General features: G+C 40.7%; 11 protein-coding genes and 1 long non-coding RNA gene across 22 annotated transcripts in view; 5 read left to right on the forward strand and 7 right to left on the reverse strand.

Moving 5' to 3' along the window:
* The first annotated feature begins 13,695 nt into the window (after window positions 1-13,695).
* s1pr4 (sphingosine-1-phosphate receptor 4) lies at window positions 13,696-16,348 on the forward strand. Its single transcript, XM_038715873.1, has 2 exons — window positions 13,696-13,830; window positions 14,511-16,348. Exon 2 carries the CDS (start codon window positions 14,667-14,669, stop codon window positions 15,909-15,911), a length of 1,245 nt encoding a protein of 414 aa, XP_038571801.1. The 5' UTR covers window positions 13,696-13,830; window positions 14,511-14,666; the 3' UTR covers window positions 15,912-16,348.
* Window positions 16,349-24,518: 8,170 nt separating this feature from the next.
* LOC119900696 lies at window positions 24,519-37,373 on the reverse strand. Its single transcript, XR_005444089.1, has 2 exons — window positions 36,676-37,373; window positions 24,519-28,405 (listed from the first exon to the last, which is right to left on the reverse strand). It is a non-coding gene; the product is annotated as an uncharacterized LOC119900696 (long non-coding RNA).
* Window positions 37,374-64,842: 27,469 nt separating this feature from the next.
* Window positions 64,843-77,614, forward strand: ncln (nicalin). 5 transcript variants are annotated; one of them, XM_038715876.1, is made up of 15 exons: window positions 64,843-65,148; window positions 66,042-66,232; window positions 67,162-67,303; window positions 67,512-67,606; window positions 69,197-69,277; window positions 69,503-69,606; window positions 70,331-70,419; window positions 70,696-70,835; window positions 71,292-71,518; window positions 72,062-72,149; window positions 72,246-72,284; window positions 72,849-73,012; window positions 74,157-74,210; window positions 74,486-74,564; window positions 74,852-77,614. In XM_038715876.1, the coding sequence occupies exons 1-15, from the start codon at window positions 64,974-64,976 to the stop codon at window positions 74,912-74,914; spliced, it is 1,731 nt and encodes a 576-aa protein (XP_038571804.1). In that variant the 5' UTR covers window positions 64,843-64,973; the 3' UTR covers window positions 74,915-77,614. The 5 variants fall into 5 exon arrangements, with proteins under 5 accessions (XP_038571804.1, XP_038571802.1, XP_038571803.1 ...); XM_038715874.1 differs by having other exon boundaries at window positions 64,844-65,148; window positions 67,159-67,303; XM_038715875.1 differs by having other exon boundaries at window positions 64,844-65,148; window positions 67,159-67,303; window positions 72,852-73,012.
* Window positions 77,615-80,106: 2,492 nt separating this feature from the next.
* On the reverse strand, window positions 80,107-108,966 carry cers1 (ceramide synthase 1). Its single transcript, XM_038715879.1, has 7 exons — window positions 107,795-108,966; window positions 87,833-87,992; window positions 84,605-84,785; window positions 83,824-83,985; window positions 83,472-83,619; window positions 83,214-83,371; window positions 80,107-81,490 (listed from the first exon to the last, which is right to left on the reverse strand). The coding sequence occupies exons 1-7, from the start codon at window positions 108,032-108,034 to the stop codon at window positions 81,448-81,450; spliced, it is 1,092 nt and encodes a 363-aa protein (XP_038571807.1). The 5' UTR covers window positions 108,035-108,966; the 3' UTR covers window positions 80,107-81,447.
* A 298-nt stretch (window positions 108,967-109,264) lies between these two features.
* Window positions 109,265-116,983, reverse strand: LOC119900699 (coatomer subunit epsilon-like). Its single transcript, XM_038715880.1, has 10 exons — window positions 116,825-116,983; window positions 116,618-116,680; window positions 116,356-116,456; window positions 115,646-115,798; window positions 114,780-114,833; window positions 114,492-114,573; window positions 113,916-114,071; window positions 110,690-110,758; window positions 109,923-109,997; window positions 109,265-109,583 (listed from the first exon to the last, which is right to left on the reverse strand). The coding sequence occupies exons 1-10, from the start codon at window positions 116,924-116,926 to the stop codon at window positions 109,530-109,532; spliced, it is 909 nt and encodes a 302-aa protein (XP_038571808.1). The 5' UTR covers window positions 116,927-116,983; the 3' UTR covers window positions 109,265-109,529.
* Window positions 116,984-118,310: 1,327 nt separating this feature from the next.
* Window positions 118,311-133,250, forward strand: tnfaip8l1 (tumor necrosis factor, alpha-induced protein 8-like 1). The gene is made up of 3 exons (XM_038715881.1): window positions 118,311-118,704; window positions 131,386-131,664; window positions 132,884-133,250. The coding sequence occupies exons 2-3, from the start codon at window positions 131,393-131,395 to the stop codon at window positions 133,170-133,172; spliced, it is 561 nt and encodes a 186-aa protein (XP_038571809.1). The 5' UTR covers window positions 118,311-118,704; window positions 131,386-131,392; the 3' UTR covers window positions 133,173-133,250.
* Window positions 133,251-140,552: 7,302 nt separating this feature from the next.
* Window positions 140,553-146,588, forward strand: LOC119900702 (bromodomain-containing protein 4B-like). Its single transcript, XM_038715882.1, has 2 exons — window positions 140,553-142,097; window positions 145,448-146,588. Exons 1-2 carry the CDS (start codon window positions 140,976-140,978, stop codon window positions 146,435-146,437), a joined length of 2,112 nt encoding a protein of 703 aa, XP_038571810.1. The 5' UTR covers window positions 140,553-140,975; the 3' UTR covers window positions 146,438-146,588.
* Window positions 146,589-149,545: 2,957 nt separating this feature from the next.
* mydgf (myeloid-derived growth factor) lies at window positions 149,546-159,983 on the reverse strand. Its single transcript, XM_038715883.1, has 6 exons — window positions 159,740-159,983; window positions 157,266-157,316; window positions 157,070-157,131; window positions 156,688-156,769; window positions 153,933-154,005; window positions 149,546-151,138 (listed from the first exon to the last, which is right to left on the reverse strand). The coding sequence occupies exons 1-6, from the start codon at window positions 159,899-159,901 to the stop codon at window positions 151,059-151,061; spliced, it is 510 nt and encodes a 169-aa protein (XP_038571811.1). The 5' UTR covers window positions 159,902-159,983; the 3' UTR covers window positions 149,546-151,058.
* A 10,183-nt stretch (window positions 159,984-170,166) lies between these two features.
* loxl5a (lysyl oxidase-like 5a) lies at window positions 170,167-174,590 on the reverse strand. The gene is made up of 7 exons (XM_038717010.1): window positions 173,773-174,590; window positions 172,859-172,967; window positions 172,021-172,158; window positions 171,523-171,679; window positions 171,240-171,335; window positions 170,837-170,952; window positions 170,167-170,749 (listed from the first exon to the last, which is right to left on the reverse strand). The coding sequence occupies exons 1-7, from the start codon at window positions 174,470-174,472 to the stop codon at window positions 170,743-170,745; spliced, it is 1,323 nt and encodes a 440-aa protein (XP_038572938.1). The 5' UTR covers window positions 174,473-174,590; the 3' UTR covers window positions 170,167-170,742.
* A 5,153-nt stretch (window positions 174,591-179,743) lies between these two features.
* Window positions 179,744-183,832, reverse strand: LOC119900704 (muscle-specific beta 1 integrin binding protein). Of its 2 annotated transcripts, XM_038715884.1 has the most exons (8): window positions 183,626-183,832; window positions 182,660-182,750; window positions 182,037-182,085; window positions 181,625-181,799; window positions 180,932-181,003; window positions 180,665-180,771; window positions 180,384-180,469; window positions 179,744-180,068 (listed from the first exon to the last, which is right to left on the reverse strand). In XM_038715884.1, the coding sequence occupies exons 1-7, from the start codon at window positions 183,649-183,651 to the stop codon at window positions 180,384-180,386; spliced, it is 606 nt and encodes a 201-aa protein (XP_038571812.1). In that variant the 5' UTR covers window positions 183,652-183,832; the 3' UTR covers window positions 179,744-180,068. The 2 variants fall into 2 exon arrangements, with proteins under 2 accessions (XP_038571812.1, XP_038571813.1); XM_038715885.1 differs by lacking the exons at window positions 182,037-182,085; window positions 183,626-183,832.
* A 5,357-nt stretch (window positions 183,833-189,189) lies between these two features.
* On the reverse strand, window positions 189,190-201,914 carry atcaya (ATCAY kinesin light chain interacting caytaxin a). Of its 3 annotated transcripts, none has more exons than XM_038715887.1 (13): window positions 201,189-201,914; window positions 199,288-199,387; window positions 197,095-197,153; window positions 196,724-196,975; window positions 195,603-195,776; window positions 195,329-195,431; window positions 194,828-194,959; window positions 194,428-194,514; window positions 194,008-194,106; window positions 193,723-193,758; window positions 193,412-193,474; window positions 193,201-193,259; window positions 189,190-191,624 (listed from the first exon to the last, which is right to left on the reverse strand). In XM_038715887.1, exons 2-12 carry the CDS (start codon window positions 199,362-199,364, stop codon window positions 193,226-193,228), a joined length of 1,116 nt encoding a protein of 371 aa, XP_038571815.1. In that variant the 5' UTR covers window positions 199,365-199,387; window positions 201,189-201,914; the 3' UTR covers window positions 189,190-191,624; window positions 193,201-193,225. The 3 variants fall into 3 exon arrangements, with proteins under 3 accessions (XP_038571815.1, XP_038571814.1, XP_038571816.1); XM_038715886.1 differs by having other exon boundaries at window positions 193,403-193,474; XM_038715888.1 differs by lacking the exons at window positions 199,288-199,387; window positions 201,189-201,914 and adding an exon at window positions 198,201-198,473 and having other exon boundaries at window positions 193,403-193,474.
* Window positions 201,915-202,987: 1,073 nt separating this feature from the next.
* zfr2 (zinc finger RNA binding protein 2) overlaps window positions 202,988-232,032 on the forward strand; it is a 30,261-nt gene continuing 1,216 nt past the window's right edge. Inside the window, exons 1-19 of one of the 4 annotated variants that reach the window (XM_038715889.1) lie at window positions 202,988-203,138; window positions 208,273-208,528; window positions 208,857-208,974; window positions 211,657-211,884; window positions 212,756-213,090; window positions 216,146-216,334; window positions 216,596-216,836; window positions 218,634-218,818; window positions 220,863-220,982; window positions 221,711-221,874; window positions 223,190-223,316; window positions 223,442-223,650; window positions 224,333-224,501; window positions 225,731-225,905; window positions 228,494-228,582; window positions 229,253-229,348; window positions 229,790-229,901; window positions 231,186-231,283; window positions 231,565-232,032. The exon at window positions 231,565-232,032 is cut by the window's right edge and continues 1,216 nt beyond it. In XM_038715889.1, coding sequence (XP_038571817.1) covers window positions 203,086-203,138; window positions 208,273-208,528; window positions 208,857-208,974; window positions 211,657-211,884; window positions 212,756-213,090; window positions 216,146-216,334; window positions 216,596-216,836; window positions 218,634-218,818; window positions 220,863-220,982; window positions 221,711-221,874; window positions 223,190-223,316; window positions 223,442-223,650; window positions 224,333-224,501; window positions 225,731-225,905; window positions 228,494-228,582; window positions 229,253-229,348; window positions 229,790-229,901; window positions 231,186-231,283; window positions 231,565-231,738 — 3,138 coding nt within the window. In that variant the 5' untranslated portion in view covers window positions 202,988-203,085 and the 3' untranslated portion in view covers window positions 231,739-232,032. The remainder of the gene's footprint in view (window positions 203,139-208,272; window positions 208,529-208,856; window positions 208,975-211,656; window positions 211,885-212,755; window positions 213,091-216,145; window positions 216,335-216,595; window positions 216,837-218,633; window positions 218,819-220,862; window positions 220,983-221,710; window positions 221,875-223,189; window positions 223,317-223,441; window positions 223,651-224,332; window positions 224,502-225,730; window positions 225,906-228,493; window positions 228,583-229,252; window positions 229,349-229,789; window positions 229,902-231,185; window positions 231,284-231,564) is intronic. The other 3 variants (XM_038715891.1, XM_038715890.1, XM_038715892.1) reach the window with 3 other exon arrangements.

Here is a 232,032-nt window from a genome sequence, read left to right on the forward strand (position 1 = left end):
TGGGATATCTGATCCACACTGTGACTATGGGAAAAAAATAAATGTGAAATAAATGCATCAGGTGTTGGAAAATATAAAGTTAACCATAAAAGATGGTTGAGGTATATGTTGACAATATGTTATGTAAATTATGAGTGAAAATAGCGATCTGATATGGGTCCGGTGCACGGGTGCACAAAAATGGCTCGAGAGCGCCCCCTAGAAATTTTCAAAACCAAAGCCATTCTCTTTGGCCTACATTCACCAAACTTGGTAGGTATATGTATCGTGTCCAGACTTAAAAATAAGCATCTTGTAGCCATACCCTAAACCCAACAGGAAGTCATTTTGGATTGAATGTGCGAGGATTTTCCATTTACACCCTCCGTATTTTAACAAACTCCTCCTAGGGATTTGATCAGATCGACTTCAAATGCGGGTTGTGCCATGCCAACACCCTTGCGATGTTAAATTGCTAAGCTTTTTTTGATTGATCAAATTGCGTGTCCATGGCATAGCGTGGAGTTCAATTTTGATGATTCGCCATGAAAAAGGAAACTGTGTAAATCGGCTGAAAATGGTCAGATCTGCCCCAAACTTCACGTTTGATAAGCGTCACGCCCTGAAGACATCTACATGCCAATATCCAGTTGTAGTGAATGTGCCACCTACTGGCAACAGGATGTGACATGTTTTATTTGTTGCGATACTGCTCCTAGCAGGATGATCCGATTTGGCTCAAAACTGTTTTCTGACGCCAGCGTCTTTTTTCAGTTCATTCCAATGGGAGCGGCGCATTTTTACTAGCTGGTAAAAATGCCAGGAGCGTGACAAGGCGCTGAGTGTCTTTTCCGCGCTGGGCGCTGAGCGTTTTTTTTCGGTCGCCGAGAGTTGAAAAAATGCTGTGCTCGTCACTGTCACTTTTTACCCGGCCATCCAATCACAATGCAGGAGGGGCGGGACAAACACCGCACCGAGCACATCCAATCTTGAACGAAACGATGTGCCTACTCGCCAAGGTGTGTCCTCGCTCATGAACCCACATACGAACAGTCTGTGCTCTCATGTTTCAGCGTTTCCATGGCAACACGTTATTTGCCATGAAACAGGAAGCTGAATTTTTAGTGGCTTAGGATGCTTGAAATCTCACAAAACTTTACCAAAACATCACAATGTGTGTGTTCTGTTGTCTGACACTGTTCAAGGGCATGTGTTTGGAAAAACAGCTCTATAGTGCCCCCTACAAGATTTAAAATTTCATACTATTACACCGTTCCTTAACGAACCCAAAACTTTCCCAGAGTTATATGTTGGAGGAGCAGCAGCTCTGTTTGGGATCCTTTGGAAACGGCGCAGGGGAAAACAAGCAGATGCACTGGTTAAAGTGCGACAGCGGGGTTTTCGCACTGCGCTCCCTTCAATCCACCTGGCGAATCTCCACACTCTAGCCAACAAAATGGACAAACTGCTTCTCCTCAACAATACTAACTCGGACTTCTGCAGATCTGCCGCCCTCAGTTTCACCGAATCCTGGCTCACCGAGCACATCCCGGACAGCGCACTTCACCTACCGGGATTTAATCTCATCCACGCGGATTGCGAAAGGGAGCTCACGGGAACAACAAGGGGAGGCGGACTCTGTTTCTACATAAACGAAGGTTGGTGCACAGATGTCACAGTGTTGGAAAAATCATGCAGCCCTCACATAGGGCCATTATTTATAATCTGTAAACCTTTTTATTCACCACGGGAGTTTTCCTCGTTTGTCCTGGTCGCTGTTTACATTCCACCTCCACCTGTGTTAGTGAGGCATTAGTACACCTGGCTAACCAGATAACTAACGCTGAGAAAAAACATCCTGACAGATTTTGTAAGCCTTTTCAGATGAAGAATAAAAAACATAGGATAACTGGGTAAAAAACCCAGTCAGATATTGAATCCAAGTGCTTACACATAGGGCCCAAATCCTTAGCCTGATGGTCTGAACTTATAGCTAAAGCGATATGGGGTACAGCTTCACCCTGCAATTTATACCATGTCATCTGTTCCTCAGTGAGTTCAACAACCGCAGCCCCGCCTTTTCCCACCAGGATACAACTAGAATTTATATCCCACTTGAGGTCAATGATTTCATTGAAAAATGCCTGCTGATAAATTTCATCCCCATCCCTATCATAGAAAAGGGTCACATGGAGCGGGTCCAAAGGAGGGGAGTAGGGGTGTAGCTTTAGGATTCAGGGTCGCCAGTCTCGATACAGGTGCTGTATTCCGCCTGCACATGCAGGATCAGTTGTCAGTAGGCCTCAATATATGTCAGCCCATATTCCTGGAGCTGTGGGAGACACATCTGCTGAGAGCAACATCTGAGAAGTTGATTGCATTATAGAGATCGAGCAGTTCACAGTATAACCATTAGGAAAAGTCACCACCAGCCCTTGAGGTCCACACAAAATGGATGCACCGCATTTGATAAGCACATCTCTTCCCATCAGATTTGCTGGGCATAAGGGAGAAGAAATATATGAGTGCATAAAAGTCTGATCCGCAACCCTGGTAGGTAGATGTCTGGTGAATGGCAGGTTTTCAGGTTGTCCCGAGAATCCAACTAATTCCACTCTTGAGGATGACAGCTGTGATTTAGGCACATCGCAGTTGATGGTGGAATAGCATGCCCCTGAGTCCACAATAAATTGGAGTTCATCGTCATTTACCCTCATATGCAGGTAGGGGTCTGCCAGACCTTCTGTGGGGTTCTCAGGCCTCTTCAGTACTGTTCCCCGTGCTCAGCCCAGTCCACTTGAGGGTTGCTGCTGTTGCATATGGCACCTGATGCTCTGAGGTGGTTGAGGTGGTGGACCTTGAAAACGTGGCCCATATCCATCTCTAGGGAGAGCTATCTGACCCCTTTGTCCTGGCATTGCCCCATATGGACACATGTTCTTCTAGTGATTTAGATCACCACAATTAAAGCAGCCATTGTTTGGTAGCTATCCCCTGAATCCTCCGCGACCCCTTCCCCGACCCCTGAAGCCTCCATGTTGCCCCCCAGGTCCCCCATGATAAGGAGGGTGATTCGGGACCCACGGTGGTGTGGGATATAGGTCAGGAGTGGGTGCACCCCTGATGGGTGGCTGCTACTGTTGAACCATCTGAGTTGCAGACTTTCTGCCTCCTTTCTTTGCCTCATTTGCCTTATTTCTAGCTTCCTCCAGTTGTAACTTTAATAGCTGTACCTAAGGAGAATCTAAGTCACCTTTTTGTTGAGCTTTCTTATCTCTGTATCCACCGTGTTCCAAATTATTATACAAATGATATTTTACACTGATTTTCCTACATAGTCGATGCAAATGACAGTCAGTATAATTTTCAAGTCACCAACTTTTAGGGTATAAGTCGAATTTCATTGAACAAACCACCCAATGAAAACAGTATTTTTTTCAAAAATAAAAAACTGAATTAATTTGTTGAATTTTCAGCATAAGGAGATCATTTACTGAAATCAAAAGCGATTTAAATCAAACACATCTTAACAGGGCAAGTTACATGTTAATATAGGATCCCTTGTTTGATATCACCTTCACAATTCTTGCATCCATTGAACTTGTGAGTTTATGGAGAGTTTCTCCTTGAATTTCTTTGCAGGATGTCAGAATAGCCTCCCAGAGCTGCTGTTTTGATGCAAACTGCCTCCCACCCTCATATACAGTGGGTACGGAAAGTATTCAGACCCCTTTAAATTTTTCACTCTTTGTTTCATTGCAGCCATTTTCCAAAAATCAAAAAAGTTCATTTTATTTCTCAGTAATGTACACTCAGCACCCCATCTTGACAGAAAAAAACAGAAATGTAGAAATTTTTGCAAATTTATTACAAAAGAAAAACTGAAATATCACATGGTCATAAGTATTCAGACCCTTTGCCGTGACACTCATATTTAACTCAGGTGCTGTCTATTTCTTCTGATCATCCTTGAGATGGTTCTACACCTTCATTTGAGTCCAGCTGTGTTTGATTATACTGATTGGACTTGATTAGGAAAGCCACACACCTGTCTATATAAGACCTTACAGCTCACAGTGCATGTCAGAGCAAATGAGAATCATGAGGTCAAAGGAACTGCCTGAAGAGCTCAGAGACAGAATTGTGGCAAGGCACAGATCAGGCCAAGGTTACAAAAAAATTTCTGCTGCACTTAAGGTTCCTAAGAGCACAGTGGCCTCCATAATCCTCAAATGGAAGACGTTTGGGACGACCAGAACCCTTCCTAGAGCTGGCCGTCCGGCCAAACTGAGCTATCGGGGGAGAAGAGCCTTGGTGAGAGAGGTAAAGAAGAACCCAAAGGTCACTGTGGCTGAGCTCCAGAGATGCAGTCGGGAGATGGGAGAAAGTTGTAGTAAGTCAACCATCACTGCAGCAATCCACCAGTCGGGGCTTTATGGCAGAGTGGCCCGACGGAAGCCTCTCCTCAGTGCAAGACACATGAAAGCCCGCATGGAGTTTGCTAAAAAACACCTGAAGGACTCCAAGATGGTGATAAATAAGATCCTCTGGTCTGATGAGACCAAGATAGAACTTTTTGGCCTTAATTCTAAGCGGTATGTGTGGAGAAAACCAGGCACTGCTCATCACCTGTCCAATACAGTCTCAACAGTGAAGCATGGTGGTGGCAGCATCATGCTGTGGGGGTGTTTTTCAGCTGCAGGGACAGGACGACTGGTTGCAATCGAGGGAAAGATGAATGCGGCCAAGTACAGGGATATCCTGGACGAAAACCTTTTCCAGAGTGCTCTGGACCTCAGACTGGGCCGAAGGTTTACCTTCCAACAAGACAATGACCCTAAGCACACCGCTAAAATAACGAAGGAGTGGCTACACAACAACTCCGTGGCTGTTCTTGAATGGCCCAGCCAGAGCCCTGACTTAAACCCAATTGAGCATCTCTGGAGAGACCTGAAAATGGCTGTCCACCAACGTTTACCATCCAACCTGACAGAACTGGAGAGGATCTGCAAGGAGGAATGGCAGAGGATACCCAAATCCAGATGTGAAAAACTTGTTGCATCTCTCCCAAAACGACTCATGGCTGTATTAGATCAAAAGGGTGCTTCTACTAAATACTGAGCAAAGGGTCTGAATACTTATGACCATGTGATATCTCAGTTTTTCCTTTTTAATAAATTTGCAAAAATTTCTACATTTCTGTTTTTTTCTGTCAAGATGGGGTGCTGAACTTTTTTGATTTTTGGAAAATGGCTGCAATGAAACAAAGAGTGAAAAATTTAAAGGGGTCTGAATACTTTCCGTACCCACTGTATCTTTTGCTTAAGGATGCTCCAAAGGTTCTCAATAGGGTTGAGGTCAGGTGAGGATGGGGGCCACACCATGAGTTTCTCTCCTTTTATGCCCATACAGCCAATGACACATTTTTTTTTGCAGCATGAGATGGTGCATTGTCATGCATGAATATGATTTTGTCAGAAACTCTATATACTTTGCCGAGGTCATTTTCACACCTTCAGGGACCTTAAAGGGGCCTACCAGCTCTTTGCCCATGATTCTGGCCCAAAACATGACTCCGCCACCTCCTTGCTGGCGTCGCAGCCTTATTGGGACTTGGTGGCCATCCACTACTCCATCCATCTGGGCCATCCAGGGTTGCACGGCACTCATCAGTAAATAAGACTGTTTGAAAATCAGTCTTCATGTATTTCTGGGCCCACTGCAACCGTTTCTGCTTGTGAGTATTGGTTAGGGGTGGCCGAATAGTGGGTTTATGCACAACTGCAAGCCTCTGGAGGATCCTACACCTTGAGGTTTGTGGGACTCCAGAGGCACCAGCAGCTTCAAATACCTGTTTGCTGCTTTGTAATGGCATTTTAGCAGCTGCTCTCTTAATCCAGTTAATTTGCCAGGCAGTAACCTTCCTCATTATGCCTTTATCTGCACGAACCCGTCTGTCTTCTGAATCAGCCACAAATCTCTTCACAGTACGATGGTCACACTTAAGTTTTCATGAAATATCTAATGTTTTCATACCTTGGCTAAGGCATTGCACTATTTGACGCTTTTCTGCAGCAGAGAGATCATTTTTCTTTCCCATATTGCTTGAAACCTGTGGCCTGCTTAATAATGTGGAACATCCTTCTTTAGTAGTTTTCCTTTCATTGGGCTCACCTAGCAAACTAATTGTTACAGGTGTCTGAGATTGATTTCAGTGATCCAAAGAGCCCGGAGACACAATACCATAGGAAATAGTGGATCCCAGAAACCTAAAGGATTCCACAGCAGACACAGGGCTGTTGAGTATGGTGATGGGGGGCAGAATGGGGGGGCTCCTCCTGAAGTCCACGATCATCTCCACAGTTTTGTGCTTGTTAAGCTCCAGTTTGTTCTGACCGCACCAGAGAGCCAGCTGATCAACCTCCCGTCTGTAGGCCAACTCATCACCGTCCTGGATGAGGCCGATGACTGTTGTGTCATCAGCAAACTTCAGGGGTTTGACAGATGGGTCTCCTGAGGTGCAGTCGTTGGTGCAGAGGGAGAAGCACACACTCCTGGGGGGCGCCAGTGCTGCAGAAAAGATCATCGGTGCAAACCTGCCATCCATTCAGGAGCTATACGTTTCCAGAGTCAGGAAACGGGCAGGAAACATCACTACAGATCCATCTCACCCCAGACACAATCTGTTCCAGCTTCTCCCCTCTGGTAGGTGCTACAGAGCACTGTACGCCAAAACGAACAGACTTAGGAACAGTTTCTTCCCACAAGCCATCACTCTGATGAACAGCTGATTTCTGACTCACGGTGTTATTATTTATTCACCATTCTCTATTTCAGTGCTGTTCATACTGTTATATTGTCATATTATAGATACTGTATACCAAATCCACCTACCTCATTACTCCTGCACAAAATACTTATACTTATTTATTCCAGCATCCTTTGCACTATGCTTCATTGCACTGTGTACATATGTACATGTATGCATGTATATGTACCAGTATATCACATCCACCTCCGTACATAGTCTTGCATCCTTTGCACTCTGCTCACTGCCCTATTTGTCAATATGTCTATATTGTTTTTGTTCATAGTGTGTATATTTGTGTTGTCTACACTGAAGTCTGTGTCTGACTTTATTTTATTGTCATTATTGTGATTTTGTATTTTTGTATGAGTAAGCACATCATGAGCAATGTACAATCCAGAGTCAAATTCCTCGTATGTGTACACATACCTGGCAATAAAGATGATTCTGATTCTGATTATGTCACATATTGGAGAAAATGGAACAAAGAAGCAAAACCTCAAAATGTGTGACAATTTAAATATCTTTGTGTTTTGTCCTTTAAAGACAGACCATGGAAAATCAGCTGTCATATGTCAAGTAGCCAAGACAAGTATTTAGCAGTTTAAGATGTGTGTAGCTGACATCATGGAGGCTTCAAAGGTGGCTGTGACATATTTGTTATGTGTTGTAACAAATATGAAAGTGCCTTTGTCTGTCAACAGTCATATTCAAGACGACAATCTCGCACAGCGTTGACTATTTTATTATCACTGAAGTCAAAACTAGCGTGTGGGGAATTACAATCTTTAATGTAACGTTAAGCTGTTAGACAATAAAAGTTAACAGTTATGTCTAATTGTTTGCAAGCTAAATAGCTACCATCATATGTAATCTAGCACTAGCTTATTAACATTGTGACAAGTAACATTATAATCAAGTGACATCCAAATAAACGACTCGTAACTATAGTTAGCCCATGCGAAAATCTAAATTCAGGTTCATTGATTTACTTCAGATTGTTCATTTGACGTGTATTATATACATTTTTAATCTTGTGTAGTAAAATGTCAATAACAGATAAATTGTTTCAGGTTTTGTTAAGTAGTTTCAGGTTAACTTACCTCGAGTGTAACGTCAAGCTGGTAATGATACAGCCACCGGCTACCAACCACCAACGTCGACTTGCCTCTGGCGGGGGGGGGTTTAGCCGATTAGCTTCCTCCATGCTAGCAATGCAGGGTAGCATATTAGCTTGGTAGCTATAGGTGCTTGGTTTCAGAAATCAGGAACCTCAGCTCCTTCAAAACAGCTGTTGAGAAATTAACAGGTGATGTCATGGACACTATGTGTGTGCAGCATATAGACACAAAGGTATCAGTCATCGGCTGCTCAGACTTGACTTAGTGGGCGGGCCAAAACACATTGACTGACAGGTTGGGCTCGCAAAGGAAAGGCAATGACAATAAGTCTCTTAAGGGAATGGCAATGACAATAGGTTTTGTAAGGAAAAGGCAAAAGCAAATGTATGTATTTATTCTTTAATTCATTTATTCTTTATTGATTCTTCTGGCACTTTCGGGAATTCCATAACTTTGAACCTGTGGGGGATGCTGAAATGCTAGGGGGTTCAGGGGCATGCCCCCCAATATTTTTTTTTAAATAAAGCACTTAAATGCTCATTTCTAATGTCTTTTGAAAACAGAATGTACTTATTAGTGTGGCTGAAAGAGGGTCTTTGTAGTGACAGAAGATGGAGAACAGACAGGACAGGGGAGATTATGAAAACTCGAAGAACAAAAGAACAAAACCAACCACATACCATAAAAACCATGGACCAGCTGTTAGTTAATGTAGTTAGCCACAGTATAAATGTATTTAATTATCCTAATGTTACACCTGATGTAGCTGTCTGTGATATTTCCTGTGTCTCACTAGGCCCTGACTCTCCCTGCAACAAATGTTTGTGGACACAGAACTGTCTTCAGTGCAAACTGATGACATGTCGCCCACCAAACAAAGTCTTTTTACTATGTGAGTGTTAGAATTTACTATGTCTAGTAGTTATCCATACAACTTACAAGCTTTTCCACCTCAGTTTTTTCTACTTCTGCTCCTGTGACCTCTGTCCTCTTCCTCTTAAAATACTGCAGGATGCTCGTCTCTGTGTGAATATTTTGACAACTTTTAAATTGTTTATGGACACGTAGCAGAGACACATACACACCTCATGGCACAAGTTTTTAAGGCCAAGGATGGTCACAGACAGAGGCAAAAAAATGGCCCAGGAGTTTGTCCCCAGTCAACCCACTCTCAAGACAAAGCATTTGTCAGGGCCTCTGGGTCTTTAGAGACATTTATTCTTGCATTCTTGAGAATTTTATGCAAGTAGAGCACATAACTAAATGAGCCATTAAAATACATTTTCAAAACTAGAAACATCCCTCTAACACTCCTAAAATAAAGTAATCACTTCAGCTGAGCTCTTGAGTAGATAACTAAATGAGCCATGTCATCATCAATCTTACCATAAACTGCTGCTTTGACTCTGTTCTGCTATTGACCTCATCAAAATCTTTACTCAAGAAAAAGTACAATTACTCCCATAAAAAGTAAAAAAACCTACTCATGTATAAAAAAGTATAATAATATTTTATCTGCTGTTCATTAGGTTCGAAACAACACGGGTATTTCTAGGGAATGCAATTTGCTTTAGTGGTTGATTATCTTTAGCGATTTCTGTTTAATAATTATTTTCCTTTTTAAATCTCCATGAAGGTATTGATAAGATCACTTTAAAATATCAGGTTTGCTGCCTAGCCTACTATTGTTGCCTGTCTCTTTTATTATGTACATGTAGCCAACCAAACCTCTTGCTTTAAAGTAGCACAGGCAGCCAATACAATCTGATTATTCCTAAAGCATCTAAATAATCTTTATAATGCAAAGAATTATTGTGGAAGTAATAATAATAATAATAATAATAATGCATTTTATTTAATGGTGCCTTTCATAACACCCAAGGTCACCTCACAAACAATATACAGATCACTGCATAAAACAATACACACAACAAACAAGCCGCATACAGATAAAATGCATTAAAAACTCACAACATGTTATAAAAAAGCTTGTATATAAGATGTGTCTTAAGACGCGTTTTAAAAGTCAACAAGCAGTCGCTATTGCGAACATCAAGTGGAAGAGAGTTCCATAGGCAGAGGGCAGCATAACTAAAAGATCTGGCACCCATGGTATTTAGTCGAATCCGAGGTACCACAAGAGAAATTGAAGATGAAGATCTGAGAGCAGGTAAAGGGGTGTAAACATGGAGAAGTTGTGTAAGGTATTGGGGTGCAAGATTGTGAAGTGCCTTATAAGTAAGTAGCAGGATCTTAAATTCAACTCTATACTTTACTGGAAGCCAGTGCAATTGCTGAAGAACTGGAGAAATGTGCTCAGTATAAGGAGTTCTAGAAAGAACACAAGCTGCAGAATTCTGAACTAACTGAAGCTTATGTAGCAATTTGGAGGGAACACCTGTGAAAAGAGCATTACAGTAGTCTATACATGAAGTGACCAGTGCATGAATAAGAACTGCAGTATTATTATTTGAAAGAAAGGGGCAGAGAAGCTTCAAAGGATAGTGTGCTATCCATGATGACACCCAAACATTTAACCTGTGAAGAAGGATAGATTACAGTATTGTCAATGTACAAAGAAAGACAATTAGATCTAGACAAAACAGATCGAGTGCCAATAAGCAAAGCCTCAGTTAACACGGAGCAGCTCTTTGTTGAAACAGGGTAAACCTACTTACAGAGGAAGCTGTCAGTCACGCATAAAGCCCAACAGTACTGTTTTATCCACCATATTCTCTCTCTCTGTGCATCTCAAAAATTATTGTTTCCTGAATATATAACAGCTAGTAGCTGCTGAGTGAAAGCCAAGATTAGTTTCACCAGCAACATTCTGTTTATCGACTCACATCGCTATTAAACAGTAACCAATGTAAAAACAACAACAACAAAAAACCAGGCTAATATCCATCAAAAGAAAGCTATGCGCTTTCGACAACAGGGAACTGTTAATATATCAGAATCAATCTAGTGATTGTGAGACTTAGATGTTACAGTGTGAAGTTTACGTTTTCTCTGCAGAGAATAAATAGCCTACGCTTTTAATTGGCCGTTAATGGAAAGTGAAAGTAGGTGCCGTCCGGCGTGTTAAAGAGCGACGCAGGCTGCTTTCCAACACAGCCACCAGTGCCATGGTGTGCGCTCACTGGATTTCAATTGTTTCAGTAGAACAATAAAGCCTTAAACTGAAAAGGTATTTGCCTGATTTTCTAAATGTTTACATCTGCCCAGCTCATTCATATCTGTGATAAGCGCCCATCTCTGTACCACAAAGGGGACCTGCGTAACTGCGCGCACACAGCCTGGGTGACAGCTCATTCTGTTAACGAAGCCTATTGCAGATTACAGACTGGTAAAGTTATGAAGGTATGAATGGAAAATGGAGCGACATTAAAAGTAGATTACTGGCCCACAGAAAATACTGGAGTAAAGAGTACAAGTAGGCTACCGTTTTAAAAAAAGGAACGTGAAAAGGTGTCAATTACTTTTTTAATTTTATTTAGGTCTATTTCTTTTGCAAAATTACTTTACTTGTAACAATTAAGTCACTACCCTATCCTGCAGCAGGCGTCCCCACTGCTGTCTTCAGGTACAAAAAATAAACGTAATATTGAGGCATTTTGCTGCACCTGCCTTGAGCAAACATAGATTTTGAAATGTGGGGGGGACATGTCCCCCTCATGTATAATGGCTCCTACGCGTATGATTACAGCTAGAAGGAAACTCTCCATACGCCGAAGGATCAGCTGCACTGTTGAAATGCCTGCGAATCATCAAAACCTAGAGAAAACTCTGGATTTCATGTTGGTTTCACCCCACAGTCCAAATACACGCTGTGCAGGTAAAATGGAAACTGTAAATGCCTGTAGGTGTGATAGATCGGCAGCCAGTCTGCATGCTTTTCCACTGTGCATAGGTTTCACCCCCCTGCAAATTTCAACAGGATAAACACAAAAAAACACAGTGGTGGGAGTAGTTTGGTGGATATCATTGGATAAACAATAATATCACAAGTCTGACTATAAGGGACAAGCACTGACTTATTTAGAGCCAGTAAAAGACTACAGGGCTGGTTCAGCTTATCAGTTAGAAAAAACACACACACACACACTTCCACACACTTGTGGTTTAGAATACGCACTTTGAGGTTTCAGTCCTGTTTGATGTTATATTTTCAGAGTAAGGGCGTTTTTCAACAGTTGTGGGTGTTGTCAACACCTCAAGTTGCGATAGCTTGTTTTGTTTAGTTTTTTTAAACTGTCCTCATTTGATTTATAATTACAGGCTCACCACAGTATCAATAGATTCAGAAGAATATCTATCATATATCAGTTTTTTGCTTTATGGTTTATTGATTATTATTGTATTCTCAGGACTGAAAAGGAGAAGTTGTGTAAGAAATTAGCTACTTTGATTTCAAGGGGAAGGCCCACAAATTTCATGTCTCAGTACTGTGACACCTGACCCACTATGTAGGTCAAGTTTGTCAAAGCTCCATCACATTTGTATTGTTTCTGTCTTTACATGCGCTCTCTTGCTCTTGAATGGAAAACCCATGTAAACGGGAGAACTGTTGCGTAAAGCCATATAAACATATTTGTGATGGACATAGATGGAAGATGACAGATAACACCCACTTGCAATTTTTTTCTGTTTTCTAGAGAAATAACATTTTCTATGAACATAGAAAACAATATTTTCTTAGAGAAACATTTGGGACATTTGCTTGATTATAGTTATATTTCCTCAAAGGTTTCATTTGACCTCATTTTGCATGCTTTTGAAACATTTTGATGAATGGTAATTATAGTGCACTGATACAATTAGAGCCCACTTCGCTGAAAACTTGAACTATACAATCATAGCTCTTTGAAAACTCCACTCCGAATGGTAAATGTGTTCAGCCACGAGTTCTGGTTTTGCTCATATTCAAAAAGTGGTTTCTTGATTTGGGGGTCTGGCATCACTTTTTGGCTCTTGCAAGATGCCTCAAATGCTGGTTCTCAGTATATTATGTGCTTATGGTTGACTTGAAAGTGGTCATGGTCTCAGTGCCACTGCCTGTCTTATGGCATGTGGTTAGGGTCTGCTGGTACATGGTTAGAGGTTTGTCAAGTGCCATGCATAGTGACAATAACAGCATGAAGTGAAGAGTGTGACTGTGGCTTGTCTACCACAGCTGTGCGAGGAGATGCATGAAACCCTCAAACCTGCAGGGAGGGGCACATTTCCATCTGATTGGGAGTTCCTGTTTTTCTCTTGTACTTTCTGAGAAATATTGAGCAAAATAAATTTAAATTTGATGCTTTTGTAAGAATGCTTTGGCTAGGTGCCATGGTCTTGTCAGTGCAAGTGAGATTCTTGCGCCATATCCTTAAAAGTATTGAGCCATGTTACCAAACATTTACAACTAGCTTATAGTGGCACGTGTTTTGAAAGAGCCTTTCCCGTATACGTTATCTTAGGGCAGCTTAACTCACATGTGTTGTTGTAGTAAAATCTACATGATGTCCTGGGAAAACAGCATGATCTTGAATCAAGAGTTAAGTGGTGGAAAATTGTTGAATGTCAGTCAGATTAATGTTGATTTTGTGAAATAGATGGAAGATATTTGTCGAACAATTTTGATTTCTTCGACTGTGAAATTTTAAAATTGTAGGCAGCTGGGAAATTCACACTGTTGTTTTGCCACTTTACAAGGTGATGGAACAAAAGTGACTGCAATCTGTCTGTTGCATATCGAGTGTGTGTGTATGTTTGTGTGTGTGTGTGTGTGTGTGTGTGTGTGTTGTTTTTTGGGTGTGGTGTGTGACTACTAACCTTTTTTGGCTTACTTCCCCATCAAAAATGCACTGCAAAAGTATCTGTAGTCAGCGGCAACTACGCTGTCTTGTCACACACTCAGCATCACCTCCAGCAGCCAGGGTGAGTACTCTCCACTGCACATCATTCACTTCACTCTACACCTGTGATAAATACCTGTAATGGATATGACAGGATACAATTAGAATGCATTGTAAAATAATTAAAATTTTAGAGTGAACAGATTTTAGAATTTCCATTTAACTCTTGGGGTGCAGCATGTAGAAATTTCATAAATAATTAATACATTTATAAAGTTTTTGCTCTGATTTGATTTAAAACAATATGGACCTTCGAAGAAAAGCTTTAATGTGTCTTCAGTCATTTTTGATTAATTGCTTTTGACTGATGTCACCGAAGAGAGTTTTAGGAGAGGAGAAAGAAAAAAGGTGTTTTTGCCCATTTTTCAATTACTTATTATAATATAGTGCAGCAATTCAGTCAGCACTGCTGCTTGGGAATTTAAAAAAAGAATTGTCTAGTAATTTTGCAAAAAGCAATGTGTGTATTTCCTTCGCGTGGTGATTTAAATGCCCTCTGCAGCTGCTCAGTCATCCTGTGTTAACCACAGCTAGGTGGGGTGTTGCGGCACACGGGGGGCATTTAAATAATGCCTTTTAAATTGATTGAAGCGCTGTATTGAGGAAGCATGCACTACAGTTATGATATGAGAGTGAGGGGAATTTGTTTTTGTTTTCACATACAGTAGCTGTATTGAACTTATTCTTATTTCTTCTTCTCAGGTGTGTGTTGTGCAAAGGCAGAGCTCCAGTGGTTAGAGTGTGACGATAGCCTGTTTGATCGCAGGAGTTCCACACTAATTCCCGTGCAGCTCGTACCAGCTCGCTCCGGCCTGTTACCACCACACAGCCTTGATCTTGACCAACCCAGCTGTTGCCATGAGTGTCTTCTCCTCCCTTACTTCCTCCTCCTCATGCCCGGACCTGTACCACTTACCCAGTTACCCTAGCAACACCAACATTTCAGATGAGACCACTAATGCCACTGAGATCAGCCATGTGATCCTGCGGCATTACAACCACACCGGCCGCCTGCTGAACAGGACCATTTCAAACACCCAAGGCCACATCAGTGCCTCCACGGCCGTCTTGCTCTTCTTCAGTATTTTCATCATCCTGGAGAATCTCATGGTGCTGATGGCCGTCATCTCTCGCATCCGCCATAGCCGGCGCTGGGTTTATGTCTGCATTGCCAACATCACGCTGAGTGACCTGCTCACCGGCGCTGCCTACGTGGTCAACATCTGTTTGTCTGGCAGCCAGACGTTTCGCCTCACCCCTGCTCTGTGGCTCTTCAGGGAAGGGATGCTGTTTGTGGCCCTGGCAGCATCCATATTCAGTTTGTTGCTAATTGCTGTGGAGCGTTACACCACTATGATGAAACCACTGCCCCAGAAGTCAGCCAGGAAGACCTACTATAGGATCTATGGCTTGGTGGCACTCTGCTGGGCTTTGGCGCTGATAATTGGCTTCCTCCCTTTGCTGGGCTGGAACTGTGTGTGCAGCCTGGACGGATGCTCCACCCTCCTCCCTCTCTACTCCAAGACCTACATCTTTTTCTCCCTTATTATCTTCTTCCTTATCCTCCTGGCTATTGGCGTGCTCTATGGTGCCATCTACTGCCACGTACACAAGAGTGCACAGTTGGCTCCCCTTCGCAGTCGCAAGCGCTCCCTGGCTCTGCTTAAAACTGTGATCACCATAGTTGGGGTCTTCATGATCTGCTGGGGGCCGCTGTTCCTGCTGTTGCTGGTGGATTTCTTCTGTGCCTCACGCCAGTGTGCACTGCTGTTCAGCGCTGACTTTTGCATTTCCCTGGCTGTCCTTAACTCCGGCCTGAACCCCATCATCTACGCGTTGGGCAGCAGTGAGATGAGGAAGGCTATTGCTGAGCTGCTATGCTGCTGCTGTCTGAAGTCTGGCCTCTGTCACCCAGACACATTCACATCCAAGGATACCAGCAGCACCTCCGAGAGCAGGAGGGACAGTCTGAGGAACAGTTTTAACAAGATCAGGAATCTGAGCGTGGCCTCCCCACCGTCAACTCCTAACAAGCCTCGCAGGGGACCCAAAAAATATAGGCTGAGCTCCACCACCAGCTGCCTGTCAGTTTCAAGTGGTTAAACCACAAAGTGCTCCCCTCCCAAGCAAACAAGACCTGTGTGCACTGATACACATCTAACGGTTTTCTCTGAGTTTTAGTTTGACTGTTCAGTGCTTTCTCAGCAGGCACTGATTATTGCACACTGTCAGAAAACATGAATTTATCCTTAAGTTTGCAGTAATATTACAAAAAGCAGTATTCTTTTGCATTACAAGACTTTCATTTTCACTTACACTTGATCTGTTGTTACACTGTAGCCTAATACCCAGTCAAAAAATGTTTATGTACGTATATTAATGCAATTTATTTACATAAGATTTAATATGGAAATGTATAATGTGTGCAAGGAAAAAATATGTATATACATTGAATGCATTGGATTGTAAAATTTTGTATGAGGATGATTTAATGTTTAAAGACAACTGATGAATATATAAATAAAGTTTATTTTGCTTTATGTATGAGTGCATGCTGATTTCAGGAGGTATACTACCTCTGCTCTCCTCTGGAGGGAGACACATGATCGACACCTTGACTGGCTTCGGTGGATGGATCAGAGGATTCAAAGTGCTTTAGATTTTCGCAAATGCTTCATAGTTTTTCTAAATTTACCATATCTAACTTTTTACATATCCCATCACATTAAAATAACATATTTAAAACTCTGCCAAAAACAAGATCTTTGTTCATTCACCAGTTAATGTGTCTGTACATGAGAGAAAATATTCTTATCTTCAGTTTTAAAGGCTTGTCATCTTTGTTAGACTTAAACAGACTCCTCAAAAGGCCTTTTCCAGGCGGCTCTCCCCTCCCTGCTTTTCTGACAGGATGACTGATTGAAGTTCAGGTGAGGCCTGGGACTGCAGCCCCAAAGGCACACACAGCCCGGGCTAATTGATAAATTCATTATGACAGCCTGGCAGGGTAGATGGATTAGGTTTAGCAGATAGAATGCACCTGTAAGTTATGCAGGCTATACTGTACTTCCGCTATACTTGGAGAACTTGTTTTGTCTTGACGTGAGATTGTGTTTTCACAAAACAAAACATTTGACAACTTTGTCAATCTGCAAAGGCAGAGATATGCAATGTGTGCATTATCACTCTTTTTAATTTTAACTGCAATGAATCGGTAGGTCAGTACTGTATGCTATTTAAAGGTTGAAAGTTTACACAGAATAATGTGTTTGTTTTACTTTTTAAAGTATCTATTCTCACAATTGATGTAGCACAGTTCTCACATCATATCTTAAAGGAATAACTGTTATCATTTTAAAGGCTTGTTTCTCTGTAACATTAAATATTTACTAATTAAACAACAACTAGTTAAAGTTCATAAAAAATATCCATTGGTATTATTTATTACAAGCGGATGAAGATGGATGGATGGATTATTTTAGCTTTTAACACTCGAACTCTCAGCTAATTTGTTGCAAGGTGGAGTGTTTTCAGATTTGTTTGGCAGTTACCTGGAAACTAACCCTAACCCCAACTGTCATCAGATTGTGATTCAAATGTTGCTAAATGGTGATTGGTTCAAAGTACATGGCATCACCTTTTCCCAACTAAACCCCACCCACTTCAAACCAGTGAGAAGTGCACAGGCAAGAACACTAAAAACACGTCTCTCATGGGAAATCTAAAAAAAACTAAGATTGGACTTAAAATAGTGTGTTCATGTAGCATTAAATCACCCAGAGTATGAAGCTGACCCAGGGCAGCTGGAAATCTGTTCAATGAATGAAGAATATATGTCAAGAGGCCTGTTTTGTTCCATTTTGTTTTTACGTCAGCAATCATTAAGATCAAAAGTTTTTTTTAATGTTAGTGTGAAACTTGAACCCATTGGAAAACCATTAAAATAATGATGTGTCAGTGGACATCCTGAAAAATGATGCATTACAGGTTATGTTTGATTGATTACTACAAATTACTATTGACAGATCAATCTGCTGATAAGAGTCTGTGTGGTTATTGTTGTAGTTGTGTGCGTGTGTGTGTGTGTGTGTGTGCGTGTTCACAAACTCATGCTGACGATTAAGAGATTAAGCAAGGTGAGAAGATGGTGAAATATCCTAAATCCTTTTTTCTCAGCCAGAATTTACAGAATATTGTCCTAAATGCCTTAAAGTGTCCCAGTAGACTGTAGTGCTGAAGTCCCAAATTCACCTCTGTTCCATTAGTCTCCCCAGGAAGTGTATTTTCTCATTGAGGGGTTGTTAAAAGCTCAAACATGATACTGGGATTTTCTGTCCATTGTCTAATGAGTACTTATTCACTACTGTTCTAGGTAGTATACTGTAATCAGCTCTTTCCTTTGTCATTTTAACAAAGACAAAACTGATTACACAATATATTCCACATAGGTTTAGTGACAGCCATGCTCTCAGTGTTTCTTATCTTTGTTATCATGTTTCAGTATTTTATGAAGAACAATGAAAGAAGAAAATACACTGGAGCAATAAAAGTGTGGAACAGAATCTAATCTGGAAAATAGATGGGACGATAAATATGCAAGCATAGAGCAATAAGATTAACGTGTTCAGCAGTTACTAACAACATTCAGCTTGATCTTGTTTTGTGCAAACATATGAACAGCTAAAATAATAATCCAAAAAATGTCAAGTTATCCTAACTAATACTATTCACCTGCTTATTAATAATGATTTCAGAGATTTCCATTATCCTGGCAGCCTGTCACGCAGACATTCCCCCTCATGGTGCGTGTGAGCTGCACAGGTTTGTCAGTGACGGCTGGAAGAAGGAAATGAAGCGTTGAGGTGAGAAAGGAAGAAACTTTGCTTCCATCCTTTTACCTGAAACGGCCGCCCACGCAGCGGCTGACATGATTGTGCAGTGCCGTAACAGCAGGAAAGCACACATTCAAATACAGAAAACACAAACAAACATTCATATATTTATTATTCATCATGTGCATATGACAGTGAAGTAACTTGATATTGAGTGTATATAAATCCTCACTCAATTGCAAATGTATATGCATAAGCTAGAGGCCCACACAAGTTCTGTAGATGCGTGTGCACACACTCATAACAGAAACATGCCCGAAACAAACATACCCTACAGTGGTTTATGAGGTTTCTTAGAAGTAAGGATTTTCTGAGGCCGGCTCTCCTCAAAAATCTTTTCCTGTTTTTTTGTGGCTGGGGAAGCAACAAGTCATTGCTGGTTGTGTGTGTTTGTGTGAGCTCCTCTCTCATGAATTCCTGCATCTTTACAGTTAAAAGTAGGGGATAAGCCTCCCTCATCCTTTGTCCTGGCACAGCTCCAAGTCCGGTGCCTGATGAAAAAGCAACAGCAAATTCCTGGCTTTATTAGCTCTTGGCTCAGAGACATTTCTTGTATCATATTTGACATGTCAAGGGTTGATCACCAATCCACGCTGCTCTCCTTCTCCTTCTCCCCTTACAACAACAAGGCCTTTTCTCTGCTCTAAATGAGGTACGATGGGTTAATGATGGTTGCGTGCAGACGTGGCTATGCCCTCAATAATTACCTCACTGGCTTTGCCTCCAGGTGTTCAGCAGACAGCTAATGATGTACTGTCTGAGCAGAAGGGGAATGGGTGTATGAGGAACAGAGAAGCTACACGGGGGGGGGGGGGGGGGGGGGGTGGGGGGGTGATACATTACCATCAGCACTGTCGACAACTTGATGGCACGTGTGCTGCACAAAAACTGAATGTAACCTAACAGCCTGAAAAAAGAAAAGAAAGACAAACTTTACTTTCATCATGAATAAGTCATGATTTTGTTCTCATCTTGAAAAAACTGAAATCAGTTTTAAGTATTTTTATTTACTAAAGGGAAATTCCACTTTTTATCCTGGGTCTAATTTTTTGTATTCATTCCCACAAGTTATAATGACATTTTTCTAGCTTAATTCCTGAGATACAGGACTGACAGCTTTACAACAGACATCACTGACAGACAAAGCAATAACTTTAAAGGCATACTCCACCCAAATCCTCTTCTGAGAAACACAACCCATGAAAACTTGAAGGGGTGTAGCATTTTTGCAGCTCTTTCATGGTGGACAACATGTTTTACAGCAGTTATAATGTGACCCAGTTTCTCGTAGAAATGTTTCATGTACAAATATGACTTCTGGTTTCAGTTCTCATGCACAACCCTCTAAAGCAAGTGCATGAGTTGGTTTGCACACAGACTGGATGTCTAATATGACACAAACCACAATAGGCTTAGACATTTTTTTAATTTGTTGGATTTTCTGGGGCCATTTTGTCCATCTCTGGTCCCCCAAAAACTAATTTTAAAAAATCAACATTCAGCACAACTTGATGAGCTACTTTGTCTCAATATTCATGTTTGAGGAAGATGTATCCTAAGCAGCTACACAGGACATCATCCTGAGAGAATCCAGTTGCAGATGATTTAACTGTCTTTTAGTTACATGAAAACATTGCATGATTTGTGACCTTCCAGTCCATTTCAACAGCAGACCATAGAAGTAAGTAATGACTTGCACAGATTCCTACAACTATGGATAATAAAATGGGAATATTGCAAGTTTCAAAATGACAGCATTACAATGGAATTAATGTACTGAAGGTTCTGGCCATCTTCAATCTTTCATGATCATTCATTTGTCATTTTGCACACAGCAGCTCACATTTTACACGAGGCGGGAGAAAGCACAACAGAGCTTTTTTTGAGTGCCTTTAAAGAAATATGTATGCAATGAGCAGGTGTTTATGTTTTATGTGTGTATACGTAATATGTCATATGTCTGCATATGCATTTATGTGCTTGTGCATCTGTGTACTCTTGGATCTGCTGTAGATGTGTTTCCACAGTGATATGAAGCAGAGAGCAACAGACAGGTGTCCGCTTGGTCCGGCAGTCATTATCTGGTCTTTCTCATACACACACGGGATGATTTCATAAACTGGCAGCATCAGGAAAATGTCTCTTTATTTAACCCAGCGGACTCGCTAGCCTGCGTAAAACTCCCCAAGAAAACATCCGCTTTATTTGACGACCATACAGCGTCCCATTCCACATTCAGACATCAATAATGGCTGTACAAATATCCAGTGTTGTGGTTACAATTATACCCAATCAATCAATGTGTTTGCCATTTTCCTTTGGGCTGCTGACATGCTCTTGCAACAAGGAGAACAAAAGGCCAGGAAGGGTGTACATACTGCCACACAAAGCAATCAAACATTTACATACAAGACCCTTTTCTTCTGTCTTTCTGTCGACTGCACCTGGTTGAGGAATCTTGTCTGAGGAGGCCGGAGAGCTGCGTTCTCTTCTTCCCTGGCGTTAGTGGATCTGATTTAGGATTTATATACTTTTCGTTCAAAGTTTAAAAGTTATGCATGTCTCTATAGTTAATACATAAACACATACCAAACGTGTCTGTTATTCCCCACACACAATGTGGGTCTCTAAAGATACACAGTAGCAAGAGAACAGCTCACAAGGAAAGAGTAATGATGAGAGAACAGGGCAAGACAATTTCTGTTCAGTTGTTTCTTGATTAAAGGGGAATGGACTGCGACGTTGTCTTCATTCTGCGTTGTTTTTTCTCTGTATCTTAATAGAAGAATAGCTACATAGATAAACAGAAGCCTAATTGTTCTAGAGAGATTTCTTCTGATGCCAGTGTGGGTAGGCCTACATGTGGAGGAGGAAGGGCTCTAAAAATCTACACCATCTCTTGGCGCAGCTGTTTCCTCTTTATCAGATTCTAGATAGTGGGACTGCAGATCCAAAGGAGAACAAGCCAGAAGTTATGAGATATAAAATGATGAAGGCAGACACACTGTCAACACAAATTCAGTTATTACATTTTTTTTTAAATGGTTAAGAAAAGTAAAAAACATGCTCCAACAAGATGATAAATTGCCACAAGCACACAAAAGTGCTTTTTCAGTCTTCTTTCATTGTGAATGTAGAAGATAATTACCAAAGAGACAACAAGTTTCCTCTCTAGGGCTGGATGTCGGCCATCTCCAGTGACTTTACACTTGACCTTGGGAATTTATGCGAGAGTGTTTTCTCTCCTTTCTTAATCCCTTCTCTCATTCTTGCTGTGCTTTGGCTGAGCACCGTGACCACTTAACTAATTGTGTTGTGAAAGATGTTCCAAGGGTGATGCTTCAGCTTCGTTTTCTTAGAGAGGGGCTCTGCAGGGGACTCGTTTGGAAACAGTTAACATTCTAGAGCTGTGCTATGAGATTGTGTTTAGGAGCTCACAGTGACAATGCTAACAATCTGATGGTAAGCAGGTATAAAGTTCTTACGGTTAAGACAATTCTCCAGGAAGTCACTAGCTTACACCTGACCAAGATATAGACCAGCACATAACTCACTGTAACACCAACAGTCATTTAATATTTCAGTTTTTGTACAGATCAAGCAAGCAAGATGTAAGATGTTACTTAATGAGCTTTAGAGGTGCTGGTAGGCAGAGCCAGGCTGGCTGTTTCCCTTTGTTTCCTGTCTTTGTGCTAAGCTAAGCTAACTGTCTCCTGGTTTAAGCTTGGTTTTGATTACATAGGTATTAGATAGGTATCGCTCGTCCCATATGACTTTGGCAAGAAAGCAAATAAGCATGTTTCTCAAAATGTTGTGCTATTTCTTTAAAAGATTACATGGTTTGAAGACGTTGATATATCACCCTTTGTTAAAAACAAATACAGTCCACTGGTTTTGGCAACCAGCTCCATACAGTATTTAATAAAACCCAGCTTGAGGAGGATTTGGACACAGGCACAACATTTGTGTGTCTTTCTTGAATGCGACCCCAGATCTCTGACTAAATAATACTAATAACACTGAAAATATTAATGTCACAACTGTAAATACTGTGTATTCACACAGTAAATCTATTTCATGTGAGTCATCTGGCTGAATGAAACACTTTGTCTTAAAGTTTAAAACCTCCTGCAGTACATATGAAATCCATAAAGCACATTCTTAGTCACTGTCCGCCCAACTGTAAATCCTAGATGACTTCGTACATTTGAACCTTGCATTTCAAAGGCCTTTCACTCTTCTGCTCTCATTGCTGACATTATTCTTGAGAGGCTTTGGACTCAAATTTGTGACTTCCAGGTTTGGAGGTCCTGTGCTGCCGAAGCGTCCCCACTGCTTTTTCATGTGGCCTGAGGAATGGAAGGAGCTGAAGCTTTGTAGAACAGATGTTCCCGTTCAGCTCTAAACCAAATTAGGCAGTCAAGCTCACAGGCAGTGGCCAGAACCACACAAATGCTGATTGAATGGTGGAGGGGGCAACAAAAGCAGATCAGGCTCAATAAAGCAGCCACATCGTGAAATCTGCTCAGCCTTTGAGGCTTGAAAATAAAAGGGATATTGACATTGCTATGGAGACTAAAAGGGGAGCTGGAGGCTCTGGTCTGAGTACCTTCACTGGCTGTGAGGATGTGAAATCAAGAACGTGTATTGTCGTGCTTTTGATTTCGATGTATGAAACAGGCAGCCTGCAACTGGTTGTAACAATAACTCAAATAGAAAGTTGAACCTTTGACCTTTTGCAGTTTGCTGGAATTTGTCTGCTACAACAATGACAATAAGAAAACCACTACTGCCACACTGGTGAGGATTTTAGAAACATTAAGATCATTAAGATCACCTCTAATATTTTGACCAGACAGCATACTGTAAATAGTCAGATTTTATTTTTAGTATTTGGATTTTAAAAATAAAATTCATATATTCAGCTAACTGTTCAGTGGCATTGTCTGTACAATTTATTTTCTGGCATGAACGTCTCTGTCCTGTGAAACCATGAACCACCAAAATGTCACCATTTCATGAGCAAAAAAGTCCAGTTTCACCTTTTCTGACAATGCATTTTTCAGGCAGTCTAATGGGGTTTTTCAGTGGTTTATTTAGCCTGAGAAGTGGAATAATTTTTTCAATCCATAAACGATCATTTACTCATAAAGGGGAACAGCACTGATTTTACACATCAAAGTTTGTTTACAGGACTGTGGGGAGTACTAATGCATTGGCTTTGTGAAAAAAGTCTTTTGTGCCAATGATTAATTGTCTCAAGCGGTGTCACTTCGGTTGGAGCTGAACATAACACATCCGATGTCCGCCCAAACTGCTGGCAGTTGAGTTGTAGTGTGGGTAATGTAGGAAGAACAATGTGTGGAGTGAAAAAAGACGATTAATCATGAGTTTGACAATATTATATCTAAAAATTCAAAATCGGCAAATTTGGAGATGTGTGGTTTCGTGTGTGGACAGTGACTCTCCAAATAGAAATAATGAACCCTTTATATATTTGCCTAACAGCAGTCAAACTTGAGTATATTGAGTCTAAAAAAACACTGGAATAATCCTGTAATACAAATATAAACTCCCTCCTGGTTCCCAAAACCCCCAAAATGACCTCATGAACTCAGTTTCCTCAATGGGAGCCATGACCCTGACTGGTAAACTCATGGCAGCCCCATCATTTCTCATCACCACAGAGATAATCTCACATTTATTTTCATTTATACTCATTTCAGTCTTTTGTTACGTCATGCCTTTTTGATTACCTTTTTATACTTTCCCTCCGAGGAATAAATGATATTATTGTGAATAAAAAACAATGCCAGAATTTCTTCTCAGGCTCATTGAATCTTTATTACATTAAATGGTGGCTGAATTAGTAATGAAATGAAACATAAGTTGCATGTGTAACATCAAAATAAATCATGCTCCAAATGGCTGAAAGTAGTTAGAAACTTACTGACATTTAGAATAATGCACTTCATGCACCATTGTCTTCAACGTTCAGTTTAATGAAATGCTTACACAAATCATAGCTAACTTGTCAGTGGTACTCCTTGGCTGAAGCAATGCCTTGAAGTCAATATCACACCGCTGACACAATGAAATAAATAACTCTCTAACCTTTCTTTGCGCAATCTCCTTAAGGTTGGAATGAAACATTTATTTGTAGAAACTCAAAGTAAAATAAGAAATATAATTTTATGGTGCCAACCACGATCAGTGGAGTTGCTGGATAAGAGCAGATTCATCATGCTAGCTAATGAGCTTTCATTTTCCTGTACGCTGTGAAATCTTCAAGATGAAGCACTTTTCCTTTGGTAGCTTGTGAGTTATCTGGAATGTGGGGAGGAAGCAGCATTGCACACATTCCCAGTGACTATTAATGGGGACTGCTGGGTGACATCAATTATACAGGCATAGCAGACATTTCACCAGGATTACCTGACAATGAACTCCAGTCTCAGTCTGGCCTTTGACAGCACAGAAAGACAGAAAAGAGAGAGAGAGAGAGAGAGAGAGAGAGAGAGAGAGAGAGAGAGAGAGAGAGAGAGAGAAAGAGAGACATAGGGAAGGATGAGAGACGTGTTTGCAGCCTTTTCAAGGGAAGAATGCTGAATTTAAACATGAAGGCTGAGCAGAACAACAAGATCGACTGCATCAGTATGTAACAGTATTCACACAGTGGCTCAGGACAGCAGAGCCTACCTATCAAGCAAAAAATGGTAAATCTGCTTATGAAACATTCATATTTTAGCAAAGAAAGGGACAGTCATCTAACACGAGCTGTACCGCCTTGAATAGACTTCAGGGTTCAGTGCCATCCTCTGACAGGTTGGAGGGTTCAGGTTTGATTTTCATCAGGGCACTCAAGGCAAACACCGCTCTGTGCTGGGCGTGGTCAACTCAACACTAGAGCACTGCAAGAGAAATGTTGAATCTGGGCTGGGCTGTATAGCTGCATGTTCAGTGGAAGTTGGTGAGGTAACACGGGACATTGATCCAGCTAGTTAGTGGGCTCCACTCCTGTTCCTGCTGAACTGAGCCAGTTTTCAGATAAAACACTGATACCAGTTCAGTAGGCACGGGAGGGCACAGCCCAGACATGGCAGAGTTTGGCATGTGTGTAATCTGCCTTCTAATACACGAGGATTTTAGTTAGCAGCATATGATATCTAACATGCAGTTTAAGAACAGGGTAAATTTACCAGCAGCTGCTATGCCTGTCAAGCTGTCTGAGTGTCGCATGGCACATATGCTGCGATAACAGCAGCGGGATTACAACAATTATTCTAAACATTCTTAGTAATTATCATCCTTAATTTCTGATAGTCATAGAAAAATGCATTTTTTCATTTCTAGAGAGCAACAAGATTTTTCTGCCTGAAATGTCAACTGTCATAGGTAGATTATATCAATTTAGCTATTTAGTTTAAAGGTTAACAATGCTTTTTTGTGTCCATGTGACTCGTTTAAAATGAGAATCTTCAAAAAAATCGGGAAATGGGAAAAATCTTTATTATTACAATGCTAAAACACTGAGACTAATGTTCCAGGCAAAGTCAGCATCCTCACCAGTTGATAATATAATATAAAAAACAGGAAATTAAAGAAGCAGCATTGTTTTTGTATTGCAGGGTAGACCTAGCTTATTTAGTCTTATTAGTATTATTGTATGAATGACAAGGAAAAATGTAAAATCCGGCTGTTAATTTGCTCTAATATATATCTTTTTAACTGTTTTGTATTTCCACCAGTTTTTACTTATAACATTACAAGAGAAAAGGGTTTTAGGGTGATGACTGAAATATATAAAGTAACGTTGACTGAATGTAAACTTCCCCAAATCAAATAAAGAACAGGACAAAATCTGCTAACACTACCTACACTCTGATAACATCCACACAGTGGAGAAATAATACACAGGTAGTTGTAAACAGGCCTTTTTCCAGTAATCTGTAACTCTACAGATTAATGATGTGAGTTAATGATGTACTCCTTGGCCTTGGAAGTAGTATGATAGACATACTAACAACTGTAGCTGGAGACTGAACAGATAAACGCACTGTTTAATCCATTTCAAACACTTTTGCTCTGTTGTTTTTGATTAAAAAAAAAGACACAAATCTTTAAACTCTTTAAATTGTGAGTATTTACTCAGTACTACAGGCCCATGCACATCATTTTAGCTTGAAATTCAAAGCTTGACAGGCTTTCCGTGCTTAGTTAAGGTTGCTAAGTTATGATTAGACAATCACTGCTTGGGGAGGGGTTTATCAAACAGCTAACGAGGTTTATATAGGTTCCCAACCGTTCCCAACACAAGTCCAGGCTGCCGTGTGGCACCATAACACTGGCACACTAGTCCTGAGCAAACTCATTTTGACCTGAACTGGGCATGCCCAGACGGGTCTGACATTTAGCAACACATTCCTAAAATTGCAGTACAACCTGTGGCATTTTTAAGTCCACATTAAACCCGGGTCAATCTGTCTCACTAAAGCGCTCTCAAATATATTATGCATGATGGTTCTTGCCAGATGCATACAGTAAAATAAGAGAGTTGTTGCTTCAGGGAAACACTATTAAACAGGACATTTTGTCTCACCTCTGGACAGAATTGCACAATCAAGACCTGCATTTGGTCCACAGCAACACATTTAACCCGAAGAGCTCTTTCATGGGACCTTTAGTCTTCCCAATCTCCCTCCCTCCCACCTAATCTCTCGTCACTCCTCTTCTCCTGCTCCCTCCTCCTTTCTTCATATCCGAGATCATCAAGTTCTTTCCAGTCACCGGAACAAATCCCCTCCGTTGAATCAACTATTTCACCTCAGGCACTGAACTTAGCCACTGTGAACAACACATAGCAGGGATCAATGCTCACCAATTAGCTAAGCTCTGTGCCTTTAGCAAGTAGGTGGCTGGCTTTTGAGGGAACAGACTCACGCAGACCTTTACGTGACTGCTCAGTGGTAAAGTTTGGTGGGTTTCAAAGCTTGCAATGGTTATGATGTTGAGGTTTGTGTTGCCTTCAACACGGCTAACTCAGATTGTGTTTCAGAGTGTGCTGACAATGTAGGATATTGGCCTTCATTTAAAAGTTGTTCGAAACGTGATCTGCCTCCAAAAATTTGTTCTATCATGTAAAGCTGGATGGCTCTCATGCATATACATGGACCTCCTGGCTGATTTGAAATGGGAAATTAAGGAATACAGTTTAAATTTCAGACAGCTGCACATTTGACTACAGCCTTAAATGCATTTAAAGACAGTATTTAAGGGAAACACGTGTTTTCACAGTTTTCCGTGTGAGAAACTGACTTCACAAGTTAACCTCTTGAAGTCTATTGAGAGTAGATCACAATATGTGTCTAACCACCTACAATGTATATTCCTTCAACTTCATAGCAACATACAGTGCCAGAAAATAACTGAAAAACAGAACAGCCAAGAAGACAACACACAAGCTTCCCACTGTGGAAATATAATGCGGTCACCTGCTGAGCTGTGAAAGAGTGGAAATCCCTGGCAATGTGATTTTTGTTTCTCTATGTGCATCAAATCACGGTGCCAGGAACCCTCCCCACCACAGCCAGGGGCAGACTGGATCCACTCTGCACCTCTCTGCCCTTCTCCATCCTCTGTATCTTGTCCAACATCTTCCTAGGCTCCAGATGCCTTCGTCCGCAGCAGCTGTGGAGCACCTGTGACCTGAAAGAAAGAGGAAAAGAGAGACGTGGGAGTACATTACTTGCCAGAAAGTCCAAACAAAACCTTTGCATTACAACTCGATCTGATCTGATGATAATCTATGATCCATGTCAAACCACTCGTGTAACCCAGGAATGAAAGGTGATACAGCTTATCTCTGCAACAAAATATATTAAATTTGTGGGACGTGAGGAATGACTCTGCAGACTTCTCCGTTGCACAGATCAGCAGGATGCAGCAGATGTGGAGTCTAGTTGGAACATGCAGAGCCAGCTACCTGGTCAGTCTATGCAAAGCAACTCGGGAGCAAAAAGCAAACACTGCCTATTTGAAATGGCGAGCAGAATGCAAACTGCCTGGTGCTCCTGGATATCACTGTAAAGAGACTATTATACTATAAAATGTCAGATGAGGAGAACATGCACCATAAGGAGATCTGTGTCTTGTTTTTGCAAATAATAAGCAAACTTTGACAAATGGATTTGGTTTTGTTGAGCCTTTTTTTCCCATTTAACAAGTTGGATTCAGGTCAGAAGGGTCTGTTTGATTTGTTTTCCCATTGTATATGGCTTGACGTTGCTGGGTGGGTTCACAAGGTGAGATGTAGAAAAAACAAACTCAAGCTCTTTTTACAACTTCCTTCTTGAAATATTGGAGCTGCACAGTGTATTATTATCTTTTGTTGTCGTTGTTTGTGCTGTTTTTCAGGGAAAATTCCAGGCCCACCATGGTGAGGAAGGAATAATGACAGGATTGTTGAGGAGTGAGGAGGAGGTTAGGACTGAGTCTCAACAGTCTCTCCTTGATTGTCGGCATCTCCTCACACTTGATTTGAGAGTCAGAATGATTGATGATTGGAGGACCACATCTTTTTTTGTTTGTTTGTTTTTTCCTTAAAGGCAGTCTCCTCTGGGAACTGCACACAGCCAATAAATAGTCCAGCACAGAAAAACAGTGAATTGTCATTTGTATGCTTTAGGTTTTGTATAGATTTTAAAAAACAAGATATAACGTGGTAGGTGGACTTGTTATTTCCAGTCTTTGTGCTAAGCTAAGCTAACTAGCTGCTGGATGTAGCCTTACTATTTAACAGACAATCTCATCTGTCTGTGAAAAGTCAAAAAAGAGTGTTTTTCCCAAAATGATTAACTAGTTGTGCTCTTTTGTCTAGTTTTATTACAGTGTATATGCCATTGATTAACAGATTACAGCAACAACTTGTGTTCCAATTCCAGTGAGGTCCATGACTGAAGGATAGACTTAAAAGATCTGTCCATAATCAACTCTGCAGGAGTACAGATCCCTTCTGAAAGGACTGTCATCAGTGCATTTTTAAAATCCTGATAATTACAAAGAAAATTCACAAGACCTGTCTTTAAAAATCAGAGCTCCACTCTTGTCTACACCTGCAGGTGCATATAAACATTACAATGTCCGCTGACAGGATCTCAACAGCATCTGTACACTCTCAGCCGTAAACAGGGTGACGCACTAGGGGAACGATGAGTCTTGTGTTGTTTTTACCTGTCTCGTTATGTGCTATTGAGTTGTACTTTATGTATTTTGTCTGTTAGTGGTGTGGGGTGATGTGTATCATCCCTGTGATGCACCGTTCTGTGAAAAAGACGATAAAGTCTAACTAACAACATCCTTTTATGAAGGAACTGGGTGTCTTCCACGGCCCTGCTGTTTACATGCAGAGACACAGTACATGTTGTACAACCTAACGAAGGTGTTAAGAATCCTTCCAGACAGAGAAATATGTCTGTTCTGTCAACCAGCGTTAACAGTCTGCCCCTCCCTGCAGAGGAATCATGAATAAATATCTCTGTCTAGGCTGTGTGTGTGTGTGTGTGTGTGTGTGTGTGTGTGTGTGTGTGTGTGTGTGTGTGTGTGTATGTGTGTGTGTCGATGATTTGCATGTATGAGTTGGAGCGTGTTGAGTGTGAAAGAAAAGAAGGAAATAGTGAGAGTGTGAGTGAACCAAAGGGAGTGGCCATTCCCTCTGACATGTCTATGAGTCAGTGTTTGTTTGCTGGGTGTGAAAGCTCGATATGGGAAATCATTGATTGGTGACAGTATTGTCAGGTTTAATTGCATGGTGTGATGATGTGACATGTTTTTGGTAAGCAGGGTTAATTACAGAGGGGCATGCAGAGGTTTGATATGGTAATGCTGAAAACAAAATGTCTAACTAATACTTACTTTGATCAAGAAATCTTGATGAAGACAGTAGTAAAAGTAGGCCATTATAGGTTTACAGAGCCAAACATGATGTATTCAAATGTATTTTTTATAATCAACTGTCAAAACAGTCCAAAAGAAAATTTTTTTTGATCAAATATGACAAAGCAAAGCAGCAAATCCTCACATTTGAGCAGATGGAACTAGAAAATGTTCAGAAAACTCTGCGGTAGATTAATAATCCATTGCAGAATAAAAATGAACAGAAAAAAGTGCCACCAGGACAAGATATTGTTCAGCTTGTGTTCAGCTTGACATGATTTCCATATGTCCACAGCAGCTCACTGTTATATATTTGTGGTTTGTGAAAGCATAATTTCATGGCTCCAGTTCGAGTCCATATGAACAAAATTTACACCCTGATGGAACTTATTATGTACATGAGGCTGAAGGTGTGAACAAGTCACCACATTTAGAAAGTGCAACATTTGCGCTTCCAGCTGAACAAAAATGACCTCATTTACGCAGCCTTGTTGGGCAAAAAGCCAAAGGAGAGTGGAAATAATACAGAGCTCAAGTGGCATTTGGTAACCTAAAAGCGCAAAGAGGCCTGCACAACTGCACAAAATTAATAGCAACATTTATGTACACATAAATATCCACAAATATCTAACTTTCTTCCTACATTTTCTTTCAAAGGTGACAAAACCACACCATTTGCTGAAAAGCAGTTATCATGTAATTCTGCTCTAGGCAGCTGGCAGTGTTTACGTGGAAATCTTGTGATATATATGTGGTGGTGACCACAGGCGTAGGATTCACATCTGAACACAGCCGTGCAGCCCTGACGTCACCCTGCATCTCACACATTTGTGCCACAGCGATTTGTCACACTGCTCTCACAAAACACAGACACAAAGTGTTGAGAGAGAGAAGGAGAAACAAAACACAGAGAGAAATATAAGTATGTAAGAATGTGTGAGTACACATCAAGTCTAACTGCATTGGGAAAGCTTTGTTTATGGATGCCATACTGTCATGCTGTTCTAGTCTGTAAAGTGTGCAAAGCTCTTCTGAAATTTTGAGCAGTTTTAGAGACAACGTCTGAAACCCCTTCCCACCGACTATGTCCTAGAATCTCTGTAACTTTCCAAAACTAACGTGTTGCATGTTATTCTTAGACAGCTATTTCTGTCACTTTTTGTGTGTACAAAGGAGTGCTACACTGTTGATGCCTTCCAGAAGTGACAAAAAGTTTGTGTTATCCCCATAATTTGAACAAGTATTGCATCTCTCTAGAACGACCCTCACCCTTCACCCTGCCTTCAAGTGTAGCTGTTCAAACAGCAACAAGCACATTCGAACACTTTCCGAACTATTCAAGTTTATTTCAACTATACTCCTGCCATAAAGGGTCTGGTATGCTTTGCGTATGTCAAACAGCATCTGAAACCCTACCCCCACACAATCTGTTCTGTCCTAGAGGGTACTGCAGCCGACCATTTCTGTAACTTTCTGAAACCAGTAATCCGACAAGCACTCCCATTTCATATGTTCTGGTGCCAAGGTGAGAAAGCAGCATAATTTTAACTTATCGTGTGTTCAGACAAGACATTGAACTGAAAACAATTTTAAAGGTGGCGCGTTAAAACTAATGGAAAGACAAGTGGGTGCAAATTCGCCCCGGGGCAGATGCAAATACACAACTGTGTGAATTGAAAATGTTTCAACTGGAGTTTGGAACAACCATAAACATGTTCGCTTTCAGACATGGTCGAAGACGCATCATGTGAACTTGTTCGTTTTGAGTGTACCCTCTGATCAAGAAGAAATAGTGCAGAGATATTATACAGCTGCATTCGCTACAACGGACAGTGGTAGAATCAGTGTACGAACTACACCATGGCTTTCGGGGGACACACTTTTTTTGGGTATGGGGATAATCAATGGTGTTGGGCCGAAACTTGCCAAATGGGATCCATTAAGATCCACAAAAATGAGCAATGAGATCTGTTTTCATGCAACCTATTGAGGTCCTTGCTGTCAGTATTATTAACGGCAGAAAAACCCCTCTCACACTCAGGTGAAGAGGTAAGGTATGTCCTGCTTGCTGAACAAAGCTTTTCCAGGGTATCGCCTGGTGCTTTATCTTAAATGAATCATGGCGATTCAGCATGCATGAAGAGGGACTAAGAAAGTTTTTTTTCCCCTGATCTTCGAGTTAAAGTGAGTGAAGTTTATGATATTGAAAATGCCACGCTTAGCAAAAGTGATGACAGGAATAGCATGCATACCTTAATTAAAGTGAATTAGTGATGAATCACCCTCATGCATGGATCGCTATCAATGATAGCCTAATTTTACTCATGGTCCATGAAAAATAGAACTGTATTGGCAAAAATAGCATATTGTCAATATTTTACAACTCATGTTTGGAGGGGAGCTCATGGCTTATTAAGAAGAGCCAAGCTCCCTGGCTGCCCTGTAGTTTGCACCCTGGGTAGAATTGATCAGAGAGCTAAAACATGAGACCCCTGTCTCAACCAATCACACCTCTGTAGGTAACTAAAGACGCCATGAGCATTAAAAAGGCATTACCAGGGCTTGTTGGGTCTGAGCTTCATTATTTAGCTCATTAGATCACTCAGTCCCGATAAACCAGCCCTCACATATGACTGATGAAGGGGGCAGGCATCAAGCTGGAGCTTTTTCTCATGTCCCATTAACAATAATCCACTTTGCATTGCGTTAATGCAATTTGGTGGGGATGTAATTTCATGCAAAATCAATCATTTCCAAACTTTTCTTAGAAACGAAACAGAACAGAAGACATATGAGACTAAACAGATTTGGGAATTTTATGTCAAAAAGTACCTGATGCTAAATCATTTGAATGTTATCTTTATAGAGACTCTGACTCACCTCTTATAGGAACAATGGAGAAATGAAATAATGATCTGGCCTTCTGCGCTGACAGGAACATGATCCATTATAATGCATGAGGGGTAATGGCACAGCTGCATTAAAGCCTGGCATAGGCTATCTCTGAATCTGATAGTAGTAGCTATCTCAGCTATTAGCTAATAGCTGTGGCTATGCTGATAACATTTTGACTAGAAGGGAAAGACTCTCAGAAGGAACCTGAGAATAAAGAGAGGTGTAGTACAGAGTGAAAAGGACAGAGATCGTGACACACAAAAGATGGAAAAAGTACGAAAGATGAAAGAGATAACATATGCAGCATATGTGTGGGAGAGTGACGTAGCGTTGGAAGACACACTTAGACACAACAACATTCATTGGTTCATCTGAGGACACTGCGACGAATAAGTTATAAAGTCTCATACCAGACTCAGTTAAATCAACCACTTTCTTTTGTGGCACACCCTGAACGCAGCATTCTTACAATTTCACAAAGAACAAAAGCTTAATAACAAAAGCTCACTAGGAGTCCTTCCCTTCTTGCCTTTATCTGATCAGCATTATTCCGAACATCAGCCAATAAAAGTTGTAAATAAAAATTTGAAAATAGCAGGTGAAAGCTGCAGCTGCAGAATCTGGCGATTCATCTTCTTATTTACTTCAGATAAAGTTAAGGAGGGAGTGAAGGAGGTTCGGGAGGGATTCCTGACTGACTATAGAGAGGCCTCCGTCAGCATGGCGTGTGAGACAGCCAAGAGGAGTTGGCGTGTTCGGATTGTGACCTCTGTAACCGGCAGGCTCCCTCCCACTCCAAGCATGCAAACTCTCCACAAACTGAAGCCTGTTTTTCCACCACACATGGCTTCAATTGGAGGCTACTGCTGCTGCTTTGTCTGCAGCGCCGGGAAAAAAACAACAAAAAATACAACTATGCACAGATCGACAAACCTGATTATGAAATCAGTGACTGGCAAAGAAATTTAACTGGCGGTGTCACTTAGTTGTAGATATTTCTGCAAAACTTTTCTCTTTTTTTGTTTGCATGCATGCATGTGCATGTGTGTTCATGTGTAGGTTTGTGCGTGAACAGGCCTATATTTAAAGTCTTGCTCCAGCACCAACAAGGCAAGCTGTTTACTACTTGGTTGATCGTAAAAAGTAAATATGCATCAGTCGGGGCCTATCAAAGGCTCCTTCATTTGGTTCCTGGCTAAGATGGCTTTGAATGTGTGCTGTAATTGCCTCGGCTCAGACAGAAATTCTCTGTGGTAGACGCATGGCCGGACTGAAAGCGCTGAGGGAAACCATGCTGTCCTGTGCACTTAAATACTCCACAGTTGATCTGAGAGGAACTAGCAAACACACAAAGTGCACGGAAACCATGAGAGAGGAGAAGGCCATGTGGCTGCACATGGGACATCGTCACAGTAAACTGCTGTAGAGTCACACAGGTGCACCTCGTGCAGGAGAACACACATAAACACACGCATATAAACTCTTATTGATGAAAGCAAAATTAGCAGTAAAACCCAAATGACAAACATCTGTTCATTGTTCTTGTGACAACGCCCATGTTAACATCTGCCTCAGCCAGTGAGTATGCACTGTTTCGCCTATTCTGAAGTAGAGTTTAGATTTAAAGCTGAATTAACTGATATTTGTCCACAAGGGGGCAGAAACACTCCCAAAAAACAGAAATACAGCGTTAACAAAAGGGAAGTTTATCAATTTGTTATGGCTAACCTGTTTGCATTAATTACCTTCTTATACTTTTAGCAGACACATTAGGCATCCCATTGGAGTATTATTCCTGCCCACCTGACAAATAACACTCCATTATTCATTCGCACTATTCATTGTGTGCACGTTCTTTTGTTTGATTGACTAACTCAAGCAGAAGACTTATCTGGGTGGTTATCTTGATAAACTTTCCTCAACAGCCAGTCTTTTATTTAAGCTTGGTGCCCCTTTGTGTTTGTTGCGTGGTATCGGCTTGTCTAAGCTTGCTTGCTGTAAATGGGTACTTAAGGTTGTTTTTTTATCAGAGGGGGTTACTGAGACTGTGACACTCAAGCATGTAGTATTATGTGCGAGCAGCGAAACCAAAAAAATAGCAAAAAGCAACTAAAAGATGCATAAAGCTGCAGAGCTGGATGATAGTTATCTGTCTGTAAAGCATGACAAGTGACAATTTATTATTTTTTTGTTAATAGTAAAACACCACTAAATGCATCTATAAGCAGGAAAGCAGGACTCCTTTATGTTCCCCTATTACAGTTACATTATACTGCTGCATTTGAAATAAACACTTCCAGAAGTATACATTTTCTCTAAAATCATTAGCATTGCCCTTGTGTAACATGTCTCTTACACATGGGAACAACTCTGCTGATTTAGTAGACCCAGATAAAGCTTTGGGGCATGCTCAAATATTTGAACTATTTGTCCAAAAATGTTCTGCGCACTTGACTTTAGGGTTAGTTTATCAAGTGAAACTCCTTTTCCAAACAGTTGTGAGATTATGGCGTTATACAAAAACCCACAGTCATGAGTTTGCTGAGAAAAAGTGCTGGTACAGCAGCCAACTGTCATGCAGGTGTGTGTGTGTGTGTGTGTGTTTGTGTGTGTGAAATATTATCTGTTTTTCTTTTCACAGAGATCAAAATCAACTGCAGGTTTATTCAACATTTATAGGGTTTTTATAGATTTGGCAGTACAAAATCCACTATGTTACGCTCAAAAGTAGCCTGGAGTAAATAAAGATTTTATTTTCCATTCCTCCCTCGTAAACAAGATTAATCCACTCATGTGAAATATATTTGGTGAGCCCATGATGGCTGTAAAACCAAGTACTTGTTTGCCGTACAAACCCATGCCCTGTCTTCTCAAGCGCCATCACCAAAAGAGCAAATCTAGACTGTAAAAACTGCACAAAGTCCATAACATCAGACTGAAGCTTTGATCATATCTGTTGTCTTCTGTTGAGTTTTTGACAAGTCAGCTGCTAAAGGGAAAAAAAGGATGAAAGAATAAGGGGCACATAACAGAGCAACACCATTAAAAATTGGAAAAGGAACACTACATCCACAGAAGGAAAAGAGTCAAAGGAAAAAAATGTGTGTGAAAAAGCATGTGAGAGACGGAGAGGGGTGTTTGCCACTCACCATGCCCACAGGTCCGCTTTTGCTACTCGGCAAGTCTGAGTCACCTTAGAGTTCAGATGAGGATACGCACAAAGTGGAAGAGTTGACTCTATGGGGAGGACACCACTGATCAATTTACTAGCTGGCTAACTAACCATCTGACTGGCTAATGACAGACGAGACAACTGCTCGGCTGCCTGACTGAGCGTAACTCTGCCAACTGTGCCATTTCAGATCCAAGAATCAGTCAGCAGTGCAATCCTCAGAGCCCAGGTCTCCCACTGAGGTCTCACTGCCAAAACTGTCCTGTCTTGTCATGTTCTGCTCTGTCCAGGGCCGCTTCCTGGAGCTCAACAGCCCAGAAAGAAGCAGAGAGAGGGTTTAAAATGAAGAGCTGTCTCCCGTGTTCCCACAGTCTGCCGGGAGGGGAGGAGAGGAGAGGAGTGGAGGCTGCACCGTTCCCAGAGAGGTCAGATGTGGAGTTAACACACCCAGCCAGCAGGCTGGTAACTGCTGCCTGCCCTGCTACCGGAGTTCTCTCCCCCTCTGTCTCCTCCCTGCAAAACTGATAAATCACTCTGGAGACACAGCAGAGCACCAGCCCACTCAGCCACTCACACACAGCCAGGAGTAACAGCAGAGACAGAGAGACTTTCAACCAGTTGTCCCAAGAGATCCACTGTCCACATGAGTCTGGAGGCAGAGCTGCCAGATCTCCTTCTTCCCTCCCTCTTCCCTCCTCCCTATCCCTCCCTCCATTCTTCCCTCCTTCCCTCCCTCCCTACCGCTCCTCTTTCATTCCCCTCTCTAGTGGTTTTTTTTTTCCAGCCTCCGCTGAGACCATAGGCTGAGACACTCTTATTGTGGCAATTGCATTAGCCTTTAGCGAGCAAGGAATGGCTCTTAGTGCGTAATGCAATGTTGTGTCAATCCGTCTTTTCTCTCTTTCTCCTTATCTCTTTTCCCCCCTTCCTCTCTCTCTCTCTCTTTCTCTGTCTCTCTCCCAAGTGTCTATCAGTTTGACATGTACACGTACACAGACCCACCTTCCTCTCCTTCCTTCTTTGCAGCTTTTCTTCTTCCTCTGTGAGTTATCCCTTAAAGGGACACTGTCTCTTTTTTTGCTCTTTCATGGAGGTGCTGAGGTACTTTGAAGGAGTGCAGGTGCAGGATCATATTTCTGGAGGCTGAGAGGCATTGATTGCGTTTCTCTGCTTGGCTTGTGATTGTCTCAGATGTTTACCCACTATTACAGAACTAATGGTCTACTGCAAGAGATATGTATGCAGAATCAATGAAACAACATGGGGAGAAAACACATATAACCACTTTATGAACATAATAACATAGTCAGAAGCATATTGTCGCCGTATATCATGGTAGAAATTGGTCTTCCTCAGTTTCTGTTGCTACACTTTTCTGTTCTTACACAGCACATGTGCAGTTAACAAAAACAAGTGGCAGGCTTACCATTGAAATTCGTAGTTGTTGATGTGTTTTATTTTGTCTTCTCATAGCAAGAACTCTGTCAAGGGGTCATAAATGTTAGGGTGACCAGACATCCCCGTTTTGGTGGCCTGACCCTGTCTGGAGCTGTCCCTGGAAATGTCCCTGTTTTAACTGTGTGTTAATCATAGACTGTATAAGGTGTTGACAGACCTGAAATCAGATTTTACGTGGGCCAGAAAGACTGGACAGCAGAGCGGACAGGTGTCGCGCCGAAAAGTGATCCTCCGCCGAAAACTGACCACCGTCCGTGGGAGTGTGAGCAGCATGTTACAGCTGTATCACCCAGTCTCTTTACGTCTACAGCTGGTAGGTTTTATCTGGATCAAACAGACATAACGTGCAAATAAACATCACTTTATGTCCGTGGTAATAGCAAATGTATGTTTTTGTGATACTTTAATGTTTCTAACGGAATAATCACAGTTCTGGCATAAGGCTAAGTGTTTGCAGTTTTTAGTGTAACCAGGCATGACATTTACGTGATTATAGCCAATAATAGAAGCCTGTTGTTGCTGATGGATTATGTGTTTGGTAGGCCTATGTCTAATATCCTTGTTTTTATTTGGAAAACAGGATGTAGTCTACTTTTAACATGACTTACTGCTGAATTATATGTAAAATAAAGACATGATCTCTTTTGCAATGATCCTTATGACTTATGACTATTGCTATGTACCAACCAATCCAGTAGTCTACTTTTTACCTGTTGAAATACCTTTAAATGGCCAATTCAACCTATGCAGTATTCCATTTGTCAGAAAGTGACTGCAGTTTCTACTTACTGACTGAAAGGTAGATTCTGCCCCAAAATGACTTGATTTCGTTCAGAAGTTATATTTGACAGATTATAACTCACCTATTACTTTTTACCCCTTAAAATACCTTTAAATGGCCAAAACAACACATAAAATGCAGTATTCTACTTGCCAGAAAGTGATTGCAGCCTCTACTTATTGACTGAAAGTAGTTTCTGCGTCAAAATGATGATTGATTTAATTCAGAAGAGTTATATTTGACAGATTATAAAACCAAAATTGTCCCCGTTTTTTATTTCATATATATTTCATATATAATAACATTATATTTTTTAATGACAAACTGACCACCAAACCAAACATGTCCCATGTTTTCATTTACTTCCACACTTCCACTGAGAAAATACTACATAGTGGATGTGCTTGTCATGAATTTTAATGTAACCTGTAACCCCCAAAACTAATGTAGTTAGTTAATGATGAACATCTTGGCCTTGAACGCTCGATTACTTCTGTAAGCTAGTTGGCCTGACGTGCTAATGTCAATGTAAGCTAATGTTAGAGCGGATAAACATACAGTTTAATGAAATAATTTTTGCGCTTGTGTTTTTGCCTTATAAAGAAACCATACTCCTAATTCTTTAAATGCATCGCTCCTACTACAGTCACCTGCACACCTGTGAAGAAATCCAAAGCTTACAGGCCTGCCGTGCCTATAGATGCGGTTGCTAAGCCTATGATTGGACAATCTGTGTTCATAGGAGGTGTTTCCTGTTTTAGCAAAGGGTCTATAAGCCAAAGTTCATTTTATGAAAGAAAAAATAATCAGCCATATGTCATTCATCTTACACCAAGGTTAAAATTATTTTGCATCTTAGAAATAAATGAAAAAGTAAATGTTAAGACATTACAAAGTCAAAGCCACTCGAATCTCAAAAGCCCAAGCATCAATATGTTCTTCCCAGTAAATCACTCTGTCAACAAAGCCAGCAGAGGGGTGACAGTATTTCATCAGCAGGCGCGATGCAGCAGTTTTGGACTTTTGGCCTTTAAGTCTGACACTGGAGAGTGACAGGAGGCCCAGCGGAGAGAGCGTCTTGAAAGTCGGGGATTTTATTCATACAACAACGTGTCCAGAAGAGCTTTTCTGTCCTGCTGAAGTGTCTTTAAAACCATGCTGAACCCTCATACAAAAAGTCAGTCTGAAATTACTCCACTTTGTTAAAACTTAGAATGTAATGTCATTAATACACAGCAGAATATGTGAACAACAAGTTAAAAACAGACTTACAGTAGCAGGGACATCCAAATGATGTCCCTCCAAGGTAGAGACATGGCCGGTGGCTCCAACTGCTCCCTCCTGTAAATCTTATATGATTAGAGGACAGCAGCTGAGATTAGACTGTATTTCAAGAGTATTACATGTCCAGACATAACATTCATTAATTAAAGTCTTGTGTTCTCTTTGAAGTTAGATAATATCTTACAAAAGCAGTTTGGGGGACAAGAACTGCAGCCCCTGCAATGTTCTTGGAGCCGTCTGTCCATCTCATAACTCACAGCTACTTTATCAGCGTGATCTATCATTGCACTGCACAAAATTAGACTTCAGTGTCTTTTTCCAGGCTGGGGTTTCTACTTTTCTGAGCTTACAGCAGAGGAGACTACTGATGCATTGAGTCTCTCCTGAACAAATAACCTGGGTGTGTGTGTTAGGCGTCCCAAATTACAAAAAGCCATACAGTATTTTCTCATTTATTTCTAATGGTACCTAGCCATGCAGATAGAGTAGGTTTAATTTAAAAATGCTTTAGAATAACTGTCTGAGATGCCCAATGTAATGGAGGTAAATGGAATTTTGTTCGTGGTGCTTAAAGCTGCATTATTAATATTTTTGTGTTACGATAATAATCATGTTTCAGGGTCTTTCTGCTCAATGTTTTCATTTTACAGCCCATAACTACTGTTTTGGTTGCCTCTCACCATTCTGTCTGACAAAATGTTCATGTTTGCCATTTTCTTTTTGTTGAGGGCTGTTATTTTTCCCTAACCAATTAAGTGATGCGTTCATCGCACTGACATCATTATGAGTGGACATGGAAGCTTCGTTGGTGTTTACTAAGAACAGCTAACTAATGGTTTAAATGTCAATATGCCAATTTAAGAATTTAATTTACTTATTTTTGTATTTCTGACATAGGAAGATGATATGCACATTCTTAATCCTGCCTACAAAGCTCTCATTGACCTTGTGAAGGTGCACAACACCAGAACTATTTAAATTGCAGAACATCTCTGAGATGTGGGCAGAGATTCAGAGACCCGTGCTAAAATAAATGGTCACTATGAAAACAGTAGACAGTTCATTCTGCAAATATCCAGAGAAAAGGGGAAAACTATTTCTGAAAAGAGGTGTAAATGTAATTTTACACCAAATGTAACAAATAAAATTCCATTCACCTTCATTGTATTTGTGTGGAGGCAGGAATCTCAGAGATGGATATCCCAAACTCAAATAAAACCTGACTGCAAGAAATTACTGCCCACTCGGAAAACTACAGAAAATTAATCAGCACTTATGAGAGAAAAGCTTCATGAGATGAAAACAGACGTGGCACGACAACATTAATCGTGGATCATGTAGGCGATGCCGTCTCAGCACAAAACAAGCTATCTGTCAAGGCAGCAATGGGCCAAGGCGCTTATGTTTGCCTGTATTTCTCATTTTTTCCCTCAGGGCTTATTTGTTTGCTTGAACTAATCTGAAGCATTCTGACTTTCCAGCACACTGAGCCAGGATAAAGCGGAGAGGCAGGGTGACCGACTGGGATCATACCCTCATTTTCAGTGACTAAAACCAAACATTCAACAAAACACCAAGCAGAGTGGTTTCACTGCATGCAAGGAATTCAGTTTTGTTACATTACTATGTTACAATACATAAACAATGTCACACGTTGTTTGTATGATGTGGCAGATAGTTGCAGAATGAGAATACTTCCATGTTAATATATTTATTGTACACCATAAACCAACATTATTCTATTTCAAGACATAGGAGACATTCCATCCATCCATCGTCAACCACTTATCCTGTGTACAGGGTCACGGGGGGGCTGGAGCCTATCCCAGCTGACATTGGGCGAAAGGCAGGGTACACCCTGGACAGGTCGCCAGTCCATCGCAGGGCCACACATAGACAGACAACCACTCACAATTTAGAGACTAAGGACAATTTAGAGACACCAACTCACCTAGCCTGCATGTCTTTGGATGGTGGGAGGAAGCCGGAGCACCCGGAGAGAACATGCACAGAAACTCCACACAGAAAGGCCGGGGTTTGAACCCACGACCTTCTTGCTGTTTTTTTCCAATGCAACGTGATGTAAGTGGCATCATGTTCATACTGGATCTGCAAATTACAGGAGGCAATTTTGGTTTAGGAAAATTCTTGAAATGACAATCAAGCAGTGATGTTTTTAATCAGGTTTTGTGAAACCTAGTCTCAGGTCAAATCTCCCATCCATTAAGGGGAGACTTGACTCCAAGTTAGGCCTTGTGTCCTAGTCTACAGTTCTGTAACTATGTATTTTTTCCCAGGCATTGATAAACAGTTGTTATTATAAAATGACACTTGAAACACAGAGAGAGATTTATTCACTTGTTAAGGTAAATATTTTTGCAGAGTCTTGCTCCTGTCCTGACCGTCTTCATGTTTTGATATTGAACCACACGCTGCCAGAGCGGAAAGATCGAGAGGTGAGGCTGATGACAGACTGAGGGAGACAGACAGCCTGGCTGCCAGTCTTTGACTTTTCCAGGGTGGGCTGAAGACAGTGCCAGCGGGGATGCCATGCATGGTGCCGGGAAAATAAGCCTACGCAAGAAATGGGGGAGGGAGCAAGCACATACGCAGACACACACTTATGCACGCGCGTACACACACATACAAGCATTTCACTAAACAGGGGGCATGAACCCAACATTTGCAAGTATATGCACGCACAGACTCACATTCGACAACTATGTAGACACACACACACACACACACACACACACACACACACACAAGGATTTAATCGGACACCCAGTTACAAACCAAACACTTATACAAACACACACATACATAACCTATGCAAATGAGCTCCAGAGGCTCCATGGCATGTGGCAGATACCCAGTTCTCCTACCCACATCCTGTTTCCAGACCGAACCAAAGCTCGCTTTTTCACACAGCACAGCAACATGGCCCCAGATGAAAAATAACAGTGATGAGAGAGAGTTTGCGAATGTTTATCATTTCTCTTTCTCTGTCAATACAAAGTTTTGTTCTCCCCAATTTCTTATGATTCATGCGCTGGTCTCTTCATCTGTCTCTCAGCCTCCGTGTGAGTGCCGTTGCACAGGCTTAAAGATATGTTTCTAAATTTTTTTCCCTTTCGCCTCCTGATCCAACAGAGGCGAGAGTACTTGATTCACTTTGCTGCTCGAGGGCATTTGAGCCAGAGCTTGAACAGAGATTATATATCTGGAGGCAGTAGCTCCTGCTGCAGAGTCATATAGTATGTGGTCCATGTGGTCCACCATTTACAGTACTGCACCTTTTTGTAGCGTTAGTAACTTCAGTGACCAGAGCCAGACATAGTGATACAAGCCAACACACACACACTCACACAGGCATGCTAAATGACTCTTTGGAGTGAAAATAGACACATATGTTCCCTTAAGCTCAGGGACTTTTTTTTTGCTGTAAGCCATTAAAGAGAGGGATTGTGTGTGATGCATGGTGCCTGGAGGGCTCTCTGGTAGAGGTCTCACTCTTTTCTTTCCCACACTTCTCAGGCATAAAGCCATCTGAAGCTCGGCTCATAACAAACTGCACAGCCACATGTGTGTTCATTTTCAACACGCTCACTTCTTCCCTCTGGATTACACACCTTTTTTAGATTTTTATGGGACCATTTTCTGATTCATTCAATGGGCTTTTTACAACAACAGACATTTTGATTTGTCATAGCAGGAGAATCACAGGTGTGCCTAATAATATTGACAATGGCTCAGTTACATTTTAGTGTCTCAGTGAGTAATGACAGTAAGCCAGCATGCACAGTACCAGGGCTCTGGGCAATATGATTGTTATTCATTAAACCTTTTCCTGCTACAACACAAAAAGGGCAGCATGATGACATAAAGATATAACATTTGACTTCAAATCAGGACACAAAGAATGAAACACAGAGAGAGAGACAGTGAAGTGAAGCAAATTAACCACAGGAGAGAATCCGAGAGGTTTTATGCGCTTAATCCAGTAGATATTTATGTGAAAACTATATCCAACTGAGGATGCTGAAAATCAGCTGCAGTTGGGATTTAGAGAAGACAAATGCCAAGGTAGAAGAAGGACGGAATAGAAAGAGGAAGGAAGCAGCTGGTAAGATGAAGCAGTAGCAGAACTTAAACTTACAGAAAAGTCATAAGAGAGTCATACGCAAATGGAGGAAAGCATGAGGTGAGGGAGGCAAAAAAGCACACACACACATATGTCGGCTGTATGGCTTTTTCCAGCGGCCCCGCCTGTGCAAGAGGCTCAGGGGGAAAATCCCCGGGGACTAACTGAACTCTTCGCTCCTCTGCCGTCACATCTGGATGACACACCACCGCCCTGCATCAAAGGAAGGGACACAGCGAACAACTAGACAGGTGGCAGGGTAATACCTAAACACACATGACATAAAATGCATGCACAGATGTATATACATATATGTACCCACAAACACACACACACACACACACATATTTACACACCTGTTATGCAGGTGAAAAAAGGCACACAAACTTTTCTTTGGCAATGATGATGGTCAGTCAGTGAGTTTACCACTCCAAACTAAAAAACTCAACAACAACTATTTGATGGATTCCCATGAAATTCTGTAAAGACGTTTATGTTTCCCAGAGGATGAAGCCCACTGACATTAAATATCCCCTAACTTACCCTTCTTGCTCTACCAAGAGGTTGACATTTGTGTATTAGAGTGAAATGTCTAAACAACTGAATTGAACAGTTCATGTTTATATATATTCCCCAGAGGATGAACTGTAATAACTTTGGTGATCCCTTAATGTTTTCTTTTGCCCTGTCATCTGGTCAGAATTACAATTCGTCCAATTCTTTATTTGGTTTATGACCAAATACCTGCAAAACCAACGACATTCCCATCAGCCTCAACTGTACTTTGTGAGCTAGTTAGTTAGTTAGCAAATGTTAGCGTGCAAACATGCCAAACTAAGATGGTGAATGTGACGGAAAGGCAAGAGCAGTCACCCCACCCAGATTTGAACCCGGGTCTACAGGGTACCAAACATGCAACTTGACCGCAACGCCAAAGAGCCAGTATGTATGGTATGGCAGCATACTCAACTGTAGTGACGGTGGTCCGTCACACTGCCCTCCCCTTCGGGAGACGCCCCATTGCGCTTCATGCATACAGGCGTCCGTCACAACTCCCCCAATTGTACTTCTCCTATCTCAGGGTGCCCCCACCCACTAGTGCTTCACCCATCTCTGGGGTCCCTCACACACAGGGGTCCACCAACCCTGGGGGTCCCTCGTACGCATCACACACTGAACCCTGGGGGTCCCTCGTATGCATCACACACTGGGTACGCCTCCGACAATTTCACGGCAAGCCATGACGGAAAGGCAAGAGCAGTCACCCCACCCAGATTCGAACCCGGGTCTACAGGGTACCAAACATGCAGTGACGGTGGTCCGTCACAATGAACATGCTAAACATTGTACCTGCTAAATATCAGCATGCTAACATGCTCACAATTACAGTGTTACAATGCTGACGTTATTTAGCTTAAAGCGATGCTGTACAGCCTCACAAAGCCGCTAGCATGTATAGACTCTTAATCCTTTCTACTTTAACACCAAAAATTACAATAATTATCCTTAGTTTGGTTCTTGACAGGGTGAAATATTTTTTATAGATAATATTTAGACAATTAGGTTGCCTTGTTATTTATGCTTTTCATCGAGTTTATTATTTAAACTAATTGTCAATATTTAACCTCTGATTGCTGCGCTGTTTTGTTTTCTTTGTTCTGCTCAACTGTTTTTCTCCCGCAGTTGTTTTCTTTTCAGTGCTGTTTGTTACTGGTTGTTTCTTGTCTTTTTTCTCCCCCATACGCCTGTTTTCCTGCAGGTATCTTTGTTTTCAGCAATTGTTGTATTTTCTGTCGTTTCCTGTTGTCAACTCAATCTTTGTGGACAAGAGATTTTCCAAGTAATCGACATGAGAAGAACTACCTGTTTAGAGCTACATCACAGCTAGAAAACTAGCTTCTAACAACAAGTCCATGACTTCAAAACATTATTGATTATTTAATAAGTGGGTAAAAAGTACAAAAAAATCAGATGATGTATAAAGTAATTAAGTAATGTCCAAAGAGGACCGCGTGACCAAGCCTTATTAAATTAAATTTCAGGCCTGTCCTGATACATTGGCATAGAAAGCCACTTCCTGCCTCTGAAACATAAACCAGAACACTCGCTACACACCTGAGGCCTCTTCCAATAGTTAAAACATCCTTTCTTCTCATCTTGTGAGCTCAAAGGTTAGTAAAGTTAGATAATCAAACCACAAATTGAAACTGAACCATATAAAATGTAACTGCATGATTCATTTCTCACACTCATCATTCAGATCACACCAGATCATGATGTGATGAAATTAAACGTGATCATGTAACCGCCTATTTTCTGTTTTTATTAATCTATCACTTCAACATGTGTGCATTGCACAGCCTGAACTAATCACTGCACTGAACTATGGAAAGCTCTCTGAAGCACATGTTGTACTGAGCACCCAGTGGGGCACTGGGAGCATAGTGCTCCCCATACACTTCTGGGCTGTCAACCATCCCAGCGCTGCTCCTCTGCCTGTTGCTGGTGATGGATGACCTGTGAGGGATGATGAATCGGCTCCTGTCAGGTCCTCAACACATCCTCATCTGGGATTCCACCATAAGGACAGAGAAGCAGGGCCATCGCCTGCATTGTACTTCAAAACGCAGCTCATATTCCCTGTGGGAAGATTATCATTATCACACAGTATGATTTGAAAGAGTTTACGCAGTATCTCCTGTAGTATATGTAGTAGAGTAAGAATGTTAATGTGAGATAATTGTTGTGTGATGTTGGTTGGATTTTATATTTGAACTGAAACTGATGGATTGCGCTGCCCTCTTGCAGAAAGAAAAGTTTGCTCTTCATGAAATTCTGCCTTCTGATATGTATTTTCATGCATTGCTTTCTGTACTGATTTATCCTTTTGTGACATGTTGTACAATATTTGTGGAGTTTCATATATTTGTATGTGAACCTTGGGCAAGTCCCATATGTACCTAGATGGCAAAGCACAGGTATAATCTTTTTGATGTTTATGTAATGCCCAGCTTCCACAATTATGTCATGTGTTCAGTTTTTGTCTATAGTCACTTCTTGTTTTGTTAGAGTTACTCATCTTGTGTCTCATTTCAGGTCTTTGTCTCATAGATAGTATATTACTGGATGAAGCCACCCTGCAGATTTGAATGGAAGCCAGTTTTGTAGTGTTGCATCGTTCAAAGAACGTTTCGTTCATTTGACCTAATCTTGTATATGACTCAGGAGGAACGAGTAGTCTGAGGGAGATATTTGCTCATTTTCACGCATGGACTCTTACGTTCACTCGTCACAGGAAACAGAATTGATTTGTTCATGACTCTCAACTGTGGGTCTCTAGGTCTGAGGCATTAATTTGTCACGTCACAGCTTGGCCACTGTGGACCAGGAATGAAGCAGTCGTTCACCACTCACATGGGTCCTCCGAGTCCTTCGTTCATTCTGCACGTTCACTTACTGCCATCGCCGGAGAATGAGAGCCAAGTCGGTTGTCAGGTAACAGTCACTGGACTGATATTATATATCTATTTTGTTAGTTATGTTACATTTAATAAAAGCATAACCTTATTACAGCACAGTGATGTTGTGCTATAGTTTTAACACTGCTGTACTATAACTTTAGTCCTGCTTGTGTTTACAGCTAACAGCTGATGAGAGCCCATTCTACGTCCAGAACTGCCAAACTGCTGTGTTTATATAATGTGTTTATTTCTTTGTTCCGCTCTTTGTGCTGGAGTTCTTTTAAGAACTTGGTGTCTTAATCCAGATTATTATTAAATTGGTTGAATTTTAATGTGAGTTTGTTTATTCATATAGTGTGTCAAGCTTATTTATTGTTGTGTCCGCCCGGCTGTTGGTGAGTGTCATGGTTTTTTCTCATTTAATTTCTTTCACCGTTTTGTTTTCCTGTACTTTGTCTGACTCCCTGTGTCTCCTCCCCCGCGTGTGCTCTCCCTCTCTCTCTCTGCTCCTGAGCCCAGCTGATGGCCCGCACTCGTCAGCCACCCCCTCTGCCTGCCACACCTGCCAGCAATCAACCTCATCTCTGCCTGTATATCAACCCCGGTTCTCCACACAATCTCCACTTGATTGTCGTTGCTCCTAACCTGGTGCCACAACTTCACTCAAGCTCCTGAGAACTCCAGTAGAAATCTCCAATTTTCCAGCTCTTGGTTTTTTCCCCTGTGTCTAACCCTGTCTGTCTGTTTCCCTACCCAGGTTCACTCACCCTCGTCCTCCGACCAGTCAGCTGGGCTGGCCCACCGGTCCTCTCCTCTTGGGCTTCCTCCACGGCGCTCCCCCCGCTCCTCGCCAGTCCACCTGCCGCCACACCATTCCCTTCCCCGGTCACCTGCCTCCCACGGCTCCCTTGCCTTTCCTCCTCCGCCTCACTAGCTCTTCAGTCCTCCGTTCCCCGGCATCCGCCTCACCTCCTTCTCCTCTTCCCCCTGCCCCCCTATTTCCCCTAAATAAACCACCTTTAACTAAGTGTTGCGTTTGGGTCCGTTCTGTCCTGATCCATAACACTTATTAATTCTATATAGTCCCAGCAAATCTGACGTTAATATATAGATGCTACTCATGGATAAGGACACTAGACTACTGTATGAATGAGCATTTGGACGTATGGACGTATTTAGCCAGAGTAGGCCTAGTAGCGATTTACTATTGACAACGTATTTCGAATTTGGTTGTGGACCCATGAGGCTTTATAGAAAGATGACAGAGAATGATCAAGAGTTGAATTTGTGCATTATACTTTGTCAATTAAAGTAAATCAGACAGCCTTCTGTTTTTAATCGCCCACTAGAGGGCTGCAGCACCGCAATAACCATCCATCGTCAACCGCTTATCCTGCGCACAGGGTCGCGGGGGGCCAATGCCAGCTGACATTGGGCAAAAGGCGGGCTACAACCTGGACAGGTCACCAATCCATCGCAGGGTCACACATACAGGTGCTGGTCAGCATGTTAATGTTGAGTTTTGGGTAAGTCACAACATCGCTGACATAATTGCTGACGTAATCTGCACTCTGCGCATGCGTTGGCGTCTGTAGCTACCTGTCGGAAGCTCCGTCTTAAACCGGACTCTTATCCAGTTTTAATCCACACTTTTTCGTTACATTTTTTATATCCTTTTTATTTAACTTAAGTTTTTAACTTTATTTAACTTAAGTTTTTAACTTTAGTTTTACATGGGTTAAGGATTTTAGTCATCCATCCGACATGGACATCTGACGATTTTCAGAGGAACTCAAAGAGAAAGATTCCCTGCTGATTGGCTTTATGGATGTGGCTTCAGTACAAGCCAAACAGATTGTTTCCCTTAGCGCAACCGCTAACATCCAGGACACCGTGTTATGGGACCCCTCTAGCCTTCCCAGGCTTTCCTCCTGCTCGACTCCGAAGCATCAGTCAACCTGGGCTGAAGTGGTGGTCCATGGCTGCAAGAGAGGCTTGGATGGGGCTACCTCTCCTCCGCATATCGGCCTCTCCAACCGCTATGCAGCCCTGTCTGACGACACTCCGGTCCATCCAGCGGATGCACCTGCGGCTTCAAGTCTCCCTGATACGGATCTCTTTCGGCGCACAGTGCCTGCCAACACTGTTGCATCTCCTTCACCGGCTACATCTTCACCGGCTACATCTCCCGCATCTCCATCTCCCTCATCAGCGGCCGTCATCCCCGTCAAAAACCTCCACTTCCCGACGTAGGATCCTGAAGGAGGCTGTGCTCAGACTCTCTGGAGGCCGTCTCTACCCTGCACCGTCGGGTAGCCCTTCTCTCAGGTATGTTACTGCTACTCCAACACAACACTCAGCAGCTCACACACTCCATCCTCAGTCCGCACGCAATGTTGAAGCAGATTCTGCTCAGTCCTGCTCTTTAACCCCACAACCGGCATCTCCTCGTCCTCTTTTCTCCCCAACCACACTAATAATTGGTGACTCCATAACCAGAAACATCCGTTTCTTTAACGCTACCACTCACTGCTTCCCCGGTGCCACCACAGCTGACATTTTTTTTAAAAACTCCAGGACCTAATGCCATCGCTCCCGTCCTCCATCACAAGAGTGATAGTCCATGTCGGAACAAATGACACAGCTCTTCAGCAGTCTGAGCTGACAAAATCAGATTTTAACCGTCTTTTCAACTTTTTAAAGCAGTGTGGAAAGTCCGTTTTTATCTCTGGTCCCATTCCCACAGTTGGTCGCGGTGCTGGCCGCTTCAGTAGACTCCTTGGCCTCCACGACTGGCTCCAGTCCGTGCAGGGCTCACCGTGTGTGTTATGTGGATAATTTTAATATTTTCTGGCAAAGAATGTCTCTTTTTAAGACAGACGGACTTCACCCAAACAAACGGGACTCAGAAATGTTAGCTGCTCACATACAGCATGTGGTGCGGTCCACACATGACTTACGTGAATGACTAATCATTCATGCAGCACACCTGGACACACCACCGCTCACTGAACAGATCTCTGCCTCACTGCCACAAACAACTGTCTCCACCTGCTGGCATGTAAAGCCGTCTGCTCCCAGCGCTGTTCCACAGACTTCTATTCCTGTCATCATCACGCATAGACCAGTAAACCGAAATGTGCACATCCCACAAAGAAATATTAGTAATCTCTTAAGGATTAGGACAACTGCACCAACTCCAGCACCTAGAACAAACTCATTTAAAATGGCTCTCTTCAATGTGAGATCACTTTCAAGTAAGACTTTTATCTTAAATGATTTTATCTTGTCTGCAAATCTAGATTTTATGTTTTTAACTGAATCATGGTTGCAAATGAATGACTATAGCCAGCTAGCTGAACTGTGTCCGCCTCAATATGATTGTTTTAGTCAACCGAGGGTCAGTGGTCGTGGTGGTGGGCTAGTGAGCTTGTATAGGAAAAATTTAAAATGTCATCAAGTACGCTGTGATGAATTTAACTCCTTTGAAGTTCTCATTCTTAAACTTAGAGGGCTGCAACCTATCATATTTGTTATAATTTATCGCCCCCCAAAACCGCCTGGAGGATTTTTATCAGAACTTCCTGAATTTTTATCTACTCTGGTTTCAAATTATGACAGAATTGTTCTTTGTGCCGATTTTAATATTCATGTTGATGACCCCACCAATGTTAATGCAACTGACTTTTTAAATATGGCCACTTCTTTTAACTTCAAACAACATGTCAAAGGGCAAACCCATAACCGTGATCATACACTGGACTTGGTTTTTACCCTGGGTGTCAGCATTTCCTCTGTGGAATTAGTGGACATGACCATATCTGACCACAGATGTATTGTTTTTAGCTGCGATTCGCCTGTTACTCATGCTGCCTCACCAAGCTCTGTTTGTTCTCGCATCTTTAATGAACAAAGTGTTTCAAAGTTTTGCGCATTCTTTCAGAGCCAAAGCCAACACCTGTCTGATTCCAACACCAACAATCTGGTCGATCACTTCAATCATATCTGCTTGTCGTCACTAAATATTACAGCTCCTCTAAAGGTTAGGCCTACGTCTAAAGCTATTAAGCAACCATGGATAAATGACAGCATTCGCAGCCTAAAAAGGGAATGCAGGAAAGCAGAGCGCAGATGGAAAAAATCTAGTCTCCAAGTCCATTACCTCAGTCTGAAGGATTTATTAATTAACTACAATAACATGGTTAAGGATGCGAGAACACACTATTTTTCTGAACTCATTAATACACATAAACACAACCCCAGGTTTCTGTTTAAGACTGGGGATCAGCTGGTAAACCCAACCCCTCCTTGTGCCTCAGCTGGAAGTAATGATGACAGTGAATTGTTTTTATCTTATTTTACCTATAGGGTGGTGTCAATCAGAGCCTCTATTACCCCCGCGGCCTCTTTCTCAGAGGTTCCTCACCAGCAACAAGAGAGTTTTAACCAGTTTTATCCTATCGACTTGTCTGAGCTTTTAAAAACAGTATCACAAATCAGAGTGTCCTCCAGCCCACTTGATGTAATACCTACAAAGTTTTTACTGAAAGTAATGGATTCTGTTGGGCCCCATTTGATCTCTGTTTTCAACAGCTCCCTATCTACTGGTTGTGTCCCCGATTATTTTAAAACGGCTTGCGTGAACCTACTTTTAAAGAAACCTGGTTTAGATCCCTCCCTCCCACAAAATTTTAGACCAATTTCAAAATTGCCTTTTATTGCAAAGATTCTACAAAGAATTGTGTCCAAACAGCTGCTCACTATACTGGAAAATAACAAAATATTTGGAAAGTTTCAATCTGGTTTCAGGAAGTACCACGGCACTGAGACTGCCTTGCTTAAAGTAACCAATGACCTTTTAATGTCTGCTGATGAAGGCATGTGCTCAGTCCTGGTACTCCTGGACCTTAGCGCTGCTTTTGACACCATTGATCACAACATCATGTTAGACAGACTGAGGCACTGGGTGGGGATCTCTGGTACTGCCCTAGAATGGTTTTCATCCTACCTGTCAAATTGGAAGTTTTGCGTGTCTGTAAACAACTATGTCTCTTCGTTCTGTCCAGTTAAATATGGTGTGCCTCAGGGGTCTGTCTTAGGACCCATTTTGTTTTCCTTGTATCTGCTTCCCCTTGGACATATTATCCATAAACATGGCATTTCTTGTCATATTTATGCTGATGACACACAAATATACTTACCTGTCAGATCCACAGACCCTGGAATGCTGAGTTCACTTAACAACTGCCTTTGTGAAGTTAAAAAATAGATGTCAAATAATTTCTTCCAGCTGAACTCAGACAAAACAGAAATCCTGGTCATTGGGTCCCAGAAGATTGGCAAAACAAATACTGCCATCTGCTGGTTCCCTAGTAAATCACATTAAGCCTGTGGCAAAGAACCTTGGTGTTTGGTTTGATAGTAATTTCAATTTCAACCAGCACACCACAAAGCTTGTTCAATCATGTTTTTATCAACTTAGAAATATAGCAAAAATTCGATCTATGTTAACTTTTAAGGACACCAAGACCATTTTACACGCCTTCAACTCATCACGACTGGATTATTGCAACAGCCTTTTCACCTGTTTAACCCAAAAATCTATTGATCGACTCCAGACTGTCCAGAACTCAGCTGCCAGGCTTTTAACCAGAACAAAGAAATATGACAGTATGTTTTAGAATTGACTTTAAAATTCTATTGATCACTTTTAAAGCTCTTCATGGCCTCTCGCCTTGTTACATTTCTGAACTTTTAGTCCCATACACACCAGCACGTACCTAGAGATCCTCGGGCAGAGGTCTGTTGTCTGTTCCAGAGTCTCGACTGAAAACTAAAGGGGACAGAGCCTTTGCTGTCAGGGCCCCGAGGCTCTGGAACAGACTGCCCGAGGAAATCAGGTCAGCTGAGTCAGTGAACTCTTACTTAAACTCTTACTCTTAAACATACTTTTACAGGAGAGCCTTTCCCGATCTTATTTGACTTTATTTTATCCCTTTTATTTTATTCTATTTTACTAATTTTATATTAATCTTAAACGTGTATTTTAGTCTTTTCTTTTCTTTATCTGGTATTGTTTTTGTATTATTGTTTTTTGGGTATTGTTGTTTTTGGGCATTATTGTCTTTACACTTGTTAAAGCACTTTGTAACTAGTTTTTGAAAAGTGCTCTACAAATAAAGATTATTATTATTATTATTATATAATTAGAATATCATCAAAAAGTTGATTTATTTCAGTAATTCCAAAAGTTGATTTATTTCAGTAATTCCATTCAAAAGTGAAACTTGTATAATGTATACATTCATTCCACACAGACTGATATATTTCAAGTGTTCATTCCTTTTAATTTTGATGATTATAACTGACAACTAATGAAAACCCCAAAATCAGTATCTCAGAAAATTAGAATATTGTGAAAAGGTTCAATATTGAAGACACCTGGTGCCACACTCTAATCATCTAATTAACTCAAAACACCTGCAAAGGCCTTTAAATGGTCTCTCAGTCTAGTTCTGTAGGCTACACAATCATGGGGAAGACTGCTGACTTGACAGCTGTCCAAAAGACGACCATTGACACCTTGCACAAGGAGGGCAAGACACAAAAGGTCATTGCTAAAGAAGCTGGCTGTTCACAGAGCACATTAACAGAGAGGCGAAAGGAAGGAAAAGATGTGGTAGAAATAAAGTGTACAAGCAATAGGGATAACCGCACCCTGGAGAGGATTGTGAAACAAAACCCATTCAAAAATGTGTGGGAGATTTACAAAGAGTGGACTGCAGCTGGAGTCAGTGCTTCAAGAACCACCACGCACAGACGTATGCAAGACATGGGTTTCAGCTGTCGCATTCCTTGTGTCAAGCCACTCTTGAACAAGACACAGCGTCAGAAGCGTCTCACCTGTGCTAAAGACAAAAAGGACTGGACTGCTGCTGAGTGGTCCAAAGTTATGTTCTCTGATGAAAGTAAATTTTGCATTCCCTTTGGAAATCAAGGTCCCAGAGTCTGGTGGAAGAGAGGAGAGGCACAGAATCCACGTTGCTTGAAGTCCAGTGTAAAGTTTCCACAGTCAGTGATGGTTTGGGGTGCCATGTCATCTGCTGGTGTTGGTCCACTGTGTATTGAGGTCCAAGCAGCAGTCTACCAGGAAGGCCACTATCAGAGCAACCTGGGCTCTCATAACACCTGAGCAGTGCCACAGACTGATCGACTCCATGTCACGCCACATTGCTGCAGTAATGCAGGCAAAAGGAGCCCCAACTAATTATTGAGTGCTGTACACGCTCATACTTTTCATGTTCATACTTTTCAGTTCAACATCTTCAAAAATCTTTTTTTTGTATTGGTCTAAAGTAATATTCTAATTTTCGGAGACATTGGGATTTTCATTAGTTGTCAGTTTTAATCATCACAATTAAATGAAATAAACATTTGAAATATATCAGTCTGTGTGTAATGAATGAAAATAATCTCGAAGTTTCACTTTTTGAATGGAATTACTGAAATAAATCAACTTTTTGATAATATTCTAATTATGACCAGCACCTGTAGACAAACAACCAGTCACACTCACACCTAAGGACAATTTAGAGTCACCAATCAACCTAGTCCGCATGTCTTTGGACGGTGGGAGGAAGCCAGAGCACCCGGAGAGAACCCACGCAGACACAGGGAGAACATGTAAACTCCACACAGAAAGGCCGAGGCAACAGGGGTTTGAATCCACGACCTTCTTGCTTTGAGAACACAGTGCTTTCCACCGGACCACACGTCTAACTGGGATCGTCACTGTTTAATCCGCCCACCTTCAAGGCTCAGTTGCCAAACACCAACGCAGGGTCACTGATGGCCGAATAGTTTTTTTAGATTCACCGAGAGTTTGTAATCTAACCAATACGGTTACATCTCCCATGTGCGACGGGGTATCACAGAGTTTTGACATAATTTTTGTGCCTCCATGGAACACTCCATGCAGGCTTTGGTCGGCTTCACTGTTCGATCTCTGGCTTACCCCCCTGCTTTGTCTAGCTTCCCGCCTTGTGTGATTACCTGTCCCCGCCCTAATGTGCTCCACCTGTGCCTCATTGGCGCCCCTTTCCTAGTGCATAAATACCCACTTCCCCTTTGTGTCAGTTGCCAGTTTGTCTTGATTCCTTGCATCCCAGCAATTTCCTAGTGTTTGCGTTCTAGTATGTTGTGAATTACCCTTTAGACTTTGACTTTGACTTGTGTTTTTGATTAGCTTCACCTGTAATTTTTTTTTTAAACTCTGTTCAATACATCAGTTTGATTTGAACCACCTGGAGTTGTGCTTTTGTGAATACACTGTGTTTGCCATTGATAGTTTTGAGTGTGAAATATTGAGAAATGTTTGTGCTGATGAATGTCTAGCTTCTGAAAGCTTTGTTATTGAATACTTGTATTGAACCTAAAAGTGTACAACGTGTTTTTTTTCACAACTCAACTTCTTCAAAAATAGAAGGAAATTGCCTTAAAAGACAATGAGATTTTGAACTAATTTCAACAAAACTCATCAGGTAATGCTACAGTGTGTGCCTGAACAGAAACAAGATGTTCAAGTCTGTCAACACTAGCACAAACACTTCAGAAAACATTTATATACTGTAGATATACTGTGGTTTTATACATAAAACAAGTCATCACTCAGTCCACAACTGGCACGAACCTCACGCACACTCTGGATAAGCACTGGTTTTACTGTTTGAACTTCACACTCGTTGCTTTCCTCACTCATTTCATCACATTTTCTTCATTTCCTGTTTGCAGCAAGCAGATGGATGTGAGTTTGGGTTAAGGCCTGAGCGTTATCTGTGCTGAGTGAGAGAAGGGCTTCCTGGTAGCTTCAAAGCCAGCAGATTTAGAGCTCCTTGAAACAAAAGAGCCTCTCTGCTTTCATGAATAGTTTCTCACTGAGGTGGTCAGTTGGCTTTATGAGAGTCAGCAGCACAGATGTTTTGTGTTTGCGTGGAGAGATCAGGTTAGCACCCCATGCTGATATCGTGTATGCAGCTAGATCGATAAGCTGTGGGTCAGTACTGAGATATCCACAGAGACAGACGGTGAAACAGTGTGGGCCGTGTGGCAAGAAAGTCTCATTTCACACAAATCTCAGCGCGAGTCCAAACAGAAGCAGACGGAAACCATTCCCTCACTCATGCGGTCCAGATTACTTCCTGAAGGTTCATTAGAATTTCAATCATGTCCGTCCTCCTCCTTCTCCCTCACTCTTATGCATCTGGCAAACCCATATTTTTATTCATAACAAACAATGAATTGACAAGGAAAAGAGAGAATCATATAGAATACCTAAGGCAGTGTGGCTCAGGAGGTAGATACAATGCTGTAACAACCATGCTGTGATGGGACTTTCCTCATAAACCTCCGCCAGCAGGCTGGATAGAAAAAAGCCTCCAACAGCCCTCTCAGCCACTCTCAACCCTCTGCATCATCCTTACGGCAGCATGTCCAATTACAAACCAGATGTGGCAAAAGCCCGAGGATCAGGCCTCCCTGATTGAAGCAGATCATCATCTCACGTTGGATTCTGGCTCTTGATTTGAGTTCTGCTTTGTGAATCTGAGGGGTAACTCTGTCATCCTGTCCGAAAGTTGCACTCGTTAACACAATAGTTACAATAGTTTTGGGAAACACACATTTGCTTCCTTGCTTTATTGCTTCTTATCGGTTGTTGGTAACGATCAATAAGAAGCCGGAGCTAGCAATCATCTAGCTCAGTTTCACACAAGGAGTGGAAACAGCTATGCTTGCTCTGTCCGATGACATCAAAACCACCTAACAGCAACTCTAAAGTTCACTAATTAGTATATTATATCTCATTTGTTGAATCCATACAAAAACCGAAGCGTAAAAACAATATGTGGATTTGCTGGGAGGTCTGGCAACCTCACAAAGATGACATGGATCCAGGAAGAAATAGTCCTCATAACCCCTATTTTTTTACTCTGTTTTCCCGTGATAACGGGATAATTATCTCGTGATCTCAAGATAACGAACCATAGCTGAATGCAGGGGTCGGCCGGTGCCTTTCTTTATGATAATTTTGTGGTTATTTCAGTCAATAATTACCTCAGTTAGTAGAGCAACCCAAGGATTGCAGGTTAAATTCCTGCTCTCAGCAAAGTTTTTATTCTTCTTTGTGTTTTTAATCATTCTCTTCAACAAAGTTGTTATGAAGAGATTCAGGGGAATCCAGTCACACATTTCCCGATGGCTATTTCAAAGGTTCTGAAATAGCCCTCAGGAAATGTGCAGTTAAATGGATTCCCCTGAATGAGAAGTGGATGAATTTCCTCTGCCTGGAAATGATGGGGAAATGAAAAGTCCATAGGTTGATGAATGTGGACCAATTGCCGGGATGCGCACACTCCAGCACGTGATTAATTGTGAGCATGTGAATCAGTCATCTTCATAACAACTTTGTTGAAGAGGAATATGAAAAATAATTTTTTTTTAAAGTTGGTCTTACATGAAGATCAAACTCACAATCTTAAGACTACAAGTCATGTACTTTACTCACTGAACTAATCAGTGAACACTAAAACCACCTTGAAATTACCATCAAGAAACGTTCTTGTCAACCCCTTTGTTAAACTACTGTTTTGTTATCTCCAGAGCACGAGATAAGTATCCCGTTATCACAGGAAAACGGAGTAAAATAAAGATATGAATTGATTGCCGCTTAGGGCTTCCGTAGTTTCCCCCTGTTTCCAGTGTGTGCTAAGCTAAGCTAACCAGCTGCTGAAGCAAGAAAGCAAATGAGCTCATTTTCTGAAATGCCAAATTATTCCTTTCTGTGGTAAAAGGAAAAACACAAATGTAACTAGTTTGCCAACATAAAAAATGTGATGTTCAGTGGATGGCAGAAGTCTTATTTCAACCTGCCTCTCCTCGCCTGTTGCCCATGTCCTATGTGATTTTGATATATTCAGCTGCAGGTTTTATAATCAGGTTGAGAAGAATAGTAATGGGAGTAACACGGCAAATTGCAGTATTTTTCTTTCAACAGATGGAAGAAGAAGCATTAGCCTACTGTAATAATAACACACGAACAGACATTGAGCTCTAAATACGTGAACACACGCTGATCCCCATCGTGATTCCCGTTTCTCTCTCACCATCTGAACAACTTAAACCTGGCTGGCAATCAGTCAGCAATCAGGCCGGCAAACAATCAAAACAAACAGCAGGAGGGTGAGAAATGGTCGGACAGTGCTCCCGTAGTCCTGACCTGACCTCCAGACGAGGCGGCCTCATGACTAATTGGTATTTAAGCTCAATCATAGTCAGCACACTTCCTACTCCTGTGGCCCTGCTAAATGGCTCTATTCTCTTTGTCAACCTCCCATTTTTCTCTTCCTCTCTCTCTCTTTTAGCTCCCTGCACTCTCTTTTTCTCTCTCCCTCCAGGGTGTCTAACACCCCCCATCAGTCTGCCCGTCTGGGCGGGAGGAAGCCGCTGTGGGAGTTTAATTGCCTCGTATTTCCATGAAGCCAAGTTCATTATATTAACAGCTCCGGCCCACGATGCATACTTCTAACCTGCTGCAATTTGTTTTTGTATTTATTAGGCTGGCAGAGAGGAGGCTTCCCGCTCAGCTGGGGGAGAGAGAGAGGGAGCAGCTGGGTGAGGGAGAAGGTCAGAGGGAACTCGGCAAGCACAGGCGTCCATTGTGATGCACCAGCCGGGCGGATAAAAATATGACAGGGAGGTACAGATGAGGAACGCAAGGCCTACTCTGTCTAGGAGAAATCAGGGTCGCTCTGGTGGGGATGCAAAGACACGAGTCAGTGAAAGAACAATGCGGGGAAGGTCAGAGGCAGTGTTGACTCAAAGTGTTAACTTTTGGAATGGTGGAAGAAACTTTTAGAATAAATTGTTACCAATATGAATCTGTAAATGCAGGAGAGAAAACCTTCATCGTAAACAGACAGCATAGGCCGCCTTAACATGTTATCAGCAACAAAACAACTTCATTATTTGGTGCCTTTGCATGCTCATGTAATACCTGGCTTATATAGACTTAAAGCTGCACCTGCCAATTAATCAAATTATTGTATTTAATGTTAATGATGTTACTCGTAGTGATGTGCCCACAGAAAGTTATCCCCAAACTCTACAGTTCCCCCTACTGAGGAAACACTGATTCCAGCAGGCAGCTGTTTTCAATGAAAAAGCTCTAAAAACACCACTGTACACTACCTTTAAAATTAGCTGACACTGCAGGACTCCCTTCCATTTATATTGTACTTTAGTGGTGCAAACAAAACAGCATTTAATGAAATTACCAAAGACATATTGACATGCAGTGAACCTGGGACCCCTGGAAGTATGGGGCCACAAAGACAGCCAGGAAGGTATTAGACAAGATCCTCTCCCGACATGATGCTTGCATTTCCAGCATTATGTAGAAAGTGATTGACACACACACACACACGTCTTCATTCAAAAACTCTCTCTGTTCCCCCTACTAAATGTACAGTTCACACGGTCATGTCACACGCACCTCTTTCAAAAGCTCAAGAGTTCCCAGTTTGCCACACATGCTGCAGTGACAAGCTTCTATAGAATAAGAAAAGGACACGCGTTTAAAAATAGACTTCCAAGAATTCTGTATTGCAAAAGTGTGAATCAACCGCAGATCCCTCTGCGGTGTAATTCAGAGACAATATGTACCCATTTACTCTTGTGCAAGGACTGTGATGATACTGTAAGAAAACCACCAGCTAATCTAAAGCAGCAGCACAAAATGGATCCACTCAAACCCTACCAAGGATCACGGAGAAAAGGGAGAGGACTAAAGACAGCAAGATAAAGCAAGAAAGCCAGAGAGAAGAGAGTAGAAAATGAACAAGAAACACAAGGATATACTGTAAGACACAAGAGGAAGTTAACAGTAGAAAGCAAGACAACGGAGAGAGCAAAAGAGAGAGAGAGATAGAGTGAATCCACTGGCCAGCATGAGTGAGCGTCTCTGAAAGTGGATATGAAGGCGGATGAGCCACACCAACCTCCTTTGACCGCATTAACAAAACCTAATGGAACGGCTGGCTCCAAGAGGCCTCGTCATCCATTATCTGACTGTTGCCCTGCGCAACCAAATAGGCTTACGGCCTCAGTGGCTGCAGCTCAGCTGTCACACACTATGATCTCCCCTTTTCTTTGTTTTATTTCCAGTGGCCTTAATGAAAATGATTGGTAAATCAATTGCCGGGTACGTAAAGAAGCCAGGGCAATATTGCCTCCACCAGACCTGTGGCCACAAATCACTGTAAGTCAGCAGGAGGGGAGAGGAAAATGTTGGTCACATTTTGTATTGAGAAGCAGCCATCATCTCAGCACACAGTCCAGATCCAACAGTACCCGGTCATGTTGAGAGAACAACCAGCTCAAACTCTCAGACTGAATCTTCCAGTTTCAGTGCGATTTAAGAAAGCATTTGTCCTATGTTTCATTTTTCAACCATCCACTTAAACACAAAGACGTTACAGGTTCTGCCCTCGTCAGTGTGTTGGCCAGATGTCGAATATTTATCATTATATATACTTTAGTACATTTACTCGCAGTAGTTTGATTTTGAAGATGTTTGAATTTTACTTGAGTATTTCCATTTTACTTTTTACTTCACTACATTTAATAATGAAATATTGTTCTCACTGCTCCGCAGCAGCAACTTCAGTCCTCACTAAGTCCAAAGAAGTGATGTTAAAATACTGCTGTTGCTTCACAAAACACTGAATAGTTTAGGGACCAAAACACATTTCTGATCTTCTGCTGCATTATGGACCATCCAGACCGCTCAGTCCCCAGAGTCAAAACTCCCTCGCCAGAGTTTCTATGCACTGTATTATCTGCAACAAACTCCTGGAAAACTGCAGGTCTGCTGAAACTCTCTTCTGTTTGCTTCTGCATTTAATTTAATCAAATTCGAGGCCTTTGATTAATGTCTTACACTGCACTGTAACTTTTAATTAGCTCCACTCTGACCAGCTATAAAATTAAAATACAGCTACTACATCAGTAGTAATAATCCAATGATATAATACATTAAAAAATAAAAATGACAGAGACCGTTCTGTCCATACTGAGTACATTTATTTTGAATTCTTTAAGTACATTTTTCTGACAACACATACACACTTTTAATGAATGCAGGCGTTTTACCTGTAATGAAATATGTATTCCAAAATTACATACATTTAGTGTGAAGGTTATCTTTTTTCATTTTAATCTTAACTCAAATAATGTATCGTCTGACAACGGTCTCATATCATGGAGCACCTCACTCATTTGCAAAGCTATCCATCAAGCAGGACCTTGTTGTTTTTCAGGCTTCTGGTCATTAACAAGGGGATTATAGCGGGTGGTGTTTTAAGAAGTGAATGACTCATAAAACCTGCTCCATATAGGTCTCGGTTAGAAAGACAACCATTGTGTGATCGTGGGTGTCTGTGTGGAGACTTCAGCACAGCTCCCAATGCCAGAAATCACTCCCTCTTACAGTATAGCTTTGGTATTCTGTAATTCTGACCTTGTCGCTGAGCGGTTTAAACACTTCAGTGTGGCTAGTGTTTGAGCAACCTTTCAGTGTGGTGAGAAAATGACAGCATCCTCTGAGAATGGGAAGGGGCAATAAACTGAGGGGGAGGTTACACAGAAATTGCTTACTTACTGTTAGGTAGCTAATCTCTAGTTAATCCACGGTACTTACCCAAACACACACACACACACACACACACACACTGACTGCACCTTTTGTGTGGTGACACAGAGAAAGTGTTTTTCTGTGGGAGAGCAAAGGCTGGTCTGATTCAGGACATTCCCAGGAGCACTGGCAAGAAATGAGGACACTGAACAGCTCATGCATTGTGTGTGTGTGTGTGTGTGTGTGTGTGTGTGTGTGTGTGTGCCTTTGAGTGTTCACTGTAGCATGCAACAGTCATGTTTGTAAAAAAAAAAAATGTGAAAAATGTGACCTTGTATATTTTTACTGAGCCACTGCATCGGATGATCCTGTGATAATGGGACGTTATGAATTTGGAGGAATTAGATTCATGTGACACAGCTGCTGCTGTGCCACTCACGCAAGATCCACACAAGAGGATGGTTTTTCCCCTTTAGGCCGTTGTTCTTCCCTCCTTGTGTCTTTATGTTTAGCAGCGTGTTTCCCCTTCGACCAGACGGCGGTCTTGTCAGCGCATCTCCAAATGATAATTTCTCAATAATGTGGAATCATTGCAATGAGTTTCAACGTCCATATTGGTTTTGTGGATTACTCATACAACAGGAAATAATGACGCCAAGGTCCATTAAGTGGGATGGCAGGACATCATATCAGCATTAATCTGCCACTTAGCAGAGCAGCCCCGGGAGCGAGAGGCAGGAAGGAGAGGAGAGAGAGAACATGATTTTCAGCTCTTCCCAACTGGACTCAAGCTTTTAATTCGTATTGTCTTTTTTTAATTATATAAAACTTTGGTCAAAACAAATAATCCCATGACTTTCCTCTAGCACCACAATCAGGCCAAAATCTGTTCAAAAAAGATCAAATCTCTTCACCTGTTAATCATAAACACGCCCCCCTGTGACCCTGTACACAAGATAACGATGGATGGATGAATTTATCTATATTCCCCCCTCCAAGTGCAAGATGAATCATCAGAAATATTTGACTACTACAGTCGGGAAACTTAAAGGAAGGGATTTTTATATAGAAATACTTAACTAAGACATCCCAAGAGATAGCAGAACAATTAACACAGAGATAGAGATGGAAAGGAATTTAAAATACTTAATATGGTACAAAGGATATTTTCTCTTGTTTGAGATGAATACTATTTGTACATGGTCTCTGCCAAAAAACACAGATCAAAAATTGGAAAATATATTTTGTATTCTACTGTGTCTTTCCCACCATTTTCAAGTCAAAACTCTGACTAGTTCAAAAAAGACAGCTTGGATAATATCATCTTTCTGTGCTCATGGCTGAAACTACCATTGAGGACACTTACAGGTGTAGAAATAGTTCCCCAAGGTATAATGTAGTCCTCACCTCCAATGTAATGTGCTGGGCAACAGAAGGACACAGAACAGGACAGCAGAACCCAAGAAATTGATCACAAATGATCAATAAAATAAAAATAACATTGAACAACAGACTTCACCATCAGTGTTGTTTCAATGGACGTTTTGCAACGTTAATATTATAAGATGAAGACCTTTTTTGAAATTTTTTGAATTGAACATGTTTAACCCATATTGTAAATATCAGTTACAACCCAGACACTGTTTACACTATTTAGGGCCTCTACCATAGTTAGTTTCTGTGGTTCATCTCGAGAGCTTTTCTCTGAAGGACGTCACCTATAGTAATGACATTGTTATTATTGGGAAATTTTAAATTCACAAATCAAATTATTTGAAAGTGAAACCTAAGTTCTGTGTATTTTACAATGACTTTCTTTCTTTTACAAAAGCCCATAATGTCATGAAAATGAAAAATGTAATAAAACTTTTTAGGATAATAGCAGAATATAATTTGCATAAAAGGCCCTAGCCTTTTCCTTCTTTTTTAAAATGAATTCATTTAATTTCCTTTTCTCTTTCTAGTTTGATTTAGCTCTTTTTTTTTACTTTTGATATGCACTTGATCCTTGTTGTCGTATGTGAAAACTCAAACCCATGTTGTTTATTCTTCAATAATAATAAAATTAAATAATGAAAAGTTTCTGTGGTGTTCAGCGCCACCTAGTGTCGTTAAATAAAACACAACACTTCAAGTATAGCTGTCCTACAAAATCCCTGAAGGACCGCTCAGTTTGAAATATGTAATTATCCGATTAATATTCTAATTAAACACGCACCTTTCGATACACAGTATGCCGTATTAATGTATTTTCATAAATTGGTAATAATGTTGCATTTTGTTGTCGTCCCAGTCCCGAGTAAGTGGTCGTCCAGCTGTTCGCCTGATCAGAATGATTATCAGTTGCTCCGGTTGTGGTTAGCGGTTGGCTAGCTAGCTAAACTGGGTACCCGTCTTGCTGAGAGTTGACAGCTATAATTTGTGTTTTATCCGTAGCTGTGTGCCGAAAACAATCGCCACGATGTTCGAGGAGGCTAGTGAAATGTTTGACAACATGTTTAAATCTTCATTCCCACTCACCTTCATTGTGTTTATCCCCGCGGTGCTGATCCTGGTGTCACCGCTCCCGGCCGAGGCGGCACATGAATTCACGGTGTATCGCATGCAGCAGTACGACCTGCAGGGGCAGCCGTACGGTAAGTCAGCTGGGTCTCTGTTTTATCATACAGGAAAACATATAAGCTCTACTGCATATACCTGACCAGCAAATACATTGGTCTCCAGCAGCTAACTGAAGTTAGCCTTGTTGTCGTCTCCTGCTAGCTTAAGTAACATGTCAATGACAGCATGCAGGGGAGCTAGCTGCTAACGTAGCTTAGCGTGATAGTGGGCAGTGTCAAGCTAGCTCATTTCCTAGAAGCAAATCAGGATCATTACTCCTTAAAATTAAATCTTAGTGTCATTATTAAGTGTGCATCCCCTTAATTCATTGCCCATTTCAGTATTACCAGTATTAATACATCTAATATATATAAATACATCATTAGAGTAGCAACATTGCAAAAAAGACATCTAACTTGAACGGGAAAGATAATTAACACATACTTAGTTCACCAGTCTGCGTAACAGTTTTTACATAAAATAAAATGATCAATTGGTAGATTGATTTGTGGGCTTTTAAATAGTGTATAACCCTGTGAGTGACATATGTGAGAATTGAGCTTTCTAATCTATAATCCCCACAATCTACACAGTGAAACAAGGGGTTGAAATTCTAATGTGGATACAACACTGGTAGCAATTTTCAGAAGTAGTAATAGCTATTTTTCTGCCAAATTTGATGAAATATCCACCAGACTTGACTAATATATCAACCAAACCTTTCTTGAGGGGTTTGTCAAGTACTTGAGTGTGGTTTCAGCCTCAGCGTCAGTTTGTCAATAAATGGGCATTTGATCCAATTTAGTCTCTGTTTACCAGCTCTAGTGCTCTAATAGCTGGATCCGTAAATCTTGTCCTTTCCTGTTGACATTGCAGACAGGTGTCATATATATCATATTTGATGGTCAGCGTGTCTATTTACCCTCAGGTACCAGGAATGCCATCCTGAACACAGAGGCCCGTACTGTGGAGGCGGAGGTACTAAGTCGCCGCTGTGTCATCATGCGGCTGGCAGACTTCTCCTATGAAGAGTACCAGAAAGCCCTGCGCCAGTCAGCTGGGGCTGTGGTCATAATCTTGCCGAAGAATATGTCTGCTGTGCCCCAGGACATAGTGCAGGTAATAACACACTTTTAATGTCACACATCAGTGTCTTGTGCTGTGTCCCATTTCGTCCTCTTCAACTGTTTACACACTGATTGTGTGTTCAGGGGAAATGCAGTAGTGTCACAGTGCAAAACTTTGCTTTCTTCTCCTCCTCCAAAAGAGATTTTGGAGGAGGAGTGTGCACTACCCACATGCTAAAGAGGATAATGAACAGTACAAGGTGGTGATGCAACATTGAAGTGGTTGTGATCTACAGGTATACAACACAGCAAAGAAAAATATGGCTGTCCACATTCTAGTTGTCAGTCACGAGGAGCATCCCTTAATTCTGCTACGTTATTTTGAGGTTACTGAGCTGTGCCCTTCACCACAATCACACAGACAACCACAAGCTTATCTGTTTGGGGTTGAATCTGCTTGTGTTGCATGCTTTGCTGAAGAGCACCTCAACAGTGCTCAACAACAGAGGCAAGGATTGTTCCCACCCACAGTTTATTTGACTGTGCCGTCCCTCTGATCAGTATTATCCTAAATGTTTTAGTGTACAATGTCCTCCTTTTGTAACCCTTTACAGAGATTGACTGTTATCTCCTGAAGCACAGTGTGCAAGTTATGACTAATTATACTTCATGCTTTATGAGTGGATTATTCATCTTTCTGGAAAGCAGAAGTAGTTGACATTAGATAAATTACTCATTTGGTTACATAACTAATTTCCATTTTTGGTGAGTTATTGTAGAGACAGATTTTTGTCAGTGTTACAGAAAAGCTCTCTTAAGTTGTAACTCTGTTTCTCCCATCTCCCATCCCTTACATTCCTCTTTAAACATGAGCACTACTGAACCTGCAGGGATGAAGGAATTAAATCAGATTTCACTTGTAATCCAGCAGCATCTCATGGTAACAAATGCATATTCCCCTCTGTTTATCCTGTGCAGCAGTTCATGGAACTGGAGCCGGAGATGTTGGCTACTGAGACCATCGTCCCCGTCTACTTTGCCATGGAGGACGATGAGCTGCTGTCCATCTACACCCAAACCTTGACCTCCTCCTCCTCACAGGGTGCCTTATCAGCAGCTGAAGGTAGAAAGTCATCCCCTCTCCTCTAGTCTGGACTTGCCGTTTGTCTACCTGCTTGTTTTAAACACAGAAATTTAACACATTTTTATGATTAAAAAGCATGGTCTTCTACAGAGAGGGAAGATGGCATGTGGGGGATGATTTCCCTGAATTACCTGAAAATATACAGGTCCCCAAGTTCTAATTTTAGGTTTTCTGATGTTTTCTGTAGTGCTGCTGCATACGGCCACTGCCAACGGCTTCCAGATGGTCACCAGTGGAGCACAGAGCAAAGCTGTCAGTGACTGGGCCATCACCAGTTTAGAGGTGAGAGGCCGAACTGTAATCTGAAGACAGCTGCAACTGAATCAACTACTTGAAACACACAGACCTTGATAAAGTGGCACAATCATGTAACAAAACAAATTCAGTCACAAGTATGATTAGAAAGGCTTTACAAGGTGTTATTGCAAGTGAAGGATTCCAAACTGAGTTTTCTGATACTAGCAGTTTGTCTGTACACAGAAATACCCTCATAAGCACCAGACAGAGGGTTGCAGGATAATGTTATAGTAACATCAGGCAGAACGGTGGCTCAGTGGTTAGAACTCAACTCACAAGTGTGCCCTGGATTTACCTCTGTCTCCTTTCTGTGCGAGTTGTAGTTGACGTAGTTTTCCTCTGAGTGCTTGATCCAGTTTCATCCCACAGTCAACCGGCATGAAGCTCAGATGAACAAAAAACTGAACTGAATGTGACTGAAATATCTGAAATGCTACTCCTTAGTATTAAATTACATTTCCTATTTTATTAAACAACAGGTATGTTTTTGATGGGTGATATCAATGAATGTTGATCTGTGTGGATAGTGTTTGCTCTAAGAAATTGATACTTGAAACTGATGGTACTGCATTAACACAAACTGGGGCTTGGTTTCTACAGGTTGCCCAGGTAAATCATGGTAGTTGGGGCATTGATAACTAGACCTTTTGAGGCTTTTTTTTGTGGCTTTTTGCCCAGTAGTATACTACTAATTTACAAGAGGTTATTTACATTGCAGTTTGACTGAGCTTTGTTTTTAAAGAAGGGGTTTTACATATGAGCCCTGTCTCCAAAAAATCAAGGAACCACTCGTGAGGTGGAAGAAGAGAAGCTTGAAGCTATTGCAGTCAGTCGTGTGTTGTTAGTCTAGGGGGGTGTTGTGTGTTCTGCCTGCTGGTTTAGTGCGCAATGGGCGTTTCCTGCACTCGTGGGTAAGCATAAATCCCAGAACAAAAAATGTTTGTGTGGACTTAAAGCCTGGAATTTGAAACCTAGACGGAGTTACACACACTATCTAGGCTGGTGGCCTGACGGGACTTAAAATTGCTCGGTGCTAAGTTTTCCTTTCAGTGTTTCTCTCAAGGTCAAATATGAATTATAAATATGAGTCTTCAACCCTCAACAAGGAGATTTTTAATGCTCAGTGTGAGAGCATGTGAATCAACTGTTCATTCATTCAGACTTTACAGGAATTGGTTGACACAGTGTTTTCTGTCCCCTTGTTTTCCCATAAGAGTTCGTGAAGGGATTTGGACAGCTTTGATCGTTGTTTGAGGATAATTTTAGATCAAACAATTTGAGTCAGGAAGGGAGCAGAACAAAACAGAAGTGAAATGTTAGTTCTGGACTTTCTAATCTGAGCTTTGTGTCCAAGCCAGAAAGAAAAAGTGGTTTAGTCACACTGCAGTGGATTAGGAGACAGACAAGGTTTTTCCTCAGATCTGTGGTCAGGAGGTCGACTGTGACTGCAGCTCTGCCAGCATGAAGTAAAATACACACAGTGCCATCGCTTTAGCTGAATCTAATGCTTTAGCCATTCTGTTTCTGCCTTATGTTTTATTTAACTTGTCTTATGGCTCTGTTTTTATTCACCAGGGTCGTCTAGCTGGTGTCGGAGGAGAGGACCTGCCCACCATTGTCGTGGTTGCTCACTATGACTCCTTTGGTGTTGCACCAGTATGTTCACTGCGTCTTTGTCTCCTACAAATAAGCCCCGGAAATATTTTGCGGGCAAATATCTGTAGTATTTGACAGCTTATTTTGTCCCCAAGTTGATTAGTCAGACATGGTGTCCAAAAACTCAAACTTTATACAGTAGTAGTTCAGGACAGTAATGCCACACAACTGTGAGTGAAACAAGAGCAGGCCAGGAAAGGAATCTGACTGTGTTGTTGTTTCCAGTGGCTGTCGTACGGAGCAGACTCAAACGGCAGTGGAGTGTCCATGTTACTAGAGCTGGCTCGTCTCTTCTCGAAACTTTACACCTACAAGAGGACACACGCTGGGTGAGTAAAGATGCCACCACTCACATTTAGACTGCTTTTGGGTAATTTTGTGCCTCAAATAGCTGTTAAACAGTTAATATAAATTTTTAAAGCTGCATAAAAATCACAAATTTCTATAATATATTTACATACTTAAGTCAACACTTCAGTGAAGTTCTATGCTGCACACTCATGGTATGCATTGTATATGTGATGAAGTAGTATTGATTACTGACCTGAGTGGTTCATTTGAACACAAGATAAAGTCTATTTGTTATGTCTGTGACGTTTGTTGTGGTTAGTGTCCTGCTCCAAATGCTTTGTGAGAACTGGACTGAACATTATCTGTGCACTATGTTCTGGCATTAAGAATCACATTGGACTGTGTTAAACACTTAAAGCGGTCAATAATACGCTAAAGGCTCGTTCTTATGTCTAAATGTGCTTAACAGTAGCCGAGCGGAAGGACTCTTGTCTTACAGAGTGGTTAGAAGAGGAGTAATGGACTTTACTGTAAATTCTCTAAGACAAAGTCATTTTTGTAGGTTCAAATCTGCATTGCTCCCTTGATTTGCCTGTCATTTGAAGAAATGCCTTGTGATATGTTTCCCACAGACACTAACATTCACTTATTACCACTCTAGTCTGTGCATTCTTGTTGCACACATTGACCTTCATCAGGTTCCTCCGGGCTATATTCGTTGTATATTTGACTCATTTGTGAATCATGTTGTTGTGTTTTCAGGTACAACCTGCTGTTTTTTGTGTCTGGTGGGGGGAAGTTTAACTACCAGGGTACCAAACGTTGGCTGGAGGACAATCTGGACCATACAGGTACTGTTCAGTAGTCTTACACAAAGCATACAGAAGGGAGTGGAAGTATTCATTTTAATTTAAAATTATGTACATTCTAAGACCAATTTATTCTCAAACCAGGCTGAGGTAAAAAATAAATAAATAGTTTAATGGAACTAGTCCTAGTTTTTTCTCTGCTTACAATTTTTGGCCATATCTGTGTTTTATAAAATGTCATGAGCCTTTTTTCCATATTTTATAATTAATTATTACTTTCTCCTTGACGTGCATACCTTTCCCTCCCTTTCTCCATAGACTCCAGTTTGCTACAGGACAACGTAGCCTTTGTATTGTGTCTGGACACTCTGGGGAACGGAGACTCTTTGCACCTCCATGTGTCCAAACCTCCTAAAGAGGGAACCCCTCAGTTTTCTCTGCTCAAGGAGCTGGAGCTGGTAAGAACCCAAAGGCCATTGAGTCACTTCAGTTACTGAATCTTTCAAGCTTGGACGGACAAAAACATGTCAGAACATGCTCTTATTTGGCAGTAGATGAATAGATCTATATTAATAATCTCATAACCTATGTAGAAATGCAAACTGTGCAAACGCAGCGGTATCACCCATTAATGTTGCAGTCTTTCTTAAGCCACTTCATGTGTCGGTTGCAAAAAGGAACACGTGCTTAACGAATACCAACGGAAACAGAGTTGTAACAATTAGTTGATTTAAAAAAAAGTGTCAAACCCGGTTTTACAGTTGTCCTGGAGCCTATATCCATTTTTTTTAAAGCTTTTATTGATATAAGCAGCTTGAATCAATTTCACTCTACTTTAACTGTTAAACCCAGAGAATTTGTTAGATTATAGCCTATAATTCAGAGTTATATTACTGTCTCTCATTTCCTCTCAGGTGGTTGCTAGTCAGTACCCAGAGGTCAAGTTCTCCATGGTCCACAAGAAAATCAACCTGGCAGACGACATGCTGGCCTGGGAGCATGAGCGCTTCGGGATCCGCCGGCTGCCAGCCTTCACGTTGTCCCATTTGCCCTCCCACCGCTTGGCGCAGCGCTCCAGCATCATGGACGTGCGGTCAGTGTCCCCCTCCTCTCGCCACGGAGCGGGAGAGCCCCCTGCTGGGTGGGTTAATTACTGCAAGTCTCTGAATCAACGAAAGAAAAGAGTTTCCATCCTAGCTGCCAGTCCTTTTATTCATGTCATCTGTGTTGCCATGGAACTGTCCCTCTCCACCTCTTCTGACCCACTGTGCTCTGTCACATCACGTTAAATCCCTTTGTAAACCTTTTATGGAAAAACAGGAGTGTTGTTACCAGTGCATAGCTCCCATCATTCATGACTGTATTTATGTACTTTTGTCAGACGTGGAATGAGTGTGTGAAGTTTTGAAGCCTTTTTGTCCTCTTTTCCACTCTCCATTCCTGAATCTCGAATTTCGCTTTCGTTTGTTAGTAAACCATTCATCTGTTCTGTGTCACTGTTTCACTCTATCACTTGATTTATTATTTGCTCAGTCTTTCTGCATTTCAGCCCACCTGAGTAGAAATGGATGCTCTGTGAACGGTTTCTCCTCTCTCCCTTGTTCCCCTTGCTGGTTTCCCTTCTGATGTTTCAGAGTTTTCCACCGTCTCTAACTGTCTGCACACTTTTGTTCGTGTCTTACAGGCCTCATGTAGATGTGAAGAAACTCAACAGGAACACCAAGGTGGTGGCAGAGGCACTGGCCAGGGTCATCTACAACCTCACTGAAAAGGTAAACTCACAGATGGAGAAAATGCATCGAGACTAGATACTGTGTCTGCTTTATGCCTGTGATGTGACATTTCTGTTCATGTACTCTGCTGCACAGGGGGCTCCTGGAGACCTGCAGATCTTCACTGAACAGATGGTAGGTCACTGAAATCTGCTGCCTTGAGTCTGATACCCCAGTAAGACCACCTCAGTGATGTAGGTTAAATCATTTGCAGTTGAAGGTACTTGGTAATCATGTGAACTACAGCTGCAGAGTTAAGTCTCTGTCCCAGGGATGGCTACAAACAGTTGAAACTTTTTTGACATTGTTCAAATCTTCTCTTACTGAAATATTAATAATGATTGTCTCCCATCGTCTATTTCTAAATTAGTCCCCTCTGTGTCGTCGAAACTGTCGAAACTCTGTTTGTTTCAGTGACGCAAACGAAATCATCTCAGGTCTGGTTGCATTTAACTGAAACTGACACTGACTCACACAGTACAATATTTATGACCGATAACTGCCAGCAGCTCAACCCTAATGTCATTCTTATGAGCGAACAGTGGGAACAGATGTCTAAAGTACACTTAAGTAAAATTGCACATTTAGTACATTTGTTGTGAAATCTAACAGCAAAGCTTCCATGTTACTCCAGACTGTGTGCTCATGCCTGCACCACACGCCTCTGTTGTAATGCAGTGTGTTCTCTTGCCACGTCAGCAGGTTCAGGAGGAGCAGCTATCAGCGGTGGTGGACTGGCTCACAGCACAGCCCCGAGCCGCTCAGCTGGTGGACAAAGACAGCAGCGTGGTGTCCACTCTGGAGTATCACCTCGGACACTACCTTAAGGATGTCAAGAGACACTATGTCAAAGCTGACAAAAGGTAAAGGAATGGGTGGAGGTGGACATAAAACAGTTTGTTAGAACAAGAATTAGTATACAGATAAAAGAGTTAGTACAGCTGGTAAATACCTGACTTGGTGAAATTAGTCATATTAGGGTGCTTTCACACCTGCCTCATTTAGTTCGGTTGAATCGCACTAGAGTTCCTTTTCCCCCTTGGTGCAGTTTGTTTGGGCAGGTGTCAATGCAGCATTCGCACTTGGGTGCGCACCAAAAGCGGACCAAACAAGCGTACCGGGTCTCGGTACGCTTGTTTGGTCCACTTTCAATCGAACTCTGGTGTGGTTTGCTTGTGGTGTGAAAGCAAACAAACCAAACACAGGATTTTATGATAGCAGAGATGTGATCTGAGCATTATTTCCAAAGCTAAACCACTAATAAATCCATCGTCTGACCGCGAAATGCGTTCAGTGATCTTATAATTGATCTGTATAAGCTGCTATGTTTATGAAAATCATTTTATAAGGTATAGCCTACTTGTCAGCGCGGGTATTTCCCTGATTAATAGGTTAAAATCTGTTAAAAAAGAGGGCAAGTAGTATTCCATTTACCCTGTCAGTCCATAAAACATGGGTGACAGTGATACCACAGTATACTATAGGCGAATAAGCCCTGAATTATTACTGTACATGTCCTGTTTTTACGTTATTATTCATTCATTACTAATAATGCTTATAATAAATTATTACATCATGAGCTGTTGGCGATACAGATCAGAAACATTAAAGGGCTGCACAAACGTCTGTCAGTCACCGGAGTCTGTGGAGCAACTTACCTGAGAAAATTATGCTAAAACTGTATTTTAAATGCAGTGTGTCATTTAGCCATCTTTCCATCTGATGTAACATGGTCTTTATAAAATCAGAATATCGTGTATTCTGTGCCTTGAGTTTATTTTATGTGCTTGATATGCAGGAGGTTGAACCACTAACATTATAAGAAAAGTTAAAAGATCAGATTTGTTTTCTGTCATGAATTAAACCAGTGACGACAGAATTTAGATGAGTAAATGGCCTTTCTCTCTCTCACTATCTGATTTCTTTTTTCTTTTCCTTTTTTTTTGTCGTGATGTCAAAGTAATATCTTTTTTTTTTTAATTTAATTTTTTTTTACTTTCTTGTCAGGGATCCAGAGTTTGTATTCTACGACCAGCTGAAGCAGACTATGAATGCTTACAGGTACGCTAAAATGAGCTCCTCTTCTTCCTCTGAGATGCTTTAGTGCAGTTCATACTGATTTATTGTGGCTTTGTCAAAGCTCTCGGCTGTGGAGTCGTGAGGCCAACTCATTTGCTTACAATAAATCCTCAGTTTTATTTATGACTTATTAGTCTATACTAGTAAGGGACGAAATCTAAACATTAAAAAAGCCATCACATAATGTCAGTGTTTGACTGTGTTTTTCTTTTAATAATCCCTCTATTTAACCCTCTGATTCTCTTTCTACCTCTCAGAGTGAAACCTGCTATTTTTGACTTGTTGCTGGCCGTCTGCATTGCAGCCTACTTAGGGATGATGTATCTGGCTATCCAGGTAAGCCACTTAGTTCATGCAGTAGTCTGTAGTCCCTTTCAGACATGCACCGCATTAATAAATAAATGTGTTGTCAGTTTTATATGTTTAAAGCGGCTCTTACCCATGTTTACAATTTTACAAATAGAAATGAAATGAGACCTAATGTCATGTGGACATTTATTGCATTATTATTAACTTCAGCAAGGACATTTCTTCAGTATTCCACGGGCTGTGTGCGTGCAGATGTTTTGTGGGTCTGGAAATATGAAATGAACACCGTCTCTTGTCGTGTGGTCCTTTTACAGAACTTCGGAGTCCTGTACAGCGTTGTCCGCAGAATCACCCAACCCAAGACAAAGACCCATTAAGGTGCACAATGCTGTTTTTTTGTTTGTTTTGTTTTTTTTCTCAGATCCCATCTTTTTCCTCAAATCAAGAAACTTTAGCCGGAAAGAACACAGAAGCTGGGCCGAGCTGCTGTTTTCATGATGGTTTTTAAACCACCAGAATCACTTCCGTTTCCTTCATCCTGATCCACAAACTATGATGTCAGATCTTGTCCTGCTGCCAGCTTAATCAATTTGGTCTCATGGACCAGAACAATCAGGAATCATTTTTCACTCTCCCTGTCTTTATCAACACAGATGTCTTGTCATTCATTTGTGATAATCCCTTGCGTTGGAAGTATTTCATTATTTGACTCTTCTGAGGGATGTAAAGCATTTGTCCACCATGCCTCTGACATCTAGATGAGATTAAGTGAGAGTTTGTGATGTTGTTGTACCGCTGATCGCTCTTCGTTCCTCCGCTCGGTCTACTGTATGAGTGATCATTCTGCCAAACAGACGTCACGTGTTGTCTCAGGCAGCTACAGGGAGAAACTGACCACACAGAGTTTAATCCAGCTATTTCTTTTGTCAAGAGATGTGTTCACCAACCTTTGTTAAAGGATAAGTTCACATTTTTTCAGTCTGTCTTAATACAACACTCACATTCCCATAAAAAACGTTGATTTATTGGTGACTATTCTTTCTCTCCATACTGACTGTGAAGGGACCCCCCACCTCTGAGTAAAGTCTTGGTAGGAAACTCCACACACAGAGCTCATCAAGGAAACACTGTCCTTGAAAGCAAATAGAGGAAATTTCATACTAAAAAGACTAAACATTAATATTTTTCCACCTGGACCATATTTTCCCATGTTTTAGCCTACGAATGAGGACAGTTTTTAGAATTGGTGCAGTTTTGGGGCGAGCACACTGCAGTCAACATCAAAGTACGTCCACTAAAGTGCTTGTTTTTGCCACTGACAGGCTTAGATTGTTATAAAAGGATCCCTACAGAGAGAGACCTTTTTTTTTTTTAAAGAGTAAGACCCTTTTTTTTTTTTTTTACTGAAAACAGCCGCTTTATGGCTCTATTGGAAGCCACCAAATTCTCTTGACAAAAACTGTAATTTTACCTCTGTGGGTCCACAGCTGCTTCTTTGTGTTATTGTGTGTCTTTGTCTTTAACACAAACAACAAACACGAAAGTCAGACAATAACACTGTTCTGCGCGGTAGAATTTGTTTTTGTCAAGGGAGTCTGGTGCCTTTGAACAGTGAGATATAGCGACTGTTTATGCTTAAACAAGACTCTCTAAACACTCTAAAGAAGGTCTGTCCCTATAGGGATCCTTTCCATAATGTTGTCAGACACTTGTGGAAACAACCTGAGCTTGTCGGTGGCAAAAACAGTGCACTTCAGTGGATGTATTTTGACGGGGCACAATTGCCCGCAAGGATTACATTGCAGCCCTGTTAAGCTGCTGCCAACTGCAGCGATCTTACTCAATACTGGACCAGTTAAAAAAAATGTTGTCCCAATTAGTCACTTATAAGCAAAAACCTGGGAAAATGTTTTTTCTGTTGAAATGTGGTGGTGCTAGAAAGGGAGATCCTCAGAGCCAGTATGGATAGGAGGAATGATCAGTGGCCAGTAACTTTCAGTGTACATATGGGAATATTGTGACAAGACAGACAGAGAAATCTTCTCTTTTTAATGCTCAGTGAAAATGACTCCGAACACAAATATCGTTTACGGATAAGACGAGTTGTCTAAATAAAATGTGAAGTAGTGTTTAGATTATCCTGATTCTGTTGCCTTGGTAGTGAATTTATTAAAAGAAAGTCGAACGGAAGTAAATCATTGCCAAAAAATTATTGTATGCATTAATCTGCCCATTTAATACATATAGTTATAGAAGTTTAAAACAAATTTCTACTTGAAAGTTTCCTTCTTGCTTTTTGTGTCACCTTTTTCTGTAGCTGAGGTTTGTTTCCTGTTGCTGTGTGACCTGGTCTGTGTTATTTTTAAACCCTGAAATTATTAAAAAGACACGCACATCATCTGAAACCTCACGTTAAAGGTCACATGCAACCTACAGGTTTAATTTTTTACCTAATCAGAGCATGTGCGTAAAGAGGCAACCCATCATGATGAGATAAAACTCCCCCTTTACTGCTTTTTTATCAGTAGTGCTGAATTTGACCTTTTGCCGACTGTAGCAATAACATGATTTGACTTAATTTTTAAAGCTGTCAAGATTTTTGTCAAGCCAGCACTGCAGTATTTATACACTAGTTGTCTTAAAATGGGCAATAACACAAAGGGTGTTGTTTTAAATGGGGAAAATATCTTAAACACACCTAGAATATTAATTGGTAAGATATTGGTGTGAACGAATACTGCATTGTTTCCTTGACCTGTGCTCTGCCTTGGTCTTGCCTTTGTTGTGGGTGAATTGTGTGTGTGTTTGCCATTTTGTATTTTCCATGTGTAACTGCATCATGTGACCTCGCACCCGGTAACAACAGGATTTTTTAAAAATTTACCAACACGAGGGAAATACTGTGTGGTACATATGAATTTTTAATTTATTGAAGCAGTTTCATTTGTGCACTGAAATGATGAACTCTCCTCTGGTCTGAACTCTGTTTCACCTCATCCACACTTGATCTTTGCAATGAAAATGATGCCAGTTGAGAGGAAAAAAAACAACACGAAATTAAAAGAAATCACAATGAACACGTCTCTTCTTTACTGACATGTTTTATTTTATGGGAAAAAAATGAAACGATAACATTGGCTGAATGGTATTAAAATTGCATTACAAAAGAGCAAGTACGTGTCTTTATCAAGTGCTCAGATTTAGAAAGTGGTCAGATTGAGTTTGAAAAAAAGGGGGGCAATATTTATCGCTTCCAGCATGTATTTGTCCAAAAAAAAACAAAAAACCCATAAATCACTAAAATACACTTTCAGTTAATAAGAGTTTTAGTTACTGGTTCTTCCCAAAAAGTTATAAAAATTCTCAAATTCTCCCTTCCCTTTTTCTCATTTTGATCTACAGTACAAATAATAATAAATTACAGTGCAATTTATAAGAAATACCTGCAGCGTTTTTTCTCCCCGTCATTTTCTACTAGCTCTCCTCAGCTCGTACAAACGCATAATTTAGGTGGACATTTTGGCACAGTCAAACCATTCATGGAGATACTTTCTGTCATGATGGAGCAAAGCCCGCGAGCCAGTTCAGGCAGACGACTCACAGTACTTGTAATACTTACATAGGACAGAGAGTGTTGCATGGTGTAGAGATTTTAAAGCCCCATGAGGCAAATTTGTCATATTAGGCTATATAAATAAAATTAATTTTAAATGGAGAGTGACGAGGTTGGAGCTTAGACACCACATATACTGTGTCATACTCTACTCACTGCAACACACATCCACTGCAGCCTTTGCGATTTTCTTTTTATCATCTCTTCCTAAATTTCTGTGTTGATCTTGTATATGGAAAGTAGCCTCGTCAGAGCTGCTGCTTTACAGGTTAGCTTGCAAACGCTGCTTCATCACTTTCTCGTCACTCCCTAATCTTCTCTGTGCTGATCTTAAGCGTATGCAAACATGAAGTGACGAGGCTAATTCTGCTTTACTGGTGAATTTGTCATTTTATCATGTCTCACTGGTGGGTTTTGTGTATGCAAATGGGGAGTGATGAGGTTGCCACCAAACAGACATCAAATACAAAGTCTGTACATTCACAAACTTCTGTTGCAGGGGAGTTGTCTGACTGAACTGAGCTTCACATGCAACATGCTTCCAACAGCTTAAACCAAAGATGACCTGAACTGTAGGCCAATGTTGTATCGTACGTGCAAATTAAGAAAAAGCCAAATCTGTACAGAAAGAAAACTCATAATCTCAAAATGTTTTTATCTTCGGATAGTTTCATCCCTTCTGCATTATGGTTAGGGGTGGGTGACATGGATATAATCCTCCTTCACGATATAAGTTGTTTCATATCATTGTACTGGGAAGCATGGTGTACATTTTCTGAAAAAATTCAATTATCTAGTACACACCTGATAGTTGCTGCAGCTGTTTTTGGGTAATCCATGAAAGTAAATACCTCACAAGACAACAGTACTTTGGATACAAAAATTATATAGTCCAAAATTGCCATTAAACAGCTCCACTGATTTACAACAATACCCACAATGGCCGAATACAGGGTGTAAACAGTACAGCAGATTTATATAGTCATATCGCCCACCCCTATAGTAGTTACCCGTTCACACATCACCGGACACAATGGGAGAGATTGAAGGTGCACCTTTTTTCACACAGTACCAAACTAGACTTGAGGGATGAGTCACACCTAAACCATCTCACAGATCTCTGTGGGTGTACTGCAAACTTCACTCCCCTGTCGTATGTCATCCTATAACAAAAATATCAGCAAACTATAGATAGTCAAGTCTCACAGTTGAGCAGGGAGGACCTCAGAGGCCACTTCCTGCCAGAACACCATGCCAGTAAAACCACTGGACTCTGAACATCTGATACATTATACACACTGACATGTTGGATAAGCCTTGTTACTTTCTGTATAATGACTACAGTAAAATGAGTGTGAGCCAGCATTCAGATTAAAAGGGAGATCTAAATCCTGACGTAGACGAACAGAATGACTCTCACTGGTCCATGGAAACACCTGATCTGAGACTATCACCGCCACATACACAGCAGAAAAAAACAACACATCTGGAATACCAACAGTGCTTTCAGAGGAAAAAAAACCCAGCAGCAATTTAAAAAATCAAATCAACAATAATAACCTGAACTACAGAAATAATAGTGATAATTCATGTAAAATTAAAGGTTAGTTTGAACTTCCCCCAAAGTGCTAAAGAGGGGATGGTGGAAGACAAACTGTTGAACTACAACTGAACGGATGCTTCTATTACGGACAGACGATATCTGCGTCCTGCTCCAGCAGCACAACCATGCTGTTCATCGAAACAAAGAGCTTGAATTTGATCGAGACGGTAGGAAGAACAGGAACATCCCTCATTCTCTACAGGTGCAGCAGCTGTTTCCACTAACACACACAGTAAACCAGCAGGATCCAGAGAAACCGCTCGGGAGAAACAGGTCCCTTCCCCCGTGTTCGCCATTGCAGATGACATCCAAATCTTAAAAATGTGGAATTTCTAGGAAAAAATAGACATTAATCTGGTTCCTTCACATGTTTTAATGTGTCTGAGATTCATCATTTAAGGTTTATCACACACTGGTTTGTATTTGTATGTCAGTCAACATTATGTGTGTTCAGTGGTCGCTGCTGCTTCAAAAAAAGATCACTAGGGATGAGTTTTAGGCATTAATAGACATGATTACATAGCATTTCCAAAATAATTCGATGTCATTCATTCCTGAATACCATAAGGTGCGTATACATGATGCATACTGATTTTCATCTTTACACAAGTTCCGGGTTCCAATTTTTCTGTGAACATGATGGTCACCGCCCACAAACTTATAAAATAGTCATGAGTGTTATTAAAATCCATACTGTTTGAACAAATTAAATCATGAGGATGATAGTGAAACACAGTCAACAAATTCTAGCTATTTGCTGTCATTAAACCAGCAATCAGCTTGTATGCCTTCATGTCAGTGCAGCAACAGATGCTTTGTAAAACAGGAAAAATAAACAAAAAACAAAAGCTTTTTCTAAACAAGAATGCCAAATGAATTTCTAATGTTGATCGTCAATACAAGAGACAATGTCAAAAGAAATCAAAGTGAGAGGTGAAATGTTGTGAAACTAAGGATTTTGAGGGTGAGAGCTACATCCATACTCGCCACATCCTGAAGCACCAGTGTGGCTTTTTAATTTAAACTAATGGATGCAGGGGGCCAGAGCTGTGCGATTCCCACCACTGATATTGAAATCAATACGTGTGGTCAAACACCACCTGACAGTGCCAGTCAGGCTCTGTCCTGCATCACTGCAACCATGAGAGCAACGCAAGGTTTCCCATTTAAATCAGGTTTTTTAACCTTTTTCTCTTCATGTCTGGAGTCAGACAGGATGGACAGAGGTTAAAGGGAGGAAAGGAATCCATTAGCAAACATGACTGCAAACACAGCTTATCCATAAAGAATTCACAGAACCACTACAGGTCTAAACCTCTTCCTTGTCTGGGTAGGTGACACCCTGTACTGCCATATGTGACCATCACAGTCCAACTCTTACTCAAACTGGCTTGTTTCTACTGAATCTATCAAATGTAAAGTTAGCAACAATAGGACAAAAAGTCACCCGGAATAACATTCACAGCGCTCTAACAAAATAATACTGAAAACAAAATTACATTGATGAAATTAAATGTTCTAAAACAAATAGAAAGAGTCAAAACTCATTGCGGCCTAACTTAGCTATTTTCCTTCCTTTCTTATTGTGACACTCTTCTTTTCAGCCACATATTTAAGCGTGAGCCGTCCAAGGAGGGCTTCTTGTCTTGCTTGTACTTGTAGCCTAGAGCCAGGTGGTGGCGACGGAGAGCTTGTTAGAGATGCTTGTCCTTGGTGACCCCGTTCTGCACTTGCTTCCTACAAAAGAGAGACAGCAGAGGGTAATGGTAACTGAAAGCGAAGCAGTATCGGACAGGACGGAACTGAGAAGGAGAGGATGAGAATGAGCTTTCCAGGTGAGGCGATCAGCATATGATGTAAGGCATTAGCAGGCAGAGAGGATATCAGCAGGGTTCAAGGCCGGGCAGATAAGGAGTGCCACATAATCACATCTCCATATGGTCTCAGGCTCTTTGATCCTATCTACCTGTGAGGGCAGCTAGTTACACAAGCTCAGTGGGAGATCTGCTCTTCTGTACATCTGCCTTCAGTAGAGGGGAAAGTGCAAAAAGATATTCTTAACCTGGTGGAGTTGTAAAATCTTAGAAGAGGCCACTATTATGCAAAACAATGGCTTTGTTGGAAGTATATAAAAGCTCTATGGATTAAAACAAACTATTTGTAAATCTCGATATAAAAGTTGCTAGAAAATGTGAAAAAGCATAATAGGTCCCTATTATGCTCAAAGAAACAGAAGCATAAACAACTTGTTTCAGACAGATGCTGAAATGAGGGCCAACATGAAGAGCCAGTATAAGATAGAAAATACTTTTGTGAACTTGGAATCATGCAAAGCCACCATACAGGAGTCACAGAACTACAATATAGGGCTGGAAATGCAGCATAATAGGTCCCCTTTAAAATATAAAAATTACTATAATATCTGCTTGGAGAAGGGAAGGACACTGACTTGTTTGTCCACAAAACTGGTCAAATTTACTATTTTACCAGCCAAAACTGACTTAAGATACAAAAAACATTCAAACAATGATTAATTAAACGAGAAATGTGCTTTGTGTACCATTTTCCAACATGAATGTATGATTGTACATTTAAGAAGCGTTAATACTGTTAGCTAATGAGACCATGATTGAGAGGTATCAAACTCATGTCAGTGGAATTCATTTTTGCAAGCCCTGCGTTTGACATTTTTAAATATACAGCCCCTCTGCTGGCAAGTTTATTTATTTTTATACTGAGACATATTTAATTGCCAAGCTAGTTGCTAACATTATTCCCATCAGCCTCAGTTGTACTTTTTGTTCAGTGCTACTTAGCAAATGTTAGCATGTAAACACACTAAACTATTATGATCAACACAGTCAACATTACACCTGCGAAACATCAGCATGTTGGCATTGTCATTGTGATAGCATTTAGCTCAAAACGCTGCTGCGCCAAACAACACTGTCTGAGAGCTGCTAGCATGGCTGCAGAATACTCAAACTGTTATCTGGCTGTGAATGAAGCTTTCAAGACTACAAAACATTGTGACAGAGAACAAACAGAGGGGGAGAAACAGAAAATTAGTCCTAGTGTGTGTGTGCGTGTGTGTTAACATTCTCTCAAACATTTTAAATCAACTTTAAACTATTATGAAATATTTATTTTGATAAAACCCAGTTCTCTGTCTCGTAGTATTAGGTCAGCCATTAGCATCAGAAAATTGTGTCACTGCAACTGGCCTACTCTTTACTGTAGTTCATGTCTTCGTAATGACATGTCTTTTAAAAAAATTATTTCTTGATGTGGAAATTCTACATAGCACCTTAAACGGTTGGTTTGGTTTTCCTGCCGAAGCTGCCGCTAATAAAAACAAACTCAACATTTACAGTGAAAAGCTGCCAGCAGCTGGCTGGTGGTGTTTTTCCACCCTGAGTTAAAGTCTGTGTCAGTTGTAGGATATGTTGGTGCTGCTCACCCCTGGGAGATGTGATGTCCAGCATCATCATCGTTGTTTTCTGCCTGAGGGTCTCTGAGCAGGCCCGCATCCTCCTTTCTGCCGTCCTCGTCATCGTACTCCCTGACGTCATTTACCTCCTTCATCTTTAGCACCTTCACCACGAAAACCACTATGAACTACACAGACCAGAGGCGTCGGGAGACAGGAAAGAGATTGTGTCATTGTTGTGGCAGTTTTTAAGACAAACATACATACAGTCTTTCTGGGTTTCCTCACCAAGAACCAGTAGATGTTCATGAGCAACAGCACCAGGAGAAGAGCGTTGAAGAAGAAGTAGAAGGGGATGTCTGGGACAGACTGGAGGCTGGACACACATGTGGCATACAGCACTTTGAGAGGGAACCAGTAGAGGCGGAACCAGAACCTGAGAGAGATGGAGACAGAAACATAATAGACAGCAGAAATAGAAATGTTACTCATGTCTATTCATCTTTAGTATCTCTATCAGTGGATAAGTGAATGAAGCTGTCATCAAGACTACAAAACATTCAACCGTGACAAAGAGAGGGGGAGAAACGGAAAATGAGTACTAGTGTGTGTGTGTGTGTGTGTTTTTGTTGAGCCTGACCAAGTGATGCTGAAGCTGACAGAGCCCATGTTGGACAGCACATCGTTGAGCAGGTGATAGCCATCTCCTCTGGCCTTCAGGTAGATGTTGAGCTTGGTGAACTCCAGCTGGATGTCATTGATGTCGTGGAGAAACAACACCAGAATTCCTACGTTGTGGTATCTGAGGGGCAGGGAACGTAGAGTACAGTATGAGTATATTACAGCCCTGTTAAGGATCAAACCAGCAACCTTTCTTAAACCCGTTTAGCAAAATTGAAGTTGTAAGTAGGATATTGTCAGTCAAGTATAAATCTTGATGCAGTTTGTTTTGAATGCATGTTTTTGTTATATAATTTACTATGAATTTATTTCAAAATGGAAACCTTCTGCAGCATTCCCATCCATTTTCTGTATAATCATTTTATATGCAGGCAGAGAGATGAACGCCACACTGTTTATTACATTGTTGTTCAAATGCTTATGTTTGAGTGGTTCACACCGAAACATTAACAACAAAATAAACCAAGTAAATTGTTGTTTTGGATTTTTTGTAGGTGACTATTGTCTGGAGCTGAAAACGTGTTAATGGACTACAATTACCAGAGTGTAGTTCATAACACATGTCTGTATTTCTTGATGTGGTTTGAAATAAAATTGTCACTATCAGACAGAACACCTGCTGAATTATAAAAATAATTCCTTTGTGTGATGAACAGTTTTATGCTCATCAAAAATCTAGATGATTCACAAGTAGATATTTTTAGACTTTACAGGCACAACATCAGACCAGACATAAATACCTGAAGGCATAGGAAAAGCTAATGAGTGCCAGCGTGATGATGTGGTGCACCACCATGACAGCTGAGTCCTTCCTCCACGCATCCATGTAGACTGTAGCATAGATGGAGTGGCCGTAGAAGCTGCCCTGGATCAGGTAGGCTATGGCGATGTCTACAGGCACTGACATACCGCTCTTCCAGTCTGGAGAAGGAAAGGTGAGCAGACGTTACAGCCTGACACACACTGAGAGCACACAAAGGATGTCAGCTTTTACTTTAAAATCAACTCACCAACTTAATTCAATTTTAGTCAAGATGATGATGAATTAAAGAGATAAATGACAACATTTGATTTGCACCTTTTACCTTCAGAAATACATGCAGTCTTTTTGTTTTAATTACCATCACCAAAGAGGTTATGTTTACATTCGTATTTATTTGTCGTTTGTTAGCAGGAAACATCAAACAGAATAGATTTCAATTAAAAGTTGATGAAAAGTTTACCCACTGGTCAAGAAAGCTGCTACCTTTTTGGTGCATATCACAACGCTACTATGTGTCCATTAGTAAAGCTCTTTGTTTTTTCCATGAAGTGTCTTATAAGTTTGTACAGGATTTGCCAAAGTTGGTATATGAAATGTGGATGAGCCTGCTATACCATCTTACTTTATGTTGTAGCCATACATTTGATGACATTCTGTCTATAGATGGCACAACAGCAACATTTAAAGAGCCATAACTCATTGGTTTTAGAGCAACTCTGACCTATACTCAATACACATCCACATACATAGTCCTTCAAAAATGATTGCAGCCATCAGCCATTCACCATAATATGCTATCAATATATGCATTGTGATACATAATTGATTAAAAACTATTATTACAGTGCATTCACAGAGTAGAGCAGCATTTGAAGTATGCACTCCCTTTCCCTTTTTGTATTATATTTCTTCTTGTTATCTGTGTTCCTGTTGTCTGTAGTAGGGTGTCTCAGACTCTTGTTCAAACAACAAAATGAAGGAGGTGATTATCAACTATCACAGAACTGGAAACAGGCAACTATTTACTTCAGGCTTCAGTGCAAGCTCAAGTGAAGGAGGCACATGTTAAGACAACTCAACTCTGATTTTGGATTCAATCACTAAATGGCCTATTTTTAACACACGTTTAACACACAGCTTTTATTTTTAAATGCAAAATAATACAATGATTTAATGTGGCAATTATTTTATTTCATTATTCTGTGTTTTAATGACTAGTCAATTAACGATTAAGTAGATTTGCAAAAGGATTTTTGGATTTAAGACTAGTTGATCATGTGACCATTAACCACAAAGTACTAAATATATATATACTCAATATCATTTTTGTTAGTGCTTTTAGTTTTGTATGATGTAATGTTTATTATATGGACCCCTGTCTGAATTATAACATTTCATTATTCTTTTGTGGATTTGCCCGCCCAGGGACTGCTCATGAAATTTTGCTATCTAGGTAACTCTGGGACAGTAAATGACTGTCCACTAATTGTCCCTGTTAAATAAACCATACACCTAATAAATAATTTATTACATTTAAAATTAATTATCCTTAATTTAAAGACACTATAATCTATAAACTACAGACACTATAAAGGTCCAACCCACAGAGAAGTAATAGAGGACTGTGTAGATGATGAATATGTTGTATATACAGCAGAATCATTGTTATATACACACATGCACCCATTTGGACACAAATACATAATACATCATATCTCCAGATACTGAGCTATATACAGTGACTTACGGGGGGTGGAGGGGGATACCAGATGTGAAGAGTCAGCTGGGGTAGTTAGTATGAGGAGGAGGCTGAAGGGATCAGGTTTAATCTCAAGAGAATTTAATAAGGGTTTCTAAAGTACCACAGGCTAAACATGCCAAATGTACGTTAAGGCTACTGAGCTATGTCTCTGAACCGTATCAGATGTTGGACGGAAACTTTCTCCTCCGATGTTTGAGTAAGGTTCGTCTCTAGTGGCATGGGGTTACATTCAGGCCTTGTGTAATGTTTATTGATTGGACCTTCCGTCATTAAACATTGAGGGGCTCCAAGGCTGCTCGAGGGATCACAACAGAAGAGCTGCCAAGGGGAGGCATGGGAACGGGAGACTTTTTTTTGTCTTCTGGAGTCTTAATCTTTTATTTTTATTTTATTTTTTCTTCAGAATAAAGAAACTTGGCCCCTCCTCTCTTCTGCTGCTGTTAATTTGAAGTTTCCAAATTCTTACCATCTCTCTCTCTCTCCCTAACCGTCAAGCCACATTACACTGCCTCTGTACACATCTCAGGCTGACAGCTATTAGAGGTGATGCAGCTATTAAAGATGAACCTGGCGCTGTCAACCAGCCTTTGGTAGCTCCACTCAGTGTGATAGAGTTGGACCGGAGCCCTGACACCTCCATGTCTGATGAAGAGGCAAATAGAGTATAACAGACGTATCTGGATTATAAATGGAATCCCCATTGCGCATCTATCCCCCATTAGCAGTGATAGCCATCTCTATTCTCAATTAAGTTCAATTATGCAGATCATCTCTTTTAAATGTTGATGCAAAACTTTGTGTTCTATTACAACACTTTGCTCTCATTTGGATTGCTGCTACATAATTTCTGTCCTGTGGATGACCATACAAAGAGTATAACTTGAACTTTCTATTTTTAATGCTGGGCCAATGGTAATAATGAACTTAGTGAATAAAGGTTTCTGGGTTTTTCTATCAATAACAGCATCACTGATTACTGAATAACAGGAAAGAGTGATTAATTCAAGGCTCAGCATAAATCAGCAGACTGCATATCCTGTATGCACTGCCATAAATATCTCTCTATTTGAATACTCAAAGTAGCATTTTACCCTCTCAGAGTCTCTAAGGATTAGGCCGTGCTGCCTGTTGGTTCATTAGATTAAAATCATTTCATCTCCTAATCTACCCTGAGAGGTTAGATAAGAAACTGGTTCAGTTACATATTAAACATGTTTTTTCTGAGGTCAGCATTTCTCTAATACAGGCTAATACTTCAAGGAATTAAGAGTTGTAAATTAAATTTCAATTTAACATACCGGTATTAAAAGATTATTTAAACTGTTAAATTGTCTTTTCAGCAGAGTCATTCAATTAACAAAACTTAAAGACGACTGGTGCATGAACTGCTAAATATAAATAAGTGACATCACATTATCTGTTCACACGGGTGTCTTATCTTACTGTAAAAGACAGAGGGCGGGTCATGGAAAAAGGAGTAGGAGCTGAAGAAGAGCAAGTAGGTGGTGTATGACCACGACATGGTGTAGAAGACCAGCTTCCACGCACTCTCCGGCATCTTGGCAGCATCTTTGGGCAGCAGCCTGCACCACTGTGCTAGAGGCTGCAGGGACAGAGCAAGAGAGAGGAACCAGAGTCAGACAGAGCAGAGGAAGTGTGAGGAAGCCACACTCAGACTTTAGCTGCTTCTTTAGGCATGCAACTGGGTGAACTGCTGGGAGACCGTTAACTGATTAATTTAGATGGTGTTCTTTTACAGAAGGCTCTCAATTCAATATGTGTGGTGAAGCAAACAATCCTTTTAATACAATTGTGACAGGAAGAATGAACAGGGACATTTAAAGAGAAATCTCAGGATTTTGGCTGGTTGGACCACAGATGGTTTTGTTTTAGAGGGATTGTAACTGTTGCAACAATTCTAGGCACATTTTTCTGAACTAACAAACACTGGCTGCAGAAAACAGATTGGCCTAAATGTAAGTTAGAATGAAGACATCAAAAAGGATAGTGTTCGAGATTATCTTTAAAATAAACAGTAGTAGAGCTGAACATTCAAGACACAATGCAAAGTGAAAAAAACAGCTAACAAGGCAGCATTTGAAAAGCTGACATGCTGTTTGTTCATATTTTGGGTTGAAAGATAAGTGAAGTGTATGTGCAGAGGTACAGCAGGAATAGTTTCCTCCTTTTTTTCCTTTTTCTTTTCCCCCTCTGTATCTGACCTAGTATAAGAAGTATTTGTTTCCTCACTGAGCATGTTTTTAAAAAACAAACAAACAAAAAGCAGACCATCAGAAAAAACTTTATACTGATACAAAATTACAAACTTTAAACCAATAATAGTAAATTTTTAAGAAGATAAATCATGTCTATAGTTTGGAGACTGACAAAATCGTCTACACTTTATTTAGCAATAAACTTCAGATGATTGTTTAGTCATTTATATAGTGGTTTATATTGAGATATTGGTATCAAGTGTAAGATTACCCACTGTTGGCCTTTTGCCAGTACTACTGACAGTGTCAGGATACTGTTAAGATGCTAGATTACAGATACACAGACTACAAAGAAGTATTGAACTCAAGTAACACGTGCTCCCTCCCTCTCTGTAAGAGTATACACCCACCATCATCAGTAAGCTACTGTACATTAACAGCATGTGACCAATGTCTGCCCACAGAAATGTGTCTTTCATATGTCTGATTATGGTTTGCTATACAAGCAGAGATAGAGGAAGTCGGAGAGAAGCCTTTTGACGTCCTGATGTAGCGTGATAACATGACCCCACCTACTTGCTAGTGGGGCCATCTCATCTTCCTCCTTCACCTCCCTAATCTTACTGCCCTGTCACTCCCAATTTTGCCTCTACTTTTCACTCATTCAGCCTCTATCTCTGTTCTGACAGCAAAAACAAATTGGAATCATAATTATTCAATTTAAAGAAATTAAAGGGGGGTTATTGATTGCTGTCAGGATGACAGGATGTAAAGTTCAACAAAAATTGCTTCTGTAATAAACTGCCTGCCGTAGCTTTAAGCAGCAAGACAGGCAGGTGTCATAGTTTCATAGCTATGACAAGATAGGAAACCAAACCCAGCTCACTGCCTCATAAACAAAAGCAACACACACACACAGGCCACTTTGAAAGGCAATGAAATGGTGTAACAGGAGGCAGGAAAGTGAAAGTTTCCAGTGTCAGTGATACAGTACGTCTCAGTCCGTTGTTACCAAGGCTCAGTGACCAATTACATGACAAATTAATGGAGGGAGCGTTGCTATGGCTAAATGTAAACCATGTGGTCTTAAAGTCACATTCAAAGGGATTCATAAAACTATTTCTATTCTTTCTGATGCTTTTCATGTCTGTCTCTTGTCTTTTTTCATTCTTTTTCTCTTTCCCTCTGCCCTTGTCTTTGTTTCTGTCTCTTTTTTGTGCAGTTTCCTGGATTTAATGGAGTTCCTGCGTCACAAATAAGAGAGTAAAAACAAGACAGGGAAGGAAGCTGATGTGGCAACACTGATGTGAGATAAAATGTAACAGCAATATAATTTGTGGCCATAATCCATGATCCCACCCAGGGCTACTGATTGGTTGAGACAAAGGTGGCATGACCATAGTGCAGGGCACGCACCACATTCTTTGAAGTCTCTCAGTACATCTGTATCAGTCCCTCTCTATCAGCACTCCCATCCTCCTTCTCCTCCCTCAATTCCCACCGTTCTCTCCCCCTCCTTCCCCCTTTATTTGTCACTCTTCCCAACTCCCTCGTTCTTTATCTCTTCACCCCCGCGTCTCCCCCCTGCCTGCGACATTTATTTATAGAAGCCAGCTGTCGGTACACAGCATACCCCCTCAGTCTTCCACCACATCACCCTCCTCCGATTCACACAAATATAAGCACAGTCATGCACACTCACAAAGGCTGAAACACACTAAAGGCTGATAGAGGTTACTGCAAACACCAGCCATGCCTCTGCAGCTCATATCCTACTTGTTAACCGCCATTACTGCTGTCTCACAGCTGGTGCAGCTCTTACTAATGCCTCCACATACTATCTGTTCTATTTCTCTTTATATTCTTGTCCCCAGTGTTTCACTCTTTCCATGCGATCCTTCCATGTCATCTCCTCTGTGTCATCTACAGTCATGTGGCCGGGTTTACACTGCAACTAAACTCATGTGAGTAGTGACACAGTTTGCTTATGAAATAGTGTTTTACAGTGCTGTATTTCTGCAGACTGTACCGGGCCTGCACTAGACAAGTTGAAGTTGGCTTTTTTTGTTCTTTTTTTTCATCTTTTGCTCTACTTTGGAAACTAGAAGAATAACACTCAGCCACAAGATGGTTGTCATGACTTTTGGTCTGTACTACAAATATACTACGATATGGTTACAGCTATTTATAGCTACTGAAAAGGTACATTGCTGGTACAGTATTTGACTTCTAAACACAAATGCAGAATTCTACAGTTTACTCTGATTTCTGTGATAGAGAATACACATACATATAACTGTATATAACATTACAGAGTACTGTATTCCTCATAGTACCATAAACCGCTATGCAGTCTTTTGTCGTCTGATGAACTGTCAAACTCATGCATCTATTACTCAAACTTGACATCCTGGATCCCATTTCCTCTTCTAATCAGTACCTGTAGTACCACACCCCCACCAAAGCAGCCACATGCATTTTTTAATGCAGTGCTACGTCTGGATTATCACCCAGCATCACTATACAGGGAACAGTGAGCTACTGATTACTTCCAGTTTCTTCCAAATCTTTCCCAAGCCTATTCCTGCAGGTAAAAAGCAGAAATTGGTCATCCACTACCGACAGTGACCCGGTACCACGGACTAGCTGATAGCAGATATGTCTTTGTTGTTCAGTAACTGGTATTTGTTAGGGAAATGTGATGTCTTTGCTTCCTGATTAATTTTGGATAGAGGTGGTTTCTCTATATTCTGGTCCTGGTCTTTAAGCGAGCAAAACAACAAGGACAAAATCTTTGTTTTAAATGCAGATTCTGAGAGATTATATAACAGCATGCCAATGGCTCCCTTCTTGTCCTTCTGTGCCAGCAAGCCCACCCACATTGGGTCCCATCCACCCACTCCATCTACACTTCACTTTTCTATGCCAGCCTACAGAGTGTAGTGGGTCAAGGACACTGAAATAATCCACTTGTCCTCTGTCAGCTAAATGACAAGGCTTTGAATTACATTCAGCTGGGACCTGCGACCCTTCAAAAGCCCCCCCTCTCTCTGACAGAGAGAAGCAGCCTTAAAACAAAAAAGAAACCACAGTGGCAGAGTGTGTATGAAAGGAAAAGAGTCAGTGTGAAAGAGACTTGACGACAAATGTGTGGTTCCCTTAGAAACTATGCAGGGATACTGCATAGCTGCCCTGGTGTGCGGCTAAAAACTCCAACCATCTCCCTTCCTCCCTCATTTGTCCTTTCCCTCTTTCTATCCCTGCACATCTGCAGCTACACGCCATTGCTCTCCCTTTCACCCTGCATTCTGTAAAGGTTCTCAGCCCCCCTACCTCCCTCCTCTGCCCTTCCTGGAAGCAAGTGATGAGAGAGGGCGAATGGACTGCACTGGCCTGTTGCATAAGAAGGTCAACTGGGCCAGTGAGTCAGGATGCTGGCTCATGTGTGGCTCTGTTCAATAAGGCTTGTGCTCTCATTCACCCTTTTTCGTTCATTTAGCTCTGGCTGGCTTCGATCTCTCTGGTCAATCTCACGTCACTCTGTCTGTCTCAGTGTCACTTTTAAACCTAGTTCTGTCTCCAGTTCCAGACTATTTGTACACATACATGTAAATGTAGCCTATTTATCTGTGATTAACATTATACAGCTCTATTTGAGGTGTCTTCTGGACTATTGGTGCTCTAAGTAGGTTAGAATGACATTTTCTTCACCATAGGAAATATCCCCTTTCTTTCTGTATTCTACCGCACCTCAAACAGAATATCTGCCTCTGTGAAGAGAAAATGAATGTGTTGAAGTTAACTGATATTTAGTTTTGGGGGGGGGGGTTATTTTATTTTACCACTAATCAGCCATTGCGAGTGACATATCTGTCCTCTTTTTTCAGTTGACAGGGAGGCTAAGGGAGTGGTTGCTTGGAGCAGTTAACATTTTTCCATTCATCATGTAAAGTTATTTCTGTATGGACACTTAAAACAGCATGCACAGCAGTGGCTTCAACCACCGTTGTCCCCCGTGCCATTTTTCATGGATGTAGCTAGGTAGCTAGCTATGTAGGAAAATGACATCCCCATTCTTAATCCCACCAAATTAACATTGTTTGGTCAAATGTTTCTCAAACTGGGCAATAAATCGCTAAAACATGTCTGTCTGCTAGGGTCTCATCAGAGTCCTTCAAGTAGTTGGTTCACTAGTGGTGGGCTTGGCTTTCAATGTATAGCAGTAAGATGGACTTTGCTGCATTATCCACAGCTTAACACAGCAACAGGCTTTATCAAAGTTTCACAGCTGCTATCTGTATGATAGGAAAAACAGTAATGCAGGAGTGAAGTCGTGTCAAGAAGCGTTAAAGTGTGGGGCGGGGTTAATGCGCATACCACATTACCACATCAACGTCAGTGATTCAAATCCAGCGGGTATCTTTGTTGCACTCTCTCTCCTCACGTTTCTAAATGGGTTTCTGGCTGTCCTTTCTTACTCTCCCTCTCTCTCTCCTAACCTCTCCAGGTCATTAATGATGGGTAATGGCCTGACCTCTTCACATACACATCCTGTCTACTTACTGCAAGCAGATGACAGCAAACAGTGATGCATGCTGGGAAATGAGTTTGCTGTTAATTTGTTTGTGACTCAACAAGTGAGAAGTCACTAATGTAATCATATTGAGAAGGAACACACACGCGTATATGCACACACACACACACACACACACACACACACACACACACACACACACACACACACACACACACACACACACACTCAACGCTGCTCTTCTGAAATGTGCCAGTTTGGTCAAGCTACTAGATGGTTTAAAACCTGCTTCCTACATGTCATTTATCTATATCAGCAGGTGAATCAACCTGATGAAGTCTCGTAATGAATTGCGTCTGAAGAGTTCCATCTGCACATGGAAAATCCCGAGTGAAAAGCAAGAAACAAGCATTTATAGGCCCTCTTTCTGTACACTTACATTGTAGCTCATAGTCACAGATCACCAAGTGGGAACCTCCGGATATGATTAGTGAACCCACGTGGAAGTGACTTAAATCTCCATAATATTTAATGACCAGCAGGGGGAGACTCCTCTGCAAAAAAAAGTCCGGGTTCCATTACAAATAATGGTAAAATACTTCTACTTCTCACCTGATTTATTCCCTCAGTAAACACTTTCCTAATGAGTTTATGATTTCAATCGTTAGTTTCAAGTCTTCTTCAATACAGCAAGATGTTCATTTAGTAAATTATGGTCCCATTTAGGTCTGCTTTAGGGCAGGACTATCTTGTGATTGACAAGTCACTACAATGGCAACTTGTACATCAGGATAGAGGAGACTCGTATCCGCTGATCTGTGTGAATTTAATGAGCGCTACTGAATAAGCGTATTGTGAGTTGGCTGTTCATTTTTTCCGGTAATTTTTGTTTTAAGCCTGTTTTTAGCTAGCCAAAATTAGCATCCCGGTTAAAATCACAGTTACAGGTCCAGTGTGTAATTTGGATCTATTGAAAATGAGGATCTACAGACACTTCATGTTGGCGCTATAACAATCAACTTTGCGTTTTTGCAATTATCTCGAAAACGGCTTTGTTTGAGTCTAACTTTCAGTATTTTAATCTCTGGATTCATCTGCATATTTGCTCCAGTGGTCTTCTGCTCTAAAAATGTCAAATTATACGACTTTTTATCACTTTTATCTAAAACCTATTTTTGCAAACTCGTCCCAGACAGTTTTGCCAATCGACCTGAAACTTAGGCAGGATCATCTACAGATGTCGCTGATCAAAAGTTATCAAAAGAATTTTGATACGTCAATCTGTTTTTTTTTTCATAAATTTTTACTTTTGTGTATTTACATACAATTTTACATAAATGCCCGTAAATCAAAACTGGCTTAAGCTATTGTCACCAAACTTGACGGGTCTGTTCAGATGCTCAGTCTGAGCTTCGCTGAACAAGCGTGGTTTATTACAACAAATGTAAATTTCTAGACATTTCTCATTCCAAACAAAAAATCTAAGAAAATCATCCATACGTTCTAGAGAGCTGAAACAAACGTTTGCCTCACTGCAATCTATGGTCAATTCAGAAGTCAGTCACTCTATATATAATGCTAAATTAATTAGCTTCTATATCTCCACAAGTCTTTCATCAAACACTAAAATCAACACAGTCATCGTCTAGATGGCTGATATCAAGTGTCACAAAGGATTTTTAGATCAGTCAAACAGTGACTCTGCAGTGATATTCAGTATCTTGCTATAACTTCCACAGTATGCACAACAATTTCTTTTTTGCTCAGTTTTGATCAAATGCCACCAAAATAATAGACAAAACCAGCAGAATGATGTGTGATTTTTGTTCAGAATGTTCTCACCAACATCTTGACTGTTGTAAGCGTTTTAAGTTTAAACTGACAAAACTATCCAAGTCTGGCACATGTGACATCACTACCTCAACTTGTGAGAAGGTGTGCAGCAACAGTCTCTCACCAGTAGCTCAGTCAGTAAGTCACCTATTCTGGAGATCTGATGTTCAAGGGTTCAAATCCCCAGGTGACTGAGTCAGACTTGCTGACAAAAAGGGTTGTTCCTATCATAGTGAGTCTAATTTCTCTATTTTATTTGGCTCGAGTGACACTTTCTTCTTAATTTTCTCTGCCCAAAAGTGTTTGTGCGGCTTAAACTTTAACCCTTTGAAACACAAAATGTTGCAGGTGGGTTGAACATTTCACCCAGTAGCCCCGTAGATATAATGACACTCTCTTATCTCAAGGTGATGCAGCAAAAATCAAGTTTGCATTTCCCCAATTATCTCAAAGTCCAAATTCTTTCATCACTTTAATCTCTCAAGACATCTGTATCTGTTCTTCTCCTCTGAAAATGTCACATGTTGCATTTTTTGCGACTTACTTGGATCCCGATCATTGCCACTCGCGGATATATTAGAGCTTGTTATGTTCAGAGCTTCAGTTATGGTCCGTTTATTTGACCTGTTTTACGGGCCCAAACTTTATCTTAATTTTGTCATGATTTTTTGCGGAAAATAAAAACCCTTTTCTGAAATTTTCTTGTGACTCCTCTTGCCTAACTGCTTGGTCCCTCACACGGTGTTTGATCCACATCCATCAACCTACGGACGCCTTTTCATTTCCATCTCATGGCAGAGGACATTTGGGAGAATAACGTTTTCAGACGGCTCTTTCAGAGGTGTGTCAAACAGGTTACAGACTCTTTTAATGTTGTTCAAAATGTTTCAAAGTAAAAGCAAAAGAAATAAAGCATTGCAGCAAAAAATGTTCTTGTCCTTTTATTTTGCAGATAAAACCACTAAAGAGGAAGTGATTATTTTAGTAACTGTTGCTGTGATGACGGAGATCTATTTCAGCACTGCTATCAAAGTATGTATTTATTTATATTTTTTGCCGCTTTCAAAGCACCATAATCTGACTGCGGGCCAGATATAATTGCTGGCGTGCAGTTTTGGTGAGGGACCATAATCACAGACAGAATAAACATGTTTCCCTTGTCAATGTTTGTATGATCTTATTATGTGGTTTATAATGGACTGTGGTGCAGAAACAGTGACAGTGTTACAGACTCTTTGTTTACATTTTCCATGCCATCTGTCAGTGGCCAAGTCACAATAACTTATGGTTTTACTAAATAATTAAGTAAATATAATTTCTTTATATATCTACTCAAAGTAATCTCATTTCTTGAATGGCTACTCTGCTGTCTCAGAAGACAACATCTTTTGTGCTGCATCAGCCACCGTAGCTGTCCTACGCTCATTGAAAGGTTAGGGGGCAGTGGCAGACTGGACAGTTGGTACAATTCACAACCCTCACCACTAGATGCCACTAAAATTTACGCACAGATGCACCTAGATAACCAAGCTTGCTAGCACCATCGTTTCGTCCAAATTTCATCACTTCTGGTGCCACTGGTTGCAAAAAATCAACATGGCGGCAGTCAAACTGCCTAACTCGAGGCTTCAAAGCATCAGTCCACAAACCGATGGGTGACGTCACGGTGACTACGTCCACTTTTTTAATACAATCAATGATTCTCATCCCTGCAAACAAAGGGCTTAATTGTTACTGTTATGTAGTGGAAGTTGCTATTTTATATTGGATGAGCCATATGATACATATCTTTGGGTCAGCCTTTGAAGAAAATTCGTACTATGCCATATTTACCCCTTTTTATACTGATTAATTTTTATTAACATGTTCACACTGTATGCAAGGTCTGAAAATGCACCCGTAGTGAAGTGTGCAAGAAAACAAAGATATACCTTCTTTTGAGAAATGAGCCCAATGATATGGACATTGAGTTAGACAGTTAAACAGTTTTTTCCATTCCAACAAAAAGAACAGACTACCGGACTAATTCAGGATCAAACAGCACAAGATGTTTTCTGTCTTTCCATGTGGATGTTGGTGAACAGCTGGCACACCAGAAACACTCACTGCTCCAGTCCAACATTGATGGTATACTGATACCAAAACCAGAGACTGGGCTGAAAATTTTAACTTGATTTGATTATAAACAAACATACTAGAAAATGCTCCGCCGCCACTGAGCAAACTCATTTGCACAGAAGTACGTGACTGAATGAGCCATCTGTGAGACTGACAGTCTGCAGCAGGTGTCTATTTGACTGACTTTTCTGACCATCACATATTAAGCAAATTTTCAGGCCCCCTGCTGACTTTCTTTATTAAAAATTGAGAAATGTAAAATAAAGGCTTTTGCAGATCATAAAAAGTCTTGAAGCCGTTTTAGAATTAGATTGTTTGAATTAAGGTTCACAAAACATCTTTAATACTATAAAACACAGCATTGAAGTCTTTGAATCTGTTGTAAGTTGATTGGTATGGTAAATGCAACTATTACACACGACTTCATCTGGCTCTCGCAGCAAGGGAACTGGCAAATACCTGAGTCAAAACTAAACCTACAACTGTTTCAGTTCCTGCTGTATAAACATATTAATTATATTCAAATAGGGAATGGTTTAAAGCCTTTCTGACTTGTTTGTGCGGGCATGCATGATTTTCCAGCACACAAAGTATGTGTCACTATTTGTGTGTGAGAGCGAGAGCAAGAGCAGGTGTACCTGTTTGGAGCAGGTTAGTTAATCCCATTGAAGGCATTAACCCTATACTTGCCCGTTAAGTGAAATGAACATGGCCTTCAGAGCAAAAGCATTAGGTTAAAACCATAGACTGTATATTCATGTATATACATTTTGTCGAGGCTTTTCAACACTACAGTGAAAGTGGGATATTCAAAAAACTAAAATCAGCTGCTAGCCCTTAAAAAGCATAACATTTACAGAGCTGCACATTTTCACACCTGCCTTAAAACACAGAGAAAACTGTGAGGCCATCACCTGCTGTACAACAACGGACCCTTATCGATCACAGTTTCACAATAAGTAGTAAATAACGACATAACAGTGTCTTCAGCTCGTCGTATTTGATTAAACTCTGTAGTGATGTGCAATACACAAATATCTTCGTTATCTGTGGCTAAACAGTGGCGTTTCCTCACATACCACAGTGAGCACATTGTTCACAGGCAAAACTGTGTCCTGGTACTTTTTATTCTCAAGTCTAAATTGTAATATCGCTTTATAAATCAGTCAGTAAATGGGAGTACAAATTATTTAGTTGGGCCAAAGTAATGATCAGAAAGCCTAACATACTATAATGCAGGAGAGACTGCTGCAAGAACAGTGTTCATCCACCTCATTCACATTTAATGAGCTTCCTAATCATATTGAACACATGATAGCAACATGAATCAACATGAACGTCTTGGGCTACTTGGAAAATGTATCATGCAAAATTGTATTTGGCATTGGCTAATTCCTGAGCCATTTCCCATGTATCACAAACATTCATTCACCATGCTGTTCCATTCTGGCTGAAGATGGTACATTTGTCCACTCCGCAGGGACAAATGGAACATTATTTTCCTACCCTGTTACATTTACTGCCCAGACAACAGAAACAGCCAACAGCAGTACACACACACACACACACACAAAATACAGTAAACTAAGTATTTAAAGTTGTACATCCACTTCTTCATTTTGCTATGAGCAGAGAACATGAAGCTTGTGATGAGTCACATCATATGGTTTTTATTTGCATCTGGTGACTACCATACTGGGGAGTATATAATTATTATAGCGCTGTCTCTGCCATTATCTATGTTCCCACACTGCGAAAGAACAACACTTTTATGTGAATACAATACAATTTAAAATGTCTGCAATGGTTAAAGCAACAGAAAGAGGAGTAGACAAATAAAGGTACAGTCTCAGTGGAGTGTTAAGATATTCACTCAAGCTGCTCCAAACCAGAAGACATCTGGTTGTCATTCATAATTTACTATCCATGCCGTTGGCAATGACGAATGATACACTATGGTGTATAAATGCATGTGTGTGTGTGTGTTTGTGTATGTGTGCATCAACAGGCGGTGGTTTATGAACTCACCATAATTATCCACCTACAGATAATCTAAATCTACCATAAAACACACATTTATAGACAGACAGCAATGTTGCCTGCTGAAGAAAGGAAAATCTATTTGATGACATACTAAAATGTTTTCTTTAGATACTTTTTTAGTGAACTAATGGCTCTGTAACTAATATATTTGGTCTGCATATCGTCATGCAATTGTCTTCAAAAGGTAGCTGAATAATAAACAGCAGACTCTGGAAACCTCCCTGTGAGTCTGTCCAGCCCATTCAAAAATATTATACAATATAAATTAATGATGTATTGTGGAATATATAAAATAGTTACGTTCAAAATAAAAGTCAAATATCAATGAACTGTTCCACAAATGCCAGAATTTCAGCAATCTGAAATAATATAAGTTGTGATACTGAATTACAGAAGGGTTAGGGTTACAGAAACCCTATAAATATATAAAAAGAGCACTTTAAGATTCAGTACAGTATCATATTGAGATATCCCTGTTCATTCCCATCTCTAATCGCTGCTAAACACTGGTTACAAGGCCAAGTGACACAACTTGCGTTTGTATCTCAAACAGGCCAGAATCTTCTACAAGACTGGGAAGCTCGGCCCAGGCCGGTGATTACGCCTCCACAGACTGGCCTCATTACACTAATTAGTTGTTAAATAATGATCTGATGTCTGGATTAGGGTTAGGTTTTTGGTTCAGGTAGGACCATACAGTCTATGTGTAGGTCTTACAGCAAGGAATAAGGCAAACCAACTTAGCTGGGTTTGGTGGTATTGTTATACGGCAGGACTATAGACCTTTGCAGTTATTCAAACAATGTAATCCTGTTTTTATTTTATCTTTAATTCACTTTGATTTAAAAAAAAAAATACAACAATTAATTTCTCCATTAAGAATGCCTTGTAAATAGGTCACTTTAAATCTCAGTAAAATGTTGATCTTAAAATCACCATTATCATTATGTAATATACATATATAACATAAGACGGTTTAATACTTTTTTAGATATTTAAATTTCACTTGGCTTTCACAGACTTTTAAAGACTCTATATACTGTCTGTCATAGCTGATCACAGTCTCCAAAACAACTCAAACAACCTTTAAATAATCTGAATTTTTACAGAGGGGAGACATCCCTATCAGAAGATGTTTGTCATTCATTGCCAAAATGCCACATCTTTCAGGGGCTTTTGAAGTGTGATGAAGACAGTATGGTCCATGCAGTCTCTCTGAGTCACACGTTGGCTACAGTAATTTTGCTAGAACAACCTCTGTAATCGCTGTCACATGTGACAAGACGAAGAAGAAAAAATGCAAAGGGCAGAATGTAGTAGATCTGAGAAAGGTTAGAAAGTTGAGATAAAGTGAACAGAGGGGGAGAGAGGGTGGAGGCAAACAAGAAATCAACCATTCTGATCACATTTAGTATAGGAAGCTGCACCCTCTCTGATTTTGAGTCCATGTGGATTTACCAGTCTATTCCACAGACAGCGTGAGAGAGAAAGACTGGGATGGGAAACTGATCTAATTAATAATCTTAAGATTTCTTCTAGAGTGATCCTGTGGACTTCAAAGCCACACACACACACACACACACACACACACACACACACACACACACACACAGTCTATAACACAAACAAACAAACATGGCCTAAAAGTGTATGAGCAGACCAAATGAGCTTTGGGTTTCTTCTTCAGTTTTTGGTTTTCACACACTGTACACAGAGTGTGCTTGTTAGAAGAGAGACAGCTGCCAAGTGTGAAACCTGCCGTGACAGTGTGTTTTTTGTCTAATGACAGCCTGTCCGCTGGGTCTATCTGGAGGCAAGTAAGTGAGACAGAAAGAGAGAGGAAGAAGAAGAAGATTGAGAGGCTGATGCTCCCTCAATAGCTCCATTATTTTATTTTATTATTTTACAAAATCTGGGGTCAGTCCAGTTAGCTCACCTGGTAGAGCATGTGGACCATGTCCAAGAATAAGTCCTTACCACAGTCCAGGGGTTTGATTCCAGCCTACTTCCCTTTGCTGCATGTCGTGTCTTTCTCTTCAGCTGTTTCTATCAAATATTGGCAAAAAGCCCCCAAAAATATTTTACAATACCTGGGACCCATTAACAAACTATGTGAATAGTTTACCTAGCCTGGAACTACTAACTCAGGCCTCTACGGGGGTCTGTCCCATCTATAACTAAATACTCTATGATGCATCTGTTTTTTTTGTGTTGTCTGTTTGTGATGTTGATTAAGGGAAAAGATAATCTCTATAAAAGACTACCAGGCTGGCCACAGCAGCTCTGTAGCGGTCAAGGCCTCATAGCACATTCCAGTTGCCCAGAAGAGTCTGACTGTCACAGTCAGCAAACAGAGCTGATTCATGATCCTGCTTTGTAGCTGGATGATACATGTGGCTGCTTTGGCTCTGATTCATCATGTTATAGTGCACAACCCTCCCTCCTGTTGTTCCTCCCTTCAACAACAACTTCATCCTCATACTAAACTGTAGTGTATGTCAGTGTCTTCTACAAACTGTGTCATTAAGTAATGAATACATCAAATGTGGAGAGTTTCTGAACACACCGGCAGTGTTGTGTGCTGCCCGCTGTCTTAACAAATAACATTTGCTGAATGATGCTACAACATAGATGTTCAATTAGTGTCAAAATAGTTAATATAACAGGTCCACATGCTTCAAAAAGGCAGGTACATGGAGCCAGCTGCTAAACTTAACGTCAAGCCACCAAATACGTCAGTAGGAAATGTGAACTGGACAGCTTGCCGCTGAGTGCATTACAAGTTGGAACAACACTGCAGGCAACTCAGCATCAGTACACAAATCCATCAGACCATTACCTTTCTGCAGACACACAAGGTTAGGAACGTATTGTGGCACTGAAATAAGGCATGCTATAATCTAAACATTACCAAAAGACTTCTATCACAGGGAAGAATTGTGATTAATTGAAGCACAATCTCTGTGTGGGAAACAGTGTGGCTGACAGTTTTGTGAATGCATACAAGCTCTGTGTTTATGATGTATGACGTGCTGATGCACACAGACCAATAGATCACGTGTCATGTGATGGCCAAAGTGCTGCCCACTTATATGCTATGGGATAATAAATTAGATAGCTGAGGAAAGGACTAATAATAATCAAACTTCATAACAACTGCTCGCAATCAGTGTCAACATTACAAGCAAGTTTCACCTGAACAGACAGCACTTCCCCTTCACCAAAAGTCCAGTATCAGGTTTCTCTACTAGCTCTAATGCACAACAATGAGCAGGGGATTTGTGGAACGTGATCTGGGATCTGTGGTTGGGGACCTTGTCAAACCTCAGGCTTCCTTCACACTGTTGCTGTGTTTTTTGTCAAGATTGAGCAGCTAGTATTTTCTCTTTCAAAAAACATGCTTTCATGCTGCTGGATATAAAAGTCAGGAAGTGAAAGTAAAAGCTGCATACATGTGTGGGACAAGATGCATCATTTTACCAACATATGCATGTGTGAGGGTATATGTGCAATTGCATTAATGATTGGCTGCTGCATGCAGAGTCAGCAGGCCTGGTCTCTGCTAACCTCTCAGCACATTACTGTTGTAAAGTATCATCAGTTTGTGTCCACTCTCTCATTCACTGACGATTTGCATTAAAACACAGACATATGTATCTGTGACCTCACACGCCCAGTGTTTCCTCTATATGCGGTGCGCCGCTGCTGAATCATGACCGCCACTACTAAAATTTCCCACGATCATTAAACTATGCGCTACAAATGTTTACACTCGCACACTGTGCGAGCACGGCAGCACTCAATGCTCGGCTCGCTTCCTCTTCTCGTTCTTGCAGAACCTACGTGTCAGATGGTGATATAAGAGCAGCAACGTAACTCTAAATCAGGAGGTGCGTAGCGAGTGTTTGATTGTCCGAGCGGCAGAAAGTGACGGTGAACGCGAGCAGAGGAAAATATTCTGGCAGTAAATGTACGTTGTCTGTTACAAGTCTGTTGTTTCCAACCTGCTGGAAAAGTGAAGCCGGTTAGCGCTAAGTTAGCTAACATCTCCCCTCCTCTTCAGACTGCTCAGCTGAGCAGGAAAGCTTCTACAGCAGCTACACAGCTGCTATGTAACTTAACATTAGCTCAATTTATAGAAAGTAACTGGAAGCTGTATTTTATTACTGCCTACTTGTCCAATGTTGAGAACATCAGGTACAAACTTAGACTAAACTGACGTAGCCTGCAGCTCTGTCCTGTACAGACTGATTCAATTATTTTTCAGTTTTCAGTCTGAAAAAGTGATTTTGGAAAAGAAAGGACGGAAGTGACTGAAGGAGCTGAAGTTAGTAAAGCTAATTAGTGATGCAAACTAGTCCTTTTAAGCTAATGAGGAGATATTTCCTTTTGGATTTCAATGTGCAAATAAAATACACCTCAGAAGGGAGGAGGTTTCTCATGTTGCCTATTTTTTATATTAATGTCTACAGACTAATGTCAGAAGCTATAAAATGAAAAAAAGGCAAACATAAGGCAAACATGAACAGTCGTATCTATAATGATTCTGAGGTCATATTAACAGGGTTTTCCTGCCGTTAAGGCTTAGAGGTGATGCCCAAAACATGCTGTGCCATCAATGTGAAATCACTGTGGAGCAACAGAACCAACCAAATTACTTTCTCCAGATCTAAAGGTTGTAGTTCCTCCAGTAGACTGATCTTTGGGTGCTGTTTATTTATTATGTGCTCGAGCTTTGTCAACTATTTGTTCAGAGATATGGTGAAAATAATGCCCCAATATGATGTGAAATTACATATTTATCATTTGAAAACATAAAATTTTGGGGGTGATGTTTGTCCTGCCCCGCTGCTGAAAAAATCCTAGAGGAAACACTGCACCCCCCATAAACGCAAACAACCACATGCATCATAAATGCAATGCACAACTCATAAACCACAAACCAATTTAACCCGTGTGACAAACGTGTGTGTAGAGTGAAACTAAAAAGTGGAAGGAGTACAGCAACATTCACACTTTAGAATATGACACTGTATTTGGAATTTCGATATTTGTCACTGTTTACCTGAGAAAAAATTAAACACTTAACTTGGTGAGAGAAGGTGAGTGTGTTTGGGGTGGGGATGATCCCTGTGCACAGTACTGCGTGAGTGGTTTTCAGGTTTTACTATGATCAAGTGTACTGTACAAATTAGAGCAGCACCTATGCAGGTTGAGTTAAACACAACTTGTTGGTAAGCCACTTGAGCTCTACAGTTACATAAAGCCACTGTGGTACATCATAATCTCCATTGGCCAACTGATATTGGCATTTTAAAATTGTAAACAAAATGTTTCCTTTAATTAGTTAAGTCGGTGTTAAGTCGGCTCTGTTTTGTATTTTATGGACTCTTCTTTATGTGTGATATGAATTGGGTGTTTATTGTAATAAAAAATTGAGCCAGGGGAGTGGGAAAAAGACTAACTAACTAACTTAAATTTATGAGAAACAAATAATGAAAAATCTACAAGTTAAAAACTTAAATATTCTCTGACATTATAGTCATACATTTATGAGAGAAACTCAAAAATAGTGATTTTAGCCAAAATCACAATATTATCAACCGCACTTTAGAGACTTTGCTGTGAATTTGGTGTATTAGATGAACACTAGCGTGAATGGGATTTTTTGTGACTTTAATTTCAGGAAATTTCCATGTTGTAAATTTACCCATTTCATCTATGAATTATTAACCCTCATTCTAGTATTTTTTGGACACTCAATCTAAAAATGTGAAAAGGCTTGGGCTCTGCTCACCTCTCAGCCTTCTTCTCCAGTCCTTCTCTCGCTCTGTCTTCCTTCTCTGTTTATCTTAATCACCCCATCTCCTCTTCTCTAACCCTGTATCATCATCCACTGAGGCTTTGCATTAATACAGTAGCATGCATACACCTCAGAAATTAGCCGTATAATTAATTAAGATCTCCTCCCTAAATCACAGAGGCTGCAGGGCTCGCTGTATAAATGTAATGCTGTTGTGTTAAGAATAACTTCATTTCAGCTGCAAGCCCAGTGGATCAAGTCAAGATGAAATCTAAAAATAATACATCAAGTGTTATGTATTAATAGTTCTCATTAACACTGAGTTCAGATGTAACGTATGGGAAACACTGCACATTGATAGATTTATATTGTTACTGAATTGACAAGCTGTGATTATAACTCTTCTCAAATCTATTAGGAGTCCACAGTGGACTCTTTTGACGTCTCACACTTGTGTAGGTTATTGTAACCAGGTTTGGCTGCCTTCATTGTGCTCCCCTGGCTGAGTACAGCAACCTAAGCATACAACACAGTCAAATAATTATTCAAGTATTGCTCAGACTGTTTTCATATTTAGAACCTAACTGCACAGTGGAAAATGCAGACCAGAGTAAGTGGAGATGTTAAATGGGTCAACGTTCATTCTTTACACATGACTGGGAGTATACTGTAAGTAAGAAAAGAGGATTTGTTTGTTTCTCTGGTTTTGTGAGTGCACATCGTCAAATAACTAAAGAATGCCATGATTTTCTACTCCATGGCGGCAGCAGTCTGTTGGTCTCATTTCCAAAAATATAATGTAGATGCAACAGTTCAAATGTGTAATGTGCGATAATGATCATATACAGTCCCCTCCAAAAGTATTGGAAAGGTAATGCAAATTCCTTTGTTTTTGTTGTTCACTGAAGACATTTGGGTTTAAGATCAAAAGATGAGTATGAGACAAGAGTTCAGAATTTCAACTTTCATTTCATGGTACTCACATTGAGATGTGTTAAACAACTCAGGACATACTACCCTTTGTTTCAACATGTCCATTTTTCAATTGAGCAAAACTATTGGAAAATGTGACTGACAGATGTTTCTTGTTGCCCAGATGTTGCCTTTTAGGTTGATTGTCCAAACATTAAATAGCTCTGCATGACTAGTCCAAGCCCCGCGACCCTGTACGCAGGATAAGCGGTTGACGATGGATGGATGGATGGATGGACTAGTCTAAGTTTTCATCCTTGGTTCAAACCTATAAAGACTGCATTTCCAGTTAAAAAGGATAAACCAACATGAAGACCAGAGAGCTGTCTATGGGAGAAAAGCAAGCCATTGTTAAGGAAAATCGACCAGAGCCATTCGACAAACATTAGGCATAGCAAGCACAACAATTTGTAATGTCCTGAAAAAGAAATAAACTACTGGTGTACTGAGAGGTCGGCCAAGGAAAACAACAGTAGTTGCTGACAGAAATATCGTGAGAGCTGTGAAGAAAATCCTCAAAACATCAGTAAGTGACATCACCAACGACCTCCACAGTGCAGGGGTGAAGGTATCACAATCCAATGTTAGAAGAAGACTCAAAGAGCAGAAATATAGAGGCCACACCACAAGATGCAAACCACTCATCAGCAGTAAGAATCGGAAGGTTCTGCAACACAATCTTATGGACTGATGAGACCAAGATTAATCTCTACCAAAGCGATGGAAAGGCCAAAGTGTGGAGAAAGAAAGGAACTGCTTATGCTTAAACAACAAGCACTAAAGAAGCTGCGGCAAAAGCCTGGAATAGCATCACAAATGAAGAATGCAACAGTTTGGTGATGTCGATGGGTCGCAGGCTTGAGGCAGTTATTGCAAGCAAGGGTTATGCCACCAAATATTAAATGTTATTTACTTGAAGATTATTTATTCCTTTACTTTTGCTCACCTAAGAATGCTGTGGTCTAATACAAACGCTGATATGTCCTAAGTTGTTTAACACATCTAGATGTGAATACCAGGAAATGAAAGCTGAAATTCTGAACTCTTGTCTCATACTCATCTTTTGATTGATTGACTTTCTTAAACCCAAATGTCTTCAGTGAACAACAAAAACACAGGAATTTGCCTTACCGTTCCAATACTTTTGGAGGGGACTGTATACACAGTGGGACGCTATGAATTTGTCCAAAAACTGAGGTAGCCATTCCTTTGCCAAATATATAGGTACTACTGCAAATCCATAAGCATAAATTAATAATAGCAAATTCATAATATTTTTGCATCAATGTGAAGAAACACAATTTTGATTTACTGGATTTGTCAAAAACATTTATTCCTTTCAGGTTATTGTGGTCATTCAGTTTCCTTGATTTTCCAGAAAAACAAACAAAAGTTTTATCCACATTGCCCACCTTTGATTTAGGTATATTTCATGTGTAAGTGTGTGAGAGAGAAAGAGATATAGCGGGAAGGGGATGGTGGAAGTCTGCACGTACCATAGTAAAAGAAATTCACAGAAATGAGATGTTATTGTGTTTTGTTTGTATGTATATGTAAACAGTCGTATTTGTTCGCATTCACATTACCGGAAGGAATAAGATGCAAACTGAAGATACAACTCTTTGATTTTAGTCTTAGTCTTTATTGGCTGGGCTCATTATCGACCATCTTTAACTAAAAAATACATACTTCATTATAATCCCTGTCCAGAGCATGGCCTTCAATTACAACTCCTGAGAGATGGGAGGCTCAGAGGCCACACTTCTGCAGTGACGGGTTCTCAATAGATGAGTGAGCTGCTAAGCGCATTAATTAATTAAGGGTGTAAATAAAGCAACCTTGGGGAGCTGGGGGATCAATATGCGTTGCGGTTGTGTGTCACCCACCTGAAACAGACTTTCTGTCAGTCCCCGCCTGACCTGCGTCCACAAAAAGGCGCAAAAGAAGAACAGGGCGATTTCGGTGCAGGTAATGTATGCGTTATCCAGGAGAGTCCGTTTGGAGAGCTCCACGCCGCAGTTACTACAGTCTCTCCACGCACCCAGCATCACCGTGGTGGCTCTGATGACGAGGTCCAAGTATCCCGGCATGGGCTCCACCTCCACCGGCCCGGTGTCCCCGCTCATTGTGGTGCGGTGCACAGACAACAAAAACGTGCAAACCGGAAAAAATAAATACTCCAATTGAGAGACAGAAGGGATGCAGGGTGCAGTACAGCCCAGACGGTGTGGCTTAATCCGTCAACCAGCTTGCTAGCGCCCCTAAAACCAAGCTTAACTAGATAACCAGCTTGACCTGCTCAGTAGCCTAATTCTTTGTTTTCCAAATTAAGACGTGCCCATTTTTATATGGATAGTTTTATTAACTATAGCAGGGACCACCAGGTCTGACCACACATACGGCTATGAGGCTGTATCTGATGAAGCACGTAAAACAATAATTAAATAGGGTTGGAGAATTAATATAGGCCATCAGCGCCTGTCTGATGGCAGTTTCTTCTGATCATCATTCCGTTATACGCTCACGGGCACATCAGCGCGTCCTGGTTAGCCGCCTAGCTAACCCAAGTCATGCGCACAAAACATTGAACGGACCAGCGTTGAAAGGAGCTTCAGAGCTAGCTGTTTGAATAAATTAACTTAAGACGAGATGTAGCGCACATATACAAAAAAGTTAATATCGCATTTTCCAGCGCCAAGCCCAGCCAGCACATGCGATTATTTTGCCACTTACGTCTAGCAGTTTACGTACGTAACGTTACAGTCTCATCTTTCCGTTATTCGCCTTTGATAACGTTACCGTCTGAACCGTTACAGCAGCAGGTTCCCGACAAACCGGCACATATCTCACACGATGTCGCAGCTATTCCAGCTCAGAGAAAATAATAAATATGAATATTATCCTAGGAAGAGGCTGCCCACTCTGCTTCTTCTCCGCCGCCGCTGCTCTGGACCGGTCAACGTGTTCAAAGCTGCGTGTTTGACAAGTGGCGCTTCGCTTTCAATGGGAAGCAACTGGTACGTTAAAAGCACAACCGCGTTTAGTATCTCGAGAGGAAAAACCCGAGGGGGGCGTGACGTAATAAGGGCCGCTATCTTCTGTTTGAATTAGGGTAAAAAAAAGTATGACTTAAAGAGACAGTGCAAGAGTCCACATTAGACACTGCACGTCAAATTAATGTGTCAGGAAGCACCAAAAAAAACACTTTGCATGGGTATGATTAAGAGTCTATGGGGTGGAGCAGTGGATAAGACACATGCATTTGGTGTGGAGACATGGGTTCTGCCACACATCCACTAATGTGTCCCTAAGCAATACACTTAACCCTAGTTATCTCCAAACCAAACAAACACAACACAGGTATTAAACATTTATTATCATTTCAGAGGAATGTTTACATTAAACTTATGTGTTGTTTCCATAGGAGAAATGCAGATTTATAAAGAATGGATACTAAAGGCTGACAGAATCTGATCTGGTTCAAATAACACAGCCAAAGCTTCAATTAAACACACTTTTTCTTACAAGTTAAAATAAACAAATGCAGGTATGCAGGTTAGAAAGACAGAGTATAGAGAATTTATGGTTCATAATTGAGGTGTTACAGTGAAAGCAGATGTCTTATGCTGTGGCGGTGGGAGCGTACTGCATCACTAGTCTGTCAAACTCATTCTCCTGCAGGAAAACAAAGAGCAGAGAAAACAGTTAAACACCAGGACAAATATCTGCCCACGGAAACTGGCAAACTGTTGTGGCATGTTTATGTACATCTGCACTCCAGCGTGATGTGTGACAAAGGCTAGAGATTCAGAGTTCAATGCTCTTGTTGACTCTGCTCCAAGGACACCTGCTGCCCAAATGTCAAAACAACCGAGCCAGGTAATCAAATTATAACACTGATTAAGGTTTATGAAGGTTTGTTAACAAGTGAAAGTGGATTGTGTGAACCTAAACAGCAATGGCCACAGGACAGAGACATACATTAAAAAACAAATGCAAACACAAGAAGGTTACCTTGGCTAAATAATCTTTAAGGTATGGGTGGGATCTGTGTGCATCTTTCAGCTGAGAGAGGTACCGGTTGGTTACCTGTAACACAAGTTAAAATTATTAAAGAGACATAAGTAATAGTGTAATTGAGTAATAATTAGAGTGAAAGAAGAGAGAAACAAATGCTATTCCATTCAGTGCACAGAAGATAAAATAATTAACAACATTTTAATGACTTTTATAGTCTGATAGGACTCACACTGTTACAATGCTTAGCTTAAAACAAAAAAAGTCCATTGAAAAGTTGCTACTTTACCTGAGGATTAGGCTCATTGCCTAAATATGCCCACACAATTCCAGTTAACCTTGCGCGTGATGTGCTAATCAACTGTTATCACAGTCGCAAACTGATGGCTTTGAGTCAATGGTCAGCATTCTACTGCATTACTATCAAATCCATGAAACTTAAGACAGATAATTGAGTGTTTATCTTATGAACTTTGTCTTCCAGGCTGTAAAATTCATACACAGCACTAAACCTGTGGAAGTGCTTAGATGACACTTTTTATGATAGAAGACAAACACAATCAAGAAATTGCCTAGTTGAATGCTTTTGCCAGGTTTCATCAACACATTAAAATTACTGAGTGGAGGATCATGCACTCGAAGTGCAGAGTGTTATTGGACAGAGATTTTATAAGTCGTCTTTCACTGAGGATGAGTTTGTCTAAAGGAAACTGACGGATGCTCAAGTGTTGCCTTCAGTAACAGCTTTGGGTCCAAAGTCTCACCTCAGGAGCTTTGCCCAGGTGCTGGGTCAGCACGATGAGGTTGATCAACGTCTCAGGGTGACTGCTGTCCTGAAGGGGGAAGAAAGACATGATATGAATAGACAGTGAGAGTCGTCCTCACAAAGCAAACTGGCTAGGAAAACATACACAGATGTGGATACACGGCAGTGAAAGATAAAAGTACACTCTATTCAGCTTGTTTCATTTCTTCATGTATATGTAAAACACTGTAACTTCGGTTTCTCTTATTTATTCTACTTATTTCCATTAAAACTTTTGTCTGATTTTGCTAGGACGAACATGAGCAGTGACATCTAAAGTCACATTATACTTTTGTTACGTTATGTCTGTTAGTAAGATAACATCCATGGACAAAAATCACTTTGTAATAATTTAACCAGTAGACTTTGTGTTGTCCATCTGTCGTCAGTGAATGGCCTGACTCAAGAAGCAGCAGTGGGGTATTCCCAAAAATAAGCTCAGAAAAGCCAGACATCTGTGAAAAGCTTCACTTCTTTAACCTAAACAGTTGATTTCAGCCATCTCAGTGTCTGGTTAACTCGGGTCTGACTGTGTGATTGTACAACTTTAAAAAGCAAAACAGACCTGAGTTAGTCAAGCACGGGTCACATCCATTCACAATACAATTGAACAGGGAGGTGCAATATTCACAAAGATAAGACAAAACAGCAAATATTTAACATTTATATAGTATGAATTTTTTTTAAAAAGACAAAGCGACACTATTTTATTCTTGTTGTGTCTTGTGGATAAACACGGTTCAATGGGCAGGTTGTTTAGTACAGGCTATAGCCTACAAAAGAGTGTGTGGTGCCATCTGCTGTTACAATGCGAGTAGTTTTTGTTGAGGGAAGCATCCGCAGAACAGAAAACATTTGGCCTTATTTCTGAGACTTGAGATATCAGAGTGCAAGTCTTAATGCTATTAGAAATAAATAATTGTTTTCTGACAAAGTGATGGCTTTCTTTTCCTTGTCCCTTGTTTTTAGCTGTATGTATGTGTATTTCTATTTCAGTAAGTTGGGAGCCATGAAAAATGTCATATTCCTTATATCTGTACACATACCTGGCTAAAAAAGCTGATTTTGATTCTAAGGGTCATTTGTTTCATCAAGTTTTCTTTGGTTGTCAGTGCAAAGGGTTATTTGTATAATGACTTGTTTGTTTAATTTATTAACTGTAAACCACTGTGTGATGCGTAATTTATTTTTGCTTTATTTGTATATTGACTAATTGATTGTAAACCACTATGTGATGCGTAACTTATTTGTATATCGACTTGTTTATGTTTTACATTGATTGTTGTAAGGCACTTTGTTACCTGTATTGAAAACGGGGTATCCCCAGGATTCTCAAAGTTAAATTTAAGACTTTTTAATACCACCTAGGATGAAATTTGATACCAACTTCACTGCCGTTTAATGAAAAATCTGTATTAATTTTAAGTCTGAGAAAATTATTTTACGAAGTTACATACAAAACATTTTACTGTAATACATTCAAATTTAACACACTATAGCTTGGGGTGTGTTTGTACTTTGATAAGATAAAATGAATCAAGGACATCACATTGTGTTGAAAATTGGTGGGAAGATAAGGGTTCAGATTAGGGGTGTGACAATACACTTAGCTCACATGCACAATTCACAATATTGAATACAAGAAGATATTTTAACACTATTTGATGAAATGTTCAATGCTGAAATATATTTAAATGGGAGTCTGGGGGTCCCCTAGAAATTTTTGAGCACTAAACACTTAATTTCCTGCATTCTGGAGACATTTTCTGCACCAGTTTATAGTAGAATTGTCTTTATTTAAATAAAGTGATTCAGATTTTTAACAATGCATATTTTTTTCTTTTATCTTTAAATTGCATGTTTTCTTATTGCACAAATAAACCGTTCTCAAAGTATTTTCATTAGTTTATTTTAACATTTCTTGTTGCAAGCCATTTTTCACAACATATTTAACAAATGCTTTTAAAAAAGTGATGGAGACATGTCCCCAGTATCCCCAGCGTAAATGACAACTATGTAATGAATACAATATTTGTGCACTAAGAACTCTTAAGGGGTGAAATCAAAAATACAAACAAATTGTGTGGTATGAGTTGTTGCAATTAGTAACACCTTGGCTAGATAAGGTAAAGTAATATAATATGCCAATTTCTGTTTTTCTAAAGCATCTAAAGGCTGCTTGACATATAGTATTATATAGTAATGGGGCGGTGATGGCGCATAGACAAGATGCTTGCCTTTGGTGTGGGAGACTGGGTTCAATTCCCATCCCTCCAGAGCCGTGCGACATGTACAGCAATTGTAAGTTGCGTCAGGTAAATGAATAAATGTAGTATTGGCTTGAAAGCAGCGGCGATAAGAAGTTGGGCTCCGGTTTGTTTTTTCCCTCGTTCAAGTGATCGGCGCATCTGGGTGATGTAAGTTTAATGTGTGTGCGTTAGTTTGATGTTTCCATTCACACAACGTTAGCCTACAACAGCGGCGCAATGCCGACACGGTCCTCGTCTACACACCTGTCTCTCCGTTACTGTTGTAAGATTCAGCGGGTCTTCCAGCTCTGCTGTTCCATTAGTGCTCGCCACAGTGTGACTGGCTCGCACGCCGATCAGCTTGTTGTGCTAACCGCAGCACCACTGCCCTCAGCCTCGTCCGCCAACTTGTACATATCTCTGGCTTTTTGAATTTCACACATTTGTCCATTCTGAGTCGTCGAGCTAACGTTAGTAGCACGTCAGAGACGTTTTCTTTTCTTTTCTAACAAATGACTGATTCGCACAGAGCTGGATGCCAGAGCTCGTGCACCGCGAACACTTCACAGTTCAGAGCGTAAAGCTGAACACTAACGTAAACAGTAACGTTACCTGTACTGCCTGTAACATCAGTGTCACACCAAACGGAGTATATTATGAAGTCTCACACACACAAAGTATTAATTTATGACGTTACGGTATTAATTAAATCCTACAAAAGGACAAGAAAAAATTTAAGACCTTGGTAAACGCAATTTAATACTTTGGTAATGAAATTTAAGACTTTAAAATACTTTTAAGACCCCGCGGGTACCCTGGAAAATTGCTATAAAAATAAAGTTATTATTATTAGATTTGCTTGTTTTAATTGTGCTTACACCAAAATGCATTAAGGTTGTCAGTTAATGTGTGATGAAGAGCCAATTGTCATCTAACCTTGTCAAGTGCCTCCTGTAGCACTCCCTCAGCCTCCTCCCACTTGTTCTGTGCCATGTAACAGGCCGCCTGCCCGTTGAGGAGCAGCAGTGTAGAGGAGTACTTGTCAGACATCTCCTGGAAAATGTAGTAGGCATCCTGCAGCTTCTCGCCACCCTGGAGCAACAAGCAGAATGCAAATAAATGTGGGGTGGAGTGTTGATCAGTGACAATACCAAAAAGCTAATAATAAAAGTGCACAACCCTACTTGTTTGATTGTTTTGTTTACTTATAATTGGTGTCACAGTTCCTTAAAGGTTGGCTTGGGGTAGCTTCAAGGTCAGCACCAAGAATTTCTACAAATCACCCTGTCGGCTAATTATTTCAAACCTGATTGGAGCGTCAGTCAATCACAATACAACTTAGGTGAGGATAACGTGATGAACAGGATTTTAATTCACTTGGTATATGTGCAAACACATACCATTCACTCCAATATGTACGGAGGGTTTACAAATTATTCATGATAGAGCATTTAATTATAAATCAACTACGTGTATCTTGGTTATGTTACGCAAACGTAACTGAATCCTCACCACAGCAATATTAACCCAAGCTGTGGCCAGCTGGGTTAGAGTAGCATCCTCATCCTGCTCCTGCATCTTCTTCAGCTCTTTCCTGTCAATGACAAGAAAATAATGTTAATGGTATTAGAGGAACACTGTGTATACTGTAGCTTTTAAGAGAGTTTACAATGAAGAATATGGACAGTATTTACACAACACATTCAAAACATACCTGGGTGTTTTACATGAGCCTTTGAATAAGAAAGCTTACATAACAATTCAATGTAAACATCATCCACTGTTTGCGTTTTACCCTACCTCGCCAGGTCAACACGATCCAGACTCAGCAACACCTGAATGGTCATTGCCATGCTGCAAAATAAACAAATTTTCAGGTCAGTTTGATTTCATATGGTTGCCTTCACTTTGAAGACAACAGTCTGAAACTGACCAGTGACCCATCAGAGAGAGGTTTGTGGAGAAGACGTGGTAGCCGGGACTTAACAACCCCCTTACTTTGTGTTTTGTATTTTTATTTAATGTTTCTGCCAAACTAAAGATTTTTTTAATGATTCTGGAATGTAAATTTAGCTCATCTTTCGCTTACACACATGCCAACATATTAGCCTTATATTTGACAGCACGGTGAGATCAAGACGTAAGTTATCGTTTTGAGAAAAATCCATATTTCTCTTTCAGTACTCGGGTATGAGTAATCGGTAGTCAGAGTCAGTAATCATCTATGCATCAGGAGCGTCTATTAAACCATAAGTTGTTTTTTTTAAATAAAAAACATTAAAGCTAAAGTGTGTAATGCTGATTTTTATATTATTGTGATAATTATTTTGGTATACAGAAATGTGGTAAAACACAAAAACTGGTTCCATACAATGCTTTTTGGAAATGTAAATATGTTTTGGCAGAATGTCTATTTGAGATGATGTCTAAATTGATCATTTTAGTAATTCTTAAATTTACATTAAGTGGGTGGTTGTTAACATTGAAATGACAGGAACAAGGATGAAACCTCCATTTTTTTAGTAGTTCCAATGGAAGTAATTTATAGTTTGCAAAAAGTAACAGATTATGTTTTCTTTGCTGACATATTTATTTGAAATCAGTTTATATGGTGAACAAAATCTTGCTGAGACATTTTTTAAAGTGAAATCTTCATGCCTTCTTACCACTCCAGGCTTTCTCCTTGGTGCAGGGTCCTGAGAGCAGCATCCGTGTTCATCTCATGGTAGTAGATGGAGGCAGCCATGAGGAGGAAAGTGGTGTTGGTAGCATCCACACTCTTTGCCATCTTCTTGTCTAGATCAGCAACAATAGCATCTCTGCAGGGGGAAAAATAGCAGCAGGAAAATTGTTAAGACAATGAGAGGAATTTTAACTCAAGAGAATCCTTGAATCACAATCAAGTACTAAAGAAGAAGATGAGGCTGGTTAGTAATAAAATAAAATTAATACATTTAAACAATCTGTAACATGGAGATAGATCAATGTTATAAGACAAACTTCCAGCCTCATCTTCTTCTTTAGTACTTGATGATCAAACGCCCACATAGACATTAACTGTATTATTCTATCAAGGTGTGCAGTATGCTAAGAACAGAAAACCCTGGGAAGAAGCAACTACTGTGGTAATATATAACATTATCAAAAGCATGGTTTTCATCAGTCTTGTGTTGAGAACTAGGTTTCTGGTGGATACCCAGTATAATTGTTTAAGTGGTAAACTCAGGTGTGATTGCATATCTGACTGTAATATTTGCTGCTTACTGTTTAGTCTAATTTTGATACTGATCGAAAGACTCCTTGGCTAAAAATTTTAATGAATTTATCGTTCAGCCCCATTCCTATCCCATGTTGACCGTCAAATACAAGCGCTTACCTTTTGCTTTCATTGGATTTATACTCAGCAAACATCCTGACAGCCTGAAGCTCGGGTGGAGAGTTGGCCTTGATATCATCCAGGACAACAGCATACTTCCTCTGCAATAATAGTACAAAACACAACAGGTCAGGGAGGCTGGCTTTTAATCGGCCAAAAACCTGTGACAGCAATGAATAGCCAGTTAGCTAGTTAGCTAGCAGCTAACTTAATGACAAGAAACTAAGCACAGTGACATTCCTACTTGAGAAAATTGGTTTACCTGGGCTATGTATGCTCTGTACAGAAACATGTCCCTTTCAGTCTCCTTCTCGGGTGTTGACGGCTTTAAAGAAAAAACACAGGTAGAAGTTAGAAATATTCATTTTAGCACTGTTGCCAGAAAACACCATTAGTTGCGATGAAGCAGAGAGATAAAGACGAAACAGTATACTTCCAAAGATTCAGCTGATAACAATTCGATACCTACCTTCACCTTTTGAGCCTCGTTAATACACTGCTGATAACTGCCGATATAATAAGCATTTTTCACATCGAAGAGTTCATCCACATCTCCCTGCTGCGCCGCCATGTTGACTACAGAGCTTCCTGACACGTAGCAAAACTACGTCACTTTCCTTCTTTTCCCCTAGGATTGTGGGAGATTGAGTCCAACAACAAAAACGCAGGCGGCTGTTATAGAGCATCAGGGGTAAGTTAATTATAAAGATAGTTCAAATATACTAAAAAGTATTGTTCTTCCCTAAAAATAGCCATATCCTCACGTAGGTACACGACTATGTGTGAATTAATTTGCTTGAATACCAACTATAAATGTACAGCAGTGTTCATTTCGGCCTGTGCTTGCAAACTTAAAACCTGACCTAAAAACATCAGCTTGGCACTGGGAAATTGTAAGAAGCATTTTTCACGATATCGATTAATAGAGACCATAATTGGTAGATTAATCGATAATGAAAATACTTGTTTGTTGCAGCCTTAAAAATAATACTACCATCCATTCAAATGGCATATTACAAGAAAGAAGATCTTGTAAAAACAATATTCATGTGATCATACATCAGAATGATTATATTCTGTCTGTGTTTGAAAATACTAGAAAGGCTATTTCAGTATCTGTTGTTATCTTTTTGATGAATGCAGGCTGGTTTTGACATACTTATCTTTTGCACATTTCAAATGAAATGAGTACCCAGTGCAATAATCACTACTAATCACATTATACCACTAGAGGGCGCGCTAGGTCAATTTCACTCCTGCAGGTGTCATACCTTACATCACTCTTCTCTTTATTATTGGGCTTGCTGCAGCACACTACTTAAACTACTTAGACTTACAATACAAGATATAGTTATAGGTTATTTTATGTGGTAATGTCACAATTGCGTAAATAACACTGAGGTATGGCCTGAGATGTTTGGCAGTGTAGGGCTAAAACTCATAGTGTTTAACACCAATACTATAAAAAAAATTACCTCAGTGTTAAAATAACAATGCAAGAAGGCTATTTTGACCTCGGGAGTTCCTGTCTCCTCATTACACGGATGAGGGAAAACTTCCTGTATCCTAAAAACATCCGCTGACAAAATCTCTCTCTTTCTGTCTGTCTCTCTCTCTCTTTCTTTACATAAATAATTAAGTGTTATGAAACTGTGAAATGTAAAATTTTGTAAGAATAACCTGATGCAACTCCAAATGAAAACAAAGAGTATTTTTTATGCATGTGTAACGTTAACTTAACAAGCCAGTATATCATCCAGTCCATGACAGAAAAACTTCTCCCCACAGTTCCTGTTCATTGTTCCCTTAACACCGTTTCCTCTGGGAAATTTTCGGCCTTGGGACTGGGAACTGAACAAGGATAATTACTGGAAACCCTAATGGGGGCAGGGAATGTGCTGGTTGTAAATGGTCCTTTCTTTTGGTTTGATTGGGTTGGTCCACTCACCCTGTTGCTCCTTCATTGGCCCAAGCCAACATCAATCTGCTGATTTCCAGGTCCCCCTCAAGTTTGAAACTTTTTCTTTTTTACGAGGGAGGAGGAGGAATCGAGTTACAACTAACTCTTGTAACCGATCTCACAGCAGCCAGGAGAAGAAAACACTTTCAATAATTTACACATCTGTGCCTGATACGCGGTTGCAGAGACAGAAGGGAGCTGCGAGGGGCGGACAATTGTGTTTTGTTGTTTTACGGCGGAGATCCAACAAAACAAGCGAACAAACAAAAACATGCTGTGAAACGACTTCCCCCTGCGCTGCCAGGATGAAGACGTGAGAGATTCTGTTCAGATTAACTTGACATCTCGTCTGCTGACCGCTCCCGTGTCCCACTGAGGGTGGGAGGAAGGTGAGTTCAAGTCACTGACACACCGGCGATCTTAACGGTCGAGCCGTTTTTAATGAAACCTCTCATCAACAAACAAATCAGCGGTCGCGTCTGTTATCAGAGGCCTTTGGTCAAATCACTCCCGAGTTATTAGGCCGTTAAAGTTTTCACTGTTGTGAAGGTACAGCCCCTTTTTCATGGTGAAGACACAACTGAACTTAATAAGACTTAGTTTTTGTTTGCTGTGGGCCACTTGTCTTTTCTTTGACAGGCTGTTTTTAATAGTTAGCGGATGTAACGGTTAATCTCCTTTTGATCATGAAGCTAGCAGCAACTGGGAACAAAAATGGCTTCAATTTATTATAGCTAACAGGATGTAATGTGTGATTCGTATAGTAATGAAACTGATTGATGAGTTATTGACTTAATGTGATAGGCATTGGCAGTTCATTAGCTGGCCGTTTTGTTAGGCTTTTGAATTTAGATACTACCATGCATATGGCAACATAAAATAAGGAAAGTGCCACACAGTTTACCAGTTTGGGTTCCCCCCACACACAGAAGCCTTAATGTGAACTATAAAGATTACTAATCAGGTTTATCAGTTACGGATGTAAAAACAATACAGAATAGCTAACTTTATTTGGTGTCATATGAAACAATAGTTGAAAATTATCAGACTTGTCAGAAGGCTCGCCCACTTGCACCAGTATCTTCTAAATTGAAATTTTAGACTTTTGTAGGGGATTGCATCATAGCTCAATATCATAAATTATTATTTTAAATGGACAATTTGGATATGTTTCGGTTGGAGTATGTATTGCGCCATCATATGTATTGTCCATGTTTTTGAAGTTGGATAAAATAAAACACACTGTACAGCACAGTACAGTGAATATGCATAGTCATGTGGACATCTGAGACAATATTTTACAAGAACCTTATCTTTCACATTTATGGTGAGTGTACAAAGTCTACATGATTTACCATCTCACAAGAGGTTGCGGAAATGTGGGAAGAAGAAAACAGCAGATAAAGAAAAGGTTTTTTATCCCTGCTGGTTTAAACACCTAATAAGTCTCCTTGTAGTTTCAGTGTAATCCAGTGCATGTCCAGACCGAGACTGAAAAGGGGGGAGACGTGTTTCGCAAACACTGATATGTTTTCTAACACATGGTTTACATTGTAAAAGCTTCTTTCCAGAAGCCTTCGAGTGTGGATGAATAGCTTCACTGTGCAACCAGGGCTCTGGCAGGTAGCAGCACACATTATCATGCTCAGCCTCAACAGACATGTCAAATGAATTACGGCCGTGGATCAAGACTTGGAGTTGCCTCTCTCCTTGCATTAGCTGTATCACTGGTGAAATGACTGGGCGTTTTTCGGGCCTACTCTGTTTTTGTTGCAGAGGCTTCCTTTGTGTCTTTGTTGTTGATAGCAATAGCTGACAACCGTTGTGCTGAGGCCAAGATCCCTCTCACAGAACAACTCTAGGACTTTATTCAATGTGTACTGTATATTTAATTATACCATCCTATAGATACAGGCTAAATAACCTAGAATTGTAATGACAGGTTGACTAATCTATTTGTAGATTGACAATAATTAATTAGCAAGTTTTTTTGATTACTGATTTATTGTTAAAGTGATTTTTTTTAATTGCCAAACATTTACTAGTTTCAGCTTCTAAATTGTGAGGATTGGCTGCTTTTCTCTGTTTTTATATCATTGTACTTTTCATATCTTTTTTGGTTTCAGACTGTTGATTAGATCATTTAAAGGCGTGTCTTTGGTCTTTTGAAAATTGTTATGGGCTTTTTCTGCACTGTTTTCTGACATTTTATAGGCTGAACAAGTGGTTTCCTAACCTTTTTACTCCTTCCATAGAAGATCTTTGGGATTTAGACCGTCTGCCCAAACAAACAGATTTGGGGAATCGCAATGGCTGTTTTATTTATTTATTTATTTTTTTTTTATTTATATATATATATATATATATATATATATATATATATATATATATATATATATATATATATATATATATATATATATATATATATATATATAAAAAACATGAATCAGTAAATCAATAATGAAAATAATCTTAAACTAATCAAACTGGTGTCAGTTGCCTTGGACAGCGACTAGTGAAAGTGAAATACAGTACAAGTCCATTTGTTTTAGATTTTATCCATGACTGGTTTTAATGAGTATTTGCTCTCTGTCATTAATCAAAGCTTTGTGCTTCACAACAGCTGTATCATTGTTTCACCACAATGCGATTCTGAAAGACAAGAAATAATAATAATCATATACAATATTACCAATCATAGTCAATGGCAGGATTAAGCAAATGCTGGTGAGCGTCATCTATGTATATTTCAGTGTAATTGTACCTGTACAGATCTCCTCCTCTAAGTGTCTTTTAGAATAGGACAGTCATGTTGTCACTTGCCAGACATCCCCCATACTGGCAGAGTTTTAAATTGCAGCAGTAATGCTATAGATACTGTTACTCCTGCTGAGGAGAATCCATGGTAACTCACTGACAAAACCAGAGAGGTGTTTGACCTGCTCTTATTAGGCGGCAAAGTTCAGCCGAGCACACAGGTGGCCTCCAGTTTCCCTGGAAACCCGAAAACACTCAGAGCATGCAGCCTTGCCTGAAAGAGCAGAGCAGCATGACCTGCAAATATCATGGCATTGTTTGAAACAGAGAGAGTGAGGGATGGTGTTATCTGCCAATACACTGGACTCATTTGAGATCCCACTTGAGTCATTTATTAGTCACAGCCATGTCCTCTCATATTGGTTCCCCTCTGTTTTCACTGATCTCTATCCCTGCTGTTCTAACAGTCAAGCACACTGGTATTTGCCACTCCACTGACGTACCGAGTTAACAAATTATGTTCTCTGGGCTTGAAGTGAAGAAAATTAGTCATAATGTGTCCTGCTCTTATGGTGGCCTTAATTAAAATGTCGTAGACCCAGACATCCGTCATAGCTCAAGCACCAGTTAGTACCTTGGTTATGTCACACATTACTTGCAGCGCTTTTAAGATGCTAATTACATTGTAAATAATATATAATTAAAACTTGGTGAATTCATGTGAGAGGTGACTGGGGTTTTTAGTCTTTTATTAGTCTTTTTTTATTTTGTCACAGATGCGTTATTCCAATTCAGCTCAGTTATAATCATAAAACAACTACACACTTATAAATTTTAAATGTTAGAACAAATGCTGTCAGTGACTGTTGTGTTGGCCCGGCCTTGGGCAGCGCAGCAGCTACTCTATTCCCAGCCTTATTATACATGTGTAACGCTGACTGATGTTCCTAAATTAACGCCATCAGCTCACAGCCACTGCCTCTTAATGTACAGTATGTGTTGGTAGTCCACCCTTTATCCCTGTCCCACATCTCAGCCCCAACCTGTTGCACTACAACAGACTCCTCTTACCCTCCGGCCTATTTTAGTCCAAATCGGCAGGCTGAATTATTAATCCCCGATCCATTATATGCCGATGTGTTAATTATTAATTGTTCACAGGGCTTTGGCAGATCTGAGAAAAAACGTTAAAAAAGGGTAGGATGGGGCATGGTGTCTGAGGGAAAGGCACTGATTGCTTCCTTTCTCAGCAGATCAAGTCTTCACAGATGATGAATGTGTGGGAAGATGAGAAAGCGCCGAACCACCATACAAAGTTCTACTTTATCCAAAGCGTGCATGCCGTATGTTCACATGATGTGCATTGCGTGTGTTTCGGATGCAATTATTATCTCATGCCAGAGACACTGAATGAGATGAGTGTGTGTACAAAGAGACCATCAGACAGTAACCATACGCCTGTCATATATAATTGTTAACGCACGCATATATCGTTCCCAGCACCGGCTCTCTCTATTAGCAGTCAGTGCCGCCTCTGTTATGCAACATCTCAAGAGAAGAGCGAGACAAACACTATAAAACTTGATGAAAGATGAAATTGCAGCGTTCACTTGTCCTGAAATCCTGCTGTTGATTCCCTAACAGTGGAGTACAGCTCATTTGAGTGGTTACTTGTCCTCTCTGAACACAAAGCACGGATGTACCTTATATAACAACCAGGGCAGTCTATTGTTTCTCAAAGTGGAGACGGATTATATTATACAGCTGTGGCAAATCTGTGGAGGAAGTTTTTCTCTCATTCAAGATTTCCTGATAAGAATTCATTCTAATGACATCCGTAACGTTTTCGGCATGATCAAGAAGCTTTTTTTGAAACTTTCTCCCAGGGGTCCACAGTTTTTATGTGCAGTGTGGTGAGGCTTTGAATCAAACTGGTATTGTAAAGATAGGGTTGTGGTCCTGTAGACTCGCCCTATTCACACACCTTTTTACTTGCCAAAAGGCAGCAGAGCAATACAATATGTCTAGAGTGTGTACACAGCACGTCTTCCAATCCAGTTCAACAGCCCTGCAATGAACACTACCTTTTATGATGCTTATCTTTTTTAGTTTTTGTTGGCACCATGTCAGAGAGCTGTTGATTCAACTCTGTATTTTCTTGTTTAGTTGTATTGTATTAGAAAGTGTTTATATTATTTTGTCCGCCCCCACAAGTGTTGAATTATAGTGCAATCCGGTTCAACAACAGCACTAATACTGTGGTAAAAAAATTTGCTTGAATAGAGCTGAAACCATAGATGATCAACAGAAAAATAATCATTAGCTAGCCAAAAAGTTCCTATAGCTAGTTCCAAGCTTCTCAAATGTGAGGATTGTTTTTTGACATTTTGTGGACCAAAGAATTAGTTCAGAAAGTACTTGAATCAATACCTGTTCCTGACATTATTACTTTCACAGTGGCAGTTTTTGCTACCAGCTTTTGCATTAAAGGCTGCAGATGTTGCTGTTATTGTTTCCATACTCGCCCATGTTTTGTAGACACTCTTTAAACTGTGCGTTTATTGATTTAGAGCCGGGACGGGACGCTCAGAGTTTGCATTTATTAGATAGTCAACAGCATGAGAGAGGAGACTGCATGGGGTACGGGGGAAGGACAGATGGTAAAGGTCATCAGCTGGACTCAAACTGGGGTCTCAGTTACACGGTATGTGGCTTGGACCTCTGGGTCACTGAAGTTTATGCTTTTAAAATGGATAGGACAAAATCAAGACAGATTTGCTTTGCATTTCATACAGCTGTAAAATATTAATTAAACTTCTGAATGTTGACATGATATGTTGAGCACACAGCGAAAAACAGGTTTCTGTCAATTATCGGAGGTAACTATGGACACACATGCTGAGGGAAGATTATAGGGTTGTTTGTGTTGTGTGGTCCATGATTCTGGTATGATTTATATATGTCCTCAGTTAGGGAGCAGTAAATCCCAACAAACAACAGAGCTGGTCTCAGTAATCGCCTCCATCCGACTGCAGTGAAGATTTTCTCTGCTGATGGAGTCGTCTCTGTCAGGGTCACAGTGCCTCAATCCATGTGACTACTGATCCCTGAAGAATATGAAAGTCGTGACATTTTCTGCTGCCATCAACCAATCACTTGTTAGATGAAGTGTCATGGAAAGTTTTACAATCTCTGCCAAAGCCTTTTTTAGCAACGTGCGGTGGCCAAGCACTGTAGAAACACATTCGTTATTGGTTTTCTCTTTATGCTGGCTCTTCTCAGTATCCACCAAGCTGTCTAGATTGGCACCATTGGAGTGGTGCAGAAGCTGCATCCTGGATCCTGCTCAATGCCCCCTTTGGAAAACTAATGCCACACTCACATTATGTTGGATTTGCTCTATATATTAGCAGCCAAAATACTAAGAAATGTTTACATCAAGTAGCTTGTGTTGAATTTCGACGTTGTACATTTCTTTTAAACAGGTTGGTTCTCAACTTTGTTTTTGGCCACTTAAAAAGAAGCGATGTCTACTTGAGATCCCTAATCAGAGTTTGTAGTTTTAATATGACATGAGTTGTTCAGCCAAAGTAATTTTTCCGTTTTCTCTCACTATGACAGTGACACAAAGTACAAAACTGAGGATGATGTGAATGGCAAATTGAAATTTTTACCTGCGGATAGTACTAGATGATAAGTCAGAAGATCACTGAAGTAATTACAATTCATCCTGAGGGGAACATTAATGTCTGTACCAAAGTGTATGACAATCCATCCCATAGTTGTTGACACATTTCAGTCTGGACCAAAGCGGTGGACTGACCCATCGACAGACAGACCGACATTGCCATTCCTAGAGCCACACTGCTAGCCAACAGTCACATTATCACAGAAAATTGTCTTAAGTTATGGGCTCAGATACAACATAAAACATACAAAGAATCGCATAAAATTATATTAAAACATAAACAATCTCATAAATAAGTAAATAAGAGCAGGTGTGCAAAGCTGCATTAAAATGTGGTGTTTAAAATGGATTTTGCAGTGGGAATGAGAGAGTTTTTGTGAGTTCTCTGTTTGGTCAGAGGTGATCTGAAGCAGCGACCTGATGGGAGTCGCTGAAAGGAGTGATGAAGGGGGTGTGAAAGGTCCTTAGTGATGGAGTCTACCTTTCTTTTTACTGTGTTACTGTAAAGGTCTGACAGTTGGATTTGATTTTGGTTGCGTGTTTGATGATACTGTAAGTTTTTCCACCTTTTCTCTGTGAGCACGTTGTACCAGCATGTGTGCTGGGCAATAAAACAATAATGATAATCATTGCGATATATTTATCCTCAATAACAATGTAACAAATGTTCAATATATGTAAAATGAATGTTTAATTTAATTCATGATTCGATTTTACGTAATTTTACTCCTGCATATTTGTTTAAAAAAGATTTTAACATAATTGTTTTGAATGTTCTACCTCAGATATGTTAAGTGATGCACGGTTTGGCAAGTGTTTGGCCATAAAGAATAGTTTAAAACCACAATTAACCATCTGGTTTCTTCAGCTTTCACTCAGGAGCAAAAATCAGTCTTTAAACTTGAAAGAAATAATGATTTGATATTTATCGTGATAATTATCATTATTGTGATGACATAAAATCTTTGGCCCATTCCTAACCAGGATGCAGTTTTTGCATGTGAGAACAGATTTGATGAGTGACCGGTAAACTGTTGTTAAAAATGACCAACATTAAAGCCGTTTAGCCTTCTCAGGAGGAGTATGCACTGTTGGGCCTTTTTGTAGACCCATCTGCATGTTTTGTGAAGGACAGGTGGTGGTCGATCTCAGTTCTCAGATTTTTAAAGCTCTCGACCTGTTCCATCACCTGTCCCTCCAGCCTTTAGTGGTTAAGAGAGAGGGTGTGGGGTATCAGGTGTCCACCACAGCTCTATGGTCTTAATAATGTTCATTTCCAGCTCTCCTGAAAACAGTAGACCATGGTGTCCACACTGTCAAGCAGGCCACAAAGGCCATGTCATCAGCATACATAAAGTGTCAGTCTCTTGCTATTGCAGATGAGGATGGCCAGTCATGGCCAACCCATTGGGGCCCCAGTATTAAAAACAATGTTGCTGGATTTAAGACCATTCACTCTGATGTCTTCCAACCAGTGTTGTGTTGATTTGTAGTCCTTGGGGACGGTGCAGAAGTGTGTTGGTGTTTACTGTACTAAAAGCAGATGAAAGGTTCAGGAATAAAATCTGACCTATGAGTCAAGACAGCCTAGCCACTGTATCCAGGAGAGTTAAGCTGGCATCCTTAACTCCTCGTTTCGCCTTGTAGGCAGACTGGAGCGGGTCCAGATTTTCACCCACAATGGTGATTAATCTCACCCACAACTACTCCCCTGCATGCATTTGCAGAGGATGGAGACCCCAGAGGATGAGTGCCACAGGCCTGAAATCACTCATGGCCTTGGCCTGTGTGTTGTTGGGAACAGGGATGATTGTTGTCTCCTTCCATGACCTGGGGACAAAGCTGGTGTTCAGGAACAGCTGGAAAAGCTGTGCCACCACACCACTCAGCTGAGCCTCGCACTCTTTCAGTATGCGGCCCTTGAGCCAGTCTGGTCCAGGACTTTTCCTTGGGTGTAGCATGGAGAGGATGTAAACGACCTTCGCTCCACCACACTGATTGGTGTAGGGGCTGGTGTTTGTCGAAGTCCATTCCTTCACAGGTTCAGTCTTTTTGAATGTGGCGTAGAAGGTGCTGAGACCCTGCCACGTTTCCATCATATTTCCCCTGGTGAACCTCCGTCAGATTTTTGGCCAGCCTGGTTTTGTGTTTCAGTCCTTTTCGAGGCTGAGATAGTGTTTTAACTCTCTGGTGACCCAGACTTAAGTGTTAATGTATATAGTCATTAGTTGCAGCCCTACTGTTATAATGAGCAATATCAGTTATAGTTTATTACAGTTTATTATAACACAGTCATCTCCTGGACAGTCAAATAAGATACACAGTGCTTGTTGTTGTTATTCACTGCATCACTCAAAAGTCTCCACAGCAACCACACTGTGAAAACGATAAAAAAAAACGACAGCCATTAGGAGTTGTCATCCCACTTACTCCCCTTTCCCCAGATGATTCGGGAAAAGCTTTTTGGCTCAAGTGTCCCAAATTAAACCCAGATAATAAAGGGCCCATCCAGCTTTATCTGACCCAGCTTTAGTAATCCTCCAAGGACTAGAGACAGTTGGGTCATTTCCTCTTCATCGTTTCTTTTACCTCGATCCCTCAGTCAGGCTGTCACACAGGGTTGACAGGGCTGTCTAGACGTTCAGACGGGTGTGAGGGTCCCTGGGTACATTAAGCTCCCTCGCTGTCACGAGACATCCATCTAACACTGTATAGGGTCTGGTTTAATTTCCATGAGTCATGTTTGCTCAGCTTTTGCTTACATGTCTTTGTGAGTGGATGTATGCTGCCTTGTTCTAAGCGAGCTGATGATGTTGTATCTTATCTAACTGTCGAAATTATGCTGAGGAGCCATTTGGCTGCAGCAAACTGTCTTTTGTTTTTCATTTCATCTTCAGTTGCTCAGCAAACCAGCCCTATCAGTTATGTGTGCAGGTTTTTGTGTGCGTGCAGTGAGGGCTGTTTCTTGTATACATTCCGCAACAATGCTCAGCAGTTTTTGCTGCTGTCATGTCCAGTTTTTCCTTAAATCCGTTAAAGTTTTGCCTCTATAAATAATACAGAGGCACTGTGTCAGGGTCGGCGGAGCTGCCTCTGAGCACCAGACTTCACAGGCCATAAAGATTTAGCACTAACCACTCTCATGCTGCAAAGTCGCCCAAAAAAAGATTTCAAGATCGAAAACCTTTTCATCACTCCGAACACCTGTCCCCAGAGAACCTTTTTTTCATGCAGCCTTTGGTTTTCTCGCCTTGGGGGTATGGAGAGGGGTGGTGAGGGCCTCCATCCTTTAGATAAGAGAGCCAGGGGTCTGTTATGTCACTCTTCTTCAGCTGAGTGAAACCTCAGACACACGATCTTAAGTGGTACCGTGTTAAAGCGTTTGGATTCATGGGTGTGAAAGACAAATACTCCTCCCTCTCTCCCAACTTTTCCCTCCTCCTCTTCTCCTCCTCGTTGTTCGACAGGCTACACAGAGTTGACAGCTATGATGGCTCCAGTCCCCGACCAGAGTGGAATTTAATGAGCACTATGAAATCACCCACCAATCTGAGAAAGAGAATGCTTTTCTTAATGTGTGCCCATTATCCATTCGCACATCTCTGAACTCGTATACGTCCGTCAACAAGGGTGCAGAGAGGAAGAAAGGGAGGTAAATGAAGACTTACTCTTAAGTGTTGCGATAAGCGATTGTGCTCTTGAGGCTGAGACTGTTGTGATTAGAGGATGACCGCAGGACTAAGTGATTGTTTTCAGTCGTCGCTCAAATAGAAAGCTCACATTTAGTTTCTTTAGTTGTTGAGCTTTTTCCCCCTGTCTGATCATTAGTGTCTTTCTCCTTGTTATCCATTTCACACACATTGCATCAGGGCAGGATTTGTGCAGCCTGGCAAGTTTAGAGTTACAGTCGTGGTGAAACGTTCGATGTGGATCTGCCAGTGATCCTTGATCAGCACAGCAAGAGGCCCGATCATCCAGCACCTGCAAAGAGAGCGGGAGTAAAACTAGAATCAGCATGAGACAGTATATAAATGACCTCTCATTCAACGCCTACATGTCCCTGACGTTTCGGGATTGATATATAATGCACCCCTCTGCCCTTTATCCTCTCCATCTCTCTGCCTCTTGTCTTTGCTCTCCTTATCCACATGTGTCTCCTCCCTGGGAAGCATCCTGCTGACACTCTCTCTCCAAGGAGTCTTATTGATATTCTTGGAGAGGCATTGCAGAGGGAGAGAGAGAGCGGAGTGAGAGTGTGAAAGTCAAACACTGTAGCAGCAGATGCACTGCTTTCTAGTACCAGCAACAGTAGAAATCACAAGTCACCCAGCAGGAATATGTCACTGTTCATTTTGTCTGCTGCATTAATAAAACCCCTCCTGCTTTGGGTTTTTATTATTCTCTAACACGTGGAAAGGCAATTTGCCAATCAGAGAGATTTTCAGTTAGGCTTTAGGGATACTGTCATGTGGAGGGATGTTGCATAAAGATTAAACTACCGTTGTTATGTGAACGGGACACTTTGCTCAAAAATAATGATTTACTTTTCACTGCGACGGTCACATATTAAGCTACATTTAGCACATCAGTCACCATCAGTGAGCATTTTACTTATTTGAGTATTTCCTTGATTCCTAAGATTTAATACAAAGGCACAAACAACAAAATTTTCAGTGCTGGTTTTGTACCGATGGAAAAACAACTCTGAAGAACATAAACATGTTTTGACTGTAGAGGTGAAAAGATTAGTTCATTAACTGATTAGTTAACTGACAGAAAATGAATCTTCCTCTACTTTGTTTATCTTTTTAAAAGCAAAACCTCCAACCACTCTTGTATCTTATCTTCTGGCAAAACATTTTTTTTTTTATTATTATAAAAGAAGAGCATGAATTGGATCAAGCATTTGATGCCAGCTTTTGGTACTTGACAGTTTTCGATACCTGGTGTGACAAACACCTGTTGGTAGCAAAAAAATATTGAGGTTCAGTACCTCCACCCTACAGGAACCTCTTATCTTTCAATCATAATACATATTCATGTTAATCTGGTGTTTTTTCCTGCCCAACTGTAGTGTCTTAGATTGCGCTTCTGGTTCCTGTTTTTTGCTTTTTTGTCTGTTAAGTGGAATCGGAAGTTATTGTGTGTGTGTGTGTGTGTGTGTGTTTCATGGTCTTGTGTATTCACTGATCTTGCAGCATCATTTTACATAATAAATTCGGAAGAAATTGCATCTAAACTGAAGGAGACTGTTTATGTGAATAAATCTTTGCCTTACGATGAACTGAAACAATTAGTTGATGAAAATCTGAAGTTTTGATAATCAGTTAATTCAGATAATTTTCAACCAAAAACACCAAACATTCTCTGGTTCCAGCTTCTCAAATGTGAGCATTTGCAGGTTTTTTACTTCGTTGTATCATTGTGAAAAAATCTTGTGGTTTTAAACTCTTTGTTGAAAAAAGCGAGCAATTTGAGGACGTCACCTTGGGCTCCAGCATTTTCTGACATTTTCTAATTAATATGAATGAAAAAAACTTAGTTGCAGCCCTTTTTCAAGATCCCTAAAATGTATGACTCTAAATTAAGATCAAATTAATTTGTTTTTAGTTCTTTTTTATAATTGTGTGAAAAAAGATTTTTGAAAATGTCATATTAAAATGTAATTTCAAGTACAGTTTCTCTCTCATCACCTTTATTCCTTCCTCCCTGCTCTGTTATTGGAGGGCAGATGTGGAAATCATATTTTTGTTGCCGGTTTACTCTCTGGTTATCCTTGGGACATCTGTGAAGGTCGGAGATAGAGTGTACAGGAAAATAGATAAATTTTATATTTCAAAGACAGAATGTACAAACCTGAAGAAGTGACCTGGAGAACACATTGAGATGCCGCTGCAGAAAAGATGTGGCATGCTGCGGACGTGCCTCATTTGATAAGAGAGATTGGGGGGGGGTGAAAGCCGACAGCTCCCGGGACCCCCACTATTTATGCGCCTCCATCGTGGGCGAAGCCTTTCACTGAGTCACCCTGTTTTGGCAGACAAACGCACTCGGAACATAGCATCATACATAAATCAAGCAACATGTGTGTGCTGAATGAGTTGGCAATGTCCTCCTGCTCACTTTCACATACACACATGCACACCTTGTTCTCCGAATGCATTCAGCAGATGAGACATCCAGATTACATTGTCTGCTTTGCGTGGTCGTGCTGTAAATGACTTCACTCCTGCAAGCGTAATGACACATTGTTCTGTAACTACCTTGTAGGCTTCAAGCCAGAGGGTTGCTGGGACTAATTTGACAGCTGCCATGGCTCGTTATCTGATAAAGGGGACAGTTCTTGGCCCTGCAGTTTAAACAGTATTAGTGTAGATGTTATTTGAAATAACCTCACACATTGCAGGCTGACAGTGTGTTATGTTTGGCCCTTTTTGCTGAGGTCCTATCTTAAGTTAACAGTTCCTCTCCGTCCTAGTTTTGTATCAACTGTAAAAAAATTTTTTTTACACGCAACAAACATGTTTTTTCAGTCATAATTTCAAAATGGAAAGGAAATATGTCTGCTCTCATTACATGCATAACCATTTAAGTTCTCTGTTTCTCTCTCATTTTGACCCAGACTTGACATGGACTCCTTCAGCACCAAGAGCTTAGCCCTGCAGGCGCAGAAGAAGCTAATGAGCAAGATGGCCACAAAGAGCATGGCCAACCTCTTCATTGACGACACCAGCAGTGAAGTGCTGGATGAGCTGTACCGCGTCACCAAGGAGTACTCCCGCAACCGCAAAGAGTCCCAGAAGATCATCAAGAACTTGATCAAGATGGTGGTGAAGCTGGGTGTGCTCTACAGGAACAACCAGTTCAACAGCGAGGAGCTGATCCTGGTGGAGAACTTCAGGTAGGCTGCAAGACCCATTTAAGGGATAATTCAACATTTTGGGAGATGCTCTAATTTGCTTTCTTTCTGAGAGTTAGATGAGAAGATCAATACCACTTGCATGTCTGCGTGTTCGGTACAGAGCAAGAGCCAGGAGTCGCTTAGCTTAGCTTAGCATAGCATAAAGACTGGAAGCAACAGCTAGCCTAGTTCTGTCCAAAGTTCAAAAATACACCTACCAACACTAAAGCTTATCTTGTTTGTTTAATCTTTACACAAACAGTAAAAATGACTCTGTGTGGTTTTAAAGGGAAGTTACATGCTAAAACTATTTCTTGATTGATAATCCGCCCAACACAACACACTTTTGGGATCACTGTGAACAAACACCTGTTGTTCACCAAGAACAGCACCTGTGTCCCTGTAAAACCACAAATTGCATGTCATATTTAGACAAAATATAAATATGAGCAACTAAGTCGGCAAAAAACATCCATGTCAGCCTCCGAGTTAAATCAAAGGTAGCATGAATTTCTGACGGCTGCGATTTGGTGAAAAGAACTACAGAAGTGCCAACAAGCCATTGGCAAAATCACCATCGCTGGCAGTTGCATGTAAATAACATCCAATAATATCACTAATTTAGGCTAATGAATGCTAGCAGTGGGGGTGTTAGTAGGCGTATTTTGGGACTTTAGACAGAGCCATGTGCTTCTTTATGCTAAGCTAGGCTAAATCACACACTCACACATACTTATCAATCTTCTTTCTCTCAGAAAGAGAGCAAATGATTGTATTTCTATGTTTAAATGAAAAGCTTTTGTCACATCCTACCATATATTTAAATATTGTTATATTGTGTATCAGAAGGTGACAAACATTGAGAAACAACAAGGAGCTGGTCCTGATTGAGAGCTTCAAGTGGGGAGAACTGCAGTTCAAGTACATTTCTGTGTGCTGATGGAAGCAAATTAAGGAAATTGACTTTTATATTTTTCACTAAAATAGAAATACTCAGCTTGGAGGCATGTGAAGCTGATGTAAGTGCACAGTATGGAGAATGGTGATTATATTAGCATGGAGATGCATTACTGCGAAGGACAATACTATAAGTGATAGGGGGGGTCTGAAACTTCTTCTAAAGAAAATCACAAGGCAGCAGATTCTATTTTTACTTCCTTCTGCTGCTCCAGTCAGAATTAGAAACTGACAGCTTCCCCCCTCTCTTCTCGTCTCACAGGAAGAAAGTCCACACTCTGGCCATGACGGCGGTCAGTTTCCACCAGATCGAGTTCACATTTGACCGCCGCGTCATGAGCGCCATTTTGAATGATTGCCGTGAACTTCTGCACCAGGCCATCAAACGCCACCTGACAGCCAAGAGCCACTCGCGAGTCAACCATGTGTTCAACCACTTTGCCGACTGTGACTTCCTGGCGGCTCTCTACGGGCCCTCTGAAGTTTATCGCGCTCACCTGCAGAGGATCTGTAACGGGGTCAACAAGATGCTCGACGAGGGGAACCTCTGACCTCTGCCGGCCTCGTCATCAGGCGCCTTTACCTCTAGTCACCCCTCATGTACCATCTTGCAGGATTTCTTCCTCCTTTATTTTTTATTTTTTTAAGGTGACAATCATGAACATTTTTATTTTCATTTGCTCTGTGTTTGTGTGTGCCTTTCAACCATTACTGTAACACTGAAATTCTCCTGGCTAGTTAGTCCAAAGTCTTTTTCTTCTCCAGCCTGACTTTTTGTTATTTTACAGTAAACAAAACCCAGCTGATGTGTTGTTTAAATGTAAAACTTCATGCTCTTAATCAGTATATCCAGCGGTTGGAGCCTTGTCAACCGTGCCTTGGAAAAAAAACTTTTTTTTATCTGCATTCCAAGGGCACCATTGCTTGCTCTCTTACTTAATCAAAAAGACATGAATCCAGGCACAAGCCTTCAGTTATATCTCTGTAAGATGCTTTTAATGGACAGAAATGGGGCTTGGGAGAGGAAAGAAAGTGAATTCCTGTCTTTTCTAAATACCCAAGGACATAGAGAAGTGATTTCTTTTGTTTGTTCGTTTTTTCTAAAAGTAGTATTGCACTCAATCCTGAACAAGCGCTGTACTGTACTTTCCTGCAGTAATGAAACCATGTGAAGTACGGCAGTTTGAGTAATCCTGTTTAGCCTGCATTTTACAGCGCACACCGACATGCACTGAAGTCCACATTGCAGAGGGGTGAGGTTTTTGTTTAGAAGGCACCCATAAACCCAGTTTTGCTTTTAATAGTCTGTTTTTATAGCCACCACAACAAAGATGAAGTATTTGGGTCATAAGGGGACCATAAACATAAAGGAATTTGATGGTACTGTGTTGTTGATTGTCTCTGCGCTGACTCGAATGTCTCCCCGGATCTACGCTCATCTGCTCAGACAAACTTCCAACTTTTTTATCTGTAAATGTCATAATCACAGCAGGGGAGTGGAACAATGTGGCACCAGGTGCAAAGGTTGCACAGTTGAACTACTTGTCATAATAGATGTTGAAGCCCAGGGTCAGATGGGTTTCAGATTTATCGGCATTGCCTCAGGTTTATCCAAAAAGCACTAAAAGTCTGGTTTGAAATTCTGACAGATCTGAACTAAAAAGACTCCCCGTGAGCAGTCAGATGAAAGGCTGGACGAAAACTGCAGTGCCGTGTCTATGAAAAGGACCAGGCAGGGTATAGAGATTAGAGCAGAGACAAATACAGTACCTGATTGTACTCTCCCCCTGCAATTATCGCTCCCCACTCTGGGGTGGTATAATGGCCTGAAGCCTGCCTCTGTCGAGCAGCCACTCCATTTCACTACACAGCAGCCTCATGTTATGTGATGGAGATAACCATCTCTGTTTGCGCAAGTCCTTTAATGGAGTGAAAGATGTTGTTGTGTTTCTTCCTTATAAAGCAGTATATGAATAGTTACTACTATCCCTCTCGAACCTCACATAATAGCCATCTTTCCTTTTTGTCTGTGTATTTTTGTATCACTGAGCCTGTCTGGGAGATTGTTTTGTGCTGCGGCCTCATTTTGTATTCTGTGTGTGTGTGTGAGTGTGTGTTTGTGTGCGTACCTGTGAGAGAATTGGAAATTGAGCCGTGTAATAAGCACTGTGCTTTTCCAGATAGAATTGCTGAAACTTTAACTTCATCCACAGCAGCTCTGCCAAAGAAAAGAAGACTGGTGTTACTCAAAATGCGGTCTTTCTCCAGAGGAATATTTTAGAAAAAACATTATGCACTTGATAGTTATAACCCTGCTTATGGTGATAATGACGACAAAGGTGGTGGCTGTTGTGGTTTCTGTCCTTTTTTTTCCTTTTTCCTTTTTTTTTAAAATTTGCCTTTCAAATTCTTAGACGACTTCCCTGAGTAGATTCTTTGTTGGATCCATTTGCCTCTGACTGCATCATTTTGGGAGGCTTTGAAGTAAATCCTTTTTCTTAAGTCCCCCAAAGCAGTTGACTTTAATTGTCTTTGGATGCCATTTTCTGCAATCCCTGCACATCTCAGGGTTAGTTTAAATCTCCCTTGATTTAAAAGCAGTGACATACTAAGTAGAAATCACCAGGAACCTCCGCAACAGCCCCGCTTGTTTTACTAAAGGCCTTTTAAATTATGATGTTGCATTGTTGTGAATTGTAAACTGTTTTTATTTTCACTCATGTACATATGATTGTTTTTGTGTCTCTGTATTGTATCCAGACACAGCAAATATAATACAATTTACTTTTTTAAAAGAATACATTTCTTGTCTTCTTCTTTTTTTCTCACTCAATCAAGCAGAGTGTCTTCCCATTAATATGTCGCATGTTGGAATTTTCTGGCCAGATCAGGGGGTGTAATCTGACTACGTCTGACCTGGATTTAGTCGGCCAAATCCCTTACTCCTGCTCTGAGAATTGTTAGGGAGAAATGAAAGCAAACACAAACCCATTTGACTGACGAACATTCAAGTGTGGGTAATTCCTCCCCCCACTTCCTGCAGGCCCACGACAGGGTCAGAGGTAGTACAGGAAGTGAGTAAGATTGAAAGACTTCTTGCTTCTGTTTTTGGAAACTTAAACATTTAACTCTGCTGCCGTTTAATTGCAAGTATAGCAAGAGTAACAGTTTGAGTTTAATCTGTCATTGACTTGGCTACTTGTCAGATTTTGGACTGATGATTTGGCCTGTAGCACGACTGCAGATCCTCCCTGCGGCACACTTGAAAGGCTACTGCAGTACCAAGTGCCCAATTATCATCTAGTGGTCATTATCTCAACAAGCCTTTTATTTTATTATTTCTTTTTTTATGACTAAAGTCACGTCTCTGTCTCTCTGTGTGTAACTTCATCCATTTCTTTATTTGAAGTAACGGTAATGTCAAATAAAGCAAAAACATCCTGACATCAACTTTAATGAGGGGGAATAGAAAGTTTTTAATTTTAGTTTTCTTATTTTTCCTCTTCCCAGCATGTGTGTGTATCGCTCAAACACTTTCTGAAAATTAAAGTTTGAAAATGACAGTCACGACACGATTATCAGTGGATGTGACTGAGGGCTCTTAATACATTTTGGTGAAGCTAGCTTCCACTGGGGCATAATTATCATTCCCACATAATGAAGTGACTACAAAGGAGCTGTCCTGCATCCTAAGAAGGGGGGAGATGAAAAGGGGACCCATTACTCTTTCCACTTGTGTTCAAGCACAGATTACTGAGTTATGGTTTGTAGTACTGACTTCCAACATGAACTAAACAAAGTTGTGCTGGAGCATCACACTTTTCTCTGGGATCAAATATGACAAAGGAATGATTCTCTTGCTCAGCTGTGCACACGTGCAGCCCTGTTAGGAAGGACAAACCGAGCCGGATTATCATGATCCATCCCTACAAGGATACAGGCGGTTGGTTTTGGCAATACACTGCGAAGACTGGATTGCTGTCAATACTTGCGCAAACACCCTGATGTTTGAGTTCTGGGTGGTGCAACAAAACAAACCACAGGGCATTGTGTTTAAACAGCAGGCAACGCTCTGCACTTGTACAACACCACACAGTCACATTTCTAGAATTTCTTTCATCATTGAAAATGCCTTTTTAGGCCTAATGAGTGAAAAAGGGACTGGGACTGCAGTCAAAAGATGAGTGGCACTAAAGAAGAAATTGACTTCGCTAGTTCAGTGATGATAGCTCTATTGTACTATTCAAACAAACCCAGCAGAGAAATGTGTATTTGTTGATTCATGCTGCAGCATAGACAAGAAACGGGTTAAAACCCTCAGCAGCAGATAACAAGTGACTTATTATGAATATAACTGAGGCTACCTAGAGTATGTAAAACTTTTTGTCACGTTTTGGTCACCACATTGTCTGCTTTTGTTGCCCATGGAAATCTGTGTGTCGAGGCCGATGTCCCAATCTAACAGCTATGTCCACACTTTCTAAATCTTATTACAGTGTGTGCAGAGCGTAAAAGAAGAAGCCCCTTTTGCACCAGGCCTTTGCTGACCTTTCAAGCACTTCCAAATTTTTCAACACCAATCTCATGTAGGTTAGCTGGCAGAGCAGAGCAGAGTGAGCGCTGCTTATTATGTATTACTTTGCTTTTGTAGTCCCTCCACATCGTTACTCATCCAGTATGCTTAAAGGTGCTCTCCCCTCTGGCAAGCACAGCTATGACAGTCAGCTTGGAAGTTAGAAGTCTTTCAAAACTCTTTTTTCCCCCCTGTCTTCCTCCCCTTTTCTCTGTCTATCTTTTACTCTTTCGTGGTGTCCCCACGTCTCTCTCTTCCTCTCTCGCTCTAGTCCTCAGAGAGCACCTGACTGACGTGTTGTTCAAGGATGAAAAGAACAGCGGAGGGGAATCCAAAAGCAAACAACACAAAAATATACATGAGACGACAGGAAAGACACTGCTGTACACACACGCGCACACAGAACTCACTGCCGAAGCCCTGAGGATTATCACCAGCGCGACACTGGACACTTCAGGGAAGACAGCATCTGCTCACTTCCATATTTAATACTGCAAAAAAGAACACTGTGTTCTTAGGAAACTTCTCATTTTCACTTTGTGTAGACAGAGAGCCAGTGGTGCAAAAAACACATAATCCTCTCCAAACTACACATGTCTGCTGTCCAGGTGGCTATAGAAGGTTCTCAAGTGCCTATTCACAATGTGACTAAAAGGAAATTTTGACAGACATGGGGCCTTTGCCTTTCAAAGCATTGCTTTAACATCTATCTTTTACACCAAGTTATGTAAGGTGTTCAGCAGTGCTTCTCTCTCTCACTCTCTCTCTCTCTCTCTCTTTTGCTCTTTCTCTGTGTCTGTCTCTGCTCGAAGAAATTCAACCAGGAAACTGTATCTGCAGTGGCAGTAAAGTTCAGCAGACACACATTCGTGCCACTGAAGTGTCCCAGCACACACGCTCTGCTGCTTCTCGATGGGCACTCGGCCTGTTACAGGACTCAAAACAGGCGAGGGAGCGCTACAGGAGGCAATGGACAAGGTTACAAGGAGGCCATATGCCCTGTCTGTCTTCCCTCCACTCCCAACTGCTCCACCGATATTGAAAGCTACATGATGGTGACAAAAATGGCGTCCTGTTTGAGAGAACACAAACAGCAAGCTAAAAAGGAGAATTTTCCCCTGCTGTAGGCACACTTTCTGTCTGCTTTTGTCCTTCAATCACTCACATATATATTATACAGCAGATTAATATAATGGATGGGCTAACTGGACTGAGGCTGGCCAGACATACAGCAACTGTGACAGCTTCTTATTATTCCACATTTACTTTAAACCAGCAATGATTATTATGCGATGTTTCTCTGCCGTGTTATGGAGCCCGCAAAGTGGGCGGCTGATTGGAGGACTTTTAAGAGACATGATTTCATGGTCTTTAATTCACCCATACACACATAAACACATTCAGGGTGATCAATCACAAATAACAGTTGCCATCTGGAAATTTCCACCTTATTGTGAGGTTGTTGAAATGTGTAGTCTTTTTCTCTTAGTCTGACTGCATTGTTTCCAAACTGTACAAAATAAAATGAATGAGCCACATTTCATCACAGTCCTGTGACACACCATGTATCTCCACAGCACTGACATTTCATAACAACCCTGTTTTTAGCTATGTTTTTTTTGTCAGTCCAGCGGGTGTATAAATGGGTTCAATGGGTATTTTTATTTTATCAACCCATATAGTAAAACTTAACATTTCAGATTATATATATTTTTTTAAATCACTAAATTTGGAGATACATGGTTTTCACTGGACAGCGATCCACATCATCTTCAACAATCAGGTTTATTAGTTTAGGTAGTTTTTATTTATCCTTTGTGTGTGTTTATATGTGTGTGCAAGTGTGTGTGTTGTCTGTCTGCATCTATGTTTTAATCTTGTTCATTATTCTCTGCAGTGATAAAATTATTACCTTTGCATGAGACTGTGCTCTTCAAATAATCTTGAACTTAAATGATTAAACATTATTTCAAAGTGAAATTCAGTTTGAAATTCTCATTATGTGAGACAATTTAAATGTTGACATGCACAGCTGCACACACACAGATGTACACTCAGAGTTTAATCTCTAAATTCAAAAGAGACCCAGCCAAGGCACAGAAGTTGACTCTGGTTGTGCGCACCAGCATGTCGTGAGGAACAATCCTATGAAGGATTAATAGTGGCTACTCTATTACATCCACTCTTTATAGTTTTTTTTAATCCAGACTAGTGATCATTACTAGCTGACAGCAGTCTGTCCACATGTAGGCAGAAATCTTCTTAACCTACAGTTTACGCCAAGCCTGTATCTGTCCCCCCCTCCACACACATACCTGTATAGCAGAATATGTCATATTTTAACAGGGCACTACCAGAGGAATAAATTGCCATGCTGACTAACAGAATGACAGATGCTTTGAGTGTCTCACTGCTGAGTGACAGCAAACTGTCAGGGCTTTTGTGTGGCTGTGCTGCCGTCTTTTCATTTCGGATGCTGCCAGAGAGGGAGGGACCCATCCATGCAGCCGCAGTTGAGTGAAAAGGCACCTAGGAGGCATCTTTGGGCTTGTCAGACACAAGAAATCTAATCCAGACAGCCAAGAATTGGAATTTGAATGAGAAACCCGAAAATAGCAGCTGTCTCCGCATAATAGGAACAAATGGAAGTTGGATATGCGGCAGAAAATAAAACAAGAAAACAAGTGGGATGTAACGGGACACTATTTGCTGACAGTTACAATAATCTGGGGAGAGTTGTGCCACAGACAGGCTATTGTTTGCAACCGGGCAGCTTATAGTTTCTGTCAAACTGGTACTGATCTCTGATCTTGTAGGTCGCAATTATGTGGCCCCCTACTTTTCCTCTCCCATCCCTTCCTGCTGCCATCCTCTCCTACTCCTTTAAACCCCCTCTGGTATCCTAAGCAGCATTTAATTGTGAAGGACTGAGCCAGGGAAAGAGTAATCAGATGAGAACAGAGGCAGGGGGAATCACGTGGGTATACATTGGCTAACGGGGGATTAATAACAGTAGTTCAGCTGCTCTCCCATGCAAATGGGAGGTAGGGATTTTGAGGGGGGGTGGCTGAAAGAAAGGGGAGGAAAAGAGAGGAAAAGAGATAGTTGTAAAGACAGAGGACAATAAGGGGTTCTCAGAGGAGAGTAACAGGGAGAAATGACAGGGATGGGGAAAGAAGAGGGAAATAGAGAAAGGGAGTAAGAGCAGTGAGAGGGAGTGGGAGGAAGAAAGCGAGGATAGGAGGCAGCGCAGCGCAGTGTGTGTGGAGGTGGGGGGCAGGAAGGGAGAGAGAGAGAGAGGGAGAGATGTAGAGACAGGAAGCCTCCACTGCTACTGAGCCAGTGAGACGCAGGCAGGCAGAGAGAGAAGACGGAGAGAGAGGGGCCCTCGGCATCTCCAAAGCCGGCCCAGTGAGGGGGTGAGGGGCTCTAGAGCACTACAATGGAGAGGATAGTGGGAGGAGAAGCAGAAACGGGGGGATAAGAAAAGGGAAAAAGGCAGGGCGATAAAATCAGAAGCAGGCTTTCGCAGAGACAGGGGAGTGGGTGGGTGGGATCTGAGAAGAGGAGGGGAAAACAGATAAAAGTTTTGAAGACCAGACGAGGAGAGGGAGAGGGAAGGGGAAAAGAGACTACAGATAGTCAGAAAGAGTCTACGTTAATGGCAAAGGTAGGTGGAGATTCATGGAAAAAGAGGAGGAAGCTCTGTGTCTCAGGAGTCCTCCTGTTCCTCTTCTGCTTCTACTTCTTTCTGTGAGGCTGCTGGACATCATCCATCACCATGTTCTCTGACAGCAGGGCTCCAGTGCCTGGGGAGCAGAAAAGCTTCAAGCCCCATGCACCTCACTTCATCCCATGGCTGCGCAATAATCTGAAGCCCCACCACAGCAGTGACCTGGGGCTCAACGGACCGTTCAAATCCAGCTCAGAGGCCCGCGACAACCTGACCCCGCTGGTGAGAGCCAAAGGCATCAGGTTGTTCTCCATCCACGGAAAGGACAGGGCGAAGAAGGGGGAGCTTCGGTGTAATGGTGTTGGGGTGGCGAGAATGCTCCCAGGGGTGCAGAGGGGGCACAACATCCTGCCAGAGAGTCGGGGAAAGCAGAGGGAGGACAGTCCTGCCAGGTGGAACCAGTCTCCAGAGCTGCACCAAGACCTCAACACGCAGATCAGTCCAGGGGATGGGCTGCAGGGTCTAAGAAAAAGCTCCACGTCTGCTCAGGACAACCACACCTTGGTTAGGAACAACGGCAGCCACCTGAGCCTCCCTCAGTCGCAGAATGACGGGACTAGCACCTCAGTCAGGAAATATGGGCCACTAGTGAGACCCACTCCTGCTCCTGCTCCTGCACTGCTCACTGAGGAGACAAACTATAAGGTGCCTGTTGTGGTGGGCATGGAGGACAGGGGGGGGGGTGTGTGGGACTACGCCAGCGGTACCACCTACCGCCTGAGAGACCCCCATTCATCCAGCTGGCTGAGCTCAGACTCTCAGGGACAAACAGAAAAGCAGCATGCGTTCACCTCCAACTTCAGCTATATCAAACAACAGAGCAGGAACTCCCAGAGCCAGAGAGACCTGACAGCGCTGAGGGAACCACCTGTGGATGGTTTCAACGGGCCCCTCAATGGAGTACTTTTCCCCACTGAGGTTCCTCAGAGAGGCCTGGGCTGCAGCACAACTCCACGAGGCCCCAGGAAACCTAGACCAAGCTTGGAGTGTATCGCGAACCTAGGCCAGAACCAGACATGGGTCCAATACAGGCATCCCATTAAAGGGGAGTCCCAGAAGAAGGAAGCAGGCTGCAGCAGGAAGGTGGTTCGAAACCAGATTAAACGGGTGGTGGACAACCTGGAGCAGGTTCTTACAGCGCTGAGGGATGTTCAACAGGAAATGAAAGAGGTAACATGTTGGATTTTTGTTGATTCTGCTTAACTCACAGAAAATAATGAGAAAAACACAAGAAGACTGCAACTGTTTGGTGTTTATTCAACCATTTCACCCACACAATCATCACACATCTTTCCTGGATTGACACAAAAAACAGAAACGATTCAGTTCAGAATAAGAACAGAGACGTCACTGCATTCATCTGTCGCTCTCACATTCATTTAGACATTTCCTCATGCCGGAAATGTTCATGCTTATGCTAAAAAACCTCGAGGGCTTGTTCTCTCACAGATCACAATGCAGGCAATAAATGCACATCCTCAGCAGAATTTAACATGCATTAAAAAGTCAGCAGCAGGACTGCATGAATACACCAACTGTTTCTGCAACTCTCCTCTGTCATCTGTCTCCAAACATATACTCAATCCATGCGTACATATTAATAGATGTGAATGAGACAATAGTTGTGCCCCATTAGCATGATGCATTCATATTTTTCTGAGATGATGCTGGGTGACATTAGGCAAAGCAGTCGCCTTCCTCTCTGCATCTCCCTTTCTGTCTTTCCTCCTCTAACATCCTCTCTCATCTCTTCCTCCACTCTCCCTCCTTATGGACAGATGCTGCTCCAGGCACAGCTGGATAGCGTCCGATGCTTTTTATAATCCATTTACGTCTGAGTATCTTTGCCTCGTAGTCCTCATCCAGTAAAAGTGACACGTAAATCTCGCCTCTTGGCATTTGATCTGCATCTACTGGGTCGCTGCTAAACCTGAGGTGGTAACCTCATCATCCAGGCTGCAAGGTTTTCTGTGACAGTATTAATATAACACTGATGAAAAAGCATATAGGATACACAAAAAGAGGGAGAGGGGAAGCAAGCACACACTGTGATAGAAAATCCTAAATTTTCACAACAGAGACGACAGATCAAAAGAAGATAAGGCACCAGAGAAGACTTTGGTCGCATATTTATTTCAAAGCACTGTTTAATCATTCTGTTGCATGAGCAGCAACCCTCAGTTTTATTTAATAATCAATCACTGCTATAAAAAAGAATTGGAGTGAGCCTTTAAAGCATTTTAGACAGAGACTATACAAATATTAAAGCAACACTAAAGACCTCTTTCTCATACTGCAGAAGAAAAAACAAACAAAAGCAAGCGCACACATGAATATAATAGTGATCTTCCGCTAAGACATTGACAGATCAAAAACTGCACTATGACTCAGAACTTCAAGCTAAACAACAATCAAGTTAAATTGAAAGAGTTAAATGTAACTTGAGAGACTGAAACTGAGACTGAGCTCTGCAACAAACGTCTGTCAGCACCCATCAGCACTGCTATGGAAAGACCAGAGGGGTCAAAAAACATTGTTTTTAATAAACACTCTTGAGAGCAGCAGATGAAAACCAGGGTCCTCTGCTCTTTTATCTCCTCTGATTTCTGACATTAACAAGCAGCACCTGCCCAGAGTCGCTTGATGTGCATATACATGCAGCACTTCAAAGTAATATGAAATGCCTCGCCCAAAAAGCTACAGCATTAAAAAAGAAAAAGAAAAATACAAACCAGGTCATCTTTTGACATCAGCAAGGATGTTGTTGAACACAGAGAACAAAACAATAATTCATCTGTTCCAGCAAGGGCTGAGGATTTATCTGTGCACATAGAGCAGGTGGAGAGATAGGTCAAACATTTTCCCCAGTGTAATTTTCTCCAATCTCTTCTACCTCCATTATTGCACGTGTGTGTGTTGTGTACACACTCATGTGTTACATGCTCTGCAATATAAAAATATATGCATCTAGACTTTCATTCCTGAATATGAGATATAGTATAGTGTTATCTACAAAGAAATATAAGAAGGGAACCCCACCTAAATTTGCCTTACACATTTCCTATAATAGTGATCTTGTGCTTTCTGGGCTACATGTTTTGCGCTAAGTAGTATCATGTGTGACACACTTACAGATTTAGGCTATAAATCTGGTGAGAGTCCACATCTGAAACGCTGCAAATTATAAACGCAGACATGCAAATGCAGGAAAGGTCAAGGTCAAATCCCTGGCAATTTTAACTATATATCAAATACTGTATGTTATAATGTTTTATTGCTGTACTTTAACTGTGTAGTTACTGTTTGTTGTTGTATTTTTCTAACCTGTGAAGCACCTTGGTCAACCTTGGTTGTTTCAAGTGTGCTACATAAATAAAATTGATATTGATATTGAAATAACTTTGCTATGTAAAGGCTGCAGTGCTAAGACTGGTTCTGTATATTATCAATCATTTTGTTAGAGATTACTCAAACTGTAAGAAACATCTTTGGATTAATCTTAATATGTGTTTAAGTGTCCTGGTGGAATAGGGGTGTAGACAGGCGATCATATAAAAACTGTGTCATCTGTTTAAATCTGGCTGGGGATTTTAGTGGCATGTTGCATCTTTCCTCTCTTTCTCCTCATTTCCTGTCACGCCTGTGCTGTCTGCTCTACCAAAAATGCCCTAAAAATACTTGAAGTGATGGGTGCGCGTTGCCCTTGTTTAACTTCCTCAAATTTCTTCTTTAAATAATTTGCTGATATCTATTTTTAGAGTCACTTCAGACAATGAGCAAATAAATGAGTTATTAATAAAACAAAAATGCGAAACATTCTCCGGTTCGAGCTTCTCAGTTGTGCGGAGTTGCCACTTTTTCTCTGTTTTTTATCGTTGTAAATTAAACATTCTTTGGTTTTAGACTGTAGGTGTGACAAAGCCAGCAATTTGCAGAGGCTCTGGGAAATTGTGACCAACAATTTTCACTATTTTCACATTATTGACTAAATGAAAATATTCAGTAGTTTCAGGTTTTCATAAGACACTCCAGTGATTTAGTATTGCACTTTTTATAGCATTGGGGGACTCGCAAGACACTTGAATGCTGAAAAATCAAAGCAGCACAGGCTGAGATATCCAGACTTTTAGTCCCTAGTGTGGGTTGACCTCCAAAAAACTGGATCCTATACATTTCCCATAATGCTACTCAATAAACTCTTTCATTAGGACTCACCTGCCTGATAAACACCCACATCTTTCAAACTTCACTCGTCCTCTTAAAAACTTTAAGCTTCGAACATTAAGCTGAGATTACCCTGATGACATCATTATGACATCACCAGGGTTACTGTCTCGAACTAGAAACCTCCAGTTCAGGGCCAAAGAAGACATTATGCAACTGTTTTCACAGGCTGAAAGTGCTTCTCATGATAGTAAACTGATCTTCATGTGTAAAATTGGTGGCGTGCACCTTCTTCTTCGTCTTTATCTTCATCAGTATAATGCGCGTATTTATCCATCATTGTGTGTGTTTTCTAGGTGGTGCAGCAGATTGACTATCTAACCTCATCCATTGATCTGAATGAGGTGGAGCAGCAGAGGACAGAAGGACGCGACAGCGCCAAGCCCCCCAGCAACAGCAGCTTCAGTTCAGGCTCAGGCTCCAGCTCCAGCGAGGTGACAGTAGGCAACACCCATCAGAGGCCCAAGTCTGAAGACCAGCCAGGAACCACAGGCTCATCTGGCAGCCTCAGGAGAGACCATCATTACAGGAGCCAATCTCCACCAAATGTGCTGCTGTGCCATGTAAGCTCTGGGTTTTCATCAGAGAGGAGTCAAACTCTTCGGTTCACAAGCAGTCTGGGGTCTTCTCCCAGACAAGGTGGGCCACTGCAGTATAGCAATAATCCTCCTTCATCCAATCCCCTTCAAATTCTAAACCTCACCTCCCATGACCTTACTTTGTCTCCCCAAAGAAGCATCCCTGTACGGCCTCCCACTCCTGGTCTCTCCCCTCTAACAGTAAACTTTCACCACCCCAGCAGCCCTAATTCTCAGCCTCACTCCCCTGGACCTTCCTCCTCCATCACGTTCAGTCCTGTCTCCCCTCCCTCCCCTCTGTCTCCAAAGCCTCACCAACCCCCCACCCTTAGCCCTTCTGTCATCATAGAGAACAAAATCGGTTCTTATAAGACCCCACATAGTGACCACCCATCTGCTGGTGCGCTCTCTCCATCATCAACCCAGCCTCCGTCTGCCAGCTGCCCACCCACCAACTCTGAAACTCAAACTGTGTCCAACAACAACAGAGAGAGGCGAGTATCCTCAGCAGGGCCCGTTCACATACCTTCACAGATGTGCACTGCCCTTGCAGCCACAGCTAAACCACCAGCAGCACAAGGCCGGCGAGGTCGCAAGCCACCACCTTACCCTCACCACAGACCCTATGAACACACAAAGAAAGTGAAGGAGCCCCGCAAAGCTCCCCCGTACCCTGAGAAAAGAAGGCTGCTCTCGACCACGGTGTGAGACAATGCAGCAGGACGGGCGAGGCTAATCGAACAGAGCCATATTCACAGCACCAGCCACGAGTCCGCCAGAGTGGACAGTGATTTAAGGCTCGCCAAGTTGAGCTGAGACCAAGTTTCCAAGGTGACAAGGCGCAGAAGCAACTTGGGGTGAGTATGTCAGGAAGAACAGCTTGGCTCTGCGGACACCCTTTTCCCTCTCTCTTTCTATACAAATCTCTTGAGTACATTAGCTGAACATACACAGGGCATCCTAACATCTGTCTGGGTTACTGCCCTGGTAACAAGAGTCTCTATGCAGATGTTTGCTTTGCACTCCAGCTCTCAGACTCCCACAGACTGCAGAGTTGAAGGGTAAAGGAGAAGGCCTAATTAGATAGAAATATGAAGGAAATTAAATTATCGTAAGACAAGGCTAGTAAGAACTGATTACTTTAGTGCACTTCAACCTATGCAGCCAGACACATCCACTCACATGTATCAGCACTGTCTGGGTTAGATAATTGCTGTCAAGAGTCGTGATGGTATAACGAGAGCGCAGTGCAGTTCAGGCTACTTTGGCTCAGCGGTGTGAAAAGCTCATGCGGGGGAGGAGAGGCCAGAGATCTGTGAGGGAGCTGGAGACAGAAAAGGTCTCGTAATATACTTAGCAAGGCCAGGTAAGAAGTGAACAGGACGAGTGGCTCTGAGCTGACTGGGTCACCGGCCCAGTCCCTGGGTGTGTGTCAGGGGAGACAGGGGGCAGCTGGCCATTCGCTGTACCCTTCACCGGGCCCCTGGTGTTACAAAAATCCCATCTCCTTTAATGCCTCTGGCTTGACCGACCCGGCCACAATCTCCATCTGTTCCCCTTCAAATGTCAGGAGATGCAAAGAGACATAAATAGGGGGCAGGTGTGTGTGAAAGGAAATAGAGAAAAACAGACACTGTAATGCCAGCCGGATTGATTACATAAATACAGCACAGCAAATTGAAGCCTCTTTCGTTTAAGTCATCTGATGCTGTCTCTGAAATGTTACTTTAGTTTATTTCCCTGCCGTCTTGTGGCTGTTTTATAAAGAATAAAGCTGACATTATTCTGTAGTTTCTCTTATTGTCAACAAATCAAATCAAAAGACCAAAACCAACAGTGTATCCTTCGATCAATACTTTGTGACCCTGTCCTTGGCACTCAACACCAAGCCCATTTGTTCCTACTGAAGAAGTAAATCTCAACAAAATGGCACAAATTTGTAGGTACATCAAGGCTCAGTCATTTCCTAAAACAGCTGGGCGCTGTAGTTTTTAGCAAAACAGGAGTAGATATTGTTGGAGACTTTTCCCGGATTTAATACACATAAATGCTAATATCAGCATGCTAATTATGTGTAATGCCATCTTAGTTTAGAGTGTTAGCATGCTAACAATCACTACTTGGCAATAAACACAAAGATGAGGCTGATGGCAATGTCACAGGTAGGCTTTGGTCTAAAAATGTTGGACAAGTGGTTCCCAACCTGGGAGTCAGGACTCCCCCAAGGGATGGCAAAATAAATTTGAGGGGTTGTGAGATGATGAACATAAAAGGAAAGCAGGAAACAACATTTTAATGTCATACAAAGCTATGCTTATTTTTTCATACTTTCAGATTCTCCTGTCTTAGGTTTCTTATCGTACATTACTTCATCAGGACTCCAACCAGGAACAATTAATTGAACTGGTCCTAGTGGACGTGACATTGCTTTGATTTGCAGGCTCACAAGCCAAAAATCCACTTTACAACAGGAAAACTCAAGGAATCACCAAAGTCATTACAATCCATCCTGAATGTCTGTCCCAAAGTTTCATGGCAATTCATCCCAAGTTGTGCCCTTTTACATTTTACTTGCCAAAAATGTGGTTGGTCTGCTGGTGGCAGGGGACCACCAAAGTCAGAAGGACTAATCCTCTGGGACTATGAATGTTTGTATGAAAATTCATGCCAATCCATTGAATGGTTGTTGAGATACTTTCAGTTTGGCCTAAAGTGTTGACCGACAAAGTTTCAGATCAAGGCTCTTTAATGCATGCCATCGTAATCTAAGCCAGTGCTTGGCAGCATCAAGTGTATACATTTTCCTGATGGTCGTACAGGGGAAGAGTAGAAAGTAAACATCTCTATTGGTAACAGATGGTTAACAGTGGTGATATATGTGTGGGGTTTGAATGACAACATAGAAGCAGCTCAGACACAGAGTGAACTGGCAGTAAACAAAGAACTATTGTGCTACAGAGACTTATTACTCAATGGAACAACCATCTTGAGAACACAGTGTCAAATTTATTCTCCATGAGGCCACAAAACTGGAAATCAGAGTCTGAAACAGTCCCATCTTTGGTATAAGATGCTTTAATCACAAGCAGGAGACTGTGTGGGAGTTTCTTGGCGTAGCAAGTTGTGATCTTGTTGAAACTCAGCTCTGCCAAAGTGCTACTACACAGCAGATTTTCTCTACATGTAATTCAGGTGTTTGTTAATTACAGTCATGGTTAGATTTTACATTAAAGCACTGGTAAATTGTGGGCTTGCAGTATAAATGTGAAGTCATTGTATCATAGAATTCAGGCTCACTGATGTTAATTTGAGGACAATCACGATGACTGATTTTCTTTGGCTTAACATAAAATGAATAAATCTCTCCTGACTCTATATCTCCATAAGCCTACAAAGATCAATGCTCTATACAATCCCATATGTGCCTCTGGATTTAGTAGATCCTCCCCTGCAAAGCCTTTCTCCCCCAGAAATTAAGAAGAAACAACAGAAGCTCTTTATCTCATGGAAACATTTATCCGAGAACAATATATGTTAATTGAGTATACTTACAGAATACATTTTGAAGCAAATTTTTCATGTGCTCGTTTTAATATAAAGTTTCACATAAAGTCTCATTTGTATGCTGTAAAAAACATAACTGGGGCCTAAAAGAACACATTCTGCCATGTTCACTGTGGCCCGGCTCTGACAGTGCTCCGAATATTTAATGGCTCTGCACTGGCACTCAAATTTCTCCTCTCTTTTCATGTTTATCCTTTGACAAGGCTGTGGGAGGTTCAATCAGATCATGACTGACATAATAAGACAAAAACATAGAGTTATCTCCAGAACAGTGACAATATGTCTTTATTGAAACATCCATCACATTTCGTCATGATTCAGAACAATAGAGAAAAAGAAAACATGTACAAAATAAGTAACGTCTTGTGTGCTTTTTTCTATTCCAGGTCAGCATCTGGACGTCGTTATTTCCTGTTGTGACCCCAGAGGACAGGACACACAAACGTCCCTGCTGAGCATTTCCTCCACTTCAGAGGATTGCCTCTAGTCAGATGAGAGTATCCAAACCCAGACCATGACAAGGTGCGAATCTCAGTGAGTAATCCAACCTCAGAATCAAATCAACAAAATCCTCAAATCTGAAATCAATCCCCAGAACTCATCTTCTGAACACTTGTGTGGATCTAAGAGGAGCTGGATCAAAATAAGAAAGATAAAGGCAATCCCACTCGCTACATAGGGGATCAGCAAGAGGGGTGGGGGGACCTGTAATCATAGTGATGTACTTCAGAAACCTGCATAATATTCTTGCTGATCCACACATGTGGCACTGAAGGATGAAAGAGAAAAAGGTTCAAGAAGAGCACAGGAAGATGTGATGGCATCTCTTCGCCAAATATACTATCATCCAAATGTCTGCCTTATAATTTAGTATTTTTTGGGTGAAACATCAATTGAAATTTACTGAAATTACAAAATTTTACAAATAAGGAAATATTTGTAGCTTCCTCTGTACCTCCTGTTGCAGGTGTTTAATTAAAATCATCAAGATTAAAGTTATTTTAAATAAAATCACAATAATTTCTCCTAAATACACAGCCATTTTCACATAGACACCATTTCATCCCAAAATGCAAAAACACTTAAATGTTTACTGAATATCTTTCTATTAATATTGTGCTATGAAGCTGCAATCATCTCTATTACAAGTATTCCTTCTGGCCCAAAACACAAATATAACAAAAAGTTATCAGAAGTGATACTTGTTGGTCATGTAGGGGATAAAATGGGTGCTTACAGTTAAGTAGAACAGAGCGAGATTTGAGGAAAATGTAATTGTGTGTGAGCGATGACGCTATTGAGGGATTATTCACTTTTCTCTCAGGATTACACAAGATGGATAAATCCCTCCGTACTCTAAATATGTTATCTATACCCAGCTCCCAGACACCAATCCTTTATACATTCACATACATCCCCAGTGGATCAGAACAGATTTGCTCTTTGTAAATCTGAAACTAAGAAACAACTATGAAAGCACTTTTTTGTGGCAGAACTATGAAATTATGTAGTAAAAAACAAATACTCAACTGATTTCTTGCTGCATTTTTTGTCCCAAGTAGCATATACATAGATAAATTGATTGTAAAACCATACCAGGTAATTAATGTACTGACACACAAAGTGCCACAAAGGGAATATCAGTATGATACTCCAAAAATCCATCCTTGACTACTGAGTTTAAACACAGAGGCTCGACTCAGAGCTCACAAAGGCTCTCTGATTGGTCAAAACATGACCAAAGCCAAGTCAGACTCCGAACCAATTACAACTCATCATGTCGTGTCCGTCCAATGGCGGTGAGTTTGGAGAGCTGTGCGCTGAACTTTCCATCTGTGTGGGTCACTGGAGGTCAGAGAGGAGAGAATATTACTGTCACAGACAATATTAAAACAAAAATCAGGTTTTTCATTGCAAAGCTGCTGAAACCAGCCAGTTTCACATAAATGCAGAGTCAGCAGCTTGAGAACTGCAGGTCCAGTCCAACCTGCGTTGGCTATTGTCAAGGAAAGTAACAGCAGCAGGAGGTCAGACCTGCAGATGTGTGTCATTTACAGGTAAGGAAAGTAACAGCTGCTGCAATTTTGACACTAGTGCCACCTTAAAGCAACAAGTGTTTCATATCTTCTTTGCACTGGAGCTGCTGCTTATAGGTCTTATTATTGACATATTAAATACATGCATTAATACATGACATATTAAAACAGTTTTGTTCACTGGAGCATTTTCTGATGAATAAGGAAGCCCTTAGTGTTCATTCGGCTCATAGTGTCCTCCAGATTACTTTGGAGGAAAGGGATGGTGGGTCTTAATCGTTCATTGTCTACTCTAAAGAAAATCAGGTGTGGGATGCAGAGGGTCAAAGGAAACAAAAAATCCTGCAATGTACTGACTAAGTTATGTCTTTAGTGCTGAATATTTGAACAATTAACTTAAAACTGGGGTAGGCAATTTATTTCAGAAACATTTTTTTTTATATTTGTTGAAATTCTCTTTACATCCCAACAGCAATGAATAAATCAAATGCTCTGAAAAAATCTAGTCTCTGTGGCTGTCGCAGGACTGTAATAAGCACAGCAATCATTTCAATCGACCGAATGGTGGTTTTAAAGGTAAAATTTCAGCCTGGCTGAGTGGCTGCCTATCTAGCCTATCTACAAATTTTAAACCATGAATGTTTTATCTTTTGAATGCTTAACTAGAGCCAGGAAAATACATTTTTATTTGTGTGACACCCAAAGGAAATGTGGAATCCGGACAAACCAGCCTTTTATGCTATATTATTTTTTAGACCTAACTGCTTCTTCATTTAGTTTTTAAGTTATTCATTTTGACGTGCATGGAGTGCAAAGAGCCATATGCTACATTTAATGTAGGCTACTGTCTTTATTTAATTATAAGCAAGGCAATTTGTTTTATTTTTGTAAAAGTAATATTCATACTGTTTTAATTAAACATTGGTAGTATTTCCCATCTTTGCTGAGCAAGCTTTTTGTGCAAAAAGAAATAAAGGCCTGTCCCATGGAGATGCCTGTCCCAAATATAGGAAGGGTTGAGTTTAGTGAGTGAAGCAAATAAAAGCCTGTGCTATTAATTGTTTTATGTTATATGACTATTTAAAGGAGACCTATTAAACTGCATTCCCAGTCCTATATTGTTGTTCTGTGACTCCTGTATGGCAGCTTTGCATGATTCAAAGTTCAAAAAAATAATTTTCTATCTTCTACTGGCTCTTCATGTAGACCTTCATTTCAGCCTCTGTCTGAAACAAGCTGTAGATGCTCCTGTCTCTTTAAGGCTCCCCCTCTCAAAGCCCACTGTCTTCTGATAGGCCAAGACCTGAAGCATGTTACCAGGCTGTCGTTGTCGCTGGGCGGTACAGGCAGACTGAGCGTTGTTGTGCCTTTGCTGTTTGAAGCAAATGGCATATATGGAAAACCAGCTCTGTCTAGCTCCGTACGTTGTAGAACGGAGCCATTGGTAGAAAAAGCAGTTCAAAATAAGGTCCCATGGGCTGGAAGCGGAAGCGAGTGACTTAGGCTCTCTATTAACAGCGATGTAAAATCTCAAGCTCTCTCCTTGCCTGCAGGTGGCACAATAGATCAAATTCTGAAAGCTTCAACCTATAGGTGTGTTCGATTTCATGCGGCACTGCGCAGCACTGACTTCACGTGATGCATGCTGGACTTAAAATAAGGCATGCTGGTTAGAAATTGTGTCCAACTTTAGCCGGCGCAGCAAAATATCACCATGTCACATGACACTGAAACCTTGCAGGGGCAAGGCGGCTGCAGGCACAGAGTTGCTTTTCTCCGGCTGCACAAAGTTGGAACCACAACCACAACCTGATCTCGCAGCCTTTTTTTCTGTGCAAGATCAGTCATTGATCTTAACTCACAGTAAGCTCACGCAGGCAGAATGTGTCCGACTTGACGGGACTGTTTTTATACCCCGCCCCTGCAGCTCATGTTAGACTATCCAATCGCCGAAAGTCAGCCGCAGTCACCTTGAACGCACCTAAAACTTGCAAGTGGCGACATCTACAGGCATCTGCAGATCTAAGACTGCAGTTACTTTCCTTTCCAACAGGTGGTGCAGGTTGGCACATGTAGAACTGGTCTGATCGTGAATGAACAGTTCCCCCTTGTGGAGAAGTTTATGAATAAGCCATACAAGCCAGTTCATTGATATATTTTGCATCTAAAAAAGCAGTTTATCTGTTGTACTACTGTTAAGGAGTCTATCCTTAAGTGTTTCCCAGAGGTCTCCCAGAGATGGGATTATCCTTAAATCTGTGATAGCTGCCGGAAATGGCATCTATAAGCCTCTGTGTGCTGTAGTGTCTAATCTGCTGAAAATGGCGGTTACAGTAAATTGCTGTGTGACTTGTCAAATCCTGTTAATCACAGTCTGGAACTGAAGCCACGGTGGGGATTTGAGCAGAAATTGAACAACAACAAATAATGCTACAGGGACAAATGGCAACCCACTCGCAGCTGGAGCATGTGCTTTAGAGGGAAATCAGCAGGGAACTCGCATTGTGATGGATGTGAGGGAGGGAGGGAGGACGGGAGCGAGAGATTGACATGACAAGCAGAGAAAGTTGATTGAACACCTGGAAATACAATCAGTTTCTCACCTGTTGAGTCTCCTACAGTAAATTCCTCCGGCTTTAAAGGCACGTCACTCTGTCCTGTCGTCGCTGTCTGTGACTGGAGACACGTACAATAGCAGCAGTGATGAAGAGGAGGAGGAGAAGGAGGAAATGGTGGAAGAAACAAGGAGAAAAAGACAAAATAAACAAAACAGGGTGAGAGGCGGCACAGGAGACAGAATTCATTTTGCAACAGATTGGCCCGGGAAAGTAGGAGGATGTGACGACAAGGTCAAAGAGATGCTGTGCGGGGGTGGCAGGTGTGTTTGTTTGTGTATGTGAGGTTATTTTGGTCCTGTCATTTAGTGAAGTTATCGTCTGTGTCTTCTACTTGCAGGGCACAGAGCCAGAGCAGGAGGAGGAAAACATGTGCTCTCACTAATGACAGAGTGTCAGGACTGTCCTTGCTGGGGAAAGGAGGCGTGTCAAGGTGTGCTTCACTTCACCGACGACCACATCAGACACGGCAGACCTCCGCTAAGTGACTGAGCTCAGAAGGAGTCCAGACATTAACCTTCCATGAAACATTATGCACAAAGACACAAAGATTTCTGAGTTTGACTTTCAGAAGAAATAAAGTTTTTCTTTATTTACTCTTTAGTTACTTTGGCTGTCTCTGCCTGCGTTAGTTTGTCAAAGTTGGTCCTAGCTGGGATGTAGCTCAAACCATCACTAGAGCACAACTTAAAATCTACTGGGACATGTGGAGCACAAGATGGATTTCCATGCGTCCATGAGTATTAGTGGAAGTAGACACTTTCTGATTCAGAGCCGCTCTGACAATGGCTCCGAACCTGAAGGCATCTCCAACAACGAGGATGACGACAGCGATTAACTCTGAAAATCTTCCTCATAGACTTGTCCCATGTCATGCTGAGAAAACTCTCCACATCTGCAATTTTATTTTCTATCAAAAGCAGGGATTTCTGTCCAAATAATATCTTGGAATTGGAACCTAGAAATGCGTAGTTGTTAGTAAAGCTAAAGAAAGGTCCAAAGTGCAAGACAACGTGTTTTAGTCAATTCTACTCGGGACTGTATGGTCAGGTACATCCGACACTGTTCTGGCTCTCACAGGATGTGAGGAGGGTGACATTTAATATTGCGTCGCCAAACCTTTATATCATCAAGCTAACGAAGGTCTGGAGAAAATCTCATTCAAATAATGTGGGAAAACAAAAACTTTATTGGACGTGAGTTTGGTAATACTTGAGCTGATTATTTCTATTGGGGTACCTGTCTATAGCATTACTTTACTGGTTCAAATTATTAGAACAAACTGTCGCCCCCTTTTCTAACGGACAATCTTGCTTAAATTTAGAGCTGAAACAAATAATCAGTTAGTCGACAGAAAATTCATCTGGTAACTGATCAACTGTTTAAGGCATTTATCGAGCAAAAATGCTAAACACACAGCATCATGAATTAAATTTCTTTGGGTTTTTGATTGTTTGTCAGACAAAGCAATTTTAAGAGCTCACCTCGGGCTCAAGGAACCTACAATGGACATTTTCTCAGTTTTGCCAAATTTTTATAAAAAACAATTATTAATTAGTTAATTAATTAATTAATTAACTAACAGGGGTGCAAACTCATCAGGTGTGAAAAAGGTGACAAAGACACCGACCACAAAGTTAGCACCACTGATTAAAAGATTGATTAATCAATAATAAAAATAATTGTTTGTTGAGGCTGTACTGAAATTTCTCCAGATCTCTGTGAGGTGGATGAGACAAAAGTCTTCGGTGACACTTGTGTATATCCAGGAAACAGGCCCACTATGGTAAAAATAACTAATTGTGTCATTCCACGTGACACTGTTGTTTTTTCCTCTGCTGTCACAGGAGAGCAGATCAAAGTGCAGATGGTGTCAGCTGATTCGATCTCGTACCAGCTATTCAGTCAAGAAAAGCTAAGTCCTGCATGAATCTCATCCCTGATCCTGATAAATGTATAGTTGCAGCACAGGTGGATTGTTTATTTGCAGGCTACGCAGAAATGCACATCAACTGTGTTTTGCCTTGAGTTTTTGACATTTGTGCAGACACTGTAAAGGCTAAGCTCTGACATTATTTTGGACTCAGGGATGAAAAGCTTTTATCTCAATGCTGACAGGGTGCATTAAAACTGCGATGTAACACAGAAGAAGAAAAACTCTTTACTGCCTAACAAAGACAATCCGTAGTAGAGTCCTGTGAGCTATTCGCTGTCCAACATAAGCTTCACTCCAACTAATCACTCAGTAGGGGAACAACAGAGGAGCTAAAACTGAAGTCATGTATTGCACCTACAGAGTTACATTATGCAGGATGTGGTCCTGTTTTGTATGTGCACATCTTCTTTTTTTTAAACAAACTATTCAGTTTGTAGGTTATCTTGGTATTTCACAGAAATTACCCACACTGAAATTGGGGTTTTTGAGTACGGGTCAGCTGACTCTAACTTCCTTTAGTTAGACAAGGAAAAAACATATATTTCTTCCATTGTCATTGTTTAGTTTTATATGACATGACTGAACAAGATTGACATAATAGTGCTCCTTCTCTTAATATACAAGCCTTGTTTTATGTGGTTACCTTAATTTATTGATTTTATTACATTAAACTTAGCAGAAATCCATCAATTATCAAAACTAAATATTCACTGTTGAGGGCCAGGCAACAAAAAAACAAATGTATGTCAACAGGCCGGCAACATTTGCATGTAACAGTTTAGGGAATTGTATTTCTTTTATACTTACATATGCGTTGGCATATTCAATTTTGGTTCCCTTCAGTTCAGCTTTGAACTGAGTGAAAAACAGGTACGATTTCCCCTGGGGCCTGGCAGAAATTAAAAAGAAATATGCGTTACCAACATTAAGTCATATGCATACATTCATACGCTTATTAAGTCGATGTCAGACATGAATACATTTAAACCATTGAGGTTAGAAACTCTGTTTTATTGTTGCTCTCCTCCTTTCTCCTGGGACTGTCACAATTAACTAAAATCAAAGCATGACTCAGTGGAAAGAGACACAGACGGGACAGATTGCCACTAAAGACACACTGAACATCAGGGTCACGGAGCTGAAGAGTCTCGCTACAGACAGCTCTGTATCCTGTGCGTGTGTCTCTCACCTCCACACAGAGCAGGAAAACAGTCTGTCGTCGTCGCTCAGACCCACACTCATCAGCCATTGCTGTTTGGCACAAAAACAGAAGAATATTTATGCATAAAACCTGCTGTAATTAAAATTAATTAACATGATGAGGAACACACACACACAAAGACAGAGACAGAGAGAGAGAGAGAGAGAGAGAGAGAGACACTCACCTCATTGGTTCCCCCTTGTGAAGCATAAGTGAATGAGCACTCATACTCACCCTGAAAAAACAGTGCAACACAGTGCTTGTTAGTGCACAGTTAAACCTACATATCATTTTCATTATTGATCTATCAATATCAATTTCCAACATTGTATGTGAAGATTCTCAGTCCAATCCAAAGTTGGTTAAAATCAAGGGCCATTGGACTTGGTAGAAGATACTAGAAGACGTTTCACCTCTCGTCCAAGAGGCTTCTACAGTTCGACTGACTGGCAGGGAGTCCCAGCCATTTAACCTCTGTGGGGTCGTTATCAAGGTGATGGATCCTGCTTGGTTCGTTACGGCTCCTGGCTGTTGTAACAACAGTCGTTATGGTTGATGGAGTCACAGAACAAAACGGTATCCATCACCTTGATATCCAAAGAAGGTTAAAGTCAAGGGCAACTGGACTTGGTTGAAGATACTACAAGACGTTTCGTACCTCATCCAAAGGACTTCTTCTGTTCTGACTGACTGGTAGGGATACTAAGCTATTTAACCTCAGTGGGGTTGTTTGCCAGGATCGTCAATACCGCTGGTTCGTTAGTGCTCCTGGCTGTTGTAAGGTCGTTAGGACTACCCGAGGCCAAGACTGAACGACCATCGTTGGTATCTTCACCTGAGGCCAATAGGTTACGTTTATTGAGTTTCCTGGGAAGTGATGAAAGGACCGCATTATAAGTGGGTGATAAGTGGTGGCGTAGACCCCCTCCTCTGTTCAGCGACGGCTTCTCAACCCAGGTGTAGATGGCTTCCTTGACACCTCTTTCAAACCATCCATCTTCTCTGTCTTAAATGTGCACCTGGTGGTCCTCAGACGAGTGTCCTCTGTCCTTCAAATGTAAGTAGACTGCAGAGTCTTGACCTGAGGAGTTGGCCCTTCTGTGTTGAGCCATGCGTTTGTGTAGTGGTTGTTTAGTCTCCCCAAAATACAGGTCTGTGCATTCCTCACTGCACTGGACCGCATACACTAGATTGCTTTTCTTGTGCTTGGGGGTGCGGTCTTTGGGGTGTACCAGCATCTGTCTTAGTGTGTTCTTGGGTTTAAAAAACACAGGGATGTTGTGTTTGTTGAAAATCCTCCTGAGTTTCTCTGATACTCCAGACACGTATGGAATCACCATATTGTTGCATTTGACCTTCTTTTCCCCATACCCTGTAGTTTTGTTCTTCCTTCTTTGGATAACTATGACCTGGATGACTGAGAATCTTCACAGACATCACCTTGATAACGACGCCACAAAGGTTAAATGGCTGACTCTATGCACCAAGCGACCAAAGCAAATTCCTTGTATGTGTAAACCTACTTAGCAATAAAGCTGATTTTAATTATAATTAAACGGTCTGTTCCTCAATTTGGCCACTGTTAAAGACTTATAAATCTTAAACATGCGTTACTGGCTTCACATATAAACAGTTTAGTCTCATGTTACACATAACAGTGGAAGATAGGGCAGGGTTAATGTTATCATGATAAAAATCGTTATTTCTTTCAAATTTAAAGACATATTTTTGTCCCTGAGTGAAAATTGAAGAAACCAGATGGTTAATTGTGGTTTTAAATTATTCTTTATGGTCAGATAATTACAAACACTTGATGCCAAAGTGGATCTCTAAACAAATCTGAGGGAGAACATTCAAAGCAATTATTATAAAATCTTTTTTCAACAAAAATGCACAAAGTAAAATTAAGTAAAATCTTTTTTTCAGTCCCTTTTCTTCAACAAAATATCTTGATATAAAACGTAAGTACTAATTTGTTGTGTGATTGAAAAATTAAATCAAACATTTATTTTCCATACTGGAATGTATATTATCAATTCAAGAAAATACCCTGATTGTGAAAATATCACCTCATTAAAGTTTCGCAGCTGCGAAAAAGGCCTATTGGCCACTTGAATATTCGTATTACTGAATACATAATGAATAAGCAACCATATAAAAAAAGTAACTAGTCATAACGTACAGACCATAGACGGTTTAAAAGATAGACACATGGATAGATATCATATTAAAACTTTCAGCCAATGAATGGAGCCGTTGTGGCAACGTGTAAGCGACGTGTCAGCCTCTTACAGGCGGTGTCGTCATCACGCTGCGACTACAGCTGACAGCGGAATGTAGTTTTTCCACTTATGTTATAAATATGACATATATCGAATGTGAAACACTTTGATGAAATAAACACGGCTCTTACACACGCAGTAAAATTCGTTATATGTTTTAGTTCTGTTGTAACCCTGTTAACTTCTGACTAATCGATAACAATGGAGCGAAATACAGCAGCCTAACCCGGTGAATTAAGACTACATTCAGACATGGAAGAGATCCGGTAAGCGGTTAGATTTAACATAACTGCAGCTTTGAGTCCGGGTGGCGTTTAAAAACGTAACGTTAAGATACTTGTGCAAAATAAAGCGAACACTTAATACGGTCACTTACAATCCCCTCAGTGAATGTGTGCACCACTCCTCCCGGTTTAACATTGAACTCCACCGTCTTCGTCCCGTCAGAAGAGGCTTGCACCGGGGGAAATGCTGCAGTCAACACAAACACAAGCAGAAACGCCAAATTAACAGCACCAAAGTTCATTAGGGTCGCCATCTCTTCCTTCTCGGAGAGGTGTGGTGGTGTGTCGCTGAGAGTGGTACCCCAGGTAGGCTATCCCGTCGACTGTGAATGTCGTCAGACCAAGCGTCACACACGAAGCCAAAGATATGTACTCTTAACAATGCTTTTTAGGATTTTTTTCACCTTGAGGTTGTGCATTATGTCAATTTAATTTCTAAATCCAACAATAAAAAGACTGTGAAAACTGTCAACAGATGGTCCTCTTTTGTTATGTAGCCTAAGATGGGCAACCCCTGGCAAAGTTTGTTTTTATTATATATATTTATATGGATTTGTAATTGATAATATTTACTGTGATTTTGGACTACTGTAAATGTCATTTTTGTTTTTTTACGAATGTTGAATGTAATCTTAAAGACAAATACTTTTTGATCAATGTTATAATCAGTATTATATCCACAAATGTAAATATACTAAAGCCAATACCAATAGTCTCTGTACTTAACAAAGAAATTAAATTAGGCTATATATTGGCTATGAACTTATCCCAAAACAAGAAAGCTATCAAAACGGTGAAACTATGCACTTTACACAATATATTTGTAGAATTATAACCCCCGTTTCTATTCTTTTTTCCATTTTTATTATTTATTTATTTTTGTGTATTCTGTGTATTTTGTGAATTCTTTTTTTCTTCACTCTTTATTTTCCCCTGGCAAGTTTTCCGTTTTGTGCCTATACTGTTTGTCTGTATGTTGTATTTATGCAATAAAGTTTATTTCAAAAAATTACTAAACATCAAAAAAGACACACTGATTACAATGTAAGCTAATACAAAATAGGCGCTTGATCGATGAATCGGTAGCTTTGAATACTGACGCATTGAAGTATGAGTACGGAATTTACTGTAACGCCAGCATTCACGGCCACGTGATGTCGCTCTCGTTCAAACAAGTTTGTACTTGTATTATAAATGCTATAGGCTAAACAAGTCCGAATAATATATATATATATATATATATATATATATATATATATATATATATATATATATATATATACATCCACTGTGCTCAAATCAACCACTCTGCATAGCAAACTCCATCCACTGGGTTAAAACCTCCACATATAATGGTAGTAGTAAAGATGGTGAGTGGATTTTAAGTTGGGATTGTTTTGCCAAACTAAGTTGTAGTAGGTTTTTTAAAATCAAAGTAACCCACTAAAAACTATAGACCTATAGTTAACACCATCTGACATCTAAATGTTGGCTTTATGGTTTGTCCAAAGGGAAAACTCTGGGTGTTTTGGTTCTGGTCTGAGTATTCCTCATGTAGTCAGAGGGCTGTCAGGACCTTTTTATATACAGTCTATGGTCAGGACACTATAGGGCACCATTTAATTCACATGCACACAAACACACCTCTGTTTGGTTATATATGTGTCTCTTTTTACTGCATTGCTGTAGCCCTGGATGTCATAGGGCACATCTCGTCTTTCCAAATTTATGAGATGCATCAAAATGTCACAGATGTTTTCTTGTCTCATTATAAGGTCTCATCTGATGTTGTCTTAATCAATCAATCATAACTGCATAGCTGCATGTGGTTCAGAAGGAAACACATAAATGGAGGCTGCTTTTTGAGCACAACATAATGTTCCTTTGTGTTTAATGATTGTTTAATCACAGCTGTTAGAATACTCAGTAATGTAAGGTTTTTACTTGTAAGAGAGTATTTATATGTGGTGAATTGCTACTTTTACCAAAGATAATATCAGAGTACAGCTTTACAGCTGTTTATATACAGGTAAAATTATTACCAAAAATTATATGTGCAGGTTTGTGGCCTGATTTTTACTGAGCTGGATGAGTAGTGCATTGTAATGCAAAGAACGCTGGAATTAACACGGTATGTAATAAGTTACTCTATACAAAGAAATGTTTGTGTACATCTATAAATGGATCTAGTAAATGTACAGTATAGCTATACTGCTTGCTTAACAGTGAAAGAACATCATGTACATACCATTGCACAATGAGTATGTAGAGGAAGATGATTTAGTATTTCATTTACATACATATTTATTCCAAACTACTATAATTTGGATGAAGATACTTAAATTTGAATAATTATCTGCTACCTATTGCTTCTAGCTCACCAAAAAAACTCTTAACAAATAAGCTGTTTTTGTGAAGTACTGTTAAAAAACATGCTTAGCATCCTCTGATCTATGACTGAGTGTTGTCCTCTTACAAAATGTCTACAAAAACATGAAATATGTTTGCACAGTCACAATAACAAATGCAGGTGCATTCCTCTCTTCTTCTACAGTTTGTATTACAGGAGACAAAAACATTCTCACGTCTGCTCCCCCATGCGTGTTTGTTATACGTATGTCTCATCTGTGGAGCCATAAAGCGTCATCCTCATGAAGCATGACACATGAACAAATGTTTGGTACGAGAGGAGACACCTTAAACATTGTCTGACACTCATGTGTGAAACCCATAAAACAATTCGAGCATTTACAACCAAATTCAGACCTAAAATAACCGGAGGGTTTCAGTGGAATAACCTGTCAGCCCACTTCACCCTTCTCCTCACCCTCCCCTCCACTACCTCTCCCTCCTTCCCTGTTCGCAGCCTCATCCGGGCCGCCTCCCTGTCCAATCCCACTTCCCAGCCCAAAAATAATACAATAAAAGGATTAATAACAACATGTATTCACTGAGACAGCCTGCTGAGTGTTATAATATTTACACAGCAGCTTTGGGAGGAAAAGTACAGAGGTCATTAGACGTTCTTCTATTTGAAACGGGGAGCTCTGTTAAATCTGTAATGATGTGTAAATGGTCAGTGTCCATGTCTTGCCCAGGTAAACATTGTTTCCCTATTCAGGATGTCAGACACTCGGCTGTGTAAAACCGAGGAGGAGAGAAAAATATTTCATATTTCCAATGTGCTCACACAAACAGCACCTACTCTTTGCTATAAACAAACAATTCTCGAAACAGGTAAATACAGATATCCAGACAGAGTAGTAGTGCAGAGCTTGCATCAGGTTATTTTACTAATGATGCCAGCTCATGCTCCAGACTCTGCTCAAACACAGCAGGGAGCTTTAAAAACCAACACTTCAGTATGTCAGTGGTTGTGTGGGTGTAGATGTATATACTTCAGAGTTAATTTAACACTTTTAACAGTTCAGAGCAGCTGTTACAAGCTGCACATCAGCTCTGTCGGGGGAAAAACAACTTTCCAATCTGTTCCCGTCAACTCAAAGTGAGATGCAGAAGAAAACTTAAATTGGATGATTAGTCATAGTTGATAGATGTATTATTATTTGTCCTCACATTGAGCTCACACGTGAGTTCGTAATCATCTAAAAGTGTTACATGAAGGATGTTGATTATATGAACATTTGCACAGTGTTGATTATTGCCCTGTCAGAGTTGGATTAATCTCTTCAGTCCCATAGACTCTTCGTCAGGTCTATCGCAATGAGCTCACACTATGTGAACAAGTTTTGTTCAAACCCACAGGAGTTTATTTTGAGTTCTAGTCAAACTAATACATGACTCAAGAGATATTCAGACTTTTCCAGCTGATATAATGGTACAGTTAAAATTAAACCGCTGCAGAGATTTGCATGTTTAACTTATAGCTACTCTAATCAAGATTTTTAGATTAACAATGGACCAAATATATCTGCATATTAACAATGTGGCTCGCAGTGACAAACCTACAGAACTATCACTATCTGCAGTTTCCCTCAACTCTGCTGTATGTTTAGCCTCTTTTAGCTCATTGTTTTGGTTCACTGGTCCGCTCATCATCAGCACCGTTTCCAGCCACAGCAGGCGGATGTTTTCAGATTAAAAGCTCTGAACACTGCTCAGCACCAAACAAAGTTACTAGCAGATGGTGGAGGGTTTGGTTGCTAGATATTTCCTTTAGGAGTTGGCGTTTACAGCTTGAATCAAGGCCCCAAGGGGCCAAAAAAATCTACTGTATTAAATTTGATTTTAGCTTTAATGTAAGCGTCATGTAGCTTCAGTGCTGGAACAAGCATGTACAGAATAATAATGCTAAACACAGGAACAAATATCTCTAACATCAGAAGCATAAAGGTTAAGGGGTTGGTATTGACAGTTTTGCAGTTTGTGTCTGTAAAAGGAACAAACTGACTGCCATAAAGTGTCACTCCAGTCTAGCCTGTTGGCTCTGACACTTGTTGACTGGGAGTCTCAGACAGTCAGGCCTCTGGGCACAGCCTCACAGACAGTAAGCCCGTGATAAGGATGGTGCTTGCTGATGTCAGCAGTTTGCAGTCAGGTTTTCCTGGCCGTCTGCAGATCTGTGGAATTTCTCTCCTCCTCGCCATCTCCAGCGAGGGCAGGCAGGGCCGACTTGCCGCTCTGCCCATCCTGCACGCCCTGCAGGCTTAGCAGGCCGGCCTGCCCTGAGCAAACAGCACCTGGATCAGCAAAGGAGGCTCTGCCCTGACCCCCTGTCACACTCATATTCACATCAGTGGATCACCTCAAGGGCTCTCTGACCAAAGATGGTGAAGGCTCGACTGAGAGGCCATGTTTGGATAGGAGGATGAGGGAAATGGGTTCAAGCTCAGTGTGCTGTGGATATCTGCAGTGCATGCACTGAGATTCTCCTTATCTCGGATACTTTCCCATCTATTGCATCCATGTATCATCACAGCGATGGAAAGTAACCAAGTACATTTACTCAAGTACTTCTCAAAGTACATTTTTGAGGTAGTTGCATTCTACATTATGCTGCTTTTTACTCCCACTCCACTACATTTCAGAGGGGATTATTAATATAAGCTTTTTTACTAGTTACTTTTCAGATTAAAAACATATGATAAGATCATAAAATAGAAGATTAAACCAGTGGCTTACAATAGAAAACTGCCCCCTCATCATGTTTCAGGTGTCTGAGTTGTTAGCAGTTCTACCAAAAGAGTGATTTCCCTTCTAAACTTCTAAGATAGCTTTATTTAAATAACTGTTTAAGGCCTAAAGAAGAAAATGTATCCATATACACTCATGAAGCAGAACTTCTTTCCTACCCTGTCAATCATGTCATGACCCTCCAAATGTATGTTGTGAGTCTTTGAAGGGGCCCGATCACTAGGTTGGGAACCACTGGACTAAACCACCAAACTGTCTATAAAGAAGTTACAATCACTTCCAGCTTCAATGGCATTTTTCTTACACAGTGTAATTTGATAACGTTACATATATATATAAAAATTTAAATAATCCCCCTTCCGCGGTGGTATGTGTCATCCTCAAGCTTGGGTCTGGGAGTTTGAGGGTTCTGCGCAGTATCTCAGCTGTTCCTAGGACTGCACTCTTCTGGACAGAGACATCTGATGTTTTACCTGGAATCTGCTGTAGCCACTCTCCCAGTTTGGGGGTCACAGCCCCCAGTGCTCCGATTACCACTGGCACCACTGTTTCTCTTACTTTACACATCTTTTCTAGCTCCTCTTTCAGTCCTTGGTATTTCTCAAGCTTCTCATGTTCCTTCTTCTTGATGTTGCTGTCGCTTGGGATTGCCACATCTATCACCGCAGCCTTCTTCTGCTGTTTGTAGATCAACACGATGTCTGGTTGGTTAGCCATCACCAGTTTGTCAGTCTGGATCTTGAAGTCCCACAGAATCTTCGCTCGGTCATTCTCAATTACCTTAGTAGGTGTCTTCCATTTTGACCTTGGGACTTCCAGCCCATACTCATGGCAGATGTTCCTGTACACTATGCCAGCTACCTGGTTATGGCGTTCCATGTACGCACTTCCTGCCTTCATCTTTCACCCTGCTGTTATGTGCTGTACTGTCTCAGGGGCATCCTTGCACAGTCTGCACCTGGGGTCCTGCTTGGTGTGGTAGACCACACCATTTCTTGATATCAGCCACTTCTTCTATTTGTCTGTGGTACATGCCGTGCAGTTGCTTTTCCTTCTATGAAGGTTCTTCAACTTCCTTGTCCTCACCCTTGGGTTTCTGCTGCCTGAGGTATTCACTTCAGTCCTTCATCTTTGGGGGCCATCTTCCTGATATACTCTTGGATCTTTGTCGTTTCATCCTGGACAGTGGTCTTGAAACTCACTAGCCCTCTGCCTCACTCGCTACGCTTGGTGTACAGTCTCAGGGTGCTGGATTTGGGGTGAAACCCTCCATGCATTGTGAGGAGCTTTCTTGTCTTGATGTCAGTGGCCTCTATCTCCTCCTTTGGCCAGTAAATTATACCAGCAGGGTTTCTGATGACTGGCAGGCCATATGTGTTGATGGCTCGGATCTTGTTCTTCCCATTCAGCTGACTTTTCAGGACCTGCCTTACTCTCTGTAGGTATTTGGCTGTGGTGGACCTCCTTGATGCCTCCTCATGGTTTCCATTAGCCTGCGGCACCCCAAGGTATTTGTAGCTGTCCTGAACATCTGCAATGTGTCCTTCTGGTAGTTCAACCCCCTCAGTTCTGATCACGTTCCCTCTTTTTGATACCATGCGGCCACACTTGTCCAGTCTGAACGACATTCCAATTCCAGGCCTATGCAGAACAGCAGCGAGAATAGTGCCTTGGTATATATCACACTTGATGGTGACTTGTGCAATTGGCTTTGAGTTGGCTTCCAGACTTGTTTTCCACAGGCCCATTGAGTTCTTGATGAAGGCTATTAGTGTCCTGTTGATCTTGTACATTTCCAAGCATTCCAGTATCCATGTATGTGGCATTTGTTATGAGTTCCATTTTTTCCTGTGGGCATTGAGTTGTAGACTTTCTTGTAGTCAATCCAGGCGGTGCACAGATTGGTCTGCCTGGTCTTGCAGTCTCGAGTGGCTGCTCTATCAATCAGTGGCTAGTGCTTGGCTCCCCTGGTATTACTGCCCATTCCCTTCTGGGCCCTGTCCATGTATTGAGCCATGTGCCTACTCATCTTAGCCGCTATGATAGCTGACAGGAGTTTCCAAGTTGTGCAGAGGCACGTTATTGGCCGGTAGTTGGATAGAATTGTTCCTTTCTGGGGGTCCTTCATGATCAGGACTGTCCATCCTTGGGTTAACCACTCTGGGTGGGTCCCATCAATCAGCAGTTGGTTAATTTGTGCTGCCAGGCGTTCATGGAGTGCAGTTAGTTTCTTCGGCCAGTAGGTGTGGATCATGTCAGGGCCTGGTGCTGTCCAGCTCTTCATACCTGCCACTCTTTCTTGGATGTCTGCCGTTGTAGTGGTTACTGGATCTTGTTCTGGGAGATTGCTGTGATCTGTTCTTAGATCCACTTGCCACTGAGCAGTGGTGTGGGATGCCTCTTTCTCCAGTACTGTTCAGTCTCAGCCCTGGGTGGGTCTGAACTTGTGTTATTACCCTGCCACTGAGAGTACACTTTGGATGGTTCGGTGGAGAACATCTGGTTTATTCTCCTGGCTTCTGCTTCTCCCTTGTATTTCTTTAGGCGAGTAGCCAGAGTGGTAAGTCTTTGTTTGGCAGTCTCCAGAGCCTCAGGTATCGACAGCTTGTTGTATTCTTAGGTAGTCCCTTCCTTGCACCTTTCTGTAGCTCTGAGAGCTGACTAACCTCTCTTCGTGTTGCTTTGATCTTTGCCTCTAGCCTTCTCTACCATGGGGAGTAATGCTCTTTGTGGCTTGTGGTGTTCATCTTATAGCCAAGTATCTCTAGGATCACTGTTGCTGTGGCGTACATCAGCTCATTGGTCTCGGTTATGGCTTTAGTGGGCAATCTTTGTCATTGTACTTGGGGGTCCAGCTTGTTTACGATCTTCAATCGCAGGTCAGGCGCCCTTATGTTGAGTGATTCTGTGCCGTAAGGGCTTGTTATTATTGGGGCTTGGGACCCAATCTCTGAGTGTGGGGATGATGATGACATCTCTCCGCTGACCTGTCGTCCTGGCTCCCCCTTGCCGTAGCATGTTTGTTGTACCTCATCAATCTCTAGTTGTGATAGGGGTTGCCGTTTGCGGATGTTTGAACACTGAGCTAGGAGTTGTTTCTTTATCAGTGTTGATGATGGGTTTCGAAGCATCCATATACCCTACAGTCTCTGCATATAACCTCTCTCACCAGGATTGCTTGTATAGTAGCGTTGTATCAGATCCATATTTTCTGTTCTATTCCATTCCAGTAGCCCATTTGTCATCAGGTTACCCTGGTTCCCTAGCACCTGATGCGGACCTTGTTGACCTGGACAACGTCCGAACCATTATGGCTCTTGTATTTGCGGTTTCACTCACGCCTGAGGTAGGCAAGTAGCATTAAGAACCTTGCCCAAGGGTCCACCTGGATACCCCCACCCTGATTAACCACTGAGCTATATAGCTATATATATAAATAAAATAACCTTACAGTCATAGGAGGCATTTTTCTGCAAAACGAGTACTTTCACTTTAAACACATTTTGCTGATATTCTTCTTTTACATAAGTAAGATTGTGAATGGAGGACTTTTACTTATAACTGAGTCTTTTTACATTGTTCTATTGGTACTTTTACTTAAGTAAAGGATCTGAATACATCCTTCACCCCGTATTAGTGTGTTTGAGTACCAAATGCCTGGTAATGTTAATGAAGTGTGAACTGATCAGAATTCTCTAAAACTTTCCTTTGGTTTTCTTGGTGCCTTCATAACTAAAATAACAGATGGTCTCATCAACCCAGTAAACAAGAGCGAACTTACACATCTGAGAAACCCACAGCCAGCTTGGCTGAAAACAGACTCTTGCCATTACTAAGAGATGGAGTGGAGAAGTCTAGTGCACACAGATGCTGTAGAGCAGCAGAGAAAACATACTCCATGACCTCAGCTCCCACTTGCCTGCATTTTCATCTCATACACATCCTGAAACTGTTTCCTTTTTATACCAAGGCTTTGCATGAAGGTTGCTGGAATCTTCCACTTTACAAGTACCACAAAAAGGTTTGTTGAAGCACAAATCACTCCAGGGGTCCTGTGTCAGCCATATAGTCTTGTCAATGACTTAAATTTACTTAGTTAAATGTACTAGAATAATTTGAATATCCTTAATTGTCTTTCTACGAGAATTGTGATATTGTAACATGAGTTTACACAGTCAAAAGCTAAAAAAAAACAACTTAATGCTATGTAACATTACAAAACCATGACATGGTATGTTTGCTGGACAACAAAGAGCACTGTTGAAATAGAGCAAAAATAATTAGTGTTAAAAATACTTGTGGTGATTTATACATTTCCACACACCAACCAGACAGTGTCCCTAATAAATCTGGTGACAAAGTGTAAATAGAGCGAGACATTCCCAGACACCTCACATGGAGTTATTGCCAGGTGAATGTTTTCTCATGACAAACACGCAACAGGCATGTGGTGTGAAGCTCTACGTTCTTTGCTGACATTTCCGAAAAACATAAACATGCAAAATGGAATTATTTCAGGTATTTCTCTGAGGTGTGTTATTCCAAAAGCATTTAAGAAATGTACCACTCCCCACGCTAATGGCCCTCAGCTTGTGTTGCCTACTGTTAAAGGTTAATGAGCAGTGGAATGACTTCATTTTGTTAAATATTTGTTGTGATGGAGACCAGTGGTTCCATTACCTGACATAGTTAACTGAGTGTCTAGGTGAGGATTATTGATAAAGCAGGAGCCATACACAGTCTTTTTTTGATTGTTTATTTAGGTTGTTAAATATTTGATAACTTTCTTTGCTGTGAGTAGTTTCAGAGGAGGTCAAGGAAGCACAGCAATCCTGCCTGTGTGAAAAGAAACCTCAAATCAGTAATATTCAAGGTTCACAACATAGTATTAAGTGATTCTACTCTGGTCCAGTTAGATATCAAATTAGCTCACACAGATAAAGCAAACAATGTTAGTACTCACCTCTTCCTGGTTGTCTCCTCAGCAGGGGGCGAAAGCAAAAGAGCATGGTAGGCCCAAGCACCTGCTTAAGAGCTGCAGGAGCAAGCCATGAAGCTGAGGGTGGGGGGAGTAAAGAGCTCAACAATGCTGATTTATGTGATTATTTTGAGTGTATGCGATTGATTGTTTCATTGATAGAAATTTGTATTTATGTAAATATTATAAAAATGATGGTGGTCCCACCTAAGTAGTTTTACCAACTTAATTACCTGCAGGAGGGAGTGTATATAAGGCAGCTAGTTGTGTTCAGTGTAAGTTTGTTGCTGGTTGGTGTTGGTGTCTCACCTTGTCTGTGTGGAAGACAATAAATTTATATCCAAAAAAATGAATAAACTTTATTATAAAACGTCATAAAAACACCTTTCAAACAATCAAATTGTTAACAGAATATCCGTTGCTGTTGGGTAATAGCTGGGTAATATAAATCGCACCAAATCATAAATGCCATACTGTTCAAAATACACACATGAGAGCATACGGTTTATACATTTTTCACAGCACATAAATCCTTCACTCCAGTACGTACAGTATGTGGTCAATTTTAGACAGAGGATCTGTTTATGCTGATACATTTCAGGGGAGAAGAGCGCCACTGTTTTTTTAAGCACCAGTTTAGTCTTACAGTGACTGAATACATTTGCAAAGCTTCCTTTAGAATAACTTGTGAACGACACTTTCCTCACATTTTCTGCACACACACAGCTAACAGCACAGTCTTACCTCGATTAAAAATGATTCTTAATCTTACAAATAACAGAACTTAACATGTAGCCAGCCGGGCTGTAGCTATAATATATCATATGACATAAATACAAAGACATTAATTTATATAGTAGCAAACATTTGAATGTAAAACAGCTGCACACAGAGTAGCAACTGTACATAAAGAGCAACAAGAAGATATAAAGTATATGTGTCTGGGGGAAATCTTCAGTCAGGTCAGCTTCTGTGAAACAAAGAATAGACATCAGTGATGAGCCATTCTTTTGCTTCCGGTCTCAGCTATAAGGAGCAAGAACACTACAAGACTTACACAGTGATCCTGCAGTTTCTTGCCTGGACGTAGCTTCCTGTGTACCTGATGTCACAGCGCACCTCATTGTTGGAGAAGTCTGACTCCTGAACCAGCTGAGAAGGGTTCACTGTCACCTGAGAAACAGCAGAAACAGCTACAAAGTGTAAATATATTTTATTTGATTGACCGTGTGGGTGCTCCGGCTTCCTCCCATCATCCAAAACATATGCAGGCTAGGTTAATTGGTTTCTCCAAAATTGTCCTTAAGTGTGAGTGGTGCGATGAACTGGCAACCTGTCCAGGGTGTACCCCACCTTTTGCCTGATGTAAACTGCGATTGGCTTTAGCCCCCCGCCACCCTGCAAGTTATCCTGCATGGATAAGCGGTTGACGATGGATGGATATTCTTAAACACTCTCACCTGGAGTATGTAGTCTCCAGGTGGTACATCAGTGATGTCAATCCACTGGCAGTCGATGTTGGCGTGATAAGTATCATAACAACCAGGACCGAGCCCCTGAGAAAAATCCAAACTTATATGAAATTTATGTTGGATTTCATCTATATTTCATCTATATCATATATAGAGACATAAAATACCTAATCAAATACAAAAAGTAATATAAATCAACTGATGAATTAATAAAATGATGGAAGGATAGATCAATGGAAAAATAAATACATAATAAACCAGGAAGCCCAACCTGTGTGTGAGCAGTGCAGGCGAAGCGTCGTCGTATTCCCGGGTCACAGGACGTGTCCTCTAGACAGAAACTGGCTTTGTGTCCCTCAGCGACCTTCTGGCCGGTGGAGACGTCCAGCAAGTCATAGTTACTGAAGGCCTCCATACTGTGGTAATGCCTGCAGACACAAAGAGAGAGACACAAAGACAATGTGTTGTGGAAATTACCTTTTCTGTTTCTTGGTCAGCTCATGTTGATGGTTATTGTGACCAAAATATGAAACTTTATTCATGTTTGTGAAGATCCATGGAGGACTACATCTCAGTATGATGGCTGCTAAAATAATAAAGACACGAAGTATAAGAAACTCCGTAATATTTAAAACTAAATGTATTAACTGACATATATCTGATGTTTCATTCAGTGAAATCTGGTAGGTCAAAAACCAGAGTCTGCACACCACTGTGCATCGACTAGGTGGTGTGTTTGTACTGGTCTGGAAAATAACATTGAACTCACTGGTGACAGCTGTGCCATTCCCATTCATGTCTGGGCTTCACTGGGAGGAAGTCTGCTGTTCCTTGGTTCTTCACTCGCTGTGGGAACCGCAGCAGGACTCTGTAGTCCAGGTCCCTCACACTGGGATGATTTGCAGACCTAAAAGAAAGAGATACAAGAAGAGAATGAGTCATGTTTACCTTGAGTATCTCCACAATGAGTAGAAATGACACTAAGAAAACCTCCGGAGACAGCTGGGGTTGATTGCTAACAGCTTTTTGCTTGTGGTATATTTACACCACATTCTCCTCCACACACATCTCCCCTGCACATTTAACTCCTCCTCACTGACCAGTTTACATAACGGTGATTTACTGTCGAAGCGACCAAGGTGGTTTCTGGTCTTGCCTCAGTAGTTTCTGCATTCACCTCAGGAACCCTTTGCCTTTCATTTCAGAGCTTCTTTTACTTGCCAAAGTGGCTGCTCAGATCAGAGGAGAAAATCTCGGGTGGTTGCCAGGTTTGTGTCCAGCCGCTCTGTCACTCAGCTGTAGCTTCCAAATGGGACTGAGGCCAACACACATCCTAATGTGGCGACCTCAAAGGAATCCTAAATGCTTACCTTTCTGTCTTTATTCATATTTGTATATCTTATTGATTTCTGTGTCTAAAGATTTAAAATGTTATCACACAGTAGAGAGCATGTGCATAACAAAATGTCAGTCAAGGGCAAAAGGCAACAAGAGAATCACAAAAAAGTTCATTTAGACTGACATCTACTTGTATCTCCACTAATTCACTGATTTAATTAATTTGTCTTGACTTGCAGTGCAGTGTGATGTCAAATAAATGAGTGCACCTGGAAAGACAGTTCTCCTCAGCAGCACAGCGAAGTGCATACATCTGCACTCTATGGATGTAAGAGGCAGCTTGGATGTAGTAAGGGTCAGGAACCAAGTCTGGGAGGCCTGCAGAAAAAGTGAATCACAACTTAAAGGTTAAAAATTTAATATGTGCATGGAGGCACAGTTACTTTTCATAAAGATTTTTGAAAATAGAGGCTTCAAATGAATTTTGGGTCAAAAAGAGGTGGAAGCTTTTCAGTTATATTCTCTGAGAAAATTGGGGCGAAAATCCTCAATTCATAATGTGGCATAATCAACACAAATGTATGTAGTCATCAGATCATTAGCTTGAGTGTCTCACCTCTATCTATACAAGTAAAAAAAATAATAATCTGTCTATAGTTACTGGTTTGATATAAAATAGAAAAAATACATGTAGGAAATTCTAAAAAAACAAAATTATGTTGTCAATGACTAATACAGGGGCATCATATTATTAGTTTCGAAGTACTATTTGATGTGAAACACCTTAATAGCATACTTGAGCAAATTCTTCAATGGAGAACTTTATAATAGTGGTAATTTCTTCACCACTTCTGGGCAACTATTAATGACTTGCCCCCAGTCTATCAATCAACCATTTAATTTTCATTTTGCTCAGAGGCACTCATACTGGAGACATTAGTTTTATCATTAAGGGGCATTAACTCTCAGTCTCGTTAAAAATGCATTAAAATGTGCTGGAAAGGGGGATTTACATTTTGAACGTGAAAAGGAACATGGGGCATCTTTGCCTCATGCATTACTCCACTTGGTGCTTCACAATGAGCTGGAATTAATAGGGCTTGTTGATTATTCTGACTTTGATTTATAATATGAATGCGTGTGTCAGTCTTTGGTAGTAGCTAATATCATCTGTTTGCCTCACCATTATGGAAGAATCTGGTGCCATAGCCCGGTCCTGGTGGAGGGCGCACTGTGATCATGTTTCTGCGGTCTGGTGGGTAGATATTGTAGAAAACTGAGTTCCGGTGGTGAATACTGTGCGGATCCCGTGGGTCACTCCCGTCCGCAGTCCGTGTTGTATCTGGCCTTGGACGAGGAAAGTGTATTTCTACTGCGTTATTGGACAGCGCTGTGGGAGAAACATTTAACTCCGGGGTGATTCTGGTCAGTGAGTGCGCTGCTTGCGCACTGCGAGAGTCTCCCAAACTGGTTTGCAGGGGGGTGCGACGTGCATTCCCACTATCCTCTGAGATGGTGACACCTCTAGCTGTGGCAGGTGACCGGGCAGCTGAGCTCTCAGATCTTATCCTGCCACCTCGGTTGTGCGTAAAGTCCGGTGATCTTCCTGGTGAATCTGTGGCCTGTTGTGCGCCAGCGTCACGTCCAGGTGTACTCCGGCCTCCTCGTGGGAGTCCGCTGCCAGAGAACTCCTGGGTGGTGGGTGCATGCTGTGAACTGTGCCCCACAGCCACAGCTTCTCTGGTGGTTACGATGCGTCGTGGGGCCTGGCTGTGGCTCCCCGGCTGGTCCTGCGGCGAGTAAATATTGACCCGCATCAGTACCAAGAACCGACGCATCCATTTGACTGAGCTCGTTGCGTTGAGAGTGACCCTCGGCTGCATACTCGAGGTCTCCAGATCTGGTCCTGGTGGATCTCCTGAGCGCAACAGGATGGTGAACTTGGTTTAAACTGTTTTTACTTGTCAGTAAGAGCTGAGTGCGTCTTCTGGTCTGCGCCGGTGATCGATATTGAGTCCCCGTGCTCAGTAAACTGTACACCTGACCGTTATTCTCCCACTGGACCCGGTGTCTCCATGGTCCGACACTTGCGCGTAAATGGTGCTGACCGGTACCCAAACACACCAGAACCTCTAGTAGGCAAATTAATACAAGCACAAACTTCTCCATGGCTCGATGTGAAGGCGGATCTAGAAAAGCTCCAGCAATGAGTCCAGACATTAACTACGACCATTTAAGTTTGAGGTGATGGGCTGGTGTTTTGAATACACTCGACTCCGTCACGCAGTTGCGCACAGCAGCACCGCAGAGAAAGAGTCTGGGTGGAAACGTCTTCATATGTTTGTATTGTGAGTTTCTCTAAGAAAAATGCTTTTATCCACCCATGTTGCAAGGACCTGCACTCATGTCAGTTTAACCGTTTCACCACCATTAACTGGGTGGGCTTCAGATTTTATTCGGCATGCGCACGAAGCCAGTTATTAGCTAACTAACAAATAAAAAGTCTATCTTTTTGTGGAAAATAATAGAAGTTTATTTACTACAGTGAAAAATATCAAAAACATATGGGCTTTACATGCAACTCTGTGCGTCATGGCGCACACTGTCACTGCATTTAAACCATAATTCCAGTGGTTGTATGTTTTACAGTGACTCGAGGGCATCTTATTACAGAAAAGATGGAGGTGCCAGGAAATAAATTACATTGCATGTTAATAGGCCTATCTGTTGGAAGTTCCATCTCCTGGTAGCCTACTTAGCACATTGCGCATGGAAGAGCGGCTGGTGGTATTTGGAGTGTACCACCAGCAGAAACCGCACTTGGCTGTATTCAACCTGTTGAATCGCTACACTGAGGAAAAGTCGACCTCTTCGCCACACGATGGCGGTGGACCCTCACTGAAAGTCAGCTGCGACTCAGAGCTATTTTTAAAAAGTCTCGTGACCTTGTGGGTGTGTATCAGTCGCTTTCCGTTTTGTTTTTAGCTTTGAAAATAAGGCAAAGATGAGAGGGCAGTGACAAGAAAGTTCTCCTCTTTTCTATGAAATTTTGGATCAGTATGAACCTGCTGTTCAGATGAACTTCACGAACATTACTTTGAGGTCAATTTAATCCTTTACACCCCCTGTGAGTGCTTCAACGGGTATTGAAGTAACAGAATGTCTGCACTTCATATCTGAACTTGTGGTGTGTTCAAACTCAGGTCATGCTTCTATTTGCAGACTTTAATCGTAGAGTTTTAAAGAGCTTCATATCCCTCATATATTAGGCTACAGATCATTAAATTTTATAATGTGCAACATGTGAGGGAGAGCTTTACATTTGATATTCTATGTGCTTGACTTTCTACCATCACAGTTATTGCAGGATGGGTCATTTTAAAATGGGTATTTTTTATTTATTTATTTAATAGGATCCCCATTAGCTGTAGCCGAAACTACAGCTATTCTTCCTGGGGTCTGGTCTATACTGACTGAAAAAAGTTAAATACTTCCAAAAGAGGGAATCCTTCATAATCTGTGTACCAGACAAAAGCAGAGAAAACTACATTCACAAGTAGTTTGGCCTTTTATGGTGCCTTTTTATTTAGATGTCTCCATATCCAGTGTGTGTACACATGTACACATACACATGAGGTGGTAGATTGGCAGGAAGTCGGTGAGAGGCCCTCACCTTTGCCTTTAATTTAGACTGGTATCCAGTAGCGTGGTGCCAGTCCCGAGTGCATAGTGACAACCAGCACACTCCAGATTAGACCTTAAAAAACGTCCTGTATTTGGTCCTGCACCAACGTCACAAGAACCCGCCTCTTAATACATCCAGACACTATGGCAAGCACTCCAAGCCTTTCAGCAATCTGAGTGAATATAAATCTATGAGTGAGTGTAAGAAACAGGAGTAGGGAAGTGTGTATGTGACTGCCTATGTGTGTCAATCGTAAGGACACGATCACGGGGTCCAGGCCTAGTTGGCTCAGGCAAGCTGTAACTGGATGAATATCATCCCTCGAACATGTTGGGTGGTCTCTCACAGTGCTTAAGCACGTAAAATATCTCCTCCCTTGCTAACTCGCTGACACACATGATTTAAACCACCTCTCTTGGTACTGTGGGATCTGACACCATCAATGAACAGTGAGTTTTGGAAAAGAGGCAGGATTTTACTGGAGGCCTGTTTGTTTACAATTTCCAGATTTGACCTGTGAAATGTATTAAATAATAAAATTAGTGGATTAATAAAATATTAATCTGGAAAGTATCTGCTAAGTGAAGTAAAAAGTATAATATTTCCCTCTGACATAAAGGTGAGGTAGAAGTATAAAGTATGTAAAGTAAATTATTTCAAAACAGTAGTTGTCTAAATGTGAACATGTGGATAGTAAACTTCAGTTTACATGCTGCAACACTAAGTGAGAGTTTTTCCATGTTGGTAATAACCCTCAGTGTCCTATGACGCACACCGAGAAGAGGTTTGTGAATCCAAAACAAAGGCCAGACAGACTCATCTGTCCACAACACAAATTTAAAACCGCAGAAAACCAAGTTTCACAAGGCCTCAGAGCACGTACTTCATCTCTTTTCCAAAGTGACATTTAAGAGAATGGCATGACACCTAACTGATGCACCTTCTCAAAGTTACCTTGCATTCAGTACAGTATGTGCATACACATGAGAGCTAAGAAGTGCTATCATAAAAACTGAAAATAGCCTTATCCTCAGTGTAACACTGCTCTCAGGCAAAATAATCATGTGTACCTGATATTATGGACTTAAGCCAGGCATGCACTGTTGCTGGATGTTTTTCAGTCACATGATTTAGTAAAGTGTGGGTAATGTCAGGTTTGTCCTGGAATACACCCAGACTTGATTTGTTTTCACTGTAAAGCAGCTTGGGATATTGCAGCCTCTGTTTCACAACAGTTCAAACGTGCATCGGTTGACGTGTGCATGAACACGTACACAGCATGCACGTGTAGCTGGCACACGAAGTGTTGTAAACCTTCTGAGTATGATTATGTATGTGTGTGTATCGTCACAGGAATGTTTTGTTTGGTTCATGTTTGCCCACGGTGAACAGATCCACCTGTGTGCGTGCTTCCACAGCCACCACACACACTGCTGTCATTTTTAGCACCGGGAGTCCAGGCCAGTGTGGTTTTCTCCACGTCCACCTGTTAGAGCGTCACGACAATCACCTTGTCACTTCATTTCCACAAGACACACACATGACAAATTACGTGTACATACAGCTGATGTCATTAGGAACTGAAAGCATGCGGTAAGGGGTCAATAAAATGAAAGGGAATACATTATATGCTGGATATATATGCACTATAAGCCCCAGATGACACTCTCCTTTTCCAAAAAAACTGGAGCCCAAAGTAACCTGTTACTCCCTTCTACCTTTGAAACTCTGACTGAGAAGTCAAAGCATAGACTATGAAGTCAAAATGGCCCTTTGCTCCTCCAATGAAAGAAATAGTGGTTCTCAATCAGTGGTGGAAGAAGTACTCAGATGTATTACTTAAGTAAAACTAGGAAAACCACAGTGTAAAAATACTCTTAGTGAAAGTCATGCATTTAAAAATATAGTTAAGTAAAAGTACAAAAGTATTAGCAACAAAATATTTACATTATGTAATTTTGTAGAATAACATTTGAATATAAAGTACATTAGATTATTGGATTATGAATATTGATGCATTACTGTATAAACGTAAATGTGGGGCTCATATGAATTTATGTTTATATATTTTATATATATATATTACTTTATCTGTAGCTTGTGAATTTCCCTCTGGGTATCAATAAAGTCTTATTGATATAATAATATAATAATATAACTATAAAATAGCAGAATTTAACTATTCAAGTACCTTTACAGTGTACATGAGTATACTACTTGAGTAAATGTACTTAGTTAGTTTCCACCACATCTATGAGGACATAGGACACATTCACCTACCTGATCTATTCTTTGTTTAGCTGTCATATAATAAGCAGAAGTGTGTGACAGGATATGGTATTCCCTAAGGGGAAATGACAAATTATTCTGACCTATTTATATATGTTGAAACATAGGTGATATCAGCACGTGCCTCGGGCCTCATGTGCTGTAAATCTAGTGCTAATAAATCTTGTGGTTTGTCAATGACCTACTGAGGCATCTACTTGAGGCAAGTGAGGGCAGCTATTTCAAAGCTAAAACCCTCAGGAGAGACTGATATAGGTTTTTAACAGAGCCTCTCCTGTTTCTAAAATAGATGCAAGCAAAATTGGCTCAGCTTAGAGGTAGTTCATGTGGACTGTTTATATTCTATTACCATCATATTATCACACATTCAGATAATGAAATTAAAGCTTTTAAATGTCCTGACCGTGAGATTGTGTTTGGTAGGTACAGTTGAAACTAATCACATGAAATCCAACATCCCAGTTTCTTAATCAGTCCTTGACAAAACAGGCTCTAGTCACCTTCTTCATTAACGGTTCCCAACATTAATGGCTTGTTGTGCCCCTTCAAAATGAGCAGGATCCCTCCTCAAGATCTGAATATGCCGATGAGTTCAAGCAGTTCAACCACAAAGTGATGTTCCTTTTTTCTAATCAGACAAAAATTTATTATAGGTCTGAGATGAGAATCAACTCCCACACTCAAAAGTACTAATTAATGCAGTTGAGTACACCAGTGTTAAGAAACATCTCAAAGCCATGAGAATGTACATGAAGTAAAATGTTAAATGTTTTAACCAGAAAGATGAGTCAGGTTGTTTTTCTTTTAATTATCTGCATTCATCCACTGGTATCAGCACCTGGAGCAAGATGAATCTTTACCAAGGTGCAGGTGTAACAAGTGATGATCAGTGTTGTAAAGTCATGTTACAGGCATTAAAAGCTATAGGCTGTAGAAGAAACAGCTGTGTTTGAGTACCAGTCAAAATGGACAGTTTTCCCAAATGTGAGGATATACACACACATACACACCATTTTACCATTAATATTGGCCTACATTTAACAACCTTGTGTTGTATCATTAACTAACTTGATTATATATAGTGTTTATCCTTAACCTTTCCTATACTCCTTATGTCTGTCCACATTTACTAGGGTTAAGTATTTTACATTTATATGTAATGACAAAAAACAAAGAGATTCTTGCTGTACTGTATATAAACAGCTATAAAAAAAAAACACATTTATTTGTAGGAGAACGCAAAAAATGGTCCAGTACATGTCAGTGGTTTAACAGAACAGTAACATACTAATGATATGTTGAACAATCACTTAAAAAAAAGAAAACAAATATTCATCATCTCAAGATGATTAATAAAAAATAAAATAAAAAGACAATGATAAGTTAACATTGCTTTGTTGCATATACAAAGAATAAAATTACAAAAGCTTCATTTAAAAAAAATAAAATAAAAAATCCTTGGACTATTTACAAATTATGTACAGGGATGGAGAGGAGTCTTCCTGCTGCAAGAAAGACATGAAAAAAACATTGTTAGATGAGGTTGTATACATAAAGATACTTTTCATAATTCTACTATCATGGCTCAAATACAGTTTTATTAATATTATTATATTATAATTATTAATTATAAAATATGCATTTAAATTTTAACATTTGTATCCCAAAAGCAGAATATTTTACCTGCAGAAAATATAAAAGATACTGAATGCACTAGTCTTTAAATGTTTCAAAGCGGGATTTAAATCTCTAAAGTTGTGTAGAGACTTCTAAATTTAATTTGTCAAGTGTCAAACAGTGGCATACTTCTGTCTTTTTACCTATAAACGATTGAGCAGATTGTTCTGAATGTCCTCATACACCTGGTTGTAGATCTCCTCTTTGGGTTTCAAACCATCCAGATACGCTGCAACACACAAAACATTGCCCAGTTAAAAGATGGGTGCCAAAATTGTCTTTAAAAAACTATCAAAACTAAAACCTGAAGAGGTTACAGTGAATTTCCCAAAGAAAATATTAGCAAATATATTAAAAAAAAGGGGACACTAATCTGACAAATATGCACTGACAAACTGGCTAAGGCATCCAGGATGCAACATACCAATATTCAAGCCGCAGTCCTCCATTGCGCTCCTGTGTTTCAGGTACATCGGCCACACGTGACCATCAAACAGGCCGGGAGGGTCGGGGACAGTGTACTGTCTTGTACTAAAAAGAAATCACACTGTCAGGGAACACTTGCTGTGTGTGTGTGTGTGTGTGTGTGTGTGTGTGTGTGTGTGTGTGTGTGGGGGGGGGGGGGGGGGGGGGGGGGGCGATGTGGGGATGTAGCCACTAACATACATACATAGTTTGGATATACTCTCACCTTCTCCTTCTCTTGCACTCCTCATAGGGAATCGTGATGTAATAACACTTGTCGAAAACATCCAGCAGGGGCCTAGAAGGGAAATGTACAAGGTCATCAATGAAGATTTATCACGTCTTCAACAGAAACCAGAGTAAAAAGGAGCAAAGCTAACAAATGCTCACGCTGTCTCTTATCTGTATGTCTGCAGAGTGTCCGACATTCATCTCTAGCACGCACAGTTCTGATCACTCAGCAGTTAGCGTCAAGGACAACGCGGAGCCTCTTTCTGCTGAAACCCTTATCTCTATCTTCAAGACCCTCCCAAGTCTGCATGCAAGGCACTACATACATGTACCAATGATACACATGCAAAATTACCACCCGACACTACAGAAATAACACCACTAATCCAATGCCTGTTGTCATGAATTTCTTAGAATTTGAGAGAAACAGGATGGCCCGTTTCCTTTTTACAGAAAATGCTGTGGTGTGGAGTGGTTAAGTGAGATATTTATTAAATGTAGAACCAGAATAAAAAACATATTCCAGAGAACATGTTCTTCCACAGAAGAAATTGTACATTGTGCAAATAGACGCCAGAGCCATCTATTCGTTTGCAACAACTAACCATGCTTATCAGTATCAGTTACAGGCACATACAGGTCAGTTGTTTGGGACAAAGTTTAACCGAATGAATCAAGATAAACTTACGGGTAGTTGTAGAGCAGGAAGCCCTCCACGATCAGGATGTGGATCTGGTCATCAGGGTTGGTCACGTCAGATGCAGGGGACAAAGTGACGCCGTGAGAACGGGCGAACTTCACTGGGTTCTCGATCCAGGCTTTTACTGTGTTGGTCATGGCCTCCATATCCATAGCTGTGATCACTGTAGAGCAAGATTGATAGAATTAGAATAGACACAAGTCAAGAATATGAAAAATGGAAATGTGTTTAGCTCCAAGTTACTGGAGGTTATTATCAGTTTAATATATATATATATAAATAAAAAATGGTGTGCAAGTTATATGGTGTGCAGTATGAAGATGTCATGTTGGAGGGTGGGGGTATATGACATGTACAAGGGTAAACAATGAGTCACTGGCAGTCTTCAGTGAAGTCTTACCATCCCATTGTCTAAAGCCGTCCTCCCCGACTTCTATCTGATCAGGTTTCTGAAATAACAGTCACCAATAAAATATTGCTGCAGGCTCACAGCTCTGAACACTTGCAGATCCCACTCACATGCCAGAGTAATAAGATGAAACAAGTGCACAGAAGACAAAGAGAAGCCACACAGCAAAGGGCATGTACAAAATAAAACAAGCCATTTACAAACGTATACAGATTTATAGAAATTGGGAAAGAGAGGGGCATACTTAACACTATATTTTGTGCTGATGCTAATGGAGATGAAATAGAAAATGGATGCATCTGGCCATGTTAGAAGAAAGGTTTTGGCAAAGTAATGCAGTTAACTGAAGCCATCACAGTAGGTACAAGATTATTATTATTATTATTATTTTTTTTTTTTTAAAAAGGACACAAGCAAGAAAAAGCAGTCAGAAGAGACAACCAGGAAGAAAAACTATGACCCCATGACAATTTCCATATCTACTGTGGAAAACAGGGTGCATGGGATGGCAGCACCCACTACTTTGCTTCCATGCAATGCTCATGCAGTGTTCATAAAAGAAAAACGCAACCAAAAACACAAAAAACTCTTACTATCCACTTACTAAAACTCACCTTGAAAAAGTCATCTTGGTGCACAACACAGCAGTTGGGCAAAGTCTTGATCAATTTATTTGTCAGTGTGGTTTTGCCACCATTAGTGACTCTGTAAACAAACAAAAGGGCAAAAAGTGATAAAATTGCAGATTCATTAAAATAAATAAAGAAATAAAATGTATTGGCAGTTATAGTTCTGGTTTAAAACTAAATCATTTTTAATCAACAAAAAAAAAAAGCAGCTTTCTGTGAGTGGACAAGTGGCGCCTTTTGTTTACATTTTACATTTAGTTAGTTTATTTGATACAAGTGACAGAAAGTCACATTTGACTAAAACACTGTTAAATGTAATGAAAGGTGTGTGTGTGTGTGCGCGTGTAAAAGCTGCAGTCTCAGTAGACAAATGATGAATAAAAAGGCACACTGCTCTGCTTTCATAAAATCTGCTGAATGCGATAAAATTGTGTCATTTCCTACTTTAAAATCTTTATGTAGAATTCATCTATAATAACACGGAACGGTTTTTGTTTGGGGACAACACTAGTGTTACATCTCCCTCCACTTTTGGTCAGATCTCGCGGTGAATTTTCAAATGTCCCGCTCGATTGATGACAACAAACAAGAGACACCGGACGTGACTTTAAACTGGTTTAGTAGTCCAGCTGATACCATTTCTGGCGGGCAGCTGATAAAAGTGTGGACAAAAGAATAACGATTAACCCGGGAAGCGTTAATCACCATTACAAAATGAATGACTTTACAGAACCACAACGTAAGATGCTTACACGAACAATATCAAAACGCTGCACATAATTGTTTTAGTTTGAAGTTTACAACTTTATAAAGTACAAACTCCACTTAACTATAAGTAAATTTAGCCAAGACAACTTTAAAATATGTTACATATAAATAGATGTTAGCTCTACGTGCAAAAATGTTAGCAAACTGCGTATCTAACTTTAACTGTTGTCAATAAAAACTTACCCGCCAATTCCTATTATGTATTTCATCGTTTCGTCACTTTCGACAGTCCTGCTCGACGTAAGATGAAGAAACAGTCAAAAGCACGTTTTTACACTAAAGTTGAAGATAAAAAAACAACAAATTAAAAACGCGTCAAACACGTGTAACTTAATAAAAGATGTGACTTCTCTATATCTCTTTGTAACGTTATCCCTGCATTGACCTGTGTGCGAGGTACTGCAGTTTATATCCAGCTTGCGACGTACTGCGTCATCACACGCGCAGCCACTGGGCGTCATTTCCACGCTCACTGCGTGCCTCTTTGCAGCGGCCAATCAGCTCCCTCAGAGCTTTAGTCACCAGCCAATCACAGCCCGCGAACGTTCACATGCGTGCATATTTCAGAGTCCCTGCTCTTGTCTATCCTATTGTGTCCATCACAGCGATGGCTGATCAGCAGCTCGCGCTATTCCATTCAGTAGTTAATCCACCCGATGACCCATCTCACGGTGGAAAATTACCATTCATGGTGGCAACCTTCAATAAATAAGGTTATTCATACTCCAAAATTAGTACACATGTGGAAAAAGTACAAGCCAGGTAGTGTTATTGTATTGAGAGTTTAGGTTGGGGGGCTTGCTATAAATGTTAATTAAAGGTAGGCTACAAGTCATTTGACAGGAGGCACTTCTTTTCTCTGACTGTGGTCAGTGAAAAATGCAGCTGCCTTCAAAATAATAAGAAATTAAACACAATATGAGCTGAATGTACTTAAGTATAAAAGCTCATGAATGGCTTCTTTCAGATTGTAATACATAGCCTATCATATAATTGTTAGATTTGGAGCTATTTTTATTGCTTAATACAACATTTTGTTCTTGTAATCTATAACAATACGTCATATTTTATAAACTTATCAACTGAACCCAACGAAAAGTAATGCATTCCCCTCTGAAATGTAGTAAAGTAAAAGTATAGTAGTGGTACCATGATGTTCAAATACCTCAAATTTGTACCTCAAAAAAATGTACCCAAGTAGAGTACTTGAATAAAGTCAAGGATCTAAGGATGGAGAGTGTCATATGCTGTACAGATTGTACATATGTGATTTGTGTTTATTGGGCTATAGGCCTATAAATAAAATGGACTTGACTACTTGAGTACACGTATTTAGTTACACATACAAGCTTCATCATGTAAGCAGAGTGATAGAAATATAGGTTACAGGTTGGTAGAAGCTGGTAGAACACAGGAACCCCACAGGGCTGCTGTCTCAGCCCTAAACTCTTTTCACTGTACACATATGACTGCGCCTCCACACAGGACAATAACATCCTCATTAAGTAAGCGAATGACACCACCATCCTTGGCCTGATCAAAGGATGGAATGAGTCATCATACAGGGACCTGGTTCACAAGATCACTGTCTATGGAGAGGACAATGATCTTGTCCTCAACATGGATAAAACAAAAGAACTCATTCTGGATTTCAGGAAAAGAGCCCCCCTCTGCAGCCTGTCATCATTAAGGGGACGGAGGTTGAACGGACTGACAGCTACAGGTTCCTGGGCTTTCACATCACAGAGAGCCTTAGCTGGGTTAAAAACACTACAGCTATAGTGAAAAAAGCTCAACAGAGGCTATACTTCGTCAGGCTGCTTAAGCGGGCCAGCCTCAGACGCCAGCCCCTCTCCCAAGTCTACAGAGGACTTGTTGAAAGCATCCTTACCAGCGGTATCACAGTGTGGTATGGAAACATCACCCTGGCTGAAAGGAAATCGCTGCAGCGGGTCATCAAAACTGCAGAGAGGGTCATCGGCTCCGACCTCCCCTCCATGGACTCTATATACACTCAGCGCTGCAGGAGAAGAGCACAGGGCATCCTCAGGGACAAAAATCACCCAGCTCACACTGGGTGATTTGTGGGGAGTGGGGGGACTCAGGCTACAACCTGAGACAGCGCAGGCCTGTGAGCATCAGCACTCACAAAGCCCGCTTCCACAAAAGCTTCTTCCCAGCCACTGTCAGGCTCATGGCACAGGACATTAAGGAGGGAAAGAAATACCTCACTCCTTACTGACCACTACCTGATCCCATATACACACAATGTGCAATACTACGAACTCACCTCTAATATGTACAATATATAACATGCAATAAGTATATACAAGTATGTGTACCTTATATATTTTTCAATTTATATATGTACTTTTACCTTTGTTATGTCTTTGTTTTTTTGTTTTTCTTTTAAAGATGACTCTGAGAGACGCACAAGAATTCCAATGTACCTGTACTGCAACATACCTGTGCAAATGGCAATAAACTTTATTTTATTCTATTCTAGAAATACTGCTATAAATGTTAATTCAATGTAACAAGTAAGTCATTTGACAGGAGGCATATTAAAACACTTGTTTTCTCTGACTGAATTGTGGCTATTTAACACAATTTTTTAGTTACAGTTATTTAAATGTAAATGTATTCAAGCAGGTCTTGCATTCAAAATGATACTAAATTAAATGTACATACACATTATGAGCAAAATGTGCCTAAATATAAAAGCACCTGAATTGACCCTTTCAGAGTGTTATGCTATCATATAGTTGGTCATTTTGCAGCTATATTTTATTACTTTATACAGTATAATATTCTTGTGATCTGTAGGCTAACAATGCATCATATTTAATATACTAATCAACTAAACAAAAAGTACAGTATTTCCCTCTAAAAATGTAGTAGTGTGTTGTTTAATTGATTCAAAATTGTTTTTCAAGTATAGTACTTAGAGAAGAACAGAGTGAAAGGATTTGTGATTTGTGTTTATTGGTATTAAATGTACTTTTGATACATTCTTCATATTATACAGCACAGATTTGTTTTCGAAATCATACTATTATGCATGTATGTGCACATAATTTGAGACATTTAGACAAAAAAAACATGTTATGAAACAACACAAAATAAAGAAACCAAACACAAGCTCGACTGCCGTATCATTAATCATTAATAACTTCATACAGTCAAGTACACTTTATGTGAAGACACTCACATCCCAGATAAAGTGTGAGAAAGCAATCAGGAGCCTAAATTCAAAAGGAAACAGTCTTATTGGGACAGATGTCATGGGTTCAGTCGTGAGCCAGAGCAATGTACAGCATGCCTGTCATCTTCTGTATACTCTTTCCACAAATAGACAATGAATGTCACACACATTATGTGTAACATTCATGTCTATTTGTGTGTATGTGTCCATGTGCAAGGTGAATGCCGTGACAGCCGTCAGGGGGTCAGGGGTCAACAGTCAGGGTCCATCTCTGTCACTATTAGTGTGTAATGGAGAAAGGGTGCGATGGGTGACTCATAATAATCTTATGACTATGGGGACATCACAGGATTTGATCACAGCCCTGTCCAGACACATAAGCGTCTCCTGAAGTGGTGACAACAAAATGAAAAGATGTGCTTAAGCACCTGCATGTCCTCATCCAGTAGGATGTCTGGCATGTTGTTTAGGCAAAATGAGCTCAGCATGTTGCTTAAATGGGTTCTGGGCAACTATCCACTACATAAAGAGAGATATGTTGTAAAAAGGAAACTGCAGCATACACAATGAACATATTTCAAAGAGATTATCAGCCCACATTGTTCAGGTGTTCAGCTGTTTAGATATATGTGGAAGAGCAACATTGGTCATTTGGGCACAAATGACTGTATATTAATGGTTTCCAATTTTTCTCATGTACATTGAGTCGGAGATACTAGAAAGAAAACAGACCTGGTAGAATAGTATAGCAATACATTTTAAAATTAAATAATGGAATGAACTTGGTGATGAGTTAAAATTGTGCAGTTCTCTGTGAAGTTTCAAAAAAGCCTTAAAATGCAAAATTATAATAAGGATATAAGGATTATCAGGATAATTAAGATTGACGTTTATTAAGTTTCTTTTCTTTTTTTCCTTTTTTTTTTCCTTTTGTTTCTTTCTTTAGTATTGCTGTTATTCTGCATGCTAGTGTATAGGATAGGCAAAAATAATCCTTCGCCTTCAGCCAATTCCTTTTTCGGTTGTCATTTGTGTGAGTTATTTTGTGTGAAATGGATTGGTGTAAGCATGTATAAGACTTTTGGAAATTGCATATTCACACAAATTGTCATTCTTTGTACATTATAATGTAAACCAAAATAAACCATTCATTCATGGCATGGTCAAGGACACAAGCAACATGTTTCTTTTCATGCATTCGTTTTTGTTGTGCACTGAATGTTTACTCACAAAACACAAAACACAAAACACAAAACAATCTTTTACTGCCTTACATAAAATGAAAGCCAAGTGCAATAAAGTAGTCTTTTCATATTTTCATATTTTCACATTTTGCAGTCATTGCTTCATGATTACCAGATTTCTTTTCCTCCCTGTCAAAAGTCTGTTGTAGGATAGAGGGTGTCATATACTGTGAATGATTTTAAAACACTGTGAGGTAAATTTGAGATTTGGAGCTGTATAAATAAAATGGATTTGACTGGACATCTTGTACTTTACATTTTTCACTTGTCATAGCAGGCAGGAAGAATTAATAGCATTAACTATGGCTCCATTCCAGCAATAATTACAATGCAGTGCAGCAATTAATGTTGTTAGTCACAGACAAGTCAAACTGTTCGCTGTTGAAAGGGTTTGAATAGACCTTTTCAACAGCAAACAGTTTGACCCAGAGGAGCTGATCCCCAGTTTGTGAAACACTGCTGTATATTATTATACACTTACATTATTATTACTGCAGCTGTATGTAACACATGCACACACAATCTTTATTATAAAATCAGTTTGCGAAAGACAAAAAAAGCCTCTGGTGATTACTCAGATATCTTTCTTGAAAGGGTAAAATTAAAATGCAAAAATAAAAAAGTAGCAGCAAAATATCACACAAATGTAAGGCTTTGCAACAGAAAACCTGCTTGCTATTAAACCTTAAACACCTTTTAAATTAATATGACAAATTTGCTAGCAAACAGCTGCCAATTTACACAACTAGGTAAAAACTGAATATGAGGATCTAAAATGTCATTATCATTATTATGACTCACATAACACTCAAACATCTGGAACATGTGGCATTGTGATTTGTGAATGCAAAATTACATTGAAATTACAAGGTATTTCTCTTTCCGTGCATGACATGTTGAGTTACAGTTTACATAGTTAACTAATAAACCTGTTCGGGAAGTATCTATAGATTTTAATTTTCCATATCACGCCGCACCTCTGCTTGCAGATTGTTCGGATGCTGAGAAAAGGTGTCTCATCCTTTTTTATACATATTGTTCTGTGAAAAAGCCATCACTCACCACCACCTCAGGCCCGTTAGCAGGTGATTAAGGTTCTTCCAAAGGCCACGGACAAAGCTAGCTAAATACTAGGCTACTTAGATTCTGTTTCCATGATATTACAATGGTCTGCAATGGGCAAAAGTCAAATGCACGTTTGTAAGCCTGGTTGTTCCAGGGCAAACTCTGTATCTGAAGACTAGAAAGGATCTCCCCTGTATGAATGCGCAGAAAGTATGAAAACCAAAGTAAACAGATTCTGGGAGGAGCAGTATTTATTCAGTTATATTTACAAGGCAGAACTGATCATATGAGTCTAAAGAACTTCAGAACCATGAATGATAGATCACCATTTCCATTTGAGTCTTAGCAAACATTTTACAGCAGATGCATGGAAGGCAAATCAATTGTAACACTATACATATTGTGCTTTTATAGTCAAAATGAACATTTAGATTTTAGGAAAGGTCATGTCAGCCATATGTAGATCTTGCTATACACCATACAGGGTGTGACTTGATATAGTAAACTATAATAACTCAAAATGGAAAGGCTACACAGTATATTCCTTTACTTTTTCTGGATTTCTCTTAATCATTTAGTTCAGTTTAGTTTAGTTGGCACTCTGTACATCCAACTAACCATCCCAAAACTGTGGTAAGTGAGCTAGGATTGTTTCAAGGAGGATAAATATTTGATGGGACTACTCAGGGTTGGTTTATTGGTGTGAAAAGAGCCTAACAGGACTGAAAAGAACTCAGAAGTTTAACTTTTTCGCGAACATTCCTGTACCAGAAAGGCAAAGGAACAAGAAGAAATCCAGAATTGAGATGGCACTTTAGAAACAGACAAAAAAAATAAAAAATAAACAGACATGTCATAAGTCCTATTTTCTGTACCGAAGAAGCATAAACATGTTCATGCCTTACTAACAGCTACACAATGGCATGACATCGGTCACGAGACTTAAAAACAACAAAAAAGACATTTTAGGAGAACACATCACCTCATAAACATAAGTCGATCACATTATATGCTGAAACCATTCAAAGGTTATGAGACAAATCGAATAGTGCAAAACGAGGCAGGCGAGAAATGTAATTTTGCACTTCTTCAAAAATAAACATTCTTTTTCATCTGCCCTCCTGCTACAATAAGTTGAAGTGATGGAAGACATTAGAGAAAATCCATCCCATAAAATGTACAACCCATAATGCATTAGGGTGTTTGAGAAATGTTTAGATTTCTATTATTGAAGAACATGTCCCAAATGTTGATCAGTAACGACTACAGAAAACATAAGGAGATGCCACGCTGCTGAAATCAATCTCCACATTAGCTTCTTAAACGTCAATAATGATCCAAATGTTATCCTTTCAGAAGCTGCTTTATACTGTATCAAGTTAGTTGTCAGAAAGTGTTTTCACAATCAGAGCCGACAACAAATGTTCCTGAACAAAACAGACCTATAAGAATTATACACATGTGCAATTTCTAAAATGAATATGCAAACATATGTACAATGCTTATATATATTTTGTCTTGATTATGGCCACTTTTACACAGATTTCAAAAATGACTGTAGTATATGGTGGGTTAGTATTATATTTATCTTATAGATGACATACAGTATGTAACACACAGATCATATAGTTTAGATATTATGCAGGAAACTGTATATTTGTCTAATGTTCTCTGTGTATGTGGCCATAACCATGTTACACAAAACAAACAAGCATTGCCTGCATAATCATTTTACAACATATATATGATTCTTATAGATTTGCTCATATGGGTTTTTTCAGGTCACAAAATGCAAATATCAATCATGTTCCTGCATTTTCTACACACAAGACGACTGAGGCACATCATAACACAAGGTACAGTACTGATATTAGTACATTTGGACATTTTCAGAATCCAGCAAAAGAGAGCTTGAAAAGGCCTTAAGATACAGCAGTTATGAGGCAAAAAAATAAGATGAAGGCATCCGATGCATTGGAAATCCATTGTTATTTACATCTAATACACATTATATTATTCACACGAACCAGCATGAATATCAATGTGTGCAACCAGGTGGTCACATACTGGCCCAAGCTCTGCATCTGCTACATCAATAATGTTGCTGTAAGACATCTCTGGTCTGCTAAATCTTTCATGACATATGTACAGATCATCATTGTCAGGGAAAAACCTTTTATCTCCCATTGTCAGAGTTAGTTACAACATAAGGAACCACAATTGGAGTTACAGTTGTTTCACCATCATTTCCAAAATCAGTTGTCTTTCTTCTAAGTTTTTGTGTTACATTACAGAGTGTAACTTTCTGTCAAAGTTCTGGCCTTTGAGAGCCTCACGTGGATGTATTATTACAATATGAGCTATCCGACCACATAGCAGGTTAATGACTTGATGAACCCAACCTCACTTTCCATGGTGAAACACTTATTGTAACAGAGCAGCGGGTTTTTTTGTACATCTTTAAGCTGCAATATGAAACCTTCTGGCAAAGAGGGAGAAGGGGTTCCAGATGGAGGAATAATGAGACAGAGGTTCATCATTTTGGAAAATGACGGCACAAATCGTCAGCTGTATGTTGGTAAAACGAGGAAGCACATGTAGACTTGCTGGACCACTGCTTCATATGGGTATAAATTCAAGGATTCATGCTCCATATGTCTGTCACACACTGCATAAAGAGAAGGAAATGTTTATGGATGACGATAGCAAAACAGGACAATGAAATAATGTTGCTGCTCAAATTAAAACTCAACGTTCACAATTCACAGAAATATGTATGTGCAACTTTGTGTTCAAAAACTACAGCCTTTTGAAAATGTTGCTATTGTAAATGAAAAAAAGAAGTGAAATTTTTTAGTTAATACTTAATACTTCTAAAATAACTTTTTTTTTGTACTGGAGATTTGAGGAACATTTTACTTTCCTTTTTTAAAAATCAATCACTTCATCCTCTAAACTCTTATGTGAAAACCTTAAGTACACATTGAAGGTTTAGCTAATTGGAGCTGATACAGAGTCAATCTGTTGATCCCGACTTGTATAAATTCAGTCCAGTCTCAGTTTAACTATGACATTTTATAAGGGCAGTATTACCTGTACTAACAAGTAACCTTTTGCCTTTTTATCCTGCTCCCTGTTTTAAATCCCTTCTATGTGTTTCATCATTGATGTTTCAGTATTTTGAACTTTATCAGAGAGATAACACAGACAGCAAGACAGGTACAGCATGCTACTGTACATATGCTGAACAAAATTAGAAACACATTTTTGAGTGGCCTTCTATTGTGGCCAGCCTAAGGCACACCTGTGCAATACCCATGCTGTCTGATCAGCATCTTGATATGCCACACCTGTGAGGTGGATGGATTAACTTGGCAAAAGAGGTGCTCATTAACACAGATTTTGACAGATTTGTGAACAATATTTAAGAGAAATAGGCCTTTTGTGTACATAGAGTAATTCTTAGATCTTTGAGTTCAGCTCATGATGAATGGGGGCAAAAACAAAAGTGTTGCATTTATAATTTTGTTCAGTGTACATATCCCTCAGCCAGCTGGTTTCATGTACCTCATTAACACTGTGAACTGTGCTGGATGTATGTCTAACTTCACTTCTATGAAGATGTTCACAGTAATTCTCTGATAAAATTCTTGTCTTGTTTCAGATGAGGCAGGCAAAGTTTACAGTATAATCTCATATTTTTTAAAGTCATTTGTTCTCTCTCTCAAAAAAGATGGCGGTGTGTGAAACTGAATATAAATTCGAGAAAGAAAACTTAATTAGTAGATAGAATAGAAAATTGACCCCACCTTCACCCTGTCTGCTCATTCTCAAAACAATAAAGACATTAAAAGAGTTTTCGCTCCACAGGCCATTGTGCTCATATAAATATGATGAATCCCTTTGCAATGCATGTTTATACTGTATAAATACATGCACGTAATTATCGAGTTAAATTACATTGTGATCTATAACAATAACAATGGCCTTGTACTCTCTAAAATCTGAATATTCTGTTTGATTATTTCTATTTTAGGAAAATTCACACAATTACTCTATTTAAGAAAGTGATAAATACCCGTTTGCTTAGAAAATGCACGGAATAAATGCAGTCTTTGTACTGAAATATAGCCTATAAAAACAATAAACTGGACATCACTGTGTAATTACAAGTGTCACTGTCAGTCACTATTTGGGCGCCACACTGGGTCTTCTGCAGGAAACACAACAGAGGTTTATATTACCTTCATCTGCACAGCTCTGTCCTTCTCATAATCCTTGATTTACAATCATTGACTTTGGCCTGAAAATGAGAAGAAAAAAACGCAATGAGAACTTTTACAAAGTTGGAAGGATGACAATGTACCAGAAACTCACAAAAGTTCCAACTAGTTAAATGTCCAATGTGAAAATATTATGTTTTTAAAATCCAGGGTGGACCAATACCGCTCAGACTTTTTAATTGGTTCCTGCGGGACTGACTGCTGCTGCTCCTGCTGTCTGTGCTCCTGCTCCATCCTACACACACACAGACACACACAGACACACACACACACACACACACACACACGCACACACACACACACAATACAGAGTTATTGTAGGCATTTTGGCTGATGTCCATTTGGTGGATAATCTAAAGGTCTTCGGTGGCCAATTAATTCAGTTTAATTGCTCAAACCACATTTAAAGCACAGTTATGTATGAGCACTATATATGTAATCTATGAGCCAGTAATCTTATCAAATTAGACAAATGTATTTTACCTTTCCCTCCGCGCTTTAATCCTCTCCTCGTCAAATCTGAAAATGAGTACCATTGTTATATCCTCATTCCACACAGTAAATCCCGCCATCAAGGTCCTTTTAAAGAACTAGAGTACTAATCTTATTTCACATCTATTAAACACATTGGATGTCACATTAGACTTGTTCTCTGCCAGGTTTACATGAATAATCATTTTTAAAAAGGACAGCAGCAGTAGCTGCTGCCTCCAGGTTGTGGTCACTGCCACAGCTCATTTTCTCCATCTAGTGGTCAGAGATACTTACTGCACCACACACTCGGGAACATGGACGTGCTCCATGGGGACGAGCTCTGCCAGCTCATCCAGGCTGTGGACATACTGGATCTTATTCATAAACTTCACACTATAGAGGACAACAAGTAAACAACAACGCAACCACAGTTACAGTCGATGCATCACTGAGTTGCAAAATCCTTTATAAAAACAAATAAATAAATACAAAATCATTAGAAATCCTGCAGTGAGTCATTAATGTAAAATGTGTTTTGGATTTAATAAACAGCATGAATTAGCCCAAAAATGCCTAAATTTCTTTCTCTAATACAGAAAGGATAGATTAAGAGCATGGTCTGGTCCTCAACAGATAACTGTGATTAGTACTACAAAAACATTTTAACTTGTGCACCAACCCATACTTACTCAGTTGTTGGATTGTGTATATTACCTGATAAAGGGCCTGGATATAGCCAGGACAGTGCGTATGAACCAGGTGGGGTGAGCAATGACCAAAGACTTCAGGTTCTTCCTCAGTCTGCCATCACAAACCACAAGTCCAGTTAGGTTAGTGTTTATGTTTAAAGACTTCTGCCTAAATGAACATATAGTTGTAGAGCAACTGTGAGACATTAAAAATATTAAAATGAGGATTAAAAAGGGGTTTTCTCTAAAAAGAGTCCAGCTGTAAATTGTAGCCCATGAGTCTCCTACTGACTGACAGCAAGTAACAACTTCCATTGCTCACCATCAGCAGTTTAAGATACCAGAGTGGGCCTAATCCATATATTATAGTTCTGAAAGGTAGTTTTATACACATCGTGTCAGTCAATATGTTTCTCCTTTCCTACCTTCTGTCAATCATTTGGTAACATTTCTTGAGCCAGCTAATCCCAGGCATCTTACTCCGAGGAGTGGCTCCGTTCATGTAGATGATCAGGTAATCTTCAGCCACAAGCATCTCCAGACTGCTCACCACATACCTGGAAGAGTAGGGAAGTTTGTTGCTTTGTTACAGGACATTGGTCACAGACCAAAAAACATGATCAACACATGCGTTTGTGACGGAAGCCAGCGAGGCTGTGCAGTGAGTGAACCTCACTCCCCGACACCTTAAGAGACGCACTGGCGACTGACGCTAGTGGCCATTGGTTTTAGCCTCCTCGTCAGCATGTCTGACGACCGGTTTCACGTACATTTGACCAAGCCCTGTGACTTGATAACTGCACTTAGGCTGCTTCACTTCTGACTTACGGGGCCCCGTGTCAGGCACGCAATTTCACTATCCATGTACAGCATCAAAGTATGTAGGCTACTTAAAACAAACTAAAAGTCAGCCATGGCAGACTCACAGGAAGAGGTTTTCCATGATGTAGTGGTAGTCTGGACAGCTGCTGTCAGGCAGGTAACAGGCAGAGAAAACGATGATGGCATTAAGGCCCTCGCCATAATAACCTGATAAGAGAGAGAGTTAATAGTTAAAAATGCTTCAGGCCATGCAGAAGGCATGCTACTTAAAACAGCACAATACTTCTCTTACATGCATTATTATAATATTATATCAACTTAAAATCTCTCTTCCAAGCCCTTGTAAGTTATCAGATCAGTTTCTGTCTTTTCACTGACCTCCGTGTGTGATCACCCGGAGGTAGGGTCTGATGACCTGCATATCAATACGATGCTCCTGTTCTCCAATGATCACCGTCCTCCAGAGGCGTCCGTTGTTGGCATTCCCATCCCCGTCTGCTTCTCCTGAACTGTCACTGGGACCTGCTTTAGCTGAGGCCACCGGCGTGTCGTCTGGACAGACACAGAACCAAACTTCACGCTTAATTCTGCACTGAAATATGTACAATGCTGCATAGCAATGGTTCCAGTGTGAAAAAAGAGTGTGAAATTTTTTTAAGCAAGGTTTAGGTTGAGCACTTGAATTAGAATTAGAGTTTGTGTTAGCAAAACTACAGTACTTTTTGTATTACTGTTTTAGGATTAAGCTTAACATTCATTTACTTTGATTTTGAATCAGGCTTAGATTGAAGATAATATAACTCTTCAGTTGTGAATACACTTGTGAGGACAATTTGCAAATAATAGCAAAGAGGATATTGGGTATAAAATAACTAGACAGTACCTTTCGAACTACTAAGTACTTTGCATAACAAAATAAGGTTAAAACAGTTAAATTAGGTTTTAAATAAAAGTACAGAAAATGAAATATACTAAAACTAAAATAAAAAAGAGTGAAAGAACAATAATGAAACACATCAAAAATTTTTGGAAAACCATGAAAAATAAAAATTAATGACAACAAAGTTTCTTTTTTAAAGATGAAAGGTTTTGAGTGTTTAAAAATATGTTACTGATTCTGCAGGCTTCAGTATGTAGGCTTATTGATATTACAAAACATGTTACATCATTTGAATTATGGCTATAGTTTTGAAAGGTCAATGTTATGGTTTATGGACAATGAAAGGGATAAACAGTCATAATTGTGCTTTTTTAACCCGTGATGGACTCTATTTCGATTCTATTTCACTTTATTTTGATTGTACATAATTGTTATTATTATTACTTTTATTATATTTGTATGTATATAGTGTGTATATATTTCTTCACTCATCTACGTAGAATGCTGAACTGATTCTACATTACTTTTATATTATATTTTGTTCCTCTTTCTTTACATTCCTCTGTGCTGCTGTGCCATCTGAGGGATTTATAAAGGAATATCTATTATTTTATCTTACCTTCCCACTCCAGCTCGTTGCCATTGGTGATGAACTCCAGCGAGTCTGTCTCGTCAGGCGTATCGATGTCATCAACATTAATGTCCAGGTCGTCCGGTGTATCCAGGAAGTCATCTGACAGCAGAGAACCCTCACTTTGGTCCAGTGAAAGGTTCATCTCTGGGGCAACCAGTGTACGCCGTTTACGGTGGGACGAGGACACACCGCCTCCGCCTCCTCCAGGTGGGCTCACATTCAGGGAGTTAGGGGGAGCTACAGCAAGAGAGGAGAGACAAATCAGGAAGTGTAATTAATGTCATAAAGTAGGGGATGTTATTATCTTTCCGTTATCGACCAGGTCAGTGACCCTCCCACTCCCCAGTGTTACTTACAGGCTCTGTCGTCTGTGAGACCACAAGAGGCATCCATGTCTCCGTACTCTGGTAGTGGTCTGGAAGGAAACATACCCAGTTAAGCAACCAGCACGGTGCTTGTTGAGTCTAATATATAAAACAAAGCAAGTCATGACGCTGCAGAGAACTGATTTCCAGTAGAACAATCATGTCTCTGCGACTTGGACCACTTTTTCACATTTTTGTCTGTTACATTGCACTGGTATAAACTGCACCATAAAACCATTAAATGTAACACTGGGATTAGGATGGTGTTCAGTGGACCAGTCCAGGCGTAGGTATTGTCAATGATCTGGTTAAGCACTAAAAAAGGAGCAAACAGAAGAGGATAGCAATAGTAATTAACTTGTCTCTGGGTAGAGATGAAGACTACAGGGCTGCCAGGTAGGACGTGAGGGGAGGAGAAACGGGGGAGGAATAAGAGACGGAGAATAAGTGGAAGAGAGAGAAGAGGGAAGAAGTGTACGTGTGCATAGAGACAAAGTGGTGCAGGTTTCTTTCCCCTCACGCTGCCTGATATTTACTGCTGACAACCTGCACAGACGCGGGAGCAGACAGGAGGTCACATGTTTGTGTGTGTGTGTTTGTTTAGCATGTGTGTGTTTACTTGAGACTTAGCAGAACTATGCACATTAAGACTGATGTGTTTACAGGTGCATGTGTGTTTTTTGCAGGTCAACACCACCCGGTGCAGCCAAATAATTGGAAACAGGGTGGTATAAATAAACGGTTAAAACACAAGAGATGCAGATAGGTACAGCGCAGTGCTATTCAGAGGGTCTTAGCAGCAGTCCTGTGAACACCAACTGCTTCATCCTCCCATCTAGAGGAGGACAGCATGTGGCTGTGTGTGCTCCTCCTGAGCCAACAACACTGGCCTTAGCCCAGAGAAACAGGCAACCCTATTCCCTGGGGACATCTGCAGTGATTACCAGTCCAACGCTTCCTTTGTCAGAAATGAGGCCCTTTCTATAAAACATAGCAGATTTCTGGATTTATTTCCTCCTTTCACAAAAGCAAGATTATCTCTTTTGTCCCCGTTTATGGCTGCATTGTCTGAACTGAACTGAACCAGTGATGCTTACCTTCTGGAAATAGCACGGGGCTGCCTTTGTCAGAGCCGATTCAAATGAGCTTTTCAAACCTCACACACTTTTATATTTGGTTTGCTTACTCATTCCCTGTCTTCTCAGCTGATAACAGGCAGTCTAGAGCCGAGCATCTCTCAGGGGCTAATTTAATAATCCATTTGCTGCTGGTTATTCCTCTGTCTCTGTCTGTCTTTAACCAAAACCTTCCACCATTTTCCTGGCGATGCTGTGTTGTTGATCGGCGACTGCTGTTGCGTCACATGACGTAGCCTGAGAGCAGTTACAGACAGAGCTGCACCTGCTCCCTGGCATCCTGCCTTCCAGTCTGGTGGAGGAGGGAGGAGGGAGGAGGAGGAGGAAGAGGAGGAGGAGGAAACCCAGCACTCACTGTCATCACACTCTTTTTCTGCCTGTCAAGTTCTGCATCTCATCCTCTGAACATCAAATTCCCACACTTTTTCTAAAGCCTTTAAATCTTTACAGTACATTAAAACCAACTTTTGTTTTTCCTTCATTTAACTTTTTCTCTGTTTCTTCTCCTTCTGTGGAAAATCATCGAACAGCTTTCTTATCACATAGCACAGAAGTTAAATGACACACTGGTCAAATCTCGCTATAAATAATTTCACATAGTACACATAGTAAACATAGTAATTATTAAAACACTTCAGATACAACAGTAGGCTACATCAATATCTCCGCTGATGCTTAGAAAGTAGAACACAAGATATGGCTTTCATAAAGATAAGTATGCTTTAACAAAAATTTAAAAAGTGAAAATGAATGAATAAAAAGACAAATTAACATAAATAGCACAGCTTCTTAATCAACCCAGACTAAACTGTCCCAGAAGTGACATGGTGCAGCTGGCCCATAATTAATAATTAGCTGCAAAATTAATTCTAAATAATGAGCTATTCATCATCAACACCCACAAAAGCCCACACACAAGCACACTCATGAGGAAACATGAGGACAGCTTTTTTGCTCAGCTGTCTATACTTATCAGCTTTGAACGTCGACCAATTGACCATTGACAGTTTAAAAGATGATGACCAGTAAGAAAGTATAAGGATTTCACCTGGGGAAGTCTTCATCCTGCCACTCATCTTTCACTTCCATGTTCTCCATTCGTAGAGTTGCCTCTGTGGTGCCCATTCCTCAGAGAGGAGAGCAGGGGCCTGGAGGTGGGAAGAGAAAAGTTTATCAATGAACACCATTCACAATAATAGAGGAAAAACTGTCACACAATAAGAGTGTCCTAACTAGACAGTCAGCTTCCTCGCTGCACTGCAGGATCTTGTGTTTGACTCAGATGACAAAGGGAAAAGTCGGCATTGTAGGAGGATTTTATCCAAATAATTTTCATTAGAGTTTCGGGCCTGTTACCACTTTTTATCACATGGTTTTTTATCCCCCCCCCCCCCCCATTCGCAGAGGAGCACATGTGAGAGGCTTGTGACTGACTCGGACAGAGCCCATATTCTGACCCAAATATTATGTATGAATTTCTTCCTAGGTGGAATTCAAGAGGCCAATGAGGAGGGTGACATGCAGACCTAATCCTCCCTCACCGCCCCTTAATAATGCAACACTGATGACTGCTGCCTGTTTGATCTCTACTCACACTGATACTTTGTGTCACCAGTAGTATTAATAGAAAAACTTCACTTCAGCTTGAATATTCATTTGTTTGTGCTCAAGAGTTTAAAGATTTTTCACGTACTGATGAATTCCTATATCACAGTGACTACTCGCTGACTACATAATCAATGGTGGCATTAGGATGCACTCCACTCCTCTTAAATTACAGGATTTAATGCTAAAATCTAGATGCATTATCACAACACAATAGCGACACAATAATAACAACAGCACAGGTCTGTCCTGGGTGGTGAACTGAATGAGAAGAGCACTGTGGATATTTAATTGGACCTAGAGTCCTGTTCTCTTTGTAGTTCTCCATTCAAGCATACAACCCACAAAGTCTGAGCAGGCTGAGTGACAGAGGATTCCCAGGTCTGTGTTGGAGGTTATAATTAGAAACAGACTCAACACATAGTGGTGCATCATAAGTGCTTGTCTGGGAAGCATCAGTGCAGTTCAGAGTGTGTTAAGTGACTACAGTGTGACAAAAATACTTAGAGGAAAGAAAAAAATACAACAAACCCAGTGTGATCGTGACATTCTCGTCAGTAGTGAAAAGTGAGAAATAACACAACATGGGGTGCTGTGATATAATTACTGGAGGGGAGTGGTTTTGGTGGTCTTGGTGGTTTTGACAGTGACACTCATGGCTGAGTCTAAACTGGACGACAGCCAAGTCTCACATAGGGGAAATAAGGCTTTTCATTGCACATGAGCAATAAGGGATTACACTATGAAGTCTAATCCACAAACACATCCCACACACACACTGAATGTGATAACACCCCGAAAAAGAAAGTGGTAGAGTCAAACTGTGGATTGGAGAGCAGAAAACGGAATAAATCATGTATCATCATTTAGCAAAGACAAGGAGGTTTCTTCATTCTCACACCATGTTTGACAGGCTGGGAAATTTTGACCTGTGGGAAAATTGTGATGGTAATGTGAAAATATTCTTATAACAATTTAAGGTTTCAACAAAATGCTGTATGGAGAAACTGACCTTTAATTTAAGATGCAACCTATTTCATATAGATCTTGTTCCTGTACTGGTATTGTGCCCTCCATGTTCACTCTGTTTCATTCTGTTTGAAAATATCAATATTGTAAAAAAAAAAAAAAAAAAAAAAAAAAAAAGGATTTCACCAAACAAGCAGCAGTTTCCACAACAGAGTAAAATGGCCCTGCAGCCTTTCTAGGTCATCCCAAATGGAGAAAACCCTAAATGGATTTCATGTGTTGATGGACAATCTAATGTGCATGCAGTGAGTCTACGGCTACTGCTTTGTGCAGCGAGCAGAATAGAAATGCAAGGTTAAGTCAGTGTATACTCACATGAGCAGTGTGAGATCCCCTAAAAACCTCTCGCTGGTCCGTGTCTGAGTGTCCTCCCTCTTCCTCAGTCACAGATGCAAAGATTCAATGGGAGAAAGTCCTTATCCTCCACACCAACAGAATAGCAGGGGTCAGGCTGATATTTCTCCTCTCACGCTCCCTGTCTTTCACTCATTCACATGCACACACACTCGCTCGTGCACAGACACAGTCATACAGTGTCCTCGATGTCAGCCGCTAGCCAGCAGCAGGTGTCTGTAAACAGGGGGCACCTCTGTGATGGACCCCACTCCCACCCCCCACTTCTCCTCCGCCTCTGGCCACCTTTGTTAGGGAAAGACTGGCCGTGAAGAGCGAGCCGACAGCCTGCCTCTCAGCTCTTCATCCACACCACCAAGACACAAAATTCCTTTAATCAGAATGCATCTGCTCTGGCATCATGACCTCTCTCTCTCTCTCTCTCTCTCTCTCTCTCTCTCTCTCTCTCTCGCTATGCCCTTCTTTTCTCTGCTTGTAGCTCCAAATACCTCTGGAGTATGTTTTTCCACTCCCAAATATCAATGTTTGAGTTTCCTCTGTATCCCAATCTCTCTGAGGAGTCAGCTTTTTTTATCCCTAAAGCAACTTGGGGAAATTAAGCACCAGTCTCTGTGTCCTTTAGATAATCCTGCTGTTATTTTCACTGGTCCTCTATGTGGCTGCTGTTCCCTGACAACAGCATCTCTCTCTTCATCCTTAGCTTCTCCCCTCCCTCTGTCTCCCAGTATACCCCAACTCTCCCCACACTCATTAATTATTCAGCACCTTACTTCACTTGCACCCAACCAATCATATCACCCCTGCCCAGACTCCCTGTATGCAAATATTGACTCTGTGTACTCACACTAACAGGCTTTTTTCTACTAACCCTACATGCCACAGTAAAAAAGATATGTAGGTCAGTGTTTCAAGTGATATTTGTACATATCTTTAGATTTATAACATATATCTCCCCTATCCTCAATTCTGTGCCGCTCCCGATGCGAAGTCATTACAACCCAAGGTCGTTTTTTTTGTTTGTGTGTCTGTTGTTGTTGGTTTTTTTTTTTTTTACATTATTAGCTATTTGTAAGATTACACTGATAGAGGACCTGAATGTGATATTCTATAGTTTTTCTGGTCTGTATGGTATTTGGGTTTACATTACATTGTATCGCTATCGTCGGTGACTGACAGACACGCGACATTCAGCAGATTCACCGCAAGCAAAGCGAGAGGATTCATTTCTTTCCACTTCCGTCTTCGTGTAAACACCTTTTTAGACAGTAGAAAAATAGGATTTAAGCAGTTTCTCAATGCGCTTTAAATTTTTGCAAAATATGCTCATTTTATTAACTAAAATAATTTTGCTTTCCAATTAATTACATGAATAAAGTCTATTCGAGTGATAACGATAACAAAGAAATATCATCCTCCTTTCTTCCTACTCATTTCTCCTCTGTCTTTCTTTTTTCAGATCTTTGCTTTTCAGTGTAATACTCCAAACTGTTCCTTTAAATCATATTTCTACGTTTCACTCGGAAGCAAAAACCTTCCTTCTCGAAATAATTGTAAAAAATGTTACACCGTGACACAGTGACGTGAAATAACAAAAGCAAATCATGAAAATCTATTTATGCTATGTAAAATGATTCTCTAAATGAACTGAAATGATACACTGACACAACATTTTCTCACTGTACATTTATTAATAATGTTCATTTTCTCACTGTGTAAAAATATGTTATGTCTTACGCACTTCCGGTGTAGCAAAGAAGCGTAGCCATTGGCTGCTGTAGAGGGGGTGAACTATCTTGACGGCCAGAGTTTAGTGTTTCACTGCTGTCTGCCAGCACTTTACTGTACTGGAGATGCCAAGATGGCTGCAAGCAATTATTTCGGCTTCACACATGGTGCCGGTCCGCAGTACAGGTAATTTAAGTGATGCAGGTTGGTGTCAGCATGTGTTTTGAGTCGCATTTACCAGTCGCTGCTGTATAAAGGTAGAAACACGGTCACTGGTGGGATTTCACTGCGTGGCGGTGAAGAGACAGGCTAGTTCGGCTAGCTAACGTTAGCTAGCTGACTTTGCAGGCCAGCGCTCCCCCGACACGCTGCTTGGCATTGGGTGAACCCCAGTCCAGTCATCTTCGGTCGGAAAGCTGCTAGTGATGGTTCAACACCTTACCACTTTAATGTCAAGCAAAACTTCAGGTATAGCAAGTGTCTCGCGGTTAGTCAGTCGAGCTTGTTGCAGCTGTGAGATATTGGCCGGCGTTTAGGACTTAAGAGGGTTAACCCTGGTGAAGCTTTGCTAATGGACCGGTTTCTCACAAACAGTTCGTTTGCTGTAACGTTAGTTGTATATGTTTAGTTACGACATGCTGCCAAAAAGGAACATTTAAATAGATGCTAGTGTGAAAATGAACACCGGTCACGAGTAAAAAAAAACTCCAGCAGCATGATTTTGTGTTTGGCAAGTTTGTATGACCGGTAAAACAAATAAATTGACTGGTAATCAGATATAATTAGCATATAATGTAATTATCATTCATTGTGGTTAGTGAAATGTGAAGGTTTCCTGTTGTGGTTTGTTGGCAAGCATTCAAGCCAACGAACCTGACTAACAGGAGTGGGCTATGTTCTCTTTATGTTCCTTTTCACACGGATTTCTCTGCTTATGGCCTGATTTGATTTGATTGATCTCTGATTTCTTGGTTTATTCACCAAAATCTGTACTTCTCCTGGTTTTAATGCATTGGTAACCAGTCTTGAATTTTAATCCTAATTCTTGATTGAACATCAACTTCTACAGCCTCAAACCGGCCACAGTGATGGATCTGCAGCAGTACAGTAAAATTTTAGAATTTTTTCAATTCTGAAATGAAAACAAGGTCATAAAGAGGGGTGTTTATGGCTCTTCTCAGCCGTGGCTCTTCTTAGTTATCATTTTACTCATCAAAATCCAGTTTCCAACATATTCCAAAGTATTTCAAGACACCCCAAGGGTGTTGTAAATCTGCTCAGTCTTAACGTTCTGTCACTTCAAAGGTTGCATTGTCCCTTTTGAGTTATTCAACAGATGATTTAACAGCAATTTTACATTTCAGTTGTTTTCAACAACAATAGTAAAACTTGACAAAGGAATAATTCATGTAGTCCCAAGGTAGGGCTGCACAATTAATTGAAATATTATCCAAATTGCAGTAAGTGCAATATCCAGATCGCAGAAGCTGCAATTTTTTGATAAAGTGTGTGATAAAACAGCTTCATAATGAAGTAATGTAGTGCTGCAGAGATGTCTATCACTACTAATCTTGTTCTCTCTAGATGTCAGAAAACATCTCGCATCATCATGATTTTAATATTTATTTTCTCTGAAAATTATAATGGAAATATAATCATTCCCACAAAGCGTGAATCATATCGCAATGGTACTATTTGTCCAAAAAAAACTAACTAATTTTTTTTACTATATCCTGCAGCCTTATCTCATGGGTTATATCATCATGTTGTACATCCTGTCTGTAGTACTTAACTCTTAGCAATTTAACAAGCAATAATTGAGTATCAAGGCTTGTTCTCCATTTAGCATTATGAAAACAGAGACATCCCTTGTCCGAAACTTAGAGTATTTAAAACTGAGGCATTCTGAAAGCAGGTTTGAGAACAGGGATGGGTCAGAGCAGGCAAGTAGGTCACAGCCGAGTGTTGAACCAAACTTATTGATTTTGTTTTTCTGTTTATTTTTGGTGAAATGGATGATGTCACATTAGTTCAGAACGGCATCACATTGTGGCACTTGCGTAACCTAATTATTAGAACTTGGAAGTTCTTGTCCACAGTGTGACATAATGAAATTAGAGGCATGTCTGTAGAGGAACTATTAAGCTACTTAAAAGACGATGCACAGACTAGTCAACCTTGGACAAATGAGGTTCGCCAAAACCCTCCTTGGTAGTCTCAGTGTGTAAGTTTCCTGTATGCGTTTTATTGTTCAACTGTTTAGTAATTGTACTTGCTCCTGAATATTTTTTTAGACAAAATAGTGTGATCACTAGTGATGGGCAAATTAAGCTTTTGTGAAGCACTGAACCACCTGAGCCAATTGTTTGGAAAATGGGTTTATTACTCGAAGCTTCAGTTACAGTGACCTCTCCTGGCGAAGTTCAAGGCTGCAGGCAAATTAGACAGGCTAGCTGGTGGACAGGAGGCTTTTAATTACATTTAATCACCCTTGGATTTAAAGTATATTTACTTTGAAAATTCTTTGATGCACACACATTAAGACTGAACATCATGTTCAAATAAAGATTGATGAATTCATGTATTTTGTTATTGAGGAGAGAGTGCTGGGAAATATGGTACAGGTTGGATGTGCTTGAATGTGTTAGATGGGGTGCACAAACACTCAAAGCTTTTGAGACGATCGAGGCAGTGCCAGTGAATCACGTGACTGGACCGCGAACCAGTCAGTGATTCATTCAGTAAGTGAAGCAGTTGCTGCTTCGGACGTCACATATCACGTGATTTTTTTTTTTGCACCAAAGCAAGCTTTGAAGCAGTGGTTCAATAGGATTGTAGTCCAGGGGTTTGAAGCGTATATCGAAGCTTCAGTGTCGCACTGCCATCATTAATGATCACACTCAAACACACATTTTGATTCTGCACTTTTATGATCTTAAGGCATCATTTAATTTTAGCCCTCTCATGTTCTTGTCTGTCTAGACACTGAAAGATTAATAAAGATCCTGATGGCATCAGTCACTGATTGGCAGTAATGGCTGCTGTCTGTATCACAAACGACACGGCTGTGGGGCGTTGTCCTTTTCTTATTTCTATGTATGCTGATTAAAATTAGAGAGAGGTCAGAGGTCAATGCAGGGTTGCTCAGTCAGTGTTAAAATGTTTGTGATCACAATTTTGTCTTCCACAATTAATTCATCTTGTTTGGGTGATGGCATGTAGCATTAAATGTGCCTTCCTATTTTTAGAGCCTGTTTTTAATCATGCTTGCAGCATGGCTGTATGAATGACAATGTCAGTCTGCCAGTTTGTAACCATTTTAGTCCAGACTGAAGTATCTCAACTATCGGATGGATTTACATCAAATGTTGTACAGATATGTGGTGCACAGAAGATGAATCTTACTGAATTTGGTGATCCAGCAACATTTCCTCTAGTGTCACAGGTTCACATTTGTGGTTGAGTGAAATATCTGAACAACTACTGGATGATTTACCATTAAATTTAGTGCAGACTATAGCCATTCAGGTGGCATCAGAATTAATTAGAAGAGGTGATCACTTTGGTGATTAACTGGCTTTTTTTAGCTCGCAGTCATTTAGTTCATTCATTTCCATCCATCGTCAACCACTTATCCTGTGTACAGGGTTGCGGGGTTCATTCATTTCATTTAGCTTATTTAGTACAGCCTCACAGAGCCACTAGCATGGCTGTAGAGTCATGTTTAAATATACTTTAACATTTTGAAGCAAGTTTTGTTCAGAGTTCCTTAGTATGGAGGAAAGAGAGTATGGGAAAATATTTGTGTTTCCAAACTATTGCCCTGAAATATAAATTCAGAATTTCTAAAAAAAAAAAAATGAATTGATCATACAAGCAGAATGGTTTTCATGGTGTATGGAGCAGGCAGCTTAAATGTTTACCACTGTGTGAGAGAGCGCGTGCCAGAGCGAGTTTGAGCTCTGTGCTCTCAGTGCAAGAGGTCGGGACTATATGAAATCCAGAGTACATCGCTGTCTCCGTCTCTCTCCTCTGCTTTCTGTCAGGTGTGGGTGGGTGTGTGTTCACCCGATGGTGGGGCTGAGCTACACACAGAAGTACAGCGGACAGGAAGAGCCATGGCTTCTGCTGCATGCGTTCACACAATAACAAAGCAAAGTGGCTCTGTCCTGCAGGATTTTGCAGCGTTCGAAAGCAATTGGAAAATAACTTTTTATTTCTGTAATTAACTGCTTTGTTCTCGCTAATGCCGCTTGTGTTCCTCTTTCACTCTTGAACTGGCTCAACCACTGCTGCTCTCTCTCTCTCTCTCTCTGCATGGGGCCAACTTTGTTTACAAACAGCAACTCATTCTGTCTGTGCTTAACAACAAAAGACTAGAATCCCTTCATTTAAATTGAGGATTTTTATGTCAGAGGATTTTGTTTTAAGGGTGATGACCTTTTTAAAATATAAGATAAGAACATTTGAAAGTTTATTTGAAAACTTCCTATAGAAGCTTTGAATGTAAAACAAAAAGTGGTCAATTATTAAAACTCGCATGCAGGTACAAATATGCATGAATTATTATGATAAACTGCGAACAGCTGTACTGATTATCATCCCACTGTTTGTGTTTCTCAAGGTAGCCTACATTGTCCACCTGTTAATTAGGTATTAGGGTCAGTTGTTTGAAATTACAGAAATAATGTTATTACATTGTAGTTGAGGACTTCAGCCTCAATGCCTTTATTCCTTTTGACTATTTATTATGAATGATATTTTCTTTCAACAACTTCTTTCAATTCTTGCATTTCCAGCCCGTAAAATCCATTGACTCTGACACAAAAGGAAATCATTTAACTACGTAGCCTACTTAATCATAGCACAAAATGCAAATAGTGTTACCAAATCAACAGATTCTAAACATATCAGCAAAATCAGGCAGGCAAAACGCTCTGATTCTGAAATGCTCCCTGTGGGAAATGTAGCCTGAAGTTTACGGAACGAACGGGGTCACATAGAGCTGTGAAGAAGGTAGTAGAAGCATGAAAATGACAAATTAATAACAAGTCAGTAACGTGGGGCAAGCTACATGCTCCGCTGTTGAAACGCTTCTGAGATGCTTCCAGTGGGCTATGGACGCATCAAAACTGTGGCGCAGCCGCAACGTGCTGTAGACGGAGTCAGTGGATTCCGGGTGTAACATGGCTTCATTCCAGCTTTACCCACCGTAAAGCCTCACATCTCTGAAGTTTAATGTTGTTCAAGAAGATGTCCTCTGGAAGCAGTTTTTTGAAGTTGACCTTCTTACTTCACTTAATTTCCCTTCTCTCTTCAGTACCCAGCCTCCCCCGGCCTACTCCCATCCCTCTACAGCCAGTTACAGTGTCCAGCAGGCTCCAGCTGTGGCTCATGCAGTAACTGCATCGTACGCTCCAGCTCCAGTCCAGGCAGCCCGGCCTGTAGTCTCTGCTCCTTACCCTGCCTATCAGAGCCACCAGGCCCCCCCTGACTATGCCTACAGGCAGCCAGAACCCCCAGCGCCTCCACAGCCCACCACCACCCCACAGACGTACCAGGTGTACTCCGACACGGTCAGTCTCATTTTGCTTCCCTTTTATTTTCTGCTTCTGCTATTTCTTATACCATGATGTAGTCATTATGGATGTTATGTAAATGTGTTTTGAGTCATATAGTGTAGTATAGTGTTTTAGCTGCTAAGACACTGCAGACAGCAATGTATGCCGCCTCTGTACTAACTTTCATTGCGATAGTCTCATTTTTTACAATCAAAAATTTATGCCATCAGAATGTAAAGGATGCTTGAATTTTACACACATTAGCTTTAATGCAATGTTGATATCTATGCTTTTCTTGTGTACTGTTTTACAATTGGATTAAATGCTGTCTTGTAAACACCAGCAGGACAACTACAGCTATGGGCGCCCTGCTGCTGTGACTACCTATGACAATAAACAGTACTACCAGACGAGTATAGCTACAGCTCAGAGGACACCGGCAGAGAATTACTACCAGACAGGTGAGTCAGTTGATTTTACTCATGGTGCGTCCAAAGTTTCAGTTAGGGCTGCAATATTAATCTAATCGTAATCACGATGTCGTCATGTGCAATTACATAACCGCAAAACGTGTGCGATTTAACACAACAGATATGGCGTGTGAGACACTCTTCTGTGTGTGCGCTGCATTCTGCTCATTATCCACTCCCACACCGGGCTCTCGTATGTGCCTCTACAAACAGATGGGCCTATGTACAATCAGAAAAATTATTTATGAGCAGTGTGCGAGTAACTTTTTAGGACAACAACCTACCATAACCCACCTCCCTGCTCCGCCGCTAATCGTTGTGAATATAGTCGGACTCACCACCGGAGCGCCGTCATTTATCTGGCTGTGGTCTGGTCGCTCTGTGACAGAGACAGAGTAACGTCGTCAGCATCTGTAGCGGTAAGACAGAAGAAAACTGGGATTTCACAGCCTGGATGGAGCGGCACGTTAAAGGTTCGGCGTGCTACAAAACTTTCAAATGTTGAACAGTATTATTGACAAATTAGTTTTTAGCATTAACAAATAATGTAGAGCCTTTTTCTTGTACAATGATTAAATAAATTAAAAAAAAAAACACAAATGAAACTGCTGTAACTGGATTTAATATTCAACTAGTTGTAAAATAGTATACTATTATATGAAATTATAATTAATATATAATTGTCATAGGCTACTAACAGTATACTGTTAACTGAACATTATACTCTTTATTTAATGTTATAATATTGTACTAATACACATGTATACTAGTTCCTCCTCCAGGTTGTGGATAGAGCCTCTGCAGTAGACTAATGTAGATTTAGCCGTGCCAGTGTGCCAATATTTGCACCTTCTAGCCACCTCCTCTATAGAGCAACACGCTCCCTTGGTTCTGTTTTACTAGTTATTGTTATAAATATCGTTGAACTTTTCCTTGATAATCCAGCAAGTAGACTCATAGTACCATTTGTGCCATTATAATCGAATCGCAAATTGCAATATTGTCTACAATAATCGTAATATGACTTTTTCTCCAAATCCTGCAGCCCAAGTTTCAATCATTGTTAGGGCTGCCGATTATTAAATATTAAAGGGCAACTCCACAGATTTTATACACTAGAATCTGTTTACAGGTCTCAGGGAGTTTCTTATGTGAAAACGGTTGTATAAAGCCCGAAATCTAATAAATTACCACATGTGATGTCACTTGAGTCAGTGTCTGTTGGCGTTTGAAGATTACAAGTAATAAAAATTTCTGGTGTTAGAAAGAAGTGATGTTACCAGACCTCTGTAGCCCGCTACTCTTTTCTTCTTGGGGCTAGCGGCTCAGGCATAACACACACAAATATCTGACTGCCGTTAAGTTGCGTTGTGGTTAATGTTGGCGCCAATTTTTGACAAGGAAATAGAATGCCTGGAATAAAAAAGGTGATATCTCTCGTTCTTCTGTATCAATTTTGATACTTTTTCTTGGCTCACCATGGCAAGTACTATCTGTATTTTTGGTTGGTAATAGGACTGTGCCAAATAGTTCAAAGCTTCAGTCATAATGTCGACATTCAAATTCTTAATCAACAGTTGTTAATTGTTTTGAATGTCTATTGATTTTGTTAAAACCTTGTATTTGCACAGTTGCAGATAAAGATGAGGCTACACTAATATTATGATTTTATTAGATTCCGGTGATGGCTGCATATGATTGTTTTTGACTCATGTGATCCAAACATTTCCAATAACTCCGGAGCATAGTACTTCAAAAAGTCAACATGAAAAAAGATATATGTAATTATTACATTTCAATACACATGTAACAAATGACTTTGCTTCAGTTCATATAAATCTGATTTATCAGTTCATTCAAATGGAGGATTTTTAATTTCTTTTTCTTTCATAAAATATGACCAGGGAACACCCTAGTGAACAAAGAAGTTTCTTTTATTCTTTTTTTTTATACATCTTTTAAAATCCAGTACACTAGACACAAAGCCCCATTTACTGACATTCATCTCTTCACCAGCTGATGTGAACCATCGCTCATTCACAAGTGCTTTCAGAGCACTTCAGTGGAAGCAAGATGGCAAAAAAGATTTAAAAAGATGGAAGAGAACCCTTGGGTTATAGTTAAGGAACCCTCTAAATATCTCAGTCACTGAGGTCGCAATTTATGTCTCAGCAGAAAGAAAAATACAGAAAGAAAATGGTGCTCATGGAATGGCACCATGGAGGAAAGCACGGTTCTCCCTTAAAATATATGCATGACACTGTACATCTCAACCTTGAATGTTGTCTGTTACTGGGACAATGTTATGTGAGATCTTGAAACAAAATGCTATATGCTTAATAGAACTTTAGAGATGTACTGTTCATGTCAGTTTCACAAAATTATTGTTGACTGTTATATAACAAGTGTTTCTTCTAATTAACAGTGACACACAACCCTCAGTCTTGCTGGGGGATTTGTGTCCTCACCTGTTGGTATTGTTTACATTGCACTTTTGAAGGGGGTGTGTGTAATGATTCTGCTGACCATTTGCTTGTGAAATGAGAATCTGTCCTGCTCTACCAGAATTTCTCTGACAGGCAGTCCTAGAGGAATCGATGGATGTTTCAGATCTCTTTTGCTCTCTCCTTTCCTCACTCTGATGCCCTTCCCCTCCATCTCTCTCTCTTTCAGTGGGAGTAAAGAGCGCTTACAGTCCAGCACCCACCACTGTGTACAGCCAGCCTCCTCCTCCCCAGAGGCAGATAACTGCCCTGAAACCTCTGGCGCCTGCCAGTGCCGTGTCTACCAGCTACAACATCTACCCAGTGTCCACCAGTGTCCAGCAGCCGCCCACACCCATTTCATCCTACACCCTCGGCTCCTCCTTCGGCTCCACTGTTGCAGCCACCACCTACTCAGGTAAGTCAAGAGATTAGATACTTTATTCATCCCAAAGGAAACATCACAAGATGCTCGATATACAAAGTAAAAGAGATATAGATAAAGTGTTGCATCGATAATTTTTTTCAGTGTAATAATTTTTAAACATTGCAGTATGAAACAGGGCGTATGTATGTGATAATTTGTTGCAGTATATTTACTTCCACACAATAGCTGATACATTTCTTCTTCTTTTTATTGTTGAAGCCAGTGTTATTGTTAGGTCAAACAACATAGTGGCACAGCAAAATTAATCTTAGCATGGTGACTACTCGCAGGGCTGGTAGGTGAACTGCAGTAGCTTGCAAGCTAACGTGCTAGCCAGCCGGGAACATACAAATTGCTTCCCGAACTTTTTTTATTTTCTCTACCATTGGCAATTTACTCCCACCTGGCATTCTGTTCTCAGTACTGTTGATCATTTCACTTAATACAGAGTCTTTTGAAGAGCTAGCTAGATATCTTGTGCACTCAGTAACAATTTTTTTATAATTTTTTGGCTCACAACGGTCTGCAAACCATTTCTTTTGTGCAGCAGTTTATACTTGGCACAACTTTGCGTGTCAAAAATTCACCCCTACGTTCAAAACCAATGATCGTCATGTTGCGTCAGTTCAAATGAAACCTTTTTATGGTGTGTACAAACATTGATACCTTGCTAATTGAAGCTTGAGTTTCTTATTTCTTCTTCACGTTGTCAAAGAAGATTTTGGGATTGTCTTTTCCTCCTTGGTTTTTAAGTGCAGCTTATTGTTTGCATGACTGCTGGCTGTTTGACCCATATCTTGTAAGCTTTTCTTATCTCTAACACTCTGTCCTTGCTGTCTTCCTGCTGCTTTCTCACCCTCAGGCATTAGCTACTCCAGTTATGATTCAACTGGCTACACCTCCACATCCGCTCCCTCCTATTACCAGCCAGCCCAGCAGACTCTCAACCAGCCGCAGCCTCCTCCTCAACAGCCCCAGCAGCCGCAACAACCCCAGCCCCCCATCCAGCCACCACACAAGCAACTGACAAGCTCTTCATGGAGCAACTCGGGCAGCAACATGGTGACAGCTCCGGCCGTAAACACCTACAAAAAACCCACGTTTCACCAGAACAAGCTGCAGAAGCCCAAAGGGCCTCCCAAGCAGCCTCAGCTGCATTACTGTGACATTTGCAAGATCAGCTGTGCAGGCCCGCAGGTAGGAGATTTGAACATGAAAAGCTTTGTGTGCATTAGAGTTGTGAAAGACACAAACAAAAAAACAAGGAGAAATATGTTACTATATTAACATTTAAGTCCCTGAGTACATGTTTTAATGTCTGTATGAGAACTGCTTTAAACTAGTGCTGGGCAACGATTAAAATATTTAATTGCGATTAATCCAATGATTTTCTGCGATTAATCGCATAGTTATGTGCGAAATTGAATAAAGAATTCTAAAGTAGTGTATTGTGCACTTTTAATCTAAATGTACTGCTATATACACAAAAATGCAATAACATGTGGTTTGCAAACACTTTAAACAAATAAGGTGCCAGCAGTATTCCCTTTACACAGTAGCAATAAAATATTTCTTGTAAAACTTAAAGAGGTGGTATTATGCTCATTTTTAGGATAAATATTATTTAGGGGTTGTACTAGAACAGGTTTACATGGTTTAATATTGAAAAAACACCATATTTTTCTCATATTGCACATTGCTGCAGCTCCTCTTTTCACGCTATGTGTTGTACGCTCTGCTCTTGAGCTGCAGAGTGATGCATCTTACTTGTACAAAATCTTTGTTGGGAGTTGCACATGTGCAGTTCCCAGGTAAGGACTACTAGCCAATCAGAAGCAGAGAAGGGTGGGTTGTAAGAAACAAGATAGTGTGATCCAAATCAAAACCGCTTCAGACTGAGACCGTAACCTAGCAGATGGTATAAGTTACTCACAAGTCCACAACATCATTGTTCCACATCTTACCATCAGGACTAAATGTTGAACTGTTGCCGGTGTTCTGACGATCGTAAAATGCTACCATAGCGCAAATCGATAGACACGACTAGCCCTGCTCCGTTTTCCATTGCAGATAGTACCCAACGATAGTACGTAGATTGTCGTCATAGCGACGCCACACACAACTACCGCGAATGTTCAATGCGACACACACACCAGCGATCCACACAGCTTTGAAAATATATACAGTCTACGGTTAAAACGTAGAGCGGTATGAAAACCTTCCAGCTGTGTTTTCCTCTGCCGTTGTTGCTGCAGCGGTCTGTGTGACGGTGGGAGTAGAGGGCTCCGTGAGCAGGCGGCTGGCCGGCCTCACGCTCCTCCCGCGGGTTGGCGCAGGCTTCCCCCGCAGCCACTTGCGGAGCTCCTCAACTCCGAAAATATTCAAGCACATTTTTGTTCCGCCATCACTTCTCGTAAAACTGTCAATATTCGAAATCTACACAGCTGATTTCTCACCTCAAAACTTCTCAGAAGTGGATTTAGTGATGAAATTCCATACGAAAATTGTAAAATATAAAACTTTCTGTTGCTGGCCTCTGTCTGGCGCACGCAATGATGATGCAGTGAATAGTGTATATTCTCTCTGACCAATCAGCAGTCTGTCCTGTTTTCACTTACATTTTAGTATCCCTCAGATCGCTTGGAACCTCGAAGGAGGTGAGGTGAAATGAAAAAAAGTAGCTGGAAGCAGGTGCAGGTGCAGGTGCATGTACAACATTTCTACACTGGAAAACCAAACAAAGGCGAGTCGAGCCAAAGGGCCTCCGCTCAGACTAGCTTGGTTTGAGGACGTGCCTGACCCCGCTAGCCGCTTGGCAAGCTTTATGACACGTTTTCATTGTGACGTCACAAGTAAAGGAAGTGAAGGGCTGGACTACAAACGAGCTGTTTTCAAGCAGTTCAGAGCAGAGCTTTCTGTGGGAGATGGGAACTCCCTTTGGGCTGGACTTTGAGCTTTTTCACTTTGCAAACCTGTTACATGCAGAAAAAGATATATAACTCAATGTGGCGGCTGTGGCTCAGGAGGTAGAGCGGGTTGGCCGTTAATCGGAAGGTTGGCGGTTCAATCCCTGGCTCCCCCCGATGTGGCGGATTGCCCCTGGCGGAGTGAATGTTAGTGTTAGTATGAATGTGTGTGACTGGTGAATGCAGATGTAGTGTAAAAGCGCTTTGAAAAGACTAGAAAGGCGCTATACAAGTACAGAGCATTTACATTTACAATAAAGGAGAGGGAAAAAGCATAATACCACCTCTTTAAACATTATTGTGATCAAATATAGAACCAAAGCTATTTGCCACTGCCAGGGCATTACCTTTTTATCCAGCTTGTTAAAACAAGTCACCATCAGAGTCTAGAGCCACGATCATAACATCATAACAAGCACCTTCTGAGCAACAGGTTAACATATAAAATCTGCAGAAACATTTTTCTTTTGTCAGGTACCAGCATAAACAGTCTATGTTCAGTAGCAAGTGTCCCTTGAGTGAAGGTAAAGTGGTCGAGCGCAAGGCGTACAGGCAAGCAGGCGCGTTCCCGTCATGCGCACATCCACCCACTGCTGGAGTTGAATTGTCTTGAACTTTTTGTATACAATGCACAGCACAAATCATTAGAAGAGAGACTGATCCTCACTATTTGAGTTTCCAGAATCTATTACTGTTAAATAGGCTACAGCTGTGTAGCGCACAGAAGCCGTTGTCAGGGTTACTATCCGTAGAGCTCCTGCTGTTTACTTTCGGAAATCACCTGAGGAGCGGGGAGCAACCCTGAGGAGCCAAGTGACTACTTTGTGATTTTAAGAACGTTCCTAAGACCAACATCTTCCCCCATACTTATCAGCATGCAGCGTGTAGCTGTCCACTTCGCTATGGCATTTGATCGCTTGTCTTGCTTTTGTTTATCTACTTCTCCCACACGCTGCATCCAATGTAGTCTGCCAAAGCCTCCCTCCACTGCTTGTTTGGGTGGGTGATTTGCAGGCTGATCAACATCCCACACCTCCTGACCTGTGATTTGACTGTATGTTTATTCAGAGCCAGTGAGCAACAATTAAAAACTGCGTTAAAGTGCGATAAAATAATTATCGGTGTTAATTAATTAACGAGTCACGGCAATAATAACACATTAACGTGCCCAGCCCTAATTTAAACAGAATAAAAAACAATGAAAATTTATGGTATAGTATGGTAAAGTATGGCTATTTCTGTATGTGCAGCTTCATCTTGCTAACTGGTTTTATTTACTGCATCAGACGTACCGGGAGCACCTTGAAGGCCAGAAGCATAAGAAAAAGGAGGCAGTGCTTAAATCTGGGGGGCAAACGGGGACCAGCAATGGGCCCAGAGGGGTCCAGACTCAGTTACGCTGTGAGTTATGTGATGTCTCCTGCACCGGAGTGGATGCCTACGCTGCCCATATTCGTGGGGCTAAACACCAGAAGGTTAGCACAGCTGTGATGCTTTTGTCTTTATCATCAAGTGTTTCAATATTTGTTGTTGTTTAAGAAAATATGGGCAGCTGTAGAAGATATTGATGTAACATGCTTTTGTTATTGGATATGACTGTGGTGTACTCATGTGATGTTCCATCTTAGCTGCCAAGTCTTGGAACAAAACCTGCCCCAGGGATTTGAGATAGGATTAGGTTTCAGCAGACTTAAATGGTTGTACCTCCCTCTGTCTCCCTTGTCAACCTTGGAAAGGTGGTGAAACTTCACACCAAGCTGGGCAAACCTATACCTTCCACTGAGCCAGTGTTGGTGAATTCTGCTCCAGTTATCACAACCTCGACAGCTGGGAAACCTCTAGTCTCGACGTCCACTCCTGTCTCTGTCTCAACCACTTCAACGCCCACTGCAACACCCAAACAGGTGGCTGTAAACACCATGGTCAAAACAGCAGCACCAATCAAGAAACCAGCTCCTTCCAAAATAACTGTCATTTGTAAGTTTGTTGATTTGTTATGTAGATTATAAGGGATGCTTTCTTTTCCCCATCTGACCCATTTAATATTGAATAACTACTGCTCAACTACTAGTGCAATATAAATGTTTTCCTCTGTAGTATAGCTGCGGTGGAGTGAAAAGTCAGCCGTCAGAGAGGGGAGAGACGTATCGTTTAAAAATGGGGATAGTGGTGCACATTTTCAGACAGTCACTCCTGGAAGACATGCATAGTGCTTCACTCGGTTGTTCACACGAATACTGAAATAAATGGTAATAAAAACTTCAAACCTTGATTCCTTTCTCACCCCTGCACAGCTGACCATTCACAGCGTGACGTGGATGTGTGAATGTTGGATTCTTGGTTTCGGAAAGTTACAGAAAGGGTCAGACAAAGCTTCCATTACTCCAGGAAAGGTGTGGGTGGGGGTGTCTGAAGCTACTTGACCCTTCGACAAGCAGTTCCAACGAAGTATACTGGCTCCTTTTTAGTCTTAAACAGTAATGATATGAAAGTTTGACTAGGATTACATAGTCATCTGTTCATCTCAATCAACAAAATGCTGAAGTTTAAATGCAATTTAAAGACAATAGCAGCACTTAAAGGTTCAGTGTGTAATACTTCGGAGGGTCTTTTGAAAAAAATGCAATATAATAAACATAACTGTGTTTTCAGTGGTGTATACTCTAGAGCGTGTTGTGTCACTACGCTAATCACGTAAAAGAAGAAGTAATATTCCAGAATGACATTAATGTTAGTGGTAGTAGTCGTCTGGTTTATTAGAAGTATGAAAAGAAGAGAAATTTGGACAAATGGAGGCCCACGCGTATCATTTAGCACAAGAGCTGACAGTGTCTTGGCCACCATAGCTTCGCTTGGAAAGGGGTGAGCAGTGACTTGACTGGTGCATTCATGTTGTGTCAAAATAATCAGAATCTATTTTTCCCGCAAGGAAAAAGAGAACGTGTACATGGGACATAAAGAAGTACACAGAACTTTGATTTGTGCAAAATTGCATATATATTTTACAAAACTGTAATATGGTTATAATAGTTTGCTGTCCATGTAAAGTGAACTAGATGTCTGCGTGTAGTTTACATGCTCTGATAATGCTAATCCAACACATCTTAGTAGCTTCCGTGTTGATTCAACATTCCGGCTTAAGGGCACATGACCACACACTGAAGTCAGATAACGACTTCACAACGTGAATGCGCTGTGAGCCTCTGATTGCAATTCACAACCCTCACCTCTAAATGCCACTAAAACTTACACACTGAACCTTTAATAAGTATATTTAAAATGATTTGAACAGAAGTCAAAGTGAATTTGTTTATTCCAACAAATAGGCAGATAACAACATATTTAAGTTATTAAACTACAACATTTTGCTTCTCTGAGTTTGCTTGCTGTGCTGTGTCATCAAATGCGTGGGTTTATTTTGAATATTTAAGCTTCAGTCTCACACTTAAGTGTTACCAACCATTAATGTGGCTTATGCGCAAAGTTAATATGGCTCTGCTTCAAGATGCAACTGTCAGAACAACTAAAATAACTGCTGGTTAACACACATACAGTGACAGTGCTTTTTCAAGATGCATTTTCTGTAACTGTAAGACCTTGAATGGTAACTTACCTGTGTTTTTTTTTTTTTGTTTTTTTTAACCAGCCTTTGGAATAGAACTAGTGGGAGAAATTTGCAATTATAAATAGATGTTTTTTTATTATTAAAAAAAATGGGCATGTAGTGTTTGTTAAATTAACACTCTAATCTGTAATATCTTTCCTGCCGCATAGCCAATAAGCCTGCCAGCACTCCAGCAACTACAGTGACAGCAGCAGCAGTGGTGGTGGCTGCCAAGGTGGAGAAGCCCATACAACAGTCAGCTCAGAAAATGGAGCCTCAGAGTGACGATGAGGATGGTGACAGAGCTGGAGGTCAGGGAGACATCCAACCAGTGGGACATGACTACGTAGAGGAGGTAAGCAGGAAATGAGAAGAAAAGCGATTACAGTGTTAGCTTTATTTACAGCCGACCAGTATATCGGAGGAGTAATATACAGGTGCTGGTCATATAATTAGAATATCATCAAAAATTGGATTTATTTCAGTAATTCTATTCAAAAAGTGAAACCTGTATAATGTATACATTCATTCCACACAGACTGATATATTTCAAGTGTTCATTCCTTTTAAGTTTGATTATAACTGACAACTAATGAAAACCCCAAAATCAGTATCTCAGAAAATTAGAATATTGTGAAAAGGTTCAATATTGAAGACACCTGGTGCCACACTCTAATCAGCTAATTAACTCAAAACACCTGCAAAGGCCTTTAAATGGACTCCCAGTCTAGTTCTGTAGGCTACACAATCATGGGGAAGACTGCTGACTTGACAGCTGTCTAAAAAACGAACATTGACACCTTGCACAAGGAGGGCAAGACACAAGGTCATTGCTAAAGAGGCTGGCTGTTCACAGAGCTCCGTGTCCAAGCACGAGAGGCGAAGGGAAGGAAAAGATGTGGTAGAAATAAAGTGTACTAGCAATAGGGATAACCGCACCCTGGAGAGGATTGTGAAACAAAACCCATTCAAAAATGTGGGGGAGATTTACAAAGCGTGGACTGCAGCTGGAGTCAGTGCTTCAAGAACCACCACGCACAGACGTATGCAAGACATGGGTTTCAGCTGTCGCATTCCTTGTGTCAGCCACTCTTGAACAAGACACAGCGTCAGAAGCGTCTCGGGCTAAAGACAAAAAGGACTAGACTGCTGCTGAGTGGTCCAAAGTTATGTTCTCTGAAAGTAAAATTTGCATTTCCTTTGGAAATCAAGGTCTCAGAGTCTGGAGGAAGAGAGGAGAGGCACAGAATCCACGTTGCTTGAAGTCCAGTGTAAAGTTTCCACAGTCAGTGATGGTTTGGGGTGCCATGTCATCTGCTGGTGTTGGTCCACTGTGTTTCTGAGGTCCAAGGTCAACGCAACCGTCTACCAGGAAGTTTTAGAGCACTTCATGCTTCCTGCTGCTGACCAACTTTATGGAGATGCAGATTTCATTTTCCAACAGGACTTGGCACCTGCACACAGTGCCAAAACTACCAGTACCTGGTTTAAGGGCCATGCTGTTCTTAATTGGCCAGCAAACTCGCCTGACCCTAACCCTATAGAATCTCTTTGGGGTATTGTGAAGAGGAAGATGCGATACGCCAGACCCAACAATGCAGAAGAGCTGAAGGCCACTATCAGAGCAACCTGGGCTCTCATAACACCTGAGCAGTGCCACAGACTGATCGACTCCATGCCACGCCGCATTGCTGCAGTAATTCAGGCAGAAGGAGCCCCAACTAAGTACTGAGTGCTGTACATGCTCATACTTTTCATACTTTTCAGTTGGCCAACATTTCTAAAAATCCTTTTTTTTGTATTGGTCTTAAGTAATATTAAAATTTTCTGAGATACTGATTTTGGGGTTTTCATTAGTTGTCAGTTATAATCATCAAAATTAAAAGGAATGAACACTTGAAATATATCAGTCTGTGTGGAATGAATGTATACATTATACAAGTTTCCCTTTTTGAATGGAATTACTGACATAAATCAACTTTTTGATGATATTCTAATTATATGACCAGCACCTGTATGTTGGTTAATATGCAAATTAAAAACAGTTGTATCACAAATAAAGTATAAAGTAAAAATAGTTTGGAGTAATTTTAGAAAGAGTTTTATGTATTTTGTTTAAAGGTCTCTGTTGTTGAGTTGAACAGAGTAGCAGTGATGATTTGTGCAAGGTCTTAATACCGTCTTGTAATCTGTTAAGTACTCACTAAAGTTAAGTACATACACTTAAGATTGGTGTTTAAACCACATTTATTCTCCAGTATTTTCATGTGTCATTCTACTAAGAGTTTTATTGTAGTTATTTATAAAATCTTTTGTCTTTTTAACAAAATTAAATTCCAAGATCATTTATGTTGCGTTTGTTTTCTGCATGATGTGTATTTACCTGAACTGTCTTTTAGGTACGTAATGATGATGGCAAGGTGATTCGATTCCACTGTAAACTGTGTGAGTGTAGCTTCAACGACCCCAACGCTAAAGACATGCACCTGAAAGGAAGAAGGCACAGACTCCAATACAAAGTAAGAATGCATCACTGGGCTTATTCTTGTTTGGCTGGTTATCCAGAGAGGCACAGTGAACAGGGTTGAGATGCATTCTTTCAAGGCTTTTGGTGTTTTAGATTACACGAACTGTCAACAGCAGCGTTTTCAGATTTCCAAAACACACAGTGAAATACAGACAATAGGAAAACTTCTTTTCTTTCTTTCTCCTCCTCTTTTGGTTATACAGCAGCAAAACGGGGCATGTCAGGACGCACATGCAGGTGACACTATTCAGTCTTACCAATGTTGTCACGCTATTTCACTGGACAACAGGTGGCAATAACACATCAGCAATGGCAGGGAGGAGGAAGACTACAAGCTCTTAAACATGGCTGTAGACAATACTGATTTTAAAATGCTTTGAAATAGAAGGAAATGAACTTGTTTCTTTGACCTCATGGATACACAAATAAGTTACACTGAATGTAAACATAAGTTTTGTTTGCTTACATCAAAACTCTACAGGGCACCTTTTTAAAGTAGCTGAGGCAAAGACGACTTGAGCTTGTGTCTGAAGGTTGTCATTCTGATCAGTTTTTAGGGGTTAAATGCCAGCTTAGAGTGGGTGGAAGCCCAAATGGAAATTTTACCTGCAATAGTGTGGGAATGGCCTGATAACATGCAGGATCACATGTGCACTGACTTTGATTATGTTCTTGTTACATTGCTCTTACGTTGGTTTTGTCCTCCCCTCTGTCTTTTAGAAGAAAGTGAACCCGGAGCTTCCTGTGGAGATCAAGCCAAGTAACCGGGCCAGGAAGCTGCAGGAGAGCAAGCTGAAGAAGCAGAAGCAGAAGGCGGTGCTAAAGAGACAGAGAGACGATGAGCAGCGCTGGCACATGGAGATGAGGTCAGACTCATGGCCAAAGTTAGTAACCTAAATTTGTTCCCACACGTTACGTTTGCGATTTTCCGTGGTTGGCACAGAACAGACTTAAAAGGAAAAGATGAGGAAGATTCATTCATATAGGTGATATCCGTATAGGGGAAGTCCTTAAATTTACCAGCTGACTGTTAGTCTGACACATATACACATGGGGAAAAAAGGGAATTTAAAGCCTCACACTGGTCAATCACATGAGATTTCTTGCATGTTCCATAAAATACAATATCTCAACAGCCAGAGGAAGGTCATATTAATTAGATTAGATGTGAGGATTTTATCATGTAGACTGTACAGGCAGTTTGGGGGCCAATTCAGCAAGCTTCCTAAACATGTACAATAAAACATTTGATGTACCATGCCTCTGCTGGACCTTATTTCCCATGTCTGTGTGACTAATTAGGACATTTTTTTTTAAATTGATCCCGAATTGAGTGAGCGTGCTGCAGTCAGCAACCAAATCCTTGCGGGAAATTCTGCCCTGTGAAAGTACGTCCACTAAAGTGCTTGTTTTTGCCACTGACAGGCACACATTATTATTTTTTTTATTTTATTATATTATTTCAAGTGTCTGACAACACTGTGGAAAGGATCCCTACAGAGATGATCCTTTTGAAAGAGTATGATCCTTTTTGTTTAACCAGAAACATACTATATCGCTCTCAAAGCCACCAGACTGCATTGATCAAAACAGAAATTTTACATTGCAGAACATGGGAGTTGCTAGTATACCTCTGCCTCAGTTAGATTGTTTGTGTTTTTTGTGTTATTGTAGGACTTGTTGTTTTAAAGGCATAAAAACACCCAAAAACACAAACTAACTGATCTTTGGCAGTGGTAGACCACAGAGGGCAATATAGTGACAACCTGAGTCAGTCACTGGTTACAAACAAGCACTTTAGTACTTTGACGGGGCTCAATTGCTCGCAAGGATTACGCTGCAGTCCTGTCTTGCTGCTGCCAGCAGCAGTGCTCTCACTAAATACTGGACCATTTTAAAAAAACAAATTGTCCCAATTAGTCATGTAGACACACAAACATGGGAAAATAGGTTTGAGGTTGAAAAATACAGAAGTTACCCTTTAATTGTTGTCACATGAGGAAATGCTTATTTTGTAACCCTTCAGTGCTTTTGACACAAAACATCTGTATAATAATTCTTTGATATGATCAGTACATTGTAGTAAATATTTTGATCAAGTGCTTTTTTATTGGCGCTGTGTACTTTTAATGACAGCCATAATATTGAGAATAAATGAGTTTTAATGAATGACATTAAAAACCTTCCCCTCTCCTGCAGGCGATATGAGGAGGACATGTACTGGAGGAGGATGGAGGAGGAGCAGATGTATTGGGGGGAGCAGAGACGCAGAATGACTCCCCCACCGCTGATGAGCCGCCCTGGTATGCCAGTACCCCCTCTACTGGTGAGTGTCACAGTTGCAGATCTTTTCTTTGTTTTGTGTAATATTAAACAAAAAAACAGCAACTACAAACAAACATGTTGAAGTCTAAGTGTAATCAACCACTTTACCCCCCCGTCTCCCTTAAGACGTGTGTACGTCGGCCAGACTCTCCCGATGACCGTCACATCATGGCTAAACACTCAACCATTTACCCAGTAGAAGAAGAGCTGCAGGCTGTTCAGAGGATTGTCTCCCACTCTGAGAGAGCCCTGAAACTGGTGTCAGACTCCCTGCTGGATAAGGAGATACCAGCTCTTACTACCGCTGCTGCTGCTGAAGGAGGAGATGAAAAAGGGTAATTAAGAGAGATTTCTGGAAGATAATTTACATTTTTCTCTTGGCAAACAAGGATTAAGATAGTTGAAGCCTAAAAGCAGTTTTATCGTTTTGACCTAACTGAAAAGCTACACAAAGATGCAAAGGTATGAAGCCTTTGATTATAAGGTAGGTTTGTGACATGTGGATATAGGAATTTTTGTAGTATTTCTATTGATGAGTAGGAATACCTGAAAACAGGACTAACAAATACAGACAATAAATATGAAATAAAACCTTTAAAATGAACAAAGGTCAATAGAATACATTTACGCTTAATTTAGCTGATGCTTTTATCCAAAACAATTTACAATTGCTATTTTATATCAGAGGTCGCACGCCTCTGCATCAACTAGGGGTTAAGTATCTTGCTTAGGGACACTTGGTGGACGTGGTCACAGTGGGGAATTGAACCTGGGTCTCTCACAACAAAGGCATGCATCTTATCCACTGTCCAATACACCTTAAATGAGCCCTTATAAAGTATGTTAAACAGAATCTTGGGAAATGGACAAGTATCACATGTCTCTCAGATGTGTTGTCAGGTAAAAAAGCCAATGATAAATAAATAAAACTATTGAGATTATCATGGTCCGAGTTGCTGCAAAAGAAACTGCTTTAGCTGAATTGTTTGTAAAAGTCTTCTGTTTCTCTCTTGACAGTACTGAGAACTCAGCACGGCTGCTAAAAGGTGTAATGAGGGTGGGCATCCTGGCCAAAGGCCTGCTGCTTCGTGGGGACAGAAATGTCGAGCTCATCCTGCTGACTGCTAAGAAACCAACCATCTCTTTACTGAAGAGCATTGCCAAGCAGCTGCCCAAGGAACTGGAGGTAAGAAAACGTCACCCAATTTAGGAAGCTGCTGGAGGTTAAGGGAGGGAAGAATTGTGGTAAACCCGGAATTCACAACACATTTTAAATTTAAAAGTTTTTATCTATATTGATTACAGGATTTTGAGACATACACCTGCGTATGGTATCTTATAGACAAACTGTAAACTAAATCCTGACAAAGAAATGGCAGGAAAAAGGCCTCCTTTGCCAGTTTTAGTAGTAGTTTGTTTATATCACGTTGTCAGATGCAGTAGATTTTTAAAAAGAGGAAATTATTCTTTGTCATCCACTTCCTTATGACTTGTGTCGTAAGAGCTGGATACTGAAAAACTGTATAGATATGTAACAAATCAAATGGGAACAAGAAGTTTTCAGTTGTAAATGCTTTTATTATAGAGACTTTTTAGCAACCAAAATACAAAACCTGAAATATTCCACTACCAGCTCATTTATCATTGGTGAACATGTGTAGCTGCCCCAACACAGCGGTTTGTCCTCCACACAGGTATTAACTGTGAGAGTAAAGTCAGTGTAGGTTCACTCTTTCTGTAGATTAAAAACTTCATGTTTGGTGGTTCAGGACTGACAGCCATGCCACTCCGTAAAGATGATTTGTGTAAATTTTAGTATAAATTTTGTCTTTTTGTTATTTACTCTTATTGGAGGACTTCCAGGTTTCTACTACATCAAATACTGTGTGGTTTCTAGCTTTGGGGGAGATTTTCTTTGTTCACAAATGACTGATCCGCCGCTAACCTAAAGAGGAAAAACTTTTTTTTTTTTTTTTTTTTTAACTACCATTTCCATTTAAGGCACCACAAGACAGAGGATTGACACTAAATGCAAGGTTGTGATGTGTTGTAATTCCCCACTCTTCCTCCCTCCTGCTTTAGTTGTAATAAGTGTTTAATTAAAGCTTTTGACTGATCTTTAGATTCACTGCCTGGTTATGACACCTGAATCCTACAGAGTGAGATGGGGTCCCACTGCTTTCCTAGACATTACAATTACAAAGATATAATGAATTGTTGAGAAATATTTCTATGGTAATGTTACCAGCCCTGTTTAAATAAGGGAACTGTCTTCAGGGGAAAAAAAAATTGCACAACCCAGGGTTGAAAGCATAACAGTATTGCCCTGTAACCATGCCAAACAAAGGCTATTCTTTGCCCCTACACCCCTCCTCCTCTGTAGTGAGTAATCCCAAGTGTCCTTTTAACCGGCAGACATTTTCTGAAGATCAGTATGAGGTGCAGGCTCACCCCGAGGAGGCGAACATCGTGATATTTTCAAGCAAGGAGCCCAAAATGCAGGTGACCATTTCTCTCACCTCGCCGCTGATGAGGGAGGACACTGCTGCTGAGAAGGACAAGCAGGCAGGAGGAAAAGCGGCTGAGAAAGGTTAGAGAAGCCAAAGCTTTCAGTACCAGACAACCAAATGTAAGCAATGTATGTAATACACTTATTATATATATATCTCAATATATATATCCCTTGCTCCACCCTTCCACCTTTTAGCAGCCTAAATTACAACGCAAAATGAGAGGTGGGACTTTTAAATAAAGCCCACATTCAAGTTTTTTTTTCTTTAGACCCTCAAATAAGAATGAACTTGCACATTCATTTGTCCCACTCTTTTCATTTCCCCCATTTGTTTGCAGTTACACTTGTCCCCAATTTCTTTATTTCTTTTCCACAACATGGGAATCAAAAGCCGGGCTCTCCGACCTTTCTGTGCCTCTAGGGTGTGTGTTTATCTGGTGAACACATGCTCAGATTAAACCTTTGGGAAGCTAGAATAATAGACTGAAGTGATGATCAGTGTCCAGATAATGCCCAGGGATGAAAATGTTTGAAATGGTGATACTATTTCTTCAAATATCCTTATTTTCAAACTTTGCTTCTTATTGCATTTTGGCCATGATACCTATGAGGGGATTTTGAGGTCCAGCGACTTCCCATTCCTTCGTCTGTCATCCCTGCATCATAATGTGGCATTATCAATGAAAAGGTGTTGGAGTGTCATGTTACCACCTCACAATGATCAGTACTGAAAGAATTATAAGATGACACTCGTAAATCCAGTGTCATTACCTCCCCCAACATGAAACAATGAAGGTAATTTTCAAGATCATTGTGTTGCAAACACTCCTCCGCCTGCTCCAATAACTGTCAATATTTTAATGTGTTTTTTTCCCATTTGGAAAACATGGTAAGAATGTTTTCTGCATCCGTTGTCTTTTATTTATTTATTTTTAATTTTGTTTGGGTTTGTTGATCAGTGCCCCTAATTCTGTATCAGCAGACCTAGGCAAGCCAATGGCTGATCTGAAGACCACACTTGTACACATACCACTAAGAATAGAAACATTAAAGGAACCAGGTTGCCCATGTTTATTAGGCTTTTTATTGGAGCAAAAGCCTCTTGTTAACTGTCATCATAGGGGCTGATGCTATATGAAAACTCCCAACTCTGAGAGGCATGATAAGGATGGATCTTTAATTCTAAGTGGTATGGTAGTGTAGACTTCAAAATGGCTTTGTTTCTGTTATGTATTTCCCCTGTAAGAAAGCTAATGTCCTCTGTTGTTGCTGCAGTTCTAGTGAACATACTGAAAGTGTGGAAAGACCCGAGTCCGCTTATGTGAAATATTACCTCATCGCAGTCATCAATAACCACATTGAATGTTTTGGACAAACCTGTCATTTGTCATTTTTGTGAATGTGTCTTAAATTTGTCCTCAAACTTTTTACTATTTCATAAATCCAACACAGACACAAACATAATTTTGTATTCTCTCATTTTTAGTCCTACTAATCCAGGCTTTGTCATACTGTTTACAATATCTGATTTCACATTAAGTGCTTTGCTTTTTTAAGTTGTCTTAAAATATCTTAGTATCTTTGCTCTTGTGCCTTATCTACTTGAAGTTTCCTTCCTTCCTTCCATTTAAAAAAAAGCTGTAGAAAATTAATTTTTGGATCAAAGGTTCATGTGCAAAGTCAAATGCAAAAAAGAAGAAATCCACAACACTCAGAGTCTGAGTTTATTAAACGTTTCTAAAAGTGTTAATGTGAACATCTTAAAAATTTAACTTTTCCAAATTTCCCTTGTTTGGACTTGATGGGAGTAGTGTGAAGGAAGCCAAATTTGACATGATTTAGATTTTTTTTAAAAATTATAAATAGAAATTGTGGAAAAAATGAACTTGAGAAAAGTTACAAGATTTTTAGAGAAGAGTGTGATAAGAGTCTGTTATAGCAAGAAGGAAATGGGAGTTATGAGAAGGAAACAGGCTTAAATTAGCTTGATGACGTCTTTTAATGCGTCTTTCTCCTAACACACATTTTGACTTATCATAGCAGGAAAAATAAAAATAACATTCCAGTTTAAGTTAACACAAATGAACCAGGATGCTCTGAACCACGTCCTTGGCTATGACACAGCTAAATGTAATGTAGATATTATCAGTTACACCTATGTTTGATGAGTCAAAATGTCTCTCTAGAGAAAGATGTAGTCAGGCAGATGAGTATTTTGATTAGCCAACAAATCAACAAAACAGTATTTATGTGGTTTAGTCACTTTTAAACTGAATTAAATATAATCTGATCACTCTTTTCTCTGAATGCCTTAGATTTCCTTCTTTCTTGCATGTGCCTTACACTCCAAACAACACGCTAGTGATTGTACTACTTTCTTGCAATTTTTTTCCTCTCAGAATATGTCTGTGAAACAGAGAAACACACTTGCCTTTTCTCTCATATCTTCCCCTCATCATTTTTCTCACAAACAAACTTGAGTACTTAAGGATTCAAGGAAATGTCTGGTGACATGAGATAAACATGAGAGCCCAGTGTTTTTATAATTTTCCTGAACACCGTCTGTACATCAGCAGTACCAACACTTATTATGCACTGCAGTCATCATTTGGTTTTTGCATTAGTGCGGCTGTAAGTCATCAGCTAGTACATGTTCTCTCCACCAGATGTGGGTGAAAAGGATCCTCCTGATCTTCTGAATAAGAAGAAATGTCTGGAATACCTGGCTGCTCTCCGTCACGCCAAATGGTTTCAGGTAAATGCATCACAAGAGGTGAATTGGTTACTGGCATGAAATTAAAATACCTTTCAGTCCCTTCAGGACATTATCGTGTGATTACAAGAATATACCTTTTTCAACCGGTTATTTTGACTTACAGCAGGAAAACCACAGGGTTGTAGTTACACAGATCAATTGAACGTCAAAATGTCCCTCACAAGTTCTATAGCTTGTGTGTGAGAGAGAGAGAGAGAAAAGAGAATATTGTATTATATTGCAGAAGTGTTTGCTTGTGAAATTTGAATAAATAGTTTTCACTTCCTTTTTGGCAATAAACTGAGAATTCACCAGAACCAATGGAGTTTTCATTGTAAGACATGCAGACATCTAGAGGAGAAAAAACTCCCTTGTGGCATTCGATGTTATGCCTATTTAGTTAGTTCTTATGTGGCTGCTTGTTGTGACTTCCCTGTTTAAAAGGTTTCTGTGAAAATATATTTTTATTCAGAATGGCACTTTTTGAAACACAATAACAAAAAAAAAAGTGCAAATTTAACAAATATACTGATTTAAGTTGTTTGATTTAGGTTTTAAAGCTACCCGTTAATTTATATAGTAAACTTTTCTGAAATCCAGTCTGTCTAAAATAAATTCCGTTTCCTTGTTAATTCATGTTGTTGGGGTTTTTTTTTCTTAATCTTTGAAGGCTCGCGCAAACGGGCTGCAGTCCTGTGTGATCGTCATCAGGGTGCTGAGAGATTTATCTCAGCGGGTTCCTACCTGGGGGAAGATGCCTGGCTGGGTAAGCAGCTCCAGCTGTCTGTTATATTCAGATTAGATTTTTTAATTGCCTTATTTTGGTGAGGTGTGAACCTTCTCCTACTGAAGTTTTTTAAAATATTCTCACACTCATGCAGCACTTGCATTGTTGTATGTGTGATTTTGAACTAGTCTCACAGAGCTAGACCAAATCTATCTGCACACTTTTACCGCTATTAGCACTGGAGAAAGGTCTGGGTGAACCCGTGATCAGTCTGGTATAGCTTGCTTGTGAGCAGAAGGGGTTCCAACTGAAGTTGTTTTTTGAGGAAATAGGCTTTTATCCACAGCCTACTTCCTGTGAGCCGGACTTAATGTTTGTGCTGCTATATCAGTGCTGCATTAATGCTGATTCATATGTGAGGAAATAGCTCGTGTTGTATGAAGAGTTAAGACATTTCAGTGTGTCTGTTTCTCCCTGCAGGCAATGGAGCTGCTGGTGGAGAAAGTGATCAGCAGTGCTACAGGCCCGCTCAGCCCAGGAGAAGCCATGCGCAGAGTGCTGGAGTGCATCTCCACAGGCATCCTGCTACCAGGTCAGACAAACATGTTAATGAGATGTGAATGTGCAGATGACACAGCCATAATTGGTCTTATAAACAACAACAACGAAGATAGCAGGAAGCCCAAGCAATCACTTGGTGTGTTGATAACACCTCCAGCTCAATGAATCTAAAACAAAAGGAGTCATAGATTTCAGGCACAGCCCCCTTTCGAATACTCCCATACACGCTTCAGGATAATTTATCACTGACTCATTCAGATTTCTTGGCACACAACATCAACAACACACTCAGATTGAACATAAATACAGATACAATACACAGCCATCATTGAGAGCCTGCTCACTTCATCTATAATAGTTTGGTACGGCCTCAGGGACAGTCAGATCTGCAAGAAAACTGCACCGAATAGTCAATAAATCATCCAAGATTTTTGGTACCCCTCCCATTGATTCAACGTACCAAAGAGACCTTTCTCTCCAACCGCTGTCACCACCACATCTTCCCAAAAAGTTTCAAATTACTTTTGTTACACATTGTTTTTATCTGCCGTGCCTCCCTCTGGTGCTCCAAAATCAACTTGAACCTTTTTAAAAGGAGGATGATTCACTATTTTCTGCCTATGATTTGAGCCCCATAAACGGAGACCTTTTGATACGTCCACGGCGAAAATGAAGACCTAAAACGGAGAAGTTTGGAAACGCTGCCGACCCCGTTTTGCGTTTCTAAACGGGCAAAAACGGAGGACTTTAGAAACAATGACGCAGACGCTCACGCTTAGCTCTCCAATTGGGTCTTAAGTCATGCAAAGCAGAAACACAATGCTACTGACAGAGTTTTTGAGTTGGTATTTTTATTAAAATATTCAGTACTGTGCAAATAACACTTGTAGTGAACTGTGCATGTCGCCGTTTACTTTGCAACAACTCCCAGTCTGTTTTACCGTCGCCACAGTACCGTGTTACATTCAGTAACAGTCCCAGCTTGTTATTGGTGCATGCAAAAAAAATAAAAAAATAATCTGGTCTGCATTTCTTTATTCTTTCGCCAAATCTTCTGTAACTACAGAATAGAACATCTGCTTCATGTTTACACGGCACGCTCATGCCCTGTTTACCTGAACGGCCACTAGATGTGCATTTTCAGTCGTTTTAGTGTAGATGGAGATCAACTCTGATACACAGCTAAAACGCTGGTGTGGACGGAGATCATTTTAATTCTCCATTTGTAAACTAGAACGGAGTAGTGTGGATGGGGCCTTAGTAACTTGTTGTATCACATTTACATATTTAATTTGCTTCTCCTTCCCTTACTCAGATGGACCAGGGTTGATGGACCCCTGTGAGAAAGAGCCAACAGATGCTTTGGAAAGCATGATGCTTCAAGCCAGAGAGGACATAACTGCCAGTGCACAGGTACCCAAACAGAGCATTTATTTATAAGAATTAGAGGAAGGTGTGAATTCACTTTTAGTAACTGGGGATCTTCACAGGAAACCTATGACACAGGTGTTTGTTTTCTTTTTGTGAAGTGCTAAAGAGCTTATTGCTATAGTTATTTGTGTAACCACCAACAACTGGGGGCGGGGGAAACAGCTGCTCAGTCAGAACCACGCAAATTTAATTTCACATTGATATTTGCCTGACTCTGGACTACTGCAACCAACGCTACATTTCTCTCTCCTGTTTTCTTCCAGCATGCTCTGCGGCTGCTTGCTTTCCGTCAGATCCACAAGGTTCTGGGCATGGGGTCCCTGCCGGCGTCCAAGGCCAGCGCTCGCAACCGCAAACGTCGACGGGATGGCAGCGACACGGGCGAAGGGGAGGGGGAAGGCAAAAAAGACAAGAAGGAAGAAGCGGAGAGTGCTTGACGACTGCCTACAGAGCAGAGGCGTTTGCTAGTTTAGAGACTGGTAGAATGTCACAACTTTAAACTTTTCTTATCTTGGAAACAATCTTAACACGCAGCTATACAAATGAATATAACTGACTATACATGTTACATGTCTGCCCTTGAATTAAGAGGAATATGTGTTGGAGGCAGAGGCTGAAATGTGAGAATCTGTACTGCAGTTCCTTCCCCCCGTATAGTAACTTGTTGCAAATGTGTCTTAAAATGTGCAGAGAAAATTGGCTCAGTAAAAAAAAATCATGAAAATGACTTA

Source organism: Micropterus salmoides, unplaced genomic scaffold (genome assembly GCF_014851395.1).
Source record: "Micropterus salmoides isolate LMB-PRFRI ecotype aquatic unplaced genomic scaffold, ASM1485139v1 Ms_hic_scaffold_13, whole genome shotgun sequence".
Lineage (NCBI taxonomy): Eukaryota > Metazoa > Chordata > Actinopteri > Centrarchiformes > Centrarchidae > Micropterus > Micropterus salmoides.

Bases quoted from the DNA above. Each gene is read 5' to 3' on its own strand.
- LOC119900699 (XM_038715880.1), bottom strand. From the start codon at position 116,926: ATGGCGGCGCAGCAGGGAGATGTGGATGAACTCTTCGATGTGAAAAAT. The intron at 115,799-116,355 runs GTAAGCGCTTGT...TTCCCCCTGCAG, and splicing joins AAATCCAATGAAAGCAAAAG to AGATGCTATTGTTGCTGATC. The intron at 114,574-114,779 runs GTAGGGTAAAAC...TGTCATTGACAG, and splicing joins GATCGTGTTGACCTGGCGAG to GAAAGAGCTGAAGAAGATGC.
- ncln (XM_038715874.1), top strand. From the start codon at position 64,974: ATGTTCGAGGAGGCTAGTGAAATGTTTGACAACATGTTTAAATCTTCA. The intron at 66,233-67,158 runs GTAATAACACAC...TATCCTGTGCAG, and splicing joins TGCCCCAGGACATAGTGCAG to CAGTTCATGGAACTGGAGCC. The intron at 74,211-74,485 runs GTACGCTAAAAT...TCTACCTCTCAG, and splicing joins CAGACTATGAATGCTTACAG to AGTGAAACCTGCTATTTTTG.
- mydgf (XM_038715883.1), bottom strand. From the start codon at position 159,901: ATGGCGACCCTAATGAACTTTGGTGCTGTTAATTTGGCGTTTCTGCTT. The intron at 157,317-159,739 runs GTAAGTGACCGT...CTGTTTTTTCAG, and splicing joins ACACATTCACTGAGGGGATT to GGTGAGTATGAGTGCTCATT. The intron at 156,770-157,069 runs GTGAGAGACACA...AATTTCTGCCAG, and splicing joins TTTTCCTGCTCTGTGTGGAG to GCCCCAGGGGAAATCGTACC.
- cers1 (XM_038715879.1), bottom strand. From the start codon at position 108,034: ATGAGCGGGGACACCGGGCCGGTGGAGGTGGAGCCCATGCCGGGATAC. The intron at 84,786-87,832 runs GTAAGATAAGAC...TTCCTTCTCCAG, and splicing joins CCCGCCCTCTGTCTTTTACA to ACTGGAAGAGCGGTATGTCA. The intron at 83,372-83,471 runs GTGAGGAAACCC...TGGTCTGTGTAG, and splicing joins TGAACATCTACTGGTTCTTG to TTCATAGTGGTTTTCGTGGT.
- LOC119900704 (XM_038715884.1), bottom strand. From the start codon at position 183,651: ATGAAATACATAATAGGAATTGGCGG. The intron at 182,751-183,625 runs GTAAGTTTTTAT...GTTTGTTTACAG, and splicing joins TACATAATAGGAATTGGCGG to AGTCACTAATGGTGGCAAAA. The intron at 182,086-182,659 runs GTGAGTTTTAGT...CTGTTATTTCAG, and splicing joins ACCAAGATGACTTTTTCAAG to AAACCTGATCAGATAGAAGT.
- s1pr4 (XM_038715873.1), top strand. From the start codon at position 14,667: ATGAGTGTCTTCTCCTCCCTTACTTCCTCCTCCTCATGCCCGGACCTG.
- tnfaip8l1 (XM_038715881.1), top strand. From the start codon at position 131,393: ATGGACTCCTTCAGCACCAAGAGCTTAGCCCTGCAGGCGCAGAAGAAG. The intron at 131,665-132,883 runs GTAGGCTGCAAG...CTCGTCTCACAG, and splicing joins ATCCTGGTGGAGAACTTCAG to GAAGAAAGTCCACACTCTGG.
- LOC119900702 (XM_038715882.1), top strand. From the start codon at position 140,976: ATGTTCTCTGACAGCAGGGCTCCAGTGCCTGGGGAGCAGAAAAGCTTC. The intron at 142,098-145,447 runs GTAACATGTTGG...TGTGTTTTCTAG, and splicing joins TTCAACAGGAAATGAAAGAG to GTGGTGCAGCAGATTGACTA.
- loxl5a (XM_038717010.1), bottom strand. From the start codon at position 174,472: ATGCAGCCGAGGGTCACTCTCAACGCAACGAGCTCAGTCAAATGGATG. The intron at 172,968-173,772 runs GTGAGGCAAACA...CTTTTTCTGCAG, and splicing joins CACCAGATTCTTCCATAATG to GCCTCCCAGACTTGGTTCCT. The intron at 171,336-171,522 runs GTTGGGCTTCCT...GATTTTTCTCAG, and splicing joins CCTGCACTGCTCACACACAG to GGGCTCGGTCCTGGTTGTTA.
- atcaya (XM_038715886.1), bottom strand. From the start codon at position 199,364: ATGGGCACCACAGAGGCAACTCTACGAATGGAGAACATGGAAGTGAAA. The intron at 195,777-196,723 runs GTAAGATAAAAT...GTGTCTGTCCAG, and splicing joins CAACGAGCTGGAGTGGGAAG to ACGACACGCCGGTGGCCTCA. The intron at 193,260-193,402 runs GTATTGGTCCAC...TCTCATTTTCAG, and splicing joins CCAATTAAAAAGTCTGAGCG to GCCAAAGTCAATGATTGTAA.